A 288,358-nucleotide genomic window follows, 5' to 3' on the forward strand; every position below is an offset into this window, starting at 1 on the left:
AGGCGAACAGGCCTGCTTCCCCGGCCTGCCCTCTCTGCTCCCTGTCCACCTCCGGTCCCGTCCACCCCACCACCATATACCTGCCGACAAGTGTCCCGCTCTGCTCCCCGTCCACCCCACCACCATATGCCTGCCGGGAGGTGCCCGCTCTGCTCCCCGTCCACCCCACCACCATATGCCTGCCAGGAGGTGTCCCAATCTGATCCCCGTCCACCCCACCACCATATGCCTGCCAGGAGGTGTCCCAATCTGCTCCCCGTCCACCCCACCACCATATGCCTGCCAGGAGGTGTCCCAATCTGCTCTCCGTCCACCCCGCTGCCAAATGCCTTCCAGCAGGTGTCCCGCTCTGCTCCCCGTCCACCCCACCACCATATGCCTGCTGGGAGGGGGCCCGCTCTGCTCCCCGTCCACCCCACCACCATATGCCTGCCGGGAGGTGCCCGCTCTGCTCCCCGTCCACCCCACCACCATATGCCTGCCAGGAGGTGTCCCAATCTGATCCCCGTCCACCCCACCACCATATGCCTGCCAGGAGGTGTCCCAATCTGCTCCCCGTCCACCCCACCACCATATGCCTGCCAGAAGGTGTCCCAATCTGCTCCCCGTCCACCCCGCTGCCAAATGCCTTCCAGCAGGTGTCCCGCTCTGCTCCCCGTCCACCCCACCACCATATGCCTGCTGGGAGGGGGCCCGCTCTGCTCCCCGTTCACCACACCACCATATGCCTTCCAGCAGGTGTCCTGCTCTGCTCCCTGTCCACCCCACCACCATATGCCTGCCGGGAGGTGTCCCGCTTTGCTCCCCGTCCGCCCCATCCCCATGTGCCTGCCGGGAGGTGTGCCGCTCTGTTCCCCTGTCCGCCTTCACCACCAAACAAACTGGGCAACTCCTCAATCGTTCATTCCATCATTTCCCTGAAAGGGGTCAGGTATTTGATCAATTCCCTAGGGAAATGATGAAACAGCGTCTTCATTTCATCATTTCCCGGGATTTGATCAAATCCCTGGATTCTATCATTTCACTGCAACATATATACCACCCCTCTGTTGATGCTATAAGCTATTTAAAGTACAAAATGAAAAAATATTCTGTCTTTGTATAGGCCTTTATTAGGTTAGTGTGCCATCTAAACTGGGATACTGGCCTACATATTCCCTGATGGACCCAAATAAATTAGATGGAAAGTAAGTTATGAAGCTGACAACAGTGACTGTGATGGGTTGGTCCTTTGTTAATTCTTAAAGGGTTTGTTCACCAATTTTTTTTCTTTTAAACCAATCAGAGATTATTAATTTACTTCTATTAAAAAATCTCAAGTCTTCCAGTACTTATAGCTGCTGTATGTCCTGCAGTAAGTGGTATTCTTTCTAGTCTGGAGAGCAGGGGAGGTTTTCTATGGGGATTTGCTTCTGCTCTGGACAGTTCCTGACACGGACAGAGGTGGCAGCAGAGAGCACTGTGTCAGACTGGAAAGAATACACCACTTCCTCCAGGACATACAGCAGTTGGTAAGTACTGGAAGACTGTAGGTTTTTTGATAGAAGTAAATTACAAATCTCTGACACCTGCTGGAACCAGTTGATCTGAAAGAAAAAAAATATTGGTGAACTACCCCTTTAATGGTCTTATATATGAATTTGGCCTGTAAATGGAGCATAATAGATCACCTGTTAAGGACATCTGAATACACACTCTAGTTTTATGTATACTATCTGTGACCTATGGAATCGGTGTGAGAAGGGTCTTTAGTGATATACATTGTGTCATGATCATTTTTGATTTGTGCATAGGACATAATACCTACATTTTTCCCAATAGACACCCAAGGGTCATATAGCAGGTAGGGACAGCTTCCTTAGTCTGGAGATGCCCACAGCAGGCTGTAGCTGTAGGTAGGGAGAGTTATACTAGGTACCTTCAGAAGGGACTGCTGCTATCTTTAATTTGTACTTTTACTTATGTATAGTATCGGCAGAGGGGTTGTATACTGTAAGTTGTTTTATATAGGCGTATTTTCATGTCTGTGGTGGGTCTGTATCTTGCTGTTCCGGTGAGCTGTTGCATTTTTCTGTGTTTTTGTGTGTTTGCAATTTCAGCCATGGCAACGTGCTCCTGCCTAGTGTGAACGGTGTTCTAGAAGAGCTGACCAATTTTTTCTTTTTAAGGGTACAAACACACACGGCATATACGCTGCGTATTTACTGCTGCGATACGCAGCAGATACGCAGCAGATTAGATCTAAATAACTGAACACAGTATCAAATCTGCTGCGTGCGTATCTGCTGTGTGTGTTTGTACCCTTATAGTGTCAGTAATCTTACAGCAGCAAGCAAGCAGCTATTTCGACTGCTGGAAATGCCTCTGGGTATATGTTTGTCTTGCCGTGGCATCACCCCTGCAATATCATTGTGTCCTGGGCAGCAGCTGCCAGTTTTCTGTGCATTACTTTTCATGTGTATGTCTCTAGATATTATTTTGTTAAGTCTCTCACTAAAAATAAATGGTGGTTATCCCAATGACCAGTTATTAGGACCTGCTTTGGATTGTCCACTAGATGGCACTGTGTAACTACAATCCTTTAATTCTTCTTAGGCTCATCTCACACTGACACCATTGGGAACTACTCATTTTCTTAAGGGGTGAAAGTAATAGCTCCAGTTCTAGTTCTCCCATTTAAATTCTGGGGGCCTGGGGTGAAGGACCACTTGGGTGCCCCAAACCTTGTCCAATCTAATGTCTAATAGATTTAGTTGCAGATTCGTGTCACCCTGTTATTCTTTTATTTGTATTGTAAGTTGTATTTCTTGTAATCTAATGTAAAGTGATATCCTGAGTGTACAGGGAGGGCATCACATGCATTTTCTCTAACATAATTAAAAATAGAAAAATGCTATGGACAAACTAAACACATATTTATCATAATTGGTGGTGGGTCCTAGAAGTACATATAGTTTTTGATATCTTCTTGTCACTAGTAATGTTAGAGCTCTCTATAGTCAGTAATAGTCAGTATCTTATAACCCTGGTCTTATGCAGCACACGTAAAAGGATGTTATACACCAACCAGCCAAAACATTAAATCACCTTCTTAAAAGTGTTTAGGGACATCCATGCTGCCACTATAGCTTTGACCATTTGAGGCCTTCAAAAGACCTCTGAAGGAGAGCTGTGGTATCTGGCAGCAAAATGTCTACAAGTCCTGAGGGTTCTTAGACCATTCCTGATCAATCTTAGCAGTGTGGCAGAGGCATAATCCTGATGAAAAAGGCTTTATCTGTGTATGTTGCCTACTTAGGGAGTGTTCACACCTTCAGGTTTTTACTTGTAGTTATTAAATACACAGCCAAGAATGGTTTTGAAAAGAGGAGAAGTTTTAGTCTTTCCTTTATACATGCCCTATTACTGGCTTTATATTCAGTAATGGCAACTAAAAACCTGAAACATAGGAACACTACCTTGAAACGATTGTTTATCTTTTATAATTTTAAAAGAAATCAGCCATGTTGGAAATTTGTGGACAAAAGATCATTTGTCATAAATCGTAATAAAGTTCTATTTTTCAGGAACAATTCATCAAGACTTAATATCCTTAGAATGATCCCAGAAAGATTGCTCATCCTTCACCCCATGTCATTGATCATGTATGAGTAGTTTGAACTTTGAGGGCCAATATGAACTAATGTGTATCACTCTGTCTATGAAAGATTGTTCATCCGAGAGATTTTAACTAATGTGTGTGGCCATCTGAAGGCAGCCCGAGCTGGTGTAGGCTTCTGAGGCAGCACCAGATGCAATAGATTTACTGGGAGGCTGCGTATCCTCCCATGTTGTGAGTAAAGGACTTAATATATTTTATGTCCTATAAAAATGATATGCTCATCCTAGCCAAGAAGATGCCCCCTGCTGCCAAGGTTTATGTCACACTGATCATCCTGAAGAAAGAAGTCCAAAGCTGGGCCTGCTGTTAAGTGTGTCGGGAGCGCTGAGAGGAGATAAGGACGGCCTCATTTAATCTCAGTGATTCTGTCTTGAATGCAGCAAGATGTAACATGGTTATAAAACAGAGACATTCTGTAAATGTAGTTACATTTTTATTGCTATTACTTCTTAAGAGGTTTAATGTGGAACAATAATGTGGACCGCACACTGATTCTGGCCAGTTCTGATATTTGGGCAGTAACTGGGCTGTGTGGGAGTACTTATGGCATGGAAGCCTTTTATAAGCTGAATAGAGATTTTCCATTTTCTCATCGCAGCCCTCATGAGATTGAGTAGTTGTCACCAGCTGCACAATCTATCTGCCCATTTAAGAAGTTGCTCTCTCCCTAACCTAGCTTGTACTTGCTCTCATCCTTTCCCGCCTAGATTACTGCAACATCCTCTCTGTGGCCTTGTCCTTCAACCCAGTGTGAACCCTGCTGCCTGGTTAATCCATCTCTCGATCCCTCCCTGCCAGCCCTTTCACTCAGAGACTTTATTTCATCTGGACCCCAATACATCTAGCTTCCCACATATAACCTCCAGTCATCATAAGATTTTTTTTCCTCACATCCTTCTTTTCTGCTATCAATCTTTCATGTTTTTTGCCCTTCACTTCCTACATCTCTTGTGCACCCACTCATTGTAGTACTCACTATTCACATTACATTCTGTTGTACTATACAAACTTTCAAAAGCAACTTGAAAACTTATCTCCATACCATATCTTTCTCTCCTCACCTTCACAACGGCACCACAGGAGTTAACTCATGCCCTAGGGACAGGAAAAGCACAAACACGAGAGGTTAAAAGCCCCTCCCCTTCCTGCTAGCACCAGTGCTTTTCCTGTCCCTGTAGGGCAGGCACGAGAGGTGGGGGATCCATGGTGAAGATGAGAAGATCCCCCTGTTTGAAGATTCATTTCCCCTTACCAGCAGGGATCGATCGGGGTTTAACCTCCTTCCTTCCCATGGAGGCGGCTGGCTGATCTTCGGATCTGGGGTAAGGGATGGCCCGCTGGTTCTCCTCGCGCCATCCCTGACGTGGCAGGGGCGCGCAGAGAGTTTCCGTTGCTGCAACCTCCGGACCTCTCCTTTGTATACGCGCGTCCCGGGACTGGTCGTGCTGTGGCAGACGCTGTGGCCTAGTGGTCGGCGTTTGCAGCCTACTTCCGTCCGCAATGTACGGGCGTTTGGCGGAGGTCAGGCCTGAGGCCTAGTCTTTCAGCAGTGCCTTCAGTGGGGGGAGCACGCTGACGCCATGTGCCGGAAGAGACAGAACTCCTGGTCTTCCGAGGACGCCGGGCGGCAAGTTTGGAAAATCTGCAGAGTTGTGTGTCATCAGTCTTCTGAGGTCTGATCCACTGCATCATCTATGAGGAATCCTGCTGCAGACTAGCCTCCTCTGCCGCTGCCGGTGGTAAGTGTGCCAACTAAAGTCTGCTACACTTGGGGGAGAGTGCTAGCGGTCAGCTTGTATAGTTCTGACTCTCAGTTTTCTATCTCCCTCTCCTCTTCCCTATACCTTTCAGGGTGATATATAATTACTCTGTGTGGGCACCAGCGTGCTGTCTTCACCTTGGTGCTTAGGACTGTGATATATATATACTTATGTATGTATGGATAAGGTTTTGCTCCTAGCTTTATTTTGCGAGAAGGAGCTTTTCCTCTTAGGAGATTTGCCTGTTACTATGCGGGCCTCTCTCCTTTATTAACAAGAACATAAAACATCCTGTGTTTAATGTCATCATTATAGAGGATGTTTAAATGGATGGAAGATCTGGCCAATCAGATGTTGCATTTAACCTGTTAAACACTTGCATAACTTAATGTAACTGTCATCCTCTGCGCTGTTTTTCTCTCCTCATTTTCCTTCCTATCTGTTCGGTCAGATAATGAAGGATGATATGGCAGCTGCTACACCTATTGCTATACCTTCTTATGGCTTTAGCAGCTTTCAGCGTACCAGAGGTACCTGTTAAAATCTAGGAGTCACAGGGCCTGTCCTTTTGCTTCTAGGTTTGAGTCTTGTACATTATCTGATTCAACTACTTGAATCCAGTAATTTATCTCTAGGCTTCTCTGCTCTATCACATTGATACACAGAGTCTAGGGAACATATTTTGCCATTTGATCTTACCTTCTCTCTGTCAGACTTCCACTGGGCATGGAGGATACACAAGAGGGGTGATCTATTGGAGATGAGTTGTTTGCTGGGGTTAGCATGTGGAAGCTAGTTCCTATTCAGCAGACCTTTCAGGCCTCATCACTGATGATTAACAAAACCTGGGAAGAATGGGATTTAGACACCCAGGTGGTTAGTTACTAGCAATCACCTTGCCATTTGTAGGCTCTTCAACTGAGGCCAGGAGGATTTGTACAAGTCTTATAGACTGTTACTTTTCTCTTGTTAGAGATATTGCTGCTACATGTGTTCTTGTGCAGTACATATGGGAATCAATCAGAGACGACCATCAAGATATATGTGTGTGTATGTATATAGGTTCCCTCGGGAACACATTATTGATGTGTCTTTTCTTTTGTGGCGATTCCTTAGCCTTCTTGGCTGATTCCTCAGCAGTGATGGTCCATATGGTTGCCAGGAATTGGGTTCTACCTTTTCTGCCATTAGTCACACACACACACACAAAAAAAAAAAAAAAAAAATTTGAAATCCCATTCTATGCAAGGTCTTCAGTCTGCCCTTGATAGTATCTGGGAAATTCTTCTGTTCTAATAGACCTTCAGTAGTTAAGAAGTATGGGTTCAATGGAGGGATGTCTATGGACCTCTCCCAAGGCCTCCCAGGACTACACCAGGTCACTATCCTGGAGGTGGGGGGAGATTCTGGAGTTCAGGAGGCTTGGATGTGTGTCACCCAAGTCAGCTGGATCCTGGACGTTATTCTCCAGGACTTCAATATAGTCCTCTTCTCCCCCCAAATGTTTCCTAATCCACCTACCTTCTTAGCTCCTTTAATCAGGACTCTTCTACAGTGTCTAGAAGCTGATAAAGCCCTGTGTTGTGACCTCTGTCCCAGTGCCAGAGTTAGAGAAGGGGCACTTTTCAGCTATTCCTTATTTAGTAACTGAACGGAACATACAGGCTTAGTATAAACCTGGAACCCATCAAAATTTATGTGATACAGAGGATTCAAGATGGAATCCATGTAGTCTACTACTCAACTTAATCTATAGGATGCTATGAGGGTGTTAATCGACTTAAAGAGATTCTTCTACTATGTTTCAACTCTTGTCTTTAGTAGTAGTTGCATGGGCAGTTGTGTCCAGCATTATCAATGCAGTGCTCTCTCGTTCGGGATTCATCAGCCCTTTTGCATCTTCTGTAGTTTATGGGGAAGTTGATTCCCTACCTTCATCGGTTTGGGATAAATATTCCCGCCTGTCTGTTTGAGTTTTCTTTCTTTGACAGATTCCACATAGAAGCTGTTCAGAAAATAACGACAGCCAGTGATGATATTTATTCCTGAGGGTGGCCTATAAACAATCAGTAATCGGATCTCAACCCAGACACCCAAAATATATTTGGGGATCCTCCGGATTACTAGGTAATAATGTCCTCTCTCCCCTCAGATTGGGTATCTCTGGTGGAGAAGACTAGACTGTTCCCAATGTAGGAGGCCTGGTTACACTTGAGGACCATGTCCATTTGGAATCCATGACTACTTATTCTCCAGTGACACCTTAGAATCAGACTCATTCTAGGTTCTTACTGTAATAAACCAATAGATTTGTCATTCTGAATCAGGCACAGGTATCCTTTTTTCCACAGGTCTGGTGGTCTCTATATGCTGGCTTACATGGCTTACTTGAAGGGGTTATCTTTGTATCCCTCTTCCTAAGATAAGATTAGTCACAGACATTGGCCAGTTGCTGCTATCTCCAAGGACAGCAGCAAGGTCTTCAGGCCTTAAAGAGCTGCAGGCAGTCTGGTGCCTTACAGCAGGCGAATAATATTTGGAATCTAACAAGTCACATTTTATTGGACAACAGTACCGCTGTGGCACATCTGAGACACCAGGATAGTGCAGAGCAGAATCCACTTCAATCCATTCAGATTGGATCATCACCTAGGGGAGCGACATATTTATCCCCAACAGCCACATATCTTACGATTCACATGGTTTATCTTAGCAGTCAATCCATTTTCATGAGTGAAGGGTGAGTGGAAATGACTGTCATTATCCGGTACCATTTCGGCCAGAAGGTGTAGTCAGGCCTTGTACGGAGACGGGTCCTGGAGCCTCTGAGCTCTTTAACTTTTGGATTTGAGCCTTCGCCTTCTAATTCTTCAGGGACCAGTTCCGTCCGGATCTGTCAAGACTCAAGATGTCGACCTGAATCCTAAGTCTATGTTTAGGAGCAGAGGCCTCTCTGAGGCTGTGATTCCTACAGTCTAGGAAAATGAGGCCGTTCTCTTCTAGGATATATCAGAAGGTCTCAAGTCGGCCACTCTTAAGGTGCATGTTGCAACCTTCTCCGCTATTTATAGTTATATGATATATCATCTGCTATTACTCATTATATCATATATCATGTTATTTATCAATATATCATATATCTGCTATTAATCATTATATGATACATCATCTGCTATTTATCATTTATCATATATCATTTGCAATTAATCATTGTATCCATATATCTATTTATCATTATATTTATCATGAATCATAGATGTGTTTAGAACTTATGAGGAACGCTTTTAAACAGGAATCCTAACTTTAATCGACATTTCCCTTGGGATTTTAACATTGTACTTGAAGACCTTAATCGTCTTCCTTCAAAACCTATTTGGAGTACAGTCTCAAGTTCCTGTTCTACAAGACAGCCATCCTGTGACCATAATCTTAGATAAGACGAATCGGAGACCCGCACACCGATTATCCGTTACTCTTACTGTCTTTTCCAGACGGACAAAATAGTGTCAAACCGATCCCGATTTGTTTCCGTGGTAGTGTCATCTTTCTTGGTCTTATGATCATTCTGTATCAACTCCAAAGATGATTAAGGATGGAAGTTTTATTCCTGGTCTGTAGGGAAACTGTAATATAGTTCCTGGAATCCTGTAACACCTGGATTGATCTTCATTCAATTCCAGAGGAAGAATATACTGAAGAGATTTCCAGCAGTTTCTAGCTGGTGGAATCCGGAATGCTGTATGGAAGCGTAGGTATAGGACTTACCTTTACCTTTACTGATCAAGGCCCTTTCATTCAGGGCTGCGTTCACTTCTTGGGCAGAGAAGGCTTACACATCTTTAGTTCAGATTGCAGAGCTATCACCTGGTCTACTACTATTGCCATGCATCGTGGTTGGCAGTTTCAGCTCAGTGAAGACCTGGTTTGGTAAGATAGGTCTTCAGGCTGTGGCCCCGCCCTAGGGGAAATTGTTGGTATTTCTCCTGTGGTGCCGTCGTGAAGGTGAGGAGAGAAAATAGTATTAGTCTTACCGGTAAGACGTTTTCTCTGAAACCTTCACGACGGCACCAACATCCCTCCCTATATTGTATTGTTGAATATAATACTCACATGGTGCTCAGAAATTGTTATAATGCACTGGTGCTAGCAGGAAGGGGAGGGGCTTTTAACCTCTCGTGTTTGTGCTTTTCCTGTCCCTAGGGCATGAGTTAACTCCTGTGGTGCCGTCGTGAAGGTTTCGGAGAAAACGTCTTACCGGTAAGACTAATACTATTTTTTGATTGATCGTAAAAGGATACTTGTGGTTTATTGGATAAAGGATCCATTTTTACATGCATTTTTATATGCCTGAATATGTTTTAATTTTGATACCATGTGAACATAATTCATAACATAACATAAAAAGGAGAGACACAAGTATCAAAGGAGGACTAGGGTCAAAAGTAGGGACTGTCCCTCTAAAAGAGGAACTCTTGGGAGGTATGCACCCCTTCAGGAAAGCTTGAAACAACTCTGTATGCACTACACAGCCAGATATACAGCCTCTCCTGTATTTTGTCTCCTTAGAATAAAATTAGCTCTGTATTATGGTCTGCAAAGAATTCATGTAATACATTGTGTGAAACAGGCCTTAAAATAGTGCATGTCATCAGGTAGCCATACATAGAAGATGCAAGTTGTCAGCCAAATGCTCCTGGGCCCCCAATATACAAGAACTCTCAGCTAAGAATAAAAAAAGGACAGAAACACATGGGGTAGCATAGACAAGCGCATTATTTTTGTGCATATATGTTTTGTTGTTTTCGGTTTCATTACCTTTGCTCTTTTCTTTATTCTAGAACATAACAAATGGCAGCAACTCAACTCTACGTGCCGGCCTTCTGACCGGCCCTTTGACTCACACCAGGTTCCAGGATCTCCTCTACTCCCGAAGTCACAACCCGGGTGATGGACAACATGCTCAGCCAGTTAGTGACTGGGGTGAGACGCCGCTCCAGTCCCTGATTGGCTGAGTAGGCTGTCCATAAGCGGGTCGGACATGTTCCCCCGAGCTGTGACGTCATGACATCTTCCAGCAGGGGTCCCAGACCTCCCAAAACGGTGAGTCACAGTCATCAGGAGAGGTAAGTACTTGTTCCCCCATCATTTCCCCCCTGCTGGATTAAAAAAAAAAATCTCTGGACTACCTCTTTAAGTGGGAAGGGACTACACAGCGGAATGAAAAATCTGCTGTGAGAATGATTTGTGAATAAGTGTGAAGGAACCCTTAAAGGGAACTCATTACCATGAAAATGCTACCTGAGCTATCAGCATCATGTTATAGAGCAGGAGGAGCTGAGCACATTATTATATATCTTTATGGGAAAAGATTCAGTATAAATTGTAATTTATTGATTAAAGTCTCTGATGTCTCCATGCTAGAGAGTTCAATCTATTGAGTGACACCGTCCACTGGACTCCTAACACTGAATGATCAGGGGTTTCAGTCAACATATTACAAGTTATACTGAATCTTTTCCCACAAAGATAAACATCAACCTGCTCAGCTCTTCCTGCTCTATAACATGATGATGATAGATTAGATAGCATTGTCTTGGTGACAGGTTCCCTTTAAGCCACTGACTGTCTCTGCTGTTGGCTTATCACCCCAAGAACAAAGGAATAATGGAGCTGAAATTCAACAAGCCCGATCATCCTGTTTCAATATCATCTGTGGAGCAGAGGCCCCATTAGATGGTTCACCAGTCCAACCAAGATCAGCGGGTTCATGTGACATATCTAATATGAAAGGAGGCTTTAGGCCACATTCACATGTTCCGTGTTCTGCATGGGACGTGAAATGCATGTAACGGACTCCCCCTCCACCTGGGCAGCATCTGTAATTAGATGCTGGGAGTGGGAATTGTACAGACATGCACTGTAATGGAGCAACCGCACGGCGCATAGGCATACAGTTTCCCCGCTGTTACAGATGCTGCCCGGGTGGAGGGGGAGTTTGTTACATGCATTCTACGTCCGTGTACTGTGCAGAACACGGAACGTGTGAATGCGGCCTTAAGGGCCAGTTCACACAGAGTAAAACTGGCGGAATTCCGTGGAGGAGCTATCCAACCGCCAACCTCCGTGTCATACAGGCAGTGTATGGGAGGGCTGGCATGCCTCCTCTCTCTGCGGAGGTGCGAGCCCTCCAATAGACTGCCTGTATGACATGGAGGTTGGTGGGATTCTGCCAGTTTTACTCCGTGTGAACTGGCCCTTAGACTCCAGGACCACATTTCTAAGCTTACATAAACTGGCTAAGATGTATAAAACATAGAGACAATTTAGCAGTCCAAGAAATGAACACAAAGTAACTTTTATTTTTAAAGTGAATGAACACATACATAGACAACAAATGTAGATACAGATGTCTCTAAGTTTGCAAATAATCAAAATCCTGAATTACAAAAAAGGTCATGTACAATCACCCATTCATAGCAAATCCTATACAGTCACAGGATAATGACACATCTAGTCCATCCCTGGCATCCAGATGAATAAATAAATACAAAATATATATTTTTCCTTTTTTTTTTTTGTTTCACATGAAGTCGATATGAAATACTGCATACATACAAAACACTTTACAGTACTTTTACATCTATCTCCGAAAAAGGACCAGCTATTTCGGTGAATGGAAAACAAAAAGACTAGACAAGATTGTATCATAAAACACTGAGATGTGTGTACCAGCAAATACCATGATACTGACCCTTGTGCAACACATTTTGTCTATAAATCCACTAGCAAAGCTTGTTTGGGCAAATGATTGTGTCCACGTCAATCTTTTCTATGACTATTCTGGAGAGCGACTAGGGCAATTTCAAGTGGTTTTAAAACTAGGAAGCGGAATGACCTAATAGTGCAAAGCAAAAACAGAAAATGCCGTAGTCCCTTAGGTATAAGCAAAACTAGTGACTGTGCTCCTAGTGAGTACAATATGCTGAAAGAAGGGCACGATGCTTCAGGGGGGACACTAATACCTTCTGTACATGTTCACTACATTGATACTGTTCAGAATGCTGCAATGTTGGTTCTTAATCAATTGCTATATATATGTGTGTGTGTGTATATATATATATATATATATATATATATATATATATATATACATACTGTGTGGTCAGCTTGCATGAAAAGGAGTTGAACGTTCACACATTACAGTTCTATCTCAGTACTGTCACCGCGCTTTGTCATTTCAGTGAAAACTGCAGTGCAGCAACAGCACTGCAATCTGCCACGAAAAAGCAACATGTGTGAACACAGCCTTACAAGACAAGGTGTAATTGAAGATTACATTACTTCAGCCAGTGCTCAACTTTAAAAGTAGGTTATAGCTTAATGTAAACTGTACATTTCTAACCTTTCACATACAGTATCATGGCACCTAGTCCTACCACATATCTGCTTACGTGTGCAAAACTGATCTAATTCCATAGCGAACTATCTCCAAAAAGAAAGTGTGTTGCACCTTCACACTAGACTAGAAAAATAGCATTGCCTTACATATTTTTAAATATTAGAGTAAAATTATTATATGACACCTAGTCTAGTCACCGACGGAATCATCTGACTGTCCTTTTAATGAAGTGTACCTATAGAAGCTATGGTTTGTATTTCCATACCCTCACTATCTGCTATTTTTCCTATGCATCTCTGGTTAATATTATGGTTCTACATCTCTAAAGGCAAAATGTAAAAGTTCAATTTAACAAGAAGCTTTGGGCAGAAGACTGGAGGAAGTCCTGCCGTCTGTGCGCGCTACAGAAATGGATTCCATCTGCGGCATGTTATACCAGATGGCAGCGTCCATCTATATCAACACAACATATTAGAGGCAGCACATCTCACTGTAAGACTTTGGTCCCTCATTGTGTATTCAGGATATAACCCAGCCTTTACTAAACAGACATTATGACTTTTGTTTGGCAAAGAATTGATTAAAGTAGAGTATTCAGGTGTTACACATAAAATATTGAATATTCTGGCAAACCTGTTTGATGCAAACAATCCATTTAAACCTGAATAACTCTATAGTCCCGAAAAGGTGAATTTGTAAATAATGTGCAACTGTGCTAACCTGGCAGTGTACTGTATATGCATATGAATCCCCTAAGGAATCATGATTAGTAGGAAACATATTCTGTGCGCTAACACAGTTCTCTTCAATGCTGGCTGGGCACGTGGGAGTCAGGCACGGTGGGCGCTGTCTTTTACAATACCCAGGTGCAATGTGTACAACGCAAGCACACTCTGTGCAGGGTCAATGGGAGAAAAGGCTGTGCGGTCTGACATGTTGTGCCAATGTCTGCAATCCTCCCCTGAAATGAGAACAGTGGTAAAACTTCATCCACTCAGCTTCATAATTTCATTTTTCTCTCTACAGGAAAAGGGACCACTTGGTAGATCTTTGCAGCCTCTGTGTTTGTCACCAACTTGCTCCAAATAGGTTGGAAATGTCCTTTATATCCAACAAAAGCTAGCTTATCTGTAGAAAACACAAGAAAAGATAGGAATGTCATGAAAAGCACTGGAAAAAGTTTCGTCATAGAAAAAATATTTACTTCTAGGCTGAAAATAGAAGGAAGCAGTGGACCAAGAGGATGGCTTCTAATGTACTCACTGTAGTTGCACTATTATGCTATATTACAGGCTATTTGTGTTAGGTGGTAGTGATAAAACAACAAATGCGGTGTCATTGGAAATAATCTATCTATCTATCTATCTATCTATCTATCTATCTATCTATCTATCTATCTATCTATCTATCTATCTTTATATTTTACAAGAGCACTGATCAATGGTGCTATGACACCCGAGTGATCATCAACAAACATACGGTCTATGGTAGAGATGATCGAACACTGGAAAATCGTAGGTTCAATCGAACTCGAACATTCTCGAACCTGCCGCATTTAATTGCTGATACCTTCCTGGTCCGTGGGGAAGAAGGAGAGTGCCCGGGGACAGCCTGGAATTCCGGGATTCAGCCTATTAACTAGACTGAATCCCGGAATTCCAGGCGGTCCCCGGGCATGCTCAAAATGCGGCAGGTTCAAGAATGTTCGAGTTCGATCAGACCTACGATTTTCCGATGTTTGATTATCTCTAGTCTATGGCAGGGGTGCACAACCTGCCCTTCAGCTGGAGGACCACAGGTTTTACACCCCTAGTCTATGGTAAGGCTGTGGAAAAGCCAAGGATATGTAAGTGTCTGGATTGCTAGTAACATGAGTGATTAAACTCTTAAAGAAGCAGTCTAAGTGAAATGTATATCCTGTGCTACACCCAATGCATGACTTTACAGGGCAGCGTATAAAACAGGTATTCAAACAACACCAAGAAGACAAGTCTCTACACTTTCTTCGGCATGTCTGTCATTCCACTTCAAAGTCACATTTACCCTGCAACGACATATTTACATTTCTTGCCCCCTGAGCAATAAATGACAGCCACTTTGTATATAGTCAGATATATTAGTGGCTGTCTTTCCTTGGAGAGGAATGTCAAGCTCGTGAATACAATCGACAAATAACCTGTAGTCCATTGTAATTTGTCCTACAATATGGGTTTGTGGTGTTTGGTAGATCATGACAGATCTGCTTTAAATAGTGCAATGATTATGGAAATATTTCCTTTACTGACACTACAACGTCCAGAGAACCTGACCATGTCTCACCTTTTAGTTTTAGATCTGCCTCAGCCCCAAGTTTTCGCAGGACCTTGATCCAAGGGCCTTTGTGGTAAAGTCTTCCTTTTGATACGATGACCACTATAGAGCTTTAATAAGAAAAAAAAAAATTGAAAATTTTTACCTTCTTAACTTTATGCAGGGGTGTAACTATAGTGGATACTAAGGTTGCAGGGTACTAAATGACCACTCTGTTACATAGGAGAATACCAGTATTTATTACCTCTACTGCCATAACTTTTTTGCATTACTTCTGTACTGTGACATCACTTTGTGTATTCTCAGGGGTTTAACTATAAGACCTGCATAGGTTGCAGTCACACAGAAGAGACTACTAGTACTATCAATTGCATGTAAATAAGGGGGCCCTCTACATCATTAGCCAAGGTCTTCAAGTGACCTACAAATCATGCACATGATGTACGGCTATACACTGAGAATGCTACTCACTTGTCTTTGATGTTTGACACATAGTTATCAAACTGAGCTGGGATTCCTTGTAGCGTCACGGTTTTAAAGCTTGCACTATCTACAACTTTTCCTTGACTTCCATCAATCACAACCACTTGTATCCCATCATCTTGCATGAAGAACTTTTTGTTATCCACCTGTTAATGCAAAATTTTGAATTGTAAATTCCTAATTCTCTGACTGTCTTGTTCTATGCTGAATAGAGGTTCACAGCCTTTAAAAGAACGGCACCCAAACCCCTGTCCAAGTCTTGTGTTGAGTGCATTTTAAAAGGCTGCGTGCTTTATCCAAGTGTACACAATACGTGCCTTGGAGGTCTCTGGTCTTCACGTATCATGAGAACATTTTCTTTTTACTACAGATTGGTACAATATCAATATGGAGGGATGAACACATCACGCCCAGCCATAGTGACAGCATGGGTGGGGCTCTGTAAGACATACTGTCAGTCTCTGCACTCATTCCAGCACTGTCCCAGTAGTGCAATCTGTAATACAGCGCTTATTCTACCCAGACAACTGATGAGGGAAAACAACAGCACAATAGCCTCTTAAGGCTGCTTTCACACTACGTATATTTCAGTCAGTATATGTATATTTCAGTCAGTATATGTATATTTCAGTCAGTATTGTGGTCCTCATATTGCAACTAAAACCAGGAGTGGAATAAAAACACAGAAAGGCTCTGTTCACACAATGTTGAAATTGAGTGGATGGCGGCCATTTAACGGCAAATATTTGCTGTTATTTTAGAACAACGGCTGTTATATTGAAATAATGGCAGTTATTTACTGTTATATGGCGGCCATCCACTCAATTTCACCATTGTGTGAACAGATCCTTTCTGTGTTTTTAATCCACTCCTGGTTTTGGTTGCAATACTGACTGAAATATACTGACTGAAATATACGTAGTGTGAACCCAGCCTAAAGGTGTTTATATGTAATTTCTGGGCTACTAAAATAACTGACCATCACAGGAGCATAGAATGTACGCTGTAGACTGTCCTCAGTGTATTGCGAGCTATAGAAAGAAGTTACCACCACAGAATCTCATGGTAAAACTTACAACCCTTATAATGGCATGCTATGTGTACAGTGGGTCTTAAGGAGGGATGAGCGAATTTACAGTACTAATGAAGCACTTGACTTTGCTTGGTGGTCGGCATGTAAGCCTGCTGCCTTCGAACTCCTTGCCTCTCCTCTCTAGATGCCTGGAAAATCTGGATCCAGTCCTGGGAAGCTGGGAATAGTTTTCCAGGACTGGATCCAGCTTTTCCAAGCACCTGGAGCAGAGGAGCACAGAGTTCGTAGGCAGCTGGCTGATATGCCGACTGCTGAGCCAAGCGGAGGGCTTTGCTCCTACTGTAAATTCACTCATCCCTAATCCTAATGTCTTTCCCATCTCCATCTTTATTTTAAATAAGTCATCTCTATTATGTGGCCTTATTATGCACATTCAGCAATAGACTGTTCTATTGTAAGAATCTTTACAAATCAAATCCAGTAATGTTCCCAGTGGATAGAGTTAATAAATTTACCAATGTACAGCAATAGTCAAGTGACTCTTTACCTCAATGTAGGCAAAGTCATCTTTCAGATGGTAGTATCTGGTGTTGTACGTCTCCACTTTTATCTCTAGTAAGTGATCCTTTGTCTTCTCCTGGAAGAAGAACACAGTATTAAGCACCCTACCATCATATAACACAACAAGCAGCTAAATATTTTTTTTTTTTTTTTTTTTTGGGGGGGGGGGGGGGGGGGGAATAACCAAATCTTCAACAATATAATCTTTTAATGTGTCTTTAAATCATGGCAGAAGACCCTTTGTGAGTGGACTACCCTTTAAAGGGAATGTGTCACCTAAATTTTCTTTTACTAATTAGAATTAAAACTTGTCCTTTTATTCCAATCTGTTTCTATTATCTGACGGTAATTTGTTTATTTTACTTTTGGTACATTGTTATAGGGGCTGCCATCTTGCCTGAGCTGTTTTTAACAGCACTTAGAGACATGCTTTACAGAAAGACTCCTGGACGTAGATGACAGTAGACAGAGTCTGTCCCCTTGAGATAAATGTAAAACATTACTGAGCACGCTCTGTGACCTTTGAAGAGATCATTCCACAGGGAGCTGCTATTGTCTCCTCTATCTACTCTATCTATTTGTCTCACATGTCACTGCAAAGCTCTATAGATCATTTCACAACAGTTTACAGACACAACAGGATGTCTCAGCCTAGTTTAAGCCATAGTGGTGAGAAGGAAAACTGCAAGATTTTAGGATTATTTTATAAAATAGATTCAAAATAGAAAATCAGTAAAATGTCACCAAAAATTCTTAAAAAAACATAAAACCATTATTTAAGTAATTTTCTGATGACACATTCCCTTAAAATATCTAGGAACTTTTCACTGTGATGTCACCAGTATGTTTCTAGTTTGTATACCATGTAAGAAACTCTTAGCAAATAATGGCTTTCCTGTCATCTACTACACAGAACTATAATATAGCACAAACAGAATTATATGGGTCCATCTTTTCCGTCCCTGGGTGTTCAATGAAAACACATAAGATTCCAAAAAAATATGCCATGTTCTATTGTGGAGACACAATAGAAGAATACACAGTGTGCTGAAGAATTATTCCATAGATGTGCTGCCATCGTGTACAAACCCTTGAAGGGATGAGACCATGTCTGTAATACCAGACACAATGTATGGACAAGAGTGATGCCCTTTCCGGAAAAGCCTTATTTGATAGTCTAACATGCCCCATAAATCCGCAATAATATAGTTAATTTAATGTTTGATTAAACATCCTATTTATGGGTATGAACATTTCTCATCATTACATCTCCGGGGCTAGTTATCTATGCAATTTCCTAATATATTCTTTACAGTTTCTCCAACATCAGGGCCCCAGTTTACATATATCACAACATTGTTAAGGATCGTTTTTCCATGTACACAAAGCTTAACTTTTATGATTTCCCAGCATTCTCCCCACACAGTATCATAGCACATCACCACAAAGCACAGAGCCCATTAAAGATTGCACCCCACCTCTCATAAAACTTTAACCATGGTAATTTACCAGATTATTCCTGCTTAGCTTCTTTGGCAGAGGCACGTCCACTATGGGTATTTCTGCATACTTGGGGTAGGCTGAAGCCTGGCAGTTACTGACACCAGAACCTTTTGGGATCTCAGCTTTGATTTTCACTCTCTCGCAGCCTTTTACTGAGCAAAAGGCAAATTTATCTTTTTCATTCTGAGCCTTCAGCATTAAAAACAGCAACCTGGAGAAAAACAGCAGACACATTACATACAAAAAAAATTTAATTAATTAAAGATATATCTTATATCTATCTATCTATCTATCTATATATTTTTTTTATTTATTTATTTTTGTCTAATATTTGTAAAAAATTATTATTTGCCAAATTTCTACTTGAAAATAATGGGCCTCCAACTTTTCTTATTGAACTACTTTGCTATTTTGATTAAACTTGTGTTTGTTTGCACAGTAAGGCTATGTTAACACAACGATTTTTCAGCTACGTTTAAAATTATGTCATTTTGAGTCTAAAATAAGGGACGTCATTTAGCGGTCTGGCCTCCCCTTGCAATGACGGCTGTTGATACAGTATTCTAGTTTGGGGTTATTAATTGGACCTTGGCTTAATTGAAAAGTCCATTGAATTTAATAGTAAAAAACGGAGAAAGGACGGTGACAAGAGAAAAACTGTGAGTGAACAACTAATAAAAAACGTCTGAAAATAATTGTCATGATCATTATCTTGACGTCCGCGGTAATAACGTCCGTTATTCAATACATTGTGTGCATTGGACGTCCGTCTTTCTATTGACTTCAATGTATTGCCATTGCAGCCAGTTTAATCACGGCAATAACGGACGTTATTTTAAATTGCAAAAGCGCCCGCCTTTTATCTATTTTTGACGTTGTGTGAACATAGCCTTACCGCAAAGATGTAATTCTTATAGGGTTATTCCAGGCTATAAAACTTATCCTTTATCCACAGTATAGGGGATAAATGTTATAGGCTGGAATATATAATTATTTATTTATTTTTATTTTGCACATCCTGCAACTTTCTTTCATTTCTAGTTGAAGGGAAAAGACCACATACCCTGACTCCTCATCCCAGTAATAGTACCCCCTGCCGGGGTATGCCACATGCACTTTGTCCATCTGTAATGTACGTATAAAGGTTCCCGTCTTGAATGTTTGCTTTGCGAGCCGAATGTGAATGTCTGAGAGGATGGAAAATGTTGTCCCTTTAGGATAACAAAATCCTACTTGAATCCAGTCATTCCTAAAATAGGAGAATCATGTGTTACCACAAGTAATAAGAACTTGACATCAAATTTCCTAAGGAATCAAGTGGCCAAGAAAAATATTACGTTTCGAGATGGCTATTTTTTTCCTGGCTTGAAAGCGTATTGCACGGAATTCTAGAAAAACACTTCAATTAACCCAAGGAAACCATTTTATAGTGCCGGGAATAAAAATAATAACACCATAAAGGGCATTTCAGGTTAGGTGTTTTATCTTTCCAGTCTTGTTTCATGAATCGTATCCGAAATGTGAAAACGTTCACCTCAGTAGTGATTAATGGCTTGCTGGCAAAGGACTCTTATTTGGAGACTAATGTTCTCAGGAGGACAGTAACTTAGTGAAATAGCCATAATATTGCATGAGGGAAATGTTACATGCTACTTAAACCATGGTTTGTTATTCATGAACTCTGTTTGCCCTTCTTAATACTTATGGTACTATTAAACAGATGTGGCCATGCATATTACTTCTCGGTTATTGTAGATGATGAAGTGTTATAACCACAGTAAGGAGAATGGGAATATATTCATGACCTACTTTTGGAAGTTAATAAGCCAAATGGTCAGCTCCTCGGGGGCGGGCTTATCCCAGTGCACTGTGTAGCCTTTTTGAAGAGTAATGACTGGTTGATATTGCTGATAGTGATTTTTTCCAAGTGCTCCTTCTAAATGCAATGGATGTTCAGGGTATTCATCTTTAATGATTGTCATACGTGCGTCAGCTGGTCTTCGTGCTTGGATATAGATCTACATGGAGAGTGAGACAGGTTATTCTTTACAAAGTACTGGCTAGGTAACCAAAGGATTTTTTTTGCTGCCAAATGGTTATTTAAAGTTATATAGTTAGTGCAGTTGAGATGAGACACCAAGAGATAGAGTAAAGTTTAAAACTTTGGCTACCACTGTGTTGATCCAAAGTTAAAAAAACAAACAAAAAACATTAGACTGTGTGCCCTATATAGAAGAAAGTGACCCTTCTGATCCCGAGCAGAAATATAACCTTAGTCATACATTGTAGGATATTTTCACTGTTGTGGATGGTACCTGTGCATAATTCCCGCTGCAGATCGCCCCCTTCCAGTCCGGAACATCTAAGCAATCTGGGTGCCTCAATAACCAGTTGTCTTCTTTCACCAAAAATGCTCCTGGATATTCTGACACTGAGCCGTCTACATCATGAAAAACTGTGGTCTTATCTCCATCCATGTTCATTTCACTGAACCATGGCCCAGGCTCTCCAAAGAAAACTCGTGAGGTCATCTATAAAGACAGCAAGTGCATTGTGTGTCAATAGTCAAATGTATCAAATAGACAAAAAGGAGACAACAGCTTATCAAATTTCAGGAGTGGGTGGTGGTATATGAAATTAATAAATACAGCCCTGAATCATTACTGGTTAATATACTGTACATGTGACTTATACATAGCACTGACAAGACTGTAAAAGAAAATTAAAGAAAACATAACACTGGTCAACAAATTCTCAAAAGTTGTTTGGTTCCGAAATAAAATGATCCATTTCTTAATGATTTTTATCTGCTGAATTCAAATATCACAAGGAAAAATGTTAATAGGCTCTAGTTTCTATGATATGGCACAGTTCTCATGTTACTGTTTTGTGAATTGTATAGAATACAGTATAATAGCCTACAGATTTATTACTTCTGAAATCATAAGGAAGCAAGTTCACTATTCATAAACTTTTGAAATATATTCATAGGAAACTTAGTTCTATCTGAAATCAACTACAGTTTACAGGCATATCTAAGAATTTTTACAAATTAATTATGTTTATTGAACTCTGGAATGTAGGTCCTTATTCAATGGCTTCTCTGGGCATTTACACATGTCTTTTCTATTCATACATGGGATTGTCTCTGATAACTGTCCAACAGTAATCTGCAAGCATTGATGGGTTCCATTTACCCCGATACCTTAGGCTACGTTCACACTCTGTTTTTGCAATCTGTTTTTTTTTTCATGTTTTTTGCAAAAAACGAATGCATTTGTGTGCATCCATTTTGATCCGTTTTTCCATTGACTTCCATTAAAAAAAAAAAAAAAGGATCTTTTTTTAACGGACACAAAAGTAGTGTTGACACCACTTTTGTGTCCGTAAAAAAAAACTGATCTGTTTTTTTTTTTTTTTATTAATTGAAGTCAATAGAAAAGCAGATCAAAACGGATGCACATACATGCATCTGTTTTTTTTTCATCCGTTTTTTGCAAAAAACAGATGAAAATCACGCATAGCAAAAAACGCAGTGTGAACCTAGCCTTATACCATAACTATTGGTCACTCTAAGATGATGCAATATACCAGTTGATGATGCAATACAGATGATGCAAACTTTTCCTACTATTGTATCACAGGCTGTGAGAAGTATAGAAAGTACATCTATATCTTGAAAATTAGAGCCAATTTAAAAATTTGAAAATCATTTAGTGATTAGAATAATTAAATTTTAAATTACAATATATTCTCTATGGAGAAATTATTAAAATATATCTTGTATATTTAATTGTCCAGTTGAGCTGAACATTCATTTAGCTGACATCATCCCTGATGCCTCAATACACATAAACATTGGACACAGCCAAACATTTATGTGTTCTCAATAGAGAGAGTGAGAGAGAGAGGGGATGGGTTAGCCACAGACAGACAGCTCTGGCAGTGACATATTTATCATGTCAACCCTTCTTCTGAGTTGAGGGGCCCCCATACACTTTAGACAGTGGGTGGGTTTTGTTGATTTTTGACTAAAGTGTATGAATACCTTTAAAGGGGTGTAAATGACTTCTATTTAAAAATCCCAAGTCTTTCAGTACTTATTAGCTACTGTATGTCTTGCAAGTTGTGTACAGTGTGACTGACACAGTGCTCTTTTCTGCCACCTCTGTCTGTGACAGGAACTGTCCAAATCAGTAGAAAATCCCCATAGAAAACCCTTTCTATTTTGGACAGTTCCTGTCACCGACAGAGGTGGCAGCAGAGAGCACTGTGTCAGACTGGGAAGAATATACCACTTCCTTCAGAACATACAACAGCTGATAAGTACTGGAAGACTTGAAATCTTTATATAGAAATAAATAACAAATCTGCGAAACTTTCTGAGACCAGTTGATTTGAAAGAAACAAAAAATAGCTAGGAGTACCCATTTATTAGCTGGCATTTTAGATTTTGGCCAATTGTTCGCTGTTGCTTAGCAGGTAATTGAAGTTCATATGGCAGAACAGTCAGCTGTCACATTATAAGTTATATGGAACAAAAATGCAGACACTGCACAATACATTCATTACATCATTCTTAAATGACTATAAAAACACAGAGCGGAGTATTCTGATGACAGACACTCTTTAAGACATTCCTGATTACTGATCTAGACATGCAGCTCATCCCATTATCAGGAAAACATTTCCACTACAAGCAATGTATAAAGGAACACTAAATCTTCCTAGAGATGATCTACCTCTGATCTGTATTCTACTTTACTTCATAAATATGGATTAATAAGGAGAATTTGACGCTGACGACATGAGTGATTTATACATATAATGGGCCTGTAATACCTGCATGAATCATAAAGAGGCGCTTGCTGCTTATTTTTACATTTGGCACAATCCACTATTATCTATTATTGCACGCAGCCTTTAGCAGATCCGTACAGTAGGAGGCACAATTATACCGCCATTCCACTGATAACTGGAAATCCTTTTACCATCATGTACATCGCTTTAAGTTTTTTACATGAATAGACCAGAGCCAGTGTAGAGATGCCAGTGTTGCAGTCCTTTTTTTAACTGCGGCCCGGTTCCCGCGCATGGTGCCGATCTATTCCCGGGCACCAGCCCAGTGTGAAGCACTGGAGGTGGGCCTAACAGCCCACAATATGTCTATTTTATGTAAAAAAACTTAAAGCTATGTACCTGATGCTACATTCGCTTTAAGGTTTATACCTAATATCTAACTTTTTGAACTAGGCCTAGTGGTGCTCCAGTTTAAGATACTGCAATGTTAGACTTAGAACGTGGTTTACAAATATAGTCTGATATATACAGACTATAGTCTGTATAGTGTTAGAATGGAATACCAACTGAATGTTACTGCAAATCTGCAAAAGCTGGAAAACATGGAACCTCTCAATCTTTAAATGAAGGAACCTTTCCTATGGATTTTGCATGCGCAGCAAATTACAGGTGCAGGTTAGGGCCCTATTTCACCAGACGATTATCGTTCGCATAATCGTTAACGATTAACGATCTCAAACGACCGCTATTGCGAAAGACCTGAAAACGTTCACTCATTTCCATGGAACGATAATCTTTTACTATTTGCGATCGTTTTTTCTTCGCTATTTCTTCGCTATTGCATTGGTATCTACTGCAAACGACCGAACGACATCTTATTCAATGCGAACGATTTGCGAACGAGCAACAATAAAAATAGGTCCAGGTCTTATAAAGCGATCAACGATTTCTCGTTCGGTCGTTAATCGTTAACAGCATTTCAACCGAACGATTATCGTTTAGATTCGAATGTTTTAACGATAATCTGAACGATAATCGTCCGGTGGAATAGGGCCCTTACTGAGAGCACAGAAAATCAAAAGACGTCCATACCCTCAAGACTGGTGGAGTTCCTTGATGGCAGACTCTCACTGATCATATAGTTGTGGCATGTTGTAGTGATGTGCCAATTCTTCTATAACCTGGCCACTGGCATGGTGACTAGTCCTACACTGGATCTATGTAACTTTTCCAGCTATATACAGGTCTTATATACTGTATGGCCATAATCTATGCTAACAGCATAAAGCTGTTGTGCTGAATCTAATCTGAATACTTTGGCTGATAAGCAATCATTTCAGTTTTGTCATTGTGATAAATAGCTTATAAAAATACAGTATAAGATGGAATTCAGTGGCAGTGTCTACGACTTCTTGGCTTGTCATCAGATAGACAAAGCTTGTGTAATATCATTCAGACTTGGCCTGAGGATCTGGCTGCAATACTTGTCTCTCTATCAGATAATTACGTCTCTTTCCCTGGAATGATCACTCACAAATGTGACAGATTGCTTCAGAAGTGAAGAAGCTGAGCTGCACAAAATATCAGTAGGGCACGGGTTACAGTGGAATCTCTGAGGTCTGGCAATGGTAGAGAAGGGCTCATGGGTACAAATGCCACTAAGAATTGATTGATGCCATGTTGTGCCTCCTCATAATAAATAGAAAGCTTTAATAATTACAGCTATATAGTAAGAGAAGAAATGCTATACAATAAAGAACCCAAAGGGGGAGATTTATCAAAGGGTGTAAAATTTAGACTGGTGCAAACTGCCCACAGCAACCAATCACAGATCAGCTTCCAGCTTTGGTGAAAGGAAAGAGGAGCTGTGATTGGTTGCTGTGGCCAGTTTGCACCAGTCTAAATTTTACACTCTTTGATAAATCTCCCCCAAAGAGTCTAAGAAAGCAATTCGAGGAACTGAGAACCTTCTGAAACATAGGTTAATGGCTGTCAACTGGATATAATTTTTTTCAGAAGAACTTACCGGCACATCTTCAAATGTAATTTTGGTCACATTGTTGTTTGGGCAGCTTTGCCAGGAGTTATTCAGACGGAATCCAATTGCACTGGTATGGCGTCCGTCCAGGGAAAAATATTTACGGAAAGTACAGTTTTCTACATTGATTGGCCCATCATAGATCTGAATGCCACGGACTGGAAAATTCCTAACGGTAGATAAGATGACATAGACTATTACAGTTCTGACCAGCACATTATGATAAAAAGAGAAGAGTAAATATTCGGTACTTACAATCCTCTAGGTAGCGTCCTCCCATTGTGATCAAGGCCTCCAGGACCCCAAAACACATTGTCTGCCATTTCTGTCCCCACATTGTTGCTTTCCCCAACAAATATGCTGTTTTTGACTTCTTGCTTTGATCCGTCATCATCTGGAAAGGTCCCCCCACTACAAAACAATCATTTTATCAGGAATGGAAAAGCACTTGGAATCTGAGAAGTGTTTGGAGATAACTTGCTTTATAATGAAACATCCAGCACCTGTTCAGACTCTGTTCACATTTCATTTTGAGCCTACTTAGGAAAAATAAATGGGTGGGCTGCAATGTATCCCACCGTATAGCCATAATGAAATGTGAACAAGGCCTAGTCTACTTTATGTTTACTTTCTTCACCATGGTCAACAGTTTTATCATGCTGCCAAAAAGATTTAGAGACTGAAAATCTGCCCGTATAATATTCAGCTGACTTACTGATACTTACAGAAAAGACTGTAATACATTTAAAGCAACTCAGTACCCACAATTTAAACCCCCAAACTGCTTGTACCTTCGGATAGCTGCTTTTAATCCAAGATCTGTCCTGGGTTCCGTTTGGCGGATGATGCAGTTATTGTCCAAAAAAACAACTTTTAAACTTGCAGCCCTGTGTCAAATTGGCGTAGCCTAGAGTGTCTGTGTATTAGGCTTGCACTGCCTCTCCGTTCCTCCTCCCCGCCCTCCTTATCATTAGGAATGCTCCAGGCAGATTGTCTCCTATTCCTCAGCTGTGTGAATACTGAACATGTGTTGGATCGTTAAGGCACCTGTGCAATGTTCAGACAAGTGATGAATAGGAAAAATCCTGCCCAAGGGCATTCCTAATGGTGAAGAGGGCGGGGAGGAGGGAGGGAGAGGCCGTGCAAGCCTAGGACATAGACACTCTAGGCCACGCCAATTTGACACAGTGTTGCAAGCAGTTTGAGGAGGCAGATTGTGGGTACAGAGATGCTTTAATACACCCTGTGCCAGGATTGCAGTGTGTGTATGTAAACAGGAAGGGTTTTTGGTTAACGAGAGTAAGCAGAGTATATTAAAAAGTTGTAAGATTTTTCATTGTACAGTACTGTGTAATGATAAGTTACTAATAATATAACTACCTGGCCAGGGTCAGACCAATTCCATTGTCAGAAAACCTTAAGGAAAAAAAATGAAAAAAGAAATTAATCCATAGTAAAAAAAAAACATTGTTCTAATGTTCTAACAGCCTGTCAGCTATGACATTTACCCGTAAGAGTAAAGCATAATGAATATATTGTCTTTGACATACAGCTTCAGTTGATTAGTTTATAATATGTAAATAGTAGGAATGTTACTGGGAATGAGGACGAAAGGGCTGCCCCATCCTTACAGTAACTCTATGTAATTTATATGTTATATACAGCACATCATCACTTATAAGTATTATGATCAGCAATCCTTCATCAGCTCTCAATGTTCTGGACAGAAAATGATTGGGTGGGGTAAGACTGTTATCTCTTTAGTTATAACATTTGGCTGAAATATGTAGATTTATGATATATGAAAACATTCCAGAGGGAAGGGGAGTAGATCCTGTCACATCTCTCACATAACAGATGCCAAATACAGTAGTCTGATGAAAACATCAAGTGAGTTCATACGGCAGACTTTCTGCAGGGTGAGTGACATTTTACAGTGCTATTAGTTTTAGGTAACTGATCTTAAATTTGATGCCTTTATGTAAATGGCGAAAAAAAAGTCTAACTTGCTTTTCAAACTTGTGAGTGTTTTTGTCTACTTACAGCAGGGATGGGGAACCTTCGCCCCCTTCAGCTGTTACAAAACTACAATTCCTATCATGCCTGGACAGCCAAAGCTTAAGCTTCGGCTATCCAGACATGATGGGAGTTGTAGTTTTGCAACAGCTGGCAGGCCGAAGGTTCCCCATCCCTGCCTTAGAGCCTAGAGGACTAACAATGGCTTTAGATTTTTAGATGTCAGTCTTTCCGAGGTATGGCCTAATAGGGACTTGAGCAGTTACTTCTGATCCTAGCAATTTCAGCATGATGTCCACTGTCAGAGGAGATGAAGCAGATAGGACCTCTAGTATTGCAGTTTGTGGAAAATAACCACTGACCATAATCTACTTTATTATATTTGGCAATGCTGCAAGATGACTGAACACTGCTGGTTCCCCCCAAGTTACAGCTGAGGCATGGGGGTTCCACCAGCAGGATGCCCTATGACTAGCTTATTATCAGAAACTCTTCTTACAAATAGGGATTGCACATGGCAGAAAATCCCTTTAACTTTTCCTTCCACTTTTGGCCTAAGGCGCCATTCACACTACAGACTCCTGACTTCAATGTGTTTGAATGGGAGGGCTTGCACACCTCTCCGCTTAAAGAATTGACATGTCAATTCTTTGAGCGTAAAGGCGCTGAGAGCGAAGGTGCACAAGCCCTCTCGTTCAAAGAGATTGAAGGCAGGATTCGGCGCCGAGTCCGTAGTGTGAACGGGGCCTTAGAGACAAATAACAAAGTAGGTGGTAATATCCTTTCATATCCCTCCATTGCCACTGCATAAACAAAATCCTGAATAGTAGTATCTGACTGCTGGAGCGCCTACAATCCAGAGAATTGGGGTTTTGTTGGAAAAGTGGCTCAAGATGAACAGTCATCAGTAGATACAAACAGCCTAGTGCTCTCTCTATAAGGACCCCCGTAGCAGTTCCTTTCTCCTAGTAGTCAGACCCAGCCATTCAGGCTTCAATGATTTAATCTGTGGATAAGCTATAAAGTAGTATTATTATTAGCTTCTTTCATGTTCTTCAAATATAGTCTTATTGACCAATGTAAGGTCACTCTCTTTAGAGCGTGGCCTGATACACAAAGTCCTGATTAACCCTATAGATGCCCTGGTCAATAGTGACCGCGGCATCTCGGTATTAGGCAAATTGGTCGGAGCATTAAAAAGTTTACTATAGGGGCCAGAGGTTAGGATAGAAGCCACTCATACGGTGGTGTAGTGCTAGCAGGGTCACTGTAGGCTATATGATTTAAGAGTTATATGGGATTTATATAGATTTATATGATGATTAGAGATGAGCGAACCTGGAGCATGCTCGAGTCGATCCGAACCCGAACTTTCGGCATTTGATTAGCGGTGGCTGCTGAAGTTGGATAAAGCCCTAAGGCTATGTGGTAAACATGGATATAGTCATTGGCTGTATCCATGTTTTCCAGACAACCTTAGAGCTTTATCCTAGTTAAGCAGCCACCACTAATCAAATGCCGATCATTCGGGTTCGGATCGACTCGAGCCCGAACCCGCTTCACTCATCTCTAATGATGATGATGGGAGAGTTTGTAAATGAAAAAGTCTGTAAATGAAAAAAACTAGAGCTTGGGCCCATTATTCTTACTTCATAATATTAGGCTAGTGACTGATTGGTAAAGACCACTACATGGAAAACACTCACTGGTTTACAGTATAGATAAAAGCACTGTATTATGGATAATGGGTTAACATAAATTAGACAATAAAATGTGATCTCACATTCATTTTCTCCTTCTACTCTATATCACATTCTTCGTTTTATTAAAAGTCCCATCTGCCAATGGTTATTCTAGCAGCTTATCTGAAATACTCCTAGTATAAACAAGAGGCTTCACATCACAGGCTGTAAAAACTCTGAACTTACTGGCAGCTGTCCAGCCAAACATCTCCTCCCCGCAGCCAAGCTCCATGGTCCTGGTTCTTGTATGCAATAAAGTTTTGGATTATTGCAGGTACTCTTGGCTTGAAAGGATCAGCATCCTGATGTGGACCATACCTGGTCGAGAATAGAAGATACAAAAAACAGACTTCAGGGCCTGGGGATATTAACAAGTGTGCCGTGCATGCATTCTAATAATATACTCTACTGTTTTATTGCAAAGCAAGAAGCCAGACTGGGTTTTGATTATAATAATGATATCGTGCAAGCATTGGATTACAAAGGGCTATACTGAGGGCTGTATGGTATTTCCTTGATTTCCACAAGGCAAATATTTAGGTAACAGACACCAAGTTGTAATAAGTAGCAAATATAAGTTTGAGACTTCTTAAAAGTATTTGATGTCCACATTTTAGCATCATTTTATATTATTTTGATAGATCATGGCTATGTGCCTGCTTCATACTACAGTATATTGATGATTGAACCAACAAAATGTTCTTGTCAGTGAGATCTTTGTATTATATGCTCTTCTAGATATAGTTACATTATTGCTAGATATTGTTATATTACTGCTGTATTGTCTACTGTGCATGATACAACAGTGATTCTCCTCCATCTACTGTATTGGGAGGGAATTCTTCCCCACCAATTTGTAAAGGAAATGTCCAAAAAGTCCTAAGCCAGTGATGGCGAGCCTTTGGCACTACAGCTGTTGCAAAACTACAATTCTCATGATAGCCGGGCAGCCAAAGCCATACCTTTAGTTGATCATGCATGGTGGCGTGGGAATTGTAGTTTTGCAACAACTGGAGGGTTGAAAGTTCCCCATCCCTGTCCCCTAACCAAATACTTCTTTTATAACTCTGTCTGGTGGTTGGTTTCATATATTTTCCATTCAGATTTTCTTAGATTAAGTGAAACTGTTTTATTGTAAATTATCTAAACTGGATTGTGCTATAGTAGAATTAATATTGGGATGACATTCAAAGCACTTACCGTGCTCCAACAAGAGTAAGGATTGGTCTTTTATCCTTGTCAGTGGCTTCAGTTGTTTTGACACCATTGTCAATGATCATTCCAGCCTGCATGTAGAAAAAAATAGACATGTGAGAGATGGTAATAAACCAAAAGACTATTTCCCAATCATATACAGCTGTGCATATAACTTTGAGCAATATTTCAGCAATGAATGAATGGCCAAACTGCAGTTTGGGTGTAAAGGAGCAGGTAGTTGACACGAAATCCACTCTGCAAAGCTGATGCATTACCCATTTTGGGGGATATTTAATAAGGAGTCGAATGTGTGCAACTATTCTAATGAGGTGTATATTTTGTTCCAATATCTTGTGACTGATTTATTAAAATATAGCACTGCCATAGTGAATGTATCTAAGTAAAAAGAACAGACGTAGGCCTGCACCTGTTTGTGCAACTTTTAAAAAAGTCGCAAATGATAAATTTGGGGCTAATCCCAGATTCGGTGAACTTTTGGGTAAATACTCAAAAAAGGCAGAATAAAAAAAAGTCGCATCTAAAAAATATTCACCTCTTAAATACTTGTTCATAAATAGAACTTAGGCCAAAAATTGGTACAAAAATCCAATTATTCACCTAAAAATAGGTGCAAAGCCCTTGATACATTTCCCCCTATGTGTCTACTCCTTAGATTTATGTGTCAGAAAATTTTGTAAAACTTTAGACAAACTAATGTCTATGATGGATAATAAGAGACTAAGAACTGAAATAATAACTATGATGGGAGTACCCTGTGCCTCTTTTCCTTCTTCTCCTGGCCCTCTCTGCAGTGAATTATAGGCAGCTATGTGTAGATTAATACACACCAGGCTGTCAATCACTAAGGAGACAGAAGACTACTTTCTCCTGGAACAGAACGCACTCATAACTATAGTCCAATGTATACTTTGACCACTCCTATTAATATTGTGTGCCATTTTGGCTAATAAGAAAACCTGTTACAGTAATTTGTTACTCCTAAATACTGTGTGAAGTACAACGTGTGTTCTATGGTTTCTCTGCTAGGCCAGACTTACCCTGTAGTTGGAGTGTGCACGGTTATTGTGGAACTTTCCTAAGGGAGTGTGTTCAGATTTTCCTGGTGCATACATTCCCTCCGAAGGCCCAGTAGGTACATGATGAAATATGAACCAAAATCCAGTTTCCTGGAAACAATATCATAATGCTTTTAGTCCAGCAATATAAAATATATCATTATTACTTCAATTTCTTAGGTGAACTATGTTATTTTATTAAATCTATAATAAAACATTAGGAGACTTTCCGCTATGATTCTCCAGCGGTATGGATTTAATACAAAGAATGTGTGGGATTATGGTGCTTGGGATCCTTCATGCTTTTATGTCTTTTAGAGCTATGTAAACCATTTATATCTTCTCAATGGTCATAAAGCAAGGCGGTCCTGGCCAGAACATCAAGGTGAGAATAACTAAGGTTAATAGAGCCTCTAATTACTTAGCATGCTTCAGTGAGCCACACTCAGCGGGAGCTTGTAGTGGATTCCAGATATAAGGTAACATATAAACTATTCCAGATGGACCGCTAATTTATGTCGGACTTTGCTTCTGTTCTATGACTAAGCTAGGCTAAGAGTCTTAAACCTATACTTACTTCTGAGCCAGCTGCTGAGCAGTTGATGAGGTTGTTATTGGGATTGGCGATCCAGAAGGTGGAAACAGCACTGAAGGCAAACAGAAAAAACAAGAAGTGGAAAATAAGTGTCCTGCATACTCCTGAAGAAAACATGTGGTGCGTAACTTTGTCTTCAGACTGGTAAAGAAAACTGCACAATAAACCAAAGGGTTAATATACCCTATTAGTAACTTTACAAGCCACTTATAATCATTAAACTGGTATGAATCATCCCTAAGTAAACTAGGCACATTAGCCTCCAACCATATTGTTTGCTTGGCTTTGACTAATGCTTTACCAGCAAACCAATGGTGCCATCCAAGTTTGCTATTCCTTAGCCTAGGGTACAATCGGTTAAAATGTCTTCATACACTTCACACACAGAAAAGGGCTGCTCTTCTATGTCTCTATACCCTAGGAAGCAGAAGCATGGAAGCCATTAGACAACAGTAGCAAGCAGTCTAAGTTGCCATGCAAGCTGGGTGGGGCATAACAAGCACTTTTCTCTTATTATATTACAAAGTTGTTGTTTTTTTAATATATTTGCATGCTAATGATTTATGCAAAGTTTGTTGAAATTGTGACAATTTAAATACAGTATAATAATATTGACATTTGCTGCATCCCACCAGATACTGCAGACTTACTTGCAGTCCTGCCTGGGTTTTGCTATATATCCTGGATAAGAGCCTTCGGTTATAGTTTTGCACATTTTATTATCTCTGTCAGAAGGCAGTAAGGTTCCAGGTTTTACCAGAAGACCTAGACAGTGGTCAAATGTGTTGCGTTCTTCCGGACCATCTTCCGTGAAAAAACAATGGCCAAGAGTGTCATAACCCACAATGTCCTTTACCTTGACAAGAAGAACAACAATTATTGTAACATTTACAACACCATACCTGGAACTTACTACTAAGCAAAATTAAAGAACCCCCAATTTTAGACAGGTTCACCTCACAATAACCCCATTTAGGGCCCTATTCCACCGGACGATTATCGTTCAGATTATCGTTAAATCGTTCGAATCTAAACGATAATCGTTCGGTTGAAATGCAGTAATGATTAACGACCGAACGAGAAATCGTTGATCGCTTTATAAGACCTGGACCTATTTTTATCGTTGCTCGTTCGCAAAACGTTCGCAAATCGTTCGCATTGAATAAGACATCGTTCGGTCGTTCGCAATAGATACGAACGCAATAGCGAAGAAATACGGAAGAAGAAACGATCGCAATTACGATCATAAGTAACGATTATCGTTCCATGGAAATGAGTGAACGTTTTCAGGTCTTTCGCAATAGCGGTCGTTTGAGATCGTTAATCGTTAACGATTATGCTAATGATAATCGTCCGGTGGAATAGGGCCCTTAGCAGTTCCCATCCTATATTTAAGTGAGTGCTACTTAAACATGTTAATGTACAATTTCCAGTTCTAAGCTCCAGAACACTAAACCTGATACTCATGTGGCCATGAAGATATCTCGAAGAACTAAATGAACACTATTCAGGTCTATAACATGTTGTTAGTCAATTAATTCTTTATGCTGAGTTTCCCTGTGCAATTTTGAGAAAAGAGAAAAAAGAAAAAAGGACTAGGCAACCAGACATGAACCAACCCTAAGTAGACTGGGCATGTTGGCCTACTATTATGTTTGCTTGGCTTTTACTGATGCACTTAGATACTTACCAGCAAACCATTGGTGCCATGAACAGTAACACAGCGAGAAAATGTGTGATGGATGGAGATATCTTTCACGTAAGTGGGAGGGTGATAACCCCCCTTTTCATCCACATCACCCGCTGTATGGAAATGAATTGGGTAATGACCCATTGATTGTTGCCCCATGTGTTTTAATTCCATGCCTTCCAAATGAACTGCCTTGAAGCCTTTACCAATCTAAAAGAAATAAGACAAGACATTCCTTACAATTTATCAACAGTTCCAAAACTTTATATTATTTTAAAATATCATGTTATTTTCTGATCTACAACCCTGTGTTCCATTGTACATGATTTACATACCTTAAAATGACCTCCAAAAGTATCAAAGTCAAAAAAGTTACATGCAGTGCTGTTGTAACAACTTTTTTCCATTTCTCCATAGATGACAATATTCCTACTGAGAAGGCCAACTTCTGCCCTCATATCAACCCCATCCATCTCTTCTCCAATATGGAGATACTTGGCTTGTCCTAAAGAAAGAAAGGGAAATTTCCATTAGTTAAAAAAAGCCCATGAATTTCTTCTACAGAAATCTTCTCACCTCTGAATTGGCGAAAACATACTTGTAATTTAGCTAACAGAATCCCCTTGTAGATCCAATAACAACAGATGGTCTAATATTAACCAACTCGGCATTAACTTTACCAAATTCCAGTAAAATGCATCATTGTGCAAACAAGTGAGCTGACAAGTTAGTTCCCTATAGATGTCATTTCCACTTACGTATCTGAATTTTAATTCTCTCAATATAAAAAATATCCGGTTACATTGAACTACAACAATAGCCAAAAGGTCTTTTTTTTCCAGAAATAGTTCTCCTCTTGTCCTTGTGCTGTGCCCTCAAATGTTCCTCAATTGAATATGGCTAAGCTGCAATACCAAATACATCCCATAGACAAGAGTGATGCTGTTTCTAAAGCTGACCACATCTTTTATAATTCTGGACAATACCGTTACTACATATATTTGACCCACAATATAAATACACATGATGAAAAGGTAGTATCTAGTACAGTGAAAGACCTATAATCTGGTGCTTTAGAGATCATTAACATCACTCCATAGTATGGTTGATTAGGGAACAAGCTAACTCATTGTATGATGGTCTTAATGGAAAATGAAGAACCCACAAAAGCCATTTTATTACCTTTATTCTGTTTCTATAAGGATGGATTATAGGCGTTGGTGGCTGACATTACAAGGGAAAATGTTATATGGAAGAGTAATTTTAAGGAATGTTGGACTACAGGGCTAATCCTTGGACACCACCAAACCACCAAAGGCATATGGAGGATTACAAGCAATGCAATGCAGCATGGGAAAAAGAGTATGTAGAGTAGCTTCCCTCTAAGAAGAAAAGAACTTGCTCAATATGGAGGTAGCGCTCCTTCTTTTTGGGCCTTAGAACAGAACCTTCAAACAGATGGGTAACTATGCCTTCAAAGAGTTTCTAGATTGGCTTAAGGCCCATTATGGGCCAAACACTGCTTTGAAGAAAGCAACCTCCAGTAGGTGGCAATGTAGAACGAGTTCTATTCCTTTAAGGTATTTTGAAGGACATGGCAGGCAAGTACATCAAGACTTGTCTAGTTATTTCATTTGTCTTCCTGCTTCCTGTATCACATATGGTCCCAGTTTTACTCTCTCCTACTAAAATTCCATCATAAAATTCCATTGTCCACTAGAATTAGAGGATTTCAAGACACAACATTCTTCGCCTGGTTGCGTGCAATGCTTGAACTGTCTTCTGTGTCGTGTCTGGAGAACCCATAAATGACTAGACTCAACTTACAGTGCACCTTTTATTACCAATAGTAAAATCCTCAACTGAACGATGGTGAACCATGCAGGGTATGTGACAGTAAAGTCTAGAGGAGCCCCTTTAAATTTCAAACTTTTCTAAAATTCTATCAAGTAGTAAAATGTATGACTGTATGATGTTAATACTATTCTATGTTAAAGAAATAAATATTATTGCCCCCCCCCAGTAGGCGCTGGAACGTATGCTCACAACAGCTGATCGGTGTTCCGTCGCTGCGGCGCAGTTCAAATCTGGCGCACGCTCACATCCGCTTCTGCAGTGACTCCTCTTCTCTGTCTTGTAATTGAACGGCGAAAGTCACTCGCTTCCATAGACAGTGTATTGAAGCGTGTGAGTACTGGCGTATAATCACAGGAAACAGAAGAGGAGTCACATGTGCATGTGAGCGCGTGCCAGATTTGAATGTCTCCGCGGGACCGGAACGAAGCTGCGCTGCCGGACACCGATCAGCTGCTGTGAGTATATGTTCCAGCGGGGGCAATAATATTTTTTTGTGAACTGCTTCTTTAATGCTACACAGAGCTTTTTTAAACCATACCGTAGATTAACCAATACCGGGAGAAACACCAACGAAATATATGAAATGTCTGTCCCCTTGGTTTACAAGAACGAGTCAAGTACAGTTAGATAGGAAAATTCCTTTCTATCAATGACCTGGATTTTATATACAAATTATTTCATCAAAATGTGATATTCTTGTCAGGCGATGTAGGCTGCGCATAGACAAGGAATTTCTGGATTAACAGTTATTGGGTAGTGGCAGAAGACATTCAGCCTGCCAAAAACGTTATATTTATACAGCTACGAATGCCAAAGTAATTAACATTTCTTTCACTCTTTTTCAACAGCTAGAAACATCTGACACAGAAAGCATAACTTCTCCTCAATGAAATGCAGTAAGGATTACATAGTGCGAAACATGCATACTTCAGTGTAATATAATGGGGATGGTATGGATAAGCACCATATACAACTTATCTAATGCAGTCTTTCCCAAACTGTGGTTCTCCGATTGTTGCAAAATTACAACTTTGGTCATGATGGAAATTGTAGTTTTGTATCACCTTGAGCACCATAGCTTGGGGAACATTGATCTAAGCCAACTGTGATCTAGCTATGTGCACACATATATACAAAACTAATTAATGCAATGAACATAATCCTAGTGCCATGCCAAAAACAACACAAGGAGAGAGTTAGTGATGCCTAAAACTATAAGGGAAACAACATCTGTATCAGTCATACATTGGGTAAATGCACTTACTGAGCTGATGACAGTATATGTCATGACCCATTAACCTGGTGATGGCCTATCTCAACCTTAGTAAGCATGCTCTAGATTTATGAAGCTAACAGTGTGATAGATGGGGGCCCGCATGTGCTCACATATACCTGATATCAGTCATATATGTGATTTTACATAGCAACTAGGTACAATAACTATGGTATAGGTTTCTATTCATTTGTACATTATCAAATAAAGGCCTCGGACGGGGCTCCAGATGGCTGTACAAAAAAAATGAAACATTAGTTTTGTGCGGCCGTTATTCATTGAATAGTGGTTGCATAACACTAACAGTTCACACAATGTAGAGTGCAGCTACGGCCACACTTTATATTGTCTGCTATGGGTAATTGGGATTCGGGCACACACAAATGCGCTCGGATCCCAATTCAAAAGAAATGAAGTTCATCCTGCCGAAACTGCAGTTCATCCGCTACCGGCCAGGATAAACGTCACTGACACTGGCCATTTTGTAACACGGCCTGTGTCACAGAACGGCCGGTGTATTAGGTAGTGTGAACCCGGCTATAGGCTGTATAGGCAAGAGAATTCAGCAGATAAACTGCAGAGAATGTAAGAACCATGTTCATCTATGCTAGAAAATTAATAGCAATTGAACCAACACAAGCCAAACACGTAGATACTAGAATAAGAGTTTTACACTAAAAGACTTTGTACACTAAATTATTTTAATGTGCAGATGATGTCAATTTAGCCACAGATTGAGACTTTCTGCACATGTTTCTATACACCTAGACATATGGTTTGACTATTGCATTTTATCTAATACAAACTCCATTGAGGATATACCATTGCATTACATCTACTTCACAAAAAATATTACTCCAGGAGGAGTATAAAATAACATTTGTTCTTTGTTTCCTTGCATGAAATGTGTTGTCTGTTAGTGAGGCTGAACGGAGCGACTGTCCCACTTGTATGCTTTTCATTTAATCATAATGCAGGTCATGCTAAGCTGTAATCACACGAAAACACGCCAAACATGCACTGTGTGCTGGCTATATATAAACTCGCTCTGCAGACTTGGCGCAGCCCACAACGCTAAAGATATTTTGGAACATTTAATTCTAAAACAAAAAAAAATACCCTTTTTAATGATCTATTCAAAAAAAGGAATGCCTTTAATTTAGAGCCTGTAAAAACACATGCCTATCCTAACAATACCAGGAGCAGAGAGTTTCCATGTCTCTTTCTGCCAACGTCGTACTGAGTTTGTAAGAGAGAAATCAAGAGTCATATGCTGATTCACAAAGTAGATTAAAGAGAAAAACAACATTTTGTTTCTCTGTACACTTCAAACTGCAGCATTATTTCCCACCTACATGAGGACATTATTAAACTCAGGAAATCTTTTTAATAATTATTCCCCATTAGTGGACTAATCCAAACTAGTATAAAAATAGGAGTTAAGGGGTTAATTTAAAGGGTTAAGTATCTCTAATTTGATTTGTGAACTAAATTTATTGGAGAACTTATCAATTAAGGTGTACTCCCATCTTATCTATGGCTTACCTAGAAGATATGCTATAAGTGACTCATGGACCTTACCATTGGGGACTCACACTTACCTCGAGAACAAGGGCCCCCTAACCTGTCCGGTTTGTTTGCTGTGTATGGTGGTGGTCAGCAAGCTAAACTGGCTTTTTTATACACTTTACCAAGACATACTCGACTACCTTGGTGCCCCGCAGCTCCCAATAAGAGGTCATCTGGTCCCCTGTTCATTCAGCTTTCTATCAGCCAACCAGTGACTGAGCCACAGCACACTGCTGCAGTCAGTGATTGGTGGAGTCAGCTGTCATTGTGAACATGAGTTGGTCTCATAAATAGGGATTAGTGGGACAAGCAGGGAGCTGGATAAAGTGACACCAGGAGTTGTGGGGGACCGGGGTAGGTACTGTATGTTTTGTTTTTCAAGTCACCCCCAGCCAACTATAAACTTTTTGGTGCACAAATAACCAACTTAAAGATAGAATCATTGCAACAAAAAGTTAAAATAACCCCAAAATCTTCTTTCACTGCATAAATAACAAGAAACATTGGTCTCAGAAATAGGTGTAAAGGAGAAGGAGGAGGAGGAAGAGGAAATAGCCAATCTAAAAAATGCCTTCCTCTCTACTGTATTTACACAGGAAAGAAAACAGATGACGTGAGTCGGGATAATGTAAATTCTTCATTCAATGTCATCTGCTTAACACAAATGCAGTTCTTCAGCTTTCAAATCACTGGGTCTGGATGGTATCTTCCCCCAAGTCCAGCAGGAATTACATAATGTGATTGGCAGAGGTTTTTTTTGTTTGTTTTTTTCAAATTTTTATGGATTCTAAAATGACAGTGTCTGTTTCACAACACTAAATCAAATGCAAGAAGAGACAACACTGGCATATAGCAAATGTGATACCAATATTCTAAATATTCAAGGTGCCACAATTGTGAATTCTGAACATTGGCAAGCATTGAACTTCCTTGTATATACCGCTTATACTCTTTATAACACTATAATGGTGACTTATGCTGGAATGTTTCTTTTTCTGGAATTCTAAATTCTAGATACAGTGCTCTATATTTATAATAGATTTTACTACATAACAGCTCCTGCAATTTTTAGAGGGTTGGGGTTTCTCACGGGAATTCCTGCACTCTCTGTTTCATCTTATCTATAGTGATGGAACAAAGTAATCCGTTTTAGATTTGTTCTTCAACTAGACATTTTGACAACATGTCTTTCTTTTTCTATTTTCCTGCTGTAGCTTCTGCAGACCTGCCTCAGCGCTTACTGAACTTAGCTGACACGTTTTAGTAACTAAAGTTTAAAAGCTGATGAAGAGGACATTTTCTCTAAACTTCAATGCAAAGTGACTATATTGTTCTACAGGGGCTGGGTTTCCAGATAGTACAGCTCTCCAATGAAAAAGCCACATAATACAAGTTCACTATCTATTTCAATAACATCCAGTTCTACCAAGCCCTTCCTTATCCACCCTTAATGTTATTATAAGATTAAGAAAAAATCTAATCTTCCACCGAAGTAACACTATATTATCTTAAGTTATATAAATAAAGCTGACGGGAGGATACTTTGAGGAATTCTTGTAAGAAGTCAGCAAGTGTTTAAGTGTCATGTTTATATAAAACAAAATGTTCTCACCACATAAGTGAAATATTAGGATAGTACGAGGGAATCATTTGCAATGTACATGGGGTACAGGAAGTATATTTTATCGGGTCTTCTAGATCTGATAGGTTTTAGAATGGAATGCACCGCTCACTAGTGATCATCATAACGCTGATTGCTCATCAATCAGCTAACCGTCCCTTTTACTTTCCAAATAGAAATAGAATTACGACCATCTACACTATGGATTCTGGTCTTCTCGGTAACTAATGGTTACCGAGTGTTCTCTACCTAGGGTAACCCTATTGCCCCTTGGATGTGGCTCCCTGATGTGCATACACTACTGCACACTAGTAGCACCAGAGATGTTATAATATTGCTGAGGTTTGGCACTATGGTCAAAAACATACAACTGGCAGCTAAGAGTAGACTAAAAGCCATATGACTTGGACATAGAATTTTCCTCTTTTCTAACCAAGGTCCTACAAAATATCTGTTGACCTGCAAGCAAGAAAACGGTTAAAGAATCTGCTGTTTACACATAGGGAAAAGTCTTGTTGGCCGATTTAGCTGTAGTCTACGGTTTATGTATTTCAAAGAGTGATAAATTAGTAAAGACCTATGGTTATAGAAAAGAGCATATCCTCTTGAAGTATAATTGTATATGGATGCTTATACACATCCATAACAAGACTGTAAATGTCTCCTGGCCTGAGCACTCTTATAGCTCCTTGATCACTTTGTGGATGAAAATGTACATGAAGATGAATTATAAGAAATCTTAAATGTATTTGATCTGTTTATTACTGCCAATATGTTATACAACTGGAAAGAAGGAAAGTAAACAGTACAGATAGATAATGTATAGTGCTAAGCACTCTTATAATGTGTTTTCTATTGAGAGTTTTAATTTATGGAGAAATACGTGCAATATTTCTGTTCAATATTTCCATTATCCACTTACTCTGAGAACCTGTATACTTAACTCAAGTGTGCAGCCACTTCACATTACTTTATTTCGGCTCTCATGGTAGAACATATTTGTAGTAGTCCTTTATGTAGTCTGCGGTCCTAAGTGTCCCATGGTGGTGAAGGCAATGCAGTAGAATAGCCAGAGGCCTAAACTGCAATTAGCATTGGATTAGATTTGTTACTGGTAATCCAGGTCCTGACTCATGGCGTAAAGATGTTATAAACCCACGCAGGCATTTTATAACATAATTACAAATATTATTCTTTAAAGTTTCTTATTGCTAAGTGACAAGTGGTAGAAAATGATGTTATGGAGCGTGGAGATAGGTTATAAGAGGTGCCAGAGTTTTCTCTCCATGCGTATGTGTAATAAAGAACAGAGCCAGGTCAATCTAAATTTAGTTTTTGAGATATTCTAACAGATGTTTGCCAGGGTGAATAAAAAACTGGAAATATAGTTGAATGGAATGGCACAACGCTAACTCATTCCTTTAGCGGAATTTTAGTCTCCCAGGGTAGGGTTCTTCTGAACTTGGCTATTATTTTTTCAATATGGACTTATTAAGATATAACTTTCAGATTTATATCTCCCAGCATTCCCAGATGATCGGAAAAATAACACTGCATTTCACACTATGTCACGTAATGTGTTAAGCTCTATATCCATACCTAGTGTTTGCACGAAATGTTACTTGAGTTTACTGAATAGTGTTATGTAGTTATACTACAAGGAGTAGAAGTACAGTATGACCCTAGGTAACCATGGGGTCCCAGTCAAAACTGACCGCCATTAGTGGCAAGTGAATTTAGGAAAGGGAAATACTATTATCATCATTGTTTTCCATCTGTAGCTATATCATGCCCCTCATTTACCTGTCCTTCTATCACTTTCTCTATAATTTATCGCCTCTTGCTTTCTTTTTGTACATCTTTTAATCTATTAGCCATATTGATCACTAACTTCCTTGGCAGTAGATGAATGTTGGCCTAAGCCACAGGTTTAGATTGTGAACAGTGAACATTTATCTAATATAGAGGGTTCCTGACTCTAACCCAATGGCAGATATTGGGGGGGGGGAAGGATCATGTCTGCTGTATTTCAACATGCCTGATCCTTTGTTCTCACAGGAAACACTATTACGGAAAACACTTGCATGTTGGCTCAGCCCCACATGCATTGTCTAGGGCGTCAGGAGGAATAGCTGTCAACTAAGCATTATCTGAGGTTGGTTACACAGAACTTTGATTGGCCACAACATGACTGATCAAAGCCCTATGAGATTGTTAATGGTTGGCTGAAATAACCATTATTCTATGTGTATATGGCCATCTTATGCCTTAGCTGAGAGATAAAAAAAGGTGGGCGTTCACTTATAAGGTTATGTCTGATAATAAAGTTTATCTAATGATACAATGCCATTCTGTTTGCCATTAGCACTTAATCAAAGGTGGTGATAATATGATCACTATTTATTGAATTATTCCAACCGTAACCAGATACCAAATATACTTCAACAGTTCTACTAATGTCATGTTTTTTTTAGCTCCATTAGTTCTCTATAGACTACACTAAACAACATATAGACCATAAACCAGATGTTTAAATCCAGCTAAATCTCTAAACACTGCTCTTATTTCAGCATGGCATTGCAGAGCCATTTGTTTGCAATCTTCCTACATGAATAAGTACAGAAAAGTACAACACACACCACATCTGTCTTGCTGTGATTATACAGCAGGTTCTGGTTGTCATTGAAAACATTTTTTAAAAAGTCTAGGAGGATTAGAACTAAAGATAGAACAGGCATAGATCATAATAAGGACCTGACATAACGCAGCTTGGCTGCTGACATATCTCTCTGTTAGAACCTGCCTCGACAGCCCAGACTGTAGGGATCGGTAAACTAGCTGCAATGGCCAGATACAACACTGTTTTGGTTTTGAATAAGGGTTTTTGCAGTGTACATACTTATTCATTATCTATAGTAAATATTATTGGTACATTAAATATACTGATATTTTTAAATCCTAAATAAAAACTCTGCAAATACCATGGTAGGGTTGGTGAGCAGCCTGTCCAGCATGTGTTCAGCTTTATGTATCATGGATGACAATTAATAATGAGGGGACAGACACAAAGACCAGCGTCCACCCCTTTACTAATAGCATACTTACAAGTCTCTATACGATTTAACAACAAGGAGTCCATAGACGGATGTATATAAACTGGTCCTTGATCTCTCTGTTTTTAATGGGAAGACCGTGATCTTTTTGGCTTCTTAAACCAATGCCTTATACCAACAAACTATCTGATGCCTAAGACTATAGCATTTCCCAGAAACTAACCAGTAGATATTTATTTACTTACCAATGTTATATATCTGTAACACAGTGGAACATAGCATTGCAAATCACAGTTTGGTTGACTTTGTAGACTGTACAACAGTTACTCTAAACCACGCTACACATACTACAATCCAAATACTGCAAATACAGTTATCTATTGTTCATCCTATGTGGGATTTAAACTCAAATTCTGAAGCATTACATTTTAGTACTTTTTTGGATTGTTGTGGATTACAATATAAAGTGATAAGAGGCTCCTGCCCATTGCACAAGCACCAACCTTAGACACGGTAGTGCCACCTTGTTTGTAGGTGAATTAATCTAGTGACAGTTTGTGTTTTACTTTCATGGTGTATTTGGAATTCTTATGAAATTATGAGATTTGCCTTAGGAAAAAGTATGTCATGTGCAAGTGAAGCAAGGAAGCTCTGAACTGTCTTGACATGTAGTCCCCACGAGCAAGAGATCATGCTTGAGATTAAAGAGGACAGTAGAGCATGATCTGTATTTGTGCCATAAATCAGACAAAATGAGCGTCAAATGGGAAAATACAGATGTTTAGAGAGCAGCAGGAACAGCTTAGGCACTGATTCACCGCATAGTTAAATACAAGCTGCTCTTATACTGAAAAGCCTCTTTGTAGCTGTCACATATGTGTAAATTTCCATCCCTTTAGAGAACGTAAAGGAAAGCTAGACCCAATGTATAAACATATTACTCTTTCATTAAACCTGACCTGCCACTAAGGATTAGCGGTGTGTGACATAAAAGCAAACTACCTATATAGATCAATCTAGTATTTGGTTTTAGAGTTTAATCTATGATTTCCTCTAGCACTAGATGCACAGTAAGTTTACTACATCCTCAGTCTGTAAAACACATTAATGCTGGCCTAAGTGTTTAATAATTTGTTGTTTCTTTGGTAAGGTTTGGGCTGTACGAGTAGCTGGGTGCAAGTGTCAGATAATTTTACAGGCCATTGGTTGCCGCATATTGGCTGGCGGCTCATGTGGCTGACCCTAAATCCACTGACAGGTGAATAACATGGATTATTTTTTTCAGTGGCACCTGATAATGGGTGGAATATATTAGACAAATTATGATAAAGGTCTAATTGTGATAGATATACAAATGTGTCAGAGCGAGTCTAGTTACAGGGATATGGGTGTCAGAGTTTTATTGATGTCCCCCATTGTATCACAAATTGCTGAAAAAAAGCTTGGCTATGTTAGAAAAGCATCAGAACACAAAGCTTGCTGCATATGAAGCTAAGTAACTACAGATTGATTAAAGTGTCTATTATGTCACTGTTCACTGCTGAAAGCGCCAACAATATGCACACAGGCATCAGTACTGAACATGGGGCAACAGAGGAAGGTGGTGTGGTCTGATGAATCACATTTCCTTTTACATGATGTGGATAGCCAGGTACTTATCTGGGAAATGGCACTAGGAAAAGAAAGCAAGAGGTTCCAGGCAATGTTCTGCTGGAAAACCTTGGGTATTGGCATTCATGTGGATGTTACATGTGCCACTTATCTAAACATTGTTTTAGACCAAATACACCCCATCATGGCAATGTAGAGATAGGGCCAAGGCGGGGCCCGCTCAGCCAAAATTCCCCTTAAAGTGCCCCTGTATGTATTGGAGCAGGCCGAAACGCATTATAATAAACCTGTATTCCAATTGAGTGGTGTTGAGTGGTTCCATAGACCGCCATTGCCACTTGTCTTCACCTGCGCTTTGTCACTTTGAGGGGAATTTTGGCTGACCGGGCGTGCCTTGGCCCTATCTCTACTGTGCGTACATCACATCCTTGGAGTGGTGGCCCCAGATGAGCTGCGGTGACCTGTTGTATTACATGTGCTACATAGAGATGTGCCTATATTGCTTGCACAACTCTACCAGGTGAGTGGTGACATTCATATACTTCACCTGCTTCCATTCAGCACCACAATATTGCACCAGAGAGCGCCCCTGTCCGTTTTTTGTCTTCCATCATGGCAATGGCAATAGCTTGAGAAACACAATAAAATTCAAGCCATTGACTTGCTCTCCTAATTCCCCAGATCTCTATCTGTTTAAATTCCCCAGATCCCAATCTGATTGCACATCTGTGAGATGTACTGGAAAAACAAGATCCCAGTGGCCCCTCTGGACTTCCTATGGGACTTAAAGGATCTGCTGCTAACATTGTGGTGCCAGATACCACAGGACATCTTCAGAGGTCTTATGGAGTCCAAACCTTTACAAGCAAGGGCTGTGTTAGAAGCATAAGGGTGATCTATACAATATCAGGAAGGGCGTTTGCAATATTTTATATATGGTTTAGTAAAAATTGTTGCTTTTCACTAAATGATTCTATATATAGAATGTGAAGACTCTTCTCCCTGACCTCTCCTACACTGAGTGTATGCCCCTCTGGATGAACTCTGCCTTTCGCTGCACTGTTTGCTTTTTATCCCCTCTCTGTTACACTTTCCTGACCGCCTTTATTTTCTTTGAAAAATGTCCAACCTTTCCCTTGGCAAAGCAGTTCAAGTCACATCGGGTGGATACAATTATCCCAATACAACTTTCCACAAGGCCAATACCCCCTGCAGTCTAGATACAGGAGATAAAGGTGACGTATTAAACGGAGAGGAATGTTCCACTACTTATCAGGTCTCCCCATCATTCTACAGGAAATGATCACAAACTCAAGGAGCTTTCTCAAGATGGTGATAAACAATATATTTGCTAGCTACATTAAGCCCACCATGGAGGAACAGCCTGGCTGAGCTTAGCTCTGCAAGGAAATCATTAGTGCTTAGACAGTCATCAGAATTCATAAAAAGTACTATGCATTAGGCTATAAAAGATTAGTAGATATCACTTGCCATTTCCTACTGCTTTAAATGGAAGGGAGGCACCAATAAGTATACCGCTTGGGTGGTTTCATACATCAGCATAAAAAATGGTCACTGTATTAACATTTACCCTGCATATTCCTTTTCCATTTTATTTTATATATTATGTCATATACTGTATATTATATAATAGGCAAGTAATATAGAGGTGAAGATTTCAACTACAACCATAATAAAGTTACTGCCCCCTATGTTATATGCTAAGTACAGTTATTAGAGCTAGCTGTTCTAAAATGATCACTTTAAATCATTTAAACTGTTTTCTATTGGTTAGAGCATTTATTGGGCAATCCTCAAATTAGCCTTTGTTACATGTACTATTGTAGGGTGTTGCTCATGCATATGCACACTACAGCTAGGACTGGCTCCAGAAGAATGTAGGTCTTTTGATGGAAGAATTTACCTCCTGTCTGCCTGATAACTGAAAAATGTCTATTCAGACCACTATGGAACCCCCTAGGCAAGTATACCTGCACACAGACTCATAGTTGCCTGGTGCTGATGCCAGCTTTGAATATTTCATATAGTGTGAACTATGTTACCTGTGGAAAACTCCCCACCACTGCTATTGTTCTGCATCTAATATACAGAGTCCTATAGGCCAAGCAATGCTCTGTCAGGAAAAATTTTAGAAAGCAGCTCTCCTCGATAGGCTGGCTCTCTATTGCTACCTTCAGGAGACTTCCTTTAATTGGTGATACAAGAGAGAAAGCTAGCTAATAATTAAATAAAACCTCTCTACATGAACTAACTAGGAATTACATATTGCATAGTCTAAGAAGCTTTTGGTGGTAGTGGCAGAAAGCTGTGCCATGTTTCCCTTAGGATGCCCATACACCTTATACTAAAGTCAGCCAAACCCTAGTTGTTTTGATCAGTTAAGGTCTGGGTGTTTAGACTGGGAGATGCGCACAGTTTAGAATTTCTATAGACTGACTATAGAATCCGTCTCCTGCAATAACTCAAGGAGAGTAGCAAGACGGTGCGGGTCTGAACAGACAGATGGCAACCAATCAAAACTTTTTACATGTCTGTGTAACATGTCAAAAGTTGTTTTTTAAAGTGACAGTATTTTAAGAAAGATCTATTAGGAGTTATTCTTTTACCTTCCACTTTGACTTGATTGGGAGCACAAGCCCTGCAGGGAAGTACTTTGAACTCTTCAGCTTGGTACATGCTATAGTCTGTACTGGTCACCACGATAATGTCGCCAGCTCTCCATGACCGGGCATTATCTGCTAGATGCAGGATGGTGCTGTTTACATTGGTATCAACAGTCACTGTCAGTCTGGGCTTTGCTGTAAAACATAGAATATAATCATTTAAATTTTTACTATAACCAGGAGACATACTTTCTTACTATTGGGCTGATACATTAGAGTATTGGGGTGGTTCTCCCACAAGGCATTATAAGAATGGGACAAGGGGCATATTTTCCTCCTCTGGATTCAAATGACTCAGTTTAATCGACATGGTCCTTTATGTGTTCAGTATAAGCAGATAAAAGTTTCTTAATTTCTATGCAATGGATTTATTGTAATTTGGTAGCGCTCAGATCACACATGCAGATTACAATTTAATATGAATTATCCCAGATAAGGCCAATAGTTATATTAGAAAAACAGTCAATTTTAAGAAGGTAAATGTATGTATGTCCCACCATCTCAATGTATGTGCCACCATCTCAATGTATGTGCTACCATCTCAATGTATGTGTTACCATCTCAATGTAAGTGTTACCATCTTAATATATGTGTTACCATCTCAATGTATGTGTTATCATCTCAATGTATGTGCCACCATCTCAATGAATGTGCCACCATCTCAATTTATGTACTAGCATCTCAATGTATGCGCTACCATCACAATGTATTAGCCACCAACTCAATGTAAGTGTTACCAAATTTAAGAGCATTTCTACTTCCATGTTACGGCTGAGTGTCCCAACAAGACCATGGACCTTATGACCCAAAGAGAAAGCATCATAGATCCCTACAGCCAATTTTCCAAATGTTTTATATTTCTATATCATAAATGCACAAAAAGCATTAAATTATAGTTGTTTGCTTAAGTTTTCATCAAATTTCATATTGCTAGTTGCTAGTTGACATGTTGCTAGGTAAAAGTACCCAAATTACTATTACATTCTTAGTGTAGAAAGAGCAGTGTCACCTGTGACCAAAAACCAATGCTGCTTTCTTGGCTTCATGTGCAACAAATGCAGTCCTATTCATAGGCAATTACATCTATACATACATACACATAATGTATGTGATATTGTCCTGTGTATCAAACATAAGAAAAAGTAACTTTTGCACTGAAAATAACTACCTGGCTTTCCACAAAGGAAGCGGACTTTATAGTTTGGGCACTGTCCATGAACCTGGTTGTTCTGGCTACATTCAAACCTATAATCACGGCCACCTTTGTAGATGACCTGTGTTGGTATATCGGCCCCGTCGACTGTGGTGACCTGTAAGCGAAGCAATGCAAGTTACAGAAGGCAACAATCACACGTTCAGTAGACAATGTTAACAAAGCAATTTTTTTTTTACAACTGCCTAAAATGTTTGCCCAGTACTGTAGGTTATGTTAGATATCACCATTGAAAGGACCTAAGAAATATATGGGACAGGGAGTTGAGATATGACATATGACAGAGTTGGCATATCCATACACTAAAGTAAAATTCCACCCTCTGTCACCCATCCCAGATTTACTGAGATGCTCACACCTCTCAATAAATCCAGTGCATCTAGTAAAGCAACTACTAGTCAAAGGAAATATATACTTTTTGTCCCATAAGAACCTGAAATTAGCCAGATACTACGGCCGGGTTCACACTACGTATGACAACGGCCGTTCTATGACCCGGTCGTGTCACAAAACAACCGGTGTCAGTGAAGTTTATCATGGATGGTTCTGCAGTATCGTGTTTGCATTAGTGTGCGCCCGTATCCCAATTCACCATCGAACACAATGAAGAGTGCGGCCGAAGCCGCACTCTTTATTGTGTGACCTGTCAGGCTTGTGCAGACGCTATTCAATGAATAGCGACCACATAAAACTGACATGTCAGTTTTCGTTGCGGCCGCTAGGGATCCCAGACGGAGTGTATACTATGTGTATACACTCGGGCTGGGATCCCATTCATTTTCCATTGAAAGTATTTTTTGAATTAATCACGGGTGTTGTTGCAAATTGTAACAACGGCCGTGATTATTTAAAAAAAATATGCTGTGTGAACATAGCCGTGGAGTGGATCAGAACAATAGCATCTTTCCCTATCATTTGCATCCACTGACAGCCTTAGGAGCACCTACAGTGTCCATTCCACAGTTCCCCACTAGGTGTACACTGGCTCTGTATTTATTTATTAATCAATGCTTTCCAGTATTTTTGGGAGCTACACAATGTATTTGCTGACTTTTCACTGCCTCATAATGTGGCCTTTGTCTGGTAATTTATGATATAAATTGGTATTTTGCTCCCCTGTTGCTAAATGAAACAATCTAACAAATCCTCTCCCTGTGAGGTTGTTTGATGACCTTCCATCTAATCCCCTGCCTAGTGAGAAGTGAATGTAGAGGCTTCTGCTCCCTCGGCAGGACTGTCTGTGTTGTGGGCCTCATTATACTGTACCTTTGGTAACATACCCAGACATTGAAAATGAGCTTAAGATGCCGACTGTGATCACAGAAAGGGCTGTAATTGTACACGCAGCATGTGCTTGTATTTATGGTCAGTAATGAGAAGCTTGCTGTCTTGGGTGTCAAACCTGTTGTTTTGTTAACTGGCAGCAAAACCATAGCTATGGCAAGGAATATTTAGAATTGAAAAAAATCTACAAATCTATATATATTATTTTTTTTTTGTATTGTATAATCTCAGCTTTAAAAAAAAATAAAATATAATAACTCATACTCATTATATTGCTAAAATTGATTCAAATAAGATAAGTATCCATTAGTACTTAGACATAAATGGAAGTATACCTCTCTTATACAGCCCTGGCTCCCTTTCTGAACCTATACACTCACTGCTTTGGTCCTTCTTGTGGGTTTAGCCATCTGGCTTCTCTTGCCTATCGTTTTATGGTACAGGAAGCTACTTTGCACCCGCCATATTAGCTCAATGGTATAGTAATAAATACATGTAGTAATAACAATACCTGGATATTGATGGGATCTTTACAGATTTTGCCTGGATAGATAGCTTGGAATTCAGACAACTTTTCCCAGTCTCTGGCCCGCGTGCTTTGATATTTGTCAAACCACTGTGTCCACTCGACATCTGGAATGTAGACAGCGCAACACACATCACATGTAAACCAGATTACTTGTGTGAGTAATATAACAGGCAATATAAATAAAGGGATGACAGACTGTCACAAGGATTTCCAGCAGGATGACAACACTGAAATATAGATCAGCTTGTAGCAGTACATAGATAACAGCTGTATGCCTTACACAGGTGCTGAATACATACCAAACAAGAAATGGATATGAAACTATGTAGAGTGCAAGAACAAAAATGTACTGATTGTAGAATTTAGATGCATGCCAGCTTTATGCAGTGCTACTATGTAGGAGGTACAGAAATTGCAGTTGTACCCAGAATCAGGTGAATAGGGGCGGAATTTGAATGCTCTTATTCTACATAAGGAGGGGACACAAACATAGGCAAGTCTCCCAAGGGCAAACATCATTGTAAAAAAGTACTGCGCATGCTTGCTTTAAACATACCCAATCCCCTTTCACACAGTTAAGGTGCTGCTTGGGGTTACTGTGTGCACCTTAAGGCTATGTTCACACAATGTATTTATTCAATTAATAATAATAATTTTTAATTGAATAAATATATTGCATTTACTTGCATAAATACTCCAGCTGGGATTCCTTGCGGTCGCACCGACAACTGACATGTCAGTTTTGCGCAGCCGCTATTCATTGAACAGTGGCCGCATAAGACTGACAGAGCAGACAATGTAAAGTGTGGCTCCGGGCGCACTTTACATTGTTGGCTATAGTTAATTGGAATGCGGGCACACCCGAATGCGCCCGCATCCCAATTAAAAAGAAATGAAGTTCATCTGGCCAATACTGCAGTACCGGCCAGGATGAACTTCACTGACACCGGCCTTCTTGTGACACAGAACGGCTGGTGTCACACATAGTGTGAACCTGGCCTAACACTGTTCACCCACTGAATTAAATATATACCCTCAGCTGCTCCAAGCATATATGTTTATGCAGGGCTGGGAAAGATGGCTGCCAGACAAACTCGTATTTGACTTACAGCTATTTATCTTGTTTGCACATATGATTTTATTGCTAGAATGTTTATTATTTGATTGTTGTTTTTTAGAAAAAAAAATACTCTTCAGTATGGCCACATATTCTCAGCCTTACATTCATAACCCAGACGAAAAAACATTGGTAATGCAGCCGAGAAGAGGTTTTCTAAGGTCATGGAGACTATAGATCTGTTTTATGTGTGTCCTGACAGTCGATGTATCATTAGGTGACATGAAAGGTGTATTATGTCACAAGCTACTAGTTCCAGGATCAGTAGCGTAGGATAAGGAGATGGATTATGTAAAGCCCTGCCTTTATCCAGATTAATGTTCAGTCCTCTTATTCGGGGATATTAATTAGAAAAGGAATCCCAGCGCCAAGGAAAACACAATCAAAAATAGCAAGTGACATTTTCAGGTTGTGCAATAAATTGCCGCTATAATGAAATTAGGACAGTACGTGAGCTGTTGTCGTCCGGCTATTGCCAAAACCGCCCTGAGCCAAGATCAGCAAATAGAGCAAGTGAGTTAAAAGGGAGGTCTGTGCCTGCCATCTAGAAGTTCATACATTTTTCATCTCCTGTCTGAAGGATTTGCATGACTGCCTGGCCTTTCTGCAGATATCCAAAGGTTCCTAAAGAAATGATCCATGTGTTCCAAACAAGACAGCACTAGCCTCAACAGTAAAGAGCCAATGGCATATGATGAAAAGCAAATATGGGAAGTTTATGTGAAAATTGTGGTTTCGCTGACTTGAAACGTACGGCAAAACAACTAGCACTAGATTTGTCAGACAGAAAAACGACAGATTATTATCAGTGAGCTATTACATCGCTGCTAAGGAAGCCCAGGGTTGTTTTCAGACACGTTGAAAATGTTGTCACTTACCCTGGACCCACTCGCTGGCCAAAGAAACGTTAAATCTTTCACCATTTTCAGCTTGGAAAAGTTTATGCACCCGAGCCGCGGCGGACCCTTTACTTCCTGTGAGACATATAAATAGTTGAAGAAGCAAGTTAAGAACAGACTGCAGCAGGTATGCGTAGAGATGAAATCATACAGGAATCCACAGGACAGGAAAAAGTTATACGTCTATAACGTTATATTTCTCTGAGCCCTGTGTCATTATTTCTATTTATATAGAAGCATCTATGCATCAAAAAGAGCAGACAACAACTAACTAAGGAAGTGGTCACTGTAAACTGGTGATCATGTTATGATACAAGCCTCCATCATCGATAACCCTGTAGACCATGGGTCTCCAAACTGCGGCCCTCCAGCTGTTGCAAAACCACAATTCCCACCATGCCCGGACAGCTAAAGCTTTGGATTTGGCTGTCCAGGCATGATGGGAAATGTAGTATTGCAACAGCTGGAGAGCCGCAGTTTGGAGACCCATGCTGTAGAAGATTGGAGGCATGTAGAAAGTAAATGACTAAAAGATAAGAATCTGCCACCCTTTACCAATTATTGTCATCACTTTCTCAGTTAACAATAAGATTACCAACATATCCTGAATTCCAGGAACTAGTCCAGCTTTTCAGTATCTTATATCAGTGCTGATGTGCACAGCTATTATAGCTGACTTTCAGTCAGTCAGTTTTTTGCTAGTTTGGATTGCTTCTTACACAAATTATTATTCCTTTTTTCTACAATGATGGGTGCTGACTGCTGCAGTCTTTTCATTTAAATGGTTACAATTTATTGTATAGAAGGGTTAGTCCCATGTTTTATAGTAATGGTAAATAAAAATAATTGGTGTAAGGGCTTGCATTTGAAAGATTTCTCACAATATCGCTCCTGGCCACCAGCTGGCACTTTGATTGTTCGGATGGGGACCAGCAAGTTGTGACCAGAGGGGACTAGGTACCATTGAAACAGCAATAATGGGGGATGCAGCAGGTGACTACAGCTTTTAATATTTATTCATCCCAGCCTGGCCACTGTAAAACAATGTCAGACATCCTCTTTAAATATCATATTAAAGTCATTAATATGAGATTGGTGGGGTGCTAAAAACCAAGTACCCCCATCCTGTGCTGCCAGCAGAGTGAAACAGGACAGGAAACAGACAGTTCAATAATGCACATTGTGTAGTGTCCAAGATGAATCTACCACTGAAGAGAATCAAATCTGAGCTACATTAACCCAGAATGGATACTACATAATATACAGAGCTGCCTGCTTCGTTTCACTGTGTATGGCAGTGCCATCCTGGCAGACAGCTGACATGCCTGATGAAGAGGAAGGTTAACCCTTGAAACGCATAGCAATAAAGAACACATCTGGTTGGCAATAATACTTGGAATCGCTGCCTCTTGATTGAAGTGGAGTGACCTTTTCTGGAGGTTTGAGCGCCAAGGAATGCACTATTGTTGCAAGGTTATTTGGATTTTGGTCCCAATCCCACACCCAGGGAAATCGGAAGGTGGAAGGCAGAAGCCCCCCTTATACACCTACAAGCCTACATTAGAGTCGTGCCTAATACGTACAACCTAACCAGGTGAGTGTGCATTTGTGTGAATTTGCACATACACATCTCACAGGGTTAATCCGCCTGCACATGCAGCGCCACTGTGTTTTCTTTTTTTTCTTTTCATGTACAGTTTTCTTAATTTACACAGGGCAAAGCTTTCATACTTCATAATAAAATAGGCTAAAATTACTAATTAATGTCACACACCTGGTAAAATCTGTCAACTATGGATATACAAGTCGGATCTGTACTAAAGAAAACTTACATTTCTAACATTTTCCTGTTCTTGCATGCTATAATATTAAGAATCTATACCTGTTTAGACAAGAGCAAACCACTGAAAAGTCAGGGAATTCCATGTTAGACAGGCCGGTGTTATACTGCACTGCCTCAGATGTAAATAAATAGTATGCACGGGTGATCATAGAAAAGTAAGACCTGCTGCAGTTTAAGAGAAAGCCTGGGAACTGTTCATGCAATTCACGTCTAGTTCTGTACCTTGGTATTCCACGTGGTCTTCCACAGAGCTGGATGGATCGCCTTTCACTGTGATAAAACTCCAGGGGTGTCTGAAATGAATAGAACATCCTGTATTTTAGAACCAGGAACAAGTCTCTTCACATACTGAGGCTTAGTGACTAGGAGAACTGAGCAGGCTTCTGTGCTTCTCACATAGGAAAGCTGTCTGTCTGCTATATAAAGAAACACACTGCCACGAAAAGAGAACTTGCATCAGACATGTATGGAGAGAAGAAGGTTGGACTAAAGGTAGAGATAATACATACGGTAAAACTCACTATTAAGCCAGGTTCACACAACGTATGTTTAGCATACAGTAAATCACGGACGTTGTTGCAATTTGCAGATGTCTCTTTAACATGTCAAAAGTTTTTTAAGAAGACAGGTACACTTTAATGACAAAATTTTTACCGGAAACCCAGGTGTAGAAAGTGTCTACTCCCCAGTTTGGTCATCATTTTTTTTGCTAATTCGTCCAAATTTCGGGATCCTTCGTCATTTACAGCCACAGACAATATGGTGCCCTCAGGAACTGATTTAATATAGTAAGCTAGACGGGCACTTTCTTCTTTAGATTTATATGTATCAAACCTAAAAATAATGCAAAGAAATGTTACAAGATTAGAATGAGAAGTTTTTTTTTTATATTGTTATAAAATAATTTACTCGCTCGTGCACAACAGACAAAATCGGGACTTGATGGACCTCAATGACATAAGGGGCTTTATTGAGTTCCAATATCAAAGTCTCTATCATACCAATCAATATCAATACTAAGGAACAAAAACTTAATGTAACTGTACCTATCAGCATGAATAACATCTCCTGTTTTGGGGTCAATAGCGTGAACAATGATCCCTCGATGTCCCCAACTCTTCTGAAAGAAGTAGCCTCCTTGAGTCATGCCACCAGGATGCAAGGTTTTGTCCAGGAATGTCCAAGACATCTTCTTCTTTCCATGTATCTCAAGGGTTCCTCCAATACCCACGCCAATGTATTTATGGCCAAAGTAGTCATGGGGGAGCTCACCATCATCAGATCTGCAAGGAAGCATAGGGAATGATTTACAATAGTGATCCACTGCAGGTATATCAGTAATGGCAAAAATACATCCAGGCCCATGGAGCAGAAAACCAATTGTTGTAAACTGCCCTATAATAATTTGTACAATATTTATTACTGGATATAAGGGAAATCATGGAAATTGGTGGAAATTTGAGATGTTCACCACTGCCACTGTTACCAAACATATATTGTGATTGGAACATTATTAAATGAGTAATCTAATAAAGATGACATTTTGTTCCTTTTACAGGACTGACAAATCAGGCAGGGCTGTAAATAGAACTAAGTTCTTGATAAAAAATTACTATGTGTTCCAAACACCCTCACCATAGTTTCACCCACCGCAATCTGGTAAAGGTTAGGTCTTATTAAATGCATGTTGAATATCAGTTTATACACATTACACCGTGTTCTGTGACTCACATAATAATGTTCTTTTCCTATAACTGTGTCTGGTTTTGTAACCTTTTCTTTGGTTGTCTGCCCCTCTGTTTACATTCCTACACCCAAACTGAAATCCTAATGCTAACCACAAATATTAGCTTGCCTGGTTTTCTGGAAGAAAATGAAGCTACCCAGCACTAATAACAATACAATAGTGCACAGCTGCTAAGCAGTTTACCTTCCATAAAGGATAATGGTGAGATGTCCTTGGAATGGACAGTCCTCACTCCCTATGTGTAGCTCTGCCCCATTTTCGATCAGTATGTATCTGGTCCGGAGTATGATGGCAGTATTGCTGGGCTTAATGACAAGCTTTCCTGTAAAACAAGACACAGTTATGGTCACAGCAATAACACTTTCAATGACCTGTATAGACAAACCCACACACAGTACTCAATTCTTATTATATCACTTCTCATGCATAAAGGTCAGGGAATGTGTTACTGTGGACAAATAGATTCATTCCCATCATTCATATTTTTGGATGTGCCCTAAAAAAAACGTTTTTTTTAAAGGACTACCACATTCCCTAATCTTATTCTTCATCTTTTGGCCCACTTTTAGAAGGAAAAAATCTGCTGCATGTGGACCAAACTGAATGCACATTGTATCTGCGCTGGGTGACTGTCCCATGTATTGTAAAGTGCTGCAGAATATATTGGCGATATGTGTGTTTGAGTAATGTATTTTTAAATGTTCCTGCCTGTGCTGATGTACATTGAGGGTCAAGCAGTCATCTTTTACATTAATCCCCTCCCCACTGCAAGCACAACTCCTATGTGATGATTGACAGCCCTCCTTGCTTTTAGACCATGCAGGAGGCGTGCTTGCATCAGGGGAAGAGATGAATACAGAGAGATGACTCCTTGACTCACAGCTGCTTTGTAACGTCTCAGTGACTCCCAGTAGCACATTTACATACAACATAAAATTAAATATCCAAAACATATTACTCATATCATGCACGTGTATAGAATGAGTTTTAAATTACCTATATGACACCTCCTGTAGCTTTACTATGCAAAAGCTGCTGACTGGTTTACTTTAACTTGTCTAATTCTGATTCATCTACATAGTCATCGTTGTACATATTTACAAGCTAGATATTCCTCTATACAAATAAAATGACTGTAGTCACTATATGCTGTAGGCAGGTTTACACATAGATTGCCAATTTTTCTGTAATGCATGGACCATTCTTATTCCATGTAATGGTATTGTATGTCCTTGAGTCGATTTTATCTCTATGTGAGTCTTGTATGATGTCTATTTTGTAAATATTTCGTATTCACTTTATAACCAATTTTGTCACTAACTTGACTATGTTACTAATATAAATGTATTGTTGTATGTTTCACGTAGAGTCATGATTAAGGACCTTTGGGTCTGAAACGCGTCAGCTGTTTTCAGATGAATAAGAAATAAAGTTTGGGATTTTAATAAAAAGCTGAAGCGCATTGTGGAGTTTATCCATTAGTGTGACCATTCTTATTGCTTTAGATTGATTGACAGGACAATGTAACACAATATTCAGCAGAACTAAATGGCCAGATGTCCTCTTATCCTACTGAGGCCTTATAGTAGCCAAATGTTTGCACACACCTCTCTAGTAGAATAAAATATACTACCCTTTTTCCGCTATTATATCAGGGTATGCATGCCGCCACTACTTCTGGTGTCCATACAGCTATATATAGTAAAACACATATTTCACTGAAACCTGTAATAGAGGTGCTAATCTGACAATGCTAATAGTAAATCGGGTAAAGTTCACACTTGCTGATTATTCTCATTAGCCTAGGCGTGTGTGTACAGCTGAATCTAATTTGTCTCAGCATTTGGGGAATCCGCTTATGAATTTACCCACTGCCAAATATTATGGTCCAGCTGATCAACAACAAGTTTTGTTTAAATAAATAAATGAAAACCAGCTACATTTTTAGCTGAAATACAAGCCTTTGGGATGTGTTTCTCCAATACACATATTGGAAGAAAGATCTGGCTTACCCCCGCTGGTGATATGTATGGAGTGCACAGTTACAGAAGACGTCAGAAGAAACTTTTTGCCCCCATCAATAGTCACGTGATTTGTTTCACTGGGTTCTGGGCTCCAGAGCTGTAATTCAGGATCCTCGTGCGGGCAAATGCCTTGTGATACAATGAATAAAACAACCATAACAATTTAAATCACGTTTTTCTTTTATGTTCTAACACATTATGCAATAAATTATGTGTTTCACTTTCCCAAAGTACATGGACATGTTACATTATGTCTATATAATTGGGGAAAATTATTTCTTTCCTCATAAAAAAGAATGTAAAACACCTTAATCATACAGTAGCCAACAAAGACATCAAGGTTAACAAGGTAACATCTGTTATATAACACATGTGAAAAATAAGAAGGTATCATCCAAGTGTTATTATGTTCATTGCACAAAACTTTGGACACGTGAACTTATAAACTTATATAAACATATTAGAAGCCAAAGAAAACTGATTAGTTTCTGGCTACCATTAATCATCCATTTTAATTATAGGACAAGAAAGTGACGCTAAAAAGTTGAACTACTGTGGGTTCAATGGGGTGTGGGGTCTCAGCCCTTGTTGTTCCCATCCCTTATGCAACTGGGTGGCAAAAACTTGTGTTTAAGTAATTCCAAAAGAAACATACTGTTAGAAAACAAGAGAGTAAGGAACCGGTCCAAGGGTTATGGAAGGGGCATAGGGAGAAACAAACACTATGGGAGAGATTTATAAAACATGGTGTAAAGTGAAACTGTCTCAGTTGCCCCTAGCAACCAATCAGATTCCACCTTTCATTTTCCAAAGAGTCTGTGAGGAATGAAAGGAGGAATCTGATTGGTTGCTAGGGACAACTGAGCCAGTTTCACTTTACAGCATGTTTGATAAATCTCCCTTTATGTCCGTCTTTTATGCAGGAAAAGCCTGACACCATGACAGGGGGTCCATTTTGATCTTTGCCATAGGGATACCTTATTCCTATCTATGCCACGTACATTGAGGCCGGAACTCCTAACAAGTGTCAGCTACATCTTAGATATTAATGCCTGTATTATTTACCACTTGTCACTTTGGGCACCGAACAATTAATCTCCCGACTATTAGTAGTACAAAACAGTATTATCATCCAGTAGTCTGAACAAGGTAGCCCCTTTTTTCACTCTATTCCCTGTAAGCATAAAAATAAAAAAACACAACATGATAGCCCCTTTAAGAACAAAGCTATCTTACATCTGAGTCTCATTCTTACATTGCATATCCTTACTGTGAGGCAACAGACCTTTGTTATTATTCCCACCAATACACTGAACGATGGGAAATGCGGTCTGTATATTTAACAATACTTATGACGTCCACTAAAGTCCAGACAACTTGATGTCCTCCCAAAAATGCCCGTATTTTGTGAAACACTGTCTGCGGCATCTGACAATCTGGATTCAGCTATAGTACCGCTACATTAAGCAATGACTGCAATCGGTTTAGTTTGGCCAAAGGTTTGCAGTTCTCGTGCACAGACACAACCAAAGGGAATCTCTATTGAAGACTATTCTGTAATTTCACAGAGGACCAATTGCAAAATGTCTGTATTGTTCAGAGGCCTACAGGGAATGTGCTCTCTGTGACCAAGTCCAACACAAATAAAAAGTGATGATATTTAAACACATCCAATAAAGATCTAACACCTAATACAACAAATTGGTTGCAATTCAATTTCCACAGCAGGAAAATGAAGCAAACCGGCCATTTCCAAGTGTCACTTATTTTTGGCTACTTCTAAACTGAAATGCTCAGATACAATTGCCAAGGAATTAAAACGTCTATCTAATGAAATCACAGGTTGTATATTGCATTTACTCTACATACACAGACACAATGGCTGAGCTAATTTTCAGTTTTAGAAAAAAGTGTCAAAATAATAATAATATTAATACCACCACCACCACCAATGTAACAATATTTCAACGTGATTCACTGTAATAGTGGTCTTATCTTATTGTAATAGTGCTCCTATATCCCTGTAATAGTGCTCCTATCTCACTGTAATAGTGCTCTTATATCACTGTATTGTGCCTTATATCCCTGTAATAGTGCTCTTATCTCACTGTAATAGTGCTCTTATCTCACTGTGTTGTGCCTTACATCCCTGTAATAGTGCTCTTATATCACTGTAATAGTGCTCTTATATCCCTGTAATAGTGCTCTTATATCACTGTGATAGTGCTCTTATTTCACTGTATTGTGCCTTATATCCCTGTAATAGTGCTCTTATATCACTGTAATAGTGCTCTTATATCACTGTGATAGTGCTCTTATATCACTGTGATAGTGCTCTTATATCACTGTGATAGTGCTCTTATATCATTGTACTTGTGATCTTATATCCCTGTAATAGTGCTCTTATATCACTGTGATAGTGCTCTTATATCACTGTGATAGTGCTCTTATCTCACTGTACTTGTGATCTTATATCACTGTAATAGTGCTCTTATCTTACTGTAATAGTGCTCCTATATCACTGTAATAGTGCTCTTATCTCACTGTAATAGTGCTCCTATATCACTGTAATAGTGCTCTTATATCACTGTAATAGTGCTCTTACATCACTGTAATAGTGCTCTTATATCACTGTAATAGTGCTCCTATATCACTGTAATAGTGCTCTTATCTCACTGTGATAGTGCTCTTCTCTTACTGTAAAGGCCCTATTACACGGAACGATTATGGGCTGTACTTGGCTGATAACGGCTGTTACGGCCGATAATCATCCTGTGTAATAGAACGCAACGATCAGCCGACATGAACGATGTCAGCTGATCGTTGTAGTCGTTTGTCTGTCAACATGTTGAAGGACAAACGACTCATTCAGCTGCGATCTGCTGCCGTCACCTTGTGGAATAGAAGCGGCGGCAGCAGACCGCTGCTATATGCTATGAACTGCCTGGACGATCAAGCAGCCTGGGCAGCCTTCCCCCCCCCCCCCCCCCCCCGCACCTCCCCGCAGCCCCCACCTTCCCTGGCTCTCACCCGCCCACTGCCACTGCGTGCAATAGCGGCGGCAGCGAGCAGAGGATGAGGAGCAAACGAGTGCTGACAACTCTAGTTTGCTCCTCACAGTTGCCCTGTGTAATAGGGGCTTTATAATGCTCTTCTCTCACTGTAATAGTGCCCTATAACACTGTGATATGCTCTTCTCTCACTGTAATAGTGCCCTATATCACTGTGATAGTGCTCTTCTCTCACTGTAATAGTGCCCTATATCACTGTGATAGTGCTCTTCTCTCACTGTAATAGTGCCCTATATCACTGTGATAGTGCTCTTCTCTCACTGTAATAGTGCCCTATATCACTGTGATAGTGCTCTTCTCTCACTGTAATAGTGCCCTATATCACTGTGATATGCTCTTCTCTTACTGTAATAGTGCCCTATATCACTGATAGTCTCTTCTCTCACTGTAATAGTGCCCTATATCACTGTGATATGCTCTTCTCTCACTGTAATAGTGCCCTATATCACTGTGATTTGCTCTTCTCTTACTGTAATAGTGCCCTATATCACTGATAGTGCTCTTCTCTCACTGTAATAGTGCCCTATAACACTGTGATATGCTCTTCTCTCACTGTAATAGTGCCCTATATCACTGTGATAGTGCTCTTCTCTCACTGTAATAGTGCCCTATATCACTGTGATAGTGCTCTTCTCTCACTGTAATAGTGCCCTATATCACTGTGATAGTGCTCTTCTCTCACTGTAATAGTGCCCTATATCACTGTGATAGTGCTCTTCTCTCACTGTAATAGTGCCCTATATCACTGTGATATGCTCTTCTCTTACTGTAATAGTGCCCTATATCACTGATAGTCTCTTCTCTCACTGTAATAGTGCCCTATATCACTGTGATATGCTCTTCTCTCACTGTAATAGTGCCCTATATCACTGTGATATGCTCTTCTCTTACTGTAATAGTGCCCTATATCACTGATAGTGCTCTTCTCTCACTGTAATAGTGCCCTATATCACTGTGATAGTGCTCTTCTCTCACTGTAATAGTGCCCTATATCACTGTGATATGCTCTTCTCTTACTGTAATAGTGCCCTGTATCACTGATAGTGCTCTTCTCTCACTGTAATAGTGCCCTATATCACTGTGATTATCAATGTGATAATCAGATACTGATGGCCTATCCTAAGCATAAGCGAGCAGTAAAAAGTTACAGAAAACCCCAAGAACCCCCTATGACAGCCTAGGAAGTCCCTGAGTCCATGATAAATAAGTAGTGTGCCACCATATAGTGCCTTGATGAAAATAAATGCTACAAGATGAGCCCAGTGGTTCAGTGGTTAGCCGTGTTCCCTTGCAGCCCGGGGGTCAAGAACATCTGCATGGAGTTTGTGTGCTCTACTGACATTGAAAATGCCCTCCTATAAAAATCAACCCTGGAGTGTGTCTAAAATAGGGAAATTAGATTGTTAGCCCAACTGCGGACAGGAACCAATGTGAATAATGTAAATAGTGACAATCTCTGTATAGCATCAGCAATATACAAGTACCAGAAATAAATAGACTGCTGCCATAATACGCCATGAATTGGAATAGTCCACAGTATTTTTTCTAACTTGTTCTGAGTTATCAAGTGAGATACACACAGAGGTACAATACAGGTTTATAGAATTCTATGGCCACTTAACTATAGCTCCATAATGCAGGCATGTATAGCCGAAAGCTGCCTCTGCCAATAGGTCTGCAAAATAACTATAGGAGACGTAAAAACAATCTACTATTAACTACAAACCTTACTGTGTATATGAATAAAAAGAAGGCAAAATAGGTCTCCAAATTATGGAACTTGTTTAAATAAAGTTGAAACTGTAAACTTACCTGAAGCCCCAGAAGTAAATATAGCCGCAAACAATAGTAAAGGCAAAACCTGTCTAACACTGCCGGCAGCCATGGTCCTGGGAGTTCTTCTTTCCTACAAAACACAAGATGTGGCTCATTTATGTGGATGCTTATGAAGATGCTCTCATGTGAGTAGCAACCCGTATTTATATTACCTAATGTGCTGACTTGTGCTAGCTTACTCTCCACATTTTATAGACAGCTCTGTATGTTGAACAACCAGTGCTTTATAGTGTCGCCCTCACCAAATGACATGCACAGCCCTCTGCCAAGTACATTTAACCTCCAGCTTACACCCATCCTGACATGCTGATCACAGGGAAGTCAATGGGCGTCCAAAGTAACTGACACAACAAGATAACACAGAGGCTTGAACTGTATTCTTCTCCTATCCCTTCTGCAGACATACACACACTTCTCCTGGTCAGGAGACATGACCCAGACACAGATAAGGACTGTTTCATGTTGATATGATGCGTTCACTTAGTCCTCAACACTTCTTGCGTTGCTTGCAAATAAAAAATTCTGACATCCCGTTTTGTGACATTCATGTAAACTTGGCTTTGGTTAGCTACTATGTTCCTTATCACTTATCTCTTCTATAAACCAACAAGTAGACACACGGTATGAACTTTAGAGTAAGTAAGCTAAATGCATGTGTAAACTACATGAGCTAGACTGCAGGACAAAACCTGTGCGTCCAGAACACTATTTTAGATAATGCCTATTGTCTATTGTTTTATACATGGTGTATTTGATGGAATTTTAAAGGGGTTGTCTAGGAGCAAATGATGGCTGAAGCCTTTGGCTCCCCTGACAACCCCTTTAATAAGAGTTCCTGGGATGCACAACCAAGGGATAGGAGCGAATGGAAGTTATGCAGCTTTCTAAAGATGTATATTTCTGTTTTACGTGATCCCCCTTTCTAATGTATTCACTGTACATGCTGTTGCTACCTAAACTGATGGCAAACAGGGATCTTAGAAATAATAAAATATTAAAGCAAGTATATTGCAAAATTATATGAAGTTATGTGCATACACTGCAGATTATTCTGCTATGAAATGGTTTCACAATGTATTACACGCACTTTTTGAAGAGGATTTTGCAGCATAACATTAAATGAATATTCCACATGTTGTTGCCCATGGTAAGACTAACAATTCATTCATACTTGTTATTATCTCTTCAGTCTCCTTCCCCCAGTTTTGAGCTGCTGCTTTCTACTGAAGACACAAAATTCTGTGTGTAAGCACTTCTTTGAGTCCCCTCCTCACCCCTGCCCCCCCCCCCCCCCACTCCCTTCTGAGACATCTCATGTAAACAAGTCCCTGGCAGGCTTTATCTGCAACTTTGTAGATTCTTTGTAATGCTGGGAGGGTTAATCCGAGATCAATTTGCTGTTGAATTCACTGTGATTAATCCTCCCAGCATTTTAAAGTTACTACAAAGTTGCAGAAGGGAGAGAAAAGCTTGAACACCAGTGTTTTTTATGTCTTCAGCAGAAAGCAGCAGCTCAGAACTGTGGAAGGAGACTGAATAGATAATAATAAGTATGGAATAAATTATTAGTCTCACTATGGGCAGCAACGTATAAAAAGTTATGTTTGAGTGGACTACCCCTTTAAGTGAATTTCATGATAAGCGTCAGACCTGAAAATTCACAGCATGTCCTCAATTCCACATGGATGCATGTGCATAGGGTTTTGATAATTCCATTCACATCCATTACACAATAGATTGTGCACTAAAAATCTGCTGATAGTTTGCAGCCAATGTGCCGCGTAGCCACATAGTTTTATTGTCATAACTCCTGTAATATCATCCAGTGAAGACAAAGCCAATCCTGACAGGTTGAACAGCCTACAATAAAGGTCTATTTTTATATGGTAACCACTCACTGTGAAATCCTATAATCTCTCACATATGCTAGGGGGCTGGTCATAAAGCTAGGAATTCATGGAGGATTATGAATTTAGACAGGGCTACACTATGACTTGTTTTCACAACCATTGCACCTGTATGCAGATCATGTATTGTTATGATACAACATTGTGTTGGGCACAAAAGAAAAATACTGCATGACAGTATGGAACTTTCTTTTATGGCTATGTTCACACAACGTTCTTTTTCAGTAAAGAACGGATGCTGAATGCAATGGAATCAGCGTCAGTTCTTTACTGCAGGGATGGTATTCCATTGAAGTCTTTAGAACGGGCGTTAAAATAATGTACCGGCCTATAATTTCCGGACACTGTTCAGTGAAATAATAGCTGTTCACACAATGTAATGAGCGTCTGCTACACTTTTCATTGAAGTGAATGGCTAACTGATTTGCGGGCACCCCAACGGTGCCCGCAAATCGATAGTAAAAAAAGAAGGCACATAGCATGTATCTAAAAATGTCTATCCCTACATGATGGTATTTACAAAAAACTTGTTTTCTTTATTGAAGACATCAAGGCAGCATCAGTGGCACCGCAAAAATACTTAGGCATTACTCACCTATATGGTCTTTACTATCACATGTATAAAAGTGCAAACTACAGGCCTAAATCTTATTAGTTCTGAGGTTTGCAGTTCTATTTGTGCCTTTTTGATGTTTCTATCCTCAGAAAAAAAGTTTTAGGATTGCTGCTGTCTTCCCTGTTTTTTTTTCTTTTGCTATGGGACACTACTTCAGACACGTGCACATCAGAGTGGAGCTGGCCAATTTTCCTATTTTTCCTCTCATTCCTAACTGGAAACCGTCTACCTGCGCTCACCTCCACAGCACTCACATCATTACTCTTCTATAATGCTGGCCCGCTCTGTGCACGCTCCTCTTAGCTGGAAATCTGTTTGCTAAATTTACACTTTCAGGAATTTTCACTGTTCTGGTTTCCAGTTCTACTTTGCTTTGGTCACACAATCCATTGCAGCAAAATATTTATGTAGACCAGTAATAATTTGCTCCATGGAATAAACCCAGCACTAAATCTCGCAGCAGTCCAATAGTCAGTAATGCTTTCATATCAAAAAGTACGTATCACCAGGTTAGCAAACAATAATGCCAGCTGGGTCAGGATATAGCTGGATGAGTCCTGCTAAAGCATTTACTAAATCCATCTGTGTATTCCCTCATGGATAGGATGCTTTATGCAACCCGCCTTGGAAAGACGCCTGGCAGCAACCCCTGGATATATTCGGATTCCTGGCAAGACCAACGCTGTCAAATTACTTCCAGCTGTAGATTTGCAGAGTCTCATCAGCAAGGCTGCATACCAGCACAGTGGAGCGAGCGCGTGTTCCTTGTGAGACTTTAAGGGCAGCACAAGACGCAGGGTGTGTATAAGACAGGTAATATAGGTTGAGGAGTCCAAACTTGATTTTAGCATTGAATACCAAGCGAATTAACAGCAAATTACTGTATTCAGCTATATACCCGGGAGCAAAGTCAAGTGGTCTCCGAATGCCCCAGGAGATCTCTCAATAAAAGCTAGGGAGTTACTTGAATGACAGCGCTTTAGAAACCAAAGCTTGTCATGTATAAAAGCTAACACTTTAGTAATTGAAACCACTTGAATATCAGGCGGATGAAGCAAGAAAACATCTACATTTAGCTGTGCTGTCAAAGTGCTCTTGTCTCTTGATAGTTCACGTGCCCTTAGACACGTCTGAATGTGACCTGTGTCATCATTTCGCCTCACACAGTAGTATCTGGAATCATCCTGTACATTTGTTTTCGCTAGGGTCAATGATAATAACATATGGCCTCTCTCTTAGGGTTAGCGTAATACCACCATTAGTAGCATTCCTGTACATAGAATTCAGTAAAAGTGCAGGACCTGCTATATATCATTGAGCTGCCTTATTTATATACAGTAGGGGATTGCGTTAAAGATAACTAAAGCAATATGTCTTCTCCGCATAGGGAAATCGAAACATAAATGTGAATTGTTATTTTACTATATATATGCAAGTGATTTACAGGTTAGTTTAAGTATAAGCCAGGATGTCTATTCCTGGAAGCATGCGAAGACTAAGATGGTTTAGGGCATAATAAGTCATAGTAGACTTCAGGCAACACTTGAGCAACTTCTTTTAGGTACTATGTAGCTCATTTATTATGATGATGAACTTATCCATATATCTACAATATACTGGAAGTTTATGCCATAAATTGATGTCCCACTGTGATCGATACAATAAGTTTGCTGGGTCTATAGAGCTTATATGTAAAGAGCAACATACAATCAGAAAATGACAGCCTCTTGGGTAATGGTTAGCCAGCTCTGGAGCATTCCTATACAATGAATGGTTCTCTCAACACTAACTGTCAGGGACACGTGTCCTCAACAATTATCACCTCTCCTTCTACCCTCACTTGCAAAAACAACTGTGGAATTCAACCATACAGGTGAAGCATCACTTCTCTACAAGAAAAGGCCATGTTTACATGACGGAGCTAAACCATCAAGTTTTTGTTTTTTGAAGGAGCCATTGGCAAGGTCCAATAAACAGCAGAAATGCAATAAACTAAACAAGCTGGGTGATTTCTGTATACACTATTTAGACAAGTGAGAAAACACAGAGCAGTGCACTATACACAAATCACATACCTGTGCGCAGTGTTCTGTATAACACGTGTCTGCAGAAAATGCCAAGCTAGGACAACCTGGAACACGTCAGTCAGTGATCATGGTGATCCTGGAGTGGAAGGATAAAGTGCTTTGTGTTCCAAGAAGGTTCATGCTCAAGACTCTTTAAGTTCTAAGTCAAGATAACACCCATCTCTGACTGTGCACCGTCCTTGCCAGTGCCATCAGGTCTAATCACAGGACTGCAGTAGGAACTATGTTGTTTAGCAGACAGCTCTTCTTTCTCTGTAATTACTGTCATAGCCTATGATTTGAGACAAACTCCTCCTCTGCCTCCCTTATCCTCAGCATGGATCCATAGGTGATGTTGGTATGCAAGCTGCCAAGCTCATGATACCACATAGCCCATAAGCACCTTGCTGCGTCTAAGTCAGTCATGGTGAGTGAATACCTCAAATATGTAGATTAACCGCAGGATGAAACATGATATCGAACACATGTAATGCTGACTTGTTATTAGAAATTGGCAAAATCTGCAGAGACATGTACAGAACAGCTAAATGAGAAGTAATCCCACAGAAGAATGCAAAAGAATCTTAACAATAAAAAAAAAACTCCCTCAAATACAAATTAACCAAAAAAGATGATAAACAACAACACACAAAGTGCTTGAGGCAACAACAACCAACAGCAAAGTGGCCTAAAGTCCAAGAAAGGCTAGTAGGATGGTCAGGTAGATATGCAGGACTTATAGCCCAGGGCCCCCAAGCGGCATAGTAACTAAACTCTGTGACCTTCAGAAAAATGCTGTAAAGTTCAAGTTTACAATGATGGAGAGTTCAACCCTTACTAGAAGAAGAGATTTTCTACAACTGATAAAAAGTTCTATACAAGTGAATGTCTTTTAGTTTTTTTCTTGCATTGTGTGCATAGATTTTCTGAACAGAAGGGCTGCAGATATTTCTGCAACTATTCTGTGTGTGTCACACAGACATGTCAAACATATTGATCGGACAAGGTATAATGGCTAAGGGCCCTATTACACCAACAGATTATCTGACAGATTTTTGCAAGCCAAAGCCAGGAGTGGATTTGAAAAGACGAGGAATCTAAGTCTTTCCATTGTTACCTGTTCTCTGTGTATAGTCCACTCCTGGTTTTGGCTCCCAAAAATCTGTAAGATAATCTGTTGGTGTAATAGGACCCCAAGACCCTCATCCATAGACAGATATTGTCAGGAGAAGCAGCTGTGTACTTCACTCCCTGGCTCGGTGCTTATCTAAGTCATCGCAGGAGATGGACTTCATTGTAAGTGAGCTCATCTCCTACTACAAGTCCAATAGGGAAGAAAGCCGGGAAATTAAGTAAAAAGTACTTCTCACAGTTATAGCTAAAGATCATTGAGGTCTCAGCACAAAGATCCAACCTGTCTGTCTGTGTGACAGTAAAAAAGTTGTTTGATAGTACACTAAGGGCAGTTTTACAGCTAGACAACTGTATCACAGCTGCAAGTCTCATCCCAATTGGGGTCTAATGACCCAAACTAAAATCATCATCATAGATCCTTATAATGCGTTAAGGTGAGGTCATAAGAATGTCTTTCAGGCCATACTTACAGCCATTACACTAAACCAGACATACAGCTGTAATACACTTGTCTAAAAATTACCTAACATGCACATAAATAGACCAAAAGGGACAACCAATTCCCAAGGTTTTTCCTACAATGAGATAAATGTTACAAGTATTGTATTGTCGCTCAATGACTGTTCTCATATGAGTTTGAATAATAACACAGAACACCAAGGACAAGTCATATGATATCCATTTCCATGTATATACAGTATATAACAATCCGTATGCCTGCGAACTAGATTTTTTCATTGTTAAAGAGTAAATTGACATCTTCTTACTGATGTGCAAATACAAATAGCAACCCCAGTTAGATACAGTACCTGCTTTATTCCTATACTGTAAAAAGCCAATATACTGTAAAAACATTAGCTACATTACAAATTCTAAATACAAAAGACTTCTAACAGCTTGCAGTCATTTAGCCCCCCTGGCTATACATCTAGAGCCACTGGTATGTAGCATATGTATCATACAACAGTACACAGCCATTTATACCAACTTGCTTCCATCTGGGTCAGGCTTGTCAGCCCTTGGCAGTGCAGAATACAGAATTTATGGTTAAGACATTAAGAGCAACCAGAGACTATAATAAATCTAATTATACCAATATAAAATAATGGAATCATCAACATTCATATGAATACTAGTAATCTTAGCTACAAAACCCATATGTACCTTACCTGACGGGATCACAGACAGAACTTCTTGGTCATGATGCAAAGTGCTAGAGTAAGAAACACAAACATCTCCTACCAACCAAGCAGGTGCACAGAATTATTGTCACGTGGCATGTATATAGATGGGTAAAAGTTATTAAATAACTAGTGGCAGATTGACCCATTTACAAGAAGCAGGTGCAGGCTTCAGACTTGGCTCTGGATAATATTACAGATCCACCAATGTAAAACAAAATCAACTAATATCAAGAAAGAGCATTTATTTACTACAAAATATAAACAGGTGACAGTATAAAAAAGCATCATGTCTCTTCTATAGATCATCACATTTTTATGAGCTAACAAGAATGGAGCTGTCAGAAGAACAGAGACTGGTGATGAGGAAGGGGCAGATGGATAACCGTGGTCTGCGGAGGCCACAGCGGAAGGGACACCAGCTCAACCGTCTTTTTTATCCCTAAGTTTTTGGAGTGGGGCATCTGTATTCGGTCAACATCAGTGGCAGGTAAAGTTGTATGGATGCCGCTCTTTTATCAGGACTGTTATTAATTATTTTGATCCAGGATGGGGTGGATAGCCCCTTATATCCCACCATGGCAAAGCTACCTGTAAAACAATGGACAAATGACAAGTCAGATTCCTGTAAGTTTTTAGGCATATGTTCCAATCATTTGTTATTCATTCAATTCAAATCTAACATCCTCTTATATAATATTACAGGATACAATACATTCTTTTTCACATATTGGTACATGTGGCACCAACATGTTCTTGCCCAAATCTCATAAAGAGCTACTGTGGGCTGTTAGAGAATCTCTGCCTACGGCCACATTCTATATCCCTTCAATCCCCTTAATCTTCCTTGTAAGTCTAGTCTTTATGGTGTATTTTGTCCGATATAGGCTTTTACCCCCAGGACCAGAGATGAGCAAACCTCGAGCATTCTCGAGTCGATCCGAACCCGAACTTTCTGCATTTGATTAGCGGTGGCTGCTGAAGTTGGATAAAGCCCTAAGGCTATGTGGAAAACATGGATATAGTCATTGGCTGTATCCATGTTTTCCAGACAACCTTAGAGCTTTATCCAAGTTCAGCAGCCGCCACTAATCAAATACCGACGTTCAGGTTCGGATCGACTCGAACCCGGTTCGCTTATCTCTACCCAGGACGTTACCTTTTTCATGAAGTACTATAGGTTTTGCAGATCCAAGTTTGGTAAATACAGACATCTCGGAACCCGGTGGAGTGTCCAGAATATCTCTAGAGCAAATGAGAACCACTGATCTAGAACATAAAAAAAATTAGATTAAAAACTAAGCCCATGATTTAGCATTTTATGTTGGCTCCTGGTTATCGGTGGCTTGTGTACGTACCGCTGCTTCATTGATACTTGAATGTAACTTGCAATTGCTTTAGTTGTGAATACATCATCAATCATTTCAAATTGTCTTTTACTCACAACAGCTCCTGAACAGGCATCCATCACCAGGAAAAAAAGACCCCTCCTTTTAAACAGGAAAAGTTCCTCATCCACCTAGAAAATATGTTCAATGCTGAGAAATATGTTATGCAGGTTCTGGATTCCCAACAATTTAAATAGACACTGTCACAGAAACATGACAAATGTTTTACTTGGTCTGGGTGATTGCTAGATATGGGTTAGATGGGCGATGAGGTCATCAAAAGCACTAATGATGTCACAGCCTTAGTAGATATGCCTTAGGGTTACTTTACACTACAGTGTCCTTAGGGGTAAGCATATTGCAACATAACATGTCTGAACATGTTAGGCTGTGTTTGTGTTCTATAAGTTCTGGATCCCGATCAATGTCAGTGTTATGATGACTGTGAAGCGTGTAGCGTGCCAACCATCACGTGAGATAGCATTATTACTATGTAGAAAGAAACATTGCTTCTACTTGTTAAAGGGATTATCCAGTGCTACAAAAACATGGCCACTTTCTTCCAGAGACAGCACCGCTCTTGTCTCCAGTTCAGGTGTGGTTTGCAATTAAGCTCCATTCACTTCAATGGAACTAAGTTGCAAAACCCCGCCCAAACTGGTAACAAGAGTGGTGCTGTCTCTGGAAGAAAGTGGCCATGTTTTTGTAGCGCTGGAAAACCCCTTTTAAAATCACTTTGTATGAGTTTTAAAGAGATTTTCAATCTACACAATGCGTTTATATGATTAGCATGACCACTGCAATTTTTTGTACGTGGAGATAAAAAAGTCTAGGTATAGCCATAGACTAAAGTCTGCTGCCCAAAAGAAGTTTTTGTGACTTTTCTATCCTATCCTCAGAATAGCCTATTAATATCTATTCAATGGGGTGCTGAAACAGCGCTGACTCTGGAAGCTTTGGATCCCACTGTCCCAGAAAACCTCTTAAACCAACTGATCTAAGGGGTCCTGTGCTGGGGAGACACTGTCTCTTTTATTAAAGTATAGGGTTTAGGATATAAAAAAACAAAACAAAACCCTAGAAGCATTACATTCCTCTGGCGCTTGCTGTCAGTGCTGTCATACTGTACATCCACGTAGCGTCTACATTATTACCTTGATATAGGCAGACTGTATTCCATTTAAAACATCCTCCCTGTTTATGGACTGCACCTGTATCTTTGTGTATTTAAGTGATAGGCTGCTGGTGATAGCAATCTGTAAGAAGATTTATTAGCGTTATAAACGTTTCATTGACAATGCAAGAAAGACAGACAAATAAAAGCTAAAACATTTGATTGGAGGGGTTATGGGACTATGCTATAACTCAATGTCACCTGACTATGTGTGACCCTCCCTCTAGGATAGTGTGCTGTCATATGCATACTTTGCCTGTTTATTGCACATTTCAGTATTTTGCTGCACTGCCCAAGCATTTATATAGTAAGAAAGAGTGTGTTTTAATACTAAGAAGTGATGGATGTCAGTGCTTCTTGCCAAGTTGTCCTTAAAAAGCCTTGGATGACATATAGACCATCAGCTGCCAGTCCATGTCTTGTATAAAGTCACATCCAACTAAAAATCATAATTACCTCAAATAAAAGCTGTGTTATTACCGTACTAGGATTATCAGAAAAAGCATATTAAAGTAATGACCTTCCGTTCATTCCTTCTACTAGCTGGCATGATGCAAAAGCTCCAAATGAACTGTTATTAGCTGTTACATTTTAATAAAATTACACATTTCATTTTTTGATGTCTAAGTAAAAATTTTTTTTTTTTTTTATACAAACAGGTTTTTTTTTTGTTTTTTTTACCTGTGGGGCTCCACAATGCCTACACGGCAAGGCCAATCGTTGGGACACAAGTAACTTGGTAAACTGGATATTATTGCCTCTGTCAGGGAAAGGTTTATGTGTGCACTCTGTGTAATGATCTGGAGGAAAATGGGCAGTGATCTTAATTCTCTCACAGCCATGCTGAGAGCAGTAGCTATGCCCGATTCGAGCTTCATGAGCTTGAAGGTAAAGGAAGAGATATCTGATGAATGAAAGAAAGAGGTTAGGACATTCCAATATACAACATGCCTGCAATAACCAGACCTCTTGGCCTGATTGTCACTCCTACCATTCGATGAAGGCATTTACTATAGTAAAGAGTGAAAATCATCACCTATTACTGTCACAGCGGGGACTTTGGATCAGCACTTTTGATTATATTTTTCAGGAAAGTCAATGTTCAGAGCCAAAGACTGCCAGCTTCATAGAAGCTTCAATGTTTGCACCAGTTTAATTAAATATACAGTAGAAATTAATGTGGCTGTAACAAAGGATTGTTCCACTAATAATACAAATCAGCTTATGTAAAAGAGTGGAAAACAAAGAAACTTAGTGTAAACCTCTTAATAAAGAACATTTGAAATAAGCTGCCATTGGGGGACAGATTTTACCAGCCACTAACCCCCTCTTGCCTAAAGGTCAGGCTACAGGGCATGTTAAAGGAGAAGTCCGGCGAAAATTTTTATTAAAGTATTGTATTGCCCCCCAAAAGTTATACAAATCACCAATATACACTTATTACAGGAAATGCACATAAAGTGCTTTTTTCCCTGCACCTACTACTGCATCAAGGCTTCACTTCCTTGATAAAATGGTGATGTCACGACCCGACTCCCAGAGCTGTGCGGGCTGTGGCTGCTGGAGAGGATGATGGCAGGGGGATGCTCAGTGTCCCTCCAGTGCCCTGTGTCCCTCAGTGTCCCTCTGCCATCATCCTCTCCAGCAGCCACAGCCCTCACAGCTCTGGGAATTGGGTCGTGACATCACCATTTTATCCAGGAAGTGAAGCCTTGATGCTGTAGTAAATGCAGGGAAAAAAGCACTTTATGTGCATTTCCTGTAATAAGTGTATATTGGTAATTTGTATAACTTTTTGGGGGCAATACAATACCTTGATAAATATTTTCACTGGACTTCTCCTTTAAGGTGGGGAGGAGGACTGGTATCCTACCACGCCTAATTTACCAATTGTGTCTATGTGGATGTTCTAGTTTTGGAACTACAATAATAAAGGCTTACAGTCTAAATCTAGTATGTCAAAACAGACATTAAAATTGCAAGTACTGACTAGTACTAAGATTTAGGCTACAAGTACTGACTAGTCATATTCATGACACATACTAGTTAGACTAGATTGCTCGAAAGGGTTGTATATGAGCTCATCTGACAGTGACATGATATTGGTTTAGAGCATGTGAAGTGGTATGGGATATTCTACCTAAAATTAAAAGTCATAGTTATAGATAAGAACTAAAATGTGGTTCAAATCTTGACAAATTAAATTGGGTGGCATCTTATAATAATTGGTGGAACAAGATAAGTGACAGCAACTTTGGGTAAATTTAGTCATTTTCCTTCTGCAATTTCAGAATTAGTGAAACGTCCAACACTCACATGTATGGCAGGAGGTAAATATTTACTGCATAGATGAAGCATGAAACATGAGCATTGTTTCTCAGACACAGTTTTCTGCCCATTGTACTGACAGAATGGTGCAGGTGCGACACTTAACTGCACTGTGCCCTTTATGTCTGGGAGTGTCTAGGGCTACGTGATAACATCTGCCTCCGGGGAGCTCATTGTGGATAACATGTCCTAGCAAAGTATAGCGTGCAGAATGGAAACTGGAGGTATTGGCTAAAGCCTGACTCTGCTCTTTCAGCTTAGCCGTAACTTATAATGGGAACACTCAACAATAATCAACATGTTGATAGCATTATAAATAGTCATTATGCGGATGTCAGTAAAAATTACATGTAATGTAACAGAACATACGAACGGCAGGACTAGACAAAACACTCACCCAGACTCCTTACTGAAGTGATACAGTCTATTTGCTGATGCATTTAGGGCTTGCTGGATGGAGGATGCCATGGAGTAATGCCGTACACTGTGTACACGCCCGCTGTTACGTTCATAGATATCTGCCGTGACTTGGAATACCGCACTTTTTGGGTAGCACAAAGCAATCTGCAGCCAATCTCCTCTATAAGAGATAAAGATGGAGGTTTGTCAATGAAGGGTCAAAACATGAAAAGATCAAAATCCCCATGTTTATTTCTATTCTATTGCCTTTGCAATAGAATCCCATACTTCTTAAAAGCATTGTGCTTTGCTTAATCATGATGTACTATTTAGTTTACATATATGCAGTCTGGTGTGCACTAAAGTGGGGGATATACTGTACTCTGTTAATGTGGAAAAGTTTTATGTGCAAGACATCTAAATGATGATGAACACATATCCAGGTGACAGCTAAGTGGACTTGAAAAGTTAACATTTAGGACATTACCCAGAGAAAGCTTCTTGGGGCTATGTTACTGCAGTAGTCTGAGCTTGGGAGCAATCCAGGATAATGATCAGCGCCATACACAGCCAAGAAAATTCCTAAATCTGGAAGACATTCCTTGGTTGAAAAGGAGCCAGACCTCAAGCGTTCGCCACTCTCTTGCTGGGTTTTAATTACTATTATGCATCTTTGTTAAGAATGGATTTATTAGATCAAAACTGAAAAGGTTTGTGCGCTAAGCCGTGTCCCTGGAGGGTCCTGAGTACTGTAAAGCTCCCCTCTGTCTCTACTCCACATAAACAGGATCTCCTTTCCTCCTGTAATCAGTGGAAACCTCCTGGATTGCCCATCAGGGTTTACCCCAAAAAAGTTCACAGGGTTCACTAATTGAGAAACGCAGTTAATACATTTGCTGACATAAACTTCATTTTTTTCCAAGGAAATGAACTCTTTTATCGCTTTCTGGGAAATCAAGAATATTTTTCCAATACTAATTACAGATGATTGGAAACAGGACTAAGATAAACCCAGCTGACTGCCTCTGACATTTTTCTCAAGGCTGACTAGTTTATTATATGGGAAAGCTATATGCATGCTGTTCCTTTTAGGTCATTCTATCTACAGTACAATTGATATTTCCCCCATAATACTGTAGAGGACTCTTGCCCCTACTTCATGGGAGCAGTGCAGTCTGCCAAGATGTGGCCTATTTAAAACTTATAGTTATACAAGTTGGACAATTTATAAAGTGAGTTTTTTTCTCCTTTCATAATACAGTCTCCAGATTCTTGGATTATTGTATTGAATTGTGATTATTATGAAGTGGTGTAGTGCATTACCCGGGAGAGATAGAGGAAATGGGCAGGAGGCCATACTGTATATACCTGCATACTGTATTCATATAAACACAAAACATGCTATATTTTGTAACTAGGCTGCTCTGGAGCAACCACCCTAAAGTATATATTCTGTATATAGGTTTATATTTGCAGGCTATCTAGATTGCGAATCACGATACTCTGTGGTGCCACTATAATGGTTAGCTGGGCATGCCACAGAAGGTGCAGATGCTAGAACGTGCCGGATGTTGAAAAAAACAGAAACTTGTCCTTCTTCAAGAATGATAGGAAGGCTGTGGAAGTAGTGGTGAACTGGTGGCTGGAGATGGCTTGAACCCTGTGGTAAGCAGTGGTGGGTTGGTGGCCTATGGATAGCTGTACAAGACCTAGCCGGTTGTCTATTGAGTGCACACAAGTCTCTGGAGGGGAAGCAGTTTGTCTGCTCTGCCAATAGAGGCCTGCCTGAGGACAGTGTCATGGAACAGATGTGAGCTAACATAGGTACTGCTGGTAAACTGGGTCTTGGAGAGTCTGGTTGTGGTGAAGGATGGTTTACAGTTTTCTGAGTGAGCCACTATTGGGAGAAGCTGTAGTTAAGTCCTGTCTGGAGCTGAGGAAGATCCTTATGTGATGGTAATTTCTTGCAAGATCTTGGTGCCCTGGAGTGTGGTTAAGATAGGCTAGAAGTGTGACCTAGTTGGGTCAGCCCTGATGACAATAGGAGGGGTGGTGAAGTCAGGCTAATGAGAGTGTGGCCCGGGAAATTAAGACTACCCTTTTGGTAATATAGGAGACCACTTCATACTACTGTGAATGTATCCATTTGTTATCAATTTTATTTCTTACACAGAGGATAGAGGATACCTAGCAGAATGGTAGGATTCCAACTGCTGGCACCCCAATTGAGGACAAGAATGTAAGAAAACTGTCCCCTGAGCTAAGCTCGGCAATAATGGTAAACCCCTTGAAGAAGGAATGGAGCACTGGCTGCATTCGCCAGAAGAAGTCACAGCGGTTGGATCCCCACTGATCACCCACAGAAGTGTTCAGTAAATCTGACTGGAATTAGATTTGTCACTGTCTTCTTTTAACAGTACACCATTCGCTAGTCATGTTATACACCTATTACAATGTACCTGGTTTGCTTCAATCTGAGAAGATAATGTTAGCCATCATTGGCAACAATGGATGTGGAACCTATATGGACTCTACATCTTAAAGAAAATAATATTCAGGATGGTTGTTTTTTTTGCTTTGCAGTTACATTCAGTAGACAAAGAAGTCTGCCAAATGCTGAGGTTCCTGAGCACAAATAAACAGCAATATTAATGTTAACAAAGCACTTGCAGACAGAAAGCAAATCCCTTCCCTGAATATTGCCAGGGTGCTTCCATGTGTCCTGGGCCGAGACCAAGGTCTTCCTTACACATATACTTCATCCTCTTCTACCCTGGGAAAACTGACTGAAAAAGCTTATATAAGTTCAGCCCTATGTCTCTGGCCCAGCGTGAGCCTCCTTGCCTCTATTACTGAGCTGCTACCATACGCTCCTGTTTAGAAATGAGTTTGTTTGGTGAAAAGTGTTGGCAGGCGTAATGCACATTTATAAACTGTGCTAGAGTAGGGAGTTCTGGCAGATATCAGCACTGACAGAGAACAAAGAATCATCGCCTGGAAGCCAGTCAGTCGCACAGCCTCCCTGACAGGCCTGATGGAAGTCTGCAGAATGCATGTAATAAATAGTGCAGGGACATCTTATGTCTACATCACCCCTGTCACGTGTCACCAGTGACAGTCACATATGCTGTAAGGGAATCCAGTCAGACAGACACATACTGTGCACCAATAATTACTTCCATATATTGCCAGGGGTAACCCCATAATTATAACGTGCATTTATTCATAAAGACCGTTCCAAAATAAAGCATGCACACTACTTTTATTAGGAGAACTTAGTGGTACACTCACGTCCTGCATTAATACATTCCATTGTACAATGTACAGTACACTTTGGAAAGTATCACTATTAAGTATAAGGTAGAATTTAGTTTTGTCGCATAGGGCTATGTACCAACCCATGGTTCTTAACCAAACTGCCAAAAACATTACTTACTTATGCTGGCAGTACACATAAGAAAGCTGGATGAATGCACATTTGGCTGACAGCTTCTCTACTGATTCCCCATACACACTTGGCCAAGCATGCCTATATGCTTAATGGGGAGAGGGGAAAAGGCTGCTGCCAGACACTTCTGGCAGCTGCCTATATCCTTAAGAAAAAAACAAATGGGCAGTTAAGTTTCAACCTGCCCAATCCTTTTATTCCTGACATCTATATTTGGGGAAATACTAAATTTTTTACATGTATGTTTACAATTATACTATTCCATATTGAAATATATTATTTTCTCATATCATTATTATACCCTGTATACCACGTTATCAGTGCCGATTCTTTGTATATTGGGGGAGATTTATCAAACATGGTGTAAAGTGAAACTGGCCCAGTTGCCCCTAGCAACCAGATTTCACCTTTCATTCCGTTTTTATGATTCAATAAAGTTCATGTGAATTGTGGTAATTTGGCTTTTTTCGACAAAATAGGTAATATATATTTATATGCTGTTGACTACTTTATACCCATTAACCTCACTACCAGAGTATTACCGGGCATTAAGAACTATACTGATATAGCGTTTTTTGGCATTGTGGGTAAGTCCTCCGGGTTTTGTTCTTAGCTTTGGGGAAAGTCTGGAGGCCACCATACACATGAGATGGTAGGCAGGTCCTATCTAATCTGTATGGTCAGCTTTAATATCTTATAGGGCCACTGCACACCCAATGGCACATGGCGATGCATACAACCTTTGTACTCCAATTTTTCATACCGTTTATTAATATGACTTACTTTCACAGTGACAAGGACAAAGGGTGTATATTAATATGCAAATTATAAAGATGTAAATAAGGTACTGTATAAATGCATAGTAAACTGCAATGGATTTTTAGAGAGACTGTAGCTGTAAAGAAGGATATCTATACGATGAATCCTTACCAAAATGATCTGAGAGTTACAGAAGGTAAAACAGAAGAAGGACATGAACTAGTGATTTTTTACCTGTTAAAGTTGATTGGATACAATATGATTTCACGTGGTGACTGTCCCTCCCATCGGACGGTGTAGGCTTGCTGTAGCATCACCACTGGCTGGTACTGCTGATATGGTGCTCCCTTATTAACACCAACCAGTCTCAATGGATGTGAAGGATAAGCAGCTCTGGCTACTAGTATAGTAAGGTTCTCAGGGCGCCTGGCCTGAATATACAGCTGTAGGGCAGAAACAGAAGGCATAGTCATGCAATGAAAGCAACAGGTTCTATAAATTATAATATTTCACTTCAATATAGATTTAAAGCTTGTGCTAAAATGAATTAGGCAGTGCCAACCTAAATAATAAAATACTTTATGATTCCCAGTAACCTTCATGGAAAAAATGAAAAGGAGCAAGAAAGTACTAAAGAATGTGTTTATAATACATAACAAGCCATTGGGGTACAGTTGTAAAAAAAAAAAAAAAAAAAGTGCCAATCGCTGCCAGTTTTGAGTTCATGAAAATAGTGCAGGTTGTAGTGACTGTAAGCCATTCTCACATATATTGTGCATGGGGTTATGTGAATCTCATGGGAATATCATACACTGGCATTGATCCACCATAAAAAAACATTGTTTGACGTAAAGGGTATAAAGCACAGAGTATTTAACAGCAGTGTGTGCGTGTGCCCTATACTCTGCTCTGTTTCTATTCCATCTCTGCATAGCAGGACTTTCAGTTTGATAGGCCACATTGTGCTGGCAAGATGGCTGGGTCAAAACTTCTGCAAAATGTCAAGAGAGGAGATAAGTTGAATTAAGTCAAAATACCCCTTTAACTTTAAAGCCGATCAGTGTATATTTACAATATTCCACCCCAAAATGCAAAAGTCAGTAGAAAATGTGGCTGATGATGCAGAATATTGTCAGTTCCCATATGAACTTTATAAAAGCTGGCAGACAACCACTGAGTGAGTTATCATAATAACTATATTGGTTTCAGCCACTTTTTCAAAGATTATGCAATTATTATAGACTCCATGACATTCAGACTCCATGACATTCAAAAAACAAGTTCTAGATATTTCATTGTATAATCTTTATTCTAGTGCTTGTTGTTATTTATAGGTATGTATGTATGTATGGTGTTTTTATGACATGACATTCTATTATTACTGTTTATGTGCCCATAGAGAAAAATATTAAAAGGATACACTGGCCCTCTAAAATGTTTTATACATTGCTGCCCTGATATAAAAACATAATAAAGAACTTGTTTTTACCTATCTATGCTCGACCAGGGTCTTCCTCCAGCATCTTTGGCTCCCCCACTATAAATTAAATGGCCGGAGTACTCCTTTAAATATTTTATAGTCCTCTTCCAGTTCCCTAGGCTGTGCTGAGGGGGCAGTATATTACTGGTCTACCATGTGGAAATATCTACTTATCTATTCTCATATGTTTAACAGTCTGGTTCTGCTTCATATTTAGATTCCTCTTTAGTATGAGGAAGATAGATTCCTGCCTTGATAGATTCATGGCTTAATAATAATCTTGATTTTCTAAAGAAAAGTGCTGGATTCATTGCAAAGTTGGCCTGCTAAACTGACATCGGATGCATTCTGGGTAAATGTCCCTGCTGCCAAACACAGAAAAGTTTAGCTCCTATATAGATCATTGCAAATCTTGATTGTAATCCTGCATCTACATAGATCTTTGTGGAGGAAGACGTCAATGTACACAAGGTAACATAGACACAGTGTTTCATAAAGTGTTAGATGTAAAAACCTATGATATCTTGATAGATGTAGACCTGTCAAGGAAATGATAAGTGCCCTGGGTGTAACGCAAAGTACAGTGGAGAATTGTCTAGCATCAAAACTATCGAAACAAAGCTAAAGAACCATGAGTGAGAAGCTTAGGTATAGGAAAAATACATAAACTACACCCCTAAGAGGAATGCAAACTGTTGTTGTTGTTCTTAAAGAAACAGAACTGATTTACAATGCATGGCAGCGATAGACACGCATGTGCTTAATGTACCATGACACCGCTGCCTGGATGGCTGCCTGGCTTTCACCTGTAATGCAAAGCATTACTAAGAAGACCTTTTCTTGGTAGGCTAAATATACTTAATAGGACGTGACTGAAAAGTGTGCCTGTAGGATGGTTCTCTTGTGTATCTACAATTGTTAACCAATATGTAGTTTCTAATGGACTCACGTATGAGATTGTTTTAAAATGGATCCCTAATATACATTAGATTAAAAGGGATGAAAAATTAAAATTTTCACCAAAACAATGTCATGGTCATTTTGGCTGAGCAATAGCCAGGGCCGCCAACAGGGCATTACTGGCAGTACAGGTGTATGGGGCCCGGCCTATGGGGGGGCCCGGGTCTCCCACACACTTCACTTTTATGAGAAACCTGGTATACAGACAGTGCAGGGAGAGGGGAGAGCTCCCGCAGATGTAAGGGGCCCCTTCTACTTAACTAAAATCATGAGGCCCTCCTCCCCCCTGCACTGTCTGTGGATCGGGCTGCAGAATCCCCCCCCTTCCTCCACAATGGACCGGCCCCCTCCTCAGCAGCTCCCAGGCTCATGTGGAGCTGGTGACTTCCGGCCTGTGTGCTCTCCCAGATGACAGGTAGATGCAGCGGGCCCCTCTCCTCTCTCCTGCCTCCCCCTCTCCTCCCTCCCTCCTTCCATCTCACAAACTTCTCTGGCTGCTGTCGTCTCTGCTGCAAGGTCGGAACATGAGGGGGAGGGGAGGAGCCGCTGTGTGAGGAGCACTGAAGACTGAATGTGTCCTGGAGCTTCCCTGCATAGAGTAAGTGTGTGTGAGAGAGTGAGTGTGTGTGTGTGTGTGTGAGAGAGAGAGAGTGTGTGTGTGTGTGTGTGTGTGTGAGAGAGAGAGAGAGAGAGAGAGAGAGACAGAGTGTGTGCCCCCATCCTGGTATAGTATATAAATCTGCTACTGCTGAACCAGTCCCTACTGTACTGACAACTCGGCTCTGCTGAGCCTGACCAATGTAACCGACAACTCGGCTCTGCTGTGCCTGACCAATGTAACCGACAACTCGGCTCTGCTGTGCCTGACCAATGTAACCGACAACTCGGCTCTGCTGTGCCTGACCAATGTAACCGACAACTCGGCTCTGCTGAGCCTGACCAATGTAACCGACAACTCGGCTCTGCTGTGCCTGACCAATGTAACTGACAACTCTGCTGTGCCTGACCAATGTAACCGACAACTCTGCTGTGCCTGACCAATGTAACCGACAACTCTGCTGTGCCTGACCAATGTAACGACAACTCAGCTCTGCTGTGCCTGACCAATGTAACTGACAACTCTGCTGTGCCTGACCAATGTAACCGACAACTCTGCTGTGCCTGACCAATGTAACCGACAACTCTGCTGTGCCTGACCAATGTAACCGACAACTCTGCTGTGCCTGACCAATGTAACGACAACTCAGCTCTGCTGTGCCTGACCAATGTAACTGACAACTCTGCTGTGCCTGACCAATGTAACTGACAACTCTGCTGTGCCTGACCAATGTAACTGACAACTCTGCTGTGCCTGACCAATGTAACCGACAACTCTGCTGTGCCTGACCAATGTAACCGACAACTCAGATCTGCTGTGCCTGACCAATGTAACTGACAACTCTGCTGTGCCTGACCAATGTAACCAACAACTCTGCTGTGCCTGACCAATGTAACCGACAACTCTGCTGTGCCTGACCAATGTAACGACAACTCAGCTCTGCTGTGCCTGACCAATGTAACCGACAACTCAGCTCTGCTGTGCCTGACCAATGTAACTGACAACTCTGCTGTGCCTGACCAATGTAACCGACAACTCGGCTCTGCTGTGCTTGACCAATGTAACTGACAACTCTGCTGTGCTTGACCAATGTAACTGACAACGCTGCTGTGCCTGACCAATGTAAACGACAACTCTGCTGTGCCTGACCAATGTAACTGACAACTCGGCTCTGCTGTGCTTGACCAATGTAAACGACAACTCTGCTGTGCCTGACCAATGTAACTGACAACTCGGCTCTGCTGTGCTTGACCAATGTAACCGACAACTCGGCTCTGCTGTGCTTGACCAATGCAACAATGCGTCTGAAGCACTGGAGGCGGGCCGGCTTGCCCCAGTGGGAGGGAATTCCCTCCCCTCTATGACGGGGCTCCATTATAATCAATGGAGCCGCGTCATAGGGAGGCGGGGGATTCCGCCCACTGGGGCAAGCCGGCCCGCCTCCTGTGCTTCAGACCTAGCACGGTACCCGTGGATAGAACGGGAACCGGGCCGCAGTTCTAAAAACATACCACGGCATCGGCTTCACCGTGATGGCGGCGTTCTATCCGTGGGTCATATTAACCCCTTAAGGACAGAGCCTGAAATGGCCTTAATGACAGAGACAAATTTTATGAATATGACCAGTGTCACTTTATTCATTAATAACTTCGGGATGCTTTTACCTATCCGGCTGATTCTGAGATTGTTTTCTCGTGACATATTGTACTTTACATTTCTGGTAAAATGGAGTCGATAATCATAACAAATCTTTATGAAAAAAACCCAAATAATGTGAAAAAATGTGAAAAACTGCATTTTTCCAACTTTGAAACTTTTTTGCGTATACAGAAAGTGGTTATACCACATAAATTATATATTAAATAGCATTAGCAACATGTCTACTTTATGTTGGCGGCATTTATTAAATGATCTTTAATTTTTTTTAGACAATAGGAAGCTTAAAACATTAGCAGCAAATTTCCAAATTTTCAGTAAAATTTCAAAATCAGATATTTTTAGGGACCTGTTCAGGTTTATTAAAGTGTATTTGAGGGGCCTGTATGTTAGAAAGCCCCACAAAGCACCCCATTTCAGAAACTGCACCCCCCACACTCTGCAAAAGCATATCCATAAAGTGTTTTAACCCTTTAGGGGAGTCACAGAAATAAAAGCTAAGTGTGTAAGAAATTTGAAAATTTTAATTTTCTGTGCAGAGATTTTATTGTAATCCAATATTTTTCATAATTATAAACCTATTACCAGAGAAATGCACCCCAATAATTATTGCCCCGTTTCTGCAGTTTATAGAAATACCCCATATGTGGCCCTATTGCGCTATTTGACGCAACCACAAGCCTCAGATACAAAGGAGCGCCTAGTGAATTTCAACGCCTCCGTTATATTTGGTCATTTCTGACTGTACCACTTCAGGTTGGCAGAGGCTCTGGGGTGCCAAAACCTAAAAAACACCCCTAAAGGGACACCATTTAGAAAACTACACCCCTCAAGGAATGTAACAAGGGGTGCGGTGAGCATCTGGACCCCACAGGTGCTTCACAGATTTTCCAAACAATATGGCGTGAAAAAAGAAAAATGTATTTTTTACACTAAAACGTTGTTCTAGCCTTCAATTTTTCATTTTCTTAAAGGGATAAGAGGAAAAAAAAGACACAAAATGTGTAGCGCAGTTTCTCCCGAGTACGGAAATACCCCACATGTGGCGATAAAGTGCCAAGCGGGCGCAGGACGAGCCTCCAAAGGGAAGGAGCGCCAATTGGCTTTTGGAAGCTGAATTTCACTGGAAAGGATTTCAAGGGCCATGTCGCATTTACAGAGCCCTCGTGCTGCCAAGACACTGGAAACCCCCCACAAGTGACCCCATTCTGGAAACTACACCCCTCAAGGAATCTAACAAGGGGCACAGTGAGCATATGGACCCCACTGGTGACGGGCACAAATGTGGAACAATGTGACGTAAAAGTAAAAAATTTCATTTTTTCACTTTCATGGCACAAATGTGCCCGTCATCAAGGGGTCCATATCCTCACTGCACCCCTTGTTAGATTCCTTGAGGGGTGCAGTTTCCAGAATGGGGTCACTTGTGGGGGGTTTCCAGTGTTTTGGCAGCACGAGGGCTCTGTAAATGCGACATGGCGTTCATCATCCATTCTAGCCAAATCCAACCTCCAAAATCCAAATGGCGCTCCTTCCCTTTGGAGGCTTGCCCTGCGCCCACATGGCGCTTTATGTCCACATGTGGGGTATTTACGGACTCGGGGGAAATTGCTCTACACATATTGTGTGTTTTTTTTCTCTTTTAACCCCTTGTGAAAATGATAAATTCAAGGCTAAACCAACATTATAGTGTAAAAAATGTAATATTTCATTTTCACGCCACATTGTTCCACATTTGTGCCCGTCACCAGTGGGGTCCATATGCTGACTACACCCCTTGTTACATTCCTTGAGGGGTGTAGTTTCCATAATAGGGTCACTTGTGGGGGGGTTCAACTGTCTTGGCAACACAGAGGCCTTTTGAATGCAACATGGCCCCTTAAAATGCATTCCATCCAAATCCAGCCTTCAAAAACGAAATGGCGCTCCTTCCCTTCGGAGGCTTACCCTGCACCCGAATGGCGCTTTATGTACACAAGTGGGGTATTTCCGTACTCAGGGGAAATTGCTCTACACATTTAGTGGTTTTTTTTTATCTTTTAGCCCCTTGTGAAAATGAAAAAATCATGACAAGATTAATGATTTAGAGTAAAAATTTTACAAAAATTACACTAAATGTTGGTCTAGCCTTGATTTTTTCCATTTCCACAAGGGGTTAAAAAAGAAAATTAACACAAAACGTGTAGGGTAGTTTCCCCTGATTACGAAAATACCCCATATGTGGGCATAATGTGCCATATGGGCACAGGGCAAGCCACCAAAGGGACAGAGCGCCATTTAGAGGCTGGAATGGAGGATGGAGGCCATGTCGCAATTACAAAGCTCCTGTGCTGCCAGGTCAGTAGATACCCCCGACAAGTGACCCCATTCTGGAAACTACACCCCATAAGGAATCTAACAAGGGGTGCAGTGAGCATATGGACCCCACTGGTGACAGGCACTTACGTAGAACATGTGCCGAGAAAATAAAAAATACCATTTTTTTCATTTTCACGTCCCAAATGTGGCCGTCACCAGGGGGCCATATCCCCGCTGCCCCCCTTGTTAGATTCCTTATGGGGTGTAGTTTCCAGAATGTGGTCACTTGTGGGGGGTTTCTACTGTCCTGGCCGCACAGAGGCTTTGTAATTGCATCATGGCATCCTCTAATGGGAATGGCGGCCATACCTATTTAGCTGGGAAAAAGGGACAATTCTAATTTATTTGGGGGTATTAGGCCAATTATTAGTTTATAAGGTTGAAAATGACAGGTGTCCATCAAATTCAACCTGTGTTGATCCAGAGGAAGGCAAAAACCCCTCGTGAGGCAGACGACAGTAGCCTCATCACAGGGGAAAAATTCCTTCCCGACTCCATAATGGCGATCAGAATAATCCCCGGATCAACGTGACCCCTGAAATAGGAATAAGGGACAGAATTTAGATAATGTAGAACCCCAGTGACGTGTGGTGCGCCTTGGAGCGATCCAGTATGCAGAGGCCGGGGGGATCAGGACAGGTGTCACACTGGAAAATGTTGTCCTTCCTGATACCCCTATTACCCCACACTCTGCACTTCTTCTGGGGTCTCCTGTTTTCCAGTGTGGGGGACGTCACCTGGAGAATGTTGTCCTGGTGCGATACGGGGTCCTTCATATCCAGAAGCGCTGGGTCCGCTCCATGGCTGCTAAATATTAGGGCGCTATTACTACTTCTGATATGTTCGGATCGTGCCGCAAGCTACAGGGCAGCGAGGGACCGGAAGAGGGGGCGCTGGTATAAAGGTTATCCCCGTACAGGTGGTAACCTTTATCCAGCAGTGGGAAGATCAGTTCCCGGACGATCTTCCCACTTGTTCCGAGGATGGGGTGGGGGAGGGGGCATCTGGGGCTGGATTCGGGTGTTCCTTCCTACATACACTCTAAGGGTACATGCACACTGCGGAATCGCGACAGATAACCCTTCGTGCATTCCGCAGTTGGCACCCGCCGGCAGACTGATGCAGGCGCACGTCTCCGTCCGTGTCATAGACTCCATTCTATGCACAGGCGGATTCCGCTCTCCGTCCAACGTGTTCATTCTTTGGACGGACGACGGAATCCGCCCGTGCATAACATGGAGTCTATGACACGGGTGGAGACGCGCGCCTCCATCAGTCCGCCGGCGGGTGCCAGCTGCGGAATGCACGAAGGGTTATCCTTCGCCATTCCGCAGTGTGCATGTACCCTAAATCTGTAAGTGTACCCTGAGGTACGCTCACACAGTTTGTAGAATTTCACACCATACCGTCATCTCTTATTGGGACGGTACTGGCGGAAAAGACGTGTCTGGGGGGCAGCGTATGCTACGCTACCCCCAGACACGTCACTGGATGATGAGGATGAATGGAGGAAAGAAGGATCCCCCCATTCATCCTCACTGGCTGTTTCGGTGTCGGAGGCAATAATAACGTATCCCTCTGACACCGAAAACACCCTGGGGGCCACCTTTATATGGGGACTAGTATATGGGGTATGTAGTGGTGTAGTGTCAAACTTTATTCAATGTAGTGTGGTGTAATGTAGTGTTTTTTACGTGGTTTTTTTACAGTAAGTATAAAAAAAACCTACGCCAACAAAGGAGTTGCTGATAAATGCCGCACTTATGTGCGGCACTTATAAGCAGACCGTGGCAGTAGGATAGAGAAAAAAAACACCCTACGCCAAAAAGGAGGAGTTGCTGATTAGCAGCGCACTTTCGTGCGATGCTGATCAACACTCAGCGGCGATAGGGTGCGGAAAATAGAAAAAAAAAATTTGGGAAAAAAAAATTTTTTTTTTCTATATTCTGAATATCCCTGTAGCTGCTGATAAGTGTATTACACATATCAGCCGCTAGGGGGCAGCAGAGCGCAAAATCCGGAAAATGACGAGGCTGGAGCCGAAAATAGCCGAAAGAAGACGACGAGGACCGCCGGAAAGACCCGAAGACCGAACGGAATGACGGAGGACGCCGCGAACCCGGAAGCCGCCGATCAGGAGCCCGGGACAGGTGAGTAATGTACAAATACCTGCTCTGGACCCCTCCGCTACCTAGCTGAGGGGTCCAGGGCAGGTATTTACTATTTTGTGGGACTCTGATCGCCGTGCCACCGGCCCGATCGCCGTGAACGGCCGGCCGGCCGTTCACGGCGATCGGGCCGGTGGCACGGCGATCAACATTACTTTTTACAGTAATGGCGGTCGGTGCCGTCCGCGGACAGCACCCACCGCCATTTTTTTACGGGTCATCGGGTCACCGATGACCCGGAAAGGTTCCGATCAGCGCTATTGGCTGATCTGAATTGATCAGCCTATAGCAGCGATCGTAAGCACGGGGGGTGTTAACCACCCCCCGTGCCGAGAAGCTATGATGGCCTGCTATGATTTATAGCAGGCCATCTTCCCCGACCGCTGTGTGTGAACACGCAGCGATCGGGGAAACATCGGGCGTAAATTTACGCCCTGATGCGCTAAGTACCAGGGCGCCAGGGCGTAAGTTTACGCCCGATGTCGTTAAGGGGTTAAAGAGGATGTGTGTGTGTGTGTTGATTTCTGTGGACATGGAGTCTGGAGGGGTGATGCTGTATGGTATCTGTATATTATATCCAGGCTGTATGGTATGTGTATACTATATCCAGCATATATATATGTGTATACTACATCCATATATATATATATATATATATATATATATATATATATATATATATATATATATATCAGCAGCGGCTGACCAGGCATGCTGGGGGTTCTAGTTGCAAAGCAGCGGCAGACAGCACATCTAATTTCAATTTGTATGTTAAGTGTGCTGTTTGTTTGCCGGTACATCCCCACCCCAGCTAGCCGGGAGTGATGTGCCCTGTGCCAACCACACAGGTCGCACCCCCCAAAGGCCAGCCCTGAGTCAAAGATACGTTCCATAGTTTTCGTTAGTGGGGGGGGGGGGGGGGGGGCCCAGACAATTTGGCTGTATGGGGCCCCGAAAATCCTGATGGCGGCCCTGGCAATAGCAGACTATAAAAGTATAGGGAGGCCTCCTAAAGGCTGAATGATTGTTTGACCAACATTTATTGCAGGTACATAGTCACCTTTAGGCTATGTTCACACAAAGTAATACAAGGGCCATTGTTTCGCAGCGCTGTTTGTTTCAGTGTGAAACAACAGCTGCTGTACTATGCATTCCTCTGGCTGATGTTGCATTATCGGCCGTAGAAACATTTTTTTCCACCCATAATAGTCTGTTGGTCGCATGGGTGTGTATGAAAATCAAATAGCCATTGATTTTTATTCACACAACGGCCATCAGGACAGCCACACAGTGTGTGAACTGTATATTTTCTACGGCCATTATTCACAAACTGCGGATGTAGAAAACAGACATGATCATTGTTTTTTATGGCTGCAGTAAACAACGGCCATTGTTCTAAATTAATGAACCTGTTTTCATTGACCACTGTGGCCGAAGTTTCCTGAATTCATTACAGTGTGTGAACATAGCTTTAGAGATTTTTTTGGCTCGATATACATCCCCAATGTTCTAAGACTCCTAGGTGGAGTGAAACACTGACTTAAAGGGACACCACGTTGCATAAGTGATGTGAGAGCTATTTTGCATATTATTTCATGAGGAAAGAATATTCTCAAAATGTTCCCAGGAAGACTGTTCATTGTGTATGGCCAGATTGAGCAATTGTAATGGCCGACATGGACTAAAACCTGTAAGACTTCATCTACGAAACAATGTTTGACCAATTTGCTCAACTATCAACTTCTTTCATCTAATGGGTATGTTAAATTTTACTTGGATATGACTGCTTAAAACATTAAACTACCTTGGTAGTCTTCACTCAGAAGTATGTTACCATGAATAGAGGGACTATCAGATTATTCGCCAATACAGACGTTCCCACAAACAAACTCCTAGCACTAAAGAAAATATTAATAATCAGAATCAGTGACCTGCTGGCACTTACTGGGCACAGAAATGGTTTGGAAGTCAAATCAGACACGAGAGCCAGGCCTTAAAATGACTGTGGGAATATGCACAAGACACTTCTAATAAGGCAATGTTTGATGGAATGGTTTAGGTAATATAAATAGCAATGATGAATAAGGGATTATTCATTAAAAAGTGTTCTGTTAAGTTTCTATGCAGGGCAAACATGTAATCCGACAAAATGCATCAATCAAAATCAACCTTGTATCAGTGCTGGCTCCATGTATGAGGGGATATATCTTTTTTTATACCTGTCCAGCTTATAGAATGGTTATGATCTAGTTGAAGGCTAAATCCTAATGAAGAACAGCTGAGGAAAAGGCCAAAGTAACCATAGTGGCATTTCTTTTCTGGGAAACTCTCAGTCATATCATATGACTCACTGTTGTGAAGACTCTCAAACCATATCTCAAGGAAATTACTATAAACTTCCAGTCCACAGATATCTATAAACCTGACTATATATGTATTTACTCTGAGCAGCCGTAAGATTACAACCACTGACAGGTGACGTGAATAAGGGTCCTTTTTACAAACACCCAGGTTAATCTGACAAATCATTGAAGCCAAAGCTAGGAACTATAAACAGAGATGATAAAGGAAAGACTGAGATTTCTCCTCTTTTCACATCCTTTCCTGGCTTTAGCTTTAATTATCTGCCAAATAAATTTGTGTGTGTAAAAGGGCCTTAACATGGGTTATCTTGCCTGTCAGAGGTGGGATATATAAGGTAGCAAAAGAACATTTTGTTCTTGGATTAGATTAGTGGGTCAAAACATCTCTAAAATATGAGGTTTTGTCAAGCATTCCCAGTATGCTGTGGTAATTGGCCACCAGAAAGGTCATGGGTGTCCAAAGCTCAGTGTCCAAGGGGACTGAATACACAGAGTGCATCACTGCTTGCTGCATATGGGGCTGCATGGATGCTGACCAGCCAGAATGCCTATGCTGACCCCTGACCACTGCCAAAAATGCCTACAATAGGAATGTCTACATCAGAACTGAATGATGGAGCAATAAAAGAAGGTGGTCTGATATGCATCATGTGAATGGTCACATGTGTTTGTGTCACTTACCTGGAGAAAGGATGACACCAAAATGCATTATGGGAAGAAGGCAAGCTAAGGAAAAAAAGTTTGACATATCACAGGGAGTTATCAAAAGTTTTGTTTGGCCAGGGTCTAAGCAGGAGAAAGAGTGGGGAGAAGTGCACTGTTTTGCTTCACTTCCCCACTGTCAATAATCTCCATCCAGGGACCCCGTAGACGTATAATGGAGCCGCTAGATGGACATTGCAGCAAGATGGAAAGTGAAATGTGCTGCCGCTTATTTCTCCCAACTCATTCTCCTTATCAGTGGTGTTCTCAGCAGCCAGACCCGACCAATCAAAACTTTTGACATGCCCCTGTGACAGTGTCCGTTAAAATTATGAACCAACCTGTGCATATCTGCCAGTGCATATGACTCCATTCCACTGTGGCACTGTAAGACATCCTGGATGTCGCAGAAGATAATTATTTGCTCGTCCAACAAAAGTGTCAGGATACCCGGTGACTGAGCCGTCCAAGTCATGGAAAATTGACACCTTGTCACCATCATAGTCATTAGAGCCAAACCACTGCCCTGGGCGACCGAAAAATACTTTGCGGCCAACCTTGATAAGAGAGGGAAAAAAATGTTCAGAAATAGCAGTGCCAGAACATATTACCATTTTATAGGCATTGTCATATAAAGTGTTTGTTAATCTAGTGCAGACTCCACTTTGTCTATAACATCCACTAAACTATCTACATTATGTGCCGTGGTTAATATGTGAACCAGGAGAGATATTTATCATCTGCTAAGATCATAGCCGTACATCTGCTGCAAATAAGTAGGGCAATTGCTCACAACAGCATCCGTTTTGCAGATGTGATATGATATCCATTCTGGAAGCCAGGGGAATACAATAACTAACTTGGATTGAAGATAAAGTAGCAAATTAAGATGATCGGCACATCAGCTCCTTCTATCACGATTATTCACGTGGTGCATGTCTTCAGTAGTTATAAAAACCACGTAGCACTAAATAAGGGCCATTCTGGTTCTTCATTGTACATAACATAGACACTTGTAAACACTGCAGCTGCCAGGAAAGTGAGAATCTATGACTGCATCTGGAATAGCTTCTGAGCTGTCTGGTATAATCCAGCATATTCTGGTATATAAAGCAGGGAAACATGTGAGCGGCTCTGATACATAGGTAATATCTGATAGCTCAGCAATTGTCAGACCAGAGAGAACATCAGACATAGTAATTGGGAGAAAGTGTATGATATCTCCTAGACTACATGTATTTATATAACCTAAATGTATTACTTTGGTACACTTAATGTAAAGCAAACCATTTTAGCATGCTGGTGTATTGGCAGAGCTGACAAAGCTTAAATGATATGCCAAGAACCTCCCTTTTCTATAGCAGTATTAATTTTAAAATATCTATATTATGCATATATAATTTGCAGTGTCCTGTTGTATTTTTGTATCCTTCTGTAATTTTCAAATTGACAGGGACACTTAAAAAGAGGTACTCGGGAGAAAAAAAAGTTAAAAAATAGAATATGTAAATTACTTCTATTTAAAAATCTCAAGTCTTCCAGTACTTATCAGCAGCTGGAAGTGGTGTATTCTTTTCAGTCTGACACAGTGCTCTCTGCTGCCACCTCTGTCCATGTCAGGAACTGTCCAGAGCAGTAGAAAATCCCTATAGAAAACCTCTACGCCTCTGGATAGTTCATGACATGGACAGAGGTGCCAGCAGAGAGCAATGTGTCAGACTGGAAGAAAACACCACTTCCTGCAGGACATACAGAAGCTGATAAGTACTTGATATTTTTAAATAGAAGTAATTTACAAATCTGTGTAACTTTCTGACACCAGATGATTTAAAAACAACTATTTTCTCTGGAGTACCCCTTTAAGTTATATATTCTAAAAACCCTCTAAATGTCATATTAGATTGTTCCTATAATATAGGAGGGTAGTGTAATAATTCATTTTTGTGTCCATGGTAAACAGCAGGTAGTAGCTGTGTTATAGCAGCCTGTACTCTGCTGCTGGGATCTGAATCCCCCATAGACTAGTATGTGTATTTTGGTGTATGACTGTAAGGCTGTGTTTACTCATAGTATTTTGGTCAGAATTTGGGCCTTATTTTGTTCAGCATTTTTACTAAAATCCGAGGTGGATTCGAAACACATCTACATGACATTCTATATGACACAACACATGACATTCTATATGACACAACACATGACATTCTATATGTTACAGAATATCTTTAGTTGCTGTAACACAACATAAGCGCCATAGTCACCATATATTTTCCTAAGTAAATACTACAGTATATACAATACTAAAAAAAGGGTAACATCAAATAGAGGACACTAAGAATCCTATTATATTGTGACAGAGATCCAACTAATGTCTGTATGCCTGCAAAGGAAGCACAGAAACGCTCACAGATCATATTACACAATCTTCCCCTCGGCTCTACTGAATAAATCAACTTGTTTATTACACGTCCAGGGGCAGAATGATTAGAAATTAAAGAAGGAACAGGACAGATAACCATTTCCATTTTGGGAATTGTACACACTGTTCATTGCACTGAGCAAAATGAGCCGGCTTACAGGAATGGTCCCAGCCTGTACAGATGGGTAAACAGATGTGTGCCACTGCTGCACTCACACCTACCCTATGGGAAGGTATGAGGAACACACAGTAACTACATTCTAATATGTCAAAAATGTCATTGACCCCACGGCTGTTTACTGCTCAGCCTGGAAAACATTTTTACACTGTGAATAATTGAAATCGGGAAATTAAGACAATAGGAAAATGTTTCTGAGAGTAGGAAATACAAATGATGTGGACATCCTGTATCTCCTACACTAATAGTTACTGCAATGTAATATGTCCATTTGTATACACAGAATTTAATTCTTTTTTATTCATCTCTGCTGTGTAAAGTCTTTGCAGTTATATGCTAGAAATTAATTATTCCATATTGGCAGAGAGTGCTCATAATACATGGATTATATACAAGCTGTGCATTTATGTATATACACTTACTAATAATGCACCCAGGCAGAAATGTTGGATTGCTGCAGAACCTGGCATGCTCTTATGTTACGTAGAATGGGTGTAATCTTATTAGACACTGGGTGTTGCCACAAGAGGACGTAAAAGAGCTTCCCCCACTGCCCTATAAAAACTTTCAGAGGCCACTTTTAGGTAGTGTACCTCTTGGGGGGAGATCTTTGACTGCTAGACATGCATCTACAATGTACTTGAGGCATTTTGCCCAGTTGACAGACTTTAAAAGGGGGTTCATCACTTGACTAAAAGAAGCAGGATGGTCTTTTTCATAAGTGGCCCACCATCTAGCGACTAAGCTGTTAGGAGTAGTACATTATCACAACAGGTGTTCAGCACTGTTCTCCGAGCTCGAATGCTCTGCATTTGACTACTGGTGGCTGGAGAAGTTAGATGCCGCCCTAGGGAGTCCTGGAAAACATGGATATGCCCACAGGCTGTATTCATGTTTTTTTATGGCAGCCCTAGAGCTGCATCCAACTTCTCAAGCTGCCGGGAGTCAAATACCGAGGATTCGCAGAGCATTGCTGAAACTGAACAGTTGAACAAGTCCGCTCAACACTACTCAGGGCCTAAAAGATCAGCCTAAGGGCCCTATTCCACAGGCCGATGGGGGCCCGATCAACGATGTAAACGAGCGCCGATCTGCTAGATCGTCGCTCGTTTACTGGGCCTATTCCACGGCCCGATGATCGTTGAGCGAGGGCTGCAGGGACATCGTTACCGATGTCCTTGCAGCCCTTGCCGCATACATTACCTGTCAGGTCTTATCCTCCGCTCTGTCTTCCTCCCCGGGTCCCGCGTGCTCTAGCTTCAGAATGGCCTGTCAGCTGACAGGCCACTCAGCCAATCACAGCGCTGACAGGCCATTCTGAAGCTAGAGCGCGCGGGACCCATGGAGGAAGACAGAGCGGAGGAGAAGCCCTGCAGGTAATGTATGCTGCGCTTCTCAAATCGTCGGTTGCCACCGTGCACCGCTATTCCACCGTAGCGATGCGCGGTGGGGGAATGATGATTTTAGGTCTGGCCCTAAATGAACGATCAGCCGATGACACGATAATCGGCCAAATCGGGCCGAATAATAATAATCGGCCGATTATCGTTCCTGTGGAATAGGGCCCTAAGTCCTATTAAGAAAGGTGATGTACAGGTAAAAGTTTACAATGGACATGTAGCTACATAACTACAGATCAAAGCTGAGAAGACCTTATATGTATGTGTTTAGTGAGCCTTGGCAATGTAGATAAATGCATCATCAGAATGATGCCATGGGTGGCTATGGCATAAAGAATACCGCTGGCACCTAACACAGTGCTTAGTCATGCTTATAACAGTTCAGTCACCTTAAGTAAAGTTTATTGACAGAGAGTCTGCACCAGCTACAATCACATTACAATTAAAGAGAAAAGAGAAAGCTAACATGCTACGTCCTGATCTTTTTGGCACCTGGCCATGAAATAATATGTATTTTCTGATTCTTCTTTCATTAATTGCCACTCAATCTCTATAGTAAGAGAGCTGTATGCTGTCTACGTGGGGAAGCTAATCCTACGTCAGCATCTTGTAACAATATTCCGGTCATTTGGTTAAGGTGGGGATATGTGGACATAACTTTCTCCCCGTATAGACTATGACTCTGTTTGAATAGTTTTCTCAAGATTTATGTTTGCATATAGTTTTATGGATCTTAACTCTCTGTCAGCCAGCTGGAGCATGTTTAACAAGAGCCAATCCATGATGGCTGGGCCTTTAGATGCATCCTCTCTGGCACCATTTGGTTAATCATCATTCCACTTAATGTCTTTCACCTACAAGACTCAGCGGGTTTGGCATTTCAGGGTGTAGCCCTGAACTGGTTCAAACAATACCTCCATTTTATGGCGGATAATGAAAAGCATATCAACGCAGCTGAATACAAGCTCAGGAGAAAGGTCAGGCCAACCTGCAAGACACACACAGCTACCAAATACATTTCTAGAAGCGTCAAGCTGCCAACACAAATAACTATCAGACTGGAACTCAGCGAAAGCCGCAGATTCCTCAGCATGTTATCTCTCTGCTTACCGCCTGGTTCTGGCCTCCATAAACCTAGAGAGTCTACTAAAAACAATCAGGCTGTCTTATGTAATGATGGCCACATGTTTAACTCCTTCTACAACATAGCACTACATTAATGACAGATGAGTTCCATACATAATATCCCTCCTTTTAGGCAAATTTTACTTACGCTTCTCTCCATCTTGACCTGAGATATGTTATTCTGAGGTGTGATTTGCCAGGAATTCTTTAAGGAAAATCCAATGGCACTGGAAGGTCGTTCAGCAGTTGGGACAAATTTCTTGAATGTGCATCGTAGAAGTCGGACCGGCCCATCGTATATCTGAAATCCACGAATAGGGAATGTCCTGGGTTCAGAAACAACAGAAACATCCATCATTTATTCAGATGTCAGTACTTTCACACAGGAGCAACCTAAAATTAGTCTAATTGTCCAAAGTAATGTAATGGCCCTTGTAAACTTTGACCTGTTTAAATGTTTGATAATATATTAAAATGAAGTCTGGTACTTCAGACCCCCACTAAACGCTATATACTCTATAGTTAGTATATAAAGTATTACTCCTGCAATGAGACAAGGAGAGCAGCAAAGCAAGGAGTGAAGCGCCCAGCTAAGTGCTTCCCCCAGCTCTATCTAGCAATGGGGGTCTGAACACCCAGCCAATCTCTTTCTATACAAAAACTGGCCATATAATTTCAACAGATGTTGGCTGAACATTCATTTGGCCAAAAGCTATTGTTCTGGTTCTGCCATATACATGAATACATTGCTATGTTTTCACTGAGACATGGTGTGAAATCCGCTGTTAAATTCTCTTGTGGTGGCCTATTTTTAGGGATAAAAAAAAAATAATCAGGTGTTAAAATTTATTGTGACCGACCCTTCTCTTCCCCAACATAAGGGGGAAAGTCAGCGGGTCACCAGGCATGGTCCTATTGGGTTTGGACAACTTTTCTTTAACCCTTTGAGCACCAGGCCCAAAATGACCCAGTGGACCGTGCCAATTTTCATTTTTGCGCTTTATTTTTTTCCTCCTCCCTTTCTAGGAGCTCTAGCACTTTCATGTCTCTATCTACAAGGCCATGTGAGGACTTGTTTGTTACAGGAATAGTTGTACTTTGTAATGGCGTCTTTGACTCTACCATAACATGTATGATGGAACCCCCAAAATATTATTTATGAAAATATAAACTGGTCAAATTTGAAAAAAGAATGCAATATGGTACCTTGTAGGGGGTTCCTGTGTCTACGTAATGCACTATACGGTAAAAGTGACATGATACCATTATTCTATAGGTCAGTCCGAACACAATCATATGCAGATTTACACAGATTTTTTAATGTTTTTTTTTTTTTTTTTTAATGAAATCCTTTTGATTTTGCAATTAATTGGTAATAAAATGGTCCTATTGTGACTCTTATAAAGGTTTTAGTTTTTCACCTACAGGGCTGTATGGAGTGTAATTTTTGCACCAGGATCTCTAATTTTTATTAATACCATATTTGTGTAGCTCAGGCGTTTTGATCAGTAATCCTGGCGCTTTTTCCCCTCTTTTCGTTTATGTCGTTCACCGTACAGAATGGCATTTGTTATATTTTGATACGCACGCTATGGTATATAATATGTTTATGTGTTTAATTATTTTTTATATGTGTTATTTATATATTGGGATAGGGGGTGATTTTATTTTTGTATTGTAAAAAAAACATTTTTACTTTTTTTTTTTTTTTACCCATTTTAAGTCCCCTTGGGGGACTTTTACATGCAATACTTAGATTGCATACAGTGATCATTGCTATGCCATAGGCATAGCATTGATCAGTGTAATAGGCGCTTTGCTCATTGAGCCTGCCTGTGGCAGACTCAATGAGCATATTGCTGATCGGACCGCACGGAGGAAGGTAAGAGACCTCCTGCGGTCTGACACAGCAGTGTGACTGCAGGGCTCCCGATCGGTAAGTGACAGGAGCTGCCCCTGTCAATTACACTTAAACGCTGCATCGTTTAAGGGGTTAATGACAGGCTTCAGTGAGATCGCTGCAGCCTGCCATTAGCAGTAAGGGCCTGGCTACTCCTACCGCTCTAAAGCATGCTTCATAATACAGGACGTACCTGTACACCCAGGGTCGTCTGGGGACAGGCATCCAAGGCGTACAGGTATGTCCTTGGTCGTCTAGGGGTTAATGTATTTTAGGACCTTAAGGCTGGGTTCACACTACGTATATTTCAGTCAGTATTGTGGTCCTCATATTGAAACCAAAACCAGGAGTGGATTAAAAACACAGACAGGATCTGTTCACACAATGGTGAAATTGAGTGGATGGCCGCCATATAACAGTAAATAATGGCCATTATTTCAATATAACAGCCGTTGTTTTAAAATAACAGCAAATATTTGCCATTAAATGACGGCCATCCACTCAATTTCATCATTGTGTGAACAGATTATTTCTGTGTTTTTAATCCACTCCTGGTTTTGGTTGCAATATGAGGACCACAATACTGACTGAAATATACGTAGTGTGAACCCAGCCTAAAAGTGTAAATCACAATGTACAAGTATAATAGAGTAGCATATTCATTTAAAAGAATAAAGCTGCCTGCGCCTCAAGGGGGCATAAGCCACTGTTATTCTTAGGCTGCCTAGTCTAGATTTACACTGTCTATGAATTAGATTTTTTTTTATCTCCCCCCGCTGTGGTAGAACATCATGTTCTAGGAACAGACTTAAAAAAAAAACTTTTATGGAACATTACTCAAAGTTTTAAGTTGCATAATCATATATTACGAATGTGCATTGTATTGGTATTACTACTTCTATCACTTAGTAGGAATAAAACTAGTGGTAATTTCATGAATAACACATACTTGTTTCGGGGAAGCGACCTTTGTTCACCCGACCCTCCACGCCCCCAGTAGCTGTTCTGTCCACCACTTGAGCCCACATTATCACTTTCCCCTACAAAGATGGAATCTGTTATCTCCAGGCTTGATCCTTCATCAGTTGGGAATGTTCCGTCACTGGAAAAAAAATATAGATATCCTTAAGGCAATAAATCTACAATAACGCTCACATGTCACCACTAATTTTATTGCAGGAAAAACAATGTATGACTTCTGCAACAGAAAGTAGCAAAACTAAAATAATTATAGACATTGCAATACTTTCAATGGAATTCCAGGTCTCCTTCCCAAGCATTACACTTCGAGGAATTTAATTATGAGGTGTGAAAATGACTGGTTTATTGCCAGGTATTACTGAGAGGGAGAAAGCTTAGCTACAGGAAAGAAAAGCCTAGTACAAGATGTGCATACATTTACTGGTGATTCATAGCCTGGAGCGGACCTCACTGTATGTGCAGATCTTGGTAGCTGGAACAGGAGGAGAGTTGCATCTCCCAGATGTGAGAAGTGACAGAATGAGAGAGGAGTGGCACACATGTAAAGAGTAAAGTGGTCATTTCCTTGAGAAAACATTTTAGCGTTTTGCAAGTTCTAGGTGGCAGAAGAAGAGTAGAGAAAAGAAAATATGGCATAAAAGCGATAACATAATAGTCCAATTACAAGTGTGGGAGAAATACAGAGTAACTTTCCCATGTCTGTTATACGTCCAATAAAACTAATTAATTCATGATAAATGGGTTATTACCTGGCTAGAGTAAGTCCAATGCCATTGTCTGAAAACCTAGAAGAGCATAACGGTCAAAACATTAGAGCAAGGAAATCTATGTCTGATGCAGCTTAAAAGAGGGCTTTATTATAAGAAGATCTGAGAAAAAAAAACATCAGGTTTAGATTTGGTGGGGAAAAAAAACTAAAAATTTCCAGGAATGTAGAGACAACTGTAAATGCTCAGTGGTTTGCATTGCTGCAATATCTTGCAGTGCTGGGTTTCTGAGTTCAAACTCATCCGGAGTGACATTTGGTTATGGTCATGGACATTGTATGCTCTCCCCAGAAACACTGGTTTCCTTCCACACTCTGATTGTAAGCCCCAGTGGGGACAGGGTACAATGATAAAATCTCTGTACAACACTGTGGAATATGTGAGCGCTATATAAATTAATGCTATCCCAGAAAGGACAACAAGCGATTAAAGCATGCTCTATTATAACTTCAGATTATTGATCAAACTAAATGCAACATAGAAGACCAAAATTTTACTTTATCTGTTGGAATCTGGTGATGTGATTATATTAACATGACACAAACGTGTTGACCTTAAAGGGGTTTATCAAGGAAAGAGAGAAAGTCCTACCTGTTCTACCTGTTCATCAGTAATATCAAGAAGCTATTGAACATTGCATTCAAATATGATGCTCACGATATACTTCCGCACCCAGGGGGAAGAAGTGGAGTGTCGGGGAGCAGAACAGGTATCATCCTTTAATAGGAGAGGCATACTATGTATTGCCCTAAGTTGCATTTAGTTTAAAGGTGCCTATACATCTTCAATTACTCATTCAGCCAACAGTTATCTCTTCTGACCTCCTCACACACATAAATAATCAGCATGGCCAAACATGTGCTTCCTATTGGAAGGGGTAAGCCACAGCCATACAGCTCTGGCATTGGCATACCCCCCCCCCCCCCAGAACAAAAGGGTTAGACAATGCAAATCCATCCAGTCCGACACATCTCTCCACCAACATCACCTGTTGGTGAATAGTCCGGTGACACCCATACACCCTATGTTTCGGATATACCCATGGATGACTTTAGTATAAAGTTATGGGCACCTCTAGGCTGCATCACTAATGGATCAAGGTCATCTTAATGCCACAGTCATGGTCCAGCCATCTCTTACGGAAACCCAGTAAGCCAAGTGGCTTCTATGTTTAGACTTTCCATGTTTCCTTGCACTAGAATCTCCCTCTAACTTAATATTTATTCACAGGATAACTGATAAACAGTAATGTACCCTGAGTTCCGGAAGATGATATCACCGCCCCTGGCCCATGCACCATGATCATTGTTCTTGAATGCTATAAGTCTATCAATGAGAGCAGGCACACGAGGCTTGGCTGGGTCTGAATCCTGGTGAGGACGGAAGCTAAAAAATAAATTAAAAAGATTTAGCTTTATGTACATGGGAAGAGACAACTGTTATTGGTTCACCTGGCTGCTCTGGTAATAGCCTGTGGCTGCTGCATGGGTTTAATCATTGCAACCGGTACCAAGGGTTGCCACTTTAAGCGGCAGAAAGGCCAGGTGGCAACTGCAATTATCAGGGATTCTCGAGTACTAGTTGATAACTCTAGCTGGCCACAATGATGAAACACACGTGGAAGCTCCAGGCCATCACTTCCACATCTAAGAGCAGCCTAATCTAGGTGGAAACACTATTATTCCAGATTTATGCCGCGTTTACACGGAGCAATAATTTGCCCAATCAATCGTAAAATGCTTTTGAAGCAACAACTTCTTTTTAATAATGATCAGCGTTTAGACGAATAAATCGGTAGAAAATTTGTTAGAAAAATTGTTATCGCGGCCGTTTTTAAGATCGCTTAAGCCCATCTTTCACATAGGGTGAATCTTTGAAAGACTGTTTACACGGAGCGATCTGCGAATTTTTAGCGAATGGCGAACGATGATTTGAGAACATGATCAAAATCAATGATTTCTTGCTCGTTGGTTGATCGTTTGCTGTGTTTACACGCAACGATTAGCGCTCAAATGCGATCGTTATTGCGAAAATTCAAACGATAATCGTTCTGTGTAAACGCAGCATTATACATTATTACTAAACATTCGGGAATGGTCACATGTGTGGCATTGGCACTGCTGCATTGTGGCCAAAAACAGCTGATGTTAAAGGCCAGAATAATAATTGGTCACAGCACGTCAGTGTGGACTTGCACATACTATAACACCTAATCAATGCCTCTATAATTTCTGAAACCAATGAACCTCGATTGTGAACAGTACCAATGCTATATGCAATGCAATGACTGACAACTCACCGCGCATTGTCTACCGTTAGATACTCCTTAGGGTTTTCTGCACTTGCCACTGTTGTCTTTACACCTTTTCCAATAAATAAACCAGCCTAGAGAAAGGAGAAAAATTCAGTCACCAAAGTTATATGACATTTACATAATAACTATATATCAGGGTATACTATACATAGACTTGCCTTAAAGTTGGAATGTACTCTGTTGTTGAGGAATATTCCCAGAGGAGTAAATTCTGAATGCCCTTCTGGATACTGGCCCTCCGAAAGACCAGATGGTACTCGATGAAATATATACCATATGCCAACATCCTGGAGAGGCCAATAAATAAAGATTCTAAAAACATGTATGGCAGGTCAAGCAAAATATAAGCATTGTTGCAATGGTTTAATGTTAGATAACCTAGAACTCCTGAAATACTAATATAAAGTCCATCAACTAGGTTCATGTGCATCGGAGGCTCCATCACAGATTCCAATTGGGAGTGGTCAACAAAGCTAGGTGGTCCGCTGCACAATGGACACCAATGGGTTCCAAGAAACCCCATGGACTTAACTGGAGTCTGTCATATTTCTGCTGTGGTGTTTGTTAATCTGACATGACTTGACCAAATAAATACTGCAAGCAGTGTTTCTTCTATAGTCATTTGAATGGATTATGTGACAGAGGCTCAGATCGGAGTCCCTGACACAGACGTGAACCTAACCTGCTGGTTTCATTCACTTTTATTTGGTGAACATATCTCTACTAACCTGAGCTCCTCCTGCAGCGTTGCCAATCAAGTTATTATTAGGGTTTGAGATCCAAAATGTACTGACAGCCCTATAAATGGTAACAAGACTATTACAAACTGCGCACACACAGGATGGCCTGTATAAAGCCTGGCACCAATTTACATTATATATATATTGTATTTATTTTATGTACACCAGTGTATAGGTATCATAAAAGAGCATGACATTTTTCAAAACTTACATGCAGTCTGCACTGGGCACAGGGACATAATCCCCATAGACATGTTCCCGCATTGCAAGACACATGGCCTCATTGCGATCAGTAGGTAGGATAGTGCCAGCCCTTGTGACCAGTCCAAGATTGTGATAGAAGGTGTTCTTTTGCTCCACACCATCTTCCAGGAAGAAGCAGTGGCCAAGTGTGTCATAGCCTATTGTATCTCTAATCTGGAAGACAGGAGAAAAGAAAGACATTAAGGGTGTGTTCACACCTACAGGATCTGCAGCAGATCTGCAGCAGATTTGATGCTGTGTTCAGTTATTTAAATGAAATCTGCTGCAGAAAATCAGCTGCAGATCCTGTAGGTGTGAACGCACCATAAAACAGAATCTCAAAATATGAAAAGGCCGTATTAATATTGTATGAATTGTATTTGCTAATAATGACAATAATGAAGGTCAGGCATAGTCTGTAAGTATAACTGTGGCCATTAGTTTAATATTGGCTGATTTCAACAGGACTGGCTGACCAGCTAATGCATGGGTCTCCAAACTGTGGCCCTCCAGCTGTTGCAAAAGCACAATTCCCATCATGCCCGGACAGCTAAAGCTTTGGATTTGCCTGTCCAGGCGTGATGGAAAATGTAGTATTGCAACAGCTGGAGGGTCGCAGCTTGGAGACCCATGATCTAATGTATATAATGGTCTCCTGACTTTCCCCCTGAAGGCAGGTGTTGGGCACCAAGGGATGATGTACACCAATGATTGAGGTCATAGACTAGACTAAACTAGAGAAATATCAGAAAAACAAGGGCTCATACCAAGAGACCATGAGTTCCATGAATAGCGACACATCTGGAAAAACAATGATGGATGGCAAGATTATCAATGTAGGTGGTAGGGTTGTAGCCACCTTCTTCATCCACTGATCCAGCCATGTGAAAGTGCACTGGGTAACTTCCTAATATCTGCTGCCCCATGTTGGTGAGCTCTACCCCTGACAGGTGAACTGAAGTAAAGTGCCTTTGGATCTGAGAATGAATACAAAAAATAAAATTTTATAAATCAAAAATATTGAATAAAAAGTATAAGAAAGGATTGCAGTATTCAAATTATTATACAGTACATCAACATTATGGTATAGTCTACTTTCTCTGTAATTTAACACAATTCAAGTATGTCTACAGTTTGTCAAAATACTTCAGATTTGAAGGGGTTAACCGGCATTAGGAAATTTTTACATAATGCGGGAGAACATAATAAACGTTTTATGTCGCACCTCTCCACACTCCCCGGTAGCAGCCTCTCCAGTGTCTCCTGCTGACTGCAGCCACAGCCACTTCCCAGACAAACTCATCTCAGGAATGACAGCCCACTAAGCCAATCAATGACTAAGACGTGACAGCGAAGTGGCCAGTGATTCGCTGAGTGGGCTGACACTCCTAAGACACCAGAGAGGCCGAAACAGGATACTGGGAGAGAGTAGAGAGGTAAGCATAACAACAAAGCAGCATTATATGAAAAAAAAAATCCTAATGCCAAATAATGCCTTTAAGTAATCATGTTCAATGAGAGTGAGCAAAATATTTTACCTTAATTTGGCCCCCAAAGGTGTCATAACTGAAGAACTGACAATGGTTATGACCATAACAAGAGGCCTCCATTTCCCCTTTAATAACAATATTTCGTGTGAGAAGTCCAACCTCTGCTCTCATATCAATGCCATCAAGTACTTCTCCAACATGCAGATACAGGGGGTAGCCTAGAGAACAGATTTCACATTTGTTTTATCTGTCAGTCAATATTACTTTAATCCCAGTTTCTTAAAAAGAAATGATAAAAAACTGCCTATTTTTGCAGGACACGATACCTGCATACACTCTGTAATGTTGTACCTAGTGCAGACACATAGGGATCATGGCAATATGGCTATTGGACAGCATTTATGCTACATTGGAGCTGGAGGGACATCATTTCATTTTACATAGATGGATGCTCGAATACATAAGTATTATTTAACTTCTCATTGGGAACTGGTTAAAGGTAACCACCCTGATGACCTTTTGGTTTGGGCAGCATAACAGTGATGACAGGTTCCCTTTAATATCACCTACACAGTTCCTCTATTCTACTGTTACAGACTTTTTAAATGTCATTTCAGGTAATTACATTTCATCAAAGAACATACAAGCAGTGCCATGCCACAGATACATCATTAAAACAATCATACTTTATATTTTAAGCTTAAACTTTTATTTAAAAAATCTAACAGCACAATATATGCCTCTGAACACTTGTTTTATGTTCATAACAATACACCTTCACAGCAAGATGAAAAGTGCAATGGCCTTAGTCAAGTATATGTTTCCTATGATGACCCCTAGTGGCCAATATGAATTTACTCTATACCATAACTGGGTTTAAAGGCACAGCCACAAAATCTTAGAGCGTTAATACCTTATAACAAAGAACTCCACCCAATAATGGGTTGACAATTGTACAAATATTAAATCTGCTTATGTAGTGTGGACAATGAGGCAGAGCTGAAGTCTATAGTCTTTTTCAATAACCATATATGAGGTACATGTGACATGGTGCACACAACAAACCAATAAATAACTTAATGTGAATTAGTTTTATCATAGGTGAATGTCTCATATACAAGTAATTTTGTCAAATATTATGTAGAAAATGATTATTCTCAAATAATTGATGGAAAGCCCTATTGCCTTGTGAAATTAAGGGAGATCAATGAGTGTAAGCTGAGACTTTCCTAAGAATTTTCTTACCATCAATTTTGACCTGATTGCTTCTACATTCAGGGCAGTGAAGCAGATTGAATTCTTCAGCTTGATGCATTGAGTAATCAGTGCTGGCAATGACTATCCTGTTACCAGGCAACCAACTAGTAACATCATCCGCTAACGTCAGGATGATGCCCCTGGACACTGCCACTCGGAACCCATTCCGCGGAACTCCTGAAGGGGAAAAGCCAAAGTGTTAAAACCAAAGAAATCACACGTCCTGAGATGCACTCTACATGTCAGTCTATCCTAAAATAGACATAAGAATAATAATTTTTATATAAGGGCAATATATTCTAAAGAAGTATTCTCCAGTTGTTGTATAACTACAACCCCCATCATGCCCTAAGAACCAATGTGGCTCTGCAGCTGCATTTAGTTCTCAGAGAAATGTTAGCACCAGTGTGCACCAACCTGTGTCTCTTCAGTTCTTTTTTTTTTAATTAATCTTTATTGGTTTTTACATGAGAGTCTTATGTAAAAACCAATAAAGATTAATTAAAAAAAAAAAAGAACTGAAGAGACACAGGTTGGTGCACACTGGTGCTAACATTTCTCTGAGAACTAAATGCAGCTGCAGAGCCACATTGGTTCTTAGGGCATGATGGGGGTTGTAGTTATACAACAACTGGAGAACACTTCTTTAGAATATTTTATTTTTTTTTTTGCCTGGGAGGGATGGGAGGAGGGGTGTAAACAATGTATAATAGAAAAATTTTGTGTGGGATATTTGTATGGTAATTGTTAATATTTATATAATGTTTTTTGGACCTACTTTTATACTGTTATGGTCTTATGATAAGACCATAACAGTATAAAAGTAGGTCCAAAAAAACATTATATAAATATTAACAATTACCATACAAATATCCCACACAAATTCCCAGCATGCTGTGAGTTGTAGTTAAACAATAGTCGTCATTCCACAGGTTGGAGAATATCAAAGAATACCAAAAGATTAGCATCTGCTCATCAATACAACAAGTTGTGTGTCACTGTATAATCCATACATTGTTACCTTTAATCCATCCACTGTAGGCAGAAACTGTAAAATATACTCCCCCGTACGTCTGGAATTCTCTTGTTGCTATTGCCAGTCCAGTTGTCCCATTGCTCTCATAGTTTTTTCTCTCCTCATTTACCTTTAATGGTCCTTCTCCCAGGACACCCACCAGTGCCCATGGCTGTCTATAAAAAAATACAAAAATAACCAAAAGTAAGATGTCATTACAAAACAGAAACAATGTTGCCTATTATTATCATACAATTAGGAATACTGTTTAAAATGGCCACCAATGACTTCTCCCAGCACCATACATTTATTCAGTGTTCTCTCACATTAGATATGCTATCTACATCAGTGTTTCCCAACCCATGGCTCCCTAAGCTGTTGTTAAACTACAACTCCCATCATGCACAGACAGCCTTTGGCTGTTCATGCATGATGGGAGTTATATTTATGCAACAACTGGAATGCTACAGGTTTGGAAACACTCATCTGCATACCCTGTAAAATGAATAATTACATGAGAAATCTCTATAGGATTAGGCCTGTCAGGGCTGCAAATTATTATAAGCACACCAGAAGAAAAAACCATGGAATTCCCTGCGTGTCTCAGATCCACCGAACCCTGTAATTCATCTAATGCTAAGTAAATATTTATAGCAAAATACATTAGTATGTAATTGTGTGATAAGGGAGAAGGATGGCGGCATGAACAGACCCTGTGCAGGTATTATTGCAGACTAGTCTACACCTTGGCTCCCCTCTTACATTCCTCACATTGCTGTCATGTCTCAGACAAAGAAATGAGGTCCAGGTAACTTGGTGTTTAGAGTGTCTATCTACTGATACCTTATCAACAGCCAAGGAGCTGTCCATGGTAGACTTCCCTGCTCCCACATGTGCATGTTCTGCTCGAGAACTTCTAGGGAAGCTAATAGAGTTTCCAGCAGACACACACAAGCACTTATTGGAAAGGCTTCAGCTCTGGGGCAGTTTCCATTAATAGCTTCAATGAGCATAAGTTTACACATTATAATAGATATCATAGAGCACAGACAACAATGCAACCTAATTGTCATGAAATATTCCCTGTAGTAAAGATCTCACAACAAAATAGCATCTTTAGAGATAGTAACCTGGTGATCACTCTATCTCGTCTCCAGAATATCAAAAGTGACACTCACTGAGATAACCTACTATGGTTGAATCGCTATATTCATCCCTCGCTTCTATATGCAGTAAAATATAAACCCAGTGTCAGTCAAGAGGCTGTGATTCCAGACTATTATGGTGACAATATGGGGACAGCAGTAGTTTAAGATTGCTGATATCTGTAATTATTAAATGGTGCAGGGGAGTGGGCTTCACAGTCGGTCATGGCACTCACCATCATCCAATTTGAAGTGGTCGGCTGTAATACGTTTTTTGGCATATTCAGCACTTATTTTGTCCTAAGGGGTGTCTAGTCTAGTCTACTCTGGATTCACATATGGTATTGAATCAGTATACCAGGAGTGGATCCAAAACACTGAAAGGTTAAAAACTTTTCCATTATGGTTTTTCTGAGTCAGTTACTCTCCCGGTTTTGGCTAAAAATACTAACCAAAATACTACATAGGAAACCTCACAGCTTTGGGCTGTCCTAATACATTCACCTCTATGCTCAAATTCTATCCAAACAGATCAATTCTATGCCAAAAGACAAATGCTGTGTGAATGGTCTATATTAAGTATTCATTTTCCCTGCAGCTATGAGTTTTTTTTTCTAACAAGTGCAGGGTTCTGTTCACACTGGTTTTCATCTATGGTTTTCTGCCCTGACATTATTGCAAATAATGAGATATAGAGTATGTACATTAGTATTCTTATTATATGCAATGAGACGTTTGCTTAACTTTTGTCTATAACCTGATTATTTAATAGGATTCAGTAACTGTTTCAGTCTATTAAAAACTGAGTGCGAAGAGTCTAAACTGCTTACAGTGAAACTGTAAACCTTAGCTTGCTAACACATGTAGTTCCCCTCTACTGGTTTCTATTTGTGACTGATCATATGCAGTAAGTAACTAACTGTAAGGAACTGATGACAAAGTAGACAGAAACATCGGGGGGCATGCATTTATTAATATTAGGTAACAATCATATAAGGTTACCTGTAGCCCAGATGATAGATGTATCTGCTGCTCAGAACTTCTCTTAGGTACCTTCTTACATCTGGACTTAAACTCTTTGCGGCCGAGTCTCCCACTGCTGCAGCCACCACCTTACCAGGACTCTGTTTGGACAAAAATTCTTCTAGCCTCTTTCCTTCTTCCAGAAACATGTGGGTATCAAACCTGTCAGCAGCTTCAACCTGACCAGTCTCTGGATCAATAATCCTTATATTGATACCCCGGCTTCCCCAGTGCTTCTCCCATTTGTATGTTCCATGAGGGAGGCCACCAGGATGCAGAGTTGCATCTAGCTGTGTCCACGATAGAGGTCTTCTTCCATGCAGTTCCAATATTCCTTCTTTATCTACACCAATAAATTTCTTCCCAAAGTCATCTATGTCTTCCCCCTCGGTGGATTTTCCATACAGGGATATGGTGGCATCAGAGCTATAGGGACATTGGGCTGACCCAATGTGTAGAGACCCACCATTTCTAATTAAGATATACTGAGTTCTTAGAATTATTGGTATTTGGTCGTCTGCAAAGACTAAAGACCCTGAAACACAAAAATCAGTGATGAAGCTAAAGTCCCCAGGATATTCTTCAATGCTATTGCCCTTGTCCATTGTTCTTGTATCAGTGCAAACAGAACATTCTTCAGCTGATATGAACATTCATCTTATGTTTAGTTTAACATTTGACAAGAGATTAAAAGTAGTAAATAGGTATTTTGGCAAAGGTTTATGTAAAGCCTTGCCAACAACGGACAGATGAGAAGCCTGTAACCCAACAGAAATCAACCACAAAGTGCAAACATTCATTCCCATTGGTGAGTCACTGACTGCCAAAGAGCTAAAGATCAGATACCTTACAGTAGTGTTCTCCAACTCTTCAGTTGTTGCAAAACTACAACCCCCATCCTGTCCAGACAGCCTTTAATGCATGATAGGAGTTGTAATTTTTCAGCAGTCAGGGGTGCGCAAGTTGGGGAGCACTACTCTATAGGTAAGTACATTTTGCTAGGGTTACCATGCCTACATATTGTGGAGAACACCACTGACCCTACATACTCCTATTTTCCTATAGCAGACATCACACCACCCAAATCATTATTTACCTCCATCCTGAATTAATAGTGAGTGAAAGGTGGCTGAGGATTCAAGCCTTAGGGCGACACCACGTCCTATAACAGCTGACCTTCGTCCGTCATGGCCAGGGTGCCAAGGGATGAGATAAGGCTTCTTATCAGGACACCTGTCTGCAACACATTCTTATATCATACTTAGCACACTTAAAGCACTGGCACATTGCTGGCATGGAGGACAGGTTAGAGATGCATGCCACATAACATATTTCATTGGAAGATTTGCACAAAGTCATTTGGAACAAACAGACAGATAGTTTAGCTGTCAGACACAAAAGCTGAATGCAGATAAAGCAGCCAGAGGAGATCAGCCAAGAGAAAGCAGCTCAGTCCACCCACCTGTTGCCTTCTGTATATAAGGCTATCCTCCTGGGCAGCTCCAAAGTCACCCAGGAAGCTGAGGCTTGGAATGAATGGAACAGATAAGTGATGGGTGCAAATAACCAAGGATGCTATACTGAGGAAGCCAAGTCACCAGACTACCTTCTGTCTGAGAGCCCTGCACCTGCTTATAGGACAATCTGCCACAACTATGCACCTGCTCGGATGGGTAGACTATGCTTGTTTATTTGTTCTCTTTTCTCAACACAGTAAAACAAATAATAAGAAATAAATACAATAAATGTAACTAACAGTACAATGTTACAATGACTAGTACACTGGAGTGCCAGCTAGGTGTCCAGAGTGTCTCACCTGTCTGACTGACCTCCCTTCTAGAAGAAGTAGTCAGGATGCTGGGAGTTATTGTTGCTGATCACTAGCAGTCCTGGTCCTCAGCGCTGCTGTGTGTTGCTGGGGATGGTAAACTCTTTCTTATATATAGTGCTGGTGGTGAGGGCTCCCCTCCCTCTGTCTCTAATGTTACCACCTTTCCTCTATCTCCATCCCTCCTCTTATGTTTCCATCTCTCCCTGGGCTTCATGTCCCCCCCTTCTGTGCTGCCTCCTTCCTTCCCTCCCTCCGTACACTTTGCTGTGTCTCCGGTAACCCTCTCGCCGTAACCTCAGCAGTAGAGTCTGAGTGCTCACTCCTCCTCCTCCTCTTCTTCTCCTTCTTCCCCGGCGGTGACGCCAGCACATGCTGCACATACCAGCAGCATTAAAGGAATCCACCGGCCACATACAGACTACACAGTGATGGGTGCACCTGACCTCTCCAGTCACTGGCTCACACTGGGGGGAACTACAAGTGCCAGCAGTACACAGAATGATTACACACTGGATATATAGTGCAACTTTTCTCTACAAAGTGCAGGACAGGTCAGGATCTCATGGCTCTAAGGAATAATGGTGGGCATGCTCCTCAGTGGAGGGGGGGGGGTGTCACATAATGTAACAATGCTGGGGGGTTCGGGTCATGCTCTGTTATGCTAAGGAGTTTATAAAAATGTAAGACTCCACAATCTACAGAATACAAGTCATATAACCTCTAAAGCAAAGGCATCAGATGTCAGATAAAGCAGAGCTGAGTTTATCATTTGACAATTATAAGGGTCTGTTCACACCTTCAGGATTTTACATGCAGTTAATGAATCCAAACCTAGGAAAGGACATATGGAGGATAGATACAGTATAAGGAAAACACCTCTCCCCTTTTTAAATATGTATAATTCAGAATCCTGACTTTTCATTTAATAATTGGAACTCAACCCCTGAACATGTATACTTTTAGCTGGGTTGTCTAAAAGTTGTTTGGCTGTTCCTGTAGCTGCTATGAAAGAGAATAGCGGGGCTGTCACTTCTGCAATCAATCTCCACGTAGATATGCCACCTCTCCCCCTGTTATGGAGTTATCAATGTACACATATATCTATTCAGCATTTATGCCAGATCCTGTTGATATGCTATATATGTTTGTGATTGGAATGACCCTTTAAGGGAGTACTCTGGCAGAAAAAAAAATAAAACTTCTTTCAAATTACCTGGTGCCATAAAGTTATATAGATTTATAATTTATTACTGTTTAAAAATCTCAAGTCTTCCAGAACATATCATCTGCTGGATGTCCTGCAGGAAGTGGTGTATTCTTTCCAGTCTGACACAGTGCTCTCTGCTGCCACCTCTGTCCATGTCAGAAACTGTCAAGAGCAGGAACAGTTTTCTATAGAGGTGGCAGCAGAGAGCACTGTGTCAGACCAGAAAGAATACACCACTTCCTGCAGGACATACAGCAGCTGATAAGAACTGGAAGTATGGCTGGGCAATCAAATTAATTTGATTAATTTGTTCCTAATTTGAAAATCATCTTTTTTTTAAATCACAGATTCGATTTTCAAAAAAATTAAATGTGCACTCTGATCTGCAGGGGGAGCAGCACAGCTCAGGGCCCATGCGGTGCAGCTACCAGCGATCTCCAGATTAAAGGTGGAGTTCAGCCAGCTGCAGCCCCGGCAGGGAGAGTGCCCTCTGCTGGATCCAGCATTAACACATCTGATTACACAGAAGGAACTCGGGCGGTAGCTGCAGCCAGCGCCCTGAGCATTATCAATAAAAGGGAGATTGGTCAGAGGAGCAGGAGAGAGACCCCAAACAACATCACCGGGAAGGTGAGGACCCGACATGGCACCCTGCCCCCACCACACGGCCCTGGAACTCCTACTACCCACTGGTGCTACCACTACTACTGTTACCCCCACTTCTGCTAATACTATTACTCCCTCTACTGTTACTACAACTCCCACTATGGCTGCTACTACCTCTCCCACTTCTGCTACTGTTACTTGCACTACTGTTACTACCACTCCCACTACTACTGCCACTACTTCTCCCCTCATCTACTACTACACTGCTCATGTACAATATACTACTACTACTATTCCCACTACTGCTACTCGCCTCATCTACTACAACACCCCTTATCTACTATACCTCTACTACATCCGGCATCATTATAAACTATAAATTTAAATCGAGAATTGTTTATAATTTAAAAAAAAAAAAAAAAGATTTTGGGGGAGATTTATGAAACTGGTGTAAAGTAGAATTGTGCGCTCTAGCTTCAGAGCGGCCTGTCACAGCCAATCACAGGCTGTGATCGCTGGGGCCTGTGATTAGCTGAGCGGCCTGTCAGTTGACAGGCCGCTCTGAAGCTACAGCGCGCGGGACCCGGGGAGAAGCGGACCGCAGGAGCAGCCCTGGAGCGTGGATAGGTAATGTATATCGCCAGTCGTCGGCCGCGCACCGCTATTACATATAGCAAAGCGCGGTCAACGCCCGACAAATACAAGTTCAAACCTATATCAACGATCAGCCGATTATTGTTGTCAACGGCTGATCATTGTATTTATTACATGGAGCAATAATCAGCCAAATTGGGCCGATTATCGTTCCGTGTAATAGTACCCTAAAGTATGAAGCACAAATGATAGATTAAGGGGGTTGTCTTGACATACCCTCCCATCCAATCTGGCATTGACTATACAGACATGCAACTTTAATTTGGGCTTTGTATTGGCCAAGGTAACCATCTGATGTCCACAAAAAAACATCCACAATACTTGCTAGGTGTCCAACAAAACATAAAACTGGCGTACACTGCCCACAGCGACCAATCACAGCTCAGTTTTCATTTTACCTAAGCTGAAAGCTGAGCTGTGATTGGTTACTGTAGGCAGTTAACACCAATTTCTGTTTTATATAGTATATAAACTATTCTCTGCTATATCTTCACATACATATTTGTGGATAGTTGCTCTTGATTTTAAAGAGGGTTCGTCAGTTTAGAAAACCCATTCTTTATGTTCTTGTATGGAATTTTGGAGATAAAAAAGTGTAGTTTTTTTTTATTTTTATATGTACTTTTGGTGCCTGTCAGCAATAAGGGGCAACACGGCCCCTCTGCCGCCACCACTGTTTGTGTCAGGAACTGTAGGGCTATCAGCCATGCAGTTCCCGATAATCTGCTACGTTCTAGCGCTGCTACACAGCGCTAAAAGGAGCAGGAAGTCAGCCCCCGTGTACTGTATACTCTTATATGCAGAACATAGGGGGAAGAGGCTGCCTGACATGATTGTTGTGTCTTACACATAAAACGAAATACATTTTTTTCTTCAACTCCTTCAAATGACTGTAGTACCCCTTTAAGATTTTACACAGATCCAGCACAGAGATCCTTTTTAATTTTAACACCTTCAGGGTACGTTTACACTTACCGGATCCGCAGCGTATTTTCTGCTGCGGATCCGCAGCAGATTTCATTTGAATAACTGAACACACCATCAAATCTGCTGCAGATCCTGTAGGTGTGAACGCACCCTAAAGGAGTTATTTCAACATTAAAAGCTATCCCTATCCACAGGATATGGGATACATGCCTGATTGGTGGTAGTTGGAATGCTGGTTACCCCATTGGCCACAAGAATGGGGGTCCTATGTCTCCCACGTAAATGTAACAGCACTGTGCATGATCCCCACCACTCCACTGACTCTCTATAGAGAAGTATAGCAGTTGGACCCCCACCAATAAGATACTTTGACAGTTTTTTAATTTTGTGATAACCCCTTTAAAACGCATGTCACAATGCCACCCCCAGGCACATTTATTAATATATGAGATGCCAGGGTTAGGCAACTCTACTTCTTCTCTTCCTTCACCCCACAGATTCTCACATTCCTAACCCCGAAATGATCATGATTGCGTCATGGTTGTTTACTACAGGCACATGTTGTTGTGAAAGCATTTCCTCGACCTTGAAGCAGGATACTCTGCTGCCCATAGATGCACACAGTTAGGAGAGGAGCTTTCTTAGGTAACAAAGTAACTATTTAACATTGCAAAAGATGAATAAAACATCTGTCTGTAGCAATACAGAAAGTCCAGCATGAATCACCATCAGATTTGTCGGAAGACATTGTCAGAAATCTCTGGTGATTAGAGAACTGAGATAGCAAAGCAAATAGACACATCATACATACATAAGCAGGGAATAAATCAATTCATAATTAGCTAGTGAAGTATTGGGGAAAGCTGGGGGACCATATCTTTCGGTGTCAATAAGAGATGAGCGAACCGGGTTCAAGTCCATCCGAACCCAATCGTTCAGCATTTGATTAGCGGGGGCTGCTGAACTTGGATAAAGCTCTAAGGTTGTCTGGAAAACATGGATACAGCCAATGACTATATCCATGTTTTCCACATAGCCTTAGGGCTTTATCCAACTTCAGCAGCCACCGCTAATCAAATGCCAAAAGTTCGGGATCAGATCGACTCGAGCATGCTCCAGGTTCGCTCATCTCTAGTGTCTATGATTGGTCAAGAGTGGTACTGTTTCTGGAAAAAAGCAGTTATGATTTTCTTGGAAGACCCCTTAAGTATGTGAATGTAGCGATCAGTTAATCTTATATCTGGCCCCAATGTCATATATACAGGCTATGTTCACACTGTGTGATTTTTTTGGCCACCATGATCATTATAGACGGTAGTTATTAGCAAACATCAGATGTCTTTTTGACAACTGTTGGTATAGAGGGACGATAAATCACATAGTGTGAACCTAGCCATAAGGGGGCAATGCACCTAGGACTTCACTTCATTGAGCGCTTTTACTAGCAGCCGGCAGTGTTGTCGTTTGGCTGGTCTCCCTGAGATCAGCGATCTGTTTCCCATAAGGTGTATGGGACTCTCTGGATAGATCATTAAAATATGTGGGAGATAAGGCTTGGGTGTGATGGAAAATCACTGCCAAACTCTTTTCTACAAAAGATAAGCCGCAGCCAGATCTCTGTGGCTTAACCTTCCCCTCCTCATAGAGAACACAGAAACATTCGGCCGTGTCTATGGTTCCTGTGTATAGGGAGGATGGGGGCCAGATGGGAGAGATAACATGAAAAACAATTAAATAAAAGCAAAATAAAACATTGAAAGAGATGGTAAAACTGAATACTGTTCGGAGATATACTCTACTACAGCATACAATTGTAGCTTCTGATGGCAATTACAGCTAAATGCAGGGATCTCTAACAGCCATACCCATGCCATTTTACCCATTGCTGGGGTGGCGTGCTTTAGAGAAGGAAATGTTCAGTTCGCACTACAGACTGATCAGAGTGTCCTGTTGCTGCTGCTGGGTCATTCAGTGACTGTGTGTACACATATAAGTAAGGCCGTTTCCCTACAGTGCCACCAGAGGTGAAGTTAGGCATTACACAGTTCCTCTTCAAATCAATCAAGATATCTATGTAATTAAGGTCAAGACAGGTCCTCCAGGGTAAGGGTGGTATTACACGGAACGATTATCGTTCGAAAAATCGTTAAATTGTTCGGATTTGAACGATAATCATTTCGTGTAATAGCAGCAACGATTAAACGACCAACAAGAAATCGTTGATCGTTTAATAGGATCCGGACCTATTTTTATCGTTTGATCGTTCGCTCATCGTTCGCACATCGTTCGGTGGAATAAGAATTCACAGCTGAAACGTACGAAATATCGACGACTAAATGACCGCAAGAACGATCATAAATAACGATCATCGTTTCGTGTACTTGGGCGAACGATTTCGGGTCGTTTGCTTTAGCGGTCGTTTAAGATCGTTTATTGTTAATCGTTAGTCGTCGGAAAATTGCTTGGTGTAATAGTACCCTAAGAGACACTCTTTGCAGCTACTCTCCAAGAGATCATGATTCTGAACAGAGGTTTCCTTTCTATTCTCAGTATTCTCTAATAGGGTGCATAAACTTCCAGACCTAAATACATAGTGGTGATTTTGAAGATGCTTCTTGGAGTTTTACTTCTTAAAAAAGTTTTTTTTCTATTAAATGGGCAGTCACAAAAAACTTTTGATATGTCCGGGGGACATATCAGAAGATTTTATCAGTCGGAGGTCTGAGTGTTCAGACCGAGGCTGATCAGTAGAAGAAGCGGGAGAAGTCCGCACTTGGCGCGCTCTCTCCTAGCTCCCTGTCACATGACTAAGATGGTCGCCTAATGGGTGTTTTAAGCAGAGACTATACAGATCCTGCATGCCCATTGTGTAAGCTTAGTATCACTCCAAGAGAGGCTAGTGTCAGTGTAGGACCATCTCTTTGAAATCACCTTAATGTGGTGAGATGGTACATAGTATTTGACCGAATGGTTTGCTAAGGACTTTATTTTCTTTTTAACAATATGTATATGGCATCATGTCTTAGCAATTGCAGCGTGCTGTTGCACTATTCCTTTTTGGTCCCATAATGTAAGGCTGTCTTGCTCACATAGATACAGAGAGAGGCACACAGCACACCATGTCTCTAATTGTTTTCCTGATCGTTTGGGGTCTGTCTCTATGTCATGCCAAAGGGCTTTTAATTTTTGGTGACAGATATGCTTAAAATAGAATAAAGTCTGTCTCTATGTCATGCCAAAGGGCTTTTAATTTTTGGTGACAGATATGCTTAAAATAGAATAAACCATAAACCACTGGAACCACATAAGCATAGCAATAACCTCTAACATAACACTAGCCTATCCAATATCTACCCTTACACCTCCATACCCAGGTCAGTAAGAACTGATAAAACCATTGGGCATTCTTCAGATTACGTGACACAACATTTCTGACACAACTACATTGTTTGAAGTTTAGTCTTATTCTCTTTCTCTCTTCACGATTGGGAAAGCAGCCGTGAAGCATTAGCCTCTGGCATAGTACAAACTTCATTTTCTTTGTCCTTGGATGCCCTCCTCTCTTTCTGTACATGGAGTTCACAGCGTCAGTGGACAATGAACATAGAGCACAAGCCCCACAAGTCTGCAGATTTTCTCATGGTTGCATTTTCTCTGCCTGTTAAACACATAAGCTGCTCAAAATGCCTCAAAGTCCTAAATGCAATGATAGAAATGACCAAACAAGCCATTCTTTAAAGTGTGAGATTAGCTTTTGAATAAACTATAACTCTCAGCATTAGCAGACATTTGGCAGACAATCTGCATCACTGAACCGATCAGATCATAGAAGATGCAGAAGGGAAAAGCAAATACCCTGTTCTATTCCAAGGCATAATGACGCTTGCTGAATCACCTATGTTTAACACATGGCAGATTTGTCCCAGTAATCCTTTCCCTTCATTTAAATGGAGCTGTTTTTGCAATATGTGAATGGATTTTTGCAAGGCATGAAAGTGTTAAAGCTTCAAAAATTAAACGTGCCATACCACACCTATATAGTCCTGTCACCTTCTGGGACTTCTACAACTAAACATCACAAAATGACACTCCTGGTAGGATCTGCTTTGTCTAAAGCCACAGATAACACTATGAGAAGTCACACCAGTCATGGAAACATCAAACTCTTTGGCCAAGGTATTACATCCTGTCAGAACTTTACCCAGTCATAACAAGCGCAACCAACTTCAAATGTATAATCCCACAAGCAATGTAAAATACAGAGTTGGCAAATTAGGCTACAGAGACCTCCAACATTTTCAGTTTACGTCTGACCTTGCGGAAATAGGACATGGTAGTGAGAAATCATTTCTGCGGGATTGTAGATTTGGATAATTTGATTGTGCTGACATGGTGTGACGTTAACAAATTTCATCTGGCGGAATAACATTCACCTCAGCGTTCACTTAAAGGGAACAACTTGGAAAAACTGAGATTTCCATTTTTCCATATTCTTTATTGTGTCTTTGAAACAACTTGCTAATAAAGAATTCTTTAGCAGTGATGTTTTGCTAAGTCATCAGATATCCATGCCACTATGGAGCCTATGCATTGTGATTGATATTAAGGAGAACTATCACAGCTCTTGGCCATTCTTGACTGTGGAAAGCAGTGGCGTGGTGGAGGGGAATGACATTTAGTGATATGCGACATTACTGACTATTCTGTAGTTTAGGATTTACACTGGGCCTTGGGGCATCAAGCTTCTCTATATACAGTATATCAGTTTTTGGCATAAACCAAAACTAATAAAAGTTGCGAATGATGGTATATACCACAGTAAGTTTGGGTTTGTGAGTCCCTGGCTGTATCCAAAGCCTATGGCTGTATCCATGTTTCCCAGACAGCCATAGGGCTGCATCCATCTACCTTAGCCACTGGGAGTCAAATGCCGAGCAATCAAGGTTTCACGAACCTAAACTTACTGTAAATTCGCTCATCTCTAATATACAAACAGGACACGTCTGGATCAGCGCCTCTTGGAACATACAAAAGTCTTTATTGGTAATAGCCCATAAAACCAACGAGTAAGTAAAGACAGAAGTCCCGGCGCTTGCCTATGCGTTTCAGGTTATACACCTTGACTCATGGCTAAAGATGTATAGAGCCATGTTTAGAGCCATGACTAAGGGTGTATAACCTGAAACGCGTAGGTAAGCACTGGGACTTCTGTCTTTACTCACTTGTTGGTTTTATGGGCTATTACCAATAAAGACTTTCGTATCTTCCAAGAGGCGCTGATCCAGTCGAGTTTGATTGGATGTCATTCAACTGCAGTGGAGAGGTGGATTGTGCGCAGGAACTTCTTATAAATGGTGAGCTGGCTACATTTTTGTTGACTACATCTCTAATATACACCATTTTTGTGCAAAAAAGGGTGAATCTTCCTGGCACTGGCCAGTTTTGAAAACTGCTGAGGAAGGGCAGCCATGGTTTACTGGGCATGGTTGTGGTCTGCTCATTTCAGACAGATTTATTAACACCAAAGCATGAAAATGGCATACATTTTGCCACAAATCTACAACTCTTAGTTTCCTACCTTAGCGGAGTCCAAAATGTGACACATTTAGTAAAAAGCATGTACCTATTAAGAAATTTGGCACAGTTCACTCCAATGATTTTATTTTTATTCATGCTGGCATCTGAAGTGTCAGTAATACACATAGCGGTTAAGAGTAAGAAGCGAGCGCTCATTTCCTACTGCGAGAGGAGCTGCCATCCAGGTGGCCTATCTTTGCACAGAGCGCCTGCCAGCAGATCGTCATTATCAGGATTATTCAACCTACTGTATTTTAAGACCACAATGCACAATGTCAGCTGATCCTTGTCTTTTCACAGGCGCTATTATACTAAACGATTATTGGTCGGAATTGTCGGTAATCGGCCAAGTACGGCAGGTAATCATTTGGTGCAAAAGGGCCCTTAAAGTGGGACAAAGTGCTCACACCTCACATCTCAGAGACTATAGCTGATCCTCAAAAACTTTACACTTTGCCAGCCGTTCCCCCCTACTTGGGACAGGTTCAGACGTCAGTATAACTTGTATAGGGCTCTTCCAACCATCCACTGGCAGATTAAATCGGTGGAGATACGGTTCATATGTATGAGAAAATCCCCACTCGACCCAATTTACCCCTCCAATCCCCATAGAGAACACAGGAATGCTTGGTCATGCCGAATGTTCCTGTGTACGGGGAGGGCAGGAGAAATAACTGACAGTTGAACAATTTTGCCCTTCAGTTATTGAAGGTGTATGGCCACCTTCACTGTCGTTAAAAATAGTCCAGGCAATTTTAAGAAACTTTGTAATTGGGTTTATAAGCCAAATATGCCATTATCTGCATGTAAAAAGCCTGTTCCCAGGTCCCCCCCCCCCTCCTCTCCTTTCTGTCATCCACTCCTCAGAATCAGGAAATCTCGACTGTTTTTTCAACAGTCGGATCTGTCTGGTCTATGAAGGGGGGAGGGAGAAGGATTACACAGCGGAGGGGGGGAGCTATTCAGAGCCCTAATTAGAGGTCAGAGAGGTCAGTGGTGACTGTCAGAGGAGAGAGCCCAGGATGTGAATGTAAATTAACTCTTTGTTGTCCTGTTTTGCTGCTTTTACTTTCTCTCTCCATAGGAAAACCATGAAGACAGGGGGGAGAGCTTCAAACTGCTTTTTAATGATAAAAATTCATTCAAAACCTCGAGCAGGCTTGGTTTCAACTGAAGAAGTTGGATGCAGCCCTAGGGAGTCTTGGTAAACTGTATCTATGTTTTCCAGGCACCCTCAGGGCCTCAGCCACCAGTAATCAAATGCAGAGCATTCAGGTTCAGACAAACCCAGGTGAGCTTAAATAGGTACTCTGGGCAGGGGTTATTTTGAGGGTATGGCGGGGAAGGGGTGGAAATAGAGGCCGCCAATCACTTACCTCCCCGGTTCCATCACCGGGTCCCACATAGCGCCGCCCCCTTCTTTTGTCCCACTTCTGCTTCCTGGTCTGAGCTGTGGCTTGAGACGTGACGTCTCAAGGCAGCTCCGCCATTCAGCGGTCGTAGAGGAGTCCCGCCTCGGCCACTGAATAGCTGAGCTGCCTTGAGACGTGACGTCACAAGCCGCAGCTCAGACCAGGAAGCGGAGCAGGACGGAAGAACGGGGCGGCGAAATCCGGGACCCGGCACTAGAACTGGGGAGGTAAGTAACCGTCGGCCTCTATTTCCACCGATTCCCTGGCTATACCCTAAAAGAAACCCCCGCCTGGAGTACCCCTTTAAGGTTTGCTCATATCTGATGTCAAGCTAAGTCTATTTTCACCTTGTTTTTAGAACATTTACTGTATATGTTAGAAAATCTCACAGCATGTGCGGTAACTGTATCTATAGAAACTCCTATTTCCCAATTAAAAGGGTTATCCTGGATTAGAAGAATACAGCTTTCTTGTAAAAAGAGCACCGCCCCTGTGCCCAGGTTGTGTGTGGTATTACAATTCAGCTTCCTTAAAGGGGTGCTCCAGCGTGGGGGCACTTTTTGGGGGGGACCGGAGAGGAGGTGGCTGAAATAAAAGACGTCCACTTACCTCCCCGGTTCCAGCGGCGGGTCCCGCATCACGGCGCTCTGGTCCCCGGTTCCCGGCCGCTTCCAGGTGTCTGACACCGCCCGAGACGCTACGTCTCAGGGCCGCTCAGCCACTCAGTGAAGGAGGCGGGATCCGAGCGGACTTCAAATGGATCCCGCCTCCTTCACTGAGTGGCTGAGCGGCCCTGAGACGTAGCGTCTCGGGCGGCATCAGACACCCGGAAGCGGCCGGGAACCGGGGACCGGAGCGCCGTGATGTGGGACCCGCCGCTGGAACCGGGGAGGTAAGTGGACGTCTTTTATTTCAGCCACCTCCTCCCCGGTCCCCCCCAAAAAGTGCCCCCACGCTGGAGTACCCCTTTAACTTCAATAGAACTGAGCTGCAAAACCACACCCAAACTGAGCACAAGAGTGGTGCTGTGTCTGGAAGAAACTGAAAATAACATACCTCTATGCTGTTCCACAAAGCAGGATCCAGTATAAAAAATGTAGACCGTTGGGGAGTTACCCCAGCATACCTTTAAGATTTACTGCACAGCACAGTATAAAAATAACCTAAAAAAAGGATTTCTGCAGTCAACTGTGCCAAATCCATTACAATTAGATGCAGTTTGGACTGCCCTGTGGGTAAGCATGGATTATCACCCAAATTCACACCATTTTCTGTCTTTAGTACTACTTTCGTTTCAATAAATGTAGGCCTGTGGCTGCCATCATTTCTGTATTTGTACATATTGTACGCCCCTTGAGAACCCTATGTATACGCATTCCGTATATATGGACTTGTTCCATGTCTACAGATCCAATCCCTGAATGATGCAAACAGTGAACTCTATTTGATAGTTCCAGAGAACCCCAACAAGCTATTATTCATACAAACTTCTCCAGAAATCAGGATCAATATTATAGCAGTGATTTTTATGATATATTGTCAAACTTATTCAATGCAGAAAGTATCAAATGTATCTGGAATTTGGCCTCAGTCTTTGAGTTCCAAACTTGCTTCCAAATAGATGCCAATGGATACATATCATGGGCCTTCTGGGGATCTGCTTGTGCCAAACTGCTGTGTGGAGGTGACTATATTATGACGAGAGGTGGTGCCCTGTCCCAGACACATATTTGGCAGAATCAAGCAGCTGGGCCCCTCTAGAGGGTTAGGATATTTCCTGTATGTTACCTCCCATAGCTACATCTGTATCCTTGTGGATGCACGAGCAATGGGCAGTTATCAGTCTCTCAGCACCTCTGCCCAATCTATGGGTGTGATTCCAGAAACTTTCCGCTAGGTACAATGAGTTTGACATTTCTCCCTTTCAGTAATATAAACCAGATACTGGCTTAACCTGTTCTTTGCCACATTCCTTTTCTATCTGCTGTTTCCTTTGTTTCTTTGAGCCGATGATAAGTGTACAGCCAAGATAACAAACTCTTCAATGGGAATTTATTATTTCACTGCAGGGACTTGCTCAATAAACAGCTTATGCGGAGAAACAGAGTGCAGTGAATTATGAGTGATTCCAGACTCCGCCACAGGGGGCAGCAAAGTACCTGATTTACAATGACCGGAGAGCTATACCGTGGTCATACACAGCACATTGTACAAAACACAGCAACTAAACCAGACCTGATCATATAAAAATGAGTAACCCGATGAGAATATCTGCGGGCAAATGCATGCATAATCTTCTTATATAAGCTTTCTGTTTATATAACCAGATCAAAGAGTTTTATCAGGTGGTCTGTGAACCAAAGGGATTGAATATACAATATGTTCTTGGTTAAACTTGATGGACATTTTTCAAACCGTACTATGTAACTAAGTAATGCAGTTGTAAAAACTAGATCAAGGTTATTATTGGAGCCTCTACTCTTTTATGTGTGTTATATGTTTTTATAAATTCCTGAGAGAAAATGTATAGTATTTGACACTGCATATTTGACACGGATATATTTCCACATATTTATTAAAATACTAAATTGAACCTTTTAGGGTGCGTTCACGCATACAGGATCTGCAGCAGATTTGATGGCCAGATCCACAGAAGATTTGATGGCGCAGATCCGCAGAAGATCTGCTGCAGATCCTTTACGTGTGAACGCACCTTTAAAAAAGAAATACTAAAATAAAATAAAATCTATAAAATACTATGTAAGTCGGACAGCCATAAACAGCCAAAGCAGGTAAGTTGCACAATTATGTAACCCCACTGACTTTTTGATGGTACATTCATTCTAAAGGGGTTTCCAGCGCTACAAAAACATGCCAATTTTGCCCCACTCTTGTCTCCAGTTCAGGTGCAGTTTGCAGCCATTTACTTCAATGAAACTGAGTTTGAAACTCCCACCCAATCTAGAGACAAGTGTGGTGGAAAAGTGGCCGTTTTTGTAGCACTGGATAACCCCTTTAATGTAGAGTGGTATCTGAGGCTTGTCTCCCTACTTTTATTGCTTCTGTCTTTGTTCGATACTTTTTTGTGTGATACATTTCTCTCTTTCTTAAACTTAAAGGACAACTCCGGTGGGAGCCCCCCCCCCAAAAAAAACACAGACACACACAGACACCATACTCACCATCCCTCCGGTGACGATCGCCACTCCATTCGCCCGCCGTCCGCCTCACCGTCACCTGCCTCCGCCGTCCAGCGATGTCTCTTGCTTCCGGGTCCATGAGAGAGAAAAGGCTGCCAGTGCGCTTGCGCACCGGCAGCCTTTTCATTGGCTGGAGCGCATCACATGGCTTCCAGCAAGCTCAGCCAATCAGGGCTGAGCAAGCTGGAAGCCATGTGATGCACTCCAGCCAATGAAAAGGCTGCTGGTGCGCATGTGCACTAGCAGCCTTTTCTCTCCCATTCACTCTCAATGAAGACGCCGAGGAGGAAGAAGACCCGGACCGCCCCCCAGCTCTGACGTCACTCGACACCAGAGAAGAGGACCGTGACGTCCGTAATAGGTAATGTATACATTCTTTAACTTCCGGGGTGGGGGGTCGGAAAGTGGGGGAAGGGGGCCAGACCGGGTATTTAACCACATTACAAAGTTATATAACTTTGTAATGTGTGTTAAATAAGCCAAAAAAAAATTTCGCCGGAGTTGTCCTTTAATCTCTCTAAAACAGAACTTCTTGTATTCCCTCCCTCTAACCAACCTAATCCTGACATCTCACTCTGAGTGTATGGTACTAGCATAACTCCTGTACATCAAGCTCGATGTCTGGGGGTTATGTTAGACTCTGATCTTTTACTGCCTATATTTAAGCTCTTGCACGTTCTCGTCATGTCCACCTCAAAAACATCTCCATTTCTCACCACTGACACAGCTCAGACTCTTACTGTCACCCAGATCCATTCTTGTCTTGACTACTGTAACTCCCTACTAATCGGTCTACCATTCTCTAAGCTCTCCGCTCTCCTGAACGCAGCAGCCAGACTCATCTTCCTCTCCGGTCATTACACTGACGTCTCTCCAGTCACTCCTCACCCTCACACATACAGCTCTCCACAATTCTGCACCCCCATACATCTCCTCCCTCATCTCCACCTATCATCCTACCTGTGCTCTACATTATGCTAATGATCTTATACCAACATCTTCCATAATCAGAACCTCTCACTCCCACCTTCAAGTCTTCTCTGGTGCTGCACCAGTTTTCTGGAATGCTTAACCAAAAGACCTCAGACTCATACCCAACACTCACAGTTTCAAGCGTGCCCTAAAGACTCACCTCTTCAGGCACACTTATAGCATCCCTAAACTTGTCTCCTCCTTCAGTTATTCCTTCACCTTCTACTCTATATCTCCTTTGGTGCCATGTACTTTCTACCTGTACTCAGAGAATGGCATGTGACTGGCTCACCCACTCACCTATAGGCACTTTGCTATTCTAGGTACAATGGCTGGACCATCAGCAAATAAAGCACTTGTTGCCTCTCATGTCACCCTCAGTCCTCCTAGTCTGTAAGCTCTAATGACCAGGTCTCTCACTCCCTTTGTATCTGTATTTATTTTAATTAAGGCTATGTTCACACACTGTAAAATAACGGCATTTATCGTAATCCTTTAGCAGCGTCTCATTTACATACACATCTTGGCCATTCATATTCGGCATGAAGGTTATCTTAGCAGTGACATTTTTTCCCTGTTCTGCTCCAATAAAATCATCATGCAGGTATGCACTCTGCCTTACTGACAAAGCTTTGCACATACATACATTATGGACACAAAAAGGCTTATAAAGATTGTATTTTTTTCTTGTGCAAAAGACGGCTTAAAGTGAATGTACCATCAGGCCTGGGCTAAAGCACTGGAGGTGGGCCGCCCCTCCCCTAGTGGGAGGAAACCCCTGATCCTATATGATTCAGCTCCATTGATATTAATGGAGTAGTGTAAAGGGGCAGGGGGGCCTGGTACTGCAGCTCAGCATCACATAGTATAACCTGTATAGCAGGCCCAGACAAGACGACAGTAGTAAGGCAAATGCAGAATCTATCATAGCTCAGCCAGTTTTTCTTTCAAAGGTTACAACAATATGTCACAGCCAAAATATGATTTGTAAAGTGCTATAAAAGTGTCTGTCCTGATTGTTCCATTCCACACAGTGGAGTATTCTTCTTTCTTTGTGTGCAGATGCTTTGTGGAGCGGAGGCCTGAGGCTGGAATGTGAAATGTAATAACACATCTACACTGGGCACAATCCTAAACCTCTTCTGTGATAAGATGCTGTAGAATGGTGGGAATGCATTGTGGTGGTCTTCTGCAGGCTTGGACTCTTGACCCTCAAAAATAGACTGGACTGTTTGGGTGTCCTGTCTCATTGGCCTCTATCACAGATAATTTAAAAATCTACTAAAACCCTTAAGGCTTCCTTCACACATTGTTCCTTTTATTTTGCACCTTTTTTGGCTTATAAAAATGTCATGAATTCCAGATATTTTCACAACCTGGTAACATAGTTTGTAAGACATATGTCCACCCTCTTCTACCTATTATACTGCAGTGATAATCCAGAGATATGACACTTTAAAGGGAATCTGTCATCAAGTGGACATTCTGACATAGGATCCCCATACACATTAACCCAAATGTATCAATCTGCCTGAAGCCACAATGGGTCTGATTTGCCCACAAGAACCAATCACAGCGCAGCTTATATATATTAAGGGGGTATTCCCATCTCAGCTTACATAGGTATACTTGTAGGGATCGTCAAGTAATATAATTTTGTAAATATAATCATTTAGCAAGCCTGCCTCCTCCTCTTTCCCTCCCATTGTTGACAGTTTGTTGTCTAGGTTACCAACCACCACTCTGCTCTAAAAGCTGTAGACTAGCTGCTGTATGTACAGAAATTTGCCTAAATGTATCAACTTGTTTGATGCTCTATCTATGTATCTATCTATCTATCTATCCGCCAGACTGCTGCTTTTAGAGCAGAGCAGTGGCCCGTAACCTAGACAACAAGCTGTCAATAATGGGAGGGAAAAGGAGAAGGAGGCAAATTTGCTAAATTAATGTATTTGCAAAAATTATTTACTTAATGAACTACAAGTAAAACCATAGCCATGGGCAACATCAGACAGTTTTGCTTTCAGGCAGAATAATAAATTTGGGTCATTAGATTTTGCCAGTCCCGCTGACATCAGCAGCTTTGGTGCACATGGAGCTAATGTTTAAGGCCTTACATATGGGCATTAGGTAAACAATGGTAAATGATTAACCAAGAGTACCCAGTACAAACCCACCACATGTAAAGTATGCCACAGCTCACAAAAAATGCTTTAGGCCCAAAATCACATCTAAAAAAACTTTACAGTCTCCTACTGCCTGCTGAGTTTATTGCAACTAAAAAGCATCTAAAGAAATTGCCATGAAAGGCCGTGAAAACTACTGATTACAGGGGACTCCATGCCACTGAACACTGCTTGAGAGCTGGCACTGTTCCCACATATACGAGAGATGTTTGTATGATCTGTGTATTATGTGTATATTGTATATTTTGAATGAGCAGAAATATAGCATGTGAGCAGAAAAACACGGCTGTCACTGGGCAACTTAAGGGAACTGTCAGGCCGCAGCTGTTGGCAGGTGTAAAGCTTAGGAATTACAATATTTGCTTTAGGCTACTGGCTTGGACAATAGAGCTTTTTATTTACTACATGGAGCATAGCACTGAATACAAGGATATACAAGGAAGCTTGCTTTATAGTTTTTTTTTTTTGCCTTGCATACATGGCCTTTGAGTTGTTCAGCATACTGTATATTTAAATGAGAAGTCAAGTGAAATTTTTTATTAAAGTATTGAATTGCCCCTTAAAATTTATACAAATCACCAATATACACTTATTACGAGAAATGCTTATAAAATGCTTTTTTTCCCTGCACTTACTACTGCCTCAAGACTTCACTTCCTGGATAAAATGGTGATGTCACGACCGGACTCCCAGAGCTGTGCGGGCTGTGGCTGCTGGAGAGGATGATGGAGAGGGATGCTCAGTGTCCCTCCAGTGCCCTGTGTCCCCCAGCCATCATGCTCTCCAGCAGCCACAGCCGCAGAGCTCTGGGAGTCCGGTTGTGACATCACCATTTTAGGCTGGGTTCACACTACGTATATTTCAGCCAGTATTGTGGTCCTCATATTGCAACCAAAACCAGGAGTGGATTAAAAACACAGAAAGGCTCTGTCCACACAATGGTGAAATTGAGTGGATGGCCGCCATATAACAGTAAATAACCAATAGCCATTATTTCAATATAACGGCCGTTGTTTTAAAATAACAGCAAATATTTGCCATTAAATGGCGGCCATCCACTCAATTTCAACATTGTGTGAACAGAGCCTTTCTGTGTTTTTAATCCACTCCTGGTTTTGGTTGCAATACTGACTGAAACATACTGACTGAAATATACGTAGTGTGAACCCAGCCTAATCCAGGAAGAAGTCATGATATCACTGTATTAGAGCAAATACTATGTACAATGAGTCAGCTCTTAGCATTGTAGAAGCTCAGGTTTTTCAGTCCATTCATAATGGCCAAACATAATAGGCTAATGTAACAAAAAGGGCCTCGTGGGAATCATGGCAGGATTAACCATGTCATTTACTTTGATTTGTGAAAACAAAACCCATGGCTACTGTTGCCACACGTGTACATGCTCCAATGTCTGTGCTAACTATGGCTTTCCTAGGTTCCCTCTTCTCACTGTTAGTAAGGAATAATATGATGAAAATGTTGGATCCTAGGCAACTTCTATTATGTAGGTGAATTCACTAAACTCTTCATGAAAATATATAGCCCCTCCTGCACTGCCCACAATTGGTGAAATGCCTGGTCAGATGACATTGCACCAGCTTCCATAAAGGAGAAGTCCAGTAAACATTTTTATTAAATTATTGTATTCCCCCCCCCCCCAAAAAAAAAAAAAAGTTATACGAATCACTAATATACACTTATTACGGGAAATCCTTATACGGGACAGCCTTAGGGCTGTGAATGTCTAACCTATGGAAGTGGTGTTGCTGTGCATAGTATTGGTGTAGCCTAATGGATATGCCATCAATTTTTGTGATGGGAATACCTTACTATCTGTTTATCAACTAATGGTCAACTCCGGCCAAAATCAATTTTTTTATATGTTTTTTTATAAGCAAAGTTAGACAAATTCCTAATGTACACTTATTATGGGAAATGCACATTTCCCTCAATTTATTAGATAAGGCAGGCTTCAGTTTCTCTAAAAAAAATGTGACCTCACGACTCCCTGTCTATACCTGCAGGGTCCAGCAGGGGGCGCAGTATATGTATACATTACATGTAAGAAATAACAGGCCTTCCTGTGCCTTCTGCACAAAATTCAGCTACCCCCCCCCCCCCCAAGCTTGGCACCTACCCCCCCTGCCCTGACAGAAGCCCGTAGTGCAATCATCCCCCAAAGCCCCCCCCCTAAACACACACATCCCGAGCGCCCAATGCCATCAGAAGTCCTGTGCAGTGTAATGATCAGCTCGCCCCCAGCCCAAACAGAAACCCCTAGTGCTATGCACTAGCCTACCGAACACCCCCGCTGGATTGCAGAAGAAGTGCCAGCCCCATCCTGTGCAGCGTGCTGAACGCTCCTCTATGGCGGTCCTTGCTGCCTCTCTACCAGTGCAGTAATTCATCAGGTTCAGCGGGACAGAGGCAGTGGGGACTGCGATAGAGGAACGTTCACCCCACTGCAAGGGATGGGGCTGATCTCAATTATTACAGGGGGAGTACCAGCCTCGTCCTGTACAGCGGGGTGAACACTTCTCTATTGCGGTCCCTGCTGCCTTTCTCTCGCCAAACCTGATCAATTACTGCAGAGGTAGAGAGGCAGCAGGGACTGTGACTGAGGAGCGTTTAGCCTACGGCACAGGACGAGGCTGGCACTTTTGCAATCGGGTGGCCAGGGGTATTTGGGGGATAGTGCATAGCACTACGGGCTCCCGTCAGGGGGGGGGGGGGGGGTCTGGTCACTACACTGCACAGGACTTCTGGTGGGATCAGGTGGCCAGGGGGGGTTGGGGGTGCAGCAAGCACAGGAATGGCCCTGTTATTTTTTACATGTAATGTCTACATATACAACGCCCCCTGCTGGACCCTGCAGGTATAGATGAAGAGTCATGACATCCCTTTTTTTAGAGTTCAAACCCTGCTAGATATACTAAATTGAGAGAAATAGGACTATATGTGCATTCCCCATAATTAGTGCATATTAGGAATTTGTCTAACTTTGCTTATGTAATAACATTTAAAAATGGATTTTGGTCGGCGTTCTCCTCATACTAGGTAGTTGCAAGCCCACAGCAACATGATAAGAAATAACAAGGTACAGCCTGGTGACTGGACACCTGATCTACAAACAACACACAATATAAGCATAATAGTATGAAGGTAAATAAAGGACTCCCTGAATTCTAAGCGCTGTTTAGCTATCTAGCAGAAAGGTCTGTTTTGCAATGCAACAGGTAATTCTTGGTGAGAGAGCAGCATGCAGCAGAGTGAAAAACAAGAGGGAGAGAGGAAGTAGGAAGACTCATGCATTTTCCATTCACATCACATACCGATGGACTGCATGCCGGGATCCTTCAATGGTTTTCCTGATTTATACATTCTCTTCTTTAGTAGAGATAGTGCTTTACTTTGTTGTGTTTCAACTAGAAATCCCAAATCCCCTAAGAATCTCAGCACTCTGTGGAGCACCATTGGTTTTACGTTGACTTGCAAGAGCTTCAAAGGGCTAATAACAGTGTCTGTGGGTTTAAGATCCTGGTCACAGTTGTCATAAGGAAATATACTCCATGCTAGGTTGGGTCCTAAAGCAGATACTAAAACATGTCGGGATAGTTTGAGTAGTACATCACAGGGCCAGATCTTCCCTTTCCATTGCATGTTTAAGTGGTGGCCATCATTGGTCAGACCATTGTCTCTCAATACTTGGGGGTCACCTGGGATTTCACGTGTGGACCTCTTCATGGCACTAAAATCCAGATGTTTCAAGGTGATGATGTCATCAAAAGTGCTGTTTGACAGTACTAAACACAGAATAAAACTGGAGTTGGTCTTTTTTCAACAATGGTCCTCAATTGATGTATTAGAAAAGTCTAAGTACATATGGTAATAAGTCACTGTGTCAACTGGGTGAACACTGTGTGAACATTTCTCAGAATTGTCCAAAAGATATACTAGTCATGTCTTACAGCAACCGATTAGAGCTCAGTTATCTGTCCCTGAAGGAACAATGCCTTCAGAGGTAACCTGGATTTTTCCTACTATTACCAAATCTCAAAAAAACAGCAGCTTAACCCAACTAAAGTATACTGTCTACAATCCGGGACACACAACCAGGCCAAGATACCAACCCAAAGAACCAAGAACAGAAAGAGACCTGGAAATATTTGATCCTCACACCCAAATAGGCAAAACTTTGCTTCGCTACATTTACTAAGCCATATGACTTACCTCAGTGCCCCTTTCTATGTTCTGCAGTTAAAAAAATGTTGGATATTGCCTTATACTGTTTACTGCCTCTGCACTGGTTGTCACTTTAGCTTCTCCAGCTAAATTCATTTTTAGAAAAATCTAATTAAAACCTCATTGCATATGGAAAACACCATGGGGGAGATTTATCAAAGGGTGTAAAATGTAGACTGGTGCAAACTACCCACAGCAACCAATCACAGCTCAGCTTTAGGCAGTGCTGAAAGGAAAGCTGAGCTGTGATTGGTTGCTGTGGGCAGTTTGCACCAGTAAATTTTACACCCTTTGATAAATCTCCCCCCTTGTGCTTTGACCCCTTAGATCCCCCTTTACAGTGTTCTGATTCTTTCTTATCTCTAGTCATGTATGGCCACTTTGTGTATACATATAATACACACAGTAAAAGAAAAGTAGTATTATATACCCAAGTGAGTGATATGGATCAGTATAAAAATGAGAAGTGACTAGTAAGAAAAGCCTTTAAGTAGTCTAGCAAAGTGGAAGGCGTCCTGAAGACGGCTGTAGTGTACTGAATATGTATGGAAACACAGCTGTCACTATTGACACATTAGAAGAAAGTCCTATGTATGTAAAGCTTAGTTCTCCATCTGTTACCACATTACAAGACAGAATACAGTATAGCAAACAGATGGCGGCTCGCAGGGAATTCAGTGACAGCATATTGTCTTCTTTTTCTTAAGCACAGTTCCCCTTTGGTAAGCCTACATAAATGCATTATATAACAGCAAGGATAGAACTTCTCTACTATGCTCTTTTAAAACAAATTTCTCCACTTACGGGTGGGGACATGCTAATAATAACAAGGCCCCAAAGGTCTGGTCACTCCATGTCAAGCTGTATGTGTAGCAGCTTTCATAAAGCAGCCTTTACCTGTTTATGGGCTGACAGCTTTAATCAAGGGAAGAGCCCACTACTGTCCACATCAGGGGTACCTGGGGTCACAAGTTCTTATTTCTATTAGTGAGAATTGTAAAAAAAGAATTGAGCAAAGGGCTTACCCCAGTAAAAAAAAATCCTTAAAGAGGACCTATAGCTAGTCCAAAAACTAAGATTAACTATCATCAACAGATTATGATTATGGAACTCTGATTACATCTTGTTACAATCTTTTACTATGCCCCCCCCCCCCCCCCCAAAGTTGAAAATTTAGTTAAAGGGGAACTATCAGCAGATTATATGAATCTAATAGCTCCCTATTTTGCATGGGGCACTGAGGATAAAGGTATGTGCACTGGCCCACCCCCAAAGCACCGCTCCACCCCCAGCTGGCCCGTTCCTTCAAATGATTAGCATTGGAGCGGACCAGCCAACGACGGACCGGATGGATGCTCTAGGGGTGGGGCAGTGTTCCAAACAACCTTACTGGACAGAGGGCTACACTAAAACTGTACAGGAAAGGTGCCGAGGATGGAGATCAGAGACATACCTTCATCCTCAGTGCCCCTTGAACAGTAGGGAACTATCAGCAGCTTAGATTTGTTCTTACCTGCTGATAGTTCCCCTTTAATAGTTAGGTGGGCAAGAACTTGGTTTTAATAATGGCAGTGAATATCAGGTAATGGGTGAAACAATACAGTCAGGGGGTGTGAATCTATTACACCGAGGGGTATGTATGGCTAATACCCCCTGACTGTATAATCATGTCCATCACCTGATATTCACTTTCATTATTAAAATTAAGTTCACGCCCATCTGACTATTAACTGAATTCTCAGATAAAGTATAAACCTGCATATCTTGGGAAAAGTAGGGAGTATTAAGAAAAACAAGGATAATCGGTATACTCCTGGCTATATAATAATTTTATTTTTCTGTTTTAGTTTTCCCATCTCAAAAAGTGATGGGATTAAAAAAAAACAACAACAAAAAACTGACCCACATTTACCTCTAGAACAGCTGAATGCAGTAGTAGGAGATGCTCAACCAAACTGGGTATCAAAGCTTTTTGTTACTTGTTATTACTTAGGAAACCCCCTCAAAAATGTTTCCACTCCAAACAATTGTTTTCATTCTATATTCATTCTATATTATGTATTGTTTCTTTTACCACTTTGCAAAGCATCTTTGAGCGGGCAGCAATCTGTTTGCCTTTCCTATTGTAAAAGTAACAGGTCTTGTTATTTCTGAGACCTAAGAAACCCCAGATCTACAGGTAAGCCTTGTTGGGAAACAATGTATCAGCCACATCATTTCATTGTGTGTGTGTGTGCAGTCCTATGTCCTATGCATCAGCACTCGTGTCTTTGAGTACATACTGTATACACAGTGCAGTGTGACTTGTAGAAGTCTGCTACTGTACTGGCCTGTTTCATAGGGAGGACGGCTCTACTTCCAGTCAGTGCAGGACACGTATAAACAGCTGGTCATTCCCCCGGGATATGGCTCATCTGGATTTCTCTGACATTACAAGTTTCTTTAGAACACGGTTCTTGCTGACTTAAGACATCCCCCTTGTCTGAAATGATTCCTACTGTAGACCCAGCGCTTTACCCCTGGGAAGGCTCATGTTACACAAACTCTAACTACTACTCTTTCCAGTGTAAACTAAAACCAGGCATTGAGCTCAGTATTGTGCCCCCATAGTTTACCCAGATCCGGCTACTAACAGTTTAGGTCTCCTGCTTCACAGGTCGTCCAGGGCAGCAGCATCAAGATGAACAGGACAGCAGCCAACGAAGAGCCTGGCAGAGTCTGAAAGGGCACAGTCATCTTTCTTTTCAGGATCTGTCCTAGGAGGGGTTGTTGCCTCCAGCAGAGGAAGATGCCCGCATCCTGCACAAGGGTCTGACATGATGTGTCCATGCACATATCCCCATGCCACACTGTGCTAGGCTGAAGCTGAAGACATCCACAGCCTATGGAAGGTAGTCTGTTGTCTTTAAAGGTGCAGCATCTCATAGTGAATCTCCAGTCTATCCCTGCAGCATATGGACTGGCGGAGGCTGAGCGTCCAGTTGGTCTGTGAATGAAATCCATAAGTAAATGATGCATGGCGTATAATGCAAAGCAGATGAATGTGCTGTCAGGTATACATGCTGTATATATGTACCTCCAACCCTTCTGCTGACAAGTACAAAGCCATCTGGAAGCCGTATCATATAGCAGAGTCCTATAGTCAGCATTAGCTCCCATGTATACACAGTAAAGGATGAATATAACACACAGGCTCCAGGACAGCTGCCTAACCCCGACCCTTTGAGGCTAGAAAAAGAGTTGTCACTGAATTTATTCTACATTTCTGGTGTCACAAAGTGCACAGGTGACATATTCCTGAAGCCCCTTCCACGCGTGGTGGTTTCCCGTTCACATTCTTTAGAGCTCAACTAGGAAAAGACATGGATGAGCATCTTCAGCTCCAATCTGGTGTCAGGGTCTGATCTGTATTCTCCAATAGGTGAGGAGGAGACGGATCAAAGTGATGCAACCGAGAAGGGGAGCAGATGCCTGTGGCAACCTATGAGATCACGGCCCTCATTTTTTGGGTTTCATGAAAGCATAAGGCTAGTTCTGCACGGCTACATCGGTCAATATGGAATTGTATCTTAAAGGGAAACTCCTGGGAGAAATAATAATTTTTAATTGATACCAGAAAGTTATATGTTAAAATGAAAAATTAGAACTTATCAGCTGCTGTATGTCCTGCAGGAAGTAGTGTATTCTTTGCAGTCTGACACAGCGCTCTTTGCTGCCACCTCTGTCCATGACATCCCCATAGAAAAATCTCCTGCTCTGGACAGTTCCTGACATGAACAGAGGTGGCAGCAGAGAGCACTGTGTCAGACTGGAAAGAATACGCCACTTCCTGATCTGTATAACTTTCTGGTATCAGTTGATTTGAAAAAAAAAAAAAAAAAAATGTTTTTCACAGGAGTTCCCCTTTAAGTTGTACAACCAAAATATGTGTGTGATGTGTGTGACTTGCTGTCAGGTGACTGTGAATTATTGCAGAGAAGTCACCAGCAGGCCGCAGCTACATAAGATTTGCATTGGGGTCATTGTGTGTGACTTGCGGCTTGCAACCAAAAATCCATAAAATTTGGGTTTGTTGTGTTAGGGCCAGATCACACAGAGTAAAACTGGCGGAATTCCACGGTGGAACTCTCCACTGTGCAGTCCCGCCTGCCTTTGTGTCATACAGGGAGTCTATGGGAGGGCTTGCGCCTCCTCTCTCTGCACCTCTCCGCTCAGAAGAATTGACATGTCAGTTCTTCAGAGCGGAGAGGCACGCAAGCCCTCCCATAGACTCTTTGTATGACATGGACGCTGGTGGGATTCCGCACTCTGCCAGTTTTACTCTGTGTGAACTGGCCCTTAGGTTGAAATGCAACCTCACTGACAGCCATTCTATATGATGTTGCCGTGCCCATCGCCCTAACAGAGTGATTCTGCTGTAACGTAGCTTTGGTAAGAGAATGGGACTGAATTGCAACCAACTAATGGATTGGTGATGCATTTCCTGCGACTGTCGGGTTGTGGGTCACATGACCCTATTCCGTTACCTAAGTTACAATGCTTGGCCATCAGTGCAGTGTGGCACAGTAGTGGCCGCTATGGCGCTGTAGCCTTGGCCTTAATCTGGTGGCTATGGCACCTGCTCCACACTTCCGCCAATGAAAGTTATACTACCTGGCAGAAAAAGTGACTATGTACATACAAGAAGCCTGAAAGTTTATCCAAAAGGCGCCATGTACATAGGATTTCCATTATGGTAGCAGATAGCTATTTGTAACTTAGAGAGACATGTATTAGGTCGTCCCCCAGTTATATATCTCAGGTGAGACATTTCCCTAGTAATTTGTCGCACAGCTGAGACAATTGCGCGGCCCCCAGCTGTACAGCAGACACGTAGGTTGGTGCCAGCAGGGACATATGGGAAGAGGAGGCAGCGGCAGCCGGGGAGGAGCGGCCGGAGGCGGGATACCTCACACACGAGAAGCCGGGGAAGCCGCCATCCCTGAGTCCCTGAGCCCCCCGAGGACCGACCCTCTCCCCGGCCTCTCACCTCGGCAGGAGTCAGGAGCTCCGGGTCCGGCTGGGATTGTCCTCCATCCCTCCTGCTGTGGTCAGTGTGAGCAGCCGGCAGCCCCCTCCTCCTCCCCGCCGGACGGTGCTGACCCGGGGTCCTCACACCTCACATGAGGCGGCGCTGCCCTCCCTCCCCCAGCCCAGGAGCTCACCCGGGACTGACGGCTGTGTGTGAGGAGCAGGAGACCGGGCAGGAGAGGGGCGGGGGGCACCGGCATGTGTGTGAGCTCCAGGGCCGGCACACAGGGGGCAGTCATGGGGACAGTGACCGCTCTGCCCGGCACCGGACAGGAAAGTCTCCGGAAAGTTTACTGGGAAGTCCAGGTGTATAATGGAGACTGAGTATTATAGGCTGGGAGGTCAGGTATGGCAGGACAGGGAGCCTGGAGGTCAGGTATGGGAGGACAGAGAGCCTGGAGGTCAGGTATGGCAGGACAGGGAGCCTGGAGGTCAGGTATGGGAGGACAGGGAGCCTGGAGGTCAGGCATGGCAGGACAGGGAGCCTGGAGGTCAGGTATGGCAGGACAGGGAGCCTGGAGGTCAGGTATCGGAGGACAGGGAGCCTGGAGGTCAGGTATGGCAGGACAGGGAGCCTGGAGGTCAGGTATGGCAGCACAGGGAGCCTGGAGGTCAGGTATGGGAGGACAGGGAGCCTGGAGGTCAGGCATGGCAGGACAGGGAGCCTGGAGGTCAGGCATGGGAGGACAGGGAGCCTGGAGGTCAGGTATGGGAGGACAGGGAGCCTGGAGGTCAGGTATGGGAGGACAGGGAGCCTGGAGGTCAGGCATGGCAGGACAGGGAGCCTGGAGGTCAGGTATGGGAGGACAGGGAGCCTGGAGGTCAGGCATGGCAGGACAGGGAGCCTGGAGGTCAGGTATGGCAGGACAGGGAGCCTGGAGGTCAGGTATGGCAGGACAGGGAGCCTGGAGGTCAGGTATGGGAGGACAGGGAGCCTGGAGGTCAGGTTTGGGAGGACAGGGAGCCTGGAGGTCAGGTATGGCAGGGCAGGGCGCCTGGAGGTCAGGCATGGCAGGACAGGGAGCCTGGAGGTCAGGCATGGGAGGACAGGGAGCCTGGAGGTCAGGTATGGGAGGACAGGGAGCCTGGAGGTCAGGTATGGGAGGACAGGGAGCCTGGAGGTCAGGTATGGGAGGACAGGGAGCCTGGAGGTCAGGTATGGCAGGACAGGGAGCCTGGAGGTCAGGTATGGGAGGACAGGGAGCTTGGAGGTCAGGTATGGGAGGACAGGGAGCCTGGAGGTCAGGTATGGCAGGACAGGGAGCCTGGAGGTCAGGTATGGGAGGACAGGGAGCCTGGAGGTCAGGTATGGGAGGACAGGGAGCCTGGAGGTCAGGTATGGCAGGGCAGGGCGCCTGGAGGTCAGGCATGGCAGGACAGGGAGCCTGGAGGTCAGGCATGGCAGGACAGGGAGCCTGGAGGTCAGGTATGGGAGGACAGGGAGCCTGGAGGTCAGGCATGGCATGACAGGGAGCCTGGAGGTCAGGTATGGCAGGACAGGGAGCCTGGAGGTCAGGCATGGGAGGACAGGGAGCCTGGAGGTCAGGTATGGCAGGACAGGGAGCCTGGAGGTCAGGTATGGGAGGACAGGGAGCCTGGAGGTCAGGCATGGCATGACAGGGAGCCTGGAGGTCAGGTATGGCAGGACAGGGAGCCTGGAGGTCAGGTATGGCAGGACAGGGAGCCTGGAGGTCAGGTATGGGAGGACAGGGAGCCTGGAGGTCAGGTATGGGAGGACAGGGAGCCTGGAGGTCAGGTATGGCAGGGCAGGGCGCCTGGAGGTCAGGCATGGCAGGACAGGGAGCCTGGAGGTCAGGCATGTGAGGACAGGGACCCTGGAGGTCAGGTATGGCAGGACAGGGAGCCTGGAGGTCAGGTATGGGAGGACAGGGAGCCTGGAGGTCAGGTATGGGAGGACAGGGAGCCTGGAGGTCAGGTATGGCAGGGCAGGGCGCCTGGAGGTCAGGCATGGCAGGACAGGGAGCCTGGAGGTCAGGCATGGCAGGACAGGGAGCCTGGAGGTCAGGTATGGGAGGACAGGGAGCCTGGAGGTCAGGCATGGCAGGACAGGGAGCCTGGAGGTCAGGTATGGGAGGACAGGGAGCCTGGAGGTCAGGTATGGCAGGACAGGGAGCCTGGAGGTCAGGCATGGCAGGACTGGGAGCCTGGAGGTCAGGTATGGGAGCCTGGAGGTCAGGTATGGGAAAACAGGGAGCCTGGAGGTCAGGTATGGGAGCCTGGAGGTCAGGCATGGCAGGACAGGGAGCCTGGAGGTCAGGCATGTGAGGACAGGGACCCTGGAGGTCAGGTATGGCAGGACAGGGAGCCTGGAGGTCAGGTATGGGAGGACAGGGAGCCTGGAGGTCAGGTATGGGAGGACAGGGAGCCTGGAGGTCAGGTATGGCAGGGCAGGGCGCCTGGAGGTCAGGCATGGCAGGACAGGGAGCCTGGAGGTCAGGCATGGCAGGACAGGGAGCCTGGAGGTCAGGTATGGGAGGACAGGGAGCCTGGAGGTCAGGCATGGCAGGACAGGGAGCCTGGAGGTCAGGTATGGGAGGACAGGGAGCCTGGAGGTCAGGTATGGCAGGACAGGGAGCCTGGAGGTCAGGCATGGCAGGACTGGGAGCCTGGAGGTCAGGTATGGGAGCCTGGAGGTCAGGTATGGGAAAACAGGGAGCCTGGAGGTCAGGTATGGGAGCCTGGAGGTCAGGTATGGGAGGACAGGGAGCCTGGAGGTCAGATATGGCAGGACAGGGAGCCTGGACGTCATGTATGGCAGGACAGGGAGCCTGGAGGTCAGGTATGGGAGGACAGGGAGCCTGGAGGTCAGGTATGGGAGGACAGGCAGCCTGGAGGTCAGGTATGGGAGGACAGGGAGCCTGGAGGTCAGGTATGGGAGGACAGGGAGCCTGGAGGTCAGGTATGGGAGGACAGGAAGCCTGGAGGTTAGGCATGGCAGGACAGGGAGCCTGGAGGTCAGGCATGGGAGGAGAGGGAGCCTGGAGGTCAGGTATGGGAGGACAGGGAGCCTGGAGGTCATGGAGGTCAGGTATGGGAGGACAGGGAGCCTGTGGAGAGGTGCCCAGAACTACACATGAGGGAAGCAAAAATATAACCAAAGTGACCAAAATCCTGCAAATCCAGAATGTTTTATACTAGTTAAAGGGATTATCCAGCGCAACAAAAACATGGACACTTCTTGCAGAGACAACATTGCTCTTTTCTCCAGTTCAGGTGTAATTGCAATTAAAGTGTATCTGTCATTATAACTATCAAAACCTAAATCACCAATAAATGTGAAATAAAGCAAGTCTGCAGTTTACATTCATTTTTTTTTTTATAGACACAGGAAGTCCCGTGTTTCCCAATTATCTGAGCGCTCACAGTCATGTGATTGATGGACACACTGTCATGTGACAGTCATGTGATTAATGGACACATTGAGCTGTGACTCTCTGTACTGGGCAGAATTCCTGTGTTTTGTCTGTTTTTTCCACCAGCACAAAACTAAAAATATGCCTTCAGGAGACTGTACCTGGATTTCTGGTAAGTTCAGCTTTGTTTTACAGCATGATAACAACAAGATGAATGTAAAAGGAAAACTTGTTTTAGTTCATATCCACTGTTGATTTAGATTTTTAAAGTTATAATGACATTGACACTTTAAGCTCCATGCACTTCAATGGAACAAAAGTTACAAAACTCCACCAAAACTGGAGATAAGAGTGGTGCTGTCTTTGGAAGAAAGTGGCCGTGTTTTTGTAGCACTGGATAATCCCTTAATTTTTTTTCTAAATGGTTGCTGTTACTATTACTACCCCTGCTGCTAGAACTACCCCAGCTATTATTACTACCCCTGCTGCTACTACTACCCATGCTGCTGTTACTTCTATGCCAGCTGCTACTACCCCTACTACCACTACTACCACTCCTACTATTAGTACTACCCCTGCTGCTACTACTACCCATGCTGCTGTTACTTCTATGCCAGCTGCTACTACCCCTGCTACCACTACTACCACTCCTACTGCTATTAGTACTACCCCTGCTGCTACTACTACCCATGCTGCTGTTACTTCTATGCCAGCTGCTACTACCCCTGCTACCACTACTACCACTCCTACTATTAGTACTACCCCTGCTGCTACTACTACCCATGCTGCTGTTACTTCTATGCCAGCTGCTACTACCCCTGCTACCACTACTACCACTCCTACTGCTATTAGTACTACCCCTGCTGCTACTACTACCCATGCTGCTGTTACTTCTATGCCAGCTGCTACTACAGCTGCTACCACTACTACCACTCCTACTGCTATTAGTACTACCCCTGCTGCTACAACTACTTCTGTTGCTAATAATAGTGCCCCTGCTATTCTACTACCCCTGCGTCTGCTGCTACTACTCCTGCTGCTTCTACTAGTATCCCTGCTGCTCCTGCTTCTACGACTATACCTACAAAGAGGTGCTTTTCCTACCTTGTCCATCATGTGCCATACTGCACTGCTGCTGCTGCTACTACTGCCATGTTTTTCTGTTTTTCTTTTCTTCTTACAAAAGTAAGCCCACTCTCCAAAAGTTATCCCATATTCACATGATAGAAGATAGAATAAGTTGATCAGTGGTCGTCTAACTGCTGGGACCACCATCTGTCTGCAACCTGTCCATATTGGCACAGGACCCTTCTAGAATAGGTGATTTGTGCTGCAGCTACAGGCCATACAATGGTTTGCCCGATTTTCTTGTGGCATGGATCACGACCCCAACACAGATCCATAACACATCAGATGATGTGGCCATCTATATAAAAATGCTGAGACATGGCTATTGACAAAGTGGATGACAGCAAAGACACTTTTAAACTTGATCTTTAAAAAAAAAGGTTGGATGGCTCAGTAGCAGTGTTGAGCAGAGGGGCTGAATGGTTCAGATTTGGCAACGATCTCCAAACCCTTTATATAACAGTATATAGCGATACGAGTTGCGGTGCACTGATCCCTATAGTGCTAACACAATGGCGTATCCTAGGGTCATTCTACGATACCTTAGTATTTTTGATGAAGTCAAAGGCTTGTTTGTGTGATGTCCTCTCCATCCCCTCAGATCCGGAGTAGGTTAGAAGTGTGTTGGGAGCGGGTTCCGGCCAGCTGCTCCACTACAACCAACAATCCTTGCATGCAGTCCACAAAGTTCACTCCTGACGTCACTCCTTTCGTGGGTATGGTGGCTGGTAAGGGTCAAGCTTCTAACATGTTTCTGCAGTCTCAGCCGCCTTCATCAGAAATCCAAACCTGAACACTCAGCATTTGACTCCCCGTGGCTGCAAAAGTTGGATGCCACCTTAGGGAGAGCTGGAAATCATGGATACAGCCATGCAGTGCATTTAGGTTTACAGAACGTTGCTGAACCCAAACAGTTTGCCCTGTCAGCTCAGCACTGCTCTGTAGTCACCAAAGTGCAACATTTCTACAAAGCCTCTGAGCAGTTTATACATCTTGGTCCAGTTTTTCCTGCTATCACTTAAGACAATTGGACAATGGATGAGACAATTGCAGAACTTTAATAAACCTGTTAGGGTAAATGTTAGGGTGCACTCACGTATTGCAGAAATGCGGCTGTTCTACTTTTGGATCTAAAATCCACAACAGATTCCAATACCAGGCTGTAGAATGGAATTTTATAAATCAGTGATATGCTGTCATAGATATTAACCAGTGGGGAAGGTTTTGAAATTCGCAGCATAACAGATTATGGTACAGATCACTACAGCAGATTTCAGCATAGTCAGTAAAGTGGGGATGAAATCCATTGTAAATCTGCAGAAAATACATGTTACACATCCATGGAGGATAAATCCGCCATGTTTGGAGACATGACAGAATACCTTGCGTATATTTTTGGTTACATGTACACAGTGTTACATTGATGAACCCACCTCTCTGTGTCTAATATAGAGTGTAGTGGAGTATAAATATGACAGGCATGTATAGAAGGTAAGTCTTAAAGCAAAGAAAGACTCATAAAGAAAGCAAAATCATATTTTTCCCTTTTTTTGTTGAAAGTAAAAAGAAAATATTACTCACCTCTGCAATGGTTTCTCAGCAAGCACAGAGTGCCTCCAACTCCAGGAGTACTGTGCAGTGTCCGAGAGCTGCTCACAGGAAGAATACTGACACTTTCTTCGAAATAATCCATAGTACCCCCCTCAGAATGGCTTTGTGCATACTCCAAGACCACATGTAAAAAGAAACAGCTGTTACAAATAAGGCAGAGATGTGATCTGTGAAGGCCCTGGGACCTGATGGTAAATCCATTATTATCTGCTATCCTCTGCTCTTATCTGCTAAATACTGAGATGTGCTTTTCATTATAGAATGGCCCAAACTTTATGGGCTCATTAACTGAGAGGGAGAAGGGATCCCAGCTCAGGGGAGAAGATTCCCAGCTGAGAACCTGGAAACATTTCCCTTCCCCTTTGCTGGGATCTGTTCCTGGTAAATAATGACATATGGGAAAAGAAAACTCAGTGGGAACTCTGTGCTAAATTGTTACTTGTCTGTGTATCCTGCATCTGAACCTTGTGGAAACTTCCCTATCCTGAGTAAGTGCTGTAGTTTATGTCCTTTATTTATTAAAGGGAATGTATGATCAGAAAATGAAAATTACATTTTTATGTTGAACAGAATCTTTATAATTTGTTTAAGGTTTTTAGTTTGATAGTTTTTTATTTGATCATCTATTCTAAAACAATCCTGAAATCATGCAATTTTCTGTCTTGTCACTTAGCCTTATGATAAGCTGACACTTTTGTCTTCTTACTATAGGCAGGACTATGCAAAACAAGAGTCCATGAAGTCTCGGGTGCAAGTCTCAAAACACGGGATAGCCAGATATCTCTAGCCTGTTGCCAGAGATATCTGGCTATCCCGTGTTTTAAGACTCGCAACCGAGGCTCCACGGACTCTTGTTTTGCATATTTGAATTTTTGGGGGCATCAGTGGAGACTCTTGATTGAGTACTTCATTGGAGTTTTTTTTTCACTGTTCTCCTTGAGTTCAGTGATTACTGTTTTGTTGGTTTTATAGGCAGGACTATAATGAAAAGTACGCCTCTATTCACAAGGTGTTTTTGCAGTGTCCCAAAACATATTGCCAACATATTTTCAATAAAAAAAAACATATTGCCAACATATAGCTATGAGCTTGTGCCATCTGTCATACATAGGTGCTGATGTTAATAAAAAAAAACATGGAATAGAACATGGCTCTTGCACCAAGAAATCCAAGCCCTGAACATCATTCATCATTCATTCAGCAGTAGCAAATCCCCATAGAAAACTTCTCCTAGTCTCCAGACTGGAAAGAATACATCACGTCCTGCATGACATACAGCAACTGATAAGTACTGAAAGACTGGAGATTTTTCAATACAAGTCAATTACAAATCTCTGGCACCAGAGATTTTTTTTTTTTTTTTTTGCTGAACTACCCCTTTAACCAGTGTAAATGCAAAAAGTGATTACCATATTGTAACATTTCCCTTCATGGCTAGTTCCAGGCCACAGAACATACTATGATGGAAACACTATAAATAGCCTAAAACCTTCTGAAGATGGTGCAGCGAACTTGGAGGCATGCAGAGAGGCAGTATGGACCCATAGACTTGTGTGGGTGCCACACTATGTGATACTGCTGTGTACATAAACCCTTCAAGGTATGTTTACAAATTTGCAGCGGAAAGATAAATTCCATGAATGTGGCTTTCTTTATAGCACACACACTGTGATTATTATTTTTTTTACAAATTGCATATATAAAAAAAATTCAATACCAGAAATTTCAGCAACAAATCAGCCATGTGTGATATTACTCAGAAGACCTGTATGCACATTGTCTGTACCATTCCGTAGTATGAAGCTACACTGTAACAGCCTTGGGTGCCAAATGTACGAAGATATACTCCCATAGAAGTGTTGACAGCTTTGTGCCCTGTTGACAGTCTATAGACTTTATTGCAATTTATGGGGTGGTCACCTCTGCTCAGTTATCAATACAGTGGTAACCCAAGATGCTACCTGGTCTGTGTGGTCAGAGCTGTCACTGAAACTAACAGCACTAGAGATGAACAATTCTACAGAATTTCTGCTCTAATCCAAATCATCACACAATTTGTCAAGTTTTGTAAAATGTGTTCAGCATACAAAGTGCTGCTACTGCATGGAAAAGTCAGGTCTAACACTTTGGGATCTCCCAAGATATGGATAGAGTCCTAGGAGATTTCAGAGTGTTATAGTCCCTCTTCCATTGTTGGAAGGTTAGCTAAATGTGGAAGATGGAAGCTGAATTTTCTAGAAGATGCCTCAGGTCCTCTGTAATAAGTATGGTAAAAGGATGAATGATAAGGGCAGAGCTACACAGAGGCATACTATTCCTCTGCCATGGTGTTTTCTCAGAATGTTAGGGTCTTCTTAACCGCTTGTTGTTTCCTGCAACATTTATTTCCCCTCAGGAACAACATCTTGAAGTTCTTATACAATAACCCCACTAGACGTACACATGCACATATCATGTGTCAGTCAAACGTCACCACTTTCACAAAGACTGAAGGGAAATTCTTATTTTATGTTTTAGCATATTATTATTATTAATAAACTAATATATTTGATGGCACTTACCTGGCATATGTAACACATACCATGACTTTGTTAGCTGCACCTTTCCTGTCCCAGGTGTTTTACCATTTAATGCCATATTCCTCCCCTCCATTCCTTTCTCTCCTGTTTTCTATGTTAATTGTTTTATTATGAGTAATATGGTTAAAAAAATATTAAAGTAAATAAAAATACATTTAAAGGGGAACTCCAGGTAGAGGTTAAAAAAAAAACTTCTGCAGAAGCATAAAGCATTACTTACATATCTATTCCATTTTTGAAACTACCAAAAATCCATTTGTTTTGGGGGGGTTTGTTCTGTTTTGTGTTTCTGCACTTCCTGGTTTATCAGTTATTCACAGTACTACAGGTTCCAGAATGCAATGCTTTCCCTCAGCTGTTCATCACAGTTCTCCACCCTGCCATATATTCCAAACCTATTGCAGAACATCTAGGCTGTGTTCACATATTGCAGTTTCATTGTGTTACTGAATTATTTGCAGTACTTTATCATTTCATTGTTGTCCCACCCACACAGCACGCTGTATTCTTTACGCAAACAGAAGAAATACCGGCACTACAGGTCCTAGCTTGGAGGTATAGAAAACCACTTGTTCCCCCCGGTACCGGTCTTTTTAGCATCTATAGATGTTGTGAATTTATATTCCCGAATTAGACATGATGATGCATTAGTAGCAATTAGAAGAATTCTGTCCCGTACCCCTAAAGACAGAGAATGTATAGGGCCAGGTATCTAGATGATACCCTGATAGTATGGGAGGGTACAAGGGAAGAATTCCTAGCATTTGCAGACTATTTAAATCATAATAACCTGAATATGCAATTTACTGCTGAATTCGGGGTGGATCTATTAATTTCCTAGACGTTACAGCATTCATAAAGGATAATAAAATCCTAACGAAGGGATATAGAAAAGAAATTGCCACCAACTCCCTCCTCCATTATGATAGTTTCCACCCTAAATATGTGAAGACATCGGTCCCGTACGGCCAGTTCATCCGCTTGCGCAGGATCAACAGTGAATACTGTTCATTTCTGCAGCAGTCGGATGAACTGATCGGACGTTTAAGGGAGAGAAATTATCCTGAAGAGGTGATTACACAGGCCTTTGAAAAGGCTATAAGGACAGATAGGAACCGTTTGATTCATAAAAAGAAAGATAAGAAAAAAGAAAATAGATGTACCTTCTGTTTTGAATATAGTCCTATGGCGGAACATATTAAAACCGTCATCCGTCGGAATTGGGCTCTAGTAAAGGAAGATGAGCACCTGAGGGAGAAGTCCCAATTACCCCCTCTAATCTCCTTCCGCAGAGGTAAAAACCTGCGGGATGAGATAGTTAAGGGAGTATTCAAGGAGGAACACCTAGGAACATGGCTAGATGGTGCGGTACCGCAGGGTAACCACAAGTGCGGTAACTGCACCATCTGCCAACAAATGTTGGATACGGCATATTTCAAAGTGGGAAATAGAGAATTCCTGATACGGGATTTTATTACATGTCAAAGTAAGAATGTTATTTATGTGATTTTTTGCCCATGTGGGTTATATTATATTGGCAAGACGATTAGAAAAATGCAAGTAAGGATAAAAGAACATATGCGTTCTCTTTCCACAGGAAAAGGTTGCCCTAGACTTATTACTCATATGAGGGAAGTCCATAATGCTGACAAAAACCTTCTAAAATTTGCAGGACTCCGAAGAATTAAAACAGAAAGGGGTATGGATATAAATAAGAAACTGTTACAGATAGAAGCAAGATATATTATTTCTACAGACGCGGTTGGACACCTAGGTCTGAATGACCGGAATGATTATAGTAGCTTTCTCTGAGCTTTATTGTGTTGTAAACTTTTAACTGGTTTTATGCTAATTGTTGTATAATGACGTGTATATAGTGGAGGAACGCCTCTCTCCCATGATGCCATGAGAAAGCGCCAGAAACGTCGGTGGGGAGGGAGCGTCCTCTCAATGTCCTGCTAAGCATGTGGTGGATTTTATAAAGGTGAATTTATGGTGAAGTGCCGCTGCGATCTTCTCCCTTTTTGCACGCTGTATTCTTTACCTGTAACCCCACACAGCACGCTGTATTCTCTACCTGTTACACCACACAGCACACTGTATTCTCTACTGTAACGCTGATATTGGAATAAAGTAAAGAACTTTTTGAATTTTTTTCTTTTCATTTCCACGCACATATTATGATCAAGCATCTGTTATCTTTGAAGTTGAGCCCCACAAGGCTCTGATCCTCTCTGCCGTTTAGCATCATTTACTTGTGTTACTGTGTTTTTGTGAATACGCTGCAGTACTGCAATGACACTCTAACATGTGCGAACACAGCCCTAATTTCCCTGCACACTTCTGCACAATCAGAGAAATCAGTGCAACACCTGGTTCTGGCTGGTCAGAGATGGTGAATCACTCAGGGGATTGGGGAATCCAGCCAAGCCTCCTGTGACATCCCACCCTGCCCCCTGTCTGCATCATCAGCCTGATCTCAGCAAACACACACAATGAGAGACAGAGGCATGGAAGATTTGTCTCCTAAGGGGGCATAGCAGAAGGAGCAGGAGACAATGTGGATTTGCACAGGGGCCATTTTTTTTCACTTCCTGCATTTCTATCAGCTACCAGTGTGGCAGAACCGTACAGATACGGTAATACATTGTATAGACACATATATTTAACTTTTAATGTACTTTTAATAGAAAACAAGTTTTTCTTATCCGGAGTTTATAATAATAATAATTTTTATTTATATAGCGCACAGATTTATATAGCGAACAGATTCCGCAGCACATTACAATTCTGGGGGTACATACATAGACAAAAAATAGACATTACAGAGATATACATAAGTGCATCATTGTTCTTATGGTCCGGCCATCATTATAAATAAGGCAGTGCAGGTAAGGGTGGGTGAACCTGTCATCAGCCAATGTCTGCATGCACAGGTCTAGGTGCTTAAATGCTTGGCGTGTGTGTATGTGTGTGCCTGTGTGTGTGTGGTGGTGTGTGTGTCTGTGTGTGTGTGTGTGTGTGGGGGGGGGGGTTGAGGGTAGCAGTGTAAATTAGGGAACCTGGTAAGCCTGCTTGAACAGATGAGTTTTGAGGGCACGTTTGAAGCTTTGTGTATTGGAGGCGAGTCTGACAGTCTTGGGTAATGCATTCCATAGAACTGGTGCAGCTTGGGTGAAGTCCTGGTGACGAAAGTGAGAGGTGCGAATCAAGGTGGATGTTAGTCTTAAGTCATTAGAGGAGCATAAGGCACGGGTAGAACGGTAGACAGAGATGAGGGAGGAGATATAGGGAGGTGCAGCACTGTGGAGAGCTTTATGGGTGAGCAGGAGGACTTTGTCTTGTATCCTGTGATTAATAGGGAGCCAGCGTAGTGACTGGCACAGGGGGGAGTTCCTCTTTAAGGCTATTTTCACACATGAAACTCGGAACTCGCGGCATTGAATCGGCTGATAATCATGTATGTGTGAAACTGGCCTTAAATGTAATTATTCCGTGTCATTTTCTATAGGTTTACATACTTGCAGCAGATTTTTTTTTTATTCTGGATTTTATTCATTTTTCAAAATATGTATAAAAACGGATAATACAACACGCATCCAAAAGATGCAAAACAAAAGTCATCCATCATGATGCAATAGTAGTTGGGGAACACAGAGAATACATATTCATTACAGGTCTGCTGGATAACAGAATGAAAATAATTCACGGCTCCCCTGAATCTGAGGATGAGAGCGCCAACAAAGGCAGGGAGTGAGCTAACGCTCAAAAGAACAAAGAACCAAAAGAAAAACAAAAAGTAAGAACCCAAAAGGGAGAGAAGGAGGGAAGAGAAAGGAAAGAGGAGGGAAGCTCCTCACTGAGCCATGAGGGTTTTATATTCAACCGTGTCTGTAAATTGATCCCAATAAAACCAAGTCCGAAAGAAACGGGTGTCACGCTCATGTAGTTGTGCAGTGAGGTCTTCCATGCGCTAAATATCTTTAACTTTCCGAATCAACATGGAGGTCTTAGGAGGGTCGGGTTGTCTCCACAGTGCAGGGATACATGCACATGCGGCATTGATCAGATGTCGGAGGACAGAATGACGGTAGCTTCTGAGGGGGATGTCCGACACATGCAGGAGAAAGAGTGTCGGAGAGAATGGTAAATGGTACGCAGCGGATTTTTATTTCCTACTAACCCACTGCTGCCCGGCTAATACATTATCTGACCACGCTCCAGCTTGCTTCTCAGGCTCCTGGCTCCCTGGCGTCCTACTCAGCCAATCAGTGCGCTGCCCCACCACAGCCACTGACTGGCTAAGCGAGATTTTCAGGAGCCTGAGAAGCAAGCTGGAGCGTGGTCAGATAATGTACTAGCCGGGCAGCAGTGGGTTAGCGCGAAAAAAAATCTACTGCGAGTATGTAAACCCATAGAAAATGACAGGACGCGGGATTGCAGTGGATTTCAATGTGGAACTTGCAGCGTGAAATCCGCTAAGAATTCTGTATGTGTGAAATTAACCTTAAACAATATATTTCAAAACATTCGAGACATATTGCACTTTTACATTCAGACCAAACCTAATAGCACATTGCACATTATTAGTTTTTCTCCCTCTGTACCTGCTGCTTTCAACAATATAGTAGCACATTCGGCCTAGAAACATTTTGTAAATTTAGCTTCTACCAGTGTCAAGTTCTAATTAAGGGGATATCCAGACAGCAGATGAGGTCCTACCTTGTCTGCTCTCCAGCGCTCCACTTCCTCCCTAGGCCGTCTGTGCTGATTACTTCCACAGACGAGAGGGGGCGAAAGCACGCCCACCCGTATGCAATAACTAATAGCTGCCTGGTGTCACTGTGACATCGATAACATCAGGCAGCTATGGATCACTGCCTGGGATATGCCCACCCCCTCTCGTCTACAGAAGTATCAGCACGGACGGGCAGAGAGGGGAAGTGGAGCACCGGAGAACAGACAAGGTAGGACCTTTCATGCTGTTCAGATATCCCCTTTGAGGAAGGAGAAGTGTAGATATCTCACCTATGATTAACTATATCCCTTTCCTTTATCCTCATCCTATCCCTTCCTTTACTGTCTTCATAACTGGCTGTAGAGTACGCATATAACTGGATTTAGAGTATGTTATTTATGGCAACATAAGTATTAAAAAGAAGGAAAGGATTTAAACCAGTCTTAATAGTTCAAGTTACAGAGATTATTCCTGGAAATCTCTTACTAGGAATGCTGATAGCACAGCGGGGACTAATGACATTTTGCTGATGATCTCCTCTTACTTCCCCCCCTGTATTAGTACAGAATAATAGATTTGTTTATGGGGATATCACTTCTAGTTTTAAGCCGTGTAAGTCCATAGCTTTGTATGTGGCATAGAAAAACGAATAAGGGTATCATGGAGAGCATGTACAGCAATGCAAGGTCTCAGTGTGATGCATTTAGGCTTAGTGGGGTATATAAAGCATGAAACTTTTTTATATGTAGAATCAGTGTGCATATTCAGTATGTATGTGAATCAATATATACAACACAGATCAGCTATAAAACCATTGATAGGAAATGTCAATAACAATTATCTTGGGATGATGTGGTCAAAGCAGGAAATTAGCAAGTGTAAGGAATTGCAGTGGTGCCTTGAATTACGAGCAGTGGCGGTCTTTGGCACCAAGCACCCCAAGCAATCATTAGGGGCCCCCAACATCCAGGGGGGGCCCCACACTCCGCTCTTGTGCTCAAGACCGCTGGACAGGGCCGCTGCCATCTAAACTGTAATTATGAGCACTCGTAATGAGCGCTCATAGTTACATGCAGCAGCACTGACAGGGCGGGAGACATTGGCCCCATTCCTGTCAGTCACTCTTGTGGCCGCAGGAAGGGTTTTCCCTGCGGTCACAAGTGGAAGCTTTGTCCTTGTGGTGCCGGCGCTTTGGCGCCAGGACAAGGGGAGTGCGGCCTCTTGTGATCACAGGGAAAAACCTTCCTGCGGCCACAAGAGTGAAGAGAGGAGGAGACTCCCGGACCCCAGGTGAGTATAAGTGTTTGTTTTATTGTGTTATATACTATATGGGAGGGGGAGCACACAGGGGTCTGTTTAACTGGGGGAGCGCACATCGGGGGTCTATATAAATGGGGGGAGCACACAGGGGGGCTATATAACAGGGGGAGCACACAGGGGGGCTATTGACTACTGGGGCTTCATAGAGGGGTCTATATACTACAGGGGGCAGCACACAGGGGGTCTATATACTACTTGGGGCAGCAGAATTGGGTCTATATACAACTTGGAGAGCACACAGGAGGTCTATATCCAAGTGGGGGAGCACACAGGGGGGCTATATACTACTAGGGGAGCACACAGGGGTCTATATACTACTGGTGGGGCACACAGGGGTCTATATACTACTGGTGGGGCACACAGGGGGTCTATATACTACTGGGGGAACATACAGGGGCTCTATATATAACTGGGGGAGCACACAGGGGTCTGTATACTACTGGGGCAGCACACAAGGGGTCTATATAATACTGGTGGGGCACACAGGGGGTCTATATACTACTGGGGGAACGACACAGGGGGTTTATATACTACTGGAGGAGCACACAGGGGTCTATATCCAAGTGGGGGAGCACACAGGAGGTCTATATCCAAGTGAGGGAGCACACAGGGGGGCTAAATACCCCTGAGGGAGCACACAGGGGGCCTATATACTAGTGGGGGAGCACACAGGGGGTATATACAACTGGGGCAGCACACAGGAGGTCTATATACATCTGGGGGAGCACACGGGGGGGCTATATATAACTGGGGGAACACACAGGGGTCTATATACTACTGGGGGAAGCAAACAAGGGGTATATACTACTGGGGGCAGGACACAAGGAGTATATATTACTGGCGGTAGCGCACAAGAGGTATATACTACTGGGGGCAACACACAGCGTCTATTGTTTTGGAACGCGTGTCGAGGTGTCACGGCCGCGGCGGCGTCCCGTGCTCCGGGCCGCCGCCGCGACCTTCCTCCATCTCATGCAGCTGCCGGGGTCCCTGTGCAGGGACCCGGCGCTGCTACACGTTCGGCCCCGGGGGGCGCCTCACCTTTCCACGCTCCTGTCTCTCGCTGTGCCGGCCGGCGCGCGCGTCCCCGCCTCCTAGGGCGCGCGCGCGCCGGCTGTCTCAGATTTAAAGGGGCAGTGCGCTCCTAATTGGTAGTTGCACCCAATCACTCCCCTATAAATCCCAGCATGCCCTGTCCCCTGTGTTGGAGCCTCTACATGCTTCCCATAGCGTTTGGCCCAGCTCCCTGTTGTTCCTGTGTCCTGTCCGTTATCTGGTCCCAAGTCCCTGTTCCTGAGTCCTGTCCGTTACCTGGTCCCAAGTCCCCGTTCCTGGTTCCTGTTCCCCTGTCACTCCACCTGTTCCCGTGTCCAGCCAGTCACGTGCGCTCTCATCTGCAGACTATTGCCTGTGCCATCTCCTGCCACGCCTCGCCTGCCGACACCAGCAACCAAGCCAGGGGTAGCGACCTGGGGGTCGTCTGCCGCAGCAAGTCCATCCCGCCTTGCGGCGGGCTCTGGTGAAAACCAGCGGCCCCTTAGACTCCGCTCCCTGGTGAGGTTTGTGCCATCGCTGGTGCCGGTCCAGTGGATCCACTACTCCGGGCGTTACAGTAGGCTCCAACCATGGATCCCGGCGAGGTGCCTGATATCCGCGAGGTAGCCCGAGTGGTCGCCCTACAGGCTCAACAGATTCAGCAACAGTCACAGCTGATTCAACAACTGACTGCAGCCGTTCAACAGCATACCACAGCTCAGCAGTCATCACCTCCGGCAGCCTCTTCAAAACTACGACTGGCTCTCCCAAGTAAATATGGAGGTGACCCCAAGTTGTGCAGAGGGTTCCTGACCCAATGCACTATGTACATCGAACTTTTAAGCAGTCAGTTTGCCACCGAGCGCTCTAAAGTGGCTTTCATTATCAGCCTATTGGAGGGAAGAGCTCTGGCCTGGGCCACGCCACTATGGGACCGTAATGATCCGGTTGCTGCCAATTTTCTAATCTTCCTGGACGAGTTCCGCTCTGTCTTTGAGGAACCTGCCCGTGCGTCTTCAGCTGAGACTGCTCTCCTCAATTTATCCCAAGGGACTTCCTCCGTTGGTGATTACGCCATCCAGTTCCGCACCCTGGCTGCGGAACTAGACTGGAATGAGGCCGCTCTGATTGCCACCTTTAAAAAGGGCCTGTCCAGCCAAGTGAAGGATGTGCTCGCTGCCCGGGATCTGCCTACCTCCTTGAACGATCTTATTCTACTGGCTACCAGAGTCTACACCAGGTTTTCCGAGAGAGAGGAGGAGGTCCGGCAAGGACGGCGTCTGAGTCTGCCCCGTCGCCATCCTCGGCTGGCACCGGTGTTCCAGAATCCTGTTGCTCCTATGTCCCAGTCGCTTCCAGAGGTTCCTATGCAGGTGGAACGTGTTCGCCTGACGACTGATGAGAGGAACCGTCGACTGGACCAGAATCTCTGCCTCTATTGCGGTGGCGCGGATCACTATCGACAGAGATGTCCCCAACGCCCTCAGCGTCCGGGAAACGCCCGCACCTAGGTCCGGTGGGAGAGGCCTCCCTAGGTGTGAATGCCACCTCTCCAAGGTTGACTATGCCCGTCTCCATCCAGACACCCTCTGGGCAAGTTTTCCAGACTACTGCCCTCATCGACTCTGGCTCTGCTGGCAGTTTCATCTCTGCTTCGTTGGTCCAAAGATGGTGGCTACCCGTGATCCAGCTAGCCCAACCCCGGTCTATCTCTTCGGTTACGGGGGAGGTTCTTACCGAAGCGGTGTACAGCCAGACGGCACCCCTAGTCCTCCAGGTGGGAGCCTTACATCAGGAGAAGATCTCCTTCTATGTCTTGCGCCATTCCTCTTCCAACCTCCTGCTGGGTCTTCCTTGGCTGCAATTCCATACCCCTAGGCTGGACTGGAGAACTGGGGAGGTTCTCAGCTGGGGCCAGGACTGTCATAACCGGTGTCTGAGATCCCCTCAATCCAAGTGCTCTACAAGGTCACCTGCTAATGTCAAGCCTCTATCCGGGCTACCAGAGGACTACCAAGACTTTGTCGATGTTTTCTCGGCCAAGGAGGCGGACTCACTACCACCTCATCGAGCCTATGATTGCCCTATAGACCTTCTTCCAGGGGCTTCTCCTCCACGTGGTCGAGTATACCCTCTCTCTGTGCCCGAGACTGAAGCCATGTCCTCCTACATCCAGGAGAACTTACAAAAGGGCTTCATCCGTAAATCCACGTCTCCAGCTGGCGCCGGATTTTTCTTTGTTCAGAAGAAGGACGGTTCCCTCCGCCCATGCATAGACTATCGGGGCTTAAATAAGGTGACTGTTAAGAACCGCTATCCTCTTCCGCTTATTCCGGAACTATTCGACCGTCTTCGTGGAGCTAAGATCTTCTCCAAGCTGGATCTCAGGGGAGCGTATAACTTGGTCCGAATTCGTAAAGGAGACGAATGGAAGACCGCTTTCAACACCAGGGATGGGCACTACGAATATCTGGTCATGCCATTCGGCCTATGCAATGCCCCAGCGGTCTTCCAGGAATTCGTGAACGATATCTTCCGAGACCTCCTCTATGTCTGCGTCATTGTCTATTTGGATGACATTTTGGTCTTCTCCCCGGACCAGCAGACTCATGTGGCACAAGTGCGTCAGGTTCTACGAAGACTACGGGCCAATCATCTATACGCCAAGCTTGAGAAGTGTGTTTTCCATCAGCGCAGTCTTCCATTTCTTGGCTATATCGTCTCCGATCAGGGCCTACAAATGGATCCAGCCAAGCTCGCAGCTGTCCTTCAATGGCCACGCCCTGTGGGACTTAGAGCTATCCAACGTTTCCTGGGCTTCGCCAACTATTACCGGCAATTCATCCCTCACTTCTCTACCCTGGTCGCACCCATTGTGGCTCTCACTAAAAAGAAGGCGGACCCCAGACGTTGGCCTCCAGAGGCCGAACAAGCCTTCAATAGCCTCAAGTCTGCCTTTGCCTCTGCTCCTGCTCTAGTCCGCCCGGATGTCTCCAGGCCGTTTTCTCTCGAGGTCGATGCTTCTTCTGTGGGCGCAGGAGCCATTCTCTCGCAAAGGGACACATCAGGCAAGACCAGAACCTGCGGGTTCTTTTCCAAGACTTTCTCCCCTGCCGAGAGGAACTATACCATTGGGGACCGCGAACTCCTGGCCATTAAGTTGGCACTGGAGGAGTGGCGTCATCTACTAGAGGGGGCTAAACACCCTGTTAACATTTACACGGACCACAAGAACCTCCTCTACCTCCAATCGGCTCAACGCCTCAATCCCAGGCAGGCTCGGTGGTCCCTCTTCTTTTCTCGGTTCAACTATTCCATCCACTTCCGTCCAGCCGAGAAGAACCTAAAGGCCGATGCATTATCCCGAGCATCCGATGTCATGGGGCAAGAGGAATCTCCTCGTCACATAATACCTCCCGACCGCCTAGTACCAGTTGCCACTTCTGCTCTGCAGAGACTGCCTCCCGGGAAGACTTATGTGCGCCCCGCACTCCGTAAACGCATCTTGAGGTGGGGGCATTCCTCCTTGGTAGCCGGGCATCCAGGAACCCAAAAGACCGGGCAATTGATCTCCCGTCACTACTGGTGGCCCAATCTCCTCCAGGATGTCAAGGATTTTGTGGCTTCCTGTGCAGTTTGTGCCAGGAATAAGTCTCCCCGTCAAAGACCTGCCGGCCTACTTTTGCCCTTGCCAGTCCCGGACCATCCCTGGCACCACATTGGGATGGATTTTATCACAGACCTACCTCCATCTGCGGGCAATACAGTCATTTGGGTGGTGACGGACCGCTTCTCCAAAATGGCTCACTTCATGGCCCTTCCTGGTCTGCCCTCTGCTCCTCGTCTGGCTCAGTTGTTCTTCCGACACATCTTCCGCCTGCATGGACTTCCTCTTCACATTGTGTCCGACCGAGGCTCTCAATTTGTCTCTAAGTTTTGGCGTGCCCTCTGCTCGCAACTCCAAGTGAAGCTGGACTTCTCTTCGGCCTATCATCCTCAGACTAACGGGCAAGTGGAGAGAGTCAATCAGATTCTGGGTAACTACCTACGCCATTTTGTTTCCAGCCGCCAAGACAACTGGGCCGATCTACTCCCATGGGCAGAATTCTCATATAACCATCTGGACTCGACTTCCACAGGCAAGTCTCCTTTCTATGTGGTCTACGGGCATCATCCTCGTCCTCCTCTGCCTCTCTCTCCATCCTCCGAGGTCCCAGCCGTGGAGGAGTTGTTATCTGACCTGCAATCGATCTGGGAACAAACTCGACAGTCATTACTCAAAGCCTCTAAACGCATGAAGGATCAGGCTGATAAGAGGAGGAGACCTGCCACAAATTTTCTCCCAGGTGACAAAGTCTGGCTCTCGGCCAAATATGTCCGACTCAAGATTCCCAGCTACAAGTTGGGTCCTCGATTCCTCGGTCCTTTCTCGGTGCTAAGACGCATCAACCCTGTCACCTACAAGCTCCGCCTACCCCCCACTATGCGGATTCCGAACACCTTCCATGTTTCCCTCTTAAAACCTGTGGTTCTGAACCGGTTCTCAGATAAGTCTTCGTTCTCTGCTCCTCAAGCCGTCTCTGACGACGTCTACGCTGTTAAAGACATTCTGGCCATGAAGACTATCAGAGGGAGAAGGTTCTTCCTGGTGGATTGGAAAGGATTTGGTCCTGAGGAGAGGTCCTGGGAACCCGAGGCTAACATCCTGGACCAGGATCTCATCAAGAGGTTCCTGCAGGTTAGAAAGAGGGGGAGGCCAAAGGGGGGGGGGTACTGTCACGGCCGCGGCGGCGTCCCGTGCTCCGGGCCGCCGCCGCGACCTTCCTCCATCTCATGCAGCTGCCGGGGTCCCTGTGCAGGGACCCGGCGCTGCTACACGTTCGGCCCCGGGGGGCGCCTCACCTTTCCACGCTCCTGTCTCTCGCTGTGCCGGCCGGCGCGCGCGTCCCCGCTGTCTCAGATTTAAAGGGGCAGTGCGCTCCTAATTGGTAGTTGCACCCAATCACTCCCCTATAAATCCCAGCATGCCCTGTCCCCTGTGTTGGAGCCTCTACATGCTTCCCATAGCGTTTGGCCCAGCTCCCTGTTGTTCCTGTGTCCTGTCCGTTATCTGGTCCCAAGTCCCTGTTCCTGAGTCCTGTCCGTTACCTGGTCCCAAGTCCCCGTTCCTGGTTCCTGTTCCCCTGTCACTCCACCTGTTCCCGTGTCCAGCCAGTCACGTGCGCTCTCATCTGCAGACTATTGCCTGTGCCATCTCCTGCCACGCCTCGCCTGCCGACACCAGCAACCAAGCCAGGGGTAGCGACCTGGGGGTCGTCTGCCGCAGCAAGTCCATCCCGCCTTGCGGCGGGCTCTGGTGAAAACCAGCGGCCCCTTAGACTCCGCTCCCTGGTGAGGTTTGTGCCATCGCTGGTGCCGGTCCAGTGGATCCACTACTCCGGGCGTTACACGAGGGGGGGGGGCCCCAGACATAACTCCGCTTGGGGCCCCAGAAATGCCAAGACCGCCCCTGATTACGAGCATAATTCGTTCTAGGACTGTGCTTGTAATTCAAATCACTCTTAAACCAAAGCAAATTTTCCTATAAGAAATAATTAAAATGCAGACAAAAGGTTTTATGAATAACATGTAAAACAAATGAAACAAACCCTTAGAAACAGCTGAATATGTTATGTTACTGTACAGTATAGCAATCAGCATGTGGAGTATAATGTATACTATGTGCATAAACCTGAAAACCAGCAGCAGTTTGTAGATACAGGATGGAGCTGCAGATCCACATAATGTAGTAGCGTAGTACAACAGGCTAGAATAGAGAAGCAGGGCTGCTGTCAGAGGTCTGTGTGGTCACATGACTGCAATGGGGAACAGGTGTGTGTGTTCAGCATGGACCAATCAGCAAGTGAGAATCACAAATCTGTGCAGGGTGACAGTGACAGAAACTTTTCTATACAGCAGTGTGAATGGCTGAGTGTAAGTACAGGAACATTATAGCAGCAGTGTGTATAGCTGAGTGTTAGTGCAGGCCAGGGGCGTAACTAGGATTCATGGGGCCCCATAGCAAGAAACTGTATGCCCCCCCCCCTTCCCCAACATACTCAGCTGGCCCGGAGCGTCTCTTCCGCGCCAAAGAACTGTAAGAACGAAGAAATGCCGCATCGGGTAAGATACATATGTTGATGGGGATGTTATGGCTGTTGGTGCACAGCAGTCTCCAGCAATGTGTTGCAAGCTCTACATTGTACACATGTACCCACATAGCCGCTAGTGTACTGTGCTACTGTCTTCCACTCATGTACCCTGTCATCATCGTATCTGTTGCAGAACTACAACTCCTATTATGTGGCATAGTCCTGCATATTACCCCACACTGCATGCTGGGAGATGTAGTCCTGTATATTACCACACACCATGCTGGGAGATGTAGTCCTGCATATTACCCCACACTGCATGCTGGGATATGTAGTCCTGTATATTACCACACACCATGCTGGGAGATGTAGTCCTGCATATTACCCCACACTGCATGCTGGGAGATGTAGTCCTGCATATTACCACACACTGCATGCTGGGAGATGTAGTCCTATATATTACCGCACACCATGCTGGGAGATGTAGTCCTGTATATTACCACACAGCATGCTGGGAGATGTAGTCCTATATATTACCACACAGCATGCTGGGAGACATAGTTCTGCAGCCTACCCTATAAACCATGCTGGGCTATGTAGTCCTCCATATTACCCCACACAACATGCTGGGACATGTAGTTCTACTGTGCCACTGCTTCTCCCTCCTATACTGTGTCATCCTCTAATCTGTTGCAGAACTACAACTCCCATTATGGACTGTCAATAGGGCATGATGGGGGTTGTAGTTCTCTGGGGGTAATCTCACCTGTCCTGGTTCCTGCTCCGTCCTCTGGTCTTGTGTGACTGCTTTGCCCGCCTTCCTCTTCTTTCTTGTCGGAGGGGGTGGGGGGGTGGCGCAGGTCGTGAGGTTGGGCGGGGGGGGGGGGGGGGGGGAGTGATACAGACTGCACAGGGGCCTCTGGGACATTGGGGGACTGGCTTTGGGACACTGTGGGAGTGGGTGGGGTGGTCCTGGGACATGGGGGGAGGATTAGCTTTGGGACACTGTGGGGGTGAATAGGGTGCTCCTGGGACACTGGAGGGGGGGGGGGGGATTGGTTTTGGGACACCAGGGGGGTGGGTGGGGGTGGTCCTGGGACACTGGAGGGGTGGGGGGCGACTGGCCCTGGGACGCTGGGGAGGGGGGGTGCCGAGGGGGGGGTTGCTGCTTGAGACACTGCATGAAGGGTGGGGGCCGCAGGGGACGCTGTACGGGAGGTGGAGGCGATGTAGAGGAGGTGGAGGGCTGCAGGGGACACTGTACGGGAGGTGGGGGGGCTGCAGGGGACGCACGGGAGGCCGCAGCAGACGCTGTATGGGGGCGGGGGCGCACGGGAGGTGGGGGGACACATGGGACGCTGTATGGGGGCGGAGCCGCAGGGGACGTGGGGGGGGCGTACAAGTCACTGTACGGGGGCGGAGCCGCAGGGACGCATGGAACGCTGTACGGGGGCCACTGGGGACACTTTGTGATTGGCAGGGCCCGGAGACATTGGCTCCTAACCCTGTCAATCACGGCCCTGCATTTACCTGTGAGCGCTCACCAGGAGCGCTCACAGGTAAAGCCCCTCACGTTCAGATGGGCATTTGTAGCACCCGGGACTGGCCGGGTGCTGCAGGTGTCTGCTCAGGGGGCCTGGGCCCCCTGATGTGGCAGGACCCATAGCAACCGGCTGCTATGGCGGTAGTTCCGCCACTGGTGCAGGCACATTATAGCAGAAGTGTGTATAGCTGAGTGTAAGTGCAAGCACATTATAGCAGCAGTGTGTATAGCTGAGTGTAAGTGCAGGCACGTTATAGCAAGAATGGAGAGGATGGGAAACATAAGGGTTGACAGAGACTGCAGGGGACATGAAGGAGTGAGCAGGACACATGTGGGCACAGTATGACAGCACTCTCTGTCCAGAGAGAGAGGGGTTACAGCTATGGAGAGATTACCACCACAGTCCTGTCCCCCAATCCAAGCCCCAGCCTGAAGTGGATCTGCTATGATTTGGAAGGTGATGGAGACTTCCTAGGTCAGAGTACAGTGCTGTAGACCCCGCTATGCAGACCATGCTCCTCCTCCACCTCCTCCCACCAAGTACAGGGAGCTCTTAAACTAAAGCAATGCTCTTAATTATCAAGTTACAACTATCAAGTTACAATTTTGCAAAGCGCTCTCATTTCAAGTTACTCTTAAAGGGGTTATCTAGTGCTACAAAAGCATGGCCCCTTTTGCACCACTCTTGTCTCCAGATTGGGTGGGGTTTGAAACTCAGTTCCATTGAAATAAATGGAGCTTAATTGCAAACCACACCTGAACTGTAGACAAGAGTGGGGCAAAAGTGGCCATGTTTTTGTAGCGCTTTAAACTGAGGTATCACTGTAATCAACTTTGAAAAAAAAAAAGACAAATTTGGTCAGCTCTCCTAGAACACCATTCACACTAGGCAGGAGCACGTTGCTATAGCTGAAGTTGGAAACACACAAAAACACAGAAAAATGAAACAGCTCACCGCAATGGCAAGATACAGACCCACTACGGACATGAAAATAGTTAAAAGCAGCCCCCCCCAACTGCCAAAAAAAACTTCCATAAAAAAAATGAGGCTCTTGGTTACCACTTGAAAATGGTATAAACTGCCCCAACACGTTACGGTGGCCTCATGCTCGGGACAGTCCTACACGGTACTATGGCCTCTCCATGGCATGAAATATGCCTATGCTCTGGGCATGCAAGATCCGTCTAATACCAGCAAGAGTAATTACACCACCTTGGTGGGACAGGTGGAGTGCACTACCAAGTAGAGGCAGCCACTCCCCCATCTGGAACACAGGAAAAAAGACAAATTTGGTCAGCTCTCCTAGAACACCATTCACACTAGGCAGTGTAATTAACTTGTAACAGTGTAATCAACTTTGACAAGATTCAAATTCTGATGGCTAGTGGGCTGTTCATGATATGTAGTGGTGCGTACATACCTACCAAAAGTCACCCAGGTAAGGCAACAGGATAATTGTCTACCAAAGGCCACTGATGGACATGGGAAGTGTAGGATACACACACACAAACACACACACACAAACACACACACATATATATAAAATACGATTATCCAGTGTCGAAACTTGGAGGTGTCCTGGAAATGGATTTGCAACAGGTTTCAGTAGAGAAGGAACACTTAAAAGAGAAGTCTGGTGAAAATGTTTATTAAAGTATTGTATTGCCCCCCCAAAAGTTATACAAATCCCCAATATACACTTATTACAGGAAATGCACATAAAGAGCTTTTTTCCCTGCACTTACTACTGAATCAAGGCTTCACTTCCTGGATAACATGGTGATGTCACGACCCGACTCCCAGAGCTGTGTGGGCTGTGGCTGCTGGAGAGGATGATGGCAGAGGGATGCTCAGTGTCCCTCCAGTGCCCTGTGTCCCTCAGTGTCCCCCTGGCATCATCCTCTCCAGCAGCCACAGCCTGCACAGCTCTGGGAGTCGGGTCGTGACATTACCATGTTATCCCGGAAGTGAAGCCTTGATGCAGTAGTAAGTGCAGGGAAAAAAGCTCTTTATGTGCACTTCCTGTAATAAGTGTATATTGGGGATTTGTATAACTTTTCGGGGGCAATACAATATTTTAATAAAAAATGTAATCTGACTTCTTTAATGTATCCTCTGTAATCTCGAAGGGAAGAATGCAATTTTGGCCCTATTTTGCACAAGGTACATTCAGATTCTCAGTGGAAAGTCATGCGTTATCTCAATTGTTGGTTGGAGAAAGTCTTCTGGATGTTTCTGATACTTCTTTATATTTCTCCAGAGCAATCCTTAATATGTACAGCCTCTTCAGGTGACTGTATTCTGTTTGCGAATGCAGGGGTGGCAAGGGGTGGAATGGTAACCTTCTTGTTGGAGGCAATGCCAGCATTGAGTCATTGGAGAGCAGCCTAGATAAACCATTGGCCTTACCATTTTGAGAACCATATCTATAGGAGATCACAAAGCTAAATTGATTGAGGGACAAATTCTACTAAGCTTAATGGGCCTGACATATTCTAGAGTACACTGGTCGGCTAGAACCACATTTACTGAACTTCTCCTTCCTATAGCTCAGAACTGGAGAAGATTGATACCTTTGGTAACAGCAGTAATAAACTGGATTAATAAAATAATCTGGACTACCTCTCTTTGTATTATTAATATGTATTTTTAGAGTGCCCTTGATTCCAAGCCCACAACTCTGCCTGTGATGGCTTACAATCTACAAGGTATATATAGATATAAATGCAGTCAGGAAAAAGCCCAGTAGTATCAAGGTATTTCAGCGTAATTCCCTCTATTCAAGAATTTCTGGAATATGATAGAAAACCCATTTATTTTCTTAAAAGGGAAAGAATTTTTTGTATTTTTTTAATCTTTATTTATGTTACAAACTTAATACCAAATAATGTGTGATTGCCTATATTATATAGTTCATATTATATTCAAAATAATAGTAATTGTTTCCTCTTTATCCCACACATTGAAGGTTTATTTATATCTTCTGTATATTCTCTTCTTATGTTTCGTCTTGTTTCCTGCATCATAATTATTTATGAGAATAAGCACAAGGTTGTGTGAAATCTTTCCTATGTTTTAGATATAATTGTTCCTACTGCACAGTCTGCATCCACTTTACCAGTAAAGACTAATTCAGGATGTACCAGTATAGAGACTGTTGTTGAACCTAGTTTGCAGACAGGAAAATGTATCCTGTTTCGGAGGAGACTAAACCAATTTTCATCGTTAATTGGGTAATTGGTTCTTTAAAGACAAGAAAACCCCACAAATATTTGGACCTCTTTTAAGTTTTTTTGGTGTTGATCAGTCTCTAATCTTAGTAGATTTTCTGCTTAACCCTAGAGGAGAAATTATATCACTCAAAAATAGGATTTCTGATTGGTGGAATTCTGTGATATATCTTTGATCTGCCTACAGCAAAATCTAGACCATTCAGCACAGTTCTCATGTGGTTCTGATGTTCTGGAGAATTAGAGAAGAGCTTGGGACTTTAGAGAATTGTGCAGCAGCAATGGTCTGTAAGTCTCCATTCGTCTTTATGACGATCTCTCCCTAATGAGAGTTAGTACCCCTTTGACCCACGGAGAATTGTGCAAAAACTCTTTACAGTTTCCTGCCAGAACTACTGTACAATGACTTCATAAACCTTATTCATGTGTTGGGGCAGTCATGTGCCATACATACTGTACAAACAGAAAAATCCCATTCAACCCCTTTAATACACTTTACTGATATATGGCCACAGTGTTTTCAAGAATGTCATTATTAAAATTCTGGAAAGTTACAGTGGCAAAGTATAAAATCCATGACTATTTGTTAGGTCCATTACATGATCTTAACACTGTTTTCAGTTCAACATCTGGTCTTAAGTGGACAAAATTATCTGCACTTTAGTGCTAATTTAGTGGAAATCTTTACTTCACAAACTCTATCCAGCAACTCCATGGCAGAGGGTAATGGTGTTAGATCGTTGCTTTATTTTAAGGGGCTATATTCACACAACATAAGTAAAGTATTAATCATGGCCGTTGTGACCTATTTGCAACACAGCCGTGATTAATACTTTACTTACATAGTGCTGCAGCTAGAGGGAGTGTATACACATAGTATAAACTCTGGCCAGGATTGCTAGCGTCCCCGCAAAAAACTGACATGTTTTCTGCGGTCGCTATTCATTGAACAGAGAGCCTGTCAGTTCCCACAATGGAGCGTGCGGCTACGGCCGCATGCTCCATTGTGTGCAGCGGTGAATCTGGATGCGAGCGCCCGCTTTCGAATTCAGCAAAAGTAAAGATCATCCGGCCGGTACTGCAGTACCAGCTGGGATGATCTTCTCTGACACCGGCCGTTCTGTGATCCGTCCAGGTACTAAGTGAGAACATGGCCATGAGCTATACACCGGATAGCTCATTAGTCACTAATCGGTGGGGTGCTGACACTTGGCAACCGCACCACACAAGTGTGTCTCTGTTCACTGTGTAGCGGTGGTAACCTGTGACTACAGCTCATCTCCTGCTCACCTGAATGGGACCTACGCTGCAGTTACACATCACAAGGAGACAAACTCCATTCACTGTGTGGTGTGAGCACCAAACAACTGATCAGTGCGGGTGTCACCGATCAGTGATTGATGAGCTATCCTGCAGGTTTAGCTGCCTATTTCTGACTAATGATTAAGCAAACCACAAAGCATGGGGGTGCTAGACAGCAGTGATGGCAATGAGGCACTTAAAAGATTTCCAAAAAACTAGAACACATTTTAGCTTTGGGAATTAGAAAACAGCTAAGATGTCTATGCGTACCCTTCAGTCTGCATTTGATGATTGTGATACACAGCTTTCTGAAAGAATTTAAGGTCCAACTTGTAGGATAACCACTGAATAGTGGCAGAAAAAAGTACAAACATTCTCCTATATTAGCAATGTTTCTCTTTAAGAATAGAGAACTTGTTTCCAGAACTATCGTCCCAGTGCTTTATGAATAATTTGGAGGCTGGGATGCACTAAGATAAAGATTCTTGGATCTGCTTCTACACTCAGCATATACTATTTGGAAAAAACCTTTACACACACTTCAGTCTCTGCCTACAAGCCATTGAAAACTCACCACTTATGCTACAGTAAATCTTTTTAGCCCCCAGAATTGTAGTTGCAAAATTGTGTAAATGGAGTAGCAGGATCCAGCACAGGTTGGTATGTGTATTTAAAATCTTAAGAGCTTTATTGCAATCCACAAAAAATTAGCCCAATACAAGGCAAAAAACACCCACAAAAACCTTCATACAAAATATCCTAGGAAAACTGACACGTTCTGAACTTCAAAACTGAAATCTTACTAATAGTTACTAAATAGTATAGATACAAGATGAGAAACTAATAGACGCTGCTACCATTAACAAACTCTTTCCACAAGACTAAACTGTCATGGCGTTAAAGGTATAGAACCTCAGCAATGGACATACAATATATAGGCAGATTATTAATGACATGAGGGGGTGAGAACTATCTTCCCAAAGTAGGGAATTAAAGTCCAGCCATGTGAAAAAATGTTTAAACTGCAGGGACGGGGGGGACCTTACAAACTATCCCAACCCGCCTCTCCCTGTGCCTTTCCAGCGCTGGATTGCTGGTTCGGGCTCCCTGCTGGGCTCCAGGATCTCCTGCAGAACCGATGTCACAACCCTCAGCCAGTCAGTGACTGGGGTGGGAAGCTGCTGCAGTCACTGATAGGCTAAGAGCACAGTTAATCAGCTAAGACAGATGGGGGGGGGGGGGGTTGTCACCTTTATAACATCTGTACCAGGTAATGTGGAGGCAGTATGGGTTGTCAGAAGAAAAGAAGAGATGGGCCCCATTGGACAACCCCTGACCTTGGGAAAGAGGGACACTATTAAAGATATTATGAAAATAAATAAATAAAAACACTGTGACATCCATAATGTATTTCTTTACTTCTTTAAAATTTCTATACTTCGCAAATGATGTTGAAGTGCTATATTGAAAGTGCTCTAATAGCCCTGTTCTGTTGGATGAAGGGATATAAGGCAGTTCCATCACAGGTTAACCAAACACAATTAAATGCTGCTCTAGCCCATATTGGACTTCACGTGTAAATGTTATTATGTATCTTTAATATGGCAAAGCTTACCTCTAGCCATTGTCCATTCAAATGAAGGAATCAAGTAAATAATAAAAATATTCCTGCAACAATTAGAAAGATGGAGGAAACCTGGACACCCTGACATCTTGAGCACTGGAACTAAAAATTATTTTTTTTTTTTACTGTCTTTTTTGCTTTATTATTTTCTTTTCGCTTCCTTAGGCTAAATAGTTTCTTTTGTTGAGGAATGTGTTACTACGCTGATGTTTTGCCCTTCAGGGATGACACATGTTATACTTTTGTGGGATTATGTTCTTGCAAAATATGTGTTATTTTCACTACACCCATGTTCTTCTGGATATCTTTGGCTGATGTATGTGGACATATAACCCTCCTGTTACCGCTGGTGCTATCATCACGTTCAATCTCATGTGTTGAATGTAAACATTCTTTTTTTGGGAAATGTAAGATAATTTACAAGAAACAAATCATTTCATTAGCCGCAATAACAGCTGCAACAGAGAAGCTAAAAAATGGCAACGTTTCTTAACGGTAAAAATATTTATTATTTATACATTTCAAAAATTTAGGGAAAATATTATTTTCCTATTTATTGATCTAATGTTTTTCTTGCAACAAAAAGGGTGACACCCAGCAAATACTGCTGTGATTGTTATACAATTGCATACATTTTCTGCTAAAGAAGAATAAGTTTAAATTGCTTAATTTTTTTTTTTTTAGGTTTAAATTGTATCAGACCATAAAATAATATACAAAGTGGGTCTACTGAACCTACTACATGAACCAGGCAGATGTTTCCTGGAGCAATAAAGTGGATTTATTAAAGGGGTTGTCAAGGCTTAGAAAACATGGCTGTTTTCTCCTACATGTCCTCAGTTTCATTGAATTGAATGGAGCTGAATGGTAATACAACACACAACCTGAGGGGTGGTACTGATAACCCCTTTGATACTTTTATATTTATCAGGCCAAAAAGAGGTACTAGCTCTCAAAAACATGGACACTATGAACGTATCTGCTTCCTGCAGAAATACAAATATATTATAGATAAATGTTACAGTGGTGTCTTGCCTCAGCTACTGATTATGCAAAAAAAAGTAGCCTATGGAGCCTCATTTAAGAGTCTTGAAACACAGGACTAGCCAGAAATCCCTCCGGAAAGGACCCGGCCAAGGGGTGGCTCCTGCAGGGAAACGCGGCCGCGTCATCAGCCGCTGAGCCGCGATTGGCCGAGCACAGTTATGCTCAGCCAATCGCGGCTGGGCAGCTGATGATGCGGCCGGCACTCGGGAAGATCGGAGGTGTTCGGGCCGGCCGGCCGAAGATGACGTTTGGCACAAGATGGCGGACGCGTGTCGGCACGGATCAGGTATGTATAATGCACTACACTTCCGGGTACACGGGTGGGGGTGGTGGGACACGGGGAAGGGGGCCATTCACAGACATAACATACATTACAAAGTTGTATAACTTTGTAATGTGTGTTATTCTGTGAATAATTTTTTACTGCCGCACTACCCCTTTAACCAGCAGCAGACGGTGGCTTCTTTGGCTGGTCTGCCTGAGATCAGTCATGTGTTTCTCAGCTACTGATTGGCTGAGTGGGCAATGGCTGTGTTGGCCATGGCTAGAGAAGTGTGGTGCATCAGAGAGCAGAGCATGAAAAAATGGCAGCAGGGGAAGGTGAGTATGCTTCTTTTGTTATTTTCTATCTGCTGGAAAAGCCATTCAGTTCTTAGTTAAAATTCCCAATGTTATCCTTCTAGGGAGGATTTTCTTGCTTAACAAGCTAATAGCTATGTACTGCTATGCAATTAAGGCTCACATTATGTGGTGACATTGTCACTTTATAACTTGTTATAAAAGGGGTTAAGTGTGCTCATAATAGCCCTGTGCTAAAAGCCTGTGATTACAGTGACAAGCAGATAGGAACCTCTGGCCCAGAACATTTAGGACCAATTCTAATAGAATTCCAGGTGATCTGTGTGTGGGAGTGAGGTCATGGTAAATGTAAGATAGGTCTGGCAGCAAGTAACCTGCACTGACTTCCACCAATCTGCTGCACTTATAATGACACTAAATTGTCTGGTTCTTCGGAAAGGTTAGTAAGCTAGATTTTTAATGAATTAGTAGGAAAGCATTACACCATAGTTTTTCTTTAAGTAGCTGACCATATCCCCCGGCACCAAGAAACTGGATATTTTTGAAAGGCTTCAAATCTTGAAAGTTATAGAGAACAAGTCTTAACATAGAATTATGTATCATGGTATCAAGAGATTAAAGAATTTACTCCAAAAATTGATTGCCTCCAGATAGATTTCTGCTGATCCAATGTTGGAGGCCTGACTCCTGGCACCTCGGCCGGCCTTAGGAGTGTGTGACCTGTGTACAGTGCATCACCCCATCAATCAAAGGGGGCGCCAGCACCCAGTGACCCCTTTAACTATAAGCATGTCTAACGACGTGTGTCTATGCACAGCAGAGGAGGCACAGCAGCAGTCTGAACCAATCAATGATGAGACGGAGGTGTGTGTTTCTGACTACCCGTATGCACTGTATCTAAGGAGTAGTCACATAAAAGCATTGAGATCTGAGGAAAATAAATAGCAGGTAAGCATTAGCCTTAGGTAGTGTCTACACAGTCACTTTCATACTCTTTCAGAGGCAGTCTTTTCCAGTATACACTTTGGGTTCATTACTCATGCCCCTCAAGCTTCCTCCAAGCTGTCATTTTGGTATGGAGATAGAATAAAAATAAATATATGTAAAATCTTCTTGTGTTTTACATATTTCTTAACTAAAAATTCAGCCTAGCAAGAAGTTCCCCCAAGGCCACATTGTAGGTTTTCTTTTGAAGTTCCTGAGGCAATTGGTGTCAGCAGGTTGAGACTCCTGAGAGCCCTGAAGGGATATAAGCAGCCGAAGAACAAGAACAGCCACCAAAAATGTCAACCAAGAGTCAAATTTCACACTGCAATACAAAGTCTGTGTAGTTAAAATTATCACCATACAGATTGTTTGCGATTTCTTCTTCTAGAATAGCTTCCCGCTTCTGCAATATCATAAAAGGTTTGATGGCCGTCTTGACTTAACCATTTATTCTCCTACCTTGACTCTGATTATCTAATCTGATGGGACTCTGCAGATGTGTGACAACTTTACCAAGTCCATAGCCACTTTTCTGATGTTACATTTTCTGTATAAAAAAGCAGGTGTGGTTTACAAGCAACTAAAATGATCTGCCCCTTTTCTGCATAGTGGCGAATTCCACCTTCTCATGAGGCTCAGTGCAAAGCTTGATATTCCTCTATTTACATGTCAAGATCAGTGGAAAATGAAAACTTATGCCTTTGCATCAATCCAGTGAAATTTATTTAGTGTTCAACATCATACACCATCTGCTATATTGCAGTACGCACCCTCTGGTGCAATGCTGTACCAACATCAGTGGTGACAATCCAGTCCACAGCAGGGAAATAATCTGTTACACAGCAGACTCACAAAACCGGCATGTTCCCCAGAGCATTTGCTGATTTAAGTTCGTGTATCCTTATCACATGTACACATGCATTTGCGGGGTTACTGTGATTCAGACGTTCTTTGCTGCAATCTTAATAGCCTCCATGGACTGATTCACACTCCCTGTATTTGCTCGACGCGTTTCTTGCACTTCATATCTTGCAATCATCAGGAGCGGTAGGTTGAGTAGTGTGTATCCTTGTCTGCAGGCTACTGATAACGGCCCTGCAGTACAGCCCGCGGTACAGGTTTGCTGGCATCTCCGTCCCGCCCACTACCTGACGTCACATACTTCCGGGATTCCCGGTCACGTGTGAGTGACGTATGTCATAGGGAGTGAGGGGGCGTGCCGTGCGTGTAGATAGCTATAGTGAGATCGTGGGGAACTAAGCCCCATTCTCGGCATTCTAGTATAGCAAGGTGAAAGATACTTAGAGGAGAAGTGGATATTCCTCTATTTACATGCACCAACACACTGCCCAACATCTAATTTTTATGCTAATCAAGCCACAAGTCATCGGGGTGGTCCCCAGCAGCTTCCTCCCACTCCACCTACCGGCCTTGATTGATAGATCTTGGAGTATGAGAAGAAACCAGTCAAGGTGGGAAGGTTGGGGAGGTAGAAGTCCGTGGACACCACCCAAATGACTCATGGTTCAAGAATCATACAAGTATGGAGGATAACTTAAGGCAGCAATTATACATATTCTAAGCTAAAGGTTCACAGCTCAAAAGAAAACTGTTTGCTATTAACAACTTAAAGCTAGCGCTTACATTTAGTTAAATGACCCAGTTATCATGCGTGGTTGTGTAGTAGTATTTGTGGTTAGTGTATTGCCCTCTGTGGTAGAAATCCACATAGGGCCATGCAAGCAAGAGCCAGCTAGGATTACATGCAGCAAAGAAGCTAAACAGAGAAAACCTTCTGTAAACTGTTGACCCTATGATGTATTTTCCAACATACGGGCACATCATACCAATGTTATACTAGAAACATTAAGAACAAGAAGCCCTTTCATTCTGTACTCGTATATAAAGATGGCACATATGTAAAATAGTCCAAAACTCTTTAAACCCAGGCTCATGAGCTGGTGTGAACATACGTTGCAAAAACTCAGGAGACGAGTTAGGAACGGTCATAAATAACTAACAGTAAAACTCCTTTGACAGTGGCAGAGAATAGGAGGACCACACTCGAGGACTGCTGGTATGAAGTTCCCTATAACACAAAGCTCTCTGCTATAGTACTAGTGCACTGATAGAATACTCACCTAGACAGTTTACTTCCACAGCCTATGATACTTGCTAATCAGTTTACCAAGGCATTGTTTTAATGCAAACACCTTTGAACCACAAGAGATATTGCTAATAATTGCCGATATTGGTGATCAATTTCTCATATAATTCTGGTAGTCTCCTTTATGCTACATGGCCACCTTCCCATTGGGAAAAAACATGGGCCCCTCACCCATTCCTTGCTGTGGTATTCAGATACGTAATTTTTACATAAGTGTTCTGAGACTTTTGTCTCACCCTGAACACATTGCATTATGATAGGGCCCTGCCTATGTGTTCCTTGGTGACTCAGCATGCCATTACCTTATGTCAGCTCCTGTGCATTTTTTTTCTTTATATTCATCTTTATTTATAAATTTTCTTATCAAACATTAACAAACAGCATTTTCATTGCCAAATTAACAATAAAAACACCCTCGGGTTATGGGAGTAGCCAACCAATCGGACTACATTCCGATACTTCTTATACTTCTCCATTTACAATCTTCTTTCATCTCCAAGGGGCAACTCCGGACCGAGCAGGGCCCACACTTACCTTTACTGCTTAAGTTTAACCTATCCTCTCCACCAGCTTCCACCCTACTGTCTCCCCCCTCCTTTGCACCATCATTATTTACCATATCCATTCTCACCCTGTACATATTGCATGAAAGGGCCCAGTCTAGGTGTTCCTTAATAACTCATGCTATTACCTTATGTCAGCCTCTGTGTGTATTGAAGCAGGAACAGTGATCAGCTGATTGCCTTCTGTTTCATAAACCTCTGGTGATCAGAGGGTATGGAAAAGGGGAAGCCCTGTGTGGCCCTCTGAGCCAGCTAACATTTTTACCCATATATCCTAATAAGATATATGGGACAGAGGTTGTTCTAAGGCAGCAATTATGCTCAGCTTGTCAGCCAGCTGCCTTTAAACTCCATGCTGCCTGGAAAAGCCGGAGCCAGTCCTGGAAAACGTCTCCCAGCCTAGCTAAGTGCTTTGCTTCACTAGTACTGTAAATTTGCTCCTCCCTAGCAGCAATCCCTTTAAAGTGTAAGCTTGAAGAGCAAATCCTGTAACACATATAACATTGTTTTGCTATTGGTGCATTGGAGCAGCAACATTTAACCAACAGCTGCATATTGGTGAATTATACATAGGTATGTGATTATTCATTCAGGCAGTCTATACTACTGTAATTTTAGGACTTTATTGATTCTGTAATGGACACTGGGGAATAGCCGTAATATCCATCAGCACAACTGATTCTCATTGAGGAACAGGATACATTATACATTTAAGGTCCTGTGCCAGCGTTAGGAAAGGCTCTTGTCATCCCATTCTTGGCTCTAAAGAAATAGTTCAGACACTGGATTATAATACTGCCATATTCACATGAGCCTTCACTAGTATAACAGAATAAATGTATTAGAGCAAGCGAGAAGCACTCCATCATATTCACAATTGCAGAGCATTGGCGGACTTATTGAAAGAGACATAAGATGTATGAAATTTAAAGTGACTCTGTACCCACAATCTGACCCCCCCCCCCCCAAACCACTTGTACCTTCAGATAGCTGCTTTTAATCCAAGATCTGTCCTGGGGTCCGTTCGGCAGGTGATGCAGTTATTGTCCTAAGAAACAACTTTTAAACCTGCAGCCCTGAGCCCAACGGGAGTATCTGTGCCCTAACTTTGCACCCCCCCCCATCCCTCCTCCCCACCCTCTTCATCATTAGGAATGCCACTAGAACATTTTCTCCTGTCAATCTGCCTGGAGCATTCCTAATGATGAGAAGGGCGGGGAGGAGGGACAGAGAGGTTGTGGGTACAGTCGCTTTAAAGCCAATGAAGAATGATGCATGTGGCATAATATATTTGGTGCAACTCACTAAATATATTGGACATTAAGATGTAACTGTACTTTCATTTGATGGAACGGATTAGAGTAATTATCTGGTCTTCTGTTTTACCCCCAAATAGCACTCCTAGTATCTATTGCTCTTGTCTAGTATTGTAGTGTAGTCCTAGTAGGCTATGTTCCCGCTACAGGTAAAAAGTGGGAAAAGTTAATATTGTCGGCCATGAATGATCATTAACTGCGACAGTCAATATTAACATATGACCACCTCTTCCTGCTATGATCCTGTAGTGGGAACATAGCTTAAAGGGGTACTCTAGTGAAGGAAAAAAAAAAAAAAAACTTTCAAATCAACTGGTGTCAGAAAGTGCAAGAGATTTGTAATTTGCTTCTATTAAAAAAATCTAATCTTCCAGTACTTATCAGCTGTTTTATGTCCTGCAGGAAGTGGTGTATTCTTTTCATGTCCATGACACCTCCCACCTCTGTCCAGAGCAGGAACAAATCCCCATTGAAAACCTTTCCTTCTCTGGAGTATCCCATTAAGAGTGAACTCCTTTTCAATATAAGTATAAATGACAGATCTAACAGGCTCATTGCCTGTCCAGCACAATAGTATTAGTTCTGTGTTCTTCTTCACTGGCACTAATAAATAAAAAGTTCTAGGTGTAGGCTCTATTCTACAGATAGACAATCAATCAATACAACCTTGGTGAGAGTCCGACTCCGAGCAACCCTTCTGGTCAACCATTTACAGACTACATGTCCCTCCTATTAGCGCTGCAGCATCCTATGTTCGTATACAGACTGCAAAGCAAGATCACACTTTCATGTGCCAGACTACTTGTAGCCAGGTGAATGGGACAACACTGCAGTACTATGCACCCCACTACAATCAGTACAGAATTTGCATGCATGAACCGGCTTGTGGCCTCTAAACACAGAAGGACTGCACTGCCAAAGTTCTGTGGCCCCTTCAGACAGCTGACCAGCAGGGAGCCCAGACCCCAACAAATTCATTTTATTGAGGTGTAGATAACTTAGTTAACTAAGAAATGTTATATGCATACACTGGAATTTTTTTATTTTAAAAAAATTATTATGATTCCCAATAAAAATAAACTTGGCAAATAAATTTGATGCATCAGCAAGTCTGCTAAATGCCTAACAAATATGTTCACAAATTCTAAAGAAAATTCCTGTGTAAGCCACATCTCCCTATCCTTATCACTAGGTCTCTTATATGCCAAAGTCTTAAAACTAAATGTATTACTATTTCTTATCCAGAACATTCTTCCTAAAATACTTTTCTTACAAATTATTTCACAGTAAAGGAACATAGCCAGGTGACTTTTTCCCTGGCAGTGAAGGAGCCCCCCCCCTGAGAAGCCTTTCTGCACCCCCATCGCCACTAAGCATTTCAGGCATTTCTTTATCTCAAAGTCCCAAGGAAATTCAGCTTTTCATTTCTACAGATATGTGGTTTCATTTAATGTTTTCAAGTAATTGATAGTTCAGATTTTTACTTTACAGCAGTCACATTAACCTAATGAACTGAAGTGTGCAAATGACTTCTATAAAAATAGTGTTGTGGGCATGCTCTGTGAAAAGTGCAGGGAGACGGAAGAGAGCAGCTATGCTCATTAACTATTGTGACTGCTGAAGGTACAAACACACACACCGTATACGCAGCGTATTTTCTGCTGCGATACGCAGCAGATTAGATCTAAACAACTGAACACAGCATCAAATCTGCACCATCAAATCTGCTGCAGATCTGCTGCGTATACGGTGTGTGTGTTTGTACCCTGAAAACCGAACCTTGCAAAAAAGCAAGGATCATAAACTGCGCTTATTGGTGTGTGTGCATGGTGATACAGGGAACTAAAAAAAACCAAAAAAAAACAAACAAAAAAAACTGATTTAAAGGGGTTATCCAGTGCTACAAGTCCACTTTCTTCCAGAGATAGCACCACTCTTGTTTGCAGTTTGGGTGGGGGTTCAATTAAAGTGAATGGAGCTTAACTGCAAACCACACCTGATCTGGAGACAAGAGTCGTGTTGTCTTTGGAAGAAAGTGGCCATGTTTTTGTTGTGCTGGATAACCCCTTTAACTGAATTCAAACAATATATACATGCAACATGAAAAGAAATTAAAAAAACAAAAAACAAAACGACTACAGCAGACTTGAGATCTCCTTTCCATGCATTCTTTATTCCAACACAATTGTAGTACTGTCCTCAAGCAACAAGAAACAAATCAGCGCATATTCTGTTAACAAAACAATTTCTTAGACTCACAGTATATGTCAGGCCTACAATCCCTTTAATGTTAGAGATCAAGGAAAAAGGGAATGTCCACCTGTTTACCCACAGGGATAAAGAACCCGAGTCGAGCCTGCACCTCTCCAGCCAAGGGACGTATTCAGACCCAAACATGTAGTGTTACACTTTGAGAGTATAGTTTGTGCCTTTCCAGTGTCAAAAAAGGGAAAATATACTACAAACTGAAAAAGATTTTTCTGTATTCTTACAGATTTTTTTTCCTCTCACAAATCCTTGTAAAAAAAAAAAATCACATAATATTAAAGAAAACAATCCAGGGATAAAAAGTTAACAAAACCCTTGAAGTTGTTTAAAAAAAACGGGCCAGTCATTTATCAGTGTATAAGGACAAGAAATAAACAGAACGGCAAGACTTTAGTGTTGAAAAGGAGCAACGTAACCTATATGGAATGCTTTTATGAATACGGGAACGGAAACTAAAGGCAAAGGAGTTACAGCTCTACTAATAAATGTTCACATTAAAATTTTTACATCACATTTTTGCTTATGCGAATGTCCCGTGAGCCGGGGTTAAGAATTTCTCTAGAGATTTTTAAATAATGATCTATGAATTCTATCCATTTATTCGTCGTATGTGATATTACATGGAAATAATTTACCACGGATAAATACTTGAATTATTCAGCGTCCTACCAGGAATTACAAATCTGCCCAGAAATGCCCCATCACAATACCACATTATATGATTTACCAAACAAGCAAAACTCCTCTTGATTCGGTTAAAAAAGATCATCCATTGAAGTAGAATATATTTGTATTATCAGGTAAAATTCTGCGTCAGATCCGAAAAAGAAAGCCAGCGGCCCCCAGAGCCGTTTTTGATTGGATTAACCGGCAGCATGATGAAGTCCTCCAAAATGTTGTCGTGTAAACATGTTCTATAAACTGTGCTCTAGAAAACGAGGTTCCAGATCCATTATTTTTTTTATCATGGACTCCTCTAAAAGACTGAGATTTTAGTTTTAGCTGACAGCACATGAACAAGAAAAAGGTAAAATTAAAAAAAAAAAGAAAAGGAAAAAAAAAAACCTGGTGCCACTGGATGCTTGATCTGAGTAATCCAGCCCCAGTGTGGGCATGATTGGGCATTGGTACAATTGCCCAGCACCATAGTGGACACGCCTTAACAGACTGGTCGCTTCTGCCGTTCACAGTAACTGAGGTAAGACCGGCAGAAGTTTTCAGGAGTTGGGGAGCTCATGAGATATGAACTGCTTTAGTCTTTCTAGATACTGCGCGTACAGCTCTATGTCATTGTGCCCTGCTCCTTCCACCCACAGAGGCTCAACAGCCCGTGGGCAGCGCTCATACATTGCTAGGCCATGGGAAAAATCAATCACTTCATCCTCAGTTCCATGGATTATTAGTACTGGAGACGTCACCTTGGAAATTTTGTCAATGCTGCAGGGAACAAAACAGAATTATTATTAATCAGGAAAAAAAAATATAAACTTACACTTACAAGGAGGGCTTAACTGAAAAGGGTAGTTCCAAGACATGCTATTAAGGCATATTACTGGTGAGGCTCCAAATGGTGTAAGCTCCATTATAGAGAATACTGGAAGCCAACAGAAGACAAAGTACTTTCTTATCACTGCGGTCATGTATTTTTTGTGGTTATAGAAATAAGCAAGAAAAAAGCTGGACACTATAATACAGCGCACACCACTAAGTCCAAGAAAAATGCAAAATTTATTTTATTGGGACAAACAAAGAACACACCACAACAACCAAGAATAAAATCAATTAAAAAACCACATAGGTATATAGAAACTAAGCAGGAGGACAATATACTTTCCTACTTTACCAGGGAATCAAGCATGTTAATAGTGCTCCACATGATCAAATATAAACTGTTAAGTGCATACAAGTAAAGTGGCTGGCAGAGTACAAAAAAGAATCTATGTATGAAAAAATAGTACACAATATAAAAAGTCCAAAGTGCTACAGTGCAAAATAAATTAAGTCATTGTAAACACCAATATGAACCTCTAACATAACAAGTGCCAAACCATATATGCAGCATTAGGTAAGTTACATGGGAGCAGATACCCTGGTGCAGATAACCAAACCGCCACCCCCCCCCCCCCCCGAGGCCTTTTATCCGGCCCCCGCCGCACTTCCGGAAGGGGGTACTCTTTCATTAGTGGTCAGTGAGAAGACTGCTCTCACTGAGCACCAATAAAAGAGTTCCCCCTTCCGGATCACGCCAGCCCCTGCGCCGCATCCACACTGCTGCTGACATCCCCGCCGAAAGGATCCCCCAGCAGGTACAGCGACGTCATCACTGCCCCTGCCGGAGGATCCCTCAGAGATCATGTCCAGGTTACATCCAAGGCGGGGGGGTTGGTGGTCCGTGCGGCGCGGAGGAGGCTGGCGGCAGGGCGACATCTCACACTGCTCCGAGATCTGCTGTCCTGCTTCGGGATCTGCGGTCTGGTGCAACGGACCGCAGATCCCGGAGCAGTGTCAGATGTTATCCCTGCCGCCAGCCTCCTCCGCGCCGCACAGACCACCAACCCCCCCGCCTGGGATGTAACCTGGACATGATCTCTGAGGGATCCTCTGGCAGGGGCAGTGATGACGTCGCTGCTCCTGCTGGGGGATCCCTCCGGCGACTGACCGGCTGAAGAGGCTAGAAGAGATGAACACAGTATTAGGCGAGTATATATATATACATATATATATATATATATATATATATATATATATATATATATATTTTTTTTTTTTTTGGTAGCAATGCAGGGGGGCATAACTATATGGGGGACAATATAACTATATTGGGGACATTATTACTATATGGGGGACATTGCAGGGGACAATATAACTATATGGGGACATTGCAGGGGGACAATATAACTATATGGGGGACATTGCAGAGGGTCATTATAACTATATGGGGGACAATGCAGGGATACATTATTAGTATATGGGGTGAGGGGGCTGGTTGAGGGTGTGAAGGGGGAGTTAGGGGTTGAGTGTGGGCTGGGTGAGGGGTGGAAAGAGGGATGCTTTTCCTTTTTTTTTTCTTTTTTGGGGGGGGGGGGGGCGTTGTGGCATTTTGTACTGGGATTTACTTATAGTTTTTTTTTTTTTATAGTCCGGCCCTCCGACGGTCTTAGGGACAGTGAACTGGCCCCCTGTGTGAAAAGTTTGGGGACCCCTGTGTTAGAGGTTCATATTGGTGTTTACAATGACTTAATTATTTATTTTGCATGTTTGTACTGTAGCACTTTGGACTTTTTATATTGTGTACTATTTTTTCATACATAGATTCTTTTTTGTACTCTGCCAGCCACTTTACAGTTTATATTTGATCATGTGGAGCACTATTAACATGCTTGATTCCCTGGTAAAGTAGGAAAGTATATTGTCCTCCTGCTTAGTTTCTATATACCTATGTGGTTTTTTAATTGATTTTATTCTTGGTTGTGTGGTGTGTTCTTTGTTTGTCCCAATAAAATAAATTTTGCATTTTTCTTGGACTTAGTGGTGTGCGCTGTATTATAGTGTCCAGCTTTTTTCTTGCTTATTTCTATAAGGTTGTTTCTTTTGGACACTTAGCTGCACCCCTTGTTTCTCAGGTATTATTGGTGAGCTCCCCCATATCTTATATTGTATTTTTGTGGTTGGCAGGATAAGGAAATTATTCTAGACACCATTTCCTCTCTGTAAATGAGTTATACTTTCTTGGAATCTAGGAGGATCTTCTCTATATCCAGGACCTGTAACTCCACAGTTACCAAACAATGTATTTCTCACAGGTTAGGGTTCCCAAAAATCATATACAAACTACTTTATGCTATGTGTAGCCGATGCCTTTTACCCAAGCTTCTATATGTAGCACACAGCATTGCCAAGAAACCTGTCTAAGCCTCTCCCCTATGAGCGTCTTTACGGGTTTAAGCCCGTGGATGCAAAGAAGGTTTCCATTCACAGACAGTAAAAGATTACATATATATATATGAAGCACTGTATAATAGAAAGTTTCAGTGCTTTTCATTATGCAATGATTATGTCTTATTAACATCATGGAAACCCCTTTCGTTTGCTTAAAATGGCTGACTGTTAGACACTGACTACTTCATAACAGGATTCACATTTAACTTTGCTCAGGTTACTTTAGCAATGACATTTTTGACACTGGGTTTCCATTTGCTCCAGTTAAACAGTATTTGCATTCTGCAAAAACTGGAATCGTTCCCTTGGCCAACTACTCTTCCGACTAGAAGGGAAGCCAATGTTTAAACAGCACAGTCTGCGGACGGTTCCTCCACAGCTGAAACAAGTTTCCCCGAAATGTCAGGATAATCGAGTGCAGAATATAATCTGTAATTTCAGAAGATATAAGTATTGGATTTATGATGCCAAGATGATATGACCAATTCGGAGAGCTCCATATTCTAATACTGAACAGACTTTGCAAGATAAAAGGAGTTTGACAAGGAAACAAAACAGGATTATTAATACGAGAACTTTATTTCCATGAGAGCGCCACATGATCAGGGATAAGTAGCAGATTGCAAGTGGTCTGATCACTTGGGCCCACTGTGATCTCGATAACAGGGACCAAAGTCTTATGTTACAATGGAGCGCTAGGTTAAGGATGCACGCTGCTGCTCTCTAAGGGAGCCACAGAAATAGCCAAGTGCAGTGTTCAACTGTTTCTGCCACAGGGACTGGTAGTGCGCACTTGTGATCTGTTGCTCCATTTTAGAGGGAGATTGTGGTCACTGTTCTCAAGATCACGGGGCCCCTTAAAGCAGCTGGACCCTGATCTATTGCTAGAATGAAGGGACAGAAGCACTTGGCCATGAAAAGCTGAGCGCATAGAGTATGGATGTTGTGACAGTCCTTGTTTCTGCTTGGCTTTCCTTGGAAGAAGGAAGGCAGCACGGGGATAAAGGGATGAAACACTTAACCAGGTGCTTCTGTTCCTTCATAGTAAAGATCAGTGGGGGTCTCAGCAGCCAGACCCCCAGTGATCATAACTTCTGACATGTTGTTATAAACATGTCAGAAGCTGAATAAAAGTTTAGGTACATTTTAAGGTTTACGGATCTTTCATTTGTGAAGTTTTTCAGGAGAACTAAAAGCTGCTGGAGAGTAAGATATAATATATTAAAGTTTCAGACATCCACATATACTATGCATTTATAGAATGTATGTGAAGCTTCAAAACGACTTTCTATATCAATTTGTCCTCATACCTGGGGAAGGCGTCAAAACAGTAGGTTTTCCTTGTGTCAGGAAAAGCGACCCGCAGCCCCGACATGAGGGGGGAATGTAGAATGACAGCTGCACATTCATAACGTGATGCTAGGTCTACTGTAGGAACCGTGCCAATGCTCTGGCCATAGAGGATTATGTTCTCAGGGCTGACTGCATACCTGTAGAGAGAAATGAAAGGAAATTTCAATGAGATTCGTGTTTTATAATGGTACAATTCTGCCATAAACAAGCCATCACACAGCAGAATTGGCAAATTTACTAGGGTTGAAATTCTTGACAATGAAAGGTTTACTTTAAGACTAGATAAACAGCAATACTTCGATGATCATAAAAAAAAAAAAATTGACAGGCAAATGCAAAACAAGAACATACACGAAGCCCCATGGTAAAGGGGATGAGTAATACCACAGTAATGTAGTAAACATGTGGACAACTCCATAAAGTACAGGAGACACTGCACTAATACTCTGGCAGAAGTGGTCTGTCTAGTCAGCAAACATGGTGATTAGCAAGAAGGAATTTCACAGTCGGGGTATCAGATGGAGGTGCCGCCCAGAGAATTACACAGCGGAGACTTGTGAACTTCACTAATGAACTCACTGGCGCAGCAACGTAACAAGAATAGAGCCGCCATTGCAGGTGTTCACCACATGACAGTCAGGGGAAATGAAAAATCCTCTTGGAAGATTTCAGCACCTTTTTCTAAGGTCAACCCTTCATACTGCGGAGAAGATGTTTGATCAGCTTTGGTTTCCTAAATGGATTAACTTTAAACCAGTTTTGCTTCAATGGCTTCTATCATCATCCTTCCCCAAATACCATGTCCGCAGCAAGGAATGTATTTAATGGACAATTGGTCAAGACTGGCTAAAGGTTTACGAGTACAGCGGAAGATTCGTAAAGACATCTCAATCCAACTAAAGCAGTGCTACTCGCACAACTAAGCAGGCTTAAAGAAAGCAATGGCTTGGCTGGTAGTGCAGAGTTACCCTACTTAAGTTAAAGGAGTTTTCCAAACCAATAACTTATCACCAATAATAATCTGATTGATGGGTTTTTGATCAAGAGGGGCTTGAGTGCTTGTGTGTGAATGGAGAGGCAGGTGAGAATGTGCCCTGCCACTCCATTCAAACTCTATGAGACTTCTGAAGTAGTAGCAGAGCTGTACCTGGCCATCCTTGGCAGTCCTAAATAGTGTGAATGGGGCAGTAGTGAACTTACTTTGCCACCACTCCAGGGGCCCTTTAGCCCACATGTGGCTGAGCTGCAATACCTCAGCCAATGGATAGAAGAGGCACCGTTTCTGGAAGAAGGCAGCGGCATTGTTCTCATCCTATATAACCCCTTTAACCTACAAACATTTCAAATAGTAAATTCCATAATAAGTCAGGGCTCAAGTTGCACTGTAATAGGTTACGTGTGAGTGTTACATAGGAGAGAAAAAAAAACAAAACTCATGAAATAAGGGTCACGCTGCTTTCTGCTCTCAAGATGCCCTTAACTTCACTTCCTCGCAATCTGTTACATATTACGACGGTCATGCATCACAACTCAGGACTGAGGAAGCGTGCAGTATTACGTACAGGATATCCAATAAAAAGTTCATTACAAACGTTAACACTCCATGTAAACACTACAGCATAGCATTAGCATAGTAAACACAGCCCTGCCATTGTCAGCAGCATCCTATCCGCCTACTCATATTCTGTATATTCCAATCCCTCTATAATTTATTTATACTGCAATACAAGAGAAAACAGTCAAATAATAAACTATAAACCACAACTATTGTTCTACGAGTAACTATCAAAACAGGCATCAAATCTACTGCAGCTCCTGTCCACATCTGAGAGGGTATACACTCCCTGTAGGCGAATACAGCAGCTCACCCTCCTGAGGGCACAGGGGGGTTCCTTCTTGTCTACTACATGGTAAGAAATATGAAGAATACCATAATAAAGGCAAACATTGAGAATGATGCTGAGACCATATAAACAGCAATTCTCTTGCTCAGCTTTTGGATATCTTAACAGTTGGTAAGCGATAACCACAAGACACTGGCAGCAGATCTAGAGGTGGATGGTGCATGATGTATATACCCTGTAAATTGCCATCATCTTCTACCAGATATTATAGGGATGCACTAAAACACTAAGCAGAAGTGTCAGGACATGCAAGACTCCGGCTCCTGCTTCAAATTAGCAGCAAGAATGCTAGGAAAAACACCACGTTCCCTGGAAAACCAACATGAAGCCCTAGCCTGTTCCTATGAAGTTGTGGTTAATTTGCACTGGGTTTCTGCGTTTAGTAGCTTGGAGGAGACGTCATGTTTGGACTCGCATTTCTGACTGCGATGTTCCACATCTTTACAGAAGGTGGAGAGGAGCTTAAGATTTAATAGAGACAGACTGGAGCCACAGGTCCTTGGAAACGTCGTTCCGAGCTGCCACAAGCTGCTGTAAAGTTATCATTTCATTTTCCTCGGTCTCATTAGGGAAGCAGTAAAGAGCGGTGTGTGCACGGCTATACCCCAGAGATGGGCAGAAGTGGAGCAATGCATGGGGGAGAACAGACAGAGGATGATAATACACAGCAATAGATCTAACACGCCTGACAAACAACATTTACATGGCCGATGTACAGCCAGCCTGAACTACTGCTGGAGGTTATAGACAATCAATATAGCAGGGATCCCCGTATCCTATTACGTGGACAATTAGCAGACTTCCTGACAATGAGTCAGTCACATACTGTACTGGTATAATACAGTAGTCTTATTCTGCCTATAAGAACACACAGGCTGCTGTGAAACAGAATGCATTTGTCCATGGGCAGCCATAGAGGACCTATTTTCAGCATGGCTTTCTTGCTCTATTAAAAGGTAAATGATTTACACCAAGGACATGCTGCAACCACCAATCCTTACTGATAGTATGCAGGTTTATACTAAAGGGTGCCTGCAAAAAACAAACAAACAAACAAAAAAAAAACAACCTATTATGTCAGAGACCCTTCACTCATCAGCTGCTATAGGAAATGGGCTCCATAGACTAAGGGCCATATTACACGGGTTGATTGCAAAATTGTTATATCATTCAAATTTAAACAATAATCATTCTGTGTATATGCAGGAAATGATCGAAAAGTCATTTGTCTGACGATCGCATTTTTTAAGCTGACGATGTACCCATCTTTTCTTCTTTTACTGGGATCGGATGGTGTAAACGATTGTGGTAACAATAGTAACTAAAGACCATTGTTCTGTGTTATGGTGAATCATTTCTGGTCATTCACAAAAACTTAATTGGCGAAAATGAAAAATTGCCTCGCCTAATAGGACCCTTAGGGTGTGTTTACACGGACATATTTAACTGAAAGATTATTGAAGCCAAAGCCAGTAAGACTATAAACAGAACAGGTCAAAGGAAAGACAGTTTTTTTTTAAATCCATCTATCTGTGTAAATGCACCATTAGGGCGGGTTCACACTACGGAATTCTCGCGGACAATGTCCGCGGAATTCAGTTAGCTGTCCGCCCGCACGGGCACGCACTTTTCCACCGGCTCCATATACACCATTCTATGGGCCGGCGTATTCCGCGATCCGCTGAAAGAAGTGACATGACACTTCTTTCAGCGTATAGCGGAATACGCCGGCCCATAGAATGGTGTCTATGGGGCCGGCGGAAAGGCGCCCAGATGTGCGGGCAGACAGCTGTAGTGTGAACATGTTTTGAGGATTTCCTTAGTATTTCACAGGTGATATAATTATCCTCAGTGCATCAGGTATTAGCACAGGAGTTCTCTGTATGGGATAGTCTCAAAACATGACCTGTTGGTGAGGCCTGAGGACTAGAATTGAGAAGCACTGATCTAGGGATAACACTACTGTATATCAAATGTGCCCTGGAAAATGCCTCTAATATTAACTACAGATGGCTTCTCATATTAAAAATAGTTGATCCTGCTGAGGGAAAGAGTTGCACAACTTGGACTTGACTCACCTGTATCTGAGACGGCCCTGCCAATGTCACAGTCTACACTAGCCTCAAATGGACAATACGCATTTTCAGAAATGTAAGGAGTCATTGAGTCTGCTCCCCATAGTTCACAGCAGGTGTGACATGAGCCAAAACAGGCTCCAACTGGATCGACTACTGCCAAGTATCAGAGATAAGTGACTATTAAGATTGCCGGCTGTGCTAACCAAGATACCCCTAGTAATGCAGGATAGAAAATAGAAAGACAAATGACCTCACTCCAGACATTCCCAAACCAACCACAAACTAAATGGAAACCACCAAACTAAACATTGCCAACTGGGGACGAGACACAAACAGCCAACAATCAGACATTCAGCTCATTTGTATGTGTCCACAAGCTTTCATATGCAATAGGTGGGGACACTGGCTGTAAGCTGGGATTGCAACAGTGTGTGTACATGGTGCACAGTCCACCTAGTAGGGGAGACATACAGAGAGACTTTCTCTATCATATATGGTAAGTTTGAGGAAAATAAAATACTTTCCAAAATTTTCCTTACATAACAGCCATGTAGGTAAAGGTGTAATAATGCAATAGGGATGATGCCCAAGCACCTGGTTGCTCTGCAGGTTTATCACTGGTCAGCACAGGTATCCTGGGTATGTAGGTTCTCCTTGTGTATTGTCAAGTTACTATAGTTTCCACTCAGCCCCCCAAAATCTACTTAGCCGGCTATGAAAATGATTCCTAAAACATCAATGTATATAAGAGGCAACAAGGCCCCATTGGGGATAAACACTTATGTATGTTAGTGGAGCCTGCTTACAAACGTGTCATATTTCCTTATTATTTTAGGCTTTGGAAGTGAATCAACTAGAAAACAATGGACAAAGTTTTACTTATATGATAGAAAATGAAACATTGTTCTCATTAGGAGGGTCATATCGCTGTGCTAGGATCTCAGCTGGGTTACCCAGGAAGAGACAGTGGCTGCAGGGAATGTTATAGAATAACTCCTTAAATCCAGTGTCACTGCCCCAGGGCTCTGCCAGTCTTCTTACTATTCCTGGTGGTGATGCCAGTATGTATAAGGCCAGTGACTGGCTGCAGTGATAGGGTGAGACTGACGGAGACCACTTGAGCAGTATGGAAACACTACAGAATTAATAAAATGAATGAAGTTGGTAGTCAAGTTTCTATTGTGGCACGCATAGGACTTCTCTATCTTCAGGAAATCTCTAATACAGAGAGGATTCGATAAAAGAACACTTATTTATATAACGTCTTCTTCACAATATCCTAGGACTCGACTCTACATCCTTTACAATTCTGCCTTCGAACACATACACACTGCACAGTTATTATGGACACGCTACGGCCCTGACATGTCTTAGGTGACAAGCTACGTCCTCTATGAGCTGCAGTAAAAGAAGGTATTTCTGGTGTTATATGCAGCCACATTCCAGACATCCCATCAACACAAGTAGTACGGAAACATAGATTTATCACAACATCAATATAGAAGGAAACAGGGAAGAACTCTGCTCTGTATGAACATAAATACCAAGTTTGGGTGCTGCATGAGCAATACCTTTACAGTGGGTGTGCATTACCTGATGGGGTTTCCTGTAAGTACAAAACTACATGGCACTTCATCCCTCCCCTGCAACAGGCCGACAAAAACTTCACATCATAAAAACATAAGAGCAACAATGGAAAAGTAAACAGGAAGAAACAAAAAAGGAAACAATGGTCCAGCAGCACAGGATAGAATAATAGAAGCAGATAGTAAGGATGTAACTAAACCCCCTGGACCTTGTTAAATTGAGCTATATAGGTCGTATAGGGGAAGACCCTGATGAGTATTTATAGTGCAAGAGAAGAAAGTAGGAGGGAAGAGATACAAGGAAGAAAGAAAGAAAAAAAAAAAAAAAAAAAAAAAACCCTCAAAACTAGGGAATGTGAATCCATTAAACAGTACTAACCTATGGAAGTTTAGACAGGCAAATAACTGTCAAAATGACAGAATAGGCTTATATTTATCCAATGCCACAAAAGGGGTTAAGTTAAACCATGGTTTGGGGGATTAGATAATGTAGTGTAGCACTTAGATGCTCTATAAGTATAATTCATGGTCTTTAGCAAGCCACAGATGTGAAAGGGGGGGGGGGGGGGGGGGGGGGGGGGGGGGGGTCACCACCACAGCGCTGGGCTGTAAGAGTACGTGGAACTGATGTGGTGCCAGATCACAGGGCTGTGTATATCACTACTAGAATGGCAGAAAGATGGAACAGGAAAAAAAAAAAGACTACCTGTCCTGTCAGTTATGATAAATAGATGACTGCAGGAAAGTGATCTGTACAGCATTACAGCAAGAGGTGACACAGAGGTTACAGAGAACATTTTCAAATGTGTCCCAGACAAAGACTGGGGTCTGGGGGATATTCATTTTGTCTATATCCATGAGACTTGCTATAAGGTATGTCACTAAATGCTGTTAAAAACAGCTCAGGCAAGATGACAGACCCCAAAAATAAAATAAAAAATTACAAAATCAAAAATCATAGAAAAAGGCCACATGTGTTGTTCCAGTGAAACCCATTGGTTATATGCCAAAAGAACTAGTCTACAATGAAAGGGGAGACTGCCTAATACAGGGCAATGTCTGGGGGACTCCACTCCTCTTCTGTCTTGAGGTCTAGAGGTTACGCTTGATTCTAAGAGAAATGTGACATGATTCTGAATCCCTAACATGCCAAATCAATAGCATAATAAAATATGCACACTCCTCTCCAGGTGATGCTTCAATAATATATCAGCTGTGCTGGGGATCCGCTTTTATATCAGACTGTTAAACCCATCAATGAAAATAGAGATGACATCAGAATCAGCACAGCACTGCAGCTCACCCTGTACCGTTATGCATATAAGCTGCATGAAATACACTGAGCAGGTTTTAGTTGTTTTTCTTTTTTATATCCCATTCCCAGTTTTGACAGGATAAAAAAAACTGGACATCTGTATGTCTTGTCTCCTGTGTCTTAAAAGGGCAAAACAATCAATGATAAAAGACTAAAGGCCCTATTACACGAAACGATTATCAGCTGTATTCGGCAGTTATGGCAAATAATCGTTTTGTGTAATAGAAGACAACAATCGGCCGACACGAAAGATGTCGGCTGATCGTTGCTGTTGTTTGTCTATCAACAAATGACTAATATACCAGCGAACTGCTGCTATTTCCTTGCTGCCAACGTGTGTAATAGCGTCAGCAGGGAGTGGGGAACGAGGAGAAAGCGAGCGCTGACAATGCTCCTTTGCTTCTCTGTCGCCCCACGTAATAGGGGCTTTAGGGAATGAAAGTGAATTTCAGCTGCCCATAGTCACGAAATAGACGTTGGCCAAACCTGGTCATCTACCATGTACTGGGGTAGAAATAGGGAGGGGGAAAGGGATAAGTAATTTGAATTTTCTGGATCCCATTCGAATACAAAACCATAGCAGGAAAATCTAATTCAATATACACAAGGTGCCAATAAGCATGAAATATTATTTACTCTACCCCTGATAGGTGGTGGCTTTATCCTGCAATCCTAATAAAAGTCAATAGAATTTATCAGATTATATTGTGTAAATATAAAGGATACCAAGCGCAAAAGAAAAGCTCAGAAGGAGCATCTATGGCATACTATACAAGAATCTGCCACGTTATACATTCTCCTAATGCACAGGACACGCTAACTACAACCATATGATTACTGTAAATCAGAGAACGCATCATCAGATGCTCTGGAGACCCCGAGGGGCCCGATGCCACCCCACCGAAAACACTGATTGTTAGAAAAATACAGGGAAAAGCCTGGGAAGGTCTCAGGAACATCACCCCCAGTTTACTATTCAGAAACCCCTCCGTGTGCTTACACTACACACATGCAGAAAATATACCAATAAAGGATTTTCTATGAATACATTTAAGCTACTTGTGAGTCATTTACACTGAATAAAAGCAGAACTAAAGGATTTCTTTTGTGACGGCCGTGGTATTACTTAAAAAAGCCCTGCAGGCTGTGCTTCCTTATACAGGGGGACAGTGTGTGTGTATATATATATTTATGTATACACACATACATATATTTTTTTATTCATTTTTTGATCAATACTAATCACTGCCAGAGATCAGCTTTACAGCGCATTATTTAAGACCGGTGTAACCCTATGCTTACACAACAGAAGCGCCATGGGCTGAAGGTAACTAGGTCAGATCAGTAACTTACAGAAAAGATATTAGTGTCTGTCTGCTCCCCATATTAACAATGCATATGGCAGCTGCATTAAGTTACATGATCAAACCAGACAACCCCCATCTGCGCTGTTTACTGTAAAAACGTGACCATCAAGTGATATGGATATATTGCTACATGCTTTTATTTTTTTTCATTCCCTGGCATAACCAGAGAGATTTATTATATGTCAGTAATAAGATACAGCCAACTTCATGTTTGTTCTTGCCCTGGGTGCATTCTTCTTCAAATACATGTTATTAGTAATGCTAGACCTGTGCATGGCTGGTGTGTAACCTCGCCTCTAACTTTATTGATTAGTCACGTGACTGCTCTGTTCCTTGAAAAACAGAAAGTGCCATGTACATGTAATAAAAAGTATTCCCAGAGACATGGACTGTCACAATCTAGCTATAATATGTGCAGATATGTACAAATCCAGAAATTCATGTTTGCCATCAATCACTTGCAGGGTGCTGTCTCATAGGCGTTGCAGGGAGTAGTGCGGTTACACAATCCATTCACTTATAGAACCAACTAAATAGATTCTGCATTGAAATGACACAAATGAGCAGCGTCCAATGCCTGAAAAACGCTGGGTTGTAATCATCAACATGTCAAAGTATTACATGGATGTGATCGGTAAAACCTGACCTGGATTGTAATAGGTCTATGACTCCTTTCTCCATTCAGGCAGATGGAACGGATTTTTAATTGCACTGCTCGTCTAACACATGTTAACGGGAACCTGTCACCCCCCGTGCCGGGGTGAAGGCCGCCCAACACCCCGCTAGAGCCCCGGATACCTACCCCATCTCGCCAAGTCCCGGGACGGAGATATCCTTGTCGGAAGCCCGGAGCATGCGCTGCATAGGTGAGTCCGTCCCCCATAGAGAATGACAGCTCCTTTCATTCTCTATGGGCATCAGACTCATCAATGCAGCGCGCACGTCAGGCTTCCGACAAGGATATCTCCGTCCCGGGACCGGCTCCAGGAGTGGGACTTGGTGAGATGGGGTAAGGAATCTAATAGCTCCCTACTGCACACAGGGTGCTGAGGATGAAGGTATGTCTGTTACCTTCATTCGGTTTTTGCGCAATTTTTAATGTAATCCTTTGACATCCTGAGATCTGGATGTTGTACATGTGTAATGACAACTTAGAAGAATCCCTTAGTATTGTCACTTGACAAACAGAGGCTGAAACAGTAAGCAGAAGCTGTAATATTCCGTCAATATTAGGAGAACACATGTTAGCTTTGTGCCATTAGCAGCTTATTAGTAGGCTGGGAAAAGAAAAGTGGTCATATCAGTAACAGATTCTCCTAAGTAGGTGGCCTAGACAGACAGAGGGGGCCACGTACCCCTACATAATCTGAGGACCAACAAGTGACTTTTGAAGTAACTCATCTTAGTATAACTATTCAGCATAACCCAACCAAAGAATCTGTTGCAAACTACAACTCCCATCAGGACATAAGAACCTTCAGCTGTCAGCACATGTCAGTTGCCATTTTGCAGCAACTAGAGAGATACCATCATTAAAACACATATTAGTATAATCTATGAAAAGAAGAAAAAAAAAAAAAAAAACCCAAAAAAACCCTCCAATATAGGTAGATTATAGATTGGCTCAAACAGTGGACTGTGCAGCTGACATAACCGGTCACACAGGTCCCCTAAAGACCTCGGATGGCCGCCATCGATCACTAGCCAGGCTAAGAGCAGGGAGCATGGCACTAACCCAAGCCTGTCACAAGACTGCAGACTCCAATAGGAAACTATTCAGTGAGTAAGCCTTTTTAGCCAAGACAATTAATAACATTAAAGCTTTGGCCTAAGGGGGAAAATAAAATAAATAGTATCTGTGCCCCATCAATAAACCTCAGCAGCTATCCATTACAACATGTAGAAGGCAAAAACATGCATTTCATCATAACAAGCTGATGTCAAGCGGGATTACTCACATGTAATGGTGAAAAGCTTCGGCCACCTGACAATACTATAAGCCCTAACAGTTACTGAACCTCTCAGATATGTCCTCTGGAAAGCTACAGAAAGCTTGCTATGTTATGACATTATCTGAGCAAACACACTAGTCTACGGCCCATGGGACTGTAGAAATATCAAAGAAAAACTACAGAAAAGTCATAAAAAGGATTCTGATCAATAAGATCGTATGGCATCTGCTACAAAGGTCATAAAAATATCAACTCATAGCTGGATGATGATTCACTGCAGCAGCTGCTAAGGCTAGTGCAGACCATATACCCAGCCACTTACATAGACCTTATACCCTTTCCCCTAACATGGAGAATACAGTGCAGTCTACAGGCGGCATGTTATAGAGGCGGGGGGGGAGATGATATATAACTTTGTAGGGAGGATAATTTGTCACTTTTGTAAATCTCTGCTCCAGCTGGGCTAAGTAGTCATGTCCTGCTCAGTTATTTCCAGCTCTTTATAGTTATAGACAGCTGTCAATCACTGAGCAGGAACACCCACTTGACTACATGGCCCTTAAAGAAATTTACATATATAAATTACTTATTATTCTGGACCTTATTCCACAAAACTATATATCAGTCTCCTGCTCTATAAGATGCCTGCGGACTGGAGTGTATTTTCACTTTCCCGAGCTCCTGAAGTGCTGTGGGCTGTAATGCCACCTTGCTCCCCCTTCCATCTCCATCCCTGCTTGACTGAAGCAATTGTCTTGCACCTGCACACAGTTTTTACATACAGCACAGAAACAAGGTTTGGGAGCAGGGCTCAGCGCTGGAAGCTAAACCAAGCACAATCAAGTAGGGTCAGGGATGGGAAGGGGAGAAAGGTGGTGTTACAGTCCTCAGCACTTCAGAGGCTTGGGAAAGTCATTTGCGCCACAAAATGAAGGCATCGTTTCATGTTATGGTAGCAAAGACAGATATGAAAAGTACCATGTGTATCCTCGCTCTATTAACCTCAGGAATTTGGAACATAAACTGCAGATGACAGATTCACGTTAAAAGGTAACGAGTCATCAGGATTAATACTATAAGGGTACAAACCCACACACCGTATACACAGCAGATACGCAGCAAATACGCAGCAGATTTGTTGGTACAGATTTGATGCTGTGTTCAGTTATTTAGATATAATCTGCTGCGTTTTTGCTGCGTATTTGCTGCGTGTTTGCTGCGTATTTGCTGCGTATCGCAGCAGTAAATACGCTGCTTATACGGTGTGTGGGTTTATACCCTAAAACCAAGAGCATCCATTGTGCACTGCTCTTTGTTTTATATCATCAATTCTGGTTCCCTTTAAGTGCAATCATTCATCATGTGACACTAGTAAAAGGCCCATGTAAGGATGTCAGTAAAATAAAAAAAATACCATATTCCCAGTGCTGACAAAGATTGTCTTCATAAATCTGAAACGGTAAGGAACCAATGTTGTATCTGCAGCACAAGACAGTGAAGACCTAAGAGCAGTAAGAAATGTTCCTGTGAGGGTTAAACCTAGTAGTTTTAAGTATGGCCATCCTTCCCAAGTTTAGGATTTATTACCTAAAACACAGACCAGGAGGGGTAAAAACATCTTAGGACACAAGACACTTCACGATGGAGGTCCTCCTAAATTAAAAGCAGAACACAAAAGGAAACTCTGAAGTGCATCAGATTCCCATAACTCTATGTGACAGGGCGAGAGCTGAATAGTAGGATCATTAGGATCGGAACAGCAGGAAGATTGCAGAAAATCTAGCTCTGCACACCTTGGCTTCTTAGGATTTCACAGGGCCTCAGGCTACCCAGGAGACTAACAAGCCATGAAATGTTATTAGTGTATACCCCAACGGGCAGCTACTTAAGACACAGCTGGAGGGTGAAATGAGCCCAGATCCTTGTCTGCTCCTCTCACCTTACCTGCCCTGCCACTACAACTACCAGGAGCCGCGGTGCCAGCGTGTGGGCACAGCTCTCCTTCTGCTGACTGCGATAGGACGTACACACGAATGCAGGGAAGAGATGACACACTTAGGATACCAAGAAAGGTCCTAGCAATGAGTAACCAGCCACAAGGAAGCAAATGGTTAAAAAAAAAAAAAAAAAAAGTACAGAAGGAACACGAACAACCTCAGGCAATGCTGCATATGTGATATGCAATAACCTATAACCATCACAGGAGGCTGGACTAGTGAGAATGAGAAAGAGCTACCAAATCAACAACAGCAGCTCAGAAGTGACTGCAATGAGGCTCAGATTACATGATATTTAGCACAGATCAGGCACTGGACCCTTGAGCAAGAGACGTCACTTGTAAGGAGCCCTGCACTTGTGTCAGCTAAAAAGAATGGAGGGGGGGGGGGGACCTTCCATTCAATGACAGCTAGCAAAAAGACTGCAAATTCTACAACTTATTTCCCTTCAAAAGTCTTCAAAGTAGATCTGTCACCTGAATGTCTTCCTGTGTGAGGGCCACATACTAGGGCTATGGGTCCATAATAGGAGCCAAAGAACTTATTGGGGGAGGGTGGGGGGTGCATTATATAAGTATACACTATATATAAGCAAACTATACAAAAACAACGCACACAAACACACAATCCAAAATACCTTCAAAGTAAAACAAAGGCAACATTATAAACACATTCTTACAGAAACACAGCGGGTGACGCCAGCCATAACACGGCCAGTATATTTTATTGGGTCATCCTCAGGAGCATGACGCAAGGCTCTGGCCGGCGTCTACACCACTGCTTATATTTATAGCTATAGTAGACGTCGCATGTGTTTTTATGGCTGTTTACACAACATGAGAGCGTTTCAGGAACACGAGTGAGCACAGAGCTGTATGTACAATCCTATCCATGTCCCAATGAGAGTGCTGGAGGTAAGAAATGGCGTAAGCGCTAATCCCTATGCAGGTCAGGATCTGGTAAATGCAGTCACAGTGATGTCAGTGTGGTCAGCGGAAAATGCACAGACCATTCATAAACAGGGAAAGAGGGATACAAGAATACATGTGCTTCCTTCCATGAAAAGCCCAGCACATCCTATTAACGTCATTATGACAATTACTCATACCTATGGGAGCGGACTACAAAGCCCTGGGAATGCGGCACAAGCTTAGCTGGAGAAGGCTTCTGGGAATGATGGGAGACGTGCTGGGGGTGAGGCTGGCACTAATCCCAATGACTTAGAAGCATCCATGGCATGGCTGGCCAGATCACCGCAAACCCACGGTCATATCAGGGTGTGACGGTATTAGAGCAATGTGAGATCTTGTCTCCCAGCTGGTCAGACTGCTTGTAGATTCCTTGGTTCTTAGCGGCACATGCTGACAATCTGACGTACATGGGTACTGGTAACACAGGTGTCCCTAGAATGGACCTTTAAAGGGTTAATCTAATGATGCGGTAGCATGTGCGGAGACAGGCCTGGTGGGTTATTCTGATAGGATTCATGCACTGAAGTCAGTAACCTGACTGCCTAGCACAAGCTGCATCACCCCATGCTGAGACTGTGTCGGGATGTGGCACCACATCATTGGACTGACCCTTTAAGCAGCTCCAGGTCATCTACCCCATTGCTGAATCACCTGTATGTTCCCATGCTCAGATGCTACCCATACACCCGCTATTATCTAAGCTCTACATTTGCTTCAGGGAGGGAGTCGCAAGACACAACTAATGTATAGAAGATCACCTATATCCTCTGGCAGCCATCTGTGCCCTCATTATAGATTAAACACATAACACCTGAGCTATAGGGCCACGCCGCACGCTCATGTTTCCTCATACCATAAGCATCAGCCTAAGGACGGCAGGAGTCCCTGAGCACAGCTCTGCCCCTTACATCAGCTGGGCCGCACTATAAGTAATATACATAGACAGCAGCTATCTGTAATGGCTGAATGGTGCTGCACGTGCCGGACCCTCCCCGACACCGCCTGTGCTATCACATCACTCCGGCCTGTAAATAACACTATGCTAAGGTTATACAGGTGAGCGTCCACATCATGTAGCTGTCAACCAAATATGGGTCATAGGCCCTGTTCACACTGCACATGAGGTGAGATTTGGGGCCACCTGCCACTTTACCTGTATACTTAGGAACGCCTGTCATCACCCAAGACTGACATGACTCCCATTATCCCCCTACCAACATGGCCTGTATTGTACACGGGAGGGGGCTGATGCCGACCAATATCCCCAGCACCAGTGGGCCTGTAGTGACTCCCAGTATCCCCTCCACTATTATGGCCTGTACTGGGCCTGACTATTGGAAGTGAAGGTTACTCTCAGCACCACCTGCAGAGACCATTACTCCCATCCTCCCCCATTGTGGCCAGTAGAACAGTGACCCCCATCCCCCTGGTGTGGCCAGTAGTACAGTGACCCCCATCCTCCCAGATATGGTAACAGTGGCCCTATCCTCCCCAGTGTGGTCTGTAACAACAATGGCCCCCATCCTCCCCAGTATGACCTGTAGTACAGTGACCCCTATCCCCTTCCCTCCCCCTGCGTTGCCTGTAGTAACAATGACCCCCATCCTCCCTGGTGTGGCCTGTGGTAACCCTGACACCTATCTTCCCCCCCCATTTGGCCTGTAGTAACAATGACTCCCATCCTCCCCCATTGTGACCAGTAGTACAGTCACTCCCATCCTCCCCCATTGTGGCCAGTAGTACAGTCACTCCCATCCTCCCCCATTGTGGCCAGTAGTACAGTCACTCCCATCCTCCCACATTGTGGCCCCTAACACTGACCCCCATTCCCCCTGGTGAGGCTTCTAGGGACAATGCCCCCCCCCCCCCCGGTGTGGCCAGTAGTACAGTCACTTCCATCCTCCCCCCCCCCCCCGTGTGGCTTCTAGGGACAATAACCCCCATCCCCCCTGGTGTGTCCGGTAGTAACACTGACCCCCCCTCCCATCCTTCCCGTAGTAGCCTGTGGTAACAATGCCCCCCCCCCCCATCCTTCCCGTAGTAGCCTGTGGTAACAATGCCCCCCCCCCCCCATCCCCCGGTGTGGCCGGTAGTAACACTGACCCCCCTCCCCCCGGTGTGGCCGGTAGTAACAATGACCCCCCCATCCCCCGGTGTGGCCGGTAGTAACACTGACCCCCCTCCCCCCGGTGTGGCCGGTAGTAACAATGACCCCCCCATCCCCCGGTGTGGCCGGTAGTAACACTGACCCCCCCTCCCCCCGGTGTAGCCGGTAGTAACAATGACCCCCCCATCCCCCGGTGTGGCCGGTAGTAACACTGACCCCCCCTCCCCCCGGTGTAGCCGGTAGTAACACTGACCCCCCTCCCCCCGGTGTGTCCGGTAGTAACAATGACCCCCCTCCCCCCGGTGTGTCCGGTAGTAACAATGACCCCCCCATCCCCCGGTGTGTCCGGTAGTAACACTGACCCCCCCTCCCCCCGGTGTGCCCCCGCCGTACGCACCGTGTCCGCAGGGCGTGCCAGGCCGCCTCGATGTCGGCGTACAGGTTCTTCTCGCTGGGCTTGCCGCTGCTCACGCCGTAGCCGGAGTAGTCGTAGGAGAAGACGTTGCAGTTGATCCGGGAGCCGAGGCCGATGTAGAAGCTGCACATCTGGCCCAGGTCCACGGCGTTCCCGTGTGAGAAGAGCAGCGTGTAGCGGCTGCCGGGGGCGCAGCGCACGAACATACAGCCCAGGCAGCTGCCGCGCTCCGTCCTCCAGCGGAACACCTCCACCGCGTCCAGCTCCCGCTGCGAGTACTGCCAGTCGGCGCGCTCCGTCAGGTGCAGGCTGCACGGCGGGGGCAGGCAGGCCGCGGGCTCGCCCCCCTCCTCACTCTGGGCCGCGGCCTGGCTCGGGGTGGCCTCGGGCTCCCGGACGGTGTAGGTGGGCTCCGGGGGCAGGAAGGCCAGCTTGGCGGCGATCCGGCTCGGGCATGGCGGACAGCAGAAGAGCCAGCAGAGCTCCCCTAGAGAGAAGCCGTTCATCCTCGGTCCCTGCTCTGGCATTGGAGCGACCCGGGCCTGCGGGCTGGTACCTGGGGACGGAGCACCCGGGGGCGGCCTCCGGGCCTGCAGCGCCTAGTCACCGGCGGCTAGCGGCTCATCTGCTTGCTACTCGCGCCCGGCCTAGCAGCTGCTTCCGGGAGAGCGCACGAAGAACCGAGGCCAAGGAGCGGCGGCCGAGTGCTGCCCCCTAGCATGGCGGAGAGAGAACGGCAGGCACAGGAAGACAGCGGAGAATGCCATGGAGACGGGGAGGGGCAGGTCACGTGATCCTTACTGGAGGAAGAGGAGCTGTCATAGGGGCATGGAGGGGGAGCAAGCAACTGATCCTTATAGGGAGCATAGAGGAAGAGGAGCTGTCATAGGGGCATGGAGGGGAGCAGTCACCTGATACTTATAGGGAGACTGGAAGAAGAGCTGTCATAGGGACATGGAGGGGAGCAGTCACCTGATACTTATAGGGAGACTGGAAGAAGAGCTGTCATAGGGGCATGGAGGGGGAGCAAGCACCTGATCCTTATAGGGAGCATAGAGGAAGAGGAGCTGTCATAGGGGCATGGAGGGGAGCAGTCACCTGATACTTATAGGGAGACTAGAGGAAGAAGAGCTGTCATAGGGACATGGAGGGGAGCAGTCACCCGATCCTTATAGGGAGCATAGAGGAAGAAGAGCTGTCATAGGGGCATGGAGGGGAGCAGTCACCTGATACTTATAGGGAGACTAGAGGAAGAAGAGCTGTCATAGGGACATGGAGGGGAGCAGTCACCTGATACTTATAGGGAGACTGGAAGAAGAGCTGTCATAGGGACATGGAGGGGAGCAGTCACCTGATACTTATAGGGAGCATAGAGGAAGAAGAGCTGTCATAGGGACATGGAGGGGAGCAGTCACCTGATACTTATAGGGAGCATAGAGGAAGAAGAGCTGTCATAGGGACATGGAGGGGAGCAGTCACCCGATCCTTATAGGGAGCATAGAGGAAGAAGAGCTGTCATAGGGACATGGAGGGGAGCAGTCACCCGATCCTTATAGGGAGCATAGAGGAAGAAGAGCTGTCATAGGGACATGGAGGGGAGAAGTCACCTGATACTTATAGGGAGCATAGAGGAAGAAGAGCTGTCATAGGGACATGGAGGGGAGCAGTCACCTGATACTTATAGGGAGACTAGAGGAAGAAGAGCTGTCATAGGGACATGGAGGGGAGCAGTCACCTGATACTTATAGGGAGACTAGAGGAAGAAGAGCTGTCATAGGGACATGGAGGGGAGCAAGCACCTGATACTTATAGGGAGACTAGAGGAATAAGAGCTGTCATAGGGACATGGAAGGGAGTGATCACCTAATACTTATAGGGAGTATAGAGGAATAGGAGCTTTTATAGGGACGCAGAGGGATGTGATCATCTATTACTTATTAGGAACATACAGGAATAATAGCTGTCATAGGGGTAAGGAGGGGAAGGGGGTCAGCTGTCTGATACATATAGGGAGCATGGAGAAATAGGAGCAGTCATTGAGAGTGGAAGGCGATCATATAAGCGAATAGATATAGGTGAATAGTGGAATAAGATCTGTTAAAGGGATAAGGAGGGGGGGTGGTAATCTGATCCATATAGGGAGCATAGGGTCTACAGAAGTAAGAACTGGTTCGCGGTTTTGTCTATCTGCAATACCTATAATATAGTACGGTGAATGTGCTGGTCAATCTGGGTTTAATGCAGAAAGTCATTAAACTGCTACTACAGTTATTACAAACTATAACCAAAAAAGAACAAATACTGATTTCACGTAGCAAAATAATCTTTATTAAATACACATTTAAAACAATTCATATATATTTATAAAAAAGAGAGATGACCAAACATTAAAAAAGAGAACGGCGGCTGTCCTGGAGGTGTTTCTATTATAACCACATCACATATGCTGGGATCCCTTGACCTACAACTTGCATCACAAACCAGGGGGATAAATTCTGAAATCTCCTACAGTAGGGTATTATGTTACTTGTATTGCAAAATAAAGTGCTAGTGCATTTAATTCATAAACAGACCTACAGCTAGTTAGTTAGTCTCTTATCCACCCTTCACCTAAATATTATCACCCCATCATATCCAGGGATCCAGCCAGTCAATTACCTTTCACAGTGTATTATTGTATATATCCTCCAGGACGCCACCACCCCGACGCGCGTTTCGTTGCCTTCGTCCGGGGGTAATGACGTCCCATCTAATAAGGGTATATATAGTATCATCCCACCAATCACCCTCCATTACTACTTACTTAACACCTGTGGCTGATGCGGCGCATGCTCCGTCCTCCATCTCCTCACTGCAAGTGCGACGCGGCCAAACCGGAAGCAGCGTCACGGCGCCGACCACGTGACCCGGCATTGCCGGTCACATGATCATTTGGCGTCATGACGTCGCCGTCAGTCACATGGGCCGCCGCGCACCGCAGGCAGAGTAGTCCTTCGGGCATGCGCACTTGCCACGGATCATCTATTGGAGCAAAACGTACAGATAGGATGTACAATACCCCTCATAAAGCATATATAAAATATAATGCAGTCAAAAAAGAAAAGAACTGGGTAGTGATCATAAAGTGCAATGTGTGCTGATGTGAACAAAAAATATATATATTAATTGTTAAAAAATATGTAATAAATGGTGAATTGATTAATAAATATGTAAACTAAATATCAGATTATGTGTATATATATAAAAATATGAATTCATATCACTATATGGATACGTTCTCTCATAGTGTGCCTGAGTGTGTGATAAAAGTACATATAACTATAAGTACAGTTTCAAGTGTAAACACTAAATATAATGAGGAGTAATGTGTAGGGCTTCATGTGACAGGTATAAAAAGTGCGTGTGAGCAAAAATAGATGTGATAAAGTGCAAAGTGTGGAAAAATATTTCATCATATTATGTACAAAGATAAAGTGCAATTCAAACGTTACAAAAAAGTAAAAAACGCATCAAGTGCAAAAAAACGCATGGTGTGAATGGGAAAAAAAAAAAAAAAAAAAAGGGGAGGGGGGGAAGAGAAGGTGGGAAAGAAAAATGAGGGGAATTCTTTAATTTGTGTTCAGCTCCATACATGTGATCACGACATCCATGCTGTAAGTTTTTGAAGGTGGGAGAAAGACAGATTCAACACTAAAAAGTAAAAACAGGAGAAAATAGTTTAGTTAAAAATAATCACAACATTAAAAAAAATTTTAAAAACAAAAAAAATGGGACTTGGAGAAGAAAAACTTAGGATCTAGCACCTTAATTCAGAAACGAAGCGAAGCTCAGAACCTCATTCATACCCAGAGGATATACTGTTTTTAACTTCCAAATCCACTTGGCTTCACATTGCGCCAGGCAAGTGTTCCAATCCCCCCCCCCCCCCCCCCCTGGCTCCTATGTTCATCTTGTCAATGCCTCTAACTTTTAGAAGGCGAGCATCACAATCATGGTATTTCTTAAAGTGACGTGCCACCGGTTTCAAATTGGCATATATATGTTCACCGCGTGCAGCTTCAATGTCTCTCAAGTGCTCTCGGACAGACACGTACCTTCAGGGCCCGGCTTGTAAGTCCAACGTAAATTTTTGTACAGGGGCATGTGGCGTAATAAATCACGTACCTTGTGTCACATGTGATTGTTTGTTGAATTTCGTACGTCCGTTCCCCAGATGAGTCAGTGAAGTCCGTTGCTCTTTCGATATTTGGACATGCCACGCACTTCCCGCATGGGGTACAGCCCCATTTAGGGCCTTTAGTGTTGAAAAAGTTTTTTTGCTGTCCAGGGTAGTGACTTTTCGTCAATATGTCTTTCAGGTTTGCAGATCTTCTGGCAGTTATTGATGGTGTTTTGGGTAAGTATTTCTGTAGGATGTTATCCGAAAGTAACACAGGCCAATATTTTTGCATTATATCCCTCATTCTTTGCCACTGGCCGTGGTAGTTGGTAATATATCTCACCTGGTTTTCTGCCTTCCTGGAGATGGATGTATGGATTAATTGTTGTCTATCTGATCCTTTTGCCCTCTTATATGCTCTCTTCAATATTCGTTTGCTATATCCTCTGTCCAAAAAACGTTGTCGCAATTCCTGTGCCTGTCTCTCGAAGTCTGCATCGGAGGAACAGATGCGACGGACTCTCAGATATTGTCCAATTGGCACTGCTTTGATTGTAGAGGATGGGTGAGAGGATGTTGCATGCAAAATTGCATTCACCGATGTAGATTTCCTATGGACATCTGTCTGTAAATAACCAGAAAGATCTTTCTTGATCAGTATGTTCAGAAAATCTATGCTTTTAACATCCCATTTATAAGTCAAATGGATATTGCGGTTATTGTTATTCAGTTGGTCCATGAAAGTCCGTAAATCCTCTTCTGTCCCCTGCCAGATCAGGAAAACATCGTCAATGTACCGTGCCCATAAAAGGACACGGTCCATTGAGATGGGCTGATTTTTTTTTTTTTTTTTTTTCCCATTCACACCATGCGTTTTTTTTGCACTTGATGCGTTTTTTACTTTTTTGTAACGTTTGAATTGCACTTTATCTTTGTACATAATATGATGAAATATTTTTCCTCACTTTGCACTTTATCACATCTATTTTTGCTCACACGCACTTTTTATACCTGTCACATGAAGCCCTACACATTACTCCTCATTATATTTAGTGTTTAGACTTGAAACTGTACTTATAGTTATATATACTTTTATCACACACTCAGGCACACTATGAGAGAACGTATCCATATAGTGATATGAATTCATATTTTTATATATATACACATAATCTGATATTTAGTTTACATATTTATTAATCAATTCACCATTTATTACATATTTTTTAACAATTAATATATATATTTTTTGTTCACATCAGCACACAATGCACTTTATGATCACTACCCAGTTCTTTTCTTTTTTGACTGCATTATATTTTATATATGCTTTATGAGGGGTATTGTAAGTGCGCATGCCTGAAGGACTACTCTGCCTGCGGTGCGCGGCGGCCCATGTGACTGACGGCGACGTCATGACGCCAAATGATCATGTGACCGGCAATGGGTGGGGTATACCAGAAGTAAGAGCTGTCACAGGGAGATATGGAGGAGGGGGGCCATCACCCCATACACATAGGGGGGAGGCAATTATGGAATGACAGTGTGACTATAGACATAGTATTTGAGCATACATGATGCCACACCACACTGGAGGTCTAGCTGGGGATCAGAAATGACTAGCCGGGTATTAGACATGACTAGCTGGGTATCAGACATGACTAGCTGGGTATCAGACATGACTAGCTGGGTATCAGACATGTCTAGCTGGGTATCAGACAAGCCGGGTATCAGACATGACTAGCCGGGTGTAAGACATGACTAGCTGGGTATCAGACATGACTAGCCGGGTGTCAGACATGACTAGCTGGGTGTCAGACATGACTAGCAGGGTGTCGGACATGACTAGCCGGGTATCAGACATGACTAGCCGGGTGTCAGACATGACTAGCTGGGTATAAGACATGACTAGCCGGGTATCAGACATGACTAGCTGGGTATCAGACATGACTAGCTGGGTGTCAGACATGACTAGCCTGGTGTCAGACATGACTAGCCAGGTATCAGACATGACTAGCCGGGTATAAGACATGACTAGCAGGGTGTCAGACATGACTAGCTGGGTATCAGACATGACTAGCTGGGTATCAGACATGACTAGCCGGGTGTCAGACATGACTAGCCTGGTGTCAGACATGACTAGCTGGGTATTAGACATGACTAGCTGGGTATCAGACATGACTAGCAGGGTGTCAGACATGACTAGCTGGGTGTCAGACATGACTAGCAGGGTGTCAGACATGACTAGCTGTCTATCAGACATGACTAGCCAGGTATCAGACATGACTAGCTGGGTATAAGACATGACTAGCAGGGTGTCAGACATGACTAGCTGGGTGTCAGACATGACTAGCTGGGTATAAGACATGACTAGCTGGGTGTCAGACATGACTAGCTGGGTGTCAGACATGACTAGCTGGGTATAAGACATGACTAGCTGGCCCAGAAAGCTACAGGAGATGTGACAGGTCTGTGAAAACCAACTGGGATAGTTCAGAGATTAGTGTTGACAATTCATCCTAACCCTATAGACCTCTCATCACTCTTCTGAGGTCTCCAGAGACTTTCTCAGTGTATATGTAGCAAATATCTCATCTGAGGAGACCCCTGCCATGAGTGATCTGCTTCCCGAGTTCAGTCCAGTAGGTTTTAAGCGCCTAGCGCAGGATGTATGATGGAGCATGATGGATGAGCGCAGGCCTTCACAATGTGTCATGACTTACCAATAGGTGGAATCATTATAAGGCTATGTTCACACATACTATTTATGTCAGTCTTTTTTTAACCAAAACCAGAAGTGGAACTGACAGGATGAAATTATAAGGGACAGATTTTGTGTTATGAGCCTGTTGTATTTTAGCAGTTCTAGTCAGTGTCGGACTGGAGTCCTTGGGCCCACCAGGGGAAATCATTCTTGGGGCCCACCCTTCTGCCACCATACTTATCTATGGTAACATTAATAAGGGTCCAGTAACACGGCGTGATATGGGGCAGTATAGGGCTGCAAACGATTGCTAATCAGCAGGGCAGGATTATATAGAGATGTGCGGCCGACAACGATTTTTACAGCCGCACAAAAGATCAAATCAGCCGACTATCGGCCATTTGCTCGCTTGTCAGCTGATCTCTGGCACTTTTACATGGGGCTTCCTAGGAGCGCTTGGTACCGATAATTGGCCGGTGTAATTGGGCTATAAGACAATTTTCTTTGCATGATAACACTGTATACTACTGTATGCTACCAATAGCACCAGTATATAAAGAGCAAATATCCCCACACATATTACTGCCATACTGTTACTGACCAAATCCTGTATACTGAGAGTGATATTACCAATAATACCAGTATACAAGGGGGAATTATTATCATCATACATATTACCGCCATACTGTTACTGACCAAATCCTGTATACCAATAATACCAGAATACAAGGGGGAAATATTACACCACACCACAACCATCACTACCATATTGTTACTGACCAAATCCAGTATACTGAGACCAATAAAACACAGTACCAGATTACAAGTGACAAATACCACCACATACTGACTAATACCACCATCTACTGACTAATACCACCATATACTGACTAACAACGCCACATACTGACTAATACCACCATCTACTGACTAATACCACCATATACTGACTAACAACGCCACATACTGACTAACACCACCACATACTGACTAATACCATCGCTGCTACTGAATAATCCTCCGTACATAGATCACTATCACCTCATCCAGTCATATAGAGGTGGACGCAGCTCTACACAGGCTCTATACACCATATACATTACAGTGCAGTTATATCAGGTGACTCACAGGGGACGTCTTCTCTAATCAGAGTTCTTCCCTCTTCTTCTTGTTCTTCTCCATCTGTCCTGGGCCGTTATGAGAACTTCTCCGAGCCACGAATCCACAGAATCTGCCAGACAAACAATATTAGGCTCCTCACTCTGTCACCATCCTCATCTCTATACTAACTGCACATCTGAATTGGCCCCTTTACACCCTCATTTGGTGGGTAGCCCTGACTCTATGTATGTGTGTGTATGTATAAATATATATATATATATATATATATATATATAAAATATATATCCCTTATAGTATATGGTCCCCTCTGTGTAGACACTTTATAGATGGTCCTTTGTTCAGTCCTCCATATAGATGGCCCCCAGTGTTGTCCATGTCCCATATAGGTAGAGCCCCTTATGTTGTCCATCCCCATATATATAGCCCCTCCATGTTGTCCTTCTTCAATATAGATAGCCCCCTCAAGTTGTCTATTCCCCCCTATAGCCCCCTTATGTTGTCCATTCCCTCCTATAGCCCCCTCATGTTGTCCATCTCCCCCCTATAGCCCCCTTATGTTGTCCATTCCCTCCTATAGCCCCCTCATGTTGTCCATCCCCCTATAGCCCCCTTATCTTGTCCATCCCCTATAGCCCCCTTATCTTGTCCATCCCCCTATAGCCCCCTTATGTTGTCCATTCCCCCCCCATATAGCCCTCTTATGTTTTCCACCCCCTATAGCCCCCCTTATGTTGTCCACCCCCCTATAGCCCCCAGTGCTGTCCATCCCCCATGTAGCCCCCCTCATGCTGTCCATAACCCCCTAGCCCCCCTCATGCTGTCCATCCCCCCTGTAGCCTCCCTCATGCTGTCCATCCCCCCGTAGCCCCCCTCATGCTGTCCACCCCCCTATAGCCCCCCATGCTGTCCATCCCCCCGTAGCCCCCCTCATGCTGTCCACCCCCCTATAGCCCCCTCATGCTGTCCATCCCCCCATAGCCCCCCTCATGCTGTCCATCCCCCCGTAGCCCCCCTCATGCTGTCCATCCCCCCGTAGCCCCCCTCATGCTGTCCATCCCCCCGTAGCCCCCCCCTCATGCTGTCCATAACCCCTGTAGCCCCCCTCATGCTGTCCATAACCCCTGTAGCCCCCCTCATGCTGTCCATCCCCCCGTAGCCCCCCCCTCATGCTGTCCATAACCCCTGTAGCCCCCCTCATGCTGTCCATCCCCCCCGTAGCCCCCCTCATGCTGTCCATTACCCCTGTAGCACCCTCATGCTGTCCATAACCCCTGTAGCACCCTCATGCTGTCCATAACCCCGTAGCCCCCCTCAGGCTGTCCATCCCCCCGTAGCCCCCCTCATGCTGTCAATAACCCCGTAGTGCCCCTTATGCTGGCCATCCCCCCTATAGCCCCCCTCATGCTGGCCATTCCCCCCTATAGCCCCCCTTATATTGTCCATCCCCCTATAGCCCCCAGTAATGTCCATCCCCCCCTATAGCCCCCAGTGATGTCCATCCCCTCCTATAGCCCCCAGTGATGTCCATCCCCCCCTATAGCCCCCAGTGATGTCCACCCCCCCCCCCCATAGCCCCCAGTGATGTCCATTCCCCCCCCCCCTATAGCCCCCAGTGATGTCCATCCCCCCCCCTATAGCCCCCAGTGATGTCCATCCCCCCCCTATAGCCCCCAGTGATGTCCATCCCCCCCCCTATAGCCCCCAGTGATGTCCATCCCCCCCCCTATAGCCCCCAGTGATGTCCATTCCCCCCCCCCCCTATAGCCCCCAGTGATGTCCATTCCCCCCCCTATAGCCCCCAGTGATGTCCATCCCCCCCCCTATAGCCCCCAGTGATGTCCATCCCCCCCCTATAGCCCCCAGTGATGTCCATCCCCCCCCCTATAGCCCCCAGTGATGTCCATCCCCCCCCCCTATAGCCCCCAGTGATGTCCATCCCCCCCCTATAGCCCCCAGTGATGTCCATCCCCCCCCTATAGCCCCCAGTGATGTCCATCCCCCCCATAGCCCCCAGTGATGTCCATCCCCCCCCCTATAGCCCCCAGTGATGTCCATCCCCCCCCCTATAGCCCCCAGTGATGTCCACCCCCCCCCCTTTAGCCCCCAGTGATGTCCATCCCCCCCCTATAGCCCCCAGTGATGTCCATCCCCCCCCCTATAGCCCCCAGTGATGTCCATTCCCCCCCCCTATAGCCCCCAGTGATGTCCATTCCCCCCCCCTATAGCCCCCAGTGATGTCCATCCCCCCCCCTATAGCCCCCAGTGATGTCCATCCCCCCCCTATAGCCCCCAGTGATGTCCATCCCCCCCCCCTATAGCCCCCAGTGATGTCTATCCCCCCCCCCCTATAGCCCCCAGTGATGTCCATCCCCCCCCTATAGCCCCCAGTGATGTCCATCCCCCCCCCCCCATAGCCCCCAGTGATGTCCATCCCCCCCATAGCCCCCAGTGATGTCCATCCCCCCCCCTATAGCCCCCAGTGATGTCCATCCCCCCCCCTATAGCCCCCAGTGATGTCCATCCCCCCCCCTATAGCCCCCAGTGATGTCCATCCCCCCCCTATAGCCCCCAGTGATGTCCATCCCCCCCCCTATAGCCCCCAGTGATGTCCATCCCCCCCCCCTATAGCCCCCAGTGATGTCCATCCCCCCCCCATAGCCCCCAGTGATGTCCATCCCCCCCCTATAGCCCCCAGTGATGTCCATCCCCCCCCCCTATAGCCCCCAGTGATGTCCATCCCCCCCTATAGCCCCCAGTGATGTCCATCCCCCCCCCCTATAGCCCCCAGTGATGTCCATCCCCCCCCCCTATAGCCCCCAGTGATGTCCATCCCCCCCCCCCTATAGCCCCCAGTGATGTCCATCCCCCCCCCCCCCCTATAGCCCCCAGTGATGTCCCCCTATGATAAAAAACAAACAAAACAAAACCCAACTCACCTGTCACCACGCTCCGACGTCGGTCGCGGGCCTCTTCTTCTCTCTTCCCCGACAGACGAGAAGCTCCTGGTCCCGGGCAGCTCCGTCACCACTGAGCTCTGTGCGCGCCGCAGTGGCTGGGACTTCCGGTATGCGCTGCGTGTACCGGAAGTCCCAGCTGCCACATCGCACACAGAGCTCAGTGGTGACGGAGCTGCCCGGGACCAGGAGCTGTGCATCTGTCAGGGGTTGCGGAGGTACGCTTCCGATTGACAGCGCAAGAAGCCTTAGGCTTCCCGCGCTGTCAATCACTCTTGGGACCGCAAGCAGCTTCTTGCTTGCGGTCCCAAGAGTGATTGACAGCGCGGGAAGCCTATGGCTTCTTGCGCTGTCAATCGGAAGACTGCCACATTTAACTGGAAGCGATCGCTTCCAGTTAAAAGGGTGAGGGGCGGCAGTCGGCGGCTGAGTGGGCCCCCCAGGAGCACGGGGGGCCCCGCTGGGCTTACTGGGTGGAGACCACATTGATGTGGTCTCCAGCCCTGAGTCCTTTGACTGGGGGGCGGGGCCTACTCCTGCTCGGGGCCCACCGGGGAAATCCCCGGTCCCCCGGTGGCCCAGTCCGACACTGGTTCTAGTGTTCTTGTGACGGTGTATTATCATTCCATCATCATTTACATTAGAGAGGTTCCATAGATTGAGTAGATAAAATAACCCAGTGCATGCAATCCTCAGAATTCCTGGGATGTTATGTGTAGGTGTAACTCTCATCAGGCACTTAATGATAGGAAATAAGCTTGCTAACCGAGCATCTCTGGATACATGTAAGTGCTCTGAGTAACCTATTAGATCCCTGCTTTTATGTATTCATCTGTAAATAATATTATACATAATAATATTAATAATATAAAACATATTTTTAATGAAAGCTTTATATAAAAAGGTTAGTGCAACTGCAGAAATAAGTAGTATACAAGGCCATGCACACACCTAATGGAAGCATCGGAACAGGCTGATAAAAGGACCCTTGTTTCCATAGAGGATAGGTCACTGCTGGAGATTCCCCTCTATCCATTAAACTAAACATGCAAGCCTGGCTAAGGGGCCTATTCCACAGAGCAATAATTGTCTGAATCGGCCCGATTATCACTCCGTGGAATAGAGAGAACGATCAGCATTACCTGTCTGGGCTGCAGGTCTTCTCCTTCTTCCTCCCGGTCCCGAGCCGCAGCAGATTCGGAGCGGGGCTGTCTGAACTGACAGACCGTTTAGCCAATCACTGGCCAGAACCGCCGCGGCCAGTGATTGGCTGAGCAGTCTGTCAGTTCAGACAGCCCCGCTCCGAAGCTGCTGCGGCTCGGGACCGGGAGGAAGAAGGAGAAGACCTGCAGCCCGGACAGGTAATGTATGAAACAAGGGCTGCAAGGACATCGGTAACGATGTCCCTGCAGCCCTCGATAACGATCATCAGGACCGTGGAATAGGCCCAGTAAACGAGCGCCAATCTAGCAGATCGGCGCTCGTTTACATTGTTGATCGGGCTCTGCTCGGCCTGTGGAATAGGACCCTAAGCTGACCAGTGACTGACAGTATTAAGCTCCAGGCCCCAATGATAAGGGGAATGCTACAGCCCAGACGCTCTTATATTTTTACATATCCATAAGAAAATAAAGAGGGTTGGCACAATCTAGTTAGAATCTATGAAATCGTGTCACAGAGGGGCAGGGGTTTCCTCCCACTGGGGGTGGGCCTGCCTGCCTCTAGTGCTTTAGCTTGCTTGGTAATAGACCGGCACTGTACGCGGGAACCGGGCCGTGGTTCAAAAAAAGGACTGATGCACTGTCTTCCCCCACGCTGCTGCCGTTCTATTTATATGCTACACTTAACTCCTTAAGGACAGAGCCAATTTCGATTTTTGTGTTTTCGTTTTTTCCTCCTTGTTCTTAAAAGGCCATAGCACTTCCATTTTTCCACCTAGAAACCCGCATGAGCCCTTATTTTTTGCGTCACTAATTGTACTTTGCAATGACAGGCTGAATTTTTGCATAAAGTACACTGCGAAACCAGAGAAAAATTCAAAGTGTGGTGAAATTAAAAAAAAAAGGGCATTTTGTTTATTTGGGGGAAATGTGTTTTTACGCCATTCGCCCTGGGGTAAAACTGACTTGTTATATATGTTCCTCAAGTTGTTACGATTAAAACGATATGTAACATGTATAACTTATATTGTATCGGATGGCCTGTAAAAAATCAAACCATTGTCAACAAATATACGTCACTTAAAATCGCTCCATTCCCAGGCTTATAGCGCTTTTATCCTTTGGTCTATGGGGCTGTGTCAGGTGTCATTTTTTGCGCCATGATGTGATCTTTCTATCGGTACCTTGATTGCGCATATATGACTTTTTGATCGCTTTTTATTACAATTTTTCTGGATTTGATGCGACCAAAAATGCACAATTTTGCACTTTGGGATTTTTTTGTGCTGACGCCGTTTACCGTACGAGATCAGGAATGTGATTAATTAATAGTTCGGGCGATTACGCACGCGGCGATAGCAAACATGTTTATTTATTTATTTATTTGTTTACTTTTATTAATAACCTGGGAAAAGGGGGGTGATTCAGACTTTTATTAGGGGAGGGGGCTTTTTACTATTAACAACACTTTTTTTTTTTACTTTTACACTTATACTAGAAGCCCCCTGGGGGACTTCTAGTATAAGTGCACTGATCTCTCATAGAGATCTCTGCAGCATAGATATGCTGCAGAGATCCATGAGATAGGCACTCGTTTACTTCCGGCTGCTGCCCGGTCCCGGGCTAGAAGCGGCACCCGGGACCGCCGCGGTTCAGAGTGCGGCCGCCGTGCGGCCCCGCTCTGAAAGTCCCTAACGGCATCAGGGCGTAAATATACGCCCTATGTCGTTAAGGGGTTAAAGTGTACCTGTCATTATAACTTTTTAAATCTAAATCAGCAGTAGATGTGATATAAAGCAAGTTTGCAATGTACATTTATTATTTTTGTTGTTATCATGCTGTAAAACAAAGCTGAACTTACCAGACATCCAGGTCCAGTCTCCTGAAGGCAGATTTTCTGACTTGTGCTAGTTCTAAAAGCAGACTAAACACAGGAATTCCGGCCATTACAGAGAGTCACGGCTCAATGTGTCCATGAGCCATATGACTGCCTTCTCTCTGTGAGCGCTCAGATGGCCTGGGATACACAGGACTTCCTGTTTTCTGATTGTTTCCTGTGTTCTGAGAAAAAAAAGTGCCGTGTTTTCCATGATAATTAAAAAAAAAAAAAGAATGTATATTGCAACCTTGCTTTATATCACATCTACTGCTGATTTAGATTTTGAAAGTTATAACCACAGTGACACTTTAAAGGGAATGTACCTGATGGTACAATCGCTTTAAGGATATGAATCTGTATAGTCTGGAGGAAAAAAGGAGGGGGGGAGCATGATCGAAACCTTTAAGTAAGGTAAATGATTAAATAAGGTTTAGGTTTAGACTAAATAAGTGTTTTTAGGAAAAAAACTGAGCTCAAGAACAAGAGGACACAGTGAGAGGTTAGTTGGGGGAAAGATCAGAAGCAACGTGAGAAAATATTACTTTACTGAAAGAGTAGTAGATGCTTGGAACAAACTTCTAGCAGATGTGGTTGGTAAATCTACAATAGCCTGCCTGGTGTATACATATATCTATCCTAAGATAATAAAAAGGGAAATACTAATAGGGCAGACTAGATGGACCCAGTGGTCTTTTTCTGCCGACAATCTTCTATGTTTCTATATTTCTATGAAGCATAACTTTGGATATTTGATGTGAATTTTGATATTGTATAATATTGATTTTTGCCAAGACTTTATATATAAATTAGACCCATACCATTGGGGTAATCCATGTTCTGGCTACCCAGTGACATAGCTACAAAGCATGGCCACCTTTTAGTGATGTTGTGACAATAGGACACAATGTTTTGTCACCTAGTATTACATTGCATGTCATTTGTTGCAGGTCACTGGGAAAAGTTACATTTGACTGTAGTGACTGATGAAGTCTGCTCTGGCTGCCTATTGCAAAAGTACAGCTTATCCCAGCTGGCAGTTCATGACCTTCATCTTCATCTACTGACTAGGTGAAGATGTCAGCCAGTTAAAATAAGGAAATTAATTGACCTTACCAACTTGTAATGGGAGTTAGTTGATGAAAAGTAATGTTTTCCAGCAGCTTGGTCTCTGGAACTCACAAGTAGCACAGAGCACAGTTCCAGCAGTATTACTAAAGCTTCCCTGGAATCCGCATTATGCCATTACACTGGAAGCTGTTTTATTAAAAGAAAACATTCCATATCTACAAGTGTTTGTATTAAAGGGGTTTTACAAAATTGCCCAAGGGCAGAGGATAGTAGGACAAAGTGTAAAAAAAAACTGTACTCACCCCTCCTCATCAGTGGGGCACTATGGAGCGGCAGCACTGCTGGACTGAGGGGTGAGTAGATTTTTTCCCTATTACCATGAGTAAGGGTGGTCTCCATGTCAGAGAGATGTCAGTCTGGTGAGTTTTCTTTAGGATGGTGCCCAGCAAATGTATTCAGTGAATACATTTATGGGATACTTTGGGGAGAAAGAACACTTGCTCCCCAAAGTATTCCATAAATGTATTAATTTGCAAAATACTGTACATAACATTACATTACATACACACATCCATTGTAATTCCTATGGAGTGTCCAGCAGGGGCTCACTATATATAGAAGTCAATGGTACTCATTGATTTCTATATATAGAGCGCCCTCTGCTGGACACTCCATTGGAATTACACCATTCGTCGTGACGTCACTGCTTCTGAGAGAATTCTAACACTTCCTGATACACTAAATTAAGGGAAATAGCAGTATATGAGCATTTCCCATAATTAATGTACATTAGAAAATTGTATAACTTTTCATAAGTAATAACATATAAAAAATTAATTTTGGCCGGACTTCTCCTTTAAGGCCCAGTTTACACTGAGCAAAAACTGCGGAATTCCCGCCGTGCTCAGTGCCCTGCAGTATCTCTTTGAAAGGGCGCACGCGCCTCCGCTTCCTCCCCCTCCGCTCTAAGAAGTGACATGTGAATTCTTTGAGCGGAGAGCTGCGCCTTCCATAGAGATACTGCAGGATCTTGCAATTGATCATTCCTGTGGCTCTTCACTAACAATACTGAGCAGTGTAAAGGCTTCTTTAACGCAATTGGTGCTTGTGTCAGGTAGTGGTCTGCCCATTTAAAGGAGCCTTAGAGGATCAGTGCATACTGCTTTATTATTGAGTTCAGTGTATAATAGTATGCATATACTGTAGCTCCTAGTGGTGGCTGCAGACCACAACTATGTAATCTTTTAAAGCTAGGTCCACGCAGGGCTTCAGAGATCTGTATATGAAAAAAAATACTATGAACATATGTGGAGAAACTAAACCCAAAAATAAGGGCCTAATTACAATGGAAAAATGTGACGTCCAGCGCTGTCCTTGTAGTATAATAACGTCCCATGTATACAAACGCTGTATGTATACAATTTTATCCTAGAATGTCTTCAATATAAGAAAGTATGTTTTTAGCAGCAAGAATCAGATAAGACTCAATACATCTGTGATGGTTAATGATTTTTAGAATTCTTAATGACGCAGGAATGCATCCGCTAACTGCTGTTGTCTGTCCGCGAATTAACTACTCTACAACAGACACATTCAAATTTTGGCTCTCTACAGCATACCTTCCTATGTGATGAGAATTAGACTAGACACAACATATAAGAAACTTCAATAGAATTCATCAAACAGTTAATCCCTAATATGTGGCCATTCTTTGCAAATAATATAGCTAATATGAAGACCATGTGTCTGTGACTATTTCAAGTGTCTGGCATCTGGCTTTTAATGCTTCACCTACAGAATTTTACGGTAAACAAGTGACGACAGCGCATACAAGATTGTAATTTTGCTTGCCAAGTCCTATCTTAGTCTATCTCCTTCATTCCTAATGTGTTACAGCGAAATCAAAACAATTATGTTATGTCCCTGCAATGTGCTGACTATAGCACAATGGAACCATTGGCTACATTCAGGAACAAGATAGTCATTCTTTCATATAACAATGTACACATGGACAATTAATTAATAAATATTCTTTTGGCACACAACTCAATAGAGTTCCACATCCTCTTCCAAATATACTGAGTAATAATAATGTATTATTATAATCAGTAATGCAACACTGCACATGCTGTATGAACAAAGGAAGGAAGGGGGGGCTTTATGTTATTTGTGCCATATCAGGACACCAGATAGAATGCTTAGCATGGTCAAAGGACCAAGAAGCATGGAGAAATACATCCTTATTATCATAAATGTCCATTGTGTCACTATGCAAAGCTCAGAACATGCACCTGTGTTCCTCATTCCCCGCTTGCTCGTGTAATAGCGCCAACAGCGGGCAGGTAAGTGCAGGCAGAGCTGGGGGGGGCTGTCCAGGTGAACGTCAGATCATCCAGGCAGCCCACCGGAGATAGCGTTGGTCTGCTTCTGCCGCTCCTATTACACGGAGCGACACCAGCAGATCGTTGCTATAGTGTCGCTTGTCTTTCAAGATGTGCATGTTGGCTGATCGTAGCCTTTTATTACACTAGGTGATTATCGGCCAAATACAGCCAATAATTGATGTGTGTAATAGGGCCTTAACACTTAGGGGACACAGCCAGTTTTCATTTTTGCGTTTTCGTTTTTCCCTCCTCGTGTATATAAGGCCATAGCGCCTGCATTTTTCCACCTAGAGACCCAAATGAGCTCTTATTTTTTGCGCAACTAATTGTACTTTGCTATGGCAGATGTAATTTTTGCCTAAAATGTGCCGGGAAACCAGAAAAAAATTATATGTGTGGTGAAATTGAAAAAAAAAAATGTTTTTTTTTTTATTTGGGGGGGGGGGGGGGGGGTTGTTTTTACTATGTTCGCCCTGGGATAAAACTGACTCATTATATATGTTCCTTAAGTTGTTACGATTACAACGATATGTAACATGTATAACTTTTATTTGATTTGATGGCTTGTAAAAAATTAAAACCTTTTAAAGAAAATATATGTTCCTTAAAATCGCTCCATTTCCAGGGTTATAGCGCTTTTATCCTTTGGTCTATGGGCCTGTGTGAGGTGTCATTTTTTGCGCCATGATGTGATCTTTCTATCTGTACCTTGATTGCGCATATATGACTTTTTGATCGCTTTTTATTACAATTATTCTGGATTTGATGCGACCAAAAATGCGCAATTTTGCACTTTGGGATTTTTTTGCGCTGACGCCGTTTACCGTGTGAGATCAGGAATGTGATTAATTAATAGTTCAGGCGATTACGCATGCGGCGATAGCAAACATGTTTGTTTATTAATTAATTTATTTTTATTTATAAAATGGGGAAAGGGGGGTGATTCAGACTTTTATTAGGGGAGGGGATTTTGTGTTATTAAAAATACATTTTTCTTTTACTTTACACATATACTAGAAGCCCCCCTGGGGTTAGGGTTATTCCCCCTGGGGGACTTCTAGTATATGCACTCTGATCTCTTATAGAGATCCATGTAGTATAGTTATACTGCATGAATCCATGAGATCGGTGTTCTATTACTTTTGGCTGCTGCAGCCAAAAGTAATAGAATGCCGAGCCGGGATCAGCGCCATTACGGAGCAGACCCCGGCCCGGGATGGATGCGGGGATCGCCCCCCCGCAATCGCGCCACAGGGGGGCGATCCCCCCACTAGACCACCAGGTATGGAGATTAGCAAGTATTTAGAAGCAGCTGTCAACTTTGACAGCTGCTTCTAAGTACTTAATTAGCGGGCACGGCGATCGGACCGTGCCCGCTAATAGCCGCGATCCCGGGCTACATGCGGCACCCGGGATTGCGGCAGTTCAGAGGGGGGTCGCCGCGCGACCCCCCTCTGAACTCCCATAGCGGCACGAGGACGTTCAATAACGTCCTGGTGCAGCTATGGGTTAAAGCGACTCTGTACCCACAATCTGACCCCCACCCCCAAACCACTTGTACCTTCGGATAGCTGCTTTAAATCCAAGACCTGTCCTGGGGTCTGTTCGACAGGTGGTGCAATTATTGCACTAAAAAACAACTTTTAAACTTGCAGCCCTGTGTTAGATTGGCGTAGCCTAGAGTACCCATGTCCTAGAATTGCGACACCCATCCATCCCTCCTCCCCACCCTCTTCATCATTAGAAATGCCCATAGAATATTTTCTCCTATTCATCACCTGTGTGAATACTGCACATGAGCTGGATCGTTAAGGCACCTGTGCGGTGTTCAGGTGAGGAATAGGAAAAATCCTGCCCAGGGGAATTCCTCATGGTTAGGAGGGTGGGGAGACATTGCAACTCTAGGGCGGACAAACACTGTCAGCCATGCCAATTTGACACAGGGCTGCAAGTTTAAAAGTTGTTTTTTAGGACAATAACTTTATCACCTGCTGATCGGACCCCAGGACAGATCTTGGATTAAAAGCAGCTATCCAAAGCTACAAGCGGTTTAGGGGGGTCAGATTGTGGGTACAGAGTCACTTTAAGTATTGTTGAAAAAGTTGCTGGTTGTTTTTCATAAGAAAAAGAAAACAAGGATACAAATAAAGTTGCCAAACTAAAATGTTATCTGTCATGTAATCTTGAAGGGGTTTTATCACTGATGCTCCACCTATCTGTAGGTGATGAGTCTTTGATTAATAGTGGCTGCTAGGACCCCAACCAATAATGAAAGTAGGGGTCCCATGCCTCTTATTTAAATGAAGCAGTCAGATATGTTCAATGCCACTCCATTTAACTCTATAGCCAATATATTGATCTGTCATAAGCTGAAACCATGGCCATGCATTCAACAGAAATGTCACATGTGCATTTTTGGCTTGAGGTTTCCTATAATGCAATGTTTTATCATTAGCTGTTTTGCCTTTTTACGCCTTTGTATAAAACATGTTTAGGACAGTGATACATTAGGCTCAGTGTTTGTAAGATACATGAATTATACACTACCGTGTCATCAATTCATCAGTTATTCCCGTTATAAGTAGACCAGTAAGAAGAGGAGTCTGCTTTCTACAAATAGGATGATTTATTACTTACTTCAAATTGTCAAAATATACAATACTTACATACTCCTCACAATGGTCACCACTTCAACGCTCACTCCAATTCTATTTTTTTTTTTTATAGAAGAAACAATTTTTTACAATGTGTTTCCACTTGATAGAGACATATGCTGGGCTTCAGAAGTCGGAAAGTGCTGGAGGACTTTTGATGTCTTTATTGTGACTTGGAGTCTATTCAAAATGTTGCTTAGTCCATATCAGTAAGCTGGAATCAAAACAATTAGGTCTGATTGAAAACGTAATGAGGGACTAGACTGTATAAATATAATTTATAGAACATGCACAGGGGATGAATGATTGTGGAGGATATTGCTACACTGGACCCTATCACGTTCTATAGACAACTGTCTTGGCACAAACCAGTACAGATGAAACGTGCTTGCCAAAGTGTGATTAATAGCTTCCTTCAATCAGCTGCACTTCTCCATTTCCTATGGAAGCGCAGGACTCTTCTCATGTATTCTAATGATGGGTGCATGGCTTGTTTGTATGGACCACAAATCTAATATATGAATTCATCCCATATTAAATGTATTTTGTAGTGTATGTATCCAAATGGAATTACTGCTGGTTCTGCTTACATTCCTCTAGGGCCGGAACGCTGACACATACACACGTAAAGCTTGTATACACAGCTTTCTTTGCACTCTGTGTTCCCACAATGTATGTTTTCCTGCCAAGATCTGCTCTTGATTTTGGCAAAATATATACAGGACTGTGCAAAGGTTATAGGCAGATGTGGAGAAAATGTAGCTAAGTAAGAATGCTTAAAAAATAGAAGTGATAATAGTTTATTTTTATCCATTAACAAAATGCAAAGTGAATGAATAGAAGTCAGATCAATATTAAAGCGAATGTAACATCTGGTACATTGCTTTGTTTTTTTAACATGAGCCTGATCTTTGAATCAATGGGCCTGCCCCCAGTGCATTGAGCCAGGTCGGTGCACGGCAAAAGAATGGTGCCAAGCAAGGGAACCAATCGACCGCTTCACCGGGATCCCCGCATCGGTGCTGACTAAAAAAGAAAAAACAATGTACCTAATGGTACATTCGCTTTAAGTGTGACTGCTGCGCTGGTTCTTCTGGGTACGCTTGTACACAGTTTTTGAAGGATATCAGCAGGGAGGTTGTTCTAAACATCTTGGATAACTAACCCCAAATCTTCTGTGTGATAAGTGTTACTGAGACCCTTCTGTCTCTTTGTGTATCCCAGACAGATAATTTTAAGATTAGGGCTGCGTGGGAGACATCATCACTTTCAGGACTCTTTCTTCTTCTTTGCACTGAAGATAGTTCTTAATAATATTGGCTGGATGTTTGGGGTTGTTGTCCTGCTGTAGAATAAAAACCTTTAGCCAATCAGATGTCCTAATGGGAGGCATCTTTCTTTTCAGCATTTTTTTCACACTTGCCCAAAAATTTAGCACATTGCCGTACATACAGTATATGCAGTAAGGGGGAGACCACAAACAAGTACTAGATGTATGTATGTATACATAGGGAAAGCCTACAGCGTGCTAGCCTTGTAGTTGTCCCTACTCTGTGACTGACAGCTTGGGCTGTAAATATACTTCGCGCAGAAGGTGTGGTAGGCTCAGGAGCCTAAAGAGGCTATAAGGTCTTTCTTTCCTATATGAGTAGATCAATACTATAAATAAAGCCTTATAGCTGGGGGCCCAGTTACAGATTTTGTATTTGGGTCTAGCATCTTCAAGTTATGCCACTTTTTACAGGTGTAAGTGTGTTACCCCTCCCCAATATCTTTATGGGGCTGTCAAATGTTTTGCTGTGTCATATTCCTTTTTAATACATGGAAGGCGATCAACCACTAACTAGCACCGCCCACTGGACTCCTAAGCATAGAAGGACAAAGTATTAAAAAGAGTAAAATACACTGTCTTTTCCAACAAAACTATTAGTCAATCTATTAGTGCCTTCTGCTCTTCAGCATTGTGCCTTAGACCAGACCCCATGTTCAATGGGACAGCTTCCCTGTAAGACAACCATAATGCTATAAGTTGTTTGACCATAAACCAGTTCTGTGATCCAGTTGTTGTCCTAATAATTAGTAAAGGAGAAATGGACTGGTCCGGATCAAACCTCTGTTTACCCTAGAAAATGACCGCCAAATATGTGTAAATCCAACAAGAGGAAACTGATATTTGCATATATGGAGCTTATTCTTAAAATGAAGATAGGCAGACCTATTACAATCATTAGTGCATGTTTTATATATGGTCAGGGCCGTATTACCAGCTGCTGCTGCCCTGGGCACTACACCTAAAGAGTCCCCATCTTCACTTTTAAAATTAACATCATGATTTTCTAGTTTCTGAACATCATATTGATATCTGATCGATCTTAGGCCGCATTCCCACATTTACTGTATGTCACCACATGCAGCTGAAACCAGACCCTCATGTGGTAACCAATCGGCGTATGGCCAATAATCCTGGTACAGCACATGACTACTGAGGAAGAAATGGGAGCCTGGTTTCAGTCACATGCATTTCTCTACATGTAGAAACATTGTGTAAATCGCGTTTTTCATGGTTTTTAACGACTTAAAACATAAACAAATTTCCATATTGAATTAGTGATTAGAGCCATCTGTATATTGTCTGAGGGAATTCTCACCACAGGATTGGTAAATTGGTAGGTCATAGCTCCAGGTGTCACATTTACCACCGCCACACCAGACCTGACCAGTACCGCCACACTGTGACTGGATAACACCGCCACACCGGAACTGACCAATACCGCCACACTGTGACTGGATAACACTACCACACAAGACCTGACCAATACCACCATACTGTGACTGGATAACACCGCCACACCGGAACTGCCCTATACCGCCACACTGTGACTGGATAACACCGCCATACCAGACCTGACCAATACCTCCATACTGTGACTGGATAACACCGCCTTACCAGACCTGACCAATACCACCATACTGTGACTGGATAACATCACCATACCAGACCTGACCAATACCACCATACTATGACTGGATAACACCATTACACCAGACCTGACCAATACCGCCATACTATGACTGGATAATACCGCCACACCAGACCTGACCAATACCTCCATACTGTGAGTGGATAACACTACCACACCAGACCTGACCAATACCTCCATACTGTGACTGGATAACACCGCCATACCAGACCTGACCAATACCGCCATACTGTGACTGGATAACATCACCAGACCTGACCAATACCGCCATACTGTGACTGGATAACACCACCACACCAGACCTGACCAATACCGCCATACTGTGACTGGATAACACCACCATACCAGACGTGACCAATACTGCCATGCTGTGACTGGATAACACTGCCTTACCAGACCTGACCAATACCACCATACTGTGACTGAATAACACTGCCATACCAGACCTGACCAATACCACCATACTGTGACTGGATAACACCACCACACCAGACCTGACCAATACCTCCATACTGTGACTGGATAACACCACCACACCAGACCTGACCAATACCGCCATACTGTGACTGGATAACACCACCACACCTGACCAATACCTCCATACTGTGACTGGATAACACCGCCTTACCAGACCTGACCAATACCACCATACTGTGACTGGATAACACCGCCTTACCAGACCTGACCAATACCACCATACTGTGACTGAATAACACTGCCATATCAGACCTGACCAATACCACCATACTGTGACTGGATAACACCGCCTTACCAGACCTGACCAATACCACCATACTGTGACTGAATAACACTGCCATATCAGACCTGACCAATACCACCATACTGTGACTGGATAACACTGCCACACCAGACCTGACCAATACCTCGATACTGTGACTGGATAACACCACTACACCAGACCTGACCAATACCACCATACTGTTACTGGATAACACCACCACACCGGACCTGACCAATACCTCCATACTGTGACTGGATAACACCGCCTTACCAGACCTGACCAATACCACCATACTGTGACTGAATAACACTGCCAGACCTGCCCAATACCTCCATACTGTGACTGGATAACACCACTACACCAGACCTGACCAATACCACCATACTGTGACTGGATAACACTGCCATACCAGACCTGACCAATACCTCCATACTGGGACTGGATAACACTGCCACACCAGACCTGCCCAATACCTCCATACTGTGACTGGATAACACCACCTTACCAGACCTGCCCAATACCACCATACAATACACCACATTTACTGGCAAGTTTGAATGGGAGCTGGAAGACTAAAAAAATGTTTTTGTTTCCTTCCCCCTGCTCCCTGGTGCTTCCAGGAGCTGCCCTAGCAAGGAGACTCCCCCCAGCGGACCACTGGTGCCCAGTGGTAAATACTGCCCTGTATATGGGCAGATGATGCATGAGCAGGACATGGAATCCTAGCAGTTCTAATACTATACCTTTCATGTGTTGGCTCTCAGTATAAACCGAGTGAAAAGGAAAGTATGGAGGGAAAACTGAGAATGAGCTTACAGCTGTTTTACACAGCGAAACATCACAAGGGACCCCGCTAACAGCACAGCCAAAGCACACAGTGCCATGTTAATAATCCCATTCCAAGGGTATGTCCAAATGGGGATTTCAATAGATTATGCAGTTTATCAAACATACTGTAATCCCTAGATGCCCGAGCACAAATAACCATGACCACATTAGAAAGTGTCCAATTTACTGCTGATTGAATTCAAATCTGAACAAATCCCTGTGACTTAAAAGCCAAACAAAGGCATGACATGTACAATTAGGGCCGGAGTATTATTGGTTTATGGATTTTTTTTTATATCTAGTTGAAAGGATCTGACTTGTTTATAGCAGTGTGCCATTTCTGCTGCTATGTCAGATGGCAGCTATAACGCCAGTATTACAGGAAAGTGGAATAGTATGTTACGTGATTAGATTGGATCATTGCTTTGCTCTAACATCACACAATTCTCTCTTCATGTATATTTGTTGCCATGCTACATGACTTGAGTTTTAATCTATTCTCAGGCTGAAGGAAACGGTTTAACTTGCAGAACTGACAACGCAGCAGATGTCTAGAGAAAAGGAAAATGTACATGAAATATTAATTGTTTTCCTCTTCAGCATGAACTTGGCAATGGCATAATGTAAAGTAACAATATAAGGAGTATTACTTTGTTACCTTATTTAGACTTTCGGAGACAGTCCATTATATCACTGTGTAATTGAACTTCAAGTGTTTCAGGAGAGGTTGGCTTTGTAATTACTTACTATACAAAGACTTTATATACAATATATATACATTGTAACATATTGAGCAGTCATAGTTCAAAGCTGTCTACAGAAAGTTAAAGTGATACTGTCATTGGTATTAATTAGGGGAAGCGCTGGGCTCCATAGACTTTGGGTGGCCAGCTGGGCAGTGAAGGACTGAGACTCACTGTGATCATGAGCAACATTTCAAAATTTTTAAAGCATTACTTACCTATGTATTCCAGTTTTGAAGCTACCAAAAATCTATTTGTTTTGGGGGGTTTTGTTCTGTTTTGTGTTTCTGCACTTCCTGGTTGAGCAGTTGTACACAGTACTACAGGTTCCAGAATGCAATGCTTTCCCTCAGCTGTTCATTACAGTCCCCCACCCTGCCTATTTCCCGCCCAAAGCTGTTGCAGAACATCTAGGCTGTGTTCACACATTGCACTTTCATTGGGTTACTGAATTATTTGCAGTACTTTACCATTTCATTGCTGTCCCACCCTCATAGCATGCTGTATTCTCTGCTGATATTGGAATAAAGTAAAGAACTTTTTGAATTTTTTTTTCTTTTCATTTCCATGCACATATTATGATCAAGCATCTGTTATCTTTGAAGTTGAGCCCCACAATAAGACTCTGATCCTCTCTGCAGTTTAGCATCATTTACTTGTGTTACTGCATCATTTTTGTAAATACGCTGCAATATTGCAATGACACTTCTGCACAATCAGTGAAATCAGTGCAACACCTGCTTCTGGCTGGTCAGAGATGGTGAATCACTCAGGGGATTGGGGGATCCAGCCAAGCCTCCTGTGACATCCCACCCTGCCCCCTGTCTGCATCATCAGCCTGATCTCAGCAAACACACACAATGTGAGACAGAGGCATGGAAGATTTGTCTCCTAAGGGGGGATAGCAGAAGGAGCAGGAGACAATGTGGATTGGCACAGGGGCCAATCTTCACTTCCTGGATTTCAAACAGCTACCAGTGTGGCAGAACCATACAGATATGGTAATACATTGTATAGACACATCTATATAACTTTTAATGTATTTTTAATAGAAAACAAGTTTTCCTTATCCGGAATTCCCCTTTAAGTATGGAACAGTGTAATAGTCTACATTGTTATATATTAATAGAATACTAGAATACTACCAAAGAATATCTTATTTAGCGGGCATATAGCAAAGATGGCTGCAAGGCATGTCGTTGGTGAGCATCCATTACTCAAACTCAATACTCAAATAACTCAATACTCAACATAGCTAGGCATAGCTGGGCATTGATGCACAGATAATTTGGCCAGTATAACCATATACAACAGTGCTGTTCCATGTAGCACTAACATCTACATTCCCTACTGAGCTACCAGGAGCTCCAAAACTCCCAGCAGCCCCACAACATTTAAAAGAGAAGTCCGGACATATTAAAAATCACACAGACGGCAGGGGCAGGGGTGAGAATAACAATCAAGCATTGCTTACCTCTCCCAGAGCATGTGATGTGCTGCGTGACTAGCTCTGGGAGATTTGTTTCATTGCTCAGGTGAAAAAATGCCTAGCTACAGCTCTGGCCTATAATAAAGGCATATCAGGAGATGACCTGGGGGCTGGACCAGCACCAACATCAGCTTCTAAGATAGATATACAGTGGTACCTTGGTTTAAGAGTAACTTGGTTTAAGAGCGTTTTGGTTTAAGAGCTTACAGTTTTTCATAATTTTGACGTGGTATAAGGGCATTGCTTTGGTTTAAGAGCTCCCTGTACTCGGTGGGAGAGGGAGTGGAGGAGGGACATGGTCTGCACAGCGGGGTCTACAGCACTGTACTCTGACCCAGGAAGTCTCCCTCACCTTCCAAATCATAGCAGATCCACTTCAGGCTTGGGCTTGCATCAGAGGACAGGACAGTGGAGGTAATCTCATCGTAGCTGTAACCCCTTTCTCCCCAGACAGAAAGTGCTGCATGTATGTGCCCACATCTGTCCTGCTCATTCCTTCATGCTCCCTGCGGTCTCTGTCAGTCCTTGTGTTTCCCATCCTCTCCATTACTGTACAGTAACTTATAATATCACATATTCTGCTGTTTCTGAATGTTTGTTTCATTTGTCTTACATGTTATTCAGATAATAAATCATTATTTTTGGGGTGTGGAACCAATTGTCCGCATTTCTATAATTTCTTATAGGAAAATTTGCTTTGGTTTAAGAGTGGATTTGGATTACAAGTACAGTCCCAGAACAAATTATGCTTATAATCCAAGGCACCACTCTATATATAATATTTCACTAAATTATTATAAATTTTGGTTTTCCCCTATCGTATAATCAACATTATGCTTGAAGAGCTTTTGGTTGTTTTACATAACGCTAGGATGACCGGTGGATTGGCAGCAATACACAATAATAAAGAGAAACCGTGCTTGAGAGTCCAATGGGCATGTAATTGTATAAATAATGTGGATGTGTCCTACATAAACCAGTAATTTAGTGTTACTGCATATTTGTATTTCTTACTAGAAAACATTGCAATACTATTTGTGATTACCTTAAAGCATTTGCTCATCCGGCCCTCCCATCCAGAAAGTGCTCTTCACAAATAGATAAACAGTGGTTGGTAAATTCTCTTTTTAACATATTTTGCATGTTCTGCAGGTGATATCTTATACAGCACTTAAGCTAGCCACAGTTCTGGCAAGGTCTTGCCAACAAGATCAATAAGACATCTCCTAGTACATAAACCTAGTCAGCAATATTCCTGGCACATGAGCATTTGTAAGAGGCTTTTACTATTAGTTGGAGCAGCATCTTGTATAGTGTTAAGCTTATAATTGTAGCAGCCGGATATACACTGGTTCAGATAATTCAGGCATTTTCAATGTTTTTTCTACCATCTTATGCTGCAAACAGGCTTCAGGGGTGGACTTATTGAGGAACTGTATAATTCTGTTCAGAGTCCAGTCCACTATATACAATTGGTAGCACTATACAGTATGTACCAGTATGTGCTACTGAAATAGCATTAGGGCTCCAACCAGTGTTTTGCCAAGAGGCCTATGCAGACCTTGCTCCAGCTCTAGCTACATATGATCCAGTTATTTGACCAGTTGTTACAGTAGTCTGGAGTATCTGCTATAGGCCACTAAAACTATAGGGGTTAGCCTATTACTAGCCTTTATAACCTATCCACTGATGATTACTGGGGATAGGACAAACAGTGATCCCAAGAATGAAGGGCTCCGAGTGCACCATGTAAATGAAGCAGTGGTGCGCTCGCATGACCGCTGTTTCATTCACTCCTATTGGATTGAAAGCAATAACCAAGCATGCTTTCTTTTAGTCCCATAGCAGTAAATGGAGCAGTGGCACGCTACCACTCCATTTATAGGCAGAATTTAAAGTGGATGTACCATCAGGTACGGGTCACGGGATGCCGGTGCTGCGGTCCGTTTTTTGAACCGCAGCCCGATTCCTGTGTACGGCGCCGTTCTATCCACGGGTACCAGGCCGAATCTGAAGCACAGGAGGTGGGCCAGCCCGCCCCCAGTGGGCGGAATCCCCCGCCCCTGTATGATGCGTCTCCATTGATTCTAATGAAGCCACGTCATAGAGGGGAGGGAATTCCCTCCCACTGGGGACGGGCCGGCCCGCCTCCTGTGCTTCAGACCCGGCCCGGTACCCGTGGATAGAACAGCGCCGTACACGGGAACCGGGCTGCAGTTCAAAAAACGGACCACGGCACCTGCATCCCCGTGATGGTGCCGATCTATCCTTGGGTCAGATTAAAGAGGATGTACCTGATGGTACATCCTCTTTAAGGACCTCCTTTCTTGAGATCTCTGGAGTCATGGAAGTTGAAGCCACAGCAATATATTTGACCAGAAATATTCCAAAGGTAATAAAATGTTTTAGAAAATGTGTGACTAGTAGAAAGAAGAATTAACTCATTATAACCATAGGATTACATAGCAAGTACTAGGCTGTAAGCCAATTATCTAATGGACTGGGACATGTTGGATTTAAAATGTTTTTGGATAAATAAGTTACCAACAGTGCTGTCTGGTAGTTCTCCCCATTGAGAAAATGCATGAAAGTTGTCTTGGTTATCAAACCAACTGTGTATATGGTTGAGTGGTACGGCAGCTATACAGCAGTTTTACCTGCATTACCGAACGTCTATTAACAAACTGGAATCAAGTTGAAGACTGCTCTGATCAGAATGTTGCTGAAGTTGTAGATCACAGTCATATTACCTGAACTGAGCCTTACTACATAGTATCTGTAGATACAAAGCAGCCCAAATTATATACCTGCACTCATGGTTATAAGAAATTAATATTTTTTTTTTTTTTGCTATGTAAATGTATTAATTTCCAAAGACCAGCATGATGGGAGAAAAGTGCAGGTACTTGCATCCTACATGACTTATTGCTTAATTGCACAATATCCATAATCCTCTTCCACTGTCCAATGAAGTTTTTGACACTTTCTTTGACCTGCCTATCTGGCAGACTGAGGTCCAACAGCTGTTGTGTAGCATTGCCCGGATGAATCTGGATGAGTCTTACCCTTGTGAAGATGACACAAATCTTGCAGAGAATTTATGGAATGTGCTGGGAGCGAGGAAAATGGGATAATTATACTGAGGAATGGACAGTAATGTTTTCGTTTTAGAACAGGCTAGAAAAAACTGGAAAAAACAAGAATCATTAGAGAACTACTGGATTATAGAGATAAAAATCGCTGGAGAAAAGAGCTGAAAACCCCATCAATCACAAGCATCCTGATCAGAATTCCATCATCAATTCTAGAATGTTGTGTCAGTGTGATGGAGGGTGGACAGCACACCATGGCACAGGAGGTTTATGTAATGTCAAGATAAACCATTGCATGATAACTGTAATGGGGCACATATAGAGGCACATGGGGTTTTACGGTATATCTTCAATTTAATTTGGAACCATAGAGAATTTTTTTTCTATTGGATGAAATGTAAGTATGCTCCCCTAGAAGCATTCATTTTTTAGAGAAAAAGGGGACATTTTAATGGCAGAAAATAATGGCAGGCAGAAATACGATAACTACTCCACTGTGCAGCCAAATACCTATACACATTTGCAGCTTCTCTTCACAGGGAGGCATCAATAGTTAATAGTCCAACAGCTCTATAGACCTTACAGCCACAGGAATAGCATAAAAACAGTCCATCTGGAATTGTGGCCATCTTGTCAAAAGGTCCCAAAAACCTCTACAAGGACCCTTATACTTTAAATAGACTCAGATGTGTTTTTCCTGCCGACCTTCAGGTTCGTGTCACTCAGTCTTCTAATGGGCATCCTTGGTCATCTATACAGGTCCCAGACACCACCAAGCTCCACTCCCACCCATGGCGTCTGTAACCTTTCTTCCGCAGCTCTAAACATCACAGTCCTTCTCTTTATTATTATTATTATTATTATTGTTGTTATTATTGTTATTATTGTTATTATTATTATTGGCGGAGACCCCCCCCCCCCAATTTACACCTGACTTGGTATTTTTCAAGTTCTCTCTGGCAGGTATGGAGACTCCCCAGCTTGGTCAATGGCACATATGGGATAGACACTCCCCTTGCACAGTATCCTTTTCCTCCTAAGAGCTGCCTGTCAGTTCTCTAACTCCCCTACCTATGATATAGATAAAGAGTTCTAGGGTACTTTTCTTTCCTGCTGGATTAGCCATTACCTCAGGACCTACCAGCTGGAACCCTGAACAGGAAGATATCTGTTCTACATGCAGCTTATGCAACTTTAAGGTCAGGGGCGGTCTTGGCATTTCTGGGGCCCGAAGCAAAGTTATGTCTGGGCCCCCCCCTCGACACGCACTCCACAACAATAGACCACTGTGTGCTGCCCCCAGTAGTATATACTCCTTGTGTGCAGCGGCCAGTAGTATATACCCCTTGTGTGCTTCCCCTCAGTAGTATATACCCCTTGTGTGCTTCCCCTAATAGTGTATAGACGCCTGTGTGTTCCCCTAGTTATATATAGCCCCCCCGTGTGCTCCCCCAAAAGTATATAGACCCCCTGTGTGCTGTCCCAGTTGTATATAAACCCCCTGTGTGCTGCCCCCAGTTGTATATACCCCATGTGCTGCCCCCAGTTACATATACCACCTGTGTGCTCCCCCACTTGTATATAGCTCCCCTGTGTGCTCCCTCAGTGGTATATAGCCCTCCTGTGTGCTCCACCACTTGGATATAGACCTCCTGTGTGCTCCCCCACTTGGATATAGACCCCTGTGTGCTCCTCCAGTAGTATATAAACCCCCTGTGTGGTTCCCCCAGTAGTATATAGACCCCCCTGTGTGCTTCACCAGTATTATATAGATCCCTGTGTGCTCCCCCAGTAGTATATAGACCACTGTGTGCTCCTCCAGTAGTATATAGACCCCTTGTGTGCTGCCCCCAGTTATATATAGACCCCCTGTGTGCTCCCCCAGTTATATATAGAATCCCTGTGTGCTCCCCGTTATATATAGACCCCCTGTGTGCTGCCCCCTGTAGTATATAGACCCCCTGTGTGCCCCACCAGTAGTATATAGACCCTCTGTGTGTTCCCCCAGTAGTATATAGTACCCCTGTGTGCCCCACCAGTAGTATATAGACCTCTGTGTGCTCCTCCAATAGTATATAGACCCCCTGTGTGCTGCCCCAGTAGTATATAGACCCCTGTGTGCCCCGCCAGTTATATATAGACCCCCTGTGTGCTGCCTCAGCAGTATATAGACCCCCTGTGTGCCCCACCAGTAGTATATAGACTCCTGTGTGTTCCCCCAGTAGTATATAGACCCCCTGTGTGCCCCACCAGTGGTATATAGACCCCCTGTGTGCTACCCCAGTAGTATACAGACCCCTCTGTGTGCTCCCCCAGTAGTATATAGCCCCCCTGTGTGCTCCCCCACTTGGATATAGACCTCCTGTGTGCTCCCCCAATTGTATTTAGACCCTATTCTGCTGCCCCAAGTAGTATATAGACCCCCTGTGTGCTGGCCCAAGTAGTATATAGACCCCTCTGTAAAGCCTCAGTAGTCTATAGCCCCCCTGTGTGCTCCCCCAGTTATATATAGCCCCCCTGTGTCCTCCCCGTTATATAGCCCCACTGTGTGCTCCCCCAGTTACACAGGCCCCTGTGTGCTCCCCCTCCTATATAGTATATAACACAATAAAACAAACACTTATACTCACCTGGGTCCGGGTGTCTCCTCTTCTCTTGACTCTTGTGGCCGCAGGAAGGGTTTTCCCTAGGGTCACAAGAGGCCGCGCTCCCCTTGTCCTCGCGCCGATGCTCCAGTGATGTCACTGGAGCACCGACACCACAAGGACAGAGCGGCCACTTGTGACCGCAGGGAAAACACTACCTGCGGCCACAAGAGGGACTGACAGCGCTCATTACGAGTGCTCATAGTTACAGTTCAGATCACAGCAGCGAGCGGGGCAGCGGCCCTGTCTAGCGGTCTTGAGCACAAGAGAAGAGCAGGCGTGGGGGCCCCCCTGGATCTTGGGGTGCTTGGGGTGCTTGGTGCCAAAGACCGCTACTGTTTAAGGTACAGGTACTTTTTAATGTTATAATCCAATGAGACACAGCGTAATCTTCATTCAATCTTTTCTTTGTTAATTTTTCTTATGCATTACAAAAATGTTTACAAAAATGAAAATGTATAACGAAAAACATCACCACAGTGCTCAGGAATCGGGAGATAAAGATGGTCATGCCAAATTGCTAGCAAGCTCCATTCCTTCTTGAGACTCTCACTCTCAGCAAGATGTTGAAAAATGACGACCAAATGTGCTGCTACGTTTCGGGTCTGCCCCCTTTCCCCAGCAGGTTTTTTGTTACGTAAACATGCCCAATTTTTTATTAACTCTACCCCATTGTCTTTAAACTCCTGGTTCCTCTTTCTTAAGCCTTAGTAACAGGTCTTACTTTGAGCTGTCATTTGGGGCTTTCTTGAGTTCTTTAGATTTTGGTGCAGCGGAATTCTGAACAAATCCATTCTGATCTGGCACATTATCCATAGTAAACACCTTGAATATATTATGAGATATTATGAAGTTGAAGTTTTTTCTATCTATATTGCCAGACACAGTGGCGGATTAAATGTACCCTGGGCCCCGGGCTGTCCACCCAACGTGGCCCCCCCCCAGTCAATCCGCCCAAACCGCCCACATTATAATCCGCTACTGCCCCCCCACGCTGTCCCCAATAAACACTGCCTGCCTCCCCTCCCTGCTGGCCCCAATAAACATAATGTTTGGTCCCTTGCTGCTACCCTCAGTAAGCATTGTCTACCCCACCTCTGCTGCCCCCAATAAACATATTGCCACTTGTTCACCCGCTGTTGCCCCCAATAAACATATTGCCACCTGGTTTCCTGCTGTTGCCCCCCCCCCAGGTCACAGCTGCACAGAGGTTGTCAGGAGAGGAGGGGGCTGATCTTATAGGGGAGGTCACAGGGTCACAGCAGCACAAAGGATTTCAGGAGAGGAGGGTGCTGATCTTATAGGGGAGGTCACAGCAGCACAGAGGATCTCAGGAGAGGAGGGTGCTAATCCTATAGGAGAGGTCCCAGCAGCACAGGGGATGTCAGGAGAAGAGGGTGCTGATCTATAGGAAAGGTCCGAGCAGCACATAGGATGTCAGGAGAGGAGGGCGCTGATCTTATAAGGGAGGTCACAGGGTCACAGCAGTACAGAGGATGTCAGGAGAGGAAGGTGCTGATCTTATAGGGGAAGTTGCAGGGTCACAGCAGCACAGAGGATGTCAGGAGAGGAGGGTGCCGATCTTATAGGGGAAGTCGCAGGGTCTCAGCAGCACAGAGGATGTCAGGAGAGGAGGGTGCTGATCTATAGGGGAGGTCACAGCAGCACAGAGGATGTCAGCTGGCCCCCTCTTCCCCCTTATAGATGGCCCCCCCTCCCCCCCCCCTTATAGATGGTCCCCCTCTTCCCCCCTCATAGCTGGCCCCTTCATAGATGGTCCCCCTCTTTCGTCTCCCCCCCTTATAGATGGTCCCCCTCTTCCCCCCTCATAGATGGTGCCCCTCTTCCCTCTCCCCCCCTTATAGATGGACCCCCTCTCCCCCCCATAGCTGGCCCCCTCATAGATGGTCGCCCTCTTCGCTCCCCCCCTTATAGATGGTCCCCCTCTCCCCCCCCCCCCCCCCGTGCACAGCAGATAAAACAAAAAAACAACACAACTCACCTGCCATCCGTTCCCCCGTCGAGCCTCTTGCCTCCTTGTCTGTCCCCGTCTGATGTGCGGCTGCCGGGGGTGTCCCGTCCTATCCCCAGCAGCGCGCGCATCAGAGAGCTCCCCATGTGCTGGAAGTCACAGCCACAGGCGCACGGGGAGCTCTCTGATACGCGCGCTGCGGGGGATAGGAAGGGACACCCCCGGCAGCCACGCATCAGCCGGGGACAGTATTCTTATCGAGAATACAATCTCCCATTCATATACAAAAGAGGTATTGATACAAAAAAAGTGTAATAGCATAATAATAAGATCCCCTCCCCTCCCCCCAGTCCCTTCCTATCCCAAACTCATTTCAACTAAATAGAAATTCTTTGGTTCATCAACAAAGATAAGGATGATACACATTATATAAAACACCACTAGTTGGTAAGGTGTATGTACATAATAACCCTGGGGTATATCAGATATTTTTCCATAGATACTTCTTCAACCCTTGGTTCCTGTTGTAACCTTATGCAGCACACACAGCTGCATTTCCATCACTTCTTCCGCCTTCCAGTCCAGCAGTGGCTCATTGACAGTCAAGAACAGGCCTACCCCCTCTATCCCTTTTAGGAACCTGAAGTGTATCAGCTGCTCCAATGACTGTCCTCAGAGAACTTCCCATAGCCCCCTTCTACCAGAGCAGCATTTCAGCATCACAACCTTTTTACCATATGACGACCATTTCAGAATTAACATATTATACAATGCAGAAAATATGACAATTACATAAAACGTTTGTAAAGAATTATATACAGGGTGTGTAACGGTGCGCTGGGCTAACCCACAGAACATTTCACAGACACTTTATGGTGCAAACAAAACCTTTATTTTTTTACATAGAGACAAAACACAATTGATGATTACTATAACTTCATGTGGTCCACAAGTGTAATGGTTACAGTGTCTAGAAGAAATATACAGCTTTTCAGTTTATCTCAGATGCCAATTGCTGCTGGCTTGAAGTCTTGACTTCTTCTTGAAACATCAATCCCAGTCAGATGGCTTCACGGTTATGGGTTCCTCATCCATCCCTGTTAGGATTTGGACATTCAATCTTCTAGTCTTCTCTTGATGATCTTCATACTATTTAGACACAAGATATGCACTGATGACATTACTGAACGCTATTTTACGGAAAAAAGAAAAATCCGGCCTTCTCCACCCCAATAATCATTCCATGTAATTGCAGAGAAATCGTTTGTGTGTCTTTGATCATTCATTTAGATTTGACCCTAAAATCGTTTATCGTTTGCTAATCATTCAGTGTAAATACATATCATACATATCGTTAATTCTTTTGCTGGAATAAGATGGAATAAAGAATTGTAATATTGATCGTTACTAATGACTATTGTTCTGTGTAATATGGTGATCAATCAATTATCGTTAATCGTTAAAAATCGCTACGTCTAATAGGACCCTAAGTGTGAAATGTTCAGTACATACCTATGATTTGTAGCGCAAATGTTACAGTGCTTTTACTTACCGCCAGCTGCTGGGTGGATCTCCTGGTGTTTTCTCTTGTCTTCTTCTGTCGTCTTTTGCTCTTGTTGACTTCCGTCCAAGTCAGGTGTAGAATGTCAGACATCTGATCTTCTGGTCTTCTCTTGATGGTCTTCTGGAGACTCAGGTAGACCGCATTCTCTGATGACACTATCATGTCTGAAAGAAATAAAAATCCGGCCTCCTCCACCCCTTAATAGCCGGCCAACTCACTCATTTTTCCTGATCCCCTTGACAGGGTTGTCATAAGGATGAGGAAATACTACCAGTAATATGATCAAAGGTATGTCATAGATGTTATATATGTATTTCCACAACGCCCAGGACAGCATAAAGCTGGTGCCATCTTGAGCTTGGGGAATTCCATTAACTGGTCAGAATAAAATGTCTTATACATGCCTATGACTTGTAGTGCAGATGTTACAGCGCTTATACTTACCGCCAGCTGCTGGATGGTTCTGCAGGTGTCTTCTTTTGTTTTCATCTGGTTTCTTCTGTCTTAGTCAGGTGTCTTTAGAGTAAAGGGGATTCTCATCCATATAGGGGTTCCTCCTGGTGTATTGTGGACATTTGATCTTTTGGTCTTCTCTTGATGGTCTTCTGGAGACATTTATTTGGTGCCCTAGGAAGAGAGAGAAAAAAAAAAAAAAAAAAGATCCGGCCTCCTCCACCCCTTAATAGCCGGCCAACTCGCTCCTTTTTCCTGATCCCCATGACAGGATTGTCATAAGGATGAGGAAATATTACCGGTAATATGGTCATAGGCATGTGATAGATATTATATATATATTTCCACAATGCCCAGGACAGCATAAAGCTGGTGCCATCTTGAGCTTGGGGAATCAAATTAACCGGTCAGAATGAGATGTTATATACATGCCTATTACTTGTAGTGCTGATGTTACAGCACTTATACTTACCGCCAGCTGCTGGGTGCATCTGCTTGTGTCTTCTCTTGTTTTTATCTTCAGTCTCAGTCAGGTGTCTTTAGAGTAAAGGGGATTCTCATCCATATAGGGGTCCCTCCTGTTGTATTGTGGACATCTGATCTTCTGGTCTTCTCTTGATGGTCTTCTGGAGACATTTAACTGTTGCCCTAGGAAGAGAGAAAAAAAAAAAGATCCGGCCTCCTCCACCCCTTAATAGCCGGCCAACTCACACCTTTTTCCTGATCCCCATGACAGGATTGTCATAAGGATGAGGAAATCTTACTGGTAATATGTCATAGGCATGTGATAGATGTTATATTCTCCACCCGTTAATAGCCGGGCACTACTTTGTATTTCCACAATGCCCAGGACAGTACAAAGCTTGTGCCGTCTTGAGCATTTGAAAATACATTTATTGATGAGAATTAATTAAGTATATGCCTATGACTTAGCGCAGATGGTACAGCACTTATACTTACCTCCAGCTGCTGGTGGATCTACTGGCATCGCCTTTGATCTTACCTTGGCGTCTTCATCCATGCAGGGGTCCCTCGGGAATGCTGGTCTTCTGCTCTTCAGGTCGCTTCGTTCTTGCTCGCTCTTCTGGAGGCTCAGGTACACAGCTTGCTCTGATCACTCTGGAGCTGGTGTCTTGTTCAGGGTTTCTGAGATGACAAAAGAAAACCCTGTGAACTTGGCCTGGGCGGCTGGTGTTATTGATGACGTGGCCTCTGCAGCTTCGATCTTGTCTAGCTTGAAAGGTCGGAAGCGAGGAGTAATCTCAGTTGGCTAAAAGATAAAGGAGCATGATATGATCATTAGAATGACTTACGACAGTACTGACTTTTAATAATTATTTGCATAATATTAAATAAATGTTTACAAGGATTAAAATATTAATATTATAATATTAATATTATGGCAATAAAAAAGGGCCCAAAACTTGGGCCTTCTGCACACATTAGTAAGGTTTTGTGGTCTGCAAAACCATGGGCCACAAAATGCACTGACAGGCCATGGAGTATTATGCGTGGACTGCCTGTAATGTGAATGCAATTCTAAGAAAAGTCTATGGAGCCTGGACTGCAATATGGTCAGTATAATGGAATGTCCTATTTGTTTGTGGTCTGGGCTCTGAGCAAGTACACAGACCATTATCATGTGCATTGGCCTATAGACTAGAATATGTCTGCAATTGTTAAATGTATATGGACCCTGTATTACGGATGTGTCATGGGGCCTAAATGTTGAAGCCCCAGTGTACGTGTGCTCAAAACATCTCTCTTTCATCCTGCATTGTAAATGCAGAATCAGACACTTGTTAGCATACTAGCAGTGGCATAGCTACCGCGGTCACGTCCCGCCGCGATCAATCACTCTTGTGACCGCAAGCATTGTTTTGCTTGCGGTCACAAGAGTCCGGCTCCGTCTTCCCCCGGCTGCTGCGCGGCTGCCGGTGGTGTCGCATCTTATCCCCGGCAGCGCGCATCCCAGAGCTCCCTGCGCGCCTTGGGCCCTGACTTCCGGTTCCGGCGCGCAGGGAGCTCTCGGATGCGCACGCTGCCGGGGATAAGACGCAACACCACCGGCAGCCGCGCAGCAGCTGGGGACAGACCAGGAGGAGTGAGGATCAACGTGGGAGCGCGTTGTCAGGTGAGTTAAGTTTTGTTTTGTTTTGTTTTTTATCAGCCTGCAGGGTGGGGGGGAAAGAGGGGGGCATCTATGAGGGTGGGGGGAAAGAGGGGGCATCTATGAGGGTGGGGGGGAAAGGGGGGGCATCTATGAGGGGGGGGAAAGGGGGGCATCTATGAGGGTGGGGGAAAGAGGGGGGGCATCTATGAGGGTGGGGGGAAAGAGGAGGGGCATCTATGAGGGTGGGGGGAAGAGGGGGACATCTATGAGGGTGGGGGGAAGAGGGGGGCATCTATGAGGGTGGGGGGAAGGAGGGGGGCATCTATGAGGGTGGGGGGAAGGAGGGGGGCATCTATGAGGGTGGGGGGAAGGAGGGCGACATCTATGAGGGTGGGGGGAAAGGGGGGCATCTATAAGGGTGGGGGGAAAGAGGACCATCTATGAGTGTGGGGGGGGGAAGAGGGGCCATCTATGAGGGTGGGGGGGAAAGAGGGACCATCTATAAGGGAGGGGGAAAGGGGACCATCTATAAGGGAGGGGGAAAGGGGAACATCTATAAGGGAGGGGGGGAAAGGGGACCATCTATAAGGGAGGGGGAAAGGGGACCATCTATAAGGGAGGGGGGGGGGAAAGGGGACCACCTATAAGGGAGGGGGAAAGGGGACCATCTATAAGGGGGGAAGGGGACCATCTATAAGGGAGGGTGGGGGGAGAGGGGGCCATCTATAAGGGAGGGTGGGGGGAGGGGGGACCATTCATAAGGGAGGGTGAGGAGAGAGGGGGCCATCTATAAGGGAGGGGGAGAGGAGGCCATCTATAAGGGAGGGGGTAGTGGAGGCCATCTATATGGAGGGGGCAGAGGAGGCCATCTATAAGGAGGGGGGAGAGGGGGCCATCTATAAGGGAGGGGGTAGAGGGGGCCATCTATAAGGAGGGGGAGAGGAGGCCATCTATAAGGGAGGGGGTAGAGGGGGCCATCTATATGGAGTGGGGAGAGGAGGCCATCTATAAGGGAAGGTGGGGGGAGAGGGGGCCATCTATAGGGAGAGCAACATGGGGGAAGAGGGGCCATCTATTTGGGGGGGCAACATAGGGGGAGAGGGAATACAAAGAAGGGGGCATATATTATTAGGGGGTCACATAGAGTCAGGGCTACCCACTAAATCAGGGTGTAAAGGGGCCAATACAGAAGTGCAGTTTGTAGAGAGATGAGGATGGTGCCAGTGTGAAGAGACTAATATGTCTGTCTGGCAGATTCCGTGGATTCGTGGCTCAGAGAAGTTCTCATAACGGCCCAGGACGGATGGAGAAGATGAAAAGGAGAGAACTCCGATCAGAGAAGACGTCTCCAGTAAGTCACCTGATATAACTGCACTGTAATGTATATGGTGTATAGAACCTGTGTAGAGCTGGGGCCACCTCTGTATGACTGGATGAGGTGATTTAGTATACTGGATTTGGTCAGTAACAATATGGTGGTGATGGTGGTAGTGGTTGTGGTGTGGCGGTAACATTTCCTTCCTATACACTGGTATTACTGGTAATATTGGTCTCAGTATACAGGATTTGGTCGGTAACAGTATGGCGGTAATATGTACGGTGATAATACTTTCTCTTCCAATATGCTGGTGTTATTGGTAAAATCTGTCTTATATCTGTATATATATATACACACCAATAGCATCACTTGGTTGTGAAAGGAGGGGGGGGCCCAAGTTGGCCTCTCGCACCAGGGCCCAGGAGACATTAGCTATGCCCCTGCATACTAGTAGAGCTTAGCTGTTCTTCAAAAAAGAAGGGATATAAATGTAGTAAATATAATTGTCCTTATAACTCAGGGTAAAAAGCACCTGGACCTATGGGAAGGCGCAGTACCAATTAGGCCAAGTAAACTCAGTGTTATTTTGTGTATAATTTTAGTATAATCATTTTATTTCAGGCCCAAATCAGAAGTGGAGTCTATAATGTGGAGAAGTAACGTGACAAGTTCTGTACTTTTATCCTGTAGATCCACATCAAAGTGGTGTGAGATGAACCTGGTGCATTGGGGCTATGTGATGTGATTCTATAAATTTACTTACTTCAGGGATGACTGGTGGAGTCAGTTTCAGGGCTTCCACAGAGATCCAATTCATGCGCTGGAAGAAGCGATGTCCTCTGATGTTCCCATGGACTCCTAAGCGCTTGGCCGGATGTTTCTGAAGAAGCTGAAATTAGAAACGTATTAATTGGTAACTGAGACCTATCATCTCGGTATAAGACAAGAATATGACCAGAAAATCCAATAAAATATCTGTGATGTCCCCACTAGCCTCCTCACCACCAATTACCCAGTCACTGCCATTTTAATTTGATTACCCTGGCTAACACTGTGTAACCCCTAATACTAGACCAGTAGAGCAGGAAGATACTTACTAGTTGAATGATGTTCTTGGCGCCAGAGGAAGCTTCATCGAAGAACGTTGGGTCGAATTCACGTTCACTGGTCAACATCTCGTTTAAGATGACACCAAACGAGTACCAGTCGACTCCGGCGCTGTACTTCTTCTGGGCCAGCATCTCAGGAGCCATGTAGTCCAACGTTCCAGCGCAGCTGGTGGCTGTTCGGTCTCCGTGCATGTTGTCAATTGCGAGACCGAAATCCGTGATCTTAACATGGCCCGTATCAGCCACCAGGATGTTGTCGGGCTTTAGGTCTCTGCGAGAAAGAAAAACATGGATATACGGTCAGTGCTCATCTTATTCTATTAGCTAATAATGGTGATTTAGTTCTTAGCCGCACAAAATATGACGATCTTCCAATGTACCTCAATTTACACAGAGATATTTATCTGACAGATTTCTGAAGCCAAAGTCAGGAATGGATTTGAGAAGAGGAGAAATCTCAGTCTTTCCTTTATGACCTGTTCTCTGTTTATAGTCTGTTCCTGGCTTTGGCTCCAAAAATCTTTCAGATAAATCTCTGTATAAACACACCATTAGAAGCTAGAATCATACATGAATCTGACCACACAATGCCCTAAGAAGAGTATAACAAGTGATCACCTGTGGATGACGCCCTTGGAGTGCAGGAATTGGATTCCGCACACTATTTCAGCGGCATAGAATCTGGCAGAGAGAAAATGAATTAGTAAAATATCCAACAGATAACACATGAACTATTAAAGGAGACTCTAGAGAAAGAAGGATTTTTTTGTGCTACTACATTGCATTAATAAAGTTACATTACTTTGTAATATAACTTTCTTTTTTTTTTAATAATTTTTTAAAGGGAACCTATTACCCTGGGCAGCCCCCCTCCCCGAAACCCACCCGACCCCTGGAAAGGGCCCCGCATACATACCGTCTCCTGTGATTACCGCTCCCGGTGCCGGTCCCACCACTGAGATCTAGATCTGCACGCTCATTTTGTAAATGAGCAGAGATAAGTCCAATGACCATAGGAAATTACTGCTCCAGTGATTTCCTATGGCCATCGGACTCATTTCCGATGAGTTTATTAAATAATAAATAATATAGTTAGAATTGTATGTTATAGTATATTGCTGAAACCACCAAGTGTGATATATATCTGGGGAATAAAGTATATGTGAGATAAGCAAATTACATTGGATTGTACTTGCCTCCTTTGCTCCATCCTACCTTCCTTGCAGAGTGGTCAACGTCCCAACCCGGGTCTTCTATCACTCCTATATCCTGACACCTCTAATAGTAGAACTAACAGGTTTACATAGCTTCTTATATATGCTCTATGAAGTTTTACATTTTACTTGACACTTTACCTGGCGTCGGTGATGTCAAGCGGCCCCCTCAGCTGTAGAAGTTGGTTGAAGTCCCCGCAGGTCATGTATTGCATCCCGAATAGAACGTGCATCTGTATCATAGAACAGTTATTAAACCATCATTTACACATACTGTATATTACATAGTATACACAATACAGTAATTTAATGCTTAAATGGACACTGTTATTACAAACTACTTTGTTGCTTGTAAAGATGATAAAGAGTGTTACTGTTTCTGGAAGAAAGCGGCCAGGTTTTTCTAATGGTCCTTTTACACAGGCCAATTGTTGTGTAGGAGCGTCGCTAGAAATGCTCCTGCAGCCGATAATCAGCAGTGTAGAAATCACAGTGATCAGCTGAAGACAAGGCAAATGCCTGATTATTGGCTGATCGCATCTTTTCAGCCTCCACCCTTTATTGGCTGCACATCCCCTTGTATAATAGGGATTTGTGGGCCAGAAAGATAAAGGGAAACTGACAGCACAGTGTTTGTGCTGTCAGCTTCCAGATCACAAAAAGCAGTCTATACTTACCAGCCACGCTGCATCTGGTTCTCTGATCCTACATCCGCTGCTATAACTTTAGGCCCTGTCTCCTCCAGAATGAGTGATAGCTGGAGGAGTTGGGGCCTGAAGATACACTCTGTGAAGGACCATAGAGCCAGATAGTGGATCAATAGCAGCGTAGCTGGTAAGTATAGACTGCTTCTTGTGATCTGGGAACAGACAGCATGGATATATGCATATCTGTGCTGTCAGTTTCCAGGACTGCATGTGTGACACAAGCATCAGTCATGCAGCCCATCCTCTTCATTTCTTGTGCCGTGTAAAGACACAGCCAAGAGGCCGCCAATCTTGCTGATCGGCACTCGTTTGCAGCCCCCACCACCAAGAAACCTTTCTGTCTAAAAGGACACTTAGCCTGGATGAAGACTTTAGTTTACTCCAAACAGTTTACTACAATTTTGGAGCTTGAAGTTGTACACAAGCCCTTGTCTGGTAAGCCCCACTCATGTGCAAAAGTAGTAGAAAAAGTGTAAAACAAATGTGGTGCAATGAATGTTGGAGCCAATTTTTGGTGCAAGGTACTCCAGAATTCTGGCACACTTGCAATATTAATTTTGCCCCATTCTGTTCAAAATAACTGTATCCAGCTTCTACAGCCACCAGTATTTAAATGCTGAACGATCGGACTAAAGTTGTGTTCATCTCTACTTATGAATAAAAAAACACTTGAATCCAGATAAGCTCTTCAAAGGAGTTTTTGCACTATAAGCAAATGACACTATAAAGTGTGCTGCTAGTAGCTGATCTGTGGGCTCTGACTGCAAGGACACTCACCAATTGATTGATAGCTATGTCTACTTATTTTCTCTGTGCAAAACCACCTGCAATACTATTCACATCCATTTGCCACTTAATTTCTGTTAAGCCCCAAAGCCCAATTTACTTGCAGTTCTCTGGCCGGCAGCTGGAATTGTGCACAGAATATGCAAAAAAAGCCTTGACCCCTTTACCCTCAGGATCGGTGGTGGTCCTAATAGCCAGACCTCCACAATCGGTAAGTTATAGAGTATCCTTGCTGTCACTTGTTGTGATGAAACAATCCTTATTATGATCCATAGCCCAGGGGTCCACAGTAATAAGTCATACATGATTATTACACTAATGGGATTACACATATTGTATTCCTATAGGGTGACATGAAACCATCTGTGTATATGATGTTATGTATGTAATCATTGTTGCTGGATTTTTTTTTTTCATTCTTGCACACAGTATTCTCCCTTTAAGTTATTTTGGAAAACCACGGCTGCAGTTATTGAGCCAAAGCCAGAAGTGGATCATCAGGAAGCAGAAGCATACAGTATGTCCTTCCTCTATAGTTCCCAATTCTTTTGAGTCCCCTCTTAGTTTTGGCTCACAAACTGTAGTGGTAGTTTGAAGAAGAAAACTGCTGTGTGTGACTGCAACCTAAAGGTTTCTAGGAGATACCTTAGTGGGGGATTACAGCTGCGGGGATCTCCACAACTCTGGGAAATCATATTAACAACGAGTCATTTATTGTAAATCTCATCAAAATAATCGTTTGATCTGTCACAGATACATCAGAGTTAAAGCAAATGTACCAGTTCCAGTAGTGAATTTTCTTTTCCCAGTACTTGGCGGGGAGTTCCCGGTAGAGCGGTCCATTTTTTATAACTCTGCCTGGTTTCCACACAGCATAAAAGGAGAATATGGCAGCTCACCCTTGAAAGCCACAATTAGCGCAGGTGTGTGTGGACCTCCTGGAAGTGAAGCACGTTCTGGCTGTATTGCGGGCCGCAACCCGGAAAGTCCATGAAACGAAAAATTCCATCCACGGCTTCAATAAAATTATGGTAGCTTTATTGGGACATCACAAAACAGAAAACAAAAAAAAAAAAAAAGATAAAAACACGCCGACGCGTTGCAGGGTTAGAACCCCTTAATCATGGCCAATCATGGTTTCCACACACAATGCCATTTTCCTCTTGTGCACTGGTCCGCTCTATGCACTGTAAGCGGGCCTGTCGCCACCAGTGTAATGATATCCTCTTCCATCTGTGACGTGCCTCCATTAGGATTGAGCCTAGGGGATAGATATCATTACACTCGGGGTTCCGGGCCCACCTTCAGTACCTAGAACAAGCTGGTGCACGTGAAGAAAATGGTGCTGATCATGGGAGTTGAGTGACGGTTTGAAAAATGGACTGCGACACCGCCACCGCTGTGCCGGCGCCAGCCAGGTAGTGAAAAAAAGTCACTACTGGAACTGGCACATATGCTTTCATTACTTTTATGAAATCTATGATTTTTGGTGTTCCCTGATTTCCTGAATGAGGAGAAATATAAATCACTCAAACCGCATCGAATCCAACATTCTATACAAAGAGATAGATACTGTAGATAGTAGATGTGTAATAGATAGATAGATAGATAGATAGATAGATAGATAGATAGATAGATAGATGTGCGATTGATTGATTGATTGATTGATTGATTGATTGATTGATTGATAGATAGATAGTGTATGTACAATGCTTGTAAAGCTACAAAACCCAGAATGCATATAAGTAAAATTCACCTTTATTGGTACATAATCATAACCACATAATCTTAAGGAACATGATAAAAATAAATTTATGATGTGGATTACATAAAACATTTGTCATGTATCAATATAATAACATGGGTATACACAACAATTACAATACATAATGCAAGCATAAAAGGCTCCAATACATTTTTTGTACACAGAGAAAAATTACAACAAATCATAAAAAGTAATGTCACATGATCCTTCTAAATCTAAAAGTAACGGTTTATTCATTATATACAGAGATTACAATAAAATACAGGTGAAAAAAGTAACATCACATGATCCTCCAAATACAGAAGAATAAAAATACAGATACAGGTGTGTACTGACCAATAAAAGCAAGACATAATAATAATAATAATAATAATAATAATAATAATAATAATAATAATAATAATAATAATAATAGTAATAATAATAATAAATTAATTAATAAATAATAATAACAGCTTCATGGCTGGGTCTTATCACATTCCAAAGCAAGTTTTGGTTTTGGTCACATTCACTCATGTACTTGCTGTTTTATGACAGTAGCCATTTTTGCAAAAGTGACAACAGGAAGTGCCGCCATTGTGGTTGTTATTTTTAAATTAGCGTCTTGGTAATTTGCCACTATGTTACCATATAAATAGGCTAGCAAAATGTAAAGGTGACTACCAATATGGCTGCACTTTCTGTTGTCACTCTTGCAAACTTTGTTGCTAGAAGAAAACACAGAAATGCCAACATCTCCATTGCCATTGTAATGTGCATAGTTTGGCTATAGCTCTCACTTCTAATATAACGGGGGATAGTGATTCTAAAAAGTTAGGTGGATGCATTTTCTTCATAAACATGTATTGCATATTCACAGGTATGATAGGTATGGGTTCCACCTCTAAGACCCCCACCTACGTGGAGAAAGCCCCATGGCCTCCAATTATCTATTAAGACCAGTCACTCTACCTATAGAAGTCAGTGGAGAGGTGACCATGTTGTTTTAGCCCCTCTATTAAAGTCTATGGAAGTTATGGAAAGAACCAACTAAAACTTGCTCAACTCCTTCCAGAACTCCCATAGAGTTAGTGTTTTATGTTTTGTGATGAGCACTGTGCAAAATTGTCTCACTACCAAAAATAACAAAACAAAACAAAAATTGTCTTAAGGGAATCTTGGAGGCTATGGTAATTTTTTCCATATAGTGGAGGCCTGTGATTTCTCTATGTACCCCTGCCACTGCTATTCTACATACGGTTGTGACATCTCTTAATACTAGGTGGTCACAATTCTACCTTCGTCTGCAATGCGAACTCTGCGTGGACAAGGAAGGGGCTTCCAGACGCCAGCAGCAGCACACGCTTCTCCACCATCATGTACTCCTCGCTTCCGGTTAGCAGGTCACTCTTCCTTATGAGCTTCACAGCATACTGTCGATGGGATACAGTATCTTCTGCCATCATGACCGTCCCGTAACTTCCCTGGCCCAACACATGGTGGAACAATAATCTCTCCTTGATGGAACCGGAGATTGTGCCTGGGCCGGTTGGCCGAACACCGCTGCATCCTAGCAAGAGAAGAAAAGGTGATATAGTAAAGCTAAGCATATGTTCATGTTCAAGGGGGCGTATGTTCACTGTATGTGCTATTAAAGGGGTTGTCCAGTGAAATTCTTTTTCTTTCAAATCAACTGGTTTGAGAAAGTTATATAGATTTGTAATTTACTTCTATTTAAAATTCTCCTGTCTTTCCATACTTATCAGCTGCTGTATGTCCTGCAGGAAATGTTTTCTTTTCAGTCGGACACAGTGCTCTCTGCTGCCACCTCTGGCTGAGACAGGAACTGTCCAGATCAGTAGCAAATTTCCATAGAAAACCTCTCCTGCTCTGGACCGTTCCTCTCATCAGAGAGCATCAGAGAAAAGAATATGCCTCTTCCTGTAGGACATACATCAGCTGATAAGTACTGGAAGACTAGAGATTTTTTAATTGAAGTAAATTAAAAATCTTTATAACTTTCTGACAGAAATTGATTTGAAAGAAAAAGATTTTCGCTGGACAACCCCTTTAAAGCTCTTGGTACAAATGGCAAGTATATTCATAGGCGCCCATCAGCCCCCAAGAGAAAAGATTGTCCTTTTAAATCCTGTTTGGCTGTTTGGTATGTTAGTATTATTTTATTGTATGTATTTCTTTCCTTTTTTTAAATCGAAAATCATATTAGAGTAAAGGTTCCTATATGGTTACCTTAAAGAATAGAAACTGCATGGTATTCTTTTTTAAAGATTGGCACCCATGGGCATCACATGCCACTGTATGGCTATATACTAGAGATGAGGGAATCGCCCAAATATTTTTGTTTTGTTTTGTTTTGTTTCAGTTAAATTATCATCTCTACTACTCAGACTATGTTCACACACAGTAAAATAAAAGCAAAATAAAACAGCAAAATATGTATAAAATACAGCTGTATTTTGAATCTAATAATATGCTACTTTATTGTCTATGAAAAAAATTGTCAGTCTGTACAATGTAGCACATATATTAGATTCAAAATACAGCTGCATTTTATACATATTTTGCTGTTGTATTTGGCTTTTATTTTACTGTTTGTGAACAGAGCTTTAAAAAAGAAAAATACTACAAGAGAAAAAGAAGGTATAAAATGGGGCTTATTTTGAATCCAATACTGTGGTACATTAAAGCAAATGTACCATTAAGTTCAACACTTTGGGTTTTTACATACTGACTGCACTAGCGCGGGGATGTCGGTGCCGTGATCCTTTTTTTGAACCCTAGCTCAGTTCCCGCGCACAGCAGCCATCTATTCCCGGGCATTGACCCAGCCTGAAGCACTGGAGGTGAGCTCACCGTCCCCCACTGTGAAAAAAAACCCTCTTACACGGCTCCATTGATTCTAATGGAGCCGCGTCACAGAGGAGACTGTCACACTGGGTGCAGAAGGGACGCCTCCAATGCTTCAGGCTAGGCCAATGCCTGGGAATAGACCGATGCCTTGCACGGGAACCGGACCGGGCTTCAAAACCAGGATTGCAGCACCGGCATCCCTGCGTCTGTGCTGGTCTGTTAATGTAAAGATCTTAAAGCGATGTACCGGATGGTATGGGCACTTTAAAGTCTATGAAAAAATGTCAGTCTAAGCAGACATTTAAAAAAAAAATATTTTTTTTTAATAATGTGTGCACAGGTGGCTGTTTTTCCCTAGACTTTAAAGGGAAACAATCAGCACGATTGTAGTGATATGGTTACCAGCTGAACAGTATAGATCAGCCATGTCAAACTCTGGCCCGCGGGCCAAATCTGGCCCGTGGTGCCATTATTTTTGCCCCCCACGCTTTTCCATTGCTGTGTTAAATCTGACCCTCCTGACGTTGCAGCAGATTATAATATCAGTGGTCCGGATTGGCGCTCAGACTGCCCAAATTATAATCTCGTAGGCCGCCGGCTACTATGTAAGAGACTATTTTAGGGACTGGCCTCTATATAAGACACTATTAGGGAGGGCTGGCCACTATAGAAAACTATTGGGGAGGGCTCACTACTATATAAAAGATTATTTTAGGGACTGGCTTCTATATATATTAGAGACTACTTCTATATATATAAGAGACTATTTGGAGGGCTGATTACTATATAAGACACTTTTGGGAGGGCTGGTTAGTATATTGGGCACTATTGGAAGGGCTGGCTACTCTATAAAACACTATTGGAAGGGCTGGCTACTATATAAAACACTATTGGGAGGGCTGGCTACTGTATAAGACACTATTGGGAGGGCTGGCTACTATATAAGACACTATTGGGGGCTGGCTACTATATGGGACACTATCGGGGGCAGGCTACTATTTTGGGCACTATTGGGTGTGCTGGCTACTATATGGGTCACTATTGGGAGGGCTGGCTACTATGTGGGGCTCTAATAGTAGGCCTTGCTAATATGTAGGGCACTATTGGGAGGGGGGCTACTACATGGGGCACACTTATGGGATTACCTTCAGCTTGAGGGATATAATGGGTAACTACCATGTGGGGACAATTACTTTAGGATAGGCAGTGCCAGGAACGCTGCACGCTGCTCTGACAGTGCCAGAAACGATGCATGCACTCTTCATTAAATATTAAGGTTGGCCTGTGACTTTGTCCAATTTTTTAATTTTGGGTCACTGTGTATTTGAGTTTGACACCCCTGGTATAGATCTACTGTGCAGCTTGTGGAGCATAGAAGCTGCGGTTGCAGCAGTAGCTTTACAAAGGGGAAAAAGATGTTCTAATACACCGCACAGGGCCGAGATAGGGGTGTCAACTAGTCATCTGGACAGGGAGCCGTCCATGACTAGTCACGGCTCTCTGCCTGTCAGGACGCAGTGCTGGGACAATTGACAGGGAGGGAGACCTATTAGTGCCTCTCTGCCTGTCTATCATTCCCGCACTGCGCGCTGACAGTCAGAGAGCCATGACTCGTCACAGACGGCTTCCCGCCCAGATGACTAGTTGCCGCCCCTTTCCCGGTCTCATACGATGTCTTTTTCCCCTGTGTAAAGCTACTGCTGTAGCCACAGCTGGTATGTCCTGCTGTATAGTAGATCTATACTGTCCTGATCCCTTTAATGTAGCACATTATTAGATTCAAAATATGGTCACCTTTTATACCTATTTTACTGCTGTATTTTTATGTTACAGTTAAAATGTTTCTAATACATTTTACTGTCACACTATCCCAGACAGTTATACCATTCTGGAGTATTTATGGCATATCCACAGAATATGCCATAAGTGTCCCCTATATGCCAGTCCCACTACTCAAACTAGCTCCTATCCGATCAAGAGGTCCTGGTCCCCCTCCACTGTGATTGTGCTCGCCAGAGGTGGTCTGGATGCTAAAACAGTTAAATCTAGCAAAACGCATAAGCAATTTGCATAACTCCCATTGACGTTAAAGGGAGTTGTGCAAATGTCATAGCCCATGAGTTGCTTATATGACTCTGGGAGTTACATAAACAACATACCTCGAGGGGTTACATCGTTTGGCCAAAATTCATTAAAGTCAAAGGGAGTTACGCACTTTGTGTAACTTGCAAAGGAGGACCAAGGAGCCCTCAATCTAAAGGTAGGTGTTGGTCCCAGAGGTGGGACCTGCATCTAAAAGACATTTATGGAATGTCCTGTGATCAAGCCTTAAAGTGTCACTGACATTTGGGAAAACCTTTGACATGTCATAGAGACATGTCAAAAGTTTTAATTGGTCTTGGTCTAAATGTGTTCAGACCTGTACCGATCGGGAGAATGAACTGGGAGAAGATGCACTGCAGCGCATCCTCTTCCCGCTCTGTGTAAGAAAAAAAGAGTTAAGGCCCTATTCCACCAACAGATCTGACGACAGATTATCTGCCAAAGACTTGAAGCCAAACCCAGGAGTGGATTTGAAAAGAGGAGAAATCCAGTCTTTCCTTTATGACCTGTTCTCTGATTATAGTCTGTTCCTGGGTTTGGCTTCAAATCTTTGGCAGATAATCTGTCGTCAGATCTGTTGGTGGAATAGGGCCTTTAGGCTCCACATACTTACATTATAAGCCGGACTCTTTCTGCTAACAGAGAGGGGAGAGCATGCGCTGCATCGAAAAGTCCAACAGCACCTTGGAGATACTCCAGTAATGGCCAATAATGTAGATGCAGGATACACGCAGGTAGGCCCACAATCCTCGGTGTGAGCACTGTGAACTTCAAAAAAGAGGGGTTCCCACAGCAATTCATTTCTGCTGTTCCCTGATGTCTGAATAAACACACTTGCTTCTATTTTGGATGCTGTGGGAGCCCCTCTTTTTTGATGTCTCTATGACATGTCAAAAGTTTTCCCAAATGGCAGTAACACTCTAAAAGTTCCAGATGGGTATACCCCTTTAAGATTGACAGAAGGCTCACACAGCTAACACAGCTTCACATAGTAAAGTACAGTAAAATGGCCACTGGAAGCCAATTTATAAACATTGTTCATTGGTTATAGAAATTATCATGTAATTGTTCCTTTAATAAATCACAGGATTGTGTATGTCAGTAAGGGCACGCAGTACAATGCTTAGGTCTCTGTTACACATGTGTCTGTGGTGAGGTTAGACAGGATTATTTTTTTTAGCAATTCCTTACAATTTATCTAAAATATCTATACATTTTTCATCCCTATGGCATTCCTAGAAATATAAATGACAAAGACATGGCAATGACACTGTAAATACTGATTCTGAGAAGTACCAGTAGAGACTGAACAGTATCAGGATGTAAAGGGGTTATCCTAGGTTAGAAAAAATGCAGCTACTTTCTTGAAAAACAGTGCCACCCCTGTCCTCAGGTTGTGTGTGGTATTACAATCCAGCTCAACTCACTGTATTGAAACTGAGTACTGGAGGGCTGTTGTTTCACTTGTCCTAAATGATGGAACCCACTAACATCCAGGTGTCATAAAGATCAGGGTAACATGTCCCTAGTATCTGTTTGGGCCATACACTTTCTCTTTCTGTGCAGCTAATGTTACTAGAGGCCAGTTTATATTGTGTTGCTAAGCAACAGCTGGGGCACTGTAGATAACATGGGGGAAATCTCAGCAGGACTGACCCTGGACCGTATACAATATCTGTGTATTAAAGACTTCATCATGTAATCCAGAAAACTCAATTACATGTGAAGGTATAAAACATATGTGGAGAGCAGTAACCAGACCCATTGCCTACTCACCTGAGCCTCCTGGGTCCTCCTGCAGGTCTTTGTTCTTCTGCCCGTCGGTCTTCATCGATGGCTTCTTCTCATCCTCTGAGCAGTCTCTGGTCCTCCTCTTCTTGGGTCCTCTCCCCTGGGTGATGACGTCTTCATTCTCCGCTGGGTCCATCCCTTGGATGTCAGACGTCTTCCCTCCGGGGTCCGGTCTCTTCCTCTTACCTCCGCTCCTTTTGGCCTTCTTGATTGAAGCCTTCTCATCTGATGATGAGTCCAAAAGATGTTTCCTCTTCTCCACTCTCTTCCTCCCCACGAAAACCTCCTTCTCTTCCTCCATAATCGCTTTTCGCTCGCCGTCCGTAGACATCTCCTCCACCGTCGCCTGTCAACTCCAACTGTCACTTTCCTCGAGGGTCAGTTGTTGTTTACCAAGATTCAATTGGTCATGTGACCAGTAGCTGACCAATGAGATGCCGTTGTTTACATTTGAAAATATCAGCTTTATGTATAGGCTGTAATACTAATAAGCCATCTCTATAATCTAATCTTATATAACCAAATATAGCTAGATTTCTATTCTTAATATTGTGAGAAACAAACTTTGTAAATTCTCAGCAGCTGTATTACTATAATACAGGCCGCCATAAGCAGCATCTCTATCCAGCTGCTGGTGCAGTGCCCTAATATAAATTTCTAAAGGCACCAAATAAAAAAATGGAAGTGCATCTTTAATATAGATATACATAGTTTATAATGTTATATATTGATTTTAGTTATTTCTTCTAGATCCAGTTAGTAGCCAATGCTCACTGTATATACCATATATCTGGAGCCAAAACATAGAAACAAATACACATATGTACATACACACTTTATGATTGGATTATAACTAGAAATTTGACTGAGGAAGAAATTCTGAGTTTGCACCAGAGTCCGATAACATATAATGTATGCCCACGAGCTAGGATGTGCGAGGTGAGGATAATTAGGCTACGGTATGCAGCATAGGGGTGCAAAAAGCCATGTAGAGATACAAGGATAATCCAAAAACGGAGATAAAGAAGCTTTCACTCACCAAAACTGCTGCGGTATAAGTCCGTTTTATTCCGTCTTGATAGACATGAGTGGGGAGGGGAAGTGAAGGCAGGGGCGTCCAGTGGCTTCAGCCGTTTCACGTGACTAATCACGCATCTTCTGGCCCGAGAAGAAGATGCGTGATTAGTCACGTGAAACTGCTGTAGCCACTGGACGCCCCTGCCTTCACTTCCCCTCCCCACTCATGTCTATCAAGACGGAATAAAACGGACTTATACCGCAGCGGTTTTGGTGAGTGCAAGCTTCTTTATCTCCGTTTTTGGATAACTAGAAATTTATTTCAATTAGAAGCAAGTAAAGGGCCCAGTGCAATACCAAAATGTACGATGCTTTAACTTTATTCAGGCTGGCTTGAGAAAGACCATTGTGATTGAAACGTCGCTATATGTGCCATGTTGAAATAAAAGTTTTCTTTTTTCCATCTATATCCGCCTCTGTGGGATGCTGTTACCTTTTCGAGACTTGGCTTTATACAGTATGAGCATCTACATGGCTATAACTTTCAGATATTAACTATGTGTAATACTTGCATTGCTTTCTGCTATAGAAAGTAAAAAAAACATCTGGTAGTTATGTTCTTCTTTTTCTTTGCCATAGATACAAGGAAGTCTTTCTCAACTGGGGAAGCACACAAGGGCTATATACTACTGGGGAACACACAAGGGGTCTATACTACTGGCGGAGTACACAGGAGGTCTAAATTCATCTAGGGGAGCACACAAGGGGTCTATATACAACTGAGAACACACAGGGGGCCTATATACAACTGGGGGAGTACACAAGGGGTCTATATTCAACTGGGTGAGCACACAAGGGGTATATATTAATGGGGAGAACACAAGGGGTCTATATACAAATGGGGGAGCACACAAGGGGTCTCTATTAATAGGGGAACACACAAGGGGTATATACTACTGGGGGTAGCACACAAGTGGTATATACTACTGGGTGAGCACACAAGGGGTATATACTACTGGGGCAGCACATAAGAGGTATATACTACTGCAGGGGCACACAAGTGGTCTATATACTACTGGGGCAGCACACAAGGGGTCTATATTATTGGGGGAGCACACAAGGGGTATATACTACTGGGGGAAGCACACAAGTGGTATATACTACTGGGGGAGCAAACAAGGAGTATATACTGGGGGTGGTACACATGGAGTATATACTAATGGGGGCTGCACACAAGGGCATATACTGGGGAGCCCACAAAGGGTATATACTACTAAGGGGCAGCAAACAATGGGTCTATACTTCTGGGGCAGCTCACAGTGGTCTATACTACTGGGGAGGGGGCCTGACACTATATGGGGGACTGCATAGAGGAGCCTGATACTATATGGGGGACTGCACAGAGGGGCCCGATACAATATAGGGGACTGCAAAGAGGGGCCTGATACTATATGGGGGACTGCACAGGGGGGCCTGATAATATATGGGGGACTGCACAGAGGGGCTTGATACCATATGGGGACTGCACAGAGGGGCCTATATTATATAGGGACTTTGCTACTATATTAGGGCACAGAGCATATCTAATTATTATGTGGGGGCACAGGGACACCTTAAGACTATGGGGGCACAGAGGGACGTAACTACTATATAGGGGTACAGGGGACCTAACTACTTTATGTGTTGGAGCCATTCCATTCTTTCCACAGACTGGAAAGAATATTCCACTTCCTGCAGGACATACAGCAGCAGATAAGTACTGCAGGCTTGATATTTTTTAAATAGAAGTAAAATACAAATCTATATAACTTTCTGATACCAGTTGATTGAAAAGAAAAAAAAATCGCCCTTTAAGGGCCCCATGATGAAAAAATATATCATGGATATTAATGCACAACATGCCTAGCAATTTCATTATAAAAACTTATGCTTACCATGGTTTTTGCATTCTTGGGTATTGTCAATATTAAAGGGGTTGTCCAGCGAAAATCTTTTTCTTTCAAATCAACTGGTGTCAGAAAGTTATATAGATTTGTAATTTACTTCTATTAAAAATTCTCAACTCTTCCCATACTTATTAGCTGCTATATGTCATGCAGGAAATGTTGTTTTATTTTCGGTCTGACACATTGCTCTCTGCTGACATCTCTGGCCAAGACAGGAACAGACAGACAGAGCAGAAGAGGTTTTTTATGGGGATTCATAGAAAACCAAGACAGAGTTCCTGTCTCAGCCAGAGATGTCAGCAAGGAGCAATGTCAGACTGAAAATAAAACAACATATCCTGCATGACATACAGCAGCTGATAAGTATGGAAAGACTTGAGATTTTTTAATAGAAGTAAATTATAAAATAGTAAAATAGAAGTAAACAATTGTTCTCCAGAGTACCCTACCCAAAATCCGAACTCCACCACTTAAACTGAAAGGTACTATAAATTGATAAGCTCTTGTAAGCAGGACCATCACTCCTTTTGTTTGGTTTAATGTTCGTTTGGTGTAATAGCTCATGATACAAGACCAAGATCAGCCAACATGTAGTATGTCGGCTGATCATAGTCCTTCAATATGTTGAAAAGTCATGATCGCGATAGTGACGGTCTGCTGCACATCACTGCATGTAATAGGAGTGGCGGCAGCAGACCGCTGCTGACTTCAATGGGCTGTCTAGTTATTCTAAGGATCGTCCAGGCAGTCATTCCCACAGCTCCCACAGAGCAGGTGTAGATTTCTATTATGGTTCCCCGCCTTGACGCATCCCTCCCCTCTCATCAGGTGAGCAGGGCTTAGTCCTGACATACAGCACAGAAAAAGAGTCTCTGCCTTTTTTCCATGGCATATGACAGGGGTGCATATTGATAAATCTGCCCAAATGTGTATGTAAAACTATTCTGCAGATGCCCTTTAAAGCGGTAGTTCCCAAAAAAAAAAAAAAAAACATTTTTCGAATTAACTTTCTATGGGGATTTCCCAGTGTTCTGGAAGTTCCTGTTACAGACAGAGGTGGCAGAAGAGAGCACTGTATCAGACTGGAGAGAATACACCACTTCCTGCAGGACATACAGCAGCTGATTAATACTGAAAGACATGAAATTTTTTAATAGAAGTAAATTATAAGTCTCTGGTACTTTCTGGTACTAGTTGATTTGAAAGAATTTTTTTTGTAAACTACCCCCTTAAGTGCACGTGAAGATTTGTTCACTAATGTATGTGCAATATTCTTTATGTCAGACAGCACATAATAAAAGTTCATTACCCTCCATGTATAATTCATTGGATTATTAGTCAAAGTTTGCTCCTTACAAGCATGCATCTAATGTGTCTATTTCCAGGACATGATACTGGCTCAGCAGGATGCTTTCAAGAAAAGCTCTGTAGTTAAGCCAGTGGTGACATTTTCTAGTCAGCCTGTTCAATACTATGAATAGTGATGATGATGATGATGATGATGATGATGATGACAATAATAATAATTATAATAAAGTCACTGACTCCCTTCTCTATGTATTTCAGCACATGAAATAATGAAGTAATATTGATAAATGAATAATACATGAAATAATTATCAGCGTACATTCTGAATACACCCACAAGTATTTTATATGCGCTGACAATTTCTTATTCTCTTATTATTCATGAATTAACATACAAGTCTGAAGAAGAGAAGGGAAAGGAAGGGGGTATGATTGAAACAAATTAAGTAAGGTATAAGAAGGAAGTGTTTTTGAAAAGAAGATAAACATATAAGGAAGGGGGCGCTTATTAAATCTTCTAGCTACTGTAGTGACACGCAAAGATTTAAACAGTTTCTGAGCTCCCGATATCATCATTCATGAAGATGCCAGGAGCTCAGAAACTGTTTAAATCTTCTGAATTTGGTTCCGTAGCACAGCGGCCATATTCACAGAACCCGTGAATGCAGACCAGATATAAACCAGATATAAGGTCCGACCAGAAGGATCAGGTGGCCTTTTTTTCTGATAATCTTCTAAGTTTCTTTATAAGCGCTCTCCTTATTGTTCAGTCTTCATGTGTTTGTGGGCAGGATGGAACATTTCTCTTACTTGTTGGAAAAAAACGTCTTCTGGATGTTGGACAGTGTTCTGTGTAGATTAAAGGGGTTTTCCAGTGCTACAAAAACATGGCCACTTTCTTCCAGAGACAGCACCACTCTTGTCTCCAGCTTGGGCGGGGTTTTGCTGCTCAGTTCCATTGAAGTGGATGGAGCTTAATTGCAAACCGCACCTGAACTAGAGACAAGAGTCATGTTGTCTCTGAAAGAAAGTAGCCATGTTTTTGTAGCACTGGATAACCCCTTTAAGGTCTTCTTGTGGACGTTGACCTGATTCTTTGTAAAAATGCCACTGCAGTTTTTGAACCAATGCCAGAAGTGCATCCAGCAGGAAGCAGAAGAATACGACCTTCCCTTTTAGTTACCATTACTTTTGACACCACTCTTAGTTTTGGCTTAAAAACTGCAGTGACAGTTTTAAAAAAAAATTCTGTGTGTATGCCAGCAGCATTAAAACTCCTGGTTGCTATGGGAAAATAAGTCCAGTTTAAGGCCATGTTCACACTGCGTATGTTTCCGTCCGTAGTGCGAACCGCGAATATACGCACGTAGTTTTGAGGTTGATGCGTTTGCTTGAAAGTATACGATATACGCCCGCACAGTGCACACTACGTATGAGCTTACGGCCGGATCGTAAACGTCGCCGTGAAAAATGAACAAGACCATTGTTTGAGGACGGAAATGTTGAAACTCACGGACGTGGATTTCAGTGCGGTCCCGTACGAAGTACTTATTTCAGCCAAATTGAACTTGATTTTTCGATCCAAAAGTTTCTGTGAGTTTTATTGGGCTGGGCGAAGATTTCCAAGTAAATGACCTGTTTCAGATCGCTTCGAAACAAGCTAGGGAAGCATAACTGTACTACGGGCGTATGTTCATGTTGTAGTTTCAGCCCCACATGTATGGCGGCGTACGAACTACGGCCGTAAACATACGTAGTGTGAACATAGCCTAAGATTGTTAAATATAGGCTACAGTGTCTGACCGCTGGCATATTGCATTGGTGGTCCAGTTGCCCGCTAACATTGTACAGTGGCAGAGTAAGTGGGGGAACTCCTGAGGGTCAGAATACAGGTCTTACTATACGAGACTTGTTCCAGAACAAGGAAAACTTTCCAAATGTTCCTGACCTCTAACCTAAGTCACTGTACCAGCAATGGTGCCCCTGGTTACAGAGTGGTCAATAGGACTTTGTAATGATGTCTAGAGGCCAATGGGTTCCAATTTAGGTAATGGTTTCCAAAGCAGTGCCCTTTTTTTCTTTTTATTTCCTCCTCTGCTCCTCTTTTTATTTCCTCCTCTGCTCCTCTTTTTATTTCCTCCTCTGCTCCTCTTTTTATTTCCTCCTCTGCTCCTCTTTTTATTTCCTCCTCTGCTCCGATCACTGATGATCAGTTTCCAGCGGCACGGCTTCATTCCAGTGTTGCAGCGATGTTTGGGTCCTGTTAATGACCATGTGACCTTTTCTCATTATCTGCGGGCCAGCAGGCAGCCGGAAGTAAGACTCTTCAATGCATCTCTATAACAGCGCTCTCATAGAGATGCATTGGAGACCCTGATTTCTCATCTTAAAAATCAATGGGTAAAAAAGAGGGTCAGAAGAGCAGCGACATCAACATAAGTGGGACCCGAATGGCGCCGTACAACCGGAAAGAAGCCATGCCGCTAGAAACTGATTGTCAATGGTAAGTGTACATATCAGCAGGAGAGGAAATAAAAAAAATTGTGCACTGCTTCTTTAAGACATTAGGATAATGTCACACTGGAGTCATAGTCATCCTTATGCAGAAATCCTTTTGACGCAAAAAATAGAAGATAAAAAATATAAATACTCTAGGACAGCACAGTGCAGGTTCCTCACTGCAAACCTGGTTCCAAAAACACGAAGTGGCATTCACCTTTAAATTTACTAACGTTATTAGTTTTCAGCACATAAAAAACCCTGTTCTGCCATGTGGATGTGACTTAGACACCATGCCAATTGCCTTCAGTGGCTGTAGAAGAGGAAGCTACAGAAGCCTATTGTGTCTGTTCTAGTGGCCAGAATAAAAACTGTTAATATTCAAGAACTCTATTTTACATGTTTAAAAAAACGTAATGTGTCATGTTCTGATGATACTTTCCCTTTAAAGAGATTTTCTGTGTTCTGTTGAGAGGAATATATTAGAAATATTAGCACATTTTGTACAGAAATTGAAGGAAATAAACAAAAAGCAGAACAGTTCTTCCTAATGTTTATTGAGGAAAACATTGCTAATTTTTATTTATTTTTCTCAGTTGTTGGCTTCATAGTGATACAAGCGTGTTTTCATTTATCATTATTTATCATAGTGCTAACCATTTCATAACTTAATAGATATGTATGTTTGAACCCACAAATAGTTTTTGGTACCAAATAGAAGCTAAAAAATACAATAATGATTTATAGAATGAAAATCATATAAAAAGAATAGAGTAATATAGCTGTTCCATCCCCTAATATTAACCCTATAGGTTGATGTCCAACATTCTAAGCAGTACACAGTACAGGTATATTATTTATCATTTGCATTACATGAGTAGAATTAGCATTACATATCAAGGATTTACATATGGTGATTATCACATATGGTGATTAAGGCCAGAACATCATGACTTACTTTCAGCGCAGAGAATCGGCCCATTGCAGTGGTATATGTTATCATTAGAGATGAGTGAACCTCAAGCATGCTTGAGTCCATCAGGACCCGAACTTTCAGCATTTGATTAGCGGTGGCTGCTGAAGCTGGGTAAAGCCCTAAGGCTATGTGGAAATCATGGATATAGTCATTGGCTGTATCCATGTTTTCCAGACAACCTTAGAGCTATATCCAACTTCAGCAGCCACCACTAATCAAATGCCGAACAATCGGGTTTGGATGGACTCGAACCCGAACCCGGTTCGCTCATCTCTAGTTATCATCCCATTTTCTTGACAGGATGCCAACATAAACTTTGATCAACCTGCATTAGGGTCCTTTTACACGCCCTGATATGGGGTCAAGCAGGGACGCAAATGAGCACACAACTAATTGTTGGTTGTTTGCAGTGCATTCAGAAGGCACAATCAACTGTGATGCTGGGCAGCTTGAACCATCACACTGTATTGTTCATGTGTCCATTTAAAGGGGAACCCCAGGTAAAGGTTAAAAAAATTGAAACTTCTGCAGAAGCAAATAGCATTACTTACCTATCTATCCCAGTTTTGAAACTACCAAAAATCCATTTGTTTTAGGGGGTTTTGTTCTGTATTGTGTGGCTGTACTTCCTGGTTGAGCAGTTCTACACAGAACTACAGGTTCCAAAATGCAATGCTTTCCCTCAGCTGTTCATCACACTCCCTCACCCTGCCCATTCCCCTCCCAAAGCTGTTGCAGAACATCTAGGCTGTGTTCACACATTGCAGTTTCATTGTGTTACTGAATTATTTGTAGTACTTTATCATTTTATTGTGTTCCCACCCACACAGCACACAGTTACTACCTATAACACCACACAACACGCTGTATTCTCTACCTGTAACACCACACAACACGCTGTATTCTCTACCTGTAACACCACACAGCACGCTGTATTCTCTACCTGTAACACCACACAGCACGCTGTATTCTCTACCTATAAGACCACACAGCATGTTGTATTCTCTACCTGTAACACCACACAGCACACTGTATTCTCTACCTGTAACACCACACAGCACGCTGTATTCTTTACCTGTAACACTGTTACGGCCGCGGCGGCGTCCCGTGCTCCGGGCCGCCGCCGCGACTCCCCACTGCCCCATGCAGCAGCCGGTGTCCGTAGGCAGGGACCCGGCGCTGCTGTCACTTCGGCCCCGGGGGGCGCCTTACCTCTCCACGCTCCTGTCCGTCGCTGTGCCGGCCGGCGCGCGCGTCCCCGCCTCCTAGGGCGCGCGCGCGCCGGCTGTCTCAGATTTAAAGGGGCTGTGCGTCCCTAATTGGTTAGTTGCACCAATCACTCCCCTATAAATCCCAGCATGCCCTGTCCCTTGTGTTGGAGCCTCTACATGCTTCCCATAGCGTTTGGCCCAGCTCCCTGTTGTTCCTGATTCCTGTCCGCTACCTGGTCCCCAGTCCTTGTTCCTGATTCCTGCCCGCTACCTGGTCCCTAGTCCTTGTTCCTGGTTCCTGCTTCCCCGTTACTCAATTGCTCCTGTCTTCAGCCTGTCTCCTGCGGTCACGACTACAGACCTCTGCCACTACCATCTCCTGCCTACTGCTCCTGCCACGCCTCGCCTGCCATCACCAGCAACCAAGCCAGGGGTAGCGACCTGGGGGTCGCCTGCCGCAGCAAGTCCATCCCGCCTTGCGGCGGGCTCTGGTGAAAACCAGCGGCCCCTTAGACTCCGCTCCCTGGTGAGGTTAGTGCCATCGCTGGTGACGGTCCAGTGGATCCACTACTCCAGGCGTTACAGTAGGCTCCAACCATGGATCCCGGCGAGGTGCCTGATCTCCGTGACGTCGCCAGAGTGGTCGCGCAACAGGCTCAACAAATCCAGCAACAGTCGCAGCAAATCCAGCAATTGACTGCCGCCCTACAGCAGCATGCTACAGCCCAGCGCTCACCACCACCAGCAGCCACCTCGAGACTTCGACTGGCCCTCCCGACTAAATATGGAGGCGATCCCAAGTTGTGCAGGGGATTCCTGGCGCAGTGCACCATGCATATTGAACTTTTAAGTAGTCAGTTTCCCACCGAGCGCTCTAAAGTGGCTTTCATCATTAGCCTATTGGAGGGTAGAGCTCTGGCCTGGGCCACGCCGCTGTGGGACCGAGATGACCCTGTTGCTGCCAATCTCCGAACCTTCCTGGCCGAGTTTCGCTCCGTCTTTGAGGAACCTGCCCGTGCTACTTCAGCTGAGACAGCTCTCCTCAACCTCTCTCAAGGGAGCTCCTCTGTTGGTGACTATGCCATCCAGTTCCGCACCCTGGCAGCTGAATTGGACTGGAACGAGGCCGCCCTATTAGCCACCTTCAAGAAGGGCCTTTCTACTCGAGTGGAAGATGTGCTCGCTGCCCGAGACCTTCCTACCTCCTTGAACGAACTCATCCTACTGGCTACCAGAGTCGACACCAGGTTTTCCGAGAGAGAGGAGGAGGTCCGACAAGAACGGCGTCTGAGCCTGCCCCGTCGCCATCCTCGGTTGGCACCGGTATTCCAAAATCCCGTTGCTCCTATGCCCCAGTCGTCTCCAGAAGTTCCTATGCAGGTGGATCGAGCTCGCTTGACGACTGAAGAAAGGGCCCGTCGACTAGAGCTGAATCTCTGCCTATACTGCGGTGGCGCTGATCACTTTCGGCAGAGATGTCCCCAACGTCCTCAGCGTCCGGGAAACGCTCGCACCTAGGTCCAGTGGGAGAGGTCTCCCTAGGTGTGAATGCCACCTCTCCAAGATTGACTATACCAGTCTCCATCCAGACACCCTCAGGGCAAGTTCTCCAGACTACTGCCCTCATCGACTCTGGCGCTGCTGGCAGTTTCATTTCTGCTTCGTTGGTCCAAAGATGGCGGCTACCCGTGATACAGCTAGCCCAACCCCGGTCTATCTCTTCGATCACGGGCGAGATTCTTACCGAAGCTGTGCACTGCCAGACTGAACCCCTAGTCCTCCAGGTGGGCGCCTTACATCAGGAGAGGATCTCCTTCTACGTCTTGCGCCATTCCTCTTCCGCCATCTTGCTGGGTCTTCCTTGGCTGCAATTACATACCCCTAAGCTGGACTGGAGAACTGGGGAGGTTCTCAGCTGGGGCCAGGACTGTCCAAATAGGTGTCTGAGACCTCCTCAACCCAAGTGCTCTACGAGGTCACCTGCTAATGCCAAGCCTTTGTCTGGTCTACCGCACGAATACCAAGACTTTATGGATGTCTTCTCGGCCAAGGAGGCAGACTCTCTACCACCTCATCGGTCCTATGATTGCCCTATAGACCTTCTTCCTGGAACTTCTCCCCCACGAGGTCGAGTATACCCTCTCTCTGTGCCCGAGACGGAAGCCATGTCCTCCTACATCCGGGAGAACTTACAGAAGGGCTTCATCCGTAAATCCACGTCTCCCGCTGGCGCTGGATTTTTCTTTGTGCAGAAGAAGGACGGTTCCCTCCGCCCATGCATAGACTACCGGGGCTTAAATAAGGTGACTGTCAAGAACCGCTATCCTCTTCCGCTAATCCCAGAACTATTCGACCGTCTCCGTGGAGCTAGGATCTTCTCCAAGTTGGATCTCAGGGGAGCGTATAACCTGATCCGTATTCGTGAAGGAGACGAATGGAAGACCGCTTTCAACACCAGAGATGGGCACTACGAATATCTGGTCATGCCATTCGGCCTATGCAACGCCCCAGCGGTCTTCCAGGAATTCGTGAATGATTTATTCCGCGATCTCCTCTATGTCTGCGTCATAGTCCATCTTGACGACATCCTGGTCTTCTCCCACGACCAGCAGACCCACGTGTCCCATGTACGACAGGTTCTACGGAGACTACGGGCCAACCGTTTGTATGCCAAGCTGGAGAAGTGCGTTTTCCATCAGCGCAGCCTGCCGTTTCTTGGATACATTGTCTCCGACCAGGGCCTACAGATGGATCCTGCCAAGCTCTAAGCTGTTCTCCAGTGGCCTCGTCCTGAGGGACTTAGAGCTATCCAACGATTCCTTGGATTTGCCAACTACTATCGGCAATTCATCCCTCACTTCTCTACCCTGGTTGCACCCATAGTGGCTCTCACAAAGAAGAAGGCGGATCCTAGACGCTGGCCTCCCGAGGCCGAACATGCCTTCAATAGCCTAAAGTCTGCCTTTGCCTCCGCTCCTGCTCTAGTTCGCCCGGATATCTCCAAGCCGTTTTCTCTTGAAGTTGATGCTCCCTCTGTGGGCGCCGGAGCAGTCCTCTCGCAAAGGGACACATCAGGCAAGACCAGAACCTGCGGGTTCTTTTCTAAGACTTTTTCCCCTGCCGAGAGGAACTATACGATAGGAGATCGGGAACTCCTGGCTATTAAGCTGGCACTGGAGGAGTGGCGTCATCTCCTAGAGGGGGCTAAACATCCCGTTAACATATACACGGACCACAAGAACCTCCTCTACCTCCAATCGGCTCAACGCCTCAATCCCCGGCAGGCCAGGTGGTCCCTCTTCTTCTCTCGGTTCAACTTCACCATTCATTTCCGTCCAGCCGAGAGGAATATCAAGGCCGATGCGTTATCCCGAGCATCCGATGTTATGGGGCAAGAGGAATCTCCTCGACACATAATACCTCCTGATCGCCTAGTACCAGTTGCCACTTCTACTCTGCAGCAGTTGCCTCCCGGTAAGACTTATGTGCGCCCCGCACTCCGTAAACGCATCTTGAAATGGGGTCATTCCTCTATGGTGGCCGGGCATCCGGGAGTTCTAAAGACCGGGCAACTGATCTCCCGCCACTACTGGTGGCCTAGCCTACTCCTGGATGTCAAAGACTTTGTGGCGTCCTGTACCATCTGTGCCAGAAACAAGTCCTCTCATCAAAGACCTGCCGGCCTACTTCAGCCCTTGCCAGTCCCAGACCGCCCCTGGTGCCATATAGGCATGGACTTTGTCACAGACTTACCTCCATCTGCGGGTAACACAGTCATCTGGGTTGTCACGGACCGCTTCTCCAAGATGTCCCACTTCGTGGCTCTTCCTGGATTACCATCAGCCCCTCGCCTGGCCCAGCTGTTCTTTCAGCATATCTTCCGCCTCCATGGTCTTCCTCTTCATATAGTCTCTGACCGAGGCTCACAATTTGTCTCCAGATTCTGGCGTGCTCTCTGCTCTCAACTCCAAGTGAAGCTGGACTTCTCTTCGGCCTATCATCCCCAGACCAATGGGCAAGTGGAGAGGGTCAATCAGGTCCTTGGCAATTATCTTCGACATTTCGTCTCCGCTCGCCAGAACAACTGGTCCAGTCTGCTTCCTTGGGCAGAGTTTTCCTACAATCATCTGGACTCAAGCTCCACAGGCAAGTCACCCTTCTATGTGGTCTATGGACGTCACCCTCGTCCTCCTCTGCCTCTCTCTCCATCCTCTGAGGTCCCAGCCGTGGAGGAGTTGTTATCTGACCTGCAGTCAATCTGGGAACAGACTCGACAATCTCTGCTCAAGGCATCTGTCCGCATGAAGGACCAGGCGGATAAGAGAAGAAGACCCGCCATGAATTTTCTCCCTGGTGACAAAGTCTGGCTCTCGGCCAAATATGTCCGACTCAAGATTCCCAGCTACAAGTTGGGTCCTCGATTCCTCGGTCCTTTCTCGGTGCTAAAACGCCTCAACCCTGTCACCTACAAACTCCGCCTACCCCCTACGATGCGGATTCCAAACGCCTTCCATGTCTCCCTCTTAAAGCCAGTGGTCCTCAACCGGTTCTCCGATAAGGCTTCGCTCTCTGCTCCACAAGCCGTCTCTGATGACGTTTACATTGTCAAAGACATTCTGGCTATGAAAACTGTCAGAGGAAGACGATCCTTCCTAGTGGACTGGAAAGGATTTGGTCCTGAGGAGAGGTCCTGGGAACCCGAGGCTAACATCCTGGACCAAGACCTCATCAAGAGGTTCCTACAGGCCAGAAAGAGGGGGGGGCCAAAGGGGGGGGGTACTGTTACAGCCGCGGCGGCGTCCCGTGCTCCGGGCCGCCCCCGCGACTCCCCACTGCCCCATGCAGCAGCCGGTGTCCGTAGGCAGGGACCCGGCGCTGCTGTCACTTCGGCCCCGGGGGGCGCCTTACCTCTCCACGCTTCTGTCCGTCGCTGTGCCGGCCGGCGCGCGCGTCCCCGCCTCCTAGGGCGCGCGCGCGCCGGCTGTCTCAGATTTAAAGGGGCAGTGCGTCCCTAATTGGTTAGTTGCACCAATCACTCCCCTATAAATCCCAGCATGCCCTGTCCCTTGTGTTGGAGCCTCTACATGCTTCCCATAGCGTTTGGCCCAGCTCCCTGTTGTTCCTGATTCCTGTCCGCTACCTGGTCCCCAGTCCTTGTTCCTGATTCCTGCCCGCTACCTGGTCCCTAGTCCTTGTTCCTGGTTCCTGCTTCCCCGTTACTCAATTGCTCCTGTCTTCAGCCTGTCTCCTGCGGTCACGACTACAGACCTCTGCCACTACCATCTCCTGCCTACTGCTCCTGCCACGCCTCGCCTGCCATCACCAGCAACCAAGCCAGGGGTAGCGACCTGGGGGTCGCCTGCCGCAGCAAGTCCATCCCGCCTTGCGGCGGGCTCTGGTGAAAACCAGCGGCCCCTTAGACTCCGCTCCCTGGTGAGGTTAGTGCCATCGCTGGTGACGGTCCAGTGGATCCACTACTCCAGGCGTTACAAACACCACACAGCACGCTGTATTCTCTACCTGTAACACCACACAGCAGGCTGTATTCTCTACCTGTAACACCACACCGTACGCTGTATTCTCTACCTGTAACACCACACAGCACGCTGTATTCTCTACCTGTAACACCACACAGCACGCTGTATTCTCTACCTGTAACACCACACAGCACGCTGTATTCTCTACCTGTAACACCACACAGCACGCTGTATTCTCTACCCGTAACACCACACAGCACGCTGTATTCTCTACCTGTAACACCACGCAGCACGCTGTATTCTCTACCTGTAACACCACACAGCACACAGTTACTACCTATAACACCACACAACACGCTGTATTCTCTACCTGTAACACCACACAGCACGCTGTATTCTCTACCTGTAACACCACACAGCACGCTGTATTCTCTACCTGTAACACCACACAGCACGCTGTATTCTCTACCTGTAACATCACACAGCACGCTGTATTCTCTACCTGTAACATCACACAGCACGCTGTATTCTCTACCTGTAACACCACACAGTACGCTGTATTCTCTACCTGTAACACCACACAGCGCTGTATTCTCTACCTGTAACACCACACAGCACGCTGTATGCCCTACCTGTAACACCACACAGCACGCTGTATTCTCTACCTGTAACACCACACAGCACGCTGTATTCTCTACCTGTAACACCACACAGCACGCTGTATTCTCTACCTGTAACACCACACAGCACGCTGTATTCTCTACCTGTAACACCACACAGTACGCTGTATTCTCTACCTGTAACACCACACAGCGCTGTATTCTCTATCTATAACACCACACAGCACGCTGTATTCTCTACCTGTAATGCCACACAGCACTGTATTCTCTACCTGTAACACCACACAGCATGCTGTATTCTCTACCTGTAATACCACACAGCACATTGTATTCTCTACCTGTAACACCACACAGCACACAGTAACTACCTGTAACATCACACAGCACGCTGTATTCTCTACCTGTAACATCACACAGCACGCTGTATTCTCTACCTCTATCTTTTTTACCTTGAAATGACATTGGCATTAATAAACTTTCTATGTTGTTCTAGAAAGTGTCTGGTTTCATACTTTATAATAGAAACTTTCATATTATTCCATCATGTGGTGCAGGTTGGATCCTAAAAATTGTTATATTCAGATGAATATTGTGTCATTATGGCCCCTTTCACACATTCTCTCACACATGCAGTTCATATGGCCCCATACACACATCTGTTGGTGTTACGGATCAGTTTTGGGGACATAATCCATGCCACAAAAAAATTATTAAGCCATTGTGTGTCCGTGTTATCTAGAGATGAGCGAACCTTGAGCATGCCCGAGTCCATCCGAACCCGATCGTTCGGCATTTGATTAGCTGGGGCTGCTAAAGTTGGAAAAAGCTCTAAGGTTGTCTGGAAAACATGGATACAGCCAATGACTATATCCATGTCTTTCACATAGCCTTAGGGCTTTATCCAACTTCAGCAGCCACCGCTAATCAAATGCTGAATGATCGAGTTCAGATGGACTCGATCATGCTCAAGGTTCACTCATCTCTAGTGTCATCTATTTAACAGTGACTGGCTGAAAATGCGGACGGTTACTGAAACACATTGGTAATCCTGTCTGCAGTTGTCCCTCTTTGGCCGTCCAAAAAGTTGGGAGGTGTGCCTTAAGTCAACTTCACACAATGTATGTTTAGCATAAATCACGGCCATTGTTGCAATTTGCAAAAACTGCTGTGATTTATGCTAAACATTCTTTCTATTGAAATGAATGGAATCCCAGCCAGAGCGTATACACATAGGGGGAGATTTATCAAACATGGTGTAAAGTGAAACTGGCTCAGTTGTCCCTAGCAACCAATCAGATTACACCTTTCATTTTCCAAAGAGTCTGTGAGATCTGATTGGTTGCTGGGGGCAACTGAGCCAGTTTCACTTTATACCATGTTTGATAGATCTCCCCCATAATATACACTCCGGACGGGATTCCATCCGGCCGCATGAAAAACTGGCATGTCAGTTCACACAATGGATCATGCGGCTCCAGCTGCACGCTCCATTGAGTGCAGCGGCGACTTGGGATGCGGGCGCACAGGGATGCGCCCGCATCCGAATTCACCAGAAATAAAGATCCTCCGGCCGGTACTGTGCCCATTTGTTGCTATATTTGCATGGTTTCCCAATGAATCCTTTTTATCTAAATAAAGTTATTATTGTATTGGCTAGTATTGAGATGTGCCTTCTACATGACTCTGTGTGTTTGTCTATAGCTCCTGCTCACCTCATCTATCAGGGAAGGGTCTGCCTTGTGTAGCTTCAGTGGCTGAAATGGCTGTAATGTTCACCTGTGATCCACGGGACCTGTAACAGGCAGCACGATTGCTGCATCATGTGGGCCTGATGCAACCTACTGTAACATACAAGGGAGCAGGGAGGAAACCATGGAGGGTGGTGGTAAATAATAGTCACGTCAGACACAAGAATCCCATTCTATGTTCATGCAGAAATCTTCTTTCCTCTAATCATAGAGGATGTCTTCTTGTTATAGATATGGTCTTGGGTACAAATAGATGGCAGAGGTCTCTGTATTATTAATATATATATATATATATATATATATATATATATATATATATACACTCAGTCCGAGAGAAACACAGTCACCGGCACTGCTCTATTCCGGCTTCTGATGTAGGATCCCCACAGGTGGAATGGGATTGGGGAGTAGATCACTGGTTGGTGCTCACTACCAAGAGGGGATACATAGCGATTTCAAATATCATAGCAAAGAGAAAAGACGAGGGCACTCACCATGTAACGTGATCTTCTTTCTTTATTGTAACTTTATGCGTGCATTACAAGTGCTAACCGCACTGGGCTTGACTTGGACGCCAGACACCACCCACCAGACCAGGTAACAGCTGTTTCACGCGCATGCGCGCTTCTACAGACACCGCCCTTCGCCCAAGTCCGGGGCTAAATAGCCTCTTTCCGTGACGTGTGCGAATGGGCGTTTACAACCAGTGAATTAAAAACAAAAATATTAGGATCTAATCATCCAAACTGTGATTTACAAGAACATATTTAATTCTAGTCTGTCATTTAGACCTAGGCTCCCTTCTGCGCCCGTTGCTAGAATAAGTCGGGCTTCTTTCTGGAGTAGGACTTTATTTGTGTCTACGCCTATTCTGCTATAAACTCTTTCTAAACCCACAAATTTGAGGCATTCAGTATTACCCTGATGTTTTTCTTGTACATGCTTTATGAGTCTCGTCGCCCCTTTATTTGTTCTACATGAATAAATATGTTCATAAAAATGTTCATAAAAACCTCTTGGCTTTGGTGCTAGAGCAAAATGAGAAAGAATATGAAAAGATAACAGAAGATCTTTGCAAAGCAAAAATTGAACTACGCACCAGGACAATAGAAAAAGATTTCAAGATGTTTATAAATAAATTGAATGGCAAATTAGCCACTCTACAAAAAGAAATTAAAACACAGAAAAAAGATAAATTTATAAGAGATAAAACTGATTACGACACGGGAAAAGCTTTTATACGTAAACCATCCCAAGAAAAAAGATACTACAAGAGACTATACAATAACAACAAAAGCAACACAGTACAACAAGGAAAGGTTCAAAAGCGCAAAAAGACAACTGACTTCTGGACCACAGAGTCAGATTCGTCCTCAACAGAAGAAAAAGGAAACAGACAGTTTCAAAAGAAACCTCAACAGAAACAGAGACAAGAACAGAGTGCGTCAAAGAAATACTTACCACACCAGCAACATGAAGTAAAGGGACAGCCCCTCCAGAGCGAGGAGACGGGGATGCGCGGATCTGAAAGAGGAGAAGAAAAAAACACCTCGGGTCAATCGTTCCCTTTAGACATAAGACGATCCGCAGAGGTAGAGGAAAAAAGAGACGACAGCAAAGCAGCAGTAGTAAGGAGAAAGCAAGTTACGTGGAGACAGGACTTGGAGACCCTCCGGCCGTAGTGAATCTCACTGATTTTGAACTAGATGCTGACGTTTATAGCTTGCTTAATAAAGGTCTAAACTTTTGCATTTCAGAGCCGTTCAACTTAGTGGACTTCGAGATCGATTTACATAAATCGATACGTAAATTGAGCCTGAAAAAATTCTTTGCACAAGGTCCAGGGAAGATAGAGAAAAAGCCAGAAGGAGAAAGACCTATCACTTCAAACACTCTAGGATTTTATTTAGCAGGAGCAGAAACAGAAATGGACTATCAATGTTTAAGCACATTAGCAGAGTTGATTGGCCATACAGATGATAAAGACCCTACGTCTGAGCACGCGTTCTTTACAGGTGGCATTAAGTCAAGCTTTACCCCCCCGGTCCAGCCAGGCAGTAATTTAGATTTGTTTCGCATCAAAGTATTGGAAGATGTTAAAGCCCTGGTATATCCAAAGGCACCCTCCAATCTGACTATAGCCGAGCAAAAAGCCCTAAAATGGCTAAAGGAGAATGATGAAATTATAGTAAAAAAAGCAGACAAGGGGGGTAATGCTGTGATAATGACAAAAAAATACTACTTAGAAGAGGCTGCACGACAACTAAATGACACACGAAATTATAAAAAATTAAGAGAAAATCCCACACACAAACTTAAGGGAAAATTACAAACCTTATTGCGCACCTATGTAGAAAAGGGAGTCCTTACACAAGCAAAAGCAGAAAAACTCTTGCCACCCAACCCTAAGGAACCATGTTGGTACCTCGTTCCGAAAATCCACAAAACCTTAATAGCACCCCCCGGAAGACCTATTGTCTCCGGTATAGGATCGCTAACTGAGCCCCTTTCACAATATATTGATTGGTTACTTAGACCTCTTTTAAACGAGGTACCAACATTGGTTAAAGATACCAACGAGTTTTTGGCATCTATAGAAGACACACAGTGGGAAGAGGGGGCTTGGCTAGCGTCAATTGACGTAGAGAGCTTATACACTAGGATCCCACAAGAGCAAGGTGTACAAATAATACGTTCGCTCTTAATGAAAACTGAAGTAAGCACTGATTGTATAGACTTTGTGTGTGACAGCCTCAGCTTCATCCTGGAAAACAATACTTTTACTTTTAATGGTACCTGGTATGCCCAATACGGTGGCACAGCGATGGGCACGCCGGTGGCTTGCACCCTGGCAAATCTGTTTTTGGCAGACCTAGAGAGAGAAATGATTTTTAATGCAAAAAATCCTTTTTCCAGATTCATAAGATGTTACAGACGGTTTGTCGACGACGTCTTTATGATCTGGTTAGGGACGAGGGAGGAGTTTAAAGAATTTATGAACTACTTACGGAAAAACATCTATAACATGTCCTTCACGAGCAAGCTAGAAAAACAAGCCATAGAATACCTAGACGTCTCAGTACAAATAAAAGATAACACACTAATCACTACGAGCTATAGAAAACCCACGGCCTCCAATACGTTGTTGCACTATAACAGTTATCATCCTAAACATGTTAAGGCCGCAGTCCCTTATGGTCAATATCTCAGATTAAGACGCATCAACAGTACTAACGAGTCCTTTTTACAGAAAGCAGAAGAACTTACCCAGAGGTTGCTGTTGAGGGGATACCCTGAGAGTGAGCTTAGGGCGGCACAAGAGAAGGCCCTGAAAAAGGAAAGAAAACATTTACTGTCTAAAAGAAATAGCGCTAAACAACAAAAAACACAAAAAACTAAGTTTGCTTTTGCCTTCAAGTATAGCCCCTTAGCAGATCTAATACGTAACACCATTTGTAGTAACTGGTATCTGATAGGCAATGACCCCGTGCTCTCTGAAATATATGCAGAAAAACCTCTTATAACTTTTAAAACTTTTTAAAAGGTGCAGGAATCTGAAAGATGTCCTTGTGCGTAGCCGTTTTGAAGAAAAGAAAAAGGCAAACTGGATCCGCGCAGCGGCTCCAAAAGGTATGTTTAAGTGCGGCAATTGCACATGGTGTGAACAATGTCTAGACACCAAGACAGTTACGCTGGGAGGTGTAGCCTGCACTATAAAAGATTTTATATGTTGCGGCACAAAAGGAGTGGTGTACGCCATAGTATGCTGCTGCGGCGTACACTACATTGGAAAAACTATAAGAAAATTAAACCGCCGTTTTTATGAACATATTTATTCATGTAGAACAAATAAAGGGGCGACAAGACTCATAAAACATGTACAAGAAAAACATCAGGGTAATACTGAATGCCTCAAATTTGTGGGTTTAGAAAGAGTTTACAGCAGAATAGGCATAGACACAAATAAAGTCTTACTCCAGAAAGAAGCCCGACTTATTCTAGCAACGGGCGCAGAAGGGAGCCTAGGTCTAAATGATAGACTAGAATTAAATATGTTCTTGTAAATCACAGCTTGGATGATTGGATCTTAACATTTTTGTTTTTAATTCACTGGTTGTAAACGCCCACTCACACACGTCACGGAAAGAGGCTATTTAGCCCCGGACTTGGGCGAAGGGCGGTGTCTGTAGAAGCGCGCATGCGCGTGAAACAGCTGTTACCTGGTCTGGTGGGTGTCTGGCGTCCGAGTCAAGCCCGGTGTGTTCAGCACTTGTAATGCACGCATAAAGTTGTAATAAAGAAAGAAGATCACGTTACATGGTGAGTGCCCTCGTCTTTTCTCTTTGCTATGATATATATATACAGCGGTACCTTGGTTTAAGAGTAACTTGGTTTAAGAGCGTTTTGGTCTAAGAGCTCATAGTTTTTTAAAATTGTGACTTGGTTTGAGAGCGTTGCTTTGGTGTAAGAGCTCCCTTACTGGGTGGGAGCGGGAGTGGGGGAGGGGCATGGTCTGCATAGTGGGGTCTACAGCCCTGTACTCTGACCCAGGAAGTCTCCCTCACCTTCCAAATCATAGCAGATCCACTTCAGGCTGGGGCTTGCATCAGGGGACAGGACTGTGGAGGTAATCTTTCCATAGCTGTAACCCCTCTCTCCTCAGACAGAGAGTGCTGCATGTATGTGCCCACATATGCTCTGCTCATACCTTCCTGCAGTCTCTGTCCGCCCTTGTGTTTCCCATCCTCTCCATTACTGTACAGTAACTTATAATATGACATATTCTGCTGTTTCTGAATGTTTGTTTCATCTGTCTTACATCTTATTCAGAATAATAAATCATTATTTTTGGGGTGTGGAACCAATTGTTTGCATATCAGTGATTTCTTATGGGAAAATTTGCTTTGGTTTAAGAGTAGATTTGAATTACAAGCACGGTCCCGGAACGATTTGTGCTCGTAATCCAAGGCACCACTATATATACAGTATATATACAGTATATATATATATATATATATATATATATATATATATATGTGTCATCAACAGAAGTCTTTCTTTTTTCTAAACTTAATAACCCTAGTTTTGATCCTCTTATCTCACATAATATGGATATCAGAACTCTTTCCAATTGACTCTCACAGTCAGCATGCTTCCTCCTCCTGTCATTCCCCCCCCCCCCAAACTAACACATTAGCATTGACTGTGAAACTCTACCGATACTCTGCATAGAAGAAGTTATAACACTGTATTATAACCTTGCACCATTCATTTATACATGATAGCATTAACATAATCGTCATGTTTTTTCATACATTTTCAATGTTTTATCATAATTAATATAATTATATTCCACTTATCAAAGTTTCCTGGGTCTTAACAGCAAATCACAATACAGCTGTGTCAGTAACAATTATTATATGATATAGACAAGTTGCATACTAAATAAACCACATACAGTTGTAGCACATAGCCGCTGGGAATATTCTTCTGTCATGTGTCCCACAGCTCAGTGTGAACACTTGTCTGGCGGACAGAGACGTAACCGCTATTCGGTTGCCTTAGCTAATCAGTGCAGTCAGACTGAAATGTCTCTGTCTCTATCGCTCCCAATGGATACCTTAAGAAATAGACAGCATTAGTGTAATGTCAGTCGTGATAGGATGCAGAAACACAGCAGCTGCCAGTGGAGATTAGCACTGTATCACTAATACAAGCCTAATTACTCGAACAGGGCAGAAATCATGTATATTTGCCAATTTTACACTGACATATAGCGCAATAACTTGGCCCGGAGAAACATGTATGGCTAATGTGCCTTTCTGCCATATATAGAGCTATATACCATCATGTAAATCATGGAACTTAATGTAGAACACATGTATAAATCAGTGTATGTGCATAAAACCAGCCTGATAACTGATGTTCTTCCAGATGAAACCAGTTTAACAGCTTTAATGGTACATTTAAAGGGTTTGTACAGGATTAAAAAGCATGTCTGCTTTCTTTCTAAACCATTTCCGCATCTGTCTATAGGTTGTGTGTAGAGATGAGCGAACGGGGTTCGGGTTCAAGTTGATCCGAACCCGAACGTTCGCTATTTGATTAGCTGGGGCTGCTGAACTTGGATAAAGCTCTTAGCTTGTCTGGAAAACATGGATACAGCCAATGACTATATCCATGTTTTCCACATAGCCTTAGGGCTTTATCCAACTTCAGCAGCCACCGCTAATCAAATGCTGAAAGTTCGGGTTCGGATCGACTCGAGCATGCTCAAGGTTCACTCATCTCTAGTGGCGTGTAATATTGCAACTCAGACCCACTCACTTCAAGGAAGCTGAACTGCAATTCCAGATTGGTGTGGTGCTGTTTTGGGGAAAAATCAGCCACGGTTTTATTATTACATACAACCCCATAAACTTTACTAATAAACCTGATAAACTGGTATCATGTGCAAGTTGATCACAGGTATCGGGTTGGTTTTATGTATAGAAGCTGGTTTATACTTGTGTCTACATGACTCCATCTCACAAATCTGCAGCAAATTAAATGGATGTTGTTCTTTGAAAAAACTGTGCATAAATTTAAAAGTACAAGGGAATGTAAAAAAACAACAACTTTATAACATATCTTATGAGAGCAAAATGCTTCTTCCTCCTCTTCTCATCTTAAAAAGCTTCTTTCTTTCCTTCCTACTAAACCTTTATTCACTCTGAAAACACAACACAACTCCATTGCGTGTATTCAAGATGGACTAGCAGCACACTGAGAGATGAGGTTACCTACTACCTATACAAGTGTGTGGAAAGGAGAGGAGTGATAGATTAGTGGGGGATGGAGTTCAGAGAGCAGAGGCACAGACAGAGACTGAAAAAAAAAAAAAAAACACAATATAACTAAAAGTACTTTATCTCACCCCAGGGCAATGTTCACACTAAGTAAAAAAGAGAACAGGCGTCCGTAATTGCTGAATTATAACTGAAGCCAAGTCAATGCATTGAAGTCAGTTGAATGACGGCCGCCCAATGCACACAGTGTGTTAAATATCGGACATTGTTAGTTTGGACATCAAAATAATGAGCATGACAATTATTAGTGGACATCTTTTGCAAACAACGGATGTTATTTTTTAGATGTTCACACACAGTTTTTCTTTTTTCACCTTCTTTACTATTAAATTGAATGGACTTTTCCATTAACCACACACCCGAAGGGCAATCAGTTCACCTGAATTAGAATAATGTACCAACAACCATCATTGTAATGACAGGCATTCAAAACACAACATTGAACTCAAATGATGTAATTACTAAATTAAAAAATAATAAATGTAAAGGAAAAAATGTAATGTGAACACAGCCCAGGGCTTCATTCACAGCTTAGACTGCTGACTACTACTCTATAATGCCCTCCTTGCTGCTGCTGCTGCTGTTGCTTCATCTTCATCTTAGGGTATGTATAGAAAAAAAGGCAGGATTCCTCTTCTGTGTATGCAAAATGGTGCCAAAATGGCAGCCATAAATCGGAAAAAAAGGAGTTGTGGGAACGTAGTCTAAAGATCACAGATCATCAACCATTTATTGTGAAACATAGACAATAGCTGACCAAACACTCTTTGGCATCACACTACATACAACACAATGTGTGGGAAGTATGACTATAACAAGGAACATAAGTAACTTTTATTGTGACCAGAAGGGGTTATTCAGTTTAAGATTTGACCTATTTTCATTTTTAGTTGTTATTTCTTATGTAGATTGTAATTGGCCATAAAACATTTGGGCTTGGAAAGGATCCTTTTACATTTTACATGATTGCGAAACACACAAGTAAAGTGAGTCAAAACCACTTGTTTCAATAGCTTTGGAAAAATACTGTTCTTACAATTTTCTGCAGTGCTGCTCTATAAGACAAATACGTATGTAGTAACCGTTAAAAAAAGGCATAGAAATCGGCACTACCTTTATATATGGCCTGGCCCACTGATGGGTGTGTGCATCAAGGTACAGTGAATATAATGTCTCTTACGGTGGTGCTCTCACAGTGAGTGGAACAAATCGTCTATTCACAGTTGCAATAGTAGAAATAAATCGTGGGCACTCACCATTAAGTAAACTTGCTTTATTACTTCTTACAAAACATCAAAGTGGCAGGTAAAAATGGGAGACGCTATGCCCATGCATGACAGCTGTTTCACGCGCCTCCTCAAAAGTGAGGATTCCTTCAGCCAGCTCACTGTCTGCTTCTCAGTGACGTTCTTCATTCCATGCCCCTAAGAAAACTCTATGTCAAGATACTGCATCTCCACAGTGTCATGGCTGCAGCGCTGATCCGTGCTCCTCCCGCTCCCAGTCACCGGTCGCTGTTTCTTTAGCCCCGCAGGGCGCCTCACCTGTCTGCGCACCAAAATCCTTCCTATAAATTCCAGCCCTGCCCTGGTCCTAGTGTTGGAGCCTCTGCATGCTTCCCTAGCATGTGGTCCCAGCTCTTCGTTGTTCCTGCCCATGGTTCTTGCCGTCTGCAGTTCCAGCCGCTAACCCTGCTGTGTTCCTGCTGCCTGCGTTTCCAGCCGTGAGTCCTGCTGCGTTCCTGCCTGTCCACGTGTCTCCAGCTGCACCTCGCCTTCCCCTGTTAGCAAGCCTAGCCAGAGGTAGCGACAAGCTGGTCGCCAGCCGCAGCAAGCCCATCCCACCTTGTGGCAGGCACTGGTAAAGACTAGTGGCCCTTTAGACTCCGCTCTATGGTAAGGCTTACGCCATTGCTAGCGGTAGTACAGCGGATCCACGACTCCAGTTGTTACACACATGCACTTCATCCTTTTTCCAGGCCTTCAGCTCACTGTGCTTCTCACAATAGATAAGTTGGGCCAAACAGTTGCAGAGGGCACCAGGTTCTCCATATGGGCAGGGGTTGTACTGACAAAATGTCTTATTAGGAAATACATTAAAGACGCTTTGTAGTTTCTTCATACCCCATAAAACCTTATCATTGTATACTAAACAACAATTAGCAAGACTTTGCACATCTTTAAATATACATTGCTACATAGTTGAGGCCTTAGTTGCCTATCTATTGATGCAGAATGCGCTCTCCAATGCTCGGATGATGTGGATGTTGTCCTCAAATGTTCTAGATTCCTTATGCTAGCTATCGTGGGGTTTGTGTTGTATAGTGCACTCCACAATGCATTTTTCCCAAATTAAATGTTTTTTTCTTCTTTTATATAAAATGGTAGAAAAATAGATGTTATTCCTGGATACGAGTGATTTCCGATTAGCTATTCTCTGGTGAATCCCTTATACCCCCCTTTTTTTTCCTCCCTAAGTCATGAACTGACCTTAGCTGGGACTGCCTGGTCCGGCACTTTTTAGGATGTTTTTCTGGGATCTTTTGCAACTTCTCAAGAAAGTACACTCCTTTAGAGCAACTTTAGCAGGTTAAACACTGCTACAAAGACTCCCTGCTGATTCTTCTAATCTAGAGATAAAGGTTTTCATTGTGGTTTGATAGAGTTCAGGAACCATAAGACTTATTTATATAGTATACTGTGCTACAGCGCCAGGCTTCAAATATGCAACATAATCAGTGTATGTGATACTGTGTATTGCAGATGCTATTGTAGATTGCTTTACAATAAGTGAAGTTTTCTGGAAAAAGCCACAAAAGGTATTTTATGAAATTTTTGGCAATTGGGGTATTCTAAAAAACCATTTCCCTATATACTACTTGTTGTAGTTTGTACTTTGTTACAGAATTTTTATTCATATTCGTGTTTTGATTAAAATGTGTGAAACATTAAAAAAAACAGGTTGTATATAAAGAGCATGTTCATTATTTTTATTTTATCATTTATTATTATTTTATTTTTACGTCCGTACTCAATTACGGACGTTTTTCTCTACTGTGTTTGCACTGATGGTCAATGCCCCATAGACTACATCATTACATTGAAACAATTCTTTACATTACTGGACCTATCATATGTCTTTACATTACTGGACCCATCATATGTCTTTATGTTACTGGACCCATCATATATGTTTGCATTACTGGTCCCATCACATGTCTTTACATTACTGGCCCCATCGTGTGTCTTTACATTACTGGCCCCATCGTGGGTCTTTACATTACTGGAAACCATCATATGTCTTTACATGACTGGGCTCATCACATGTCTTTACATTACTGGACCCATCATATGTCTTTACATTACTGGCCCCATCGTGGGTCTTTACGTTATTGGCCCCATCGTGGGTCTTTACATTACTGGTCCCATCATATGTCTTTACATTACTGGTCCCATCATATGTCTTTAAATTACTGGTCCCATCACATGTCTTTACATTACTGGTCCCATCATATATCTTTACATTACTGGTCCCATCATATGTCTTTACATTACTGGACCCATCATATCTGCTAGGGGATTTCTTGGTCATTGAGATAATAGAGTTTTTGGTCTCCTCTCTCTTATAGTGGTGTGCAGACATGTGTGTATACTGTCAGCTAAAGATCCAGTAAATCTTTGTGACCTTATTCTCCCCTTCCAGTGCAGAAGACCATGGAGGGGTCTGCGTCAGCATTGCTGAGCATCCTGTTTGTTTTAGAAGTTGAACTTTGATAGACCATCTGAGCTTTTCTCTTTCATTAAATGTCACACGGAAACATTTCCAGCATTCGGTTTTACACTTGGTCCAAGATGACATTTCTGCTTTACAGTTGCCACAGCAACTGGATTTATATTGTGGTCAAATCCCCCGGCAGACAAAAAGGACGGGACAAAGTAGGAGCCTTCCTGTAGAAATCATCACTTCATGACGTTATCACCCACTGTGTCATTAAATAAGGAAATGACTTATGTCTCCCATGAGAGTGAAGTTACTTTAAAGCTGGCACTGCTGGCGGTAAAGCCTATTTACCCCACATCCAGCCAGAAGTAAAAGTAAATCCTTCGTCATTAAACCCGACATTCTATTTTTTTAAGAAAAAAAAAATATTACCTTTCCAGTAAATGTGTTGACATATGTCTTGTTGCCACGTCCTGACCTAAATTGTGTTTTGTTCTGGTGAAGATACCCACAGCTACTGCAGGGATCCAATTCGCAACCATAAATTTATCCAGTGATGGAACTACAACTATATTCTCATATATTCAGCATATTCTCACAGCCTGGAGACAGCTAAGGGCTTACTGGCATCATATCTGTGTCCTAGGTGGCATGAATACCTTGGAAAATTGGAAATTATTTTTATTAATAATATTATTACAGAGGCAATATTTATGTAGTGCCAACATAATATTAATAATGTAATATTAATTCTGTTTGATCATTTAGTTTATTCAGGTACTATCTAAGAAAAAACTGAAAATGGGTTCGGATTGGACAGCTAAATTCATCAGTACATTTTTATGTTATATATACATATATATCCCATACATATACACTCACCGGCCACTTTAACAAGGTGCTGGAAGCATTCCTCCGAGATTTTGGTCCATATTGACATGATGGCATCACACAGTTGCCGCAGATTTGTCGGCTGCACATCCATGATGCGAATCTCCCGTTCCACCACATCCCAAAGATGCTCTATTGGATTGAGATCTGGTGACTGTGGAGGCCATTTGAGTACAGTGAACTCATTGTCATGTTCAAGCAGAAATCGAGACTCATCAGACCAGGCAACGTTTTTCCAATCTTCTACTGTCCAATTTCGATGAGCTTGTGCAAATTGTAGCCTCAGTTTCCTGTTCTTAGCTGAAAGGAGTGGCACCCGGTGTGGTCTTCTGCTGCTGTAGCCCATCTGCCTCAAAGTTCGACATACTGTGCGTTCAGAGATGCTCTTCTGCCTACCTTGGTTGTAACGGTTGGCTATTTGAGTCACTGTTGCCTTTCTATCAGCTGGAACCAGTCTGCCCATTCTCCTCTGACCTCTGGCATCAACAAGGCATTTCCGCCCACAGAACTGCCACTCACTGGATGTTTTTTCTTTTTCGGACCATTCTCTGTAAACCCTAGAGATGGTTGTGCGTGAAAATCCCAGTAGATCAGCAGTTTCTAAAATACTCAGACCAGCCCTTCTGGCACCAACAACCATGCCACGTTCAAAGGCACTCAAATCACCTTTCTTCCCCATACTGATGCTCGGTTTGAACTGCAGGAGATTGTATTGACCATGTCTACATGCCTAAATGCACTGAGTTGCCGCCATGTGATTGGCTGATTAGAAATTAAGTGGTAACGTGCAGTTGGACAGGTGTACCTAATAAAGTGGCCGGAGAGTGTATATCCTAATAATATACCAAATAAACTATGAAGGTCCAGGATCCCTCTGTTATGTTCTTCCACATGCCTAACTACGGTTCTATAACATCTGTCGATTATTAGCTGAACAGGAAGATAAGGTGCAGTGTAGAGATCAGCCAACAAACGTGCAAATGCTTGTTTATTGGGTAATTGGGATGATCTGTCCAGTTACATATCTCCCCCTACAATAAGGGATGTGTGCAGGGGCCTAACTACCACTGTAGCAGACATAGCAGGTGCTACAGGGCCCATTGAATTAGGGAGCCCCGTGGCCTGCTCCTGCAATACACTGAGCCCTCTAAGCTGTCATCACTTACAGCACCCCAGGTTCTGCAAATGTCCCTTTAATTGCAGGCACTCCTGATCAGCGCTTACAGTTATGCAGTTATGACTACACTTGACGGCTAAGTGGTCAGTTGGGGGGGGGGGGGAGGGATGAAAATTTGCTATGGGGCCCAGCTATTTCTACTTACGCCCCTGGATGTTTGGATGACAGCTGATTGCAGCAAAGAATCAAATTAACAATCCAGCAAAGACTCGATGCATCGATGATTGAGATCAGCACATGTTTACAGACAGGCTTAGTCCTCTGTCTGATAGGCCCTTTCTATAGTTAGAAAGAGGAGGGCATTTTACGTGACTGCTGAATCAGACTACACAGTGTATGTATGTAGTCTGTTACCATGGAGACACATAGGCCTGCACATAGAAGCTGTAGAAGAGAAGCTGCAAAATGGTGAAATATTATTTATTTTATATCCCTGTTCATGATTCTGTCTGTGAATCTCATTAAAATTGATGAGTAGATTGCTGTTTATTTTTTGTGAGGCCCTTGCTGTGTGGCCACACTATTCCTCATCATGTGAACATACCCCAAGGATAAATAGTAGTAAAGAAAATTTCCTTCTGTTCACAAAGTGTTAAAATGGAAAATAGGAACAGTTGGGAGTCCATGGCTGTAGTCATAACTGTGCGCAGTTATTGTATTGTGAGCTTCATTATCCAAATAAACATCCGGACTGTGTGTGCTCAGCAGGCTTTATATCGTAGAATGCCAAATAATCAGATAGTAATATTACAAACCCTGAGCCCCCACACAGCTTCACCCACATGTCACAGTTTCCAATTACAACACTTAATATGTAAGCAAATACATGTAGAACATGGACCCTTCCTAGGCCATACCAGATCCCTGCTGTGAATTATAGCCATCTTTAAGGTGTGTGTTATGAGAAATTGTCATAGAAATAACATTATTTTAACAGAACGTTTATGTTTTAGAAGTTATCTACATCTGGTAACCCCAATAACATGATGCATACAGCCTTAATCCTATGACACGATATTCCCTTTTAAGGTCAAAGCTTTAGTTCATATCTTTAAGCTCTATGGGCAATACCCTTTTTTTTTTGTTACAATGGTCACCTTTTCAGTTTTCAGTCGTAAGGTAACCTGCTATTTAGACATAAAGGGGTAGATTTATGAAAGGGTGTAAATATACACCAGGTGTAAACTGCCTACAGCAACCAATCACAGCTCAGCTTTCAGCTCTAGTAAAATATAAGAGCAGCTGAGATTGGTTGCTATGTGAAGTTTACACCAGGCGTATATTTACACCCTTTCATAAATCTCTCCCGAATCTGTAATCTGGGGGAGAATCTGGCATCAAGATTTCAACTCTCCATCAGTGCCCCCCACAGGTGCAATAAAGCATTACAAAGTTATCATTGAAGTTGACCTGTTCATGTTACCCATGGGTGAGTCAGAGGTCATGAATAAGAGACACTTTTTAAATTCACTTTTTAATTTTAATGACTATTCTATTAAAATACTCTATGATATTTAAAGTGTTACTGTAACTTAAATTAACTTTTTACTTGTTACACAGATATGTCTAAAGTTAAAGGGGTACTCTAGTGATTTTTTTTTTATTCTGAATTAACTGGTACAGGAAAGTTATAAAGATTTCTAAATTACTTCTATTTAAAAATCTTAAATCTTCAATTCCTTTTCAGCTGCTGTACATCCTGCAGGAAGTGGTATATTCTTTCCACTCTGACACAGTGCTCTCTGCTGCCACCACTGTCCATGTCAGGAACTGGCCAAAGTAAAAGATCTTTTCTATGGGGATTTGCTACTGCTCTTGACAGTTCCTGTCACAGAGATGGCAGATGGGAAAGAATGCAGCACTCCCTGCAGCTAAGTACTGGAACACTAGAGTACCCCTTTAAGATTGGTTGGGGTCTCAGCGGATGAAGTGACTGCGAATGTATGATGCAAGTTGTAGTCTTGCAAAGGCTAGAAAAACACAAGTTGAAAACCACTGCCTTACATTGCTGAGGAGACAGTTTGGATTGGGAAATAAATTCACTCATCATCACCATGTCAGTGGTTACTGAAGAGATCCAGCAAGGGCCATTCTTCGACTACAATTCCATCAATGTATACATATAGCAAATGATATGAGTCTAGTTTTGGTGTGCCAACATATTTTGAGTTACTAAGAAGCTGTTTGCACTTATAATAGGGGCCAAGGAAATCTAAACTCCAAACTACTGCTCACCTCCCTCCAGCTGCAGTACACAAACAGGAAAAGGCCATCAGGTTCATCTCTATAATGGATGTGAGATAGGGGTGGTACTTGCTGTCTCGGATCATTTGCGCCCCCCCATTAATCAGGTTACATTTTTACATCAAATATTTACCGTTATAAATGAAAACAACGAGTTGCTAAATGTTCCTGAAATAACCAGTGTTATGCAAGGAGGAATCCATCTTCACACAGATAAACAGCTTGCTGAGCACATTGTGTACTAACATAGCACAGCCACATATCCTCCAAACCATTTCTGCTCCTTCCATGACAGAGCAGAGCCCATCTCAACACAATTCGTGTGCCATAAATGACTGCAGGCCAATAGTGGGATGGAATTCCAAGGCTGAATTTTATTTCTGTATCCGGCCCAATATTGTCATATGCAAAACAAACACATAGCAAACAGAACAAACCAAACACCGTCTGCATAGACAGCAGTAGCCTATTTATGTAGTTATGCAGAGTACAAAGGGTACCAAGAACAAGAGTCATAACCAATTCACATGAAAACAGGTTTCTATCTACAGCAGCCAGCTCATCCTTGGTTGTGTGCGTGGGTGACACATCTACTTTCGGAAATATCCCCTACTTGCAGGCTATTTATTCATAGCGGATACAATATTCATGTGAAGCTCTGATTCTTGTTCCAAAAATGCATTCAGTCCCAACAGAACACATATAAAAGGCTATTAAAAGAACCTGGTCCGACATTTTTCATATAATTTCTTCATTTCAAAGTCTTCTTTGTCATATTTTTCCAAGTTGTCTTCACAGAGGCAATTCCACAGTGTCCCAGCCCGTTCATTGAGTGTTAGAGGACAAAGTCTTTCTGAGACTCTAGGGGAGCTGTACAGACCAGTGTGAGAGTGAACTGGAGCTTTAGGCTTTACCCCAGTAACAGTCAGGGGTATAGCAGGTATATTGTACATGCTAAGGGTCCATTTACACAGAAAGACTATTTGACAGATTGTCTGCCAAAGACTTGAAGCCAAAGCCAGAAATAGATTTGAAACGAGGAAAACTCTCAGGCTTTCCTTTATGACCCGATCTCTGTTTATAGTCTGTTTCTGGCTTTGGCTTCAAATCTTTGGCAGATAACCTTTCTGTGTAAACGGACCCTAAAGGAGGCCCAAACGGTTCCTCTTCCCAGTATGAGGAAACCAGCACTATAGATGATGCATGATAATTGTGGGGGCCCTGCTACAGGTTTCGCACTGGGGCTCAGGAGCTTTAAGTTACACCTCTGTTAATAATAGCAAGCAAGTTACAATGTTCAGACTGCAAAATACAAAAAGCAAGTCCATTGTTATGGCCACAATTTGTCTTGCAGGTATGATACCTTTCCATTCTGGTAACATGGCCTCTGGTGGGAAAAAAATGTTTAAAAACCAACAGGTGCCAGGAAGTTATAGAGATTTGTAAATCACTTCTATTTAAACATTTCTAGTTTTCTAATACATATCAGCTGCTGTATGTCCTACAAGAAGTGCTTTCTTTCTAGTCTGACACAGTGATCTCTGCTGCCACCTCTGTCAATGACAGGAACTGTCCAGAGCAGGATAAGTTTTCTATGGGAATTTGCTGCTGCCCTGCACAGTTCCTGTCATGGACAGAGGGGTGGCATCAGTGAGCAATGTACAGACTACAAAGGAAACGCCACAGCAGCAGCTGATAAGTACTGAAAGACATGAGACTTTTACATAGAAGTAATCTACAAATCTGTATAACTTCCTGCCGCTAGTTGATTAGAAAACCTTTTTTTTCTTTCTAGAGTACCCCTTTAACATACATAAGAATAAATTCTAGACACTTTGCCTATTCTCAGTGTATACAGATAATGCACATAGATCTATGCAGAGCAATTCCAGCGCACAGTAATAAATACATAGTAAACGCATTATTTTAATTCCTATAGTTATCGGGGTGGGGTAATGATGACATCTCACTGTTTTATCATCTGAATGAATGAATGATGAGATTTATGACTATAAAGTATGATTTTCAATAACTTTTATGAGAGTTTTAGGAAGTCTTTATTTAATAACCTACGTGTAAGTGCATTATTACCTTCCTATGACTGGACACTTCTGTTTTATTACTTCAGTCACTGGATTTTCGTAGCCTAAATTGGTCATTCAGTTAACTGGATTTAACATGCATTATACTAAGCGATGATTCAGATTTACTGGCACGCGATACTTTACTATGCTGCTTTTATTTGTATTATCTTAGCAATCCTTACAGCCTGCTGGCTTATACTTACACTAAAAAGTAAACTACGTGATCAAGACTATATACATGTGACATCAATATATCTATATATAAAGGTTTAAGAATGTTTTAATTTTCAGTATGTTAGATTTTGTAAATGTGTATATGATGTGATGTAATGTACAGTATATATAAGGTGTTTGTATTTTACCCTTCACTGAACACACTGACCACTCGGAAAGTCCAGTAGTTTTTCTTTAGTAGCTCACATCCTGTCCACTGGTTGGAGGACATATGGACTGACCATGATGCAGTGTAGTTCCAAAGGTTAGAAATATGACATTAGGATACACTTATAATAGAATGATATCACCCTGCGTATTAGAGCTAGCTCAATAAGTCGGCTGATCAGGCTGTTCGGTTCTGCTAAAACACCATTGAACGGTCAGCCACACCTCACCCAGTGTAATCTAGGATGTGTGGCTAATAGCAGGAGTCTTGCTTCCTTGTGAAAGCTGTGTAAATGAGTGCTGATCACCTATCTACTGTACTACAAGAATAAGAAGATCATATAATATATAGTGTTGAGCAAACCTGTCCAACTGTTTGGCAACGTTTTCTGAACCCGAACGCACGGCATTTGACTCCCAGTGGCTGGAGAAGTTGAATGCCACCTTAAGGAAGCCAGGAAAACATGAATACAACCATAGGCTATGTTCACACTCAGTGTAACAACGGCCGTTGTTAAACAGACTGTTGAACACGGATGAACAGACTGCATCCGTGTGTGCAAAGATTAATATGAAATGACATGATGATTCGTTTGCACGGCTGCTGTTGGTGCGGTGTGTACATAGAACCGGCACTGATTTCAATGCATTGACGCCCAGGCTGAAAAGAACGTCCTCTTTTAAAGAAAAAGTACACTATGAACATACCTTCAGGCTGTATTACTGTTTGCTCAATAGTAATAATATATGTAATATACTATATAATATATGTATCCTAGCTAAATTGCTAAAAAATAATTTCATGCCAAACCCCTTGTTGTTGTTGTATTTCTCAGAAACCAGTCTTGTTCTGGATCGTGCAGTTCATGTACAATTGTTTCCTGTTGATCTGTGCACTCATTCTGGGACACATATGGGTTATACCGACGGCCTGACTGTTCAGTGTTCTTTGATTGTAAAAAACAAAATGAATTGTTTGCACAGTGGAAAATCATTAGGGTCTGGAAAACCCAATCTAATCTAAATTTGGATGTAAAACTTCATGAGGACTATGCCCATCTTGCTTCGGTTTAACACTGGCATGAAATGAATTTAACTGCTCTGACTTCCAGCCATTTCTAGAGAAGCACATCTGTCTGGCTGCACTTACCCAGCGTAATGAGTTAATCCTATATGCTCGGTATGTGAGCATCTCCAAGGAAACCCATCACAATAAGAAAACGGGGGGAGTCTTTCATGGTGTTAGAAAACTAATCAAAAGACTACAAATTCTCCAGAGCAGAAGATGTCAAGGAATATAAAGAGCCACTCAGCACATTACTCTCTTGCTTGTTTTGTTAATGAGGGAACATAATGCTTGCCATACCCAGAGAAACTTTTCATCAGCTAAAGGACCCAATGTTTTATCTTAATGAGCAAGTGAATTATGTACAAGATTTGAAGGTACTTTAAGTAAGTTTGTTGTTTCTTTCCACAGTGAAGAATTTTGGAGCTGGACATATATTTTTTCTCTTTATCAAGGGAGACATCCTTGCTTGTTAGATTAGTTGGCTCCTATCTGCCCAGTTGTAGGCTTACTGTTAGCCCAGGAGAGGCCTTTGCTAGTGTGGGAATGCTAGAGTCGGGACCATGTCTCTAAAGACGCCTTAACATGGTGACATGGAACACTCTGTTTGATATCGTTTGCAGTCATCCTCATTTTTTAATTTAATATCTACAGAGCAGGTTTTTGGCAAAAAGGCAGAAGATGCAACAGCAACCCACAGGTGCAAGGTCTTACCATATATATACTCCTCCCAGCATACACACGATAAACACCTGCTCTGTATATATTAAAATGTAGGATCTTAGCAAACTATTTGATCAGAGTGTACTATGTCACCAACGTTAAGGTGTCCTCAGAGACATGGTCCCTACTCTGGCATTTTCACACTAGCAATGGCCTCTCCTGCGCTGAATAAGCCTACAACTGGGCAGATAAGCCAAATGATCTTTTTATAGCACCCTTGGGACATGGGTGAAGTGTAAGCCAACAGGAGGTAGCCACACCCTCCACATTCAACAGGAAAAATTGGCAACACATCTATGGTTTTTATTGTGTGTACATCAGGGGAAGTATATACGGTAACCACTTGCACCTGTAGGTTGCTGTTGCACATCTTGTTTTTTTGTCTGTACAGCAAAAGTTTTGTTCTCTAGAAAGAGCCAGGGGAAGCAGGAGGCTAAGCACTTCACTCTCTGGCTCACTGCAATCTCTACCTCACTGCACGAGAAAAGCTCTATGTATCCTGTTAAGATTCAGTTTATCCCCTATTCTCAAAACAGGAATGGACACCTTAGCATAGAATCGTCAGTTTCTCGGCATACTGGATTAGCCCTTGTGTTTCTTGAGAAGGCTGTTTTTTTTTTCTCTTCATTTTGGCTATTTTTAAAACTTTAGAAATGCCAGTGCACTTTTATAGAACAATATAATGCTGCGTTTACACGAAACGATAATTGGCCCGATCATACGATTAACAATGTCGGAGTAACGATTTTTTTTTCATAACGATCAGCGTTTAGACGGTACGATATATCGTACGGAAAAATCGTTTTGCGATCGCAGCCCGGCCCGCTCGCAGCCCAGCCCTCCGCTCGCAGCCCGGTCGCCCGCTCATTCGCAGCCCGGCCCCACGGTCAACCGCAGCCCCCTGCACCCACCCGATCGCCACCCCCTCCGCTCTGATCGCCACTCTGATCGCCACCCCCCGCTGCTCCACTCACCACCACCACCCCCGCCGCCCCGATCGCCAAACCCCTCCCCCCCCGCCGCCGCTCTGATTTCCCCCGCCGGCCCGGCCGCTAGCATATGTTACCTGCTCCGCGTAGCAGGTCTTCGACATGCCCGGCTCCGCTCTTCAGTGCACTGATTGGCTGAAGAGGGCAGCCGGGAATTTCAAACGGCTCCTCTTCAGCCAATCAGTGCTGCATTGGATTGATTGGCTGAAGAGGGGAGCCTAGAATTTCAAACGGCTCTTCTTCAACCAATCAGTGCTGAAGAGGGGCACTGATTGGCTGAAGAGGAGCCGTTTGAAATTCCCGGCACCCCCCTTCAGCCAATCAGTGCACTGAAGAGGGGAGCCGGGAATGTCGAAGACCTGCTACGCGGAGCAGGTAACGTATGGTCGCGGCGGGGGCGCTCAGAGCGGCGGCGCCGGGGGGGCAATCGGAGGGGCGGCGGCAGGGGTGGCGATCCGAGCGGCGGCGGGGGTGGCGATCACAGCGGCGGCGGGGGTGGCGATCAGAGCAGCGGCGGCGGGGGTGGCGATCGAGCCGGCGCAGGGGGCTTCGGATGAGCGGGGGGCCGGGCTGCGAGTGGGGGGCCGGGGCGGCGGGACTATCGCGCGACGACTGTTTACATAGAACGATTGGCGAATTTTTTGTGAATGACGAACGACGATTTGATAACATTCGTTCGTCGTTTGATCATTCGCTGCGTTTACTCATACGATTATCGTTTAAATTCGATCGTTATCGCCAAAATTCGCACGATAATCGTTACGTGTAAACGCACCATAAGGCAATCTACTTGCTTTACTGAATAATATACCTTTGTAGGTTGTGCGGACACAATTACATTGGTTTTATCTAATAATTAAACGGATTTTAGACAAAAGTCATACAGAGTGAACATGTACTGTGAAGACACGGAGTGAGTTATACTTTATGATTTAGTCATTGGAAGCAGCATTCGTCAACTGTAACATTATTAACATCTTAACTACACTCACCGGCCACTTTATTAGGTACACCTGTCCAACTGCACGTTACCACTTAATTTCTAATCAGCCAATCACATGGCGGCAACTCAGTGCATTTAGGCATGCAGACATGGTCAAGACAATCTCCTGCAGTTCAAACCCAGCATCAGTATGGGGAAGAAAGGTGATTTGAGGGCCTTTGAACGTGGCATGGTTGTTGGTGCCAGAAGGGCTGGTCTGAGTATTTCAGAAACTGCTGATCTACTGGGATTTTCACACACAACCATCTCTAGGGTTTACAGAGAATGGTCCGAAAAAGAAAAAACATCCAGTGAGCGGCAGTTCTGTGGGCGGAAATGCCTTGTTGATGCCAGAGGTCAGAGGAGAATGGGCAGACTGGTTCAAGCTGATAGAAAGGCAACAGTGACTCAAATAGCCAACCGTTAAAACCAAGGTAGGCAGATCTGAACGCACAGTACGTCCAACTTTAAAGCAGATGGGCTACAGCAGCAGAAGACCACACCGGGTGCCACTACTTTCAGCTAAGAACAGGAAACTGTGGCTACAATTTGCACAAGCTCATCGAAATTGGCTAGTAGAAGATTGGAAAAACGTTGCCTGGTCTGATGAGTCTCGGTTTCTGCTGCGACATTCGGATGGTAGGGTCAGAATTTGGCGTCAACAACATGAAAGCATGGATCCATCCTGCCTTGTATCAACGGTTCAGGCTGGTGGTGGTGGTGTCATGGTGTGGGGAATATTTTCTTGGCACTCTTTGGGCCCCTTGGTACCAATTGAGCATCGTTGCAACGCCACAGCCTACCTGAGTATTGTTGCTGACCATGTCCATCCCTTATGACCACAATGTACCCAACATCTGATGGCTACTTTCAGCAGGATAATGCGCCATGTCATAAAGCTAGAATCATCTCAGACTG

General features: G+C 43.2%; 4 protein-coding genes across 5 annotated transcripts; all 4 read right to left on the reverse strand.

Annotated features, from left to right (window-relative positions):
* Positions 1-12,580: 12,580 nt before the first annotated feature.
* CEMIP (cell migration inducing hyaluronidase 1) lies at positions 12,581-111,863 on the reverse strand. 2 transcript variants are annotated; one of them, XM_069984497.1, is made up of 29 exons: positions 111,591-111,863; positions 63,072-63,165; positions 58,177-58,317; positions 56,348-56,486; positions 55,464-55,700; positions 55,072-55,251; positions 54,640-54,710; positions 52,554-52,649; positions 50,541-50,662; positions 48,701-48,842; positions 47,476-47,667; positions 34,200-34,369; positions 33,865-34,074; positions 32,825-33,030; positions 32,157-32,226; positions 31,562-31,690; positions 30,507-30,592; positions 29,493-29,624; positions 26,929-26,964; positions 25,804-25,959; positions 25,537-25,717; positions 21,026-21,241; positions 20,520-20,728; positions 19,774-19,959; positions 18,717-18,921; positions 17,194-17,283; positions 15,602-15,759; positions 15,140-15,240; positions 12,581-13,948 (listed from the first exon to the last, which is right to left on the reverse strand). In XM_069984497.1, the coding sequence occupies exons 2-29, from the start codon at positions 63,142-63,144 to the stop codon at positions 13,821-13,823; spliced, it is 4,062 nt and encodes a 1,353-aa protein (XP_069840598.1). In that variant the 5' UTR covers positions 63,145-63,165; positions 111,591-111,863; the 3' UTR covers positions 12,581-13,820. The 2 variants fall into 2 exon arrangements, with proteins under 2 accessions (XP_069840598.1, XP_069840607.1); XM_069984506.1 differs by lacking the exon at positions 111,591-111,863 and adding an exon at positions 67,694-68,070.
* LOC138801547 (cell surface hyaluronidase CEMIP2-like) lies at positions 69,265-137,896 on the reverse strand. Its single transcript, XM_069984484.1, has 25 exons — positions 137,618-137,896; positions 135,222-135,574; positions 131,679-132,149; positions 110,871-111,011; positions 109,754-110,309; positions 107,613-107,782; positions 106,580-106,768; positions 105,383-105,552; positions 104,612-104,821; positions 103,813-104,018; positions 103,590-103,659; positions 103,020-103,148; positions 102,847-102,932; positions 101,802-101,933; positions 100,530-100,565; positions 99,749-99,901; positions 97,048-97,225; positions 92,122-92,337; positions 79,730-79,938; positions 75,287-75,469; positions 73,243-73,465; positions 72,542-72,643; positions 71,358-71,518; positions 71,159-71,268; positions 69,265-70,590 (listed from the first exon to the last, which is right to left on the reverse strand). Exons 2-25 carry the CDS (start codon positions 135,511-135,513, stop codon positions 70,442-70,444), a joined length of 4,542 nt encoding a protein of 1,513 aa, XP_069840585.1. The 5' UTR covers positions 135,514-135,574; positions 137,618-137,896; the 3' UTR covers positions 69,265-70,441.
* A 38,191-nt stretch (positions 137,897-176,087) lies between these two features.
* On the reverse strand, positions 176,088-197,927 carry ABHD17C (abhydrolase domain containing 17C, depalmitoylase). The gene is made up of 3 exons (XM_069956662.1): positions 197,168-197,927; positions 181,451-181,630; positions 176,088-177,638 (listed from the first exon to the last, which is right to left on the reverse strand). Exons 1-3 carry the CDS (start codon positions 197,710-197,712, stop codon positions 177,419-177,421), a joined length of 945 nt encoding a protein of 314 aa, XP_069812763.1. The 5' UTR covers positions 197,713-197,927; the 3' UTR covers positions 176,088-177,418.
* Positions 197,928-234,798: 36,871 nt separating this feature from the next.
* Positions 234,799-249,882, reverse strand: LOC138779969 (protein kinase C delta type-like). Its single transcript, XM_069956663.1, has 7 exons — positions 249,520-249,882; positions 244,068-244,339; positions 239,674-239,765; positions 238,937-238,999; positions 238,307-238,589; positions 237,973-238,098; positions 234,799-235,048 (listed from the first exon to the last, which is right to left on the reverse strand). Exons 1-7 carry the CDS (start codon positions 249,863-249,865, stop codon positions 234,893-234,895), a joined length of 1,338 nt encoding a protein of 445 aa, XP_069812764.1. The 5' UTR covers positions 249,866-249,882; the 3' UTR covers positions 234,799-234,892.
* Between the last annotated feature and the right edge of the window lie 38,476 nt (positions 249,883-288,358).

The sequence above is a fragment of the Dendropsophus ebraccatus genome, chromosome 1, assembly GCF_027789765.1.
Source record: "Dendropsophus ebraccatus isolate aDenEbr1 chromosome 1, aDenEbr1.pat, whole genome shotgun sequence".
Taxonomy (NCBI): domain Eukaryota; kingdom Metazoa; phylum Chordata; class Amphibia; order Anura; family Hylidae; genus Dendropsophus; species Dendropsophus ebraccatus.

Excerpts from the sequence above, each read along its gene's own strand:
- LOC138801547 (XM_069984484.1), bottom strand. The coding sequence starts at position 135,513 with ATGAGATGCTGCACCTTTAAAGACAACAGACTACCTTCCATAGGCTGT. Across the intron at positions 111,012-131,678 it reads TCCCGGCATGCAGTCCATCG|ACAGGTGTCCTGATAAGAAG; the intron begins GTATGTGATGTG and ends AATGTGTTGCAG. Across the intron at positions 103,149-103,589 it reads ACGCTGCAGGAGGAGCTCAG|GATGTTGGCATATGGTATAT; the intron begins GTTAGTAGAGAT and ends TGGCCTCTCCAG.
- CEMIP (XM_069984497.1), bottom strand. The coding sequence starts at position 63,144 with ATGGCTGCCGGCAGTGTTAGACAGGTTTTGCCTTTACTATTGTTTGCG. Across the intron at positions 55,701-56,347 it reads ACCATTATCCTTTATGGAAG|ATCTGATGATGGTGAGCTCC; the intron begins GTAAACTGCTTA and ends GCTTCCTTGCAG. Across the intron at positions 50,663-52,553 it reads GGCCAGCGAGTGGGTCCAGG|ATGTCGAGTGGACACAGTGG; the intron begins GTAAGTGACAAC and ends TCTACATTCCAG.
- ABHD17C (XM_069956662.1), bottom strand. The coding sequence starts at position 197,712 with ATGCCAGAGCAGGGACCGAGGATGAACGGCTTCTCTCTAGGGGAGCTC. Across the intron at positions 181,631-197,167 it reads TGGCACGCCCTGCGGACACG|GTATGCAGTCAGCCCTGAGA; the intron begins GTGCGTACGGCG and ends TTCTCTCTACAG. Across the intron at positions 177,639-181,450 it reads TGTTTTGACGCCTTCCCCAG|CATTGACAAAATTTCCAAGG; the intron begins GTATGAGGACAA and ends TGTTCCCTGCAG.
- LOC138779969 (XM_069956663.1), bottom strand. The coding sequence starts at position 249,865 with ATGTCTACGGACGGCGAGCGAAAAGCGATTATGGAGGAAGAGAAGGAG. Across the intron at positions 244,340-249,519 it reads GGAGGACCCAGGAGGCTCAG|GATGCAGCGGTGTTCGGCCA; the intron begins GTGAGTAGGCAA and ends TTCTCTTGCTAG. Across the intron at positions 239,766-244,067 it reads AGTTCGCATTGCAGACGAAG|ATGCACGTTCTATTCGGGAT; the intron begins GTAGAATTGTGA and ends TCTATGATACAG.